Source organism: Tenrec ecaudatus, chromosome 6 (genome assembly GCF_050624435.1).
Source record: "Tenrec ecaudatus isolate mTenEca1 chromosome 6, mTenEca1.hap1, whole genome shotgun sequence".
Lineage (NCBI taxonomy): Eukaryota > Metazoa > Chordata > Mammalia > Afrosoricida > Tenrecidae > Tenrec > Tenrec ecaudatus.
Genome location: NC_134535.1, coordinates 20,156,143 through 20,444,500, shown reverse-complemented (window position 1 = coordinate 20,444,500; position 288,358 = coordinate 20,156,143). Strand labels below are relative to the sequence as shown.

At 43.7% G+C, this 288,358-nt stretch overlaps 4 long non-coding RNA genes and 1 pseudogene across 13 annotated transcripts; 4 read left to right on the top strand and 1 right to left on the bottom strand.

Annotated features, from left to right (window-relative positions):
- Positions 1-78,843: 78,843 nt before the first annotated feature.
- LOC142450739 (uncharacterized) lies at positions 78,844-80,939 on the top strand. Its single transcript, XR_012784957.1, has 3 exons — positions 78,844-79,190; positions 79,785-79,878; positions 80,653-80,939. It is a non-coding gene; the product is annotated as an uncharacterized LOC142450739 (long non-coding RNA).
- Positions 80,940-100,815: 19,876 nt separating this feature from the next.
- LOC142449818 (uncharacterized) lies at positions 100,816-202,104 on the top strand. Of its 10 annotated transcripts, XR_012784880.1 has the most exons (6): positions 100,816-101,089; positions 155,907-156,048; positions 161,620-161,769; positions 169,170-169,229; positions 199,930-200,128; positions 201,359-202,104. It is a non-coding gene; the product is annotated as an uncharacterized LOC142449818 (long non-coding RNA). The 10 variants fall into 10 exon arrangements; XR_012784881.1 differs by lacking the exon at positions 161,620-161,769 and having other exon boundaries at positions 100,825-101,089; positions 169,170-169,225; XR_012784888.1 differs by lacking the exon at positions 199,930-200,128 and having other exon boundaries at positions 100,825-101,089.
- LOC142449820 (uncharacterized) lies at positions 101,099-115,082 on the top strand. The gene is made up of 2 exons (XR_012784890.1): positions 101,099-101,617; positions 113,758-115,082. It is a non-coding gene; the product is annotated as an uncharacterized LOC142449820 (long non-coding RNA).
- On the bottom strand, positions 193,177-209,975 carry LOC142449819 (uncharacterized). Its single transcript, XR_012784889.1, has 3 exons — positions 209,759-209,975; positions 204,617-204,792; positions 193,177-195,726 (listed from the first exon to the last, which is right to left on the bottom strand). It is a non-coding gene; the product is annotated as an uncharacterized LOC142449819 (long non-coding RNA).
- A 31,684-nt stretch (positions 209,976-241,659) lies between these two features.
- LOC142451352 (ADP/ATP translocase 2 pseudogene) lies at positions 241,660-242,591 on the top strand (annotated as a pseudogene).
- Positions 242,592-288,358: the final 45,767 nt, after the last annotated feature.

Genomic DNA, 288,358 nt, shown 5'->3' with positions numbered 1-288,358 from the left:
GTGAACAAATGTAAGATTAAAACCTAACCTAATTACAGATGTGTAAATCTGGCAACTGATAATTACAGAGAAAAAACAGAGTGGGTGACTGCAGAAAAGCTAGCTACAGGGTGTGTTTACTTTCTCCCCACAACCTTCTGAACTAGTTTTCACAAAGCTGACTTGTAAAGGGCTTGCATGTCAATGATTCATCTAAGACATCCTCTGTGGACCTCGTTCCTCCCAGGACCCTGCATTCCAGCAGCGCTTTGGGGATGAGAATGTTTGTGCATGTCTGTGCTTATGTTTCAGAAATGGAATGGAATCTTGGTCTCCATTTTTTCTAGCCTGACCTCTTGCTCTCATTCTGAGCAAATGTGAAGGTGCAACTTCAAAGCAATCTCCTTTCCTTTCTTCTCTCTTCTTTTTCTTACCTTTCATTTCTATTTCTTTGGTTTATCTTTTCTTTACCATCTTCTGATCCGCCTTCTCCTCTCCTCTCCCTTTCTCCTTTTCTCTTTCTTTTCTTAATGTCAATCTCTCTATATCACAATACTAAGGAATTAATGGGTTTCTGGTCAAACAATTAAAAAGATACCCAATCTGGCCTCCTCATCTTTCCTCACCTGCTACTAACATTTTCTGCTGGTCTCTTTTGGTACCCATTGCCAGCCCATATCCCCAAGCCAATGCAGTCTTTGTCTGAAGCTGAGAGCTTCTATGTAGCAGAGCTGATTAGTTAATTGTGACACATTCTTCGTCATTGTCTACAGTGCTCTAAATTCAGTCATTTCTGCTTTGTCAACTATATTTCTATTATAGCTTATCACATTTTCTTGTAAACTCATACTGTGAAATCATGATAGGTCAAAAGGAAGTGACAAAGAGAGTACCAAGCGGTCCTGTGCAATCGTCACCTAGTTGTCCCCAGACTTGTCTCTTCCATCATTACAGCACAATATCAAATCTAGAATGTGACATCTGTACAAGGTGTGTGTACAGCTTATCACATGTGTAGATTCATGTCCCCCTCACGGCAATCCATATTCTATTCACACAAAGCCCTCTTTCATATCTTATGTTTACCCTCAGCCCCTTCCCCTAGACCCTATCATCCTTAACCCATGCAATCACGAATACACTTTTCATCTCTGTAATGTTGTCATTTCATGAAGGCTGTGTACATGGAACCGTACATACACAGTGAGACCTGGCTCTTACCTCCCACCTCAGTCTAGTGCATTGAGTTCCATCCAAATTGTGCTGTATCGATAGACCCTCCCTTCTTTCCCTGAGTAGTGCTTTGTTTCTTCCCAGTTGGGAATCTTGCAAATAAAGTTTCCAGGGACAATTTCACGCAGGTTTGTGGGAGGTGAGAGCCTTCTTCTTTTCTCTGTGACAAGTGCCAGGGGTGCGACTGTGGGATTGCACATTCAACATCAAACATTCACTACCAAGTCGACTCTGGATAGTTGATTCATGGTGACCTCATTTATAAGGATGTTCCCAAAGGGAAGCAAAATGAAAACACAATGTCTTGATGAGATACAGAAACAGCTTTTGCTTTTTTCCCCATTATTTTATTAGGGGCTCATACAACTCTTATCACAATCCATACATACATCAATTGTGCAAAGCACATTTGTACATTCATTGCCCTCATCATTCTCAAAACATTTGCTCTCCACCTAAGCCCCTGGCATCAGCTCCTTATTTTTCCTTCTCCCTCCCAACTCCCTCATGAACCCTTGATAATTTAGAAATTATTGTTTTGTCATATCTTACACTGTCTGGTGTCTCCCTTCACACACTTTTCTGTGTCCGTCCCCTAGGGAGGAGGTTATATGTAGATCCTTATAATTGGTTCCCCCTTTCCAACTCATCCTCCCTCCACCCTCCCAGTATCGCCACTCACACCACTGGTCCTGAAGAGATCATCCACCCTGGATTCCCTGTGTTTACAGTTCCTATCTGTACCAGTGTACATCCTCTGGTCTAGCCAGATTTGTAAGGAAGAATTGGGATCATGATAATGGAGAGGGAGGAAGCATTTATGAACTAGAGGAAAGTTGTATTTTTCATCGTTGCTACACTGCACCAGAAACAGCTTTTTCCTCCCCAGAAGCAACCCTATAACTGCAACCTTTCAAATGAGCAACCCTATAACTGACAGTTTTCCTCTCCTTAAAAATTATCAAAGCAAAGCCTTGATTCTTCATTGTCAATAAAACAAATAACCAGCTCCTGATTTTAGACATAATTTTGAAAAAGTCTGTCAAGAATAAAGACATGTTCAAACAGAAAGTAGAAGAAAGAAAATAACAAAATTTAGAAAATAGGTATTAAAGAAAATAACCGAGCCCAAAATTTGTCTCTTTGAAAAGAATTCCCAGAAACTACGAATTAAAAAAAAAAAAGTGAAAATGTAAATAACCAATTTCCAGTATAATCAAGAGGACAGGCATTTAAAAGGTCATGAAAGATTATAATAAACAAATTTATGAATAAATTTGACAATGAAAGCAAAAGGGATAAAGTACTAGAAAAAACATAAGATCTAGACATAAAAATAATTCTGCATGTTTTCATCATTTATATCTTTCTATGAAAAAAATTCTAGGCCCAAATATTTTCATTGGTGAATTATGTTAAACATTTATGGAAGAAGTAGCCATAATTTAAAACTTTTTCAGAAAATGAAACCAGCAGGGATATTTTTCAACTTTTTTAGTTCTTTTTTAAAACATTATTTAAATCATTTTATTGTGGACTTGTACAGCTCTTATCACAATCCATACATCCATTCATTGTGTCAAGCACATTTGTACATTTGTTGCCATCCTCATTTTCAAAACATTTTCTTTCTACTTTAGTCCTTGGTATCAACTTCTCATTTTTCCCCTTCCCTCCCCCACCCTGCATCCCTCATTAACCCTTGATAATTTATTAATTATTTTTTTTTTCATGTTTGGGTTTCAGTAATTCCTCTTGGTGATCAAGCCCTACAAGGCCTCCTACACCCTCCTCACCATTGATTTTAGATCACTTGTTGGTCTCTTGTCCCTGGGTTTGTTAACACCCACTTCCTTTGCCCAGTCTCCCCCTCTCCCATATCCCCCAGAACCGTTGGCCCCATTTTCTCCTCCAGATTGTTTATCCCACCTATCTTATCTGGATAGATATGCAGAGATAATAACATGCACAAAAACAAGACAGAGCAACAAAGCAACAAAAGAAAACAAAACAACAACAATAACAAAAAAGCAATGACAAATAAAAAGCAAAGCTTATAAATAGTTCAAAGTCTGTTTGTTGACCTTTAGGAGCGTTTCTGGTCGAGTCTGATGGGGTGCCACCACGCCCTGGTCCCAAAGTCTATTTTTGGTAGTCCCTGGGGACTTTTTTGCTCTGCTCCCCTTGTTATTCTATTGCATGCCATCAGTGTTTTGTCTCGGTGTGGTGGGGTCAAATCCAGCACAGTCCCAGAACTGTGTCTCTAGTGTCCCTTGTAGTGCTATGGGTCAGTGAGGGATGTTGTGTCTCATAGTGGGGCCGATCCTATGGTCTTCTCTGTGCATTGGCTGCTCTGAGCAGGAATATCATCCCCGGGGTTTGGTGGGCCTAATTTTCAACTCTTAACAGGCTAGCAAACCTTGATACCAAAACCTGACAGGGATATTTATAAGAAAGAATGCAATCTTTTTCATAAACATACAAGATACTATTATAAACAAAAATATCAAAATGTTTATATTAAAGTTATACAAATATATATATATATATATATATATATATATATATATATATATATATATATATATATATAACCAAGTCAGGGTTTCCACCTCCACCCCAAGTCACCCCCCCCAACACACACACAATTTCATAACTGGTTCATCCTTATAGAATTAGGGTATAATAAAACAGAGAAATCAAATAATCATATTGGTAGATGTAATGTCTTAGACTGGGTTTTCTAAACAAGCAAGACTAGTTGGAGGCTTCTTCTGACTTAGCCATGGGGGCTGATGATTCTAATCTTGGCAGGAAGACAAGACTTTAATCCAAGGTCAGAAGGTCAGATGGCAGACTGTTTTCCCAGAATAGACAGGCAAGATGGCAGGCCATTGGCTGTAGTCAAAAGAATCAGAGGTTGATGAGCCAAAAATCAAGTAAGCTTTTCCACAGAGTCCACTTATCGTGGAAGCAGGCCACACCCCTGAAGATAATTGCTTTCCATACTTGCCTTCTCCAGTCGCTCTCCTTACCAAGATCATTACATTTTATTAGATTTTTTCATGGATGATTTCTAGGCCTTCGCTATCAAGCTGCTGAACATCTGGTCCAGCCAAATGGAATAAAACTTAATTATCATATGCAAAAAGGTATTTGATACAATTCAATATCCACTCATAACTGAAAAAAAGATACATAGCAACTAGGAATAGAAAAGCACTTCCTTAACTTGATAAGTAGTGTCTATGAAAATCTTCCAGCAAACTAAATTTCCTAGTGTAATATTATCATAGACATATGAACCAAAGAGGCAACATGAAATTCACACAGAAACCTACACCATGCCAATATAGATTTATGACAAAAAGAGCACAGCATTAGCAGAATAGAAATAATTATCTTTTCAAAGAAAAGGTTCTGATCAAATGGAGAAATGATTTTGCCCCTGGTCACATCAAATGATAGTAGATGGATTGTGTATCTTCTTATGAAAGACAAAAATAATAGTGTCTTTGGAGGATAATGTAGAAAATATCTTTCTGATCTTGGGATAGCAAAGATGTCTGAAAGTGTAAACATTAAGAAATGGCTGATAAGCTTGGATACATTAAAATCAGGTTTCCTTTTCCACAAAGGAAATAAAGAGAGTAAAAAAGCAAATCACACAGAATGAGAATACAAGTAACCAGTGGAGAACTTCCAGTCGTGTGTATATACAGACCAGCCATTTTTAAAATGGGGAAAAGAAGTAAGCAAGCGTATTACATGTCAATCGTCAGTAAGCACAAAAAATGGTGCAGAAGGCCATCAGTGGAAGCACACTAATATCACAATTGACAACCACTATAAACCCACCAGAGTGACAATTTCAAACGGTGACAAGGCTGTGGAGGCACTGGAATACTCACATACCATTGGTAGTTGTGTCACTTGGTACAAGCACTTTAGAAAATGACTCATTTGCATACCCCATTACTCAGCAATTGTGCTTCCATGCTTGTACACAGATTAATGTTTACATTTATTTGTTCACACGCACAACAAAGAAATAATAACACAGAATACATGGTGCCATAAACAGTCTAGCGATTGTCATTGTCAGTGAGAAAATTGGCCAAAAATGTTAGCCTGATTTTAGTCAAGCTTACAAACGTGACTTACAGTGTACAATAGATGCAGGGTAAAAAGCAATTCTGATGCTATGAGAAAATACGCAGATAGCAACCCGCCCGGCATGCCAGAGAAATATACGAGTCATCGCTATAAGTAATGTACCAATCAAGACTAGAGTCTGCTTGACAAAAGAACAGTTACCCCCCAAAGGCAGTCTTGTGACAACTGGAGAAAACTGAAGGTTGTCTGTGAAGTGATGTGGTGAAGTTATCTTTATGTTGCATAGTGTGAAAATGGCATAGCACATGTCTCCATTCTCTGTATGCGATTGCATGTAGAAGTGACGTGTCATGATGGCTGCACCTTGTTTCCACATGTTGATATTGCTGTTAGGCGCTGAGGAATCAGCTCTGACTCCAAGCAGAACCTATGTACAACAGAATGAAACACAACCCGGTCCTGCCCCATACGCAACGATTGTTGTGATCCTTGAATCCACAATCCATCTCTTTGGGGTCTTCCTCATTTTCTCTGACCTTCTATTTGGTTTTTATATCATTTTAAAAAAGAGGTAGAGACATGAAAGTATCTATCTATCTATCTATCTATCTATCTATCTATCTATCTATCTATCTATCTATCATCTATCTATAAAAGGAAAAAACCCGCACTGCTGCTGTAGAGTTGATTCCAACGTATAGGCAACTCTGTGGGCTTTTGAGACTCTAAATCTTTATGGGAGTAGAAAGTCTTTTCTCTCTCTCTCAGGGAGTAGATTAGATGGTGGTTTCATACTGCCAACCTTGCAGCCTAACAAGTAACCTCCTGGGCCATCAGGGCTCCTTCACTCACTCACTTACTGCCATGACGTTGATGACGACTCATAAATCTTTCAGCAAAAAACCCTTACTTCCATGAGTTGAATCCAATTTATTGCAATCCTATAGAACAGGATAGAACTGCCCCTGTGGGTTTCCCAGACTGTAACTCTTTATTGGGAATATAGAACCTCCTCTTTCTTCCATGGAGTTGCTGGTGGTTTTGAACCGCTAACTTTGTAGTTAACAGCCCAACTTGTAATCCACTGTGCCACCAGAGCTCCTTATTGAATGTGTGTGTGTGAGTAGTGAAAAAGAAGGGGAACATAGCAAAAATACTAACAGTTATTTAATTTAGAAACAGGATATTTTGGTGTTTATTATGTCATTCTTTCAACTTACCTGTGTGTTTGTAACTTGGAAAGCAAACAAAAATTCTTAGAATATGTTTTTAAGGTGAATTTTGCATCTATACTGCTTTAAACGAGTAATTAATTTCCTACTTTTTAAGCAGAAATCCTAGAATGCATGCCATGGGTGCAGTGCATATTAGAGAGCATTCTGGAATGTCAATTAGAGAACTTAGACTCAAAGAAAATATTTTGGCTCTAGATCAAAAGCCTGGTTCATGAATGCACATTTTTTATGTTTTAGGTTAAAATAAAATGTTTAATGTATGTGTAGATCAACTTTGAATGACTCCCAGCTTGAACAAGGTTTTCTAAGACCAATTATGGATGGCAACTATGCCAGAAGGAAGTACATCTTCTGTATGATTTGTCCATGGGAAGAATGGAGTACCTCGCTAATAACTGCTTCAGAGGTCATGATTAGAAGAGCCATCTGTTAGTGGGAAGCAATACTGCTGGGCCTTCCAGAGATCACAGGGTGTGTCCAGGAAGCCAAATGTAACAGTGGGATGGTGAGAAGCTCCGTTTTTGTAGCAGAGGGGCAAAGGGTTCGATCCTAGAGTATGTGACATTGAAAAAGTCACTTAGCCAAAATGGGTTTCAGTTTTCTCATATGAAAATCAGAATATTGCTTTTAAAAAAGATGTGCTTTCTAGATAAGCTTTTTGGTAGCGGTCAAATATGACAAAACAAAACAAAACCTCATTATCATTGAATTTATTTTGACCCATGGTGACCCCATGTGTTTCTAAATAAAGCAACTCAACAGGGTTTTCTGAGCTGTGCACTTTGTGAGAGCAGATCACCAGGTCACTTGAATGCTTACCCTTTAGGTGAATAGATGTCAACCATTTGCTTCATCCAGGGATCTGTAGCAACCGTACAATGCAGGTGTCTAATGAATGAATTAGTTGTTGGTGGGATTACATGTAGAGCCCTGATGGAGTCATGGCTATGTGTTGGGCTGTAATGTGCATGGTTGGCAGTTTGAGACTGTGAGCAGCTCCAAAGGAGAAAGACTGGGCTTTCTACTCCCGTAAACAGTTATAGTCTCGGAAATCCACGGGGGGTGACTATGAGTCAGCACTGACTTAATGGCAGTGAGTTGGTTTTCTTTATACATAGGAATGCCTGGCAAGAAAAGGGTTTTGAATTCATCAGCCAAAGCTGTAACTGTTGCTTAAATTTCCATAGTGGAAATTGGGATTCTCATTTCCTCGAAATCTATGTTGTTGTTGTTGCTGTTGTTTGCCCTTGAGTTGGTACCAACTGCCAGCATCCCTTGCACAGCAGAAGGGAACTCTGCCCAGTCCTGCACCACCCTCACAATTGTTCCTATGCTTGAGCCCATTGCTGCAGCCACTGTGTCCATCCTTCTCATCGAGGGTCTTGCTCTCTTTTGCTGCCCTTTACCTTACCAAACATGATGTTCCTCTTCAGGGACTGGTCTGTCCTGACAACATGTCCAAGGTAGGTAAAATGAAGTCTCGTCATCCTTACCTCCAGGGAGCACTCTGGCCATCCTTCTTCCAACACAGATTGCCTTTTACTCTTAGCAGTCTATGGCGCTTTCAATGTGCTTCTCCAGCAGCACGATTTGAATGCATCCTTCTTTGGTCTTCCTTATTCAACGTGCAACTTTCACATGCATATGGATAATCGTGAATACCTTGGCTAGGGTCAGGTGCACCTGAAAATTACAGAGGAGGGAAATGGAAGAACAGTTACCAAATGTGCTTAAACGATCTGATGCCCATAAATTGGCTCAATCAACTTCCAAGGGTCAGGAGGCAACAATAACACCTGTGTGAATGCTTGTTTAAATGCAGATTACTGCACCAAGCCTTTACCCACTCAATCAGAAGCTCATGGAATAGGTCCACGAAACCCTGTTTTAACAGGTGTGAAATCCCTCTTCACTGCTGTTGCCTTTGCACCTAAAGGACTACCTAGTACATGTGCAGTCAAGTTGCTTCTACCTCAAAGTGACCTTATGTACAACACACCTGAACACCACTCCACCCCCAACCTCTACCAAGTGCTGTGCCGTCTTCTTCACAATTCTTATGTTTGAGGCTATTGTTTCAGTCACTGTATCAACCTGTTATCTTGAGGGTCTTCCTCTTTTTTGCCCAAACTCCACTTTGCAATGCATGGTGTTCCCTTCAAGTCTCTCTATAACCTGTCCAAAGTACATTCAACAAAGCAAGCCTCCTTGTCTCGATGGACCATTCTTCCAAGACAGATGGACTTGTTCTTCAAGCAGCTCATACGAGAGACTTGCAATATTCTTCGCTGGCACCAGAATTCAAATGCATCACTTCTTCTACCATCTTCCTTATTTGTTGTCCAACTTTCACAGGCAGCGGAAGCAAGGGAGAATTCCATGGCTTGGGTCAGGCACACATTAGTCTTCAAAGTGATATCCTTGCCCCTCAATATTTCACAGAGGTGCCTAACACGTGGTGATGCTCAATAAACGCTGAGTGGTTAAAGGGAGCAAAACCCGAATTATATTGACCTGGGCTTACTATCACGGGGTAGAGTGGCAGGTGTGACTTCTGCTTTTCTTCTCTTCTTCCTCGTATCGCCCTGTGTTGTTATCACTAGCTGCCACCGGGTGGACTCCAACTCATGATAACTTCACAGACAACCAGAAGAAACAGTACGCAATCCTGTAACATCCTCAAAACCGCCAGCGTGTTCAAGCCCATCCTTGCAGCTATTGTGTCACTCCATGTCACCAAGCTGTAGTGAGACGCACTGGCAGCACTGCCCGACGTTCGGGTGTGATATTATTTCTGATTTCAAAGGATCTTATTTCTGATTTCAGATACAGTTTGGCTCAAAGCAGAGGATACCAGAAAGATGTTTACTTGTGTTTCATTGACTAGGCCAAGGCATCCGACTGTGTGGAATGTAATCAACTGGGGATAACCTTAAGAAGAATGGGAATCCCGGAACATTTCATTGTGCTGATTTGGAATTTGTACATGGATCAAGAGGCAGTTACGTGAACAGAACGAGGGAATAATGATGCATGGTTTAAACTTAGATAGAGGTACATGAGGGTTATGTCCTCTGACCATACTTGTTCATCAAAATTCTGAGCAAATCATCAGAGAAGCTGGATTATATGGTGACGAGTGCAGCATCAGGATGGGAGGAAAGCTTCTTAATGACCTTCCGTGTGCAGATGACACAACCTTGCTTGCTGAAAGTGAGGAGGACTTGAGCACTTGCGGATGAAAGTCAAGGATTGTAGCCTTCAGTATGGATTGCAACTCAATGTCATGAAGAACAAAATCCTCACAATTGGACCGATATGTGACATCAATGATAAATGGAGAAAAGATTGAAGTTGTTGAAGACTTTGTCTTACCTGGATCCACAATCAATACTCATGGAAGCAGTAGTCAAGAGACCAAAAGACACATTGCACTAGGTAGATCTGCTGCCCAAGACCTCTTTAGAGTATTGAAGAGCAATGGTGCTTCTTTGAGGACTAAGGTGCACCTGACTCAAGCCATGATATTCTCCATTGCATCACATGCGTGTGAAAGTTGGATATTAAATAAGGAAGACCATAGAAGAATAGACACATTTTCCTTGTGGTCCTGAAGAAGAATATTGAAAGTACCATGGACCTCTCTAAAAGGCCAAACCGATCTGTCTTGGAAGAAGTAAGGCCAGAATGCTCCTCAGAGGCAAGGATGGTGAGACTTCCCCTTACATACTTTGGACATGTTGTCAGGAGAGACCAGCCTCTGGAGAAGGACACCATGCTTGGGAAACAGAGAGGCAGTGATGGATCGACACCGTGGCTGTGTTAATGGGCTCAGGTGAAGGAACGCTTGAGTCAGGAAGGGGTCTCTCAGTGGTGTAAATAGTGATCACACTTGTCTGATATCTAAAAGATGAGGACAAGAATAGTCGTTCCTGTACCTGAGGCAGAGGGAGGCGGTCTACTTAAACCTTTTTGATGTAGAAATTTCCTAGCCAGACCTTTGTTTCTTGAGGACTACTGAAATTTGCTGGGTTCAAGGAATAGAAAGGAGCCTCGTGTGGCTAAGTAGAGAAAGAGAAAAATGGAGACTGATAGGGTACAGGGAGGGTCAGAGCTTGTGTTAGTCTGGGTTGACTAGATCCAGGGACACTCGTGTGTGTAAGAGAGAGCTTTCTATTAAAGAGAAATTGTACACTAAGAAAACATCTCAGCCCAGTCCAGATCAAGTCCGTAAGTCCATTATTAGCCCATATGTCCCATACCAGTATATCAATTCCTCTGTAGACTCACACAACACATGAAATGATGCAGGAAGATCACAGGCCAGTGAGTGGAAAGTCTTGTGGATCCAGTGGTGGCACAAGCATCTCAGCACTGGTGTGAGTCTCCATGTGGCTCCTCCAGCTCCAGGGCTCTGACTGCCATCAGTCTGGCTCCATGTGGCTTGTCAACAAGAAGGTGAAACTAAGAGAGTGTGTGTGACCCTCTTCCCAGAAGAAAAAGAGGACGTTCCCAGAATTCTCCCAGTGGGTGTTACTTTGTGACCTGATTGACAGGGTAGACTCCACCCCTTTGCTAAAGTTGACAGGAGATTATGTAGTTGCCACAGAGCTGTTACTTTCTCACCAAGTATTTCCTTTCCTCTGCTACAGAGCCTCGTGAAGGTTTATGTGTCTATAATTTCACATTCAGTGTTCATAACACCCACCTTTGAAAGCTGCGTCTTCTCCCTAAACTCGGAACTCTGAAAAATTAATAACTATTTACTTGTTAAAGCAGACACAAATCTGAATCCCAGTGTGCAGGCAGAGTGAACTGAGGTGCTGTAGGATCACCTGAGCAGGATGTCTCAGCAGAAAAGAGAAGAGGCCTATGAACCAAGAAGCCACCCTGCTCTGATCTGGGTGAGTTACCTCCCTGACAGCTCCAGTTCCCCTCCCAACGGGAGATGGGCTCCAAGTTTCTATGTTCCAGCTGCGTTTGAGTCAGTGCTAAGGAGCCATGGTGGCATAGTGGGTTACACATTGGGCTGCTAACCTCGAGGTTAGCAGTTTGAAACCACCAGGCACACCTAGACATAAAGGTGGGACTTTCTCCTCCCATAAAGAGTTATAGTCTCAGAACCCCAGAGGGGAAGTTCTACTCTCTCCTATAGGGTCACTATGAGTCAGAACTGAATTTGAGTCGATTGTGACTCATGAGATCTCACAAGTGTCAGACTAGAATTGTCCGCATGGGGTGGGGGGCGCAATGGCTGATTTTCTTGAAGTAGATCACCATCCCTTTCTTCTGAGGCACCCAAGGTAAACTTGAGCCCCCAAACTGTCAGTTAGCCACACCAAGATTGTTCCACGTTTTTGACACCTAGGGATTCCAAGTTTCTGGATAGCGTTCTTTATCCCAGAAGTTGTCTCCCCAGCCCTTCACTTGTCCAATAATTTGGGTTCAATTTTGGGGCACTCTCAAAGGAAGAGAGCAGAGGTCAACTCAGACCGGCCCTTTGCTTCAGTGACAAACACAGCTGCTTCTGTGGGGCAAATTGATAGACAAGGGGCACCTGGCTCCATCCCCTTATTTAGAAGCATCTACCCTGCTCCCCTGCGGGATCTGTGTCCATGCCCCTGGCTTGTGAAATTAAAGGCGTTGGCTAAAATATAAATCTGTAGTCTGGAAAGGAGGCTTGGTGGCCCAGTGGTTAAAGTGATCATCCATGAACAGAAAGGTTTGTGGCCTGAGTCCTCTAGCCACCTGGCAGGAGAACGATGTTGCCGTCTGCTTCCACAGAGACTGCCAACACCAAACCCACTGCCACCCGGTTAATTCTTATCCGGAACGACCCTATGCAGGGTTTCAGAGGCTGTGACTATTGACGGGAGCAGGCAGCTTCGAGCTGCCAGCCTGTGCTTGGCAGCTTCGAGCTGCCAGCCTGTGCTTAGCAGTTCAGCGCCACGGGGGAGCCTGTGGGAATCCCATGTGGTACTTTATCGGACACGGTCACTAACAGAGGGGGTATATAAAGAGTAAAAGGGGGCGTACCCCTGGCCCTAGAATTAATTCTCACTCACAGGACCCTGAAGAGCAGAGTAGAACAGCGCCACGTGGTTTCCAAAACTGTCAATCTTCACAGAAACAGCCGTCGCAGCTTTCCCTCAAGGAGCAGTTGCTGGGTTTGAACCACGAACCTTTAGGTTACCAGCCGAGCACTGACCCGGGCTCCTCACCCAATCTCTTAAATGAACTTGAAACTTATTTTAAAATGCAAAATTTCGAAGCCCTGTGCCCCCAAGACTCTGCTTCAACACGTAGAGCCTGTAGCCTGGAAACCAACCATGCAGGTCTAAGAAACACTTCCGACCTGCGGAGGCCGGTGTTCCCGGAGCCTGACCCAGTCAGACTCCCACCCACAGGCCAGGCCCCTCGGTGCCAACCACGGCCGGCAGCCGCACCGTACCCCCACCTTCTTCCCAGGTCCAGGTCGGGGCCAGCTGTGGGAGGGAGCATTCAGAGGCTGGACACTTACCAGGCTTCACCTAGACACCCATCGCGAAGGTGGGGGGCCTCGTCTTATCTCAAAACCTCGAACAGTAGTTCACAGCTTCGTGGGCCCACCCAAGAAGGCAAGGGGGGAACGGAAGAGTGTTTTGTTTTTTTTGTTGTTTTTTTGCGTTGTGGTGACACTGTGTTTCAACAGACTCTTATCTCCGTCTCAAGTCTTCAAGTGGAATTACAACGGAGCGTCACATGAGGGCGCTGTAGTGAATCAACAGTAACAAATCCTGTAGGAAAGGTGCACCTGTGTGTCTGGGTGTGCGGCTCAAGTTAATGGACGCATTTTTCTTTTTCATCAGCCTGCATACCCTTAGCCTTGAAAGACCTGCAGAGTCCTGGGTTGGTTGCTGGCTCATGCTCAGATGCGTGCAGGTGTGCATGCGCATGCACCTGTGATTGACACCCCGAACGGGTAGCAGTTGGTGAGCGACTGAAGAAAGCGAAAGCTTCAGAAGGCTCCCTCGTTGGAAGACCATCTCCTGCGTTGTCATGGAAATAACCCTACCCCTTCCCCCCAGTTCCATAGGGAGCCCCTATGGAAGGAGTCCTTGGAGAGGGCTTGTCTGGGCAGGGCATGGCTTTAGGTTTGCTCCTGCGGGGTCCCACCCTGCCCCAGCCCTCCCAGCCCCACCGCCCCACCAGTCCTCAGGAGCTGACAGGCCACCAAGTGCCCTCTCCAGCAGCTCCTAGTACCAGGCATATGACCCAGTGAGAGAAACTCCAGTTACACACCCATCACAAAAATAAAGGGAGCAGGGGACGCCTTCATCGCCCCGAAATCATTACACACCTGGAGTCACTTCTACCTGGACAAGCCCGATGTAATGTGTTATACAATATTGTCTCTTTCTTCCCCAGCTTTCTCCCTCCAACCTTCACTGTGTGCATTTAGACCCTCCCGCAGCTCTGGTGGTGTCGTGGGCTACACTATGGACTGCTAAGCTGGAGGTCAGTAGTTTGAAATCACCATCTACTCTGCAGGAGAAAGATGGGACTTTCTACTCCCCTGAAGAGTCAAAGTCTCAGAACTCTATGAAGGACAGAACCAACTTGATAGTAGTGACTTGTTTGGTTTTTTTCTATTTATTTTTTAGAAGGCCCATGATAAGAAATATGAAAGAAAAGCCACATTTACCCCTGAGAAAGCCTACCTACCGAAGAGGAAGAAGAGGCTCACCTGAGGTCCTTGGTCAGCTGTCTTAAGCCCCCTGGGGAAGTGACAGCAGGTGAGTGATGAGGAGACCTCCCCCTTGGGACAGGAGCAGTGGTCTCATTGCGAAGGCATTTGGCCATCTGAAAAGAGCAGCCCACATGGCTGTATCGGATGACAGGACACCAGATGCCTTTGTGGTTACAAGTTACTTGACCTAGCAGTGAACGATGTAGATCAAAACTGCATTCCAGGTATACAGAACTGGCTTCCCCCCACCTCTTTGAACACACACACACACACACACACACACACACACACACACACACACACCACGTCACTGCAGACCCTCAGTCCCAACACTAGGTCTTTGAGTCGAGTAAAATAATTAATCTATGGGACATGTGGTTGTCCTAACAAGGGGCCTGGTTTTTCTATACCGATCAAATGTCAACATGTACTGATGTCATTGCTCCAGGAGTAAGACCCGGGGTGATTTGGGGGACAACGTGATGAAATGCTTTCTTTTGGGCCGTCCTACACAACACGTAAAGGGTTCAGTGAGACTGTGCAGTGGACAAGCCGTCTAAACGTGGCCTGGTGGCATCATGGAAGATGGGTGGCCAGAAGTCAGGGGTGAGGTTCTAGATTAGCTCTGCCACCCACCTGGGAGTAAGTGTGGGAGGGGAACTCCCCTCTTGAGATTCATTTTCTGGCTTAATCCCCCCCCCTCTCTCTCGTGTGCGTGTGTGTGTTCATGTTTTGTTACTGTGTTACCTGCCATGCAGATGGTCCCTGACTTATGGTGACCTCAGGCATGACAGAATAAAATGTCACCCCATCCCATAACATTCATGTGATCTTTTGGTTACAAATTTGACTGTCCTCAGACTTTTCATTGGCTACTTTTTGGAAGTCACTTGCCTGACCTTTCTTCCTCATCACCTTAGTCTGACCTTGGGAGCATCAGAGCAAATGCAAGACACCACTGACAGACAAGTGGTGGCTATTGCCAGAAATTGAGTGTGGGTCTCCCTCAGAGCTGGTGAGAATTCTACCACTGACAATAAGTGGGTTCACCTTTTCGACCGTTGGAACTCAATGTTTCTGTGAGTTCCTGGCCTTTGGGATTCGTTTGACATTTTACTTGGGCACCATCAGGTTTCCTGTTAAGGCAAGGTGAGGCTGGATCCTACCTCCCCAGACGAAGTCACTACAGATATCACAGACGGACAGTAGTGGGAGCTGAGAGGCGTAGAAGGCTTCGACTTCTCTTTGTATCTTCTGCTTTCTTTGGATCGCTTAGTACTTCACTGTTACAGCTCATCTCTGGCATTTCCCCTTCCAATGCCCATTCACAAGGTGCCACTGGTCAAAGATCTCTCAGCATGGGTGAACGTGGACTCTCAAATTCTGTTAGCTTTTAATTCCATCTTTCTGTGAATTTTTGGATGCCCCTTGAATTGATTCATTTATCAACAAAGAACCAAAAAGGAGAAAATCAGGTTGTAATGGGACATACAGATTTTCTACTAGTTTAAAACAATGATACTTTTCTTGGGCATTAAGAATCACTGGGGGACTGCCATTAGACACAGGCTCTCATCCCGCAAGTGATTCCATAAGCTAGCTGGGAACCAAAGTCTGTATGATCACAGGGAGTCCTGGGATCTCCATAGGCCAGGGAAGCTGCGCTTTGAGAAACACTGGTCTCATGTATATTCAAAGCAATCACCTCAGTCTTGTCAAGTTAGAAGGCTTCACATGTTATTTTGTACAGTGAAGGGTTTATGTGTGCTGTTACTGCTGAGGCTGAACTTGTTGAATGGCATTTCCTAGATTGTAAGATCCACCAGGGAGAGGAGGCCATATCTTACTCATCTTCTTGGTTCAAGTTTGTTAGGCCACTGCCTGCAACAAAGTAGATACTCAACACGTGTTCATGGAATCCCACTGAGCGAAAGACTCAGCTGTAACTTTACATCATTGCAATTCTGGGCCTTCCATCCACAGCCACAGACTCTGAAGGATAAAATGTAAATATTGTCCAACCCCCAAAGAGGCCAAGTTCATGCCGTGAGCTGTTCATGCTACCACATCGTTGAAGGAGAATCTTCTGGAGAAGTTAAACATTGGGGACATCGATGCAAGGGCTTTGATAAGGCTTTCAGAAGCCAGGAATTTACTTTGATGACTAACGTGTCCCTGACCCAAGTCATGGTCTTTACATTCACCCCCCAGCAGGGGAAGCTGTACAATGAAAAACGAAGCCAGAAGAAGAGTTGGTGCGTTTAAGCCTCGGCATTGGTGAAGAGCATTCTGTGAACTACCAGGAGACTGAACAACGTCATTTAAGAAGAAACACAGTCAGAATGCTCCTGAGAAGTAAAGATGGCTCACTTAGTTTGGACATGGTATTAGGCAAGATCATTCACCAGAAAAGGATCTCATGTTTGGTAAAGTAGGGGGCCTAAAAAATTGAGGAAAACCCTTAATGAGATGGGTTGGCACCATATTCAGAGCAATGATTTTTTAAAATGTTTTTCACTGTTCTATATATAGCTACTGTTTTAAAAATCATTTTATTACAGGCTCATACAGCTCTTATCACAATCTATACATACACCCATTCTGTCAAGCATGTTTGTACATATGTTGCCATCATCACTTTCAAAACATTTGTTTCTACTTGAGCCCTTGGTATCAGATCCTCATTTTTCCCTCCCTCCCTCATGAACCCTTGATAATTTATAAATTATTATTTTTTCATGTCTTACACTGTCCGATGTCTCCCTTCACCCACTTTTCTGTTGTCTGTCCCCCTGGGAGGGGGTTATATGTAGATCATTGTGATTGGTTCCCCCTATCTCCCCCACCTTCCCCTTATCTGTACCCATGTACATGCTCTAGGCTAGTTGGATTTGTAAAGTAGAATTGGGGTCACAATAGTGGAGGGAAGAAAATAATAAAGAACTAGTGGTAAGTTGTATGTTTCATCGGGGCTATACTGCACCCTGACTGGCTCATCTCTTCCTTGTTACCCTTCTGTGAGGGGATGTTCAATTGTCTACAGATGGACTTTGGGTCTCCACTTTGCCCTCCCCTTCGTTCACATCGACAGGATTTTTTTGTTCTGGGTCTTTGATGCCTGATACCTGATACCATCGATAACTCATGATCACACAGGTTGGTATGCCTCTTCCATGTGGGCTTTCTTGCTTCTCAGCTAGATAGCTGCTTGTTTATCTTCAAACCTTTAAGACCCTAGGGACTGTATCTTTTGATAGCCTGACACTATCAGCTTTCTTCACCACATTTGCTTATGCACCCATTTTGTCTTCAGCAATCGTGTTGGAAAGGTGAGCATAACAGAATGCCGGGTTATTAGGAGAAAATATTCTTGCATTGAGGGAATCCTTGAGTAGAGGCCCAATGTCTGTCTGCTGCCTTAACACTTAACATATAAATATGTGTATATAGAGTGGGGTCATGACAGTGGGGAAGAGGAAGCATTAAAGAGCTAGAGGAAAGTTGTATGTTTCATTGGTGCTATACAGCAGTGAATTTTGATATATCAATGATTAAGAAGATGGCACAGGTCCAGGCTATGTTTTATTCTGTTATACGCGAGAATGCTATACATTCTGTTGCCATGAAATGGAGCTGAGTTGCGGGCAACTAACAACAACAACGTGCAATCTCTAACAAGCTTGTCTAGTTTGTTTCCCAACTGAGAGGAATTATAGCAGACACCACACAGATGCCCTTTCTCCCCTCTGCCCCAATCCTTGTCACTATCCTGGTCCTATGGCTCGGTGAGCCTCACCTTTCTAGTTTTTGGGTCTCTTGCTCTCTGATGGTTGGAACAGACCAGGGTGCAACTGCCTTAGCCAATTCCCTGCTTCAGCTTGCAGGGCTCACTTCCTGTAAGACATCCCCCAGGAGAAGCCACATGGACCTACCCTGATGCAGCCCTGGGTGCTGGAGCACCGTGTGGAGACCCCTGCCACCTCTGAGATGCTTACACGTTCACTGATTTGGCTTTACTCTTGCAGTTGAGATCATAGTGTGTGTTTTGTGAGATGGAGGAGGACTTTGTGGATTGGTGTTGGACATAGGGTTAATGTTGGACTTGTGGGCTTGGGAAGCGCTGGGTTGGGATATTTTCTTGATGTGAACTTACCCTTTATAGAAAACTCTCTCTTATACATGTGTTTCTCGGGATTGGTTTCTCTAATGTACCCAGACTCACACATGTACCTATTCATTATTGAGGCCTCCACTCAAACCCAGTGGGGAGAAGTCCATCTCAGCTCCTATCATCTCTTCCCTTCTGATCTTTCCTGACACATTTCCACCGAGCAGCTCTTCTGAACCAGTTCTCAGATGGATGGAGCAAATCATTATGGCTGCTACTGTCCTAGCACCTTGACCCTACTTAGAGGCTAGAGCTGGACTCCTAAATTCTCCTCACTATCCCTTCTCCCTGCATTCTTGAAATCTACATTAGAAAAGTGATGATTTCCAAGACCACAGGATAGAGTTGAAAATCTTTCATTTGTAATGCACAATTAGCAACTCAAGTACACCCTGTCTTGGGTCCTTAATTCTCTTCTGTGTATGTGTTCAATCCATCATACATCCTGTTACCTTCAACCCCTAGAAATCTTGCAAATCCATCTACCTTTCTAGATCTCCACCATTATTTATCTCATTCGTCCCAACTCGACATTGAGATAACTGTCTCAATTTTCTGCTTGGTGCTTCCATTTTTCATCTGTTTTCCACCCCAATAAACAAGGCCATCTTCTCCTCCCCCCCAAAATTGATAGCGTTTCCCCCTGATTTAAATGCTTCATAATTCTCCATTAATCGATTAAGGAAGAGATGAAATATCCCACCATGAAGTACAAAATCCTCCCTGAAATGAACCTGGTCCACATCTCCAGCTTCATTCTCCAACAAGCTCACCTTGTTCTCTCTGCTCCAGTCAACACACCCCTCTTTAGTTCCTTGTATTGTCCAGACTCCCTTCAGCCACAGGACATTTGCGCACGTTGCTTCTACTTAATGGCCTCTCACCTCCCAAATACTTTGCTATTCACAATGTATAACTCAGCTTGAACCCTTCTCTCATCTCCTAGGCGAGGTCAACACTGATTTTCATTACATCACACATCTCTCCTTCAGAATCATGATGTAGTTTTTAATTCCCCCGGTACTTTTTCAGTCTGCTTGGTTAATATCTATTTCTTCCATGGACCGCATGCTTCATAAAAAAGGTTTTGCATCTGTTTTAGCTCAGTACTAACTATGTCTCCAGCACTAAATTCACTGTGTGTTAAATGGCAAATATTTGATAAATGTCTATTAAATGATGAATGTTGAATTATTTATTTAACAACATTAAATGAATTGGGACTCTGAATGAACATTAGAGTTTTTCCCTGCTTTCCATATTCAGTCATTCACCTACTAAGGAAAACAACTTTAAGAACTTTTCATTTCAATATGTAATAGAGTAATGACCACACCTCTCTGGATACAGAGGAGAGAGACAGTCATTTAGTCTGCTCAGAGGAATCTCTGGAGACTTCACTGAGAATGTGTCATTTGAGCATCCTCTTGAAAGATCAGTATGACTTTTCCAGATGCAGAAACATTCCAAGCAAGAGAAACAGCACTTGCAAAAACCAGAAGGTGTACAGTAGCTGAGTGACAGGTAGATTCAATTCTAGGACCTGTTTGGGTTGGGGTTATGGGGCATGGAGAAGAAATTGGTACTAGATTGAGGTGAAAACTTTTACAAAGGACAGTGGAGAGTAGGAAACACAATCAGTGGATGATACTTTTAAGGATTCCTACATGTTAAGAAAATCAGTCAAATTTGGTGTAAGGAATCATGAAAATAAATAAGATAGGATCTGGTGAAACCATTGTAAATTTAACTGCAATAGTTCAAGTGAATACAGCAAAAATGGTGGTCTACGCATTGAGTTGGTGTTGACTTGAGGGCAGTGAGAAGACAGTGATAGCAGATCCCAGCAACTCTATAGGGCAGAATACAACTGCCCCATAAGGTTTCCTAGGCTATAACTTTTTTGTTTGCCTTTTAATCATTTTATTGGGGGCTCATATAACTCTTATAATAATCCATACATACATCTACTGTGTCAAGCACATATGTACATGTGTTGCCATCATCATTCTCAAAACATTGCTTTCTACTTGGGCTCTTGGTATCAGCTCCTCATTTTTCCCTTCCCTCCCCAGATCCCCCTCCCTCATGGACACTTGATAATTTATAAATTATTATTGTTTTGTTATATCTTACACTGTCCAACATCTCCCTTCACCCACTTTTCTGTTGTCCATCCTCCAGGGAAGAGGTTATATGCAGATTCTTGTAATCGGTTCCCCTTTCCACCCTACCCTCCCGGTATCGCCACTCTCACCACTGGTCCTGAAGGGATCATCTGTCCTGAATTCCCTGTTTCCAGTTCCTATATGTACTAGTGTATATCCTCTGGTCCAGCCAGATTTGTAAGGTAGAATTGGACTCATGATATTGGTGGGTGGGGGAGGATGGAGGAAGCATTTAGGAACTAGAGGAAAGTTGTATGTTTCATCATTGCTACACTGCACCTTGATTGGCTCATCTCCTCCCTGTGACCCTTCTGTAAGGTGATGTACAGTTGCATACAGATGGGCCTTGGGTCCTCAATCTGTACTCCCCCTCATTCACAATGATTTGATTTTTTTGTTCTTTGATGACTGATACTTGATCCCTTCGGCACCCCATGATCACACAGGCTGGTGTGCTTCTTCCATGTGGGCTTTGTTGCTTCTCAACTAGATGGCTGCTTTTTACCTTCAAACCTTTAAGAGCCCAGACACTATATTTTTTTATAGCCAGGCACCATCAACTTTCTTCAGCACATTTGTTTATGCACCCATTTGTCTTCAGTGATTGTATCGAGAAGGTAAGCACACATGATTTTTTGTTCTTTGATGCCTGATAACTGATCCCTTCAGCACCTCATGATCACACAGGCTGGTGTGCTTCTTCCATGTGGGCTTTGTTGCTTCTGAGCTAGATGGCTGCTTGTTTATCTTCAAGTCTTTAAGACCCTAGATGCTATATCTTTTGACAGCTGGGCACCATCAGCTTTCTTCCCCACATTTGCTTATTCACCTGCTTTGTCTTCAGTGATTGTGTCAGGAATGTGAGCATCATAGAATGCCAGTTTAATAGAACAAAATATTCTTGCATTGAGGGAGTACTTAAGTAGAGACCAATGTCCATCTGCTACCTTAATACTAAACTTATAAATATATGCACATAGATCTATTTCCCCATCCACATATATAAATATATTTACATAGTACATGCCTTCATTTAGACCTATATAAATCCTAGGCTGTAATTTTTACAGAAGAGGGCTATTATGTCTTTCTCCCATGAAGTGGTCGGTGGGTTTGTACTCTGACCTTTCCATTAGCAGCTGAATAGTTAAGCATGGTGCCACCAGGCTACTCCTGGCAAGAGAAAGGGGGATACATGTGATAGGTTTTTCAGAGGAAGAACCAACAGAACTAATCGAATGTAGACTTTGAGAGAAAGAAATAGAAGATGGCACACATTATGACAAGTAAGATGGCAGAATCACTAGTGACCAGAAGTCTTTCCTTTCATTTTCCTTTACTCCAGTCTAAATCATCTTCTTCATGTGCAGGAATCTTTAAAATATCTCCCACTGATTCCGTCTCCTACCATCCTTTGTCCTTGGCAGGACTTTCCTCCTCAACCCACCATCAATTCTTTATTCATACTCCATCACTCCAAGCCCACACCATCGTAGAATTCTGTCTACCTGCCATTCAGTTATGAAACACCTTCAGACTTTTGTAGGTGTGGTTTCTTCTGCTTGGGATGTTTCTATAGCTAGAAAATGAAGTATAAGGAATATATTTTGGAAATGATGATGGCAGCATATGTACAATTATGCTTGATACAATTGATGTATGGATTGTCATAAGAGCCCCTGGTGAAATAATTTATTCAATTAAAAGAAAGCTAATAAAGATTCCAGGAAGAGCAGGGTTGGTGCGGTTCAGTGAATTACTTGTGTGGCTCTTCTAGGCATACTTTTTGTGACTCCTATGGTGGGACTCTAACGAGGCAATTGGCAGTTTTGCCATCCCAATAGGATTGAAATGAGCCTTCTCACAAGCAGGATTAGGGACTGTTACTACCATCCAAGAGAAGAGTCGGGAGTGGAGCTCATCCTTTGGACTCTGGGACCCCGGCACGCTGAGCCTCGTTGATCCAGGAGACAGAGTTGTGACACTGTGGATGGTGAGTGATGGGAGAGAAGTGGTGGAAACGTGGCAGCAGCAGATCCAATACGGTTGGTGTTGTAGTTATATAACCTGTTGTCAATTTGAGACTTAAGAGTGAAGGGGTGGAGTTTAGCCTGCCAATCAGGTTGCAACTTGATGACCTCATTTGGAGGTGTCAAGGAGATAAAAGCTCTTGAAGGCAGGGAACGTGCGCACTCCCTGGGAAAGATTACTGATGATGAACCTGATGGAGCTATGCTGATGCAGTCAGAGCCTTGAGAGCCAGAAGAGTTACATGGAGAGCCCTGACAGTGCTGAGATGCTTCTACTGCCCTGGATTCACAAGGCTTTCCACCCACTGGCCTTTGATCTTCCTGCCTTCAGTGTCATTGCATGTGTGTGTGAGTCTGAAGAGGAATCTATAGATTGGTATCAGACATATGGGCTAATATCAGACTTATGGACTTGATCTGGACTGGGCTGGGCTGTTTTCTCAATATTCAATTGTTCTTATATATAAAGCTCTTCCATGTACACATATGAGTGTCTGAGTTTGTTTCTCTAGTCTACCTGGACTAACACATTATGGTACCTTTGGAGTGGGGTACTAGAGAAACAAACCATAAAGATGGAGAGTGGATGCTTATTCAACCTCTGTCTCATGGTACTTTTTCTTCTTTGGCTAGCCAGAGGTCAGATATGGCCGTTCAGTTTACTGGGTTGTTTTCTGGAAAGAATATGGGAAGTTAAAGTTTGATTATTTTGTTTGGTTGTTTTCTTTGGTTATTCTTGTGTGAAATTGCAGCCATGAATGTGATCACTGTATATTTTGATGGAAAAGGGGGTGAAAATGCCCCCTTGGAATTTCTCAAAGATCATGCTGCTCAGAGAAAACAGCTGACAGAGGTCAGAATGACTTACAGAAAGCCTGGCTCTGGCTTGATGCTGTAAGAGGCTTAATCCCATATTTTGTATCGATATAATAGTTTAGATAAGGATTAAGATAAGCTATATAAGGATTGAATTTGACTGTTTTAAGAATTCAGTTTAGGATCTGATTCTATTTTGTTTATACTGATTTCTTGTGCTTATTGTTATTGATATAATGATTGATAGAAATGATTATTTGGAAATATAAAAATAGAGAGCTTGTAAGTCCACATAACTTGAGCCATTAAAATTTGATTTTTAAATGGGTTTGGGACATGCCTACAAGAAGGCTATTTTTTTAAAAACATTTTATTAGGGGCTCATACAACTCTTATCACAATCCATGCATATACATACATCAATTGTATAAAGCACATCTGTACATTCTTTGTCCTAATCATTTTCTTTTCTTTCCTTTTCTTTTTTTACATTTTATTAGGGGCTCATACAACTCCTATCACAATCCACACATATACATACATCAATTGTATAAAGCACATCCATGCATTCTTTGCCCTAATCACTCTCAAAGCATTTGCTCTTCACTTAAGCCCTCCGCATCAGGTTCTCTTTTTTTCCCTCTCCCTCCCCGCTCCCCCCCTCCCCCCCCCCCATAAGAAGGCTTTGTAAAGATAAGTCCACACAATGATTTGGAATACTTAGGACATTTGCATTCCAAGAGACTTACCTAGGGGGCTGTTGAAATAATGGTGAAAAAGGAAGTCTTTGCTTTTTGAATTTTGAACTAGTGATTTTTATCAGAAGCTGGAAAAACACTGAAACCATGAAGAAAACTTATTTCTAGGACTGAAGGTTAAAGGGAGCCTGTGGCAGGCAGCCTTAAATCCTTGCTAGGTGACCACCTGGATCCACTTGTTGAGTTGATATGGGAGAAAAGCACCAATAGAGCAACGGGTTGGGTTTGGCCACTGACACCGGTGGACCTGTTTTATAGGGACTATAGAAGACGATAGCTGGTTAACTGGTCTGAAGCTCATGACCTAGCACGTGGGGCCTAGGGTTGTTGAGGATTTGTAATGGGTCCATGGTCTAAAGGCAAGGTGACCAATGGGCACTCTGGTGAGGCTATGTGAGGCATCCCACATTGAGTTGACTAGAAGCCTCAACCAGATGAAGAGAAGATATTTGAGCTTGTGAACTGGTACATATTACTGCAGGCTTTATGGAAAGCCCGTCCTGATTTGACTTTGCTTATGGATGCAGACTTCATAAGGTTCCAACTGGAATGAAGATTCTTCACATCAAAGAAGATGATTATCTCCTCAGAACACTGGGTTGATGTTAGTCAGCAGAATAGAAATTGGATACCAAAATTGGGGGTGGGGGGATAAAGGCATGAAGTGGTTGGCACACAATTTCATAGGATTCTAGGATTAAGGTGTAGGTGTTACTTAACTACAGTTATTAGGCAGAGGATATTTTTTATTTTGTTCACTTATAGAATGTTCTGTTTAAATGAGGGTGACGCATATTGAATTGTGTGCATTTCAGTTTCATCTTGTTAGGTACAGATATGATTTTATTATTGTTTGTTTGAAAATTAGATATGGCTAAAGAGTTGTGTGAACGTGTCAAATTAACAAGGGAAGGTCTATAGTAGTTACATAACCTTTTGTCAATTTGAGACTTAAGAGTGAAGGGGTGGAGTTTAGCTTGTCAATCAGGTCACAGGTTTGTGACCTCATTTGGAGGTGCTAAGGAGATAAATAGCTCTTGGAGGTGGGACACATGCTCACTCCCTGGGAGACATTACCGAGACAAGCCTGATGGTGCTATGCTGATGCAGCCAGAGCTCTGGGAGATGGAGGAGCTACATGGAGACCCCTGCCAGTGCCAAGATGCTGCTCCCACCATCGGATACACAAAACTTTCCACCCACCAGCCTGTGGTCTTCCTGCATTTGGCATCATTGCATGTGTTGTGTGTGTCTGAAGAGGAATTTATAGATTGATATCAGACATAATAGGTTAATATCAGACTTATGGACTTGATCTGGACTGGGCTGAGCTATGTTCTCAATATTCAATTGTTCTGATATATAAAGCTCTTTTTTATAAATATATAAGTGTCTGTGAATTTGTTTCTTTAGTCTACCCACACGAACATAGTTGGCTTCAAAAGTGATAATGAAAGTTGGAGGATGAGGCATGTCTGACCTCTGTCTCAAGGGGTTTGACCTTGGACTGATGAGTTGGATTCTTCTTTCTCCTTGTATAGTTGGAAGGGGTCCTATGTGACCACCACACTATAGTTATAATTGGGCATGAGGAAAGAGATTAAATACACACAGGCATGGTGTGTTCTTGGAGGTTCATTTTGACCATGCTGAGTTTCTGGTACCTGTGGAGAAATATTCACAGGAGGGCTGGACAATTGCACATCTGTGTGGCACACAGATGGGTTCCCATAATGACCTGTTACTTGGTATTATGGATTGAATTATGGTCCATTAAAATATGTGGAGTAAATCCTAACTTCTATGTCTATGAGATTATTCCCATTTGGGAATGGAGTGTCTTTGTTATGTTAATTAGGTAAATTTCATGTAGGACGACTCTCTAGTCAATGTCTTTTGAGATAATACTTAAAACTCACTGCCATCGTGTCAATTCTGACTCATAGTGAAGCTATAGGATAGGTTAGAACTGCCCCTCTAAGTTCCTGAGACTGTAACTCTTTATGACAATACACAGCCTCATCTTCCTTCTGTAGAGTCAACAGTGGTTTTGAACTGCTGACCTAGTGGCAAGCAGCCCAACTTGTAGCCACTGTGCCACCAGGGTTTCTTGTCTTCTGAGATATAGAAAAGATTAAACAAATAAACAGGAAGAAATGGGGAAAGATAAATACCAAGATGTATGGAGATTTCCAGTGAACTGATAAACAGAAGCTGAAGAAACAACTCCAGGGCCAATAAAGAGAGGACGCCTTCCAGGGCCCTGAATCTGGACTTTCAGCCTCTTTAACCTCCCTGGCGGTCTAATGACGTCAGTAATTTTGTACCCAAAACGCTACATCGCTTTGCATAAAATGTGTTGTTTTATATTGTAGGCCTGTAATTCTTAAGAAATGACTCATTTTAATCTCTCTAGTAGACATTCCAGGTATGATAAACTTTAATACACAGTTAACATTTACCCAGAGCCTCACTCGGTATTACTTCCAGGGAGGTTAATCATGAGAAAATAATTTTATGTTTAATAAAACTATCTTCATTTCTAATATAGCAGAACTGGATAACTAAGAAACATGGTTTATTCTCTGATTTTTATGGTGACCTTCAAGAACACACCACGACTTTTTCTCACGGAACCCTACTGGCACAGTAGTTAAGTGCTCTACTGTTAACCAAAAAGACTGTGGTTCAAGCCCACCAGCTGCTCCACAGGAGAAAGATGTGGCAGTCTACTTTCTTAAAGATTTACAGCCTTGGACATCCTATAAGGTGCTTCTGCTATGTTCTATAGGATACCCATGTATTGGAATTGATGCAATACTTTTAGTTTGGAATTTTGTTGTTTCTTTAAATGATAGCAAGCACCTGATGATCATGACTGGTACCAGGCACACTGTCACCATAGTAACACATCAGTCATACAATAGTTTAATTGAGGGAGAGGTGTCATATGTTGCCTGAATAATTGAAAAGGCACCTCCAGTATTAATATAGAGTTTTATTTTGGCATTGGCTAGCCACAGGTGGGTGCCCGTTAGGCAAGTGAAGAGAATGTAACTCATTTTAAGATTTAATATTGCTGTACAAGGAACACAGATGTCACCTCGAAGAATCATTCTATCAAATTGCATCCTCTTCAGTTGTGGAGCACCTCAGCGTCTTGAGGCCTGGTTTGAGCGAGGGAGCCATCTCTCCCGAAGCCCTCTTTTCTTTGATGCCACTCTGTGATTTCTCCACTCATGTCACTGAGGCATTGAGCTTGCCTTCAACAAGAGGTGGATACCAACTTTGGTTCTTGCTCTGGATTTAATCATGGACACTACAGCCAAAACAGTATGGATTCAAATCCTTGTTCTGCTGCCTGTTGGCTGTGTGGTCAGTTTTATTTCTGTAAAATGGAAACAATAACAGTCAGTAGTTCTCCAGAGGTCATTGTGACAGTTAAGTGGTTTGCATATATGTGAAGTTCTTCAGAAGTGCCCAATAAGTGTGAGCTACTATTATTGGATCTTGAAGTCCAGGAATTCAAATTGGAGCATTTTGCTTGATCATCCATTTCTTGATGAATACAAGTACCTTTAGAAGATAGATACTTCCCAGTTCATCAGGTCTCATAAATGCCCAGAGTCTTGATTGTCTGCTATTCACACTTCTTTGTTAACCACCTGGGTCCTGTAACAAATATCTTTACAACTGGATTAGTACTTAACATCATACTAGACAGAGAACAGATGGAAGCTGTAAAGGATTCAATCTTGATGGGATCCCCAAGCAATGCTCATGGAAGCAGCAGTCAACAGCTCAGGCGACCCATTCAATAGGGTCAATTGGCTGCACAAGACTTCCCTAATGTGTTGAAAAGCCAGGATGTTACTTTGAGAACTAAGCTGCACCTGACCCAAACCATGATATTTCTAATTACCTCATTATGCTTGTGAAAGTTGGATGTTGAATAAGAAACATTCAAGAAGAATCATCTCATTTGAATTACAGTGCTGGTGATGAATATTTAGGGTTCCGTGAATCCCAAAAGAAGAAACAAATCTGTCTTGGAAAAAGGATACCCAGAATGCACCTTAGAGACAAGGACGGTGAGACTTCGTTGCATGTACTTTGGACATGTTGTCAGGAGACTGGTCTCTGAAGAAGGACATCTTGCTTGGGAAAGTAGCATGTCAGTGAGAAAGAGGAAGACCTTCAACAGAATGGATTGACACGGTGACTTCATCGCTGAGCTCCAACATAAGAACAATTGTGAATATTTCAAGAATGGCTCCAACAATGAGCTCAAGCACAGGAACAATTGTGAGGATGGTGCGGGACAGTGCAGTGTTTCCTTCTGTTGTGCATAGGGTCACTATGGGTCTGAACTGACTCGATGGCACCTGTGTTAGTCTGAGTGGACTAGAGAAACAAAGTCACAGACACACACATGTGTATAAGGAAAAGGTTTATATACAAGAGCAATTGTACATTAAGAAAACATCCCAATCCAGTCCAGTCCAAGGACTGTCTGATATTAGCCCATATGTCTGATACAAATCTATAAAGTCTTCTTCAGACTCATGAAATACATGCAAGGAAGTCAAATGCAGGACAATCACAAGCCAGTGGGTAGAAAGTCTTAGGGTCCAGTGGCGTTGTAAGCATCTCAGCGCTGTCAGGGGTCTCTGTGGCTTCTCTGGCTTCCGAGGTCTGGTTGCACCCATGTGGCTTGTCTTCTGCAAATGTCTCCCATGGAGTGGCAGAGAGAGGGAAGTGTCTCCTGCCTCCAAGGAGGAAGTAACACATCTCCTAGAATTCTCAGGAGAAGGCCATGCCCACACAGAAGTCGTATTGGCTGTCTCTAGATTGATAGCCTTGACTCCACCCCTACACTCTTGATCCTTAAATTGATACCAGATTAGGTGACTACCACAGCACCTAACAACAACAAAGTCAATTTTAATGACTCATAGTCCCCCCCCATGTCACTATAAGAACTTCCCTTTTAGGGTTTTCCACATTGTAATCTTTATAGGAACAAATCACTAGGTCTTTCTTTCAGTCTTGCTCTAACTGATCTTTTGTAGGCAGCTGAGCATTTAATTTTTGTGCTACCTGAACTCCTTAACAAGTATATTATGCACTGGACAGTGCTTCCTTAATAATAATAAAGGAAAAGAAAATCTCATTGATTCTGAAATTCCACTATTAAAGAATAATCCCTTTGGACTCAGCACCAGGCAGTAGCAGTATTCAGATTCACTTTAAGGACCAGAGATTAGGCAACTAGGGACTCTGTCCCATAAACAATAAGTGTTAATGTCTGGACCTGGTGGAAGATGATCCCTTAGTGCAATTAATTATCATCCTCAATGGGGTCTGGGGAGGCTGTGACTCAGGCAGTGTATGTAATACCTAATAAAACCATGGGAGACCTTTTCTTAATGCACCTTGTGTCTTGTGCTTGTCACGGCTGGTTTTGGAAACCGTCACACTTGAAGGCAGGCAGAAGTGACAACGAGGCTATTCATTGCTTCAGCACTCCCCCCACATCATTGTTCTGACACAGGCGAAACGGGCTTATTTCCAGGAAACAGGAGACACAGCAAAAATAAACTCATAAAATGTGGCAGATAGCATTCAAGGGCAAAGCTAGCATCAAGCTGTTTTTGAAACATAAATTCAGTTACTCGGGTCACCCAGCTGAGCTCGGCGGCAAACGTGCAGGGAGTTCTCTGACAGCCGTGCTCAGCTCACAGCTGTCACCGTGCATTCCAGCCACTCCCGGAAAATTCCAAACAGAGAGCATATTCCCTGGACATTGCCTGTCTGGTACAATCCTGATGCTCATCGCGGAAGGAAAACACCATGATTGGACTCAGGGACAAAGGAAGCACCCAGCTGTTTTTAAGTTAAAGTTTCCTTGTTTAAATTAAACTTTCCTTGGGAAGTGAGATTAACTGTTGCCTATGCCAAAGAAGAACATCTCCTACTCATTTCGATGGGAAAGGAAAGAAATTTTATTGAGGAATAATACCGCTTAAGCTGAAGAGCCTTAAGTAAAACTACAGACCACTCAATTGTTTAAGTGGAAATGAATAACCAACCTCACTGACATCAAGTCAATTTGACTCATAGCAACACTAAAGGCCAGAGTAAATATGTTCCTGTGGGTTCCTGGGCTTTCTGTGTTGACTAGAGCAAAAGCCTCATCTCTCTTCCACCGAGTAGCTCGTGGGTTCCAACTGCTGAACTTACAGTTAGCAGCCCAATACACAAGCCACTATGCCACCAATGCTCCTTGTTGAAGTGGAAAGAGGGGTCTTTATAATAGAAAAGAAAGGAAAGGTGGGGAGTTAATTGGTTGTAGATTCGATTGGTTGTAGGTTCGATTCATCTTAAGCCCTCTGAAATGTAAAGGTTTGACACTGGACTAGGAGGTAGTTCAAACCTAGGTGAGTGGTGCCCACTGGTTCTGATATATATGATTGTAGTCATGAACACCTTTTTGGGAAGCAAACACATTGTTTACTTAGTGACACATTGTTCCAAAATTATTTATATTCTGGCCTGTGATTTTCTAGGATTGGGTTTTGGTCCCATCTTTCTTCATTCTGACACTCATGCCTCCAGTACAAGATTTTACATTTCCCCCTTTTGATCAAGTTATCAATAAGAGCTGTTGGTTGCCAACAATGTAGTAGCTTTTCTTCTGCAAGGACCCTGTATATTTTCTTGAGGAGCTGTATGTGGACGACACGAAGGAACACAGCATGGTTTAAAATCAAGGCAGGGTGTATCAGGATTGTATCTTCCTGCCATAATTGTTCAATAGGCATGCTGAGCAGATCACCAGAGAAGCTGAATTCTATGAAGACAAATGCAGCAGCAGGATTGGAATAAAACTTATTAACAGTCTGCTACACAAAGGTGGCACCACCGTGCTTGCTGGAAGTAAGAAAGATCTGAAGCATTTGCTGTTGAAGATCAATGATTGCAGCCATAAGTGTGGGTTATAATTTGGTGTAAAGTAAAGAAAAATCCTCACAACTGGATCCATAGGCAAGATCACCTGAAATGGAGAAATGACTGAAGTTGTCAAGGATTTTGTCTTGCTTGGATCCAAAATCAACGTTCGTGGAACCAGCAGTCAAGAGATCAAACAATGCATTGCTTTGGGTAAATCTGCTGCACAAGCCCTCTGAAGAATGTTCAAAAGCAAGAATGTTACTTTGAGGACTAAGGTGGTCCTGACACAAGTCATTGCATTTTCAATTGCCTTATATGTACGTGAAAGTAGGACACTCAATAAGGAAGACTGAAGAAGAATTGGTGCATTTGAATTATGGTGTTGGCGAAGAGCATTGAAAGAGCCGTGGACTGCCAAAAGAACAAACAAATATGCCTTGGCAGATGTAGAGTCATAATGTTCCTTAAAAGCAAGAATAGTGAGACTTCATCTTATATACTTTGGACATAGGGCCAGGAAGACCCGTCCCTGGAGAAGGGCATCATGCATGGTAAAGTAGTGGGGCAATGAAAAACAGAAACCCCCAAGATTGATGGACACAGTTGCTGCCACCATGGACTTGAACACAAGAACAATTGTGGATGGCACAGAACCAGGCAGTGTTTGGGTCTGTTAAACAAAGGGTCACTATGAGTTATAACTGACTTGACAGCACCTAACAATAACAACATGGACACTGTAATTTAGAGTAATTTGTACATATTTGGTTAGCATTTCTGCATATTTCATAACATCTGCAAGCCCTACATGAGGTGTGAATAAACTCAACTTATTGTCATTGTGTCAGCGCTGACTCACACAAAGTCCCATGTGGGTTTCTGAGATTCTAACTGTTTAGGGGAGTAGAAAGCCCAGTCTTTCTACCTCAGAACTGCTGGTGGTTTTTTACTGGTGACCATGTGGATTGTAGTCCAACACATAACCTCTATACTACCAGGCCCATGATAGTTGAATACTGCTGTGAAATTATCAAGTCAGGGAAACACTGATGGAGACCATTGGGCTTATATTTGTGCCTTATCTAGCAAAGGGGGTGCAGTTAAAGCTCTTGAGTTCAGCTCAAATCCTGAATGCATCTTCCAATCTAGCATGCCAGGAGCCAGGGCCAAAGGTTACATTGCCACATAGCCAGAAGGTGTTATTAGGGTCTACCCAATAGCTAGCTGAGCTTTATAGCTGCGTTGTGGCTCTTTTTCTCTGGGTTTCCCAGAGAAAAAAACCAATGACACTCATATATATGAAAGAAATGCATATCAAGAGAGAAATGTATATCCAAAGAGTGGTCTACACAGTCACAGAACAGGCAAGCCCCATCCAGCTCAAGTCCATGAGTCAGATGTTAGCTCAAGGGTCTTCCTGATTTCATGTCTCTGTTGCTGGACTGATAGAGCAGGAAAGTAAGCAGTCAGAGTGCAGTATAGCACCAATGAAACATACAACTTTCCTCTAGTTCTTTAATGCTTCCTCCTCCCCACTATTATGGCCCCAATTCTGCCTTACAAATCTGGCTAGACCAGAGCATGCACACAGATAAGAGCTGGAAATACAGGGAATCCAGGGCAGCTAAACCCCTCAGGATCAATAATGAGAGTAGCAATACCAGGAAGGTAAGGGGAATATTGGGGTATAAAGGGGGAACCAATCACAATGATTGACATATAACCCCTTCCCAGGGGGAAGAACAACAGACAAATGGGTGAAAGGAGACAGAGGTCGGTGGAAGACATGAAAAATTTTTTTATAAATTATCAAGCATTCATAAGGGAGGGAGGGTAGGGAAGTGGGGGGGGTGAGCTGATACCAAGAGCTCAAGTAGAAAGAAAATTTTGAAAATGATGATGGCAACAAACATACTTGCTTGACACAATGGATGGATGGATGGATGGATGGATTGTGATAAAAGCTGTAAAACAGATGGAAATTGAGATACCACACCATTCAACAATCCCCCTAACTAGGCATATACCACAGTGGCTGTACATACCTGTAGATCTGCCAGAGAGTTCCTATTTCACCACAGCCCCTCCAACACTTGTTACTTTTTGATTTTTTTTTGAATTGGACTATCTTTGAGGGTGTTGGGTGGTATCTCATAGTTGTTTTAATTTGCATTTCTCTTATGGGAATGTTTTCTCATATGCTTATTGGCCATTCGGTTTTCTGCCCTTGTGAAACTTCTGTTCAGGTCCTTTGCCCACCTCCTCAGCAGGCAATTAGTGTTTTTCTTTTTTGTAAGCTAGCAAAGTAGTGTAGATTTTATTAATAAGGTCTTTGTCTGATGTGCCAATGCTAAAGATGTTTTCCCAATCCGTGGGCTTTCATTACTCTCCGTGAATTATTTCAATGTACACAGGTGTTTTATCTTCAGTATATCCCACATGTCAATTTGTGCCTCCTTAGTATTTGTGCCCTTTACTATTTCTCATAGCCTATATATTCCCTGCACCAAAGTTCTCAGGTTTGTCCAAATTCCCTCATTGACGGCCCTAATAGTTTGGGGTTTTACCTCAAGATCTGTGATCCACCTTGAGTTTATTCTTATGCATGGAGTGAGGAAAGGGTCTTTTTCATTTTTCTACAGGTAGATATCCATTTTTTTCAGCACCACTTATTGAAGGGGGCATCCACTTTCCATTTGATATTTTTTGGACCCTTGTCAAAGATCAGTTGTCTGTATGCTGATGATTTTATTTCTGGGTTTTCATTTTTTTCCATAGGTCTGAGTCTCTGTCATTATACCAATACTACACTGTTTTGACCACCGTGGCTGTACAATGGGAACTAAAGTCAGCAAGTCCACCCACTGTGTCCTTCTTCTTGAGGAGTTCTCTGCTAATTCTGGACTTCTTCCATCTCCATATGAGGTTGGCAATCAGTTTTTCCAATTATTTGAAGAAAGATGATGGTACTTGTATCTGGATAGCATTAAACTTATGTAGTGTCTTGGGAAGAATTGTCATTTTTGCTATATTGAGTCTTCCGATCCACGTGCATGGGATATTCTTCCATTTGTGGAGGTCACTCTTGGTTTCTTTTAATAGTGTTTTATAGTTTTCTTCATACAAAATCATCTGCTTTTTTAGTCAGGTATATCCCTATATATTTCAATTTGTGCTTGGCTGCTGTGAAGGTTACTACCTTTCTTGATTCCGTCTTCTGTAGTCTTGTCCAATGTGTATAACAGTCCTATAGGCTTCTGTTTGTTGATCTCGTATCCTGCCATTCTACCATATTCCTCCATTGCTTTCAGTACTCCCCTTGTGGAACTTTTTGGATTTTCCATGTGTAAAATCATATCATCTCTAATAATGATAGTTTTACCTCTTCTTTCCTCAGGTGAGAACTTTGATGTCTTTTCTTTGCCTTATGTTTTTAGTTAGGACCTTCAGTACGATGTTGAATAAGAGTGGTGATAAGGGGCATCCTTGTCTGGTTCCCTTTTTCAGTGTGATCGTTTTGTCTTTTCTCCATTGTCTACCACATTGCTGTTGATTTTTTTCATACATAGCTCGTATTACATTGGAGATTTTTCTTTCCATTCCTATCTTTTTGAGTGTCTTAAACAGAAATTGTTGTTGGATATTGTTGAATACTTTCTCCGCATCTATCAATATTATCATGTGGTGGTTCTTATAATTTTTCATTTCAGTGTGGTAAATAATACTAATGGTCTTTTGTATATTGAACCATCCCTGCATCCCTGGTATGAATCCCACTTGGTCATGGTGAATTCTTTGTTTTATATACTTTTGTATCCGATTGGACAGTATTTTGTTAAGGAGTTTTGCATCGATATTCCTTTGGGATATTGGTCTGTAATTCTCGAATCTTGTGGGATGCTTACATGGTTTAGGTATTAGAGTCATACTAGCATCACTGAAAGAGTTTGGGGATTTTCAACCTTTTTCTATGTTTTGGAAGAATTTGTGTAGGATTGGTGTTAGTTTTTCCCTGAATTCTTGGTAGAATTCTCCTGTGAAGCTATCTGGTTCCAGGGTTTTTTTTTTTTTTTTTTTTGCAATCCCTTAAATACCCTTGTCTAGTTCTTTTACTGCTATGAGTCTGTTGAGATTCTTGACATCTATCAGGGATAGTCTATTTAGGGATTGTTTTTCCAAGTGTTTGTCCATATCTTCCAAGTTGTTGAATTCATTGGAATACAGGACTTCATAGTACCGTGTAATTGTCATTTTGATATCATCAGGGTCAATTGTAATGTCCTCTGTTTCATCCATCATTCTTGATATTGAAATTTGTTCATTTCTTTCTTTGGTTAGGTTTGCCAGCGGTCTGTCAATTCTGTTAGTTCTTAGAAAGAACCGACTTTTAGCTGCATTAATTTTTTCCCATGGTTTTCTTGTTTTCCCTCTCATGAATCTCAGCCTTGATTTTTAAAATTTTCTTTTCTTTTGCTATTGGTAGGATTGTCCTGTTGATTCTACTCTAATTGCTCAAGTTTTGTGTCAGCATATCAGTCATTAGTCTCTCTTCCTTTTTCAGGTGTGCATGTATTGCTATGAAACTTCCTCTGATAACTGCCTTTGCTCTGTCCCAAAGGTTTTGGTACATTGTATTCTCATTCTCATTGGTTTCTCGAAACTTCCTGGTTTCATCTGTTTTCTGGGCCAGTACCTACTCCTTTTACAATAGAGAGTTATTCATCTACCAATTGTTTGCCCTTGTTTTCTTAATTTTTGATTTCCAGTCTATGTCATAGTGGTCAGAGAGAGAAGTCGGTATGATTTCTATGTGCTTGAATTTACACAGATTCACCTTGTGTCCCAGCATGTGATCTCTCTTCTAGTATGTGACATGTGAGATTGAAAAAAATGGGATTTTTTGAATTTTGGTTTAGAGCTTTGAAAATATCTATCAAGTCGTTTTATTGTAATGTTTAGATCTATATCCGCCTTGTTAAACTTCTTTCCCTATGATCTATCTTTCTCAGAGAGTGATGTATTAAAGTCACCTACTGTAATTTTTGAGTTTGTAATTTCTTTTATCATCTTTTAGAGTGTTTGATTGACAGATTCCATGAGTCTCTCATTTAGCACATATATATTTCTTATGCTAATTGGTTCTTGGTCTACTGTTCCCTTGAAGGTTAAATAGTGCCCTTCCTTATCTCATGTTATGGCTTGCACCTTGAGCTCAATTTGGGATTAGGATTTCAACCCTTGCTTTTAATGAATTGCCATTTGCTTGGTACATTTTTCTCCAGCCTTTGAGTCTCAGTCTATTTTTGTTCTTAATCTTGAGATGGTTCTCCTGTAGACAGCATATTGATGGATTGTGTTTTTTAAGCCATTCTGCTAGCCTCTGCCTTTTAATCCCTGAGTTCATTCCATTGATGTTCAGGGTTATTACATCCATCTGTGGACTCTGCAATGTCATCTTATACTTTTTCTGTTGGGTGTTTTCCTACCTCCCTTTCTTATTAGTGTGGTATGTATGTGTGTATGTTTCATCCTTGCTTTCTTTCCACCTTTGAGCCAATGCTATCTTGGGGTTGTTTCCTCTTTGTTGCCCTCTGGATGGGGTTGTTCTATGTGGCAGTCTCTTATTTGTGCTCAGGTGCGTGCTGTTCTTCAGCTCATACTTGTTGTCCAGGATCTTTTGTAGGGATGGATTTCTTTTAACATATTAGTTTTCCTTGTCTGGGAAGACTCTTACTTTCCCATCTACCTTGATAGATAATTTGGCTGGATAGAGTATTTTGGGGTTTGTGTTATTTTCCTCCATGTTTTGGAATATGTTACTCCACTCTTCTTCTTCATATTGTCTGCTGATAGGTCTGAGCATATTCTTATTTTGGTACCTTTATAGGCGACTGCTTGTTTTTCCCTAGCTGCTCTCATGGTTTCTCTTTTGCCTCAAAGTTGGATAATTTAACTATTATATGCCTTGTTGACTTCTTCTTGGGTTCAGTATAGCTTGTGTTCTTTTGGCCTCCTGAATGGTCACCTGGTTTTCATTTATTAAGCTGTAGAAGTTTTCCTCTGAGAATTCCCTTGAATTTTTGCCTTTAACGTCCTCATTGAGTCTTGTTCAGGTAATCCAATTATTCTAATGTTCCTCTTCATAGCATCAGATATGACTCTCAGTTTTTCTTCAGCTTTTCTGATATCTTTTGTTGAAGTCTGACTGGTTATGCTCTAGGTCACTGTAGTGATTCTCTGCCTCCTCAAGTCTGTTGGCGATGTCTGTGAATTTACTGCTGGCTTTTGTTATCTCATTCCTTAGGTCTTGTATTTCCCTTTTGTGTGTGGACTTTATCTCCTCTAAAATTTCAACCTTTTTCTGTATTGTTTCTCTCATATCCTGTATGACTCTAAGCAGCATTCCGAAGATTTCTTTTTGTGGCAGATCAATGTCTGCTTCCTTTATGCATGTCCTTAGGTTCAGGACCTCTTCCAACATTGCCTTTGTTTCTCCTGTTTTTTCATTGAGGTTGTTGGGGTTGATTGCTCTTTGTGTTGTGTTATATGAGAGGAGCCTAGCATCATTCTTCAGAGAGTCAAAGAGTACTGGGCTCTCTCTTTAGGAGACTCATAGGAATTATTGTTTGAAGTGCCTGCAGCTAATTACACTGTATGGATTGGATTACCACTTTAGCCTCCTGTGCGTTCCTTCTTTCCCTAGCCAACCAGTATTCTGTTATTGGGAGGGAAAATTGGATTGTCCTCTTAGGGGATGCTGATTGGGTGGTTGTGGACCTGCGATGATGGAGCTGCACTGGATGATCTCACAGGAAGCCCACAGCTCCTCAAAACCTAGTGGATCTGTGTCTACTTATCTTTATGTTGCTCTGCATGTAACCTCGCAACATGGAATTTCCCTTTAGTTGTTCTCCAGCACTGATTTCTGCAGAGTACTTCTGGTCTGTGTTACTTAGTCACCATCTTGCCGGAAGTCCAAGATGAAGCATCTCTAAGGCAGCAGAGAGCCTGACCTTTCTTCCATGAGGCAACTAGGATGTTTGGATTGAAACCTTGAGATTAGCAATGCAACACTTTCCCAAAACTTCCACTAGTAAAGGGAATTTAGCCCAGCATAAATTTAAAGTGTCAAAGGCTTTGCTATTTGGGTCTTCATTGTTCCATTAATTATCTCTACTATACTAGAAGACCGGGAAAGATAGAAAGGATCATGTATCCTTTGAGAAATTGGAAAGGCTCAACACAAGTCTAAGTTGACTTGACCAGGAAATAATTTCACTGATTATTATAAAGAGTTTGAGGTATTTATCATATGGGTATGACATTTTGAAGACATTTGTGTTTGCTATACATGCTATAATATAAGTTGGCAGAGAAAGACTTCTACCCAACATGAAAATCTACAGGTCATGACTAATATATATTTATAATGATTTAATTGTAGAAACTGAATAAAAATGAGCTGTCATTCCAACATAGGCCTGGAAGGTAAATGGTATTGTCCAGCTAGGACTTTAAAATGTTTTCTAAGATTGTACATAGCAAGGGTGAATAGTGCAATGTGTAGCAACATGTTCAGCAGCCTCAAATTTTTTCTCTGCCATATTTTTTAAGGTCTCATTTCATCCTTTCCCATTTGGGAACCTTCATTATAAGGCTTGAATTATAGAAACATGAAAGAAGTAGGATAAAACAGTTTTCTTATTAGGCCCAGTCCACAATTTATTGACAAGATCTAGGTAACCTGTCCCTTTCCAAGCCTTGATTTCATTTGTTTGGACTAATTGCTGGTCTTTCAAACTCTTTTTTGTTGTTGTTGTTGCAGAATTAGTTATTGAAAGTTGGGGTTATTAATACATATTTTTGGAGAGTCCCTAAATTTATTTATCCTAAGTGCAGAAATAACTCAAAAGAGTCTGTTTGGTTGCTATATCCACAGAATTATTTCCTCTAATTTTTTCAGTGCAGGAGAGTACTACCTGAGTATAGGGTTAAGCTGAAAACCTTAAAAACCTATAGGTCTTTGTGTCCTTCATATTTTTTAGTTAGTTTCCCTAAGGTGTTTCCAGAGATGCCATATACAAATAAGGAAAATTCTAGGTGACAATTAGGAAAACCTAGAGCAGGCATGTTCATGAAAGCCCTTGTTAGTTGACCTATGGCATCATGATAGCATATCCTAGTACTGTACTGGATTATACATTGGTGTTCAAAAACACCAGCTTCTCTGTGGGAGAAAGATGGGTCTTTCTGTTCCTTTAAATATTGACAGCCTCAGAAACCCAAAATGGGCAGTTCACCTCTTCCCAACAGGGTCTCCATGAGTCAGAATTGACTCAATAGCAATGAGTTCGATGGTATAATGACCTTCTGGGGTCAATTTAAAAAGAATCCAGCTCAGAAGCTTTTAAATATTTCTACAAAGGTTGAGTAAACAAAAAAAAAAAAGGGAACCTAGTTTTGACAAGAGTTGCCGAGTCCCAGAAACCTCTGTAGCTGGTTCTTTCTTTTGGGCATCATAAAGACCAAAATAACTTATTTTTAGTTAGGATCAGTAAAATTGCCTTCTGCAGAACTAAAATGGCCCAGACATTTAGCAGAAGGCAGATCTCATGGTAATAATTTTAGAACCTTATGCCCACAGCAGCCCAATGTTTCAGTCAAGCTAGGCTGTTGCCAAGGCAGGCTTGCTGGGAGGTTGAAGAAGCTAGCAAATCATCCAAGTGTTGAAGCAATGCGGATTGTTTGTAAACAGTCAAGTCTGAAAATCTGCATGTAGAAACTGAGAACAATATGCGGGACAGTCAGGAAATCTCTAGGTATTACTGTGTGGGTAAATTGTTTATTTTTCCCAGGTGCAAGCAAACAAGTATCGACTTTCAGAAAAAAAGAACTCAAGACAAAGGTACTGCAAAGAGCCGCAACCAGAAAATGAGTTGAATCTGGAGGAACATTGGCAACTAATAAGTCAGGATTAGTAGCTACTGGGAATTTTGGAGGTAGACTGTATGCAATCTTGATCAACTGTCAGCCCCTATTATCTGGAAGAACAGGACCAGGACTAAGGGCTGACAGGAGAGACAATTAAACCACAAGGAAAGAAATCTTCTTTCACTTTCCCTTAGAGTGTAGTTGGGAATTTTTCATGTAAATGTATTTGAATTTTAATTGGTTCAGCTGATAAAGCTTGACCTACATCTGTGGATTGTGGTGGTCACTCAGATTCCAAGAACAGGGGGAAATTGTCAGAAGGAAGAGGACTGAACTGAATTTTGGAGAGGCATGATAACCATGTGGATACAGCAAATGGCCTCTTCTTAAAAGTTCCATTGGAATGGTTAGTAGAATTGTCCATAGAGTTTTCTAGATTATTTTTTTAATGGATTTATGGGGCCACTATGTGTTGAAATCACTTCTGGGGCACTGGGCTGTATTCTGTAGAGCAGCAGATATCCAGATTTTTCTTCAACAGTGGGTTTGAACTGCCAACCTTCCAGCCAGCACTCAAGCACGTAACTGCTTTTCCTCCCAGACTCCTTGACTGAGCTGGATATGCAACTAGAGAGTGATTTCCACTGGTGGTGGTGCTGGTGCTGGTGGTGGCGGGGGCGGGGGTACAGCTGTTCTATTAGTGAAATGGAAAATTGAACCTGCCTATCCAGCACCAGTTATTGCCTTTAGGCTTTCTACTGAAGTCTTTGCCCTAGAACTGAGTTAGGCTATGCATGGGAAGGAAGGAAGGAAGGAAGGAAGGAAGGAAGGAAGGAAGGAAGGAAGGAAGAGAAAGAAATGCAACACGTCTAGAAGTCTATTCTTCTCAAGATGTTCTTTTATATTTGGACTACTAGTAAAGTCACAGCATCATTAATTATTCAAACGGTGGCATATTTAAGCATTTAAGCACTATAAATAATTACACTGGGACAACAGGTGTGAGCCAGGACATATGATCACCACAACCATACTAGTCTGTTACAGAAACTTTCTAGGGTTAGAGAACCCTAACACAGCAAATATGAAAAGTACACCTGGCAAACACAGAGGAACAATGTGTACTCTTCATTCTTAGCAAGGGACACATGATATATGGTAAAAGGTGTAAGAGATATCTATAAGATACATAAAAACACAAGTAAAACTATTAAAAATATGTACTTTTACTAACAAAGTATTTCCCCTCTATTTCTGTTATAGTTAGTAGAGGTAAATTTGAAGAAAAGAGTATTTAGTAACAAGTCACCTATTTCCTAGATGAGAACTTTAGTTTTAAAGAGCAAAAGCTGTAAAAACAAAATGAACAAAAAGTCCACTGATTTTATATTTTTGAAGTTTGCTCAACATTGCTGTCTGGTGCACCTGAAAAGTCATGTTATTGTGTTAGGACACTTCAGAACGTTACCACAAGAACCACTTGACTATCTTGACACACACTCAAGTTTCTTAAAGCATGAAACTTGCACGGAGTACATTATTGAATTGCATAAATATTCTAGATGTACGTTATATGTGTAGAAACAGGCTCAGAAATTACTTGCTCATGGTTATCCAGTTAACGAGACTAAAATACTGACTCACTTAATTTTTCTCATCGAACATTGACTAAGATATAGGTATTAAAGCAGAACAGCAAGGCCTATAACCCATTCACTGGTTTTTCAAAGATTTATTGATTGATTACTATGTGCCAGGGATTGTATCATCAGTGATGGCACAAAAGTGAACCAAATTTAGTGCCCTTATGACACTTTTTAAAAAAAGCAAATATGTCACTTAAAGGAAAAAGTTGCGCTTCACCCAAGCAATGGTATTTTCAATCACTTCATATACATATGAAAGCTGGAAAATGGAAGGAGAGAGAGGGGAACACATCCTGGCCTACTAAGCCCCGAGGACGAGATTCCTTCTCGGAGCAGCCATTGCACAGAGAGCACCATAGGGTCGGCCCATCATGACACACGATGACCCTCACTGACCCATAGTGCTACCCAGGACAACACTGGAGACACAGTGTGGGAATTGTGTCCAATCTGACCCCACCACACTGGAGCGAAACAATAAGGGTGTGCAACAGAGCAGCAAGGGGAACAAAGCAATGAAGTTCCCAAGGAATACCAAAAATAGACTTTGGGTCCAAAGTGTGGCACCCCATCAGACTCAACCATAAAACACTCATAAAGGTCAACAAACAGAGCTGGAACTATTTATAGGATTTTCTTTTGATGTTGCTATTGCTTGTTTTATTTGTTGTTTTGTTTTGCTCTGTCTTGTTTTTGTGCTCATTATTGTATCTGCATGTCTAACTAGATAAGATAGGCTGGATAAACAATCTGTGGGAGAAAAGAAGGAGACTGGAAGTTCCAGGGGGACATGGGAGAAGGGGAGGCAGGGGAAAGAAAGAGGGGTGCCAATAAAGCCTGGGACAAGGGAACAACAAGTGATCTAAAATTGCTGGCGACAAGGGCATAGGATACCTTGTGGGGCTTGATTAAGTGCAATGTAGCCGAGAGGAATTACTAACGCTCAAATGAAGGCTGAATATGATAATGGGACAAGAGGAAAGTAAAAGGAAATAGCGGAAAGAGCTAGGAGGCAAAGGACATTTATAGAGGTATAAATACAGGCATGCACATATGTAAGGATATTCATATATAATGGTAGGGAAATATATCTATGTACATACATTCATATGTTAAGCATTAAGGAAGCAGATGGATGTTGGGCCTCTATTCAAGGACTCCCTCAATGCAAGAACACTTTAATAAACCGGCATTCTGTGATGCTCAACTTCCTAACATGATTGTTGCTGAAGACAAAATGGGTGCATAAGCAAATGTGGTGAAGAAAGTAGATAGTGTCCGGCTATCAAAAGACATAGCATCTGGGGTCTTAAGGACTTGAAGATAAACAAGTGACCATCTAGCTGAGAAGAAACAAAGTGCACATAGAAGAAGCACACCAGTCCATGTGATCATAAGGAATTGACAGAATCAGGTATTAGGCATCAGAGACTCAGAACAAAAAATCATATCAATGTGAACAAAGGGGAGGGCAAAGTGGAGACCCAAAGCCCATCTGTGATAATTGAACGTCCCTTCACAGAAGGGTAGCAAGGAAGGGATGAGTCAGTCATGGTGCATTATAGCACCAATGAAACATGCAACTTTCCTCTAGTTCTTTTGTGTTTTCTCCCCTCTACTATCACTATCATGACTCCAATTCTACTTTACAAATCCAGCTAGACCAGAGCATGTACACTGGTACAGACAGATAAGAGATGGAAACACAGGGAATCCAGGACAGATAAATCCCTCAGGACCAATAATGAGAGTAGAGATACCAGAAGGGGAAGGGGAAGGGGGGAGTAGAAATGGGGAACCGATCACAATGACCTACACCTAACCCCCTCCCAGGTGATGGGCAACAGAAAAGTAGGTGAAGGGAGACAGCGGTTGGTGTAAGATATGAAAAGAGTTTTTAATAAATTATCAAGGGTTTATGAGGGAGGGAGGGAGGGTGGAAGGGAGGGAGGGAAGGAGGGGAAGGGGGTAAAATGAACTAATACCAAGGGCTCAAGTAGAAAGAAAATGTTTTGAAAATGATTATGGCAATGAATGTACAAATGTGCTTGACACAATGTATGTATGTATGTAGTGCAATAAGAACTGTAAGAGCCCCCCCAATAAAATGATTTTTAAAATCTGGAAAATGAATAAGGAAGTCCAATGATAAATTGATTCATTTGAAATATGGTGTTGGGAAGAATATTAAATGTACTATGAACCACTAGACCAGTGGTTCTCCACCTTCCTGATGCCGTGACCCTTTCATATAGTTCCTCATGTTGTGGTGACCCCCCAGCCATAAAATTATTTTCACTGCTACTTTATAACTGTCATTTTGCTACTGTTGTGAATTGGGTGACCCCTGTGAGAGGGTCATTCAACCCCCAAAAGGGTCACGACCCACAGGTTGAGGTTGAGGACCACTGCACTAACAAACCTGTGTTGGAAGAAGGTCGGCCAGAATGCTGCTTAGAAGTAAGGATGGCAAGACTTTGTTTCCTGTACTTTCAACATGTTACTAGAAAGCACTGGTTCCTGATAAGGGACATCATGTTTGGTAAAGTCAAAAAGAAGACCCTCAATGAAATGGACTGGCACAGTAGCTGCACCAATGTGCTCACACATAGCCACTGTCATGAGGATGGGACAGGACCAAATATAATTGTTCTGTTGTACACAGGAACCAATTTTCTAGCACCTAACAACAAAAATATGACACTGATATTTTTAGGGGGGAGGAGCGGCAGAAAGAACATTCCTAGCAAATGGAACAGTGTGCTTCCTTGGTTATATATTTTTAAAAAAACATCAAGTACACCAGTCTGCCTGTGGAGAATTAAGCTGTCAAAGTAGTGGAAAGGTCATAAGGCATCTTGTTACCCTAGGTTGGGAAATCAGTGTAGTTTCCTAAACAGGGAAATGAAAGAGCCCTGGTGGTTCAGTCTGTAAGTGCTCAGCCGCCAAGGGAATGGTTGGTGGTTCAAACCCTGTCAGTGACTCCATAGTAGAAAAACTTGTCGATCTGTTTTCCTGTAAAGATCACAACCTACAGAGCCCTATAAGGCAGTTCTACTCTGCTACCTGGGTTCACTCTTAGGAGAAATTGGGGGATGAGTGGTCCTACTTGCAGCTATGTGATGCCTGGGTTGTAAGGGGTGAAAGAAAAAAACAAAACAAATTAAGACACTACCATAATCATTCTCACTAGAGACGACTGTGGTTTAGGAGCAGGTACCAGTAATGGAAGCATCAAAGTGATGCTTTGAGATGAAAGGGTTTGCTGATAGATTAGTTGTTGAACTAGGGAGCAAAGGAGCATAAAGAAGTCCCTGTTAGTGGACCCAGGAAGGCAAGGTTGGAATAAGAAGAGATGATATTGGAAAGGCTTCTTCAAGTGGTAGGATTGAAGATGTTTACTAGCCCTATATTAGGAGTCTTCTGTGGAGTTTCAAGCATAGGAGGAAAAAAACACCTCATCTTTTCCATTTGGAATGGTCACTCTGATGTCAGTATTTGGACCAGATTAGGAAAAAGATGAGAAGAGATGTAAGGATGTCCATTGGAAAGTTAATAACTGATTTACGTAAGGGATTATGAAAGTTGGAACCAAGACAATGGCAGCAGAGAGAGGGGAGAGGACACATTTCAGGAATATGTAAGCAGGGGAGTTAATAGACAATGACTGCCTGAGTGAAAAAAGAGAAGCTATTAAAGTCAGTAGCTCCTTCATTTTGCTCAGTATTCTGAAGTCTGGGAGGGATGAACATCTCAGAAACTTCCATGTTTTCTTCAAATACCAACTGATGTTGTTAGTTCTACTCTGTCCTACAGGGCCATGAAAAGTTGGAATCAACTCAGTGGCAAGCCGTTTTCTTGCAGTTGGGTGTTACCGTGTGACAAAGTTCTAGTCAACGGATTGGATTGGAACCAAAGATGTCAGGAAGGACTTTAAGAAAGGTTTTCAAAAAGGTGGACAGACATTTGAGGGACCCCCTTTCCTCTTTGCCTGACCCTTGCGTTTTTGACTGTGTTGTTGTTCTTGTCAGGTGCCATCAAATTGATTCCAACTCATAGCGACCCTAACAAACAACAGAAAAAAACCACTGCCCCATCCTCACAACTGTCCCTGTGTTTGAACCCATTGTTGCAGCCACGGTGCCAGTTCCTCTTGCTGAGGGACTTCCCCTTTTCACGGCCCCTCCGCTTTACCGTGCATGACGTCCTTCTGCAGGGACTGGTCTCTGCTGGAAACATGACCAAAGTGTGTGAGGTAAAGTCTCACCATCTTTACCTCCAAGGAACATTCTGGCTGCACTTCTTTCCACGACAGATTTGGTTGTTCTTTTGGCAGTCCATGGTACTTTCAATATTCCTCACCAACACAATCGTTCCAATGCATCCATTTTTCTTTGTTCTTCCTTATTCAGTGTCCCACTTTCACATGCAGATGAGGTGATTGAAAATACTATGGCTTCTTTCGGGTGGACTTTAGTCCTCAAAGTCACATCATTGCTTTTCAATATTCCAAAGAAGTCTTGTATCACACATTTACCTAATTCAATGCATCATTTGATCTCTTGATTGCTGCTTCCACGAGCATTGATTGTGGATCCAAGCAAGACAAAATCCTTGACAACTTCAATCTTTTCTCTGTTTATCATGATGTTGCCTATTGGTCCAGATGTGAGAGTTCTGTTTTTACATTGAGTTGTAATTCATACCGAAGGCTGCAATCTTTGACCTTCATCAGCAAGTGCTTCAAGTCCCTCAACAGTCTTTGAGCACCTTGCAGGTTGTTAATAAGCCTTCCTCTAACCCTACTGCTGCATTCTTCATCATATAATCTAACTTCTCTGGTTATTTGCTCTGCATATAGACTGAATACATAGGGCAAGAGAATACAACCCCGATGCACACCTTTCCTGATTTTAAATTACTCCATATTCCCTTGTTCTGTTTGCACTCATGATCCATGTACAGGTGCCTCGTGAACACTATTAAGTGTTCTGGAATTCCCAATCTTCTCAAGGTTATCTGTAGTTCATTATGATCCACACAGTTGAATGTCTTTGCATAGTCATTGAAATACAAGGAAATATCTTTCTGGCATTCACTGCTTTCATCCAAGATCCACCTGACATCTGCAATAATATTCCTTGTTCCATGTCCTCTTCTCCATCTGGCCTGTACCTTAGGCAGTTCCCTTGTGAGTGTACTGCTGCAATGATTGTTGAATGATCTTCAGCAAAATTTTACTTCTATATGATACATTCTATTGAGTCACTTTTCTTTAGAATGGGTGCAAATATAGATATTTCCAGTCAGTTGGCCAGGTACCTGGCATGGATGAGTGAATGCAATCAATGTTTTATCAGCTCATTAAAACATACCTTTTGGTATTCTATCAATTCCTGGAGACTTCTTTTTCACCAATACCTTCCGTGCAGCTTACACTTCTTCCTTAGTACCATTGGTTCTTTACCATATACTGCCCCCTTGAAATGGTTGAACATTGACTAGTTCTTTTTGGTGCAGGGATTTTATGTGTTCTTTCCTCCTTTCGCTGCTTCCTGCATCATTCAATATTTTGTCCATAGAACCTTCCAATGTTGCAACTTGAGGCCTGAATGTTTTTATTTCTTTCAGTTTAAGATGTGCTGTCTTCTTTCCTTTTGATTTTATACTTCTGAATTTTGTTCTATTTCATGTTAATACTTGGCTTATTTTTCACAAGCTACCCTTTGAAATTTTCTGTTTAGCTATTTGACTTCCTCTTTTCTCTTGGTCTCCAAAACTCTGCAGGCAAGACCAAACCAATTGTTTTAGAGTTGGCTCTGATGCATGCTGACCCCATGCAAGTCAGAGGAGAACTGTACTCCTGAAGGCTTTCAGTAACCGATGTCTCAGTAGAGTTGACTTTAAAGCTAGAGTCTATCAGTAAGAAGCCAGAGCAGGAAGGTAGGTGTCCTCTGTGACTTCGTGGGGTCTGGAGACTAGCTCTCCATACATCTTACACCTGTGGAGTTGGACCACTGTGTAACCACGCTGATATTGTTTTGGATTTTACACTGCAGGTAGTTAAATCTACTGCTAATGAGTTGACGTGTTTTATAGAGAATATTTGAGCATTGGGTACTGTTATCTCCATTTCACAGATAAAGAGCTTGAGGAGACAGAGTTGAGATTGAACCTGTGACTGCCTGTCTCCAGGATTATTGTATGGGGCTGAACCTCTGTTCTGAATTGATTTATGCTGCTACACCTACTTTTCTCCAAATTACTATAGTAATGTATTCTGTACTTTCGCTAAGGCAGTTATTCAATATGGTTAGGTTTTATGATTGAATGAGAATCCAGTTCTGACCTTGTGTCTAAAATGTCTAGCACAAAGAAGGAGACCCGATGACACATGGCTCTTGCTGTCACCAGTGGGAGTGATCTGTCACTCTCCTGGCATGGGATTGTTGAAGTTCTGCTTTAGAGAAATTCCAGTGCTTCCTTGCTTTCATTCCGATCTCTTGGTGGTTCTGAGAGCCAGATAGAATTGCTGACATTTCTCTTATTTAATGACTCAGAAAACTCTGAAGCCCAGGATTAGCTTCCAGCCTGGGGCTATAGTTCATTTCTTATTCTGCACCCACGTTCCAATATTTTAGGTCATTAAATCCTGTCTGGAGATTCCCTGGTGGTTATACCATTAACTCAGAAGTCTGAAGGTTTAAGAACACCCAGAGAGACCTGGTAATCTGCTCCTGAGATATCAGCTATCAAAACCCCTACTCTGACACACATGGACTTGGCATGAGAGAGACCTGTATGACAACTGGTTTGGTCTTACCTGGGGACTTGGAGCCCCAGTGGTAGAGCAGTTACAAATTGAGCTGCTAGCTACAAGGTCAGCAGTTCGACCACCAGGTGTTCCTCGGGAGAAAGGTGGAACTTTCTACTCCTTAAACAGTTACAGTCTCAGAAACTTACAGGGGCAGTTCTACCTTGTCCTCTAAGTCAGTGTCCACTCAATGGCAGTGAATTTGGTTTTTTGGTTTGGGGGAGTTATGTAGACTAATGGAAAAGAAAGAAATATCCTGGAAGCCATTTGAACCCTGGAAAATTCAAAACCAAACTAACTTGTGGAGTCAGTTCTGACTTGTAGTGCCTCTAGAGGACAGAGTAAAACTCTCTTTAGGTTTTCCAAGACAGTGCGTCTCCACGGGAGTAACCAGCCTCATCTCCTTTCCGGGGACTGAATGATGGGTTAGAATTGCCAATCTTGTAGTTAGCAGCCTGGCACCTAACCCAGTGTGCCAGCAAGACTCCTGCGAACACAGGAAGAACCTCTCTCATCTGATTTCCAGTCTATTTCTTTGAATTCAATTCTAACGTTCAAAACTTACAAATATTTTTTATACCAAGAGTGTTCACGAGCTTTCAAAAACACAAAAATTAAAAGCAGATAAAAGGTATTTCATGGGGGTAGGGGGTGGGAAGATGTGCTACCCCACACTTCTTAAACATCTGTAAAAAGGTCATTCAATTTCTATTAAACATCTCTTGGATTCTTTGATGAGATATTAAGCCCCACTGTGTCCTTGCCTTTCATCTAATGAAACTCATTCCAGCTCTTAAAAGGATCATGCCATTTTGCCCATCAGAAAATAAGCCTCACAACTCCCATTTCTACCCACAGCAAATGCCCTTGAGGTTAAAGCTTGATGGCTAAACACAAAAGGTCCAGTAGCCTGAGATCTCACAGATGCCTGTTGAATTACCAGGATACCCACAGACGGCAAATCCTTAACAAAGGGGATTTCTCCTCCCTGACACCCCCTCACCCCTACCCTCTTAGCCTCATCTCAAGGAAAAGAAACACACACACAGGCACTCACACACTTCAAAGAGTGCACCTGGCTGTAATTTTTTCTACTTGAACTAATTGCTATTTGCAGTGGCAGAAGGTTGGGGGCAGGGGAGGAGGTGGAAACTCCTCCTCCGGCTAATCATGGAGTATCAAACCACAAAATGATTTCATACGGTTGGTTGTTCCATTCCAGGGTAGCCAACAGCTTACATTAATTTTCAGTCGCAGGAAATACAGTCCTCATATGCTCCAAGAAAGAAATGCATTCCCAACAAGGTACAGGAGGTAATTTTCAAACTGCCCCTGGTGCAAAAGCAGCAAAGCCATTGCAGAGTTTCCAAGTAACTTTTACAGATGTCTAAAAGCATCCACTCACTTTCTGGAATTTTAAAAAGCGTAGATTGCTCTTTGTGAAAGTTGGCCACCTCCGTCTTCATCATTGATTGTCGGATTAATGATGCCTTCATGTTTGTGGTTATTGGTTTCATGTCTGTCTTACCAGTGAGTCTGCCCATGTCATGTGAACACAGATTTTATCTGGATCATTGGATCATTGTTGTGTCCCCAATACTCAACAGAGGGGCTAGTAAACAGCAGGTGCTCAATGAATCGCTGTGGAATGAGTTAATGAGTGACATCCCAAGGTGATAGATGGTTTCTTTAAAATAGATATAAAAATATCGGGATCCAAATGATCACAGGAAAAGTGACAGAGAAGAAAGAGAATTTATAGAATTCTAGAAATTATAGCCTTTACAGAATGCCTAATCCAAGTGAATACGTTTTCACATATAGTAATGGTGATGGTTACCAACAGCAGTATTACAGTGTAGAAGTGATATGAATGGTATGGGAGGTGAGTAGTGGTCCCGAATGGTTATTGAGCTTTGGGGATTAGCTTTTCGTATTGATCAAAGTATTTTTAACTTTACAGCTTTCCTATGAGTAATTATTAGTATTACCTCTATTTTCCAGATGAGAGAACTAAGGCACAGACACATTCAATAACTTGTCCAAAGTCACATGGCTTGGCTGTTATTTGTTGCCATTGAAATTGACCCCATGCTGACCCACCTGTTACCGAGGGCTTTCTTGGCTGTAATCTGTTTGAAGGGACTTTTGTGAAACAAACTGTCCACAGTTGGAACCCAGAGGACACCCGGGGCAGTCTCCTTCTGTAAAGATCACAAACTTGGAAGCTTTATGGGGGGATTTTATTGTCCTATAAAGCAGGGGTCCTCAAACTACAGCCCGCGCCCCACCGAGGACATTTATCTGGCCTGCTGGGTGTTTTTGCCCCATTTTTTTCTTCAAAATAAGATATGAGCAGTGTGCATAGGAATTTTTTCATAGTTTTTTTTTTAACTGTAGTCCGGCCTTCTGACGGGTCTGAAGGACAGTGAACTGGCCCCCGTTTAAAAAGTTTGAGGACCCCTGTGGTAAGGTTTCTAGGGGGCAGGATTGACTCAGAGGCAACAGATTTGCTTTGGTTTTCAGTCTTAAGGAAGCAGTTTGTTAAACCTCACGAGATGCATTTGAACAACCAACCAGAAACTGATCACATTGCACTGTATCACTGGGGCTCCGGGGCCACTTAGCTCGGGGGCTACGTTTCAGTCTCAGTCCACCTGCAAGGATACTTACCTTGTGTTTCCTTGGTCATGAGAACAGCCTCGTGGTAGCAGATGCCAGAGATTTTGCACCTGAAGTAGGATGGGATTCTATTCCAATGAATTCTATTCCATCATAAACTGGTTCTGATATAAGTTACATACCTCACTTCTCCCCCCACCCCAAAAAAGAAGTATTGCCTTTTATTATCAGTATCTTTGTCTTTGAGAATTGGAAATATTGCACATGAATTTATAGATATATTTCAATGCCTACCTACATATATGAAAAATGCACAAAGTACAAAGATTCATTCCAATGGTGAAGGGTTGAATGATGTTGGCAATCTGTCAACTGCAATAATAGCTCAACTTCTGGAAATAGAAATGGAAGGTTCTGGATTATCTGAATTGTTCCTAGCAATAAAGCCAGCATTTTATATCAGAAAATTAATGAGAGCTGTCTGTATGCCCATTGGGCTGCTAACCAGAGGACCAGCAGTTTGAAACCATCAACCATTCAAAGGGAGGAAGATGGGGCTTTCTACTCCCATAGAGAGTTACAGGCTCAGAAACTTACAGGGGCAGATCTACCCTGTCCTGTAAGGTCACTACGGGGTGGCATGGACTCCTGGGAGTGAGTTTGATTTTTGATTTGGTCTCTGTGCCCCACCTCTGACCTCCACTTTTCTCTTCCTGGTTGTCCTTGGACTTCAGCACAGTGACCAGTGTTTAGGTCTGTGTTTTCAGGAAATGAAGCCCTTGATTTATTTTAGGGGGAACCCCCCACAGATAATCCTTTCACTATAGTTATGCTTTGACAACCTATCTCTTTCCTCCTGTTCACTATTTCTTTCTTCTACGGCGTTTTGAGCCTCTTCAAAATCTATAAAGTCCTGATCTGTCAATTTCCCTTCCTCATATTCCACATTCCTAATAGCACTTCCCAAACTCTATGTTCTTGACACACGCCGATCCCAATCCCCCTCCACGCCACCCCTCCCCCTGACCCACTCAAACCTGCTTCATCATATTGTTCTATCTTCATATAACTCAGTAATTCCCCACCCTATCCCATATTCCCTGCATACATTTTCCGGTAACCTCTTTCAGGGAGATGTCATGTTCTAGATACACTGAAAGTCTTAAGGACAGTTCTTTGTGACTTGAATGTGCTGTGAGTCAAAGTCTTCCTGTACCTCACTTCTCAGAATTCTTTGCATCAAAGTTGACCAGGTGACAGAGTCCGGGGCAAAGAATTGAAAGTGGATGCCAATGGAAAGGATGGTACATAGGGACCTAGCAAAAAGCTTGCTTTCCTAAAGAAAAGGTCCAGGGATAGCTGGGACTTCATTTTTCCACCTGCCTTTGTTCTTTTGTGAACAAGATGCTTGTCTGGAGGGGCAGCACCCAGAGTTATAGCTCTTCTCAGATTTAAATTCAACACCAATAACACTTTTTCCCCTCTTTAGTACTTTCTTTTTTCATTTTTTTAAGAATCATTTTATTGGGGGCTCGTACAACTTTTATCACAATCCATACATCCACCCATTGTGTCAAGCACATTTGTACATTTGTTGCCAGGATCATTCTCAAAACATTTTCTTTCTACTTGAGCTCTTGGTATCCCCTCCCCCCATCACAAACCCTTGATCATTTATAAATTACTATTATTATTTTTTCATGTCTTACACTGTCTGATGAGGGTAAGGGGAGCCCAATAATACTTTTAATTACTTTTTAAGAAAAGTCCATTGACACAATTGCTAAGCCCTTGCGTGCTTCCAGGGCAAGCTTTCAGGACAAAATTAGTGCATTAGACATTGATGGCACCAACGCTACTGAATATCATTCAATTCATTTTCTTGAAACAAAACAGGACCGAAGCACACTATGGCCTTCTTATCAGCAGTGCTTACAAGGAGGAGAATGTACTCATCTATTGTTTGGCAAATCTATTGATGTGAATGTATGAATCAACTCTTGGCTGTTATGTCAGACATAATTGAGGGCGATGTACAAGACAACTTCTTATTCTACTCCACTGCTTAAAAGCCCAGCCACAGGAGAAGACGTTTTCATGCAGCTAACAGTGCCATTGTGCTTCATGTGCTCGTGATGAAACATGGCCAGACACGGGGGGGTGATGGTATCACCTTGCCAATTAAAGAGCTTGAGCTGACTCCCGGTTCACTCACCGCTTGGTTCAAAGAGGGCCAATGGAAACTGCTTCAAGGAACACAATGAGTTTATGCTTCAGAGAAATATGTCAGAAGGACTCCCCCAAATGTTGTTCAACGGGATGATCCTGACCCTGCGCCGCCTCTTGCTTCATGGTGAACAAAGTGGTACAGCCTGCAAGTGGAAGAAGCCATGATCATACGCCTTTTCTAGGTTGATGGCTAGGAACCAAGCAGAGAGTATGACTTTCTGGTTCTGCTGCAATATATTGGCTCTTGGTGGACAATGTGCTCTGACTTTTTTCCCTCAAATTAAAAATGAGCAAGGAAATGTGTGTGTGTGTGTGTGTGTGTGTGTGTCACTCTACAACCACGTAACAGCAACCGTTTCCAGTGACTTGTTCACTACCTCAACAATATGTATACTCCACTTCAGGACCAAAAGTCCTAACTGTTAGAGCCAAGAATAAAGAAAACATTCAGATTATTTTAGAAAGCCCAAACATTGGTGCCGATACTTCAGTCCCTGGGAATTTGATGAATTCCCAACGTGTGATGATTTTCTTCCCTGGCTGTTGATATTCATCGATAACACACTATCGGTTATATTTGAGAGCCACATCAAAATTTTCTAACAAAAGACTAAGAAATATTTTTTAGAACAAAAGACAACCAAGCGGTGTATCGGGAATTCATGGACCAACATTACTCAAATTGGAAAATGCAGCTTCTAGGTTTTGCATATAATGGTCTCATCAGCTGAATGTAGAAAACTACTATGCTTCCATTGCCGTTCCAAACTACCTGTTTCTATGATCAAAGAAACATGTAAACCTACAGGAATATACATTTATTAATGTTCTTTCTTTCTCTTTCTTTTTTGGTTAAAAAAATCAGTTATAATTTGTTCTGACATTTGCTTTTCTGTTACCCAGTAATATATCAGGAATAACTCTTAAAGTCAATAGATCAAATAATTTATTTAAAATATTCTAATTTTTAAGTAAAAATGTTTTAAATTGAATTTTGAACTTAACTCAGATGAAGAACAAATGACATAGGCATCGCTCATTAGTAAGGCATACAAGAAACTTATGTAAACAGTCAATATATAAATAATGACTATTTATAAAGGGTAATTTTGTATGCTTTGACATAAGAATATAAGAATACACCTGTAAAACTGTAGCCACATTCAAGGTCATATATCTATTGCCCAGCGAGTTCTTGGATGGCCCTGGGAAACCATTTCATTGAGTCCCACTATGCCCAGAGTAAATCTTTTCCTATTCCCCAGAAACGACTGATTTGTTTCCTTTCATGTATTAATTTGTGTTTCCAGAGCTTTATGTAATAGAATCACATAGTGTGCATTCTCTTTTCTAAGAGGCTGAGAGGTTGAGGTTGTTTATTCACTGTAATGATTCTGTGTTTCATTCATGTTACTGTGTATACCTTTTCATTATGGAACTGTTTCTTTATATGTACATCTATTCCTCACTTATCAACTATCACATTATTCAATATTTCACATTTATGACAATAGCAAAAACCTACTCTCTGGCAATTGCACCCATTAATGATATATGCCTGGCAGTAATGAACACTGAAGTATGAGTCAAGAAAAAAAATGCTGCCTGGGATGGCTCATGTTATACGTGAACTTGCCTGAGCCATAATTCTCAGTGATTTGGCAATTAAATAATGAAGCAATTTGGCAGTGGTGTAGTGATGTATTCTTTCTCCATTTTGTGATCTGATGTAGTCATCCTCCATTTTTCCATAATGCCAATTTTCACTTAATGATCTACTCTTTGGGACTTAACTATGTCACTAAGTGGGGAGTGGACATATGCACCATATGTTATTGAGCCAGCCACCAGTTGATGAACATGTGATCTTCTTCAATTTGAAACAATTGCAAATAAGGTTGATATGAATTGATTTTCAAGTTGGTTGTACCATTTTACATCCCCAGCAATGAACAGAGGTCTGGTTCCTTCATAGTCTTGCTAAATGGCCAGTTTTTCTAGCTGAGCAGTTCAGATTTGCATGCAATGTTATCTCACTGTGATTTTAATTGAATGTTCCCTAATAATTAAGAATGCTGAGATACTTTTCATATGCGTTTCATCAATATTCATAAACCTTTTGGTTGGAATGCTTTCACTAATTAAAAAATTAGACAATTGCTTTCTCACAGAGTTTTGCTAATCCTTCATGAATTTCAGGTATAGGTCCCTTGTTATATCTGCTATCTGCAAATATTTTCTCCAAGCCTAGACCACATATTTTTGTTCTTTTAATGATATCTTTCAAAGACCAAGCATTCCTAATTTTGGCTAAGTCCAGTTTCTCAAAATTTCCTTTATGGGTTAGGCTATTGGTGTCAGGTCTAAGAAATATTTGCCTAATTCCAAGTCAAGAAAGTTTTCCCTTATGTTTTCCTTCGGTATCCTTTTAGTTTTAGGTTCACGTTTCGGCCTGATTACTTTTGAGTTGTTCTGTGTGCATAGCACACAGATGGTTCAAACTTCTTCGTTTCTTGTTTCATTTCGTTTTTGCTTATTCAACAATCCCAGCCCTCTTTTGCAGGAAGATTATTCTGTTTGCCAGCACATTGCATGTGCTTCTTTGTTTAAAAAGATAAAAAGGGACTTGTCTGTTCAGGCAAATTGATTATACTGTTTTGATGGCTTTTGCCTTCTCCGTGGATCTTTGCATGGATAGTTTCAAAAATTTGAAAAACACAAATTTCAGTTATTAAAAATTTTTTACTCTGCCTTTTTTTTTCAGAGATGAATTACCATATAGCTATTAACTTGTCAATGTCAGCCAGCAATTTTAGACGGTGGACTTTTGAGATAGAGTTTGAAGCATTAAATACAAATTCACTGGGGAAGATTTTGTCGAAAAGACAAACAAAAGTGGGAGGGGAACCATTCTAGACAGAGAGGAAAAAGTGGCCTAAAAGTCAGCCTCTTACGGAGTCTCAGGAAACTTACAACTGTCACCTTTCAGAGGATGAGTGTCAAAGAACAGGCCGGTGTCGAGTGCTCGTTAGGAAGCATGGAAGGCTTGTGTTGGATTCACTCTGCTTTGTCCTCTGTGACAACGTCTTGATTCATATAAATTTCGAAGTAACTCTGCACTTATTTGGATTCCCTGCAAATGAAATTCACTTCATGATGCATCAGTGTTTCAGGTTGAGTTCTCTAGAGACTTCTATCAAGAAATGGCTCACACCGTTGTAGAAGGAGTAAGTTCAGTCAGATTCAAGTCTGTGGGTCAGATGTAGCAGGAGGCTTCACCTGGATCCTGTAGCTACAGGGACTGGCCACCAGAAGCAGGAAGTTGAAATAGGAGGACCACAGGCTGGTGGATGCAGAGCTGAAAGAATCCGAGGTCGGTCAAATTGTGAACCTTGGATTGACAATCCTCTGATGGCTCCTGGGACTAGCAGGAAACATAACAGGAGGTCATAGAACAGGGGTCAGAATCAGCAGGAGGAGTGAGCTAGCTTCTGCACACTGTCACTCTATATTAAGAGTAGACCACACAGTCAATAAAACTTCCTTCAATTGTATCCAGACGGTGACCAGATAAATGAGGTGATACACTATTTCATTCTTCCCACAACTGCTTGGCTGCTTCACAGAAGATCCCATCATTGAGTTGACCAGGCTAGGGTAGATTACATCATGGGCGAATCCTGGCCTGCTCGAGTTGACATAAAACGTAAATATCACCATCCTTCAGAATTATCGCGTTTCCAGGAGAAGTGATGGCGGAACAGGTGGACTTTTCATTGCATAGCACTCTGTGTTTAGATAATTCTATGCAACATGTCTCTTTTGTCTTTCTCATTTCTTGCAAGTAGTTGTTGTTTCTCCTCTCTTTCACCCTCTAAAACCTCTGACTTCTCCAAGGGTAATATGTCCTGTGTCCCTAGATCTACCCAGGGGTCCTTCCATTTTCCCTCTATTTCAACAAAAGACGTTCTACAGAGTTTTTGGTTAATGTTTACATAGCAAGGTAGGTTTCCACTTGGGAATTCCCACCCATGTTGTTCAATCACTTTTGTTACATTTATCATATGGTGTCAGGAAGCTCTTGGATTGTGTTCTCTTTGTTCCATTTCCAGCACTCTAACTTTACTGTCCCCCCACCCCCATCCCAATCTTCTCATCACTACTTTTAAGTTGACCTTTGGTCTCCTACATTGTTGACCTTTGGTCTCCTACACATGTGTTTACCTGAGTCCTTGGTCTTACAGGCAGATCCTTAATTTTGTATGCAACACTGCAGCTTTGCTGAAAGGTGTTCTTAGACGATAAGGTCCATTCTAGGTTTAAAGAATCAATCGGTTTGATTTGCGGTGCTGGCAAAGAATATTGAAAGTACTATGAACTGCTAAAAGGGCAAACAGATCTGGCTTAGAAGAAGTACAGCCAGAGTGCTCCTTAGACACAGTGATGGCGAGAATTCATCTTACACATTCAGACCTGCAGTCAGGAGAGGCCAGTCTCTGGAAAAGGACGTCATGCGTTGTGAAGTGGAGGGGCAGCAAAAGAAAGCAAGGCCTAACATGTCAGATATTGCTCCCTTCACGAGAAGGCAGGTCATGATTTTTGTGACTCTGTTTGGCTGTGATCCTAAGTTTTCAAACCCAGAAAAGTTCTCCTAGATTGTATTTGGTTATGTCTATAGAGTATCTATATTTGCGTCTTAAACGAATGTATGTGTATGCAATCACGCATTTGTATTTACATGTACCGATAGATACTGTTAGCTATGGAGCCCTGGTGATTATGCATTCGGCGGCGATCCGCATGGTTGGCAGTTCAAAACCACTAGCGGCTCCAAGGGAGAAACCCTGGGATTTCTACACCTGTAAACAGGAACAGTTCCGGAAGGCCACGAGGGGTCGCAATGAGTCAGCATTGGCTGGATGGCGGGGAGAAGGCATAGGTAGTAATCAGGAGTCTAGCGGCGTAGTGGCTTAATTATTGATCTATTTGGAGATTTCTTTCCTTTCCATATGAAGCTGGTCATTGGTTTTCACATTTCAATAAAGAATGTTGTTGGCATTTATATTGAGATTGCAATGTATCTGTAGATCACTTGTGGTGGTCTTCTAAGCTATTCACTTGGGATATCTTTCCATTTTCGTATATTATTTTTTAGTTTCTGGTAGCGGTGTTTTTATCATTTTCATTGTGTAAGTTTTCTCTGTGCCTGGTCATGTTCACTGACTTGGGGTCATTGCAAATGATGATAATATTTTCCTTTTCAGAATAGTGTTTGTTAGTGTAGAAGAACCTAACGGATTTTTGTGGGTTGATTTTTCTTAGCTTGTAATATTGCTAAAGTCTTCTATTGGTTCCAGCAGTTTTCTTAAGGTCATCTGGGTAGAAGTTCATGGCCTCGCCTTTGTCATGTAGATGCCTTTGACTTCCCTTCCTCAATTTACTGCTCTGGGTAGGCTTTCCCACCAAATGTTGAATAAGAATGTGTAAAGGGGCAATTTTTGTCTTGTTTGTTTACATTCTCAAAGGGAAGGTTCTAAACCTTTCTTTGTTGCATATAATCTGAGCTGTCTATTTAGCATCCGTACACTTCATTGCGCTGACAAAAGCCCCTAATATTCATACTCTGCTATATCCCCTATCAGGAAATGTGTGGACTTTTATCAAATGCCTTTCCTATACCAAGGGATATGATCATATGGTTCTTTTACTTGCTTTATTTATGTGGTAGATTATATTGACTATTTTCTAATGTTAACCACACTTAGAATCCTCGTCTGATTCCTTTATGATCATGCTGTGTCATCATTTGATATGCTGCTAATGGACATTGGTATGCATTGCTTTTTTGATTTTTTTCCTTGGGTTTTGCTGGCTCCATAGAAAAGAGTTTGGTAGTGTTCCTCCCTCTTCTATGTTTTTGAAGAGATTGAGTAGGATTGCTGTCAACACTTCTATGAATGTTGGATAGAATTCTCTCTGTAGCCATCTACTCGTGGGCCTTGCTGTTGTGTTGTCATGATATCTTTAATTTCATCTTCTGTCATGGCCTTGTTTTAATTTTCGACCCCTGCTTGTGTTAGTTTGGAAAGACTGCCTTTCTAGGCATGTGTCCACTTTATCTAGGTTTTCAAATGTGTTGGGCTTCTCTATTTACAAATAACACAATTTAGCTACTCTTTTCTGGAATCTATTTCCAGTATGCACATTATATTCAATGCTTAATAACCCCTCAGTATGTGAAAGACATTGCCTTGAAGATTCAAACAAAAGCTTTCCCAGCTGCCAAAATGAAGCTTCTTTAGAAAAACAAACAATAGGTATGTGAGAAGTGCAGATGAGTTAAAAGAAAAAAGATCCAGTCCATTTATATTTCTCGTGCGAAGGACTGGACAGAGCCTGATCACATAGTTAGTTTTTTTTCTTACTCGCTTCCCTCTGATATCTGCAGCTTAAAAATTACTGCATGAATTAGGGAGTGAAGAGAGAGATTAAGAATTAAATGAAATACATAGAAAAGCAAAGAAGCAAAGGGTTGGAGGCAAAGACAAATTCAGTGTTCAATTTAAAATCATTTTATTTACTCCAGATCGGGAGATCCAATAAAGCAGCACTATTCTAATAGCACGGTGCAAACAGTGAAAACCTTTCTGAACACTCAACACTTACAACAACCTTTATTTTTCTCACATGTGGCCTCTGGGTCATCTAGTGTTTAGCTGATAGTTGGATAGGCTTCAGGTAAGGTCTTCACCAGGTGCCTCATTCCAGGACTGTTCTTAGCTACTGTTGTTGTTAGGTGCCCATAGCAACCCTATACATAGCAGACTGAAACACTGCCCAGTCTTGAACCATTCTCACAACTGTTCCTGTACTTGAGTTATTGGTTATGGCCACTGTGTCACTCCATCTCACTCTGGGCCTTCCTCTTTTTGGATACCCCTTTACTTTACCAAACCTGGGGTCCTTCTCTGGGGACTAGCCTCTCCTGATAAAAAGTCCAAAGTATGCAAGCTATTGTGGAGCTGGCTCCAATTCATGGTGGCCTTCTGTCTGACACAATGAACTATTGTGAGGCCCCATGCCATCTTCACGATGATTGCTGTATTGAGTCCTTTCTTGGAGTATGGTGTCAATCCATTTCATGTAATCCATTCCCACGTTACCACAGTAACCATTTCTAGTCATTGGTTTGCCTTGAGGATCTGTCTAAAGTAAGTGAGCTGAAGTCACGCCCTCTTCACTCCTAAGAAATATTGTGGCTAAAATTCTTTTAAGACTGGTTCATTTCTTTTTTTTTTTTTTTGGCTCTCCATAGAATATTCAATAGCCTTTGCTAATGTTCAATATCTTCTGATACTTAGTGGCTACATAAGGTGCATAGGTCTCCTAGCAATGGCTAACCTACATAGTGCAAGCTCAGTGGGAACTTTTTGTTTTGTGATCCCTCACATTCCATTGGTCAAAATAAGTCATGTGGCACAGGCCAACATCAACGTGATGGGTAAATAAACACTACCCCATCTCTTGGGCAGTCCTATTTATCACATGGCACAGGACATGGGTATATTATTCTTTAACTGGGAGAGGTAAGCAATTGGGAAGAATAAGCCAATCTACCATGGATACATTGTACATTAAGAGAGCTCTTGAACTATCCTCTTTGACAATAAATGAAACTCTATTCTTCTTGAATCTGTCATTCCCAGTATATCAAAACATGATTTTCCAATTCAAAATGGCCAATTCGAGTCCATTTACGCTCACTAATGGTTAGAATATTGGTATGCATGCATTCTGTTTCATTTTTCAAAACTTCCAATTTTCTTAGAGTCACCCTTTGTGCATTCCAAATTCCAATTATTCCTGGATGTTTGTAGCTGTGTCTTCTCCTTTTGTGTCCTGCCCCATCGCCAAGGAAGGAAGACCAAGGAAGAATCAACGTGTATGAAGTCTAGCACTGGCTCAGATTATGGAAAGTACCAGGGACTGCCCCACCAAACAAATTTGTCTTGGAAGAACTACAGTCAGATGCTCCTTAGAAGCAAGGTTGGTAAGACTACCTCATGTACTTTGGACATATCATCAGTGGGGACCAGTCCCTGGAGAAGGACAGCATGCTTGGTGAAGTCCAGGGGCAGTGAAAAAGAAGGCCCTCCACAAAGTGGATGGACACAGTGGCTGCAACAATGGGCTCAAACCTAAGAACGATTGCGAGGATGGCAAAAAGTGGGGCAGTGTGTCGCTCTGTCATACACAGGATCATTCTGAGTCAGAACTGACTTGAAGGCAAGTTACAGCAACAACACCATGAACAGGCAATTCAAATATGGAACTAGTATTCAAAAGCTGAGGGTGCTTACTTGGTAGCGAAATTCATGGGAGTGTTCAACAGTATATAGCAGAGAGAGTATGGAAGATCGAAGAAGAGGCGGACCCTGGAGCCTTATAATAGACCATACATCGGGAATAAGTGCAGGCTAAGAGAACGACAAGCTCGTGTGGGAAGCTGAAGGAGAAACAAAATTGCCAAAGAGAGTGTTGTCAAAAGTCATTTTTCAAATGTCCCAAGACCTTACAAAAATTTAATCGTTCCAACCATAGACATTCATGATTTTTTCCTACTCTAAGCCATTTCCTACTTTCTTTCTCAGCTAGATCAAGAAACCCAAATTCTACTGAAGCCTCTGCTCACATTTTCTTACCACAAGATTCCTATTATAAGCAAAGCACATCAAGGGCAGGATAGAGTTAGTCTCAGTTCTGTTTTCAGCCTTTAACAATACACAGAGGTTATTAATTATTCCACAAAACTTTCTACATACCAACACACACACACACACACACACACACGCATGCACATGCCTAAATTGACTAGATGTCTACAAGGAAGGTCTTAAGTATCACAAAAGAATGTACCGGATGGTCTGCCTTATGGGATAATGCTTTCACACTCATTTTCTGTGACTCATCGGTTTGTGAGCACTGGGAGGACCCCCTAACCACAGCTTGGTAGAAACTTCCATAATACAACCATAACGCGAGCTGCACAAATTGCCTTTTTTAGATTTAGGGTTTTGTTACAATTGAGAATGTTGGGCAAACTTCCTTGAGGCTTGGCTTGAGAAACTCCCAGTTGCTCTTTGCCTGATCCTGATTCTGGTATATAGCTTTAGGTGGAAAGTATGCCCTAAATTTTATGCTAGTCGTTTCTGTTGAGGAGATAGTGTGTGCAGTAAGCTCTATAGGAAATTAAAACCAGAGAGTAATTATGTATTGAAAGAACTCCCTTTTTTTCCCTTTGGGCATGCACTGAGCTGAGGATGTGACAGTTCACTTCAAATGTACTGAGGGTACACGATTTGTGATTGGTCTTGTCCTCTGCTACTCAAAATCTGATGGATAAGTCTAAATTTTCAGACGTGGAGGGTCAGTTATCAATAGATTTCTTCTAATTCCATTGTTTAATGTGCCAGGTGGCAACTATCTCTTGATCGAACCCCAACTGGTGCCCACGGAATGTTGGAACCATCAGAAGACAAACAGCAGTCTCCCCACTCTCATCTCTCATCTGTACGCCTCAAACTTCAGTCTTTAGTCTTCTGTTACCTCTCACCTCTGGCCTGTCACCTTTCCTGTTTTCTTCCTTTTAAATGTCCATGGCTTTGGCCACTAAATACCACTCCTCTGTCATTAAGCCCCCTCACATGTCAGAAAAAAAGTAATTAATAAAATTAATGCCAGTTTGGTTTTAGGACTTTAAAAATGCAAAGAGAGAGAGAGAAGTTAATAATTATTCCACAAAACTTTTTACATACAAATGCATACATATATGTCTAATTTTAATAGAGATGTCCAATGAAGGATCATGAGTATCACATATGAATATCTTATAGGATGTGCCTTATGGAATAATGCATGTGGAAGGCATGGGAATCTTTCCTGTCCCAGTCAGTATTAGGTAAGGTGTTCTTCCCACATGCTCCTATAATCAACTTTTAGTACTTGTTACTCTGTATTCTTTCTTTAAAAAATTAATCATTTTATTGGGGGCTCTTACAGCTTTTATAACATTCCGTATATCAATTGTATCAAGCATATTTGTACATATGTTGCCATCAGCATTTTCTAAACATTTACTTCTATCTGAGCCCATGGTATTAGCTCCTCTATTTTTCCTCCCTCTCCCTTCCCCACCTCTTGACGCCTTGATAAATTATAAATTATTATTACACCAACTGCTCTCTCTCTTCACCCACATTTTTGTTTTTCATCTTTTGGTGGGGTGTGTGTGTATCAATCATTGCGATCAGTTCCCCCTTCTTCCCCTCCTCCCCTTCCCTCCCTGTTCATCTCCTGGCATTGCTACTCCCATTTCTTTTCCTGAGAAATTTATCTGACCTGGATTCCATGTTCTCTGAGCTTTTATCTAAAGCAGTGTACATGCTAAGGTCCATCCAGAACTGAAAGGAAGGACAGGTCGATATGATGGGGGTGAGGAGGCCTCAAAGAAATAGAGGACTACTGTGCATTTCATCAGTGCTATGCTGTGTCCTGGTTGACTCATCCCTTCCTTGTGACCATTCTTTGAGGTGATGTCCTGTTGTCTACAGATGGGTTTTGGGTCTCTGCTATGACCCCCCCCCCACTACCCTGTATTCTATTTACCAGTTTACATTTCATTCTACAAAGACATAAGCTCGAGGACGCTATGGAAATTATCTCTTTATTACAATCTTTTGCAAGATCCTTTCTGACAATGAATACCATACAAAGAGGAAGGAAGAGTAATTTTAAAATATTAATTTGGTGATAGAAATGAAGCTGGAGTCGCATGACAGAATTTTTCAAAACCAACAGTTTCTTCATAGAAAATAACCTTTTCAACAACACAAAACAGGACTCTAGACCTGGGCTTCCCCAAGTGGAATACCCAGAAATCAAAGTGACTACATCTGGAGAAGCTCAATATCCACAGCTAAAACCAAACCCACTGTGGAACAGGCCATCAATTGCTCCTATGTAAGTCCAGGATAAGGTTTAAGAAAATTAAAACAATTCACAGAAGCTAAATATGACCTTGAGTCTATCCCATTTGAATTTTCAGAACATCTTAAGGACAAGTTTAACTCTTTGAGTACAAATGACAGAAGACCTGAGTTGCTGTGGGAGGACCTCAAGACCATCATTCATGAAGAAAGCTCAAGGTGATAAAAAAGACACGAAAGAAAAAGAGAAGATCAAAGTGGATGTCACACAAGATTCTGATACTTGCTATGAATCATAGAGCAGCTAAGGCAAATGGAAGGAAAGATGAAGTCAAGGAGCTGAATAGGAAATTTCAAAGGGCAGCTTGAGAACACAATGCCAAATCTGGTGAAATGTGCCAGGACCTACAATTAGAAAACCATAGCACAGAAAATGCTCAGCCTATCTGGAAAATGAAAGACCTCAAGAAAAATATTCAAGTCTCAAATTGAAATTTTGAAAGATTCCATAGGCAAAATATTGAATGATGCAGATGCATCAAGAGAAGATGGAAAGAGTACATAGAGTCACTGCACCAGAAAGAACCAATGAGCAGTCTACCATTTCAGGAGGTAGTATGTGAGCAAGAACCAATGGTGCTGAAAAAAGAAGTTCAAACTGCACTGAATGCATTAGCTGAAAACAAGGCTTCAGGAATTGACACAAATCCCACTGAAATACTTCAGAAAGCTGAAAAAGCACTGGAAGCACTCACTGGTCCATGTCAGGAAATTTGGAAAGCAGCTGTCTGGTCAACTGACTGGAAGAGATCCATATTTGCGCCCATGCCAAAGTAAGGTGGCCCAACAGAATGCTCAAACGATTCAACTATATATCATTTAGAGCACACGCATGTAAATTTTGCTGAGGATCATCCAACAATGGCTGCAGCAGTACATGGACAGGGAGCTGCCAAACATTCAGGCTGGATTCAAAGAGGATGTGGAACAAGGGATATCATTGCACAGATCAGATGGATCTTGGCTCAATATGGAGAATAACAGAAAGATGGTTACTTGTGTTTTATGGATTATGTGCGGACCAAAATAAACTGTGGATAACCCTGAGAAGAATGGGAATTCCAGAGCACTTCATTGTGCTCATTTGGGACTTGTACATGAATTCGGAGGCAGTTGTGTGAACAGAACAAGGAAATACGGCATGGTTTAAAATCAGGAAAAGTGTGTGTCAGGGTTGCATCCCCGCACCATATGCTGAGCAAATCATCAGCGAGGCTGGATTATACAAAGAAGAGGGCAGCATCAGGATTGGAGGAAGGCTTATTAACAATCTGCAATATGCAGATGACACAACTTTGCTTGCTGAAAATGAGGAGGAATTGAAGCACTTGCTAGTGAGGATCAAGGATTGTAGCCTTCAGTATATGGATGACAACTCAATGTAAAAAAGATCCTAATCCTCACAACGGGCCCAATATGACATCATGATAAATGGAGAAAAGGTTGAAGTTGTCAAGGATTTTGTCTTATTTGGATCCATGATCAATGCTCATGGGAGTACCAGCCAAGAGATCAAACGTGAGTTGCATTAGGGAAATGTGCCACACAAGACCTCGTTAGAGTATTGAAGGACAAGGATGTTACTTTGAGGACTAAGGTGCACCTGACTCACGTCATGGTGTTTATATTGCATCATGTGCATGTGAAAGTTGGACATTGACCAAGAAAGACCATAGAAAAACAAAAACTTTTGCCTTGTGGTGCTGGAGAAGAATATCAAAAGTACTAGGGACTGCAATAAGGACAAACCGATCTGTCTTGGAAGAAGTACCGCCAGAATGCTCCTTAGAGGCAAGGATGACAAGACTTCATCTTCCATACTTTGGACATATCGTCAAGAGAGACCAGTCCCCAGAAACAGACATGATGTTTAGTAAAGTGGAGGAGTGGGGCAAAAGAGGAAGTCCTTGAGTAAGAAGGATGGACACAGTGGCTGCATCAACAGACCCAGACATAGGAACAAGCATGAGGACTCAGGAGGACTGCGCAGTATTTCCTTCTGCTGCGCATAGACAGGGTTGTTATGGGTCGGAGCCGACTCAGTGGTACCTAACAATAACCTCAACAATTACAATCTTCGTTCCTAGTCCAGCCCAATCCTAGTTGGTACTACATTCATTTTTACTGAATGAATGCTGCATGACAAGTCTGATCTTCAGAGGAATTACAGTCTACTGAGGGACATCTGTTCAAAGAAAAAACAGTTGGATTTGAAACCTGAATTTTTAATTAGAGTATTAGACAAGGTTTGGTAGAGAAAGCCATAATTAAAATGGCCTTTGAAGGCTTTTCTCAGGCAGATGTGAGAAATTAAGGGTGGAGGTAATAGAATAAACAAATACAGTTACTCATTATTTGATATTCTCCTTTATGAATATTTGGGAATTTTTTTCAGCTAGCTCTCCCTGGGATCCAGGTCCCACATAGGAGTATGGTCTGGTCCAGTGGGGTCCCAAGGGTCACTCTGAGCGGCCCCAACCATAACCAGGACACTTAAGAGATGATGGTCTACCTATTGCAACACACCTTCTCTTATTTGCCTATGCCATCTTGGAGGGCATCAAGAGACACTGGGAAGTCACAAGGTCAGAGGTGGTCGAGCTGACCAGGCTAGGGCCTTTGGTGCCTGGGAGCTAGGTGGGGAGATGCTAGAAAAGGGAGGAGAGCCAAACTTTGGACATTGGAGAATATGGCCACCAGACAAGGACAGGAAGCTTTCAGGAACTACAGACTAGGTTCATTAGGAGAAATATCCTGCACTTCCTTATCAAGAAAATCAACTTAAAAGCTAAGTAGACCAAAGATCCTTACGGTAGGAGAGCAGCGATGCCTACTGACAGACTCCTGTGCCATTGATTAGTGGCACAAGTTGCTTCTGTGGACCCTGCTCCTCCCTGGCATAGACAATTTTTCCTAGCCCCTGGTCTATTCAGAAGGAGCCCTGGTGGCATATTGGTTACAAGATAGGCTTCAGTCTTCAAGGGCAGCCACTAATCACTTCTCTGGAGAAAGATGGGGCTTTCTACTCCAATAAAGAATTAGAGTCTCAGAAACTCACAGGGGGCAGATCTATCATATCCTATAGGGTCACTACAAGTCAGCATCAACTTGATGGCAGTGAGTTTAGTTGTTTTTTTCTTCTTGGTCTATCAGAATACTGATTACTACACAGCCACCATAGTCACAACAGCCTGGTACTGGTATAACAAGAGATGCATAGACAATTGGAAAAGAATAGAACACGCAGAAATAAAGCGCTCACCATCAGCCAATGGATTTCAACAAAGGACCAAAAGCATTAAATGTAAAAGGAACATCCTGTTTAACAAATTGTGCTGGAAAAATTGGATCTCCATTCCATGCACAAAAACAACCCAAGATGGATTAGAGACCTAAGTAAAAACCTGCTAGCTATAAGGATCGTCGATGAGAAAATTTGCACAAATGCAAGGATCGTGCTGCAAGGCATACGTAGATGATTAAATATAATAAAGGAAGCACACACAGTGGAAGACAACATAGATGACTGGGACTTGTTAACAATTTAAAACACTTATACACATCAAAACTCTTTGATCAAAAGAGTAAAACAAGAGCCCACTGATTGGGGGAAAATCTTTAGCAGTGACAAATTGGACAGGGAACTAATTACTAAAGTCTAGACAATTCTGAAATACCCCACTAGGAAAACAAAACAAATAATCTAATTAAAAAGTGGGCAAAGAATATAAATAGACAGTTCACAAGGGGCAGCATTCAAATGGCTAATGAACACATGAGGAAATGCTCAGGCTCACTAGTCATTCAGGAAATGCAAATCAAAAGAATCATGAAATATTACCTCACTTACAATGATAGTGCAACTCCTAATACAGAGAACAACAAATGCCGCAGAGGATGAGGCGAGATTAAGCACCAACGCAAAGCCAGGCTTCAGCTCCAGGTCATGTAATCTTCTAATCCAGTCTCCCAAGCCTTGAGTTAGAGAGCCTGCCTAGTGCTCATGAATCACATATCTCCCCTTTTATGTGTACATCTTGGCAACTACTTTGATGGGGGAGATCTCACCTCAGCTGGGTCAGTTTTTCAAGATGGGGGAGAAGGTGAAGACCATTCAGTTGCTGCCACACAACATTGTGCTAAGGGTCACCGCAAATCAACAGATTCACCTACAAGAATGATAAGTGAACCTCACTGGAAATTCAAGTCAAGGGAAGAGGAGGGCATGTAAGTCTTGGAGAAGAAAATTACACTTCTATTGGTTGTAAAAACTGGTGGAACAACCTCCCATTTGGGGAAAAAGAAGGCTTAACAATACTTACATAGAACTCCAGAGAAGAATATGCCTAATTGGATAATTAGATAATTGGATATCCAATTGAACATCCTAATTGGATAATTTTGACTAGTTTCTATCCAGTCCTCAGTGACCCAGACTGCGTCCTGCAGACTACTGGAACTTTAGTTTCTGTCCTTTTAAAGTGAACAACATCCTCAAGGGCCACACCAGAAGGATTCAATGTGGAAACCCCACTGAGTGAATGACGTTTTGCCTCCAACTCACCTGTAGCAGATTTAAAGAACTGATATACTTCCTTGGACTTAAGACTAAAATGCCCTAACGTGAGAAGCAGACGGTTGCTGACCTGTGCTTATAGAATTAGTGGCCTTTTGAATTTAGTTCTGACTTCTTGCTTTGAGTGTGGCCAATGAATGATGGCCCGGGACTACCCTATATTTACTATTTTAAAGATTGTTTCACTTTCTTATGACATGTATTAGTCTGGCAGGCATGATTCTGCCTCCAGGAATGAGTTTTATTGAAACATTTGCCCTATCACCTACCCTACTGGTTCTGTAAAGAGTATCCAGTCAGTTAAGACTTTAATAAAGAAGTAAACAATTCATGTATTTCAGCCTGAGAAGTCCTCTTATAGGTATATAATTTCCTTTACTCAATGTCATTTAAATTTTTATGCCATCGGCTAAATTGATGACATTCTAGATAGAATTACTTTATTTTCCTGAGTTATTTTATACTGTTCTCTATCATAAAACGATAATGGTGTCTCTAAAGTGAACTGGAGACATACATAAAAATACATATATGAATGAATTTTGGACTCAAACTTAATTCTAACCCCAATCAGAGAAGAAATTGTTTTTATGACTTGGCCCTGCTCAATACTCACACTCATGAAGAAATCACTGAAGATGTGGGTGCTACGCAAAGTGTAGTGAAGAAAGCAGATGGTGCCTGGCTATCAATCAGAATAGTGCCTGGAGTCTTAATGGCTTGTCTTCAAGCAAGCAGCCATCTAAATGAGATGTCAGCTAAGTTCACATAGAAGAAGCACACCAACCTGTGTGATCCAAGGATTTCAAATGATAAAATTCAAGTCCAAAGGAGGGGATAACATCACAGTTTAAATTCTGAGCATTTTGTTTGCAGAGGGTTATGATTGAAAAGACAATTAGAAGAAAAAGTTGGAAACATCAGTTAATAATGGGAACTTGGGAATGTACTAAGTGCAAATCTAGGAATATTAGAAATCATCAACAATAAAATGGAAAGTTTGAGATCAATGATATTCTAGGCATTAACCTAAACAAAACAAACTCATGTCTATTGAGTCAATTTTGACTAAGAATGACAGGGTAGAACTAGAAGATAGGGTAGAACCACCACCTGTGAGTTTCCAATACTGTGGCTCTTTACAGGGGTAGAAAGCCTCATCTTTCACCTGAAGAGCAGATAGTGGTTTCAAACTCCTGACCTTGCAGTTAGCAGTCCAATGCATAACCATGGCTCCTCATTCTAAGCATTCATGATTGGAAATGGACTGATATCTGCAGTTTGAATCAGAAAATCATGTTCTACAATGCTGGGAACGATGCAAGCAAGAGGAATAATGTTGCACAGATAGTCTTAAAGGACATCAAGAGCTGAATAGAACATTTCAAAGGGCAGCTTGAGAATGCAAATAAAATATTGTAATAAAACAGTCAAGTACCCAGAGTTAGGAAACCAAAAAGGGCAGAGCATGCTCAGGGCAATATTCAAGCTTTGAGTGGCAACATTGAAAGATTCTATGGGCAAATGTCGATCATGCAGCGAACATCAGGGGAAGATGAAAGAAGAAAATAATACAGTCACGGTATCAAAAATAACTAGTTGACTTTCCACCATTTCAAGAGGTAGCGTATGAATAAGGACCAAGGGTATTGAAGGAAGAAATACAGGTTACAATGAAAGCACTAGCCAAAAGCAAGCCTTGAGGAACTGATGGAATACCAATTGGAATGTTTCACCAACCTGATGAAGCACTCACTTATCTTGGCCAAGAAATTTGGAAGACAGTTACTTGGCCAACTTGCTGGAAGAGATCCATATTTGTACACATTCTGAACAGAATGCTCAAATTATATAATATCATTGGAATCACATGCAAGTAAAATGTTGCTGAAAATGCAGCAGCAGTACTTTGACTTGGGTGGGGGGTTGGGGTTGGGGAGGATAGAGGTCAGGCCAGATTCAGAAGAGTACATTGAACAAAATATATCAATTCTAGTATCTGATGGCTCTTGGCTAAAAGCATAAAATATCAGAAAAATGTCTACTTGTGTTCCAATGACTGTGCAAAAGTATTCAATTTCACAGATCATCACAAATTATTGATAGCCTTGAGAACACTTGGAATTCCAGAGCACTTTATTCTGCTTGTGAGTACATGGACCAAGAGGTAGTTGTTTGAGCAGAGCAAGAGAATTTCGCATTATTTAAAATCAAGGAAGGTGTGTGTCAGGGTTGTACTTTCTCACTATATTTATTCAGTCTATATGTTGAGCAAATATTCCAGGCAAAGAAGCGGGATTCTATGAAGAAGAGTGTGGTGTCAAGATCGAAGGAAGTCTTTTTTCTTTTAAACATTTTATTAGGGATTCATACAACTCTTATCACAATCCATACATATACATACATCAATTACATAAAGCACATCTGTACATTCTTGGCCCTAATCATTTCCTAAGCATTTGCTCTCCACTTAAACCCTTTGCATCAAGTCCTCTTTTTCCCCTCCCTCCCCGCTCCCCCTCCCTTATGAGCCCTTGATATTTTATAGATTATTATTTTGTCATATCTTGCCCTATCTGGCATCTTCCTTCACCCCCTTTTCTGTTGTCCATCCTCCAGGGAGGAGGTCACGTGTAGATCCTTGTAATCGGTTCCCTCTTTCCAAACCACTCATCCTCCACCCTCCCAGTATCGCCCCTCACACCCCTGGTCCTAAAGGGATCATCCACCATGGATTCCCTGTGCCTCCAGCTCCTATATGCACCAGTGTACAACCTCTGCTCTATCCAGACTTGCAAGGTAGAAATAGGATCATGGTAGTGGGGGTGGGGGTGGAGGAAGCATTTAGGAACTGGAGGAAAGCTCTATTCTTCATCGGTGCTACGTCACACCCTGACTGACTCATCTCCTCCTCTAGACTCCTCTGGGAGGGGATCTCCATTGGCCACCAAATGGGCTTTGGGTCTCCACTCTGCACTTCCCCCTTCATTCACTATGGTAAGATTTTTTTTAATTGATGATGCCTTATATCTGATCCCTTCGACACCTCGTGATCGCACAGGCTGGTGTGCTTCTTCCATGTGGGCTTTGTTGCTTCTGAGCTAGATGGCTGCTTGTTCACCTTCAAGCCTTTAAGAACCCAGACACTATCTCTTTTGATAGTCGGGCACCATCAGCTTTGTTCACCACATTTGCTTATGCACCTGTTTGTCTTCAGCGATCGTATCATGGAGGTGTGCAGCCAATTATATGATTTTTGTTTTTTGATGCGTGATAACTGATCCCTTCGGAACCACGTGATTACACAGGCTGGTGTGTTCTTCCATGTGGGCTTTGTTGCTTCTGAGCTAGATGGCAGCTTGTTTATCTTAAAGCCTTTAAGACCTCAGACACTATCTCTTTTGATAGCCGGGCACCATCAGCTTTCTTCACCACATTTGCTTGTTCACCCGCTTTGGCTTCAGCAGTTGTGTCAGGAGGGTGAGCATCATAGAACACCAATTTAATAGAAGAAAGTATTCATGCATTGAGGGAGTGCTTGAGTAGAGGCCCAAGGTCCTTCCGCCACTTTAATACTAAACCTATAAATATAAGCACATAGATCTATTTTCCCATCCTCATATATATTGCATGTACATGTCTTTGTCTAGACCTCTATAAATGTCCTTTGCCTCCTAGCTCTTTCCTCTATTTCCCTTGACCTTCCTCCTGCCCCACTAACATGCTCCGTCCCCACCTGGGTTACAGCTATACCTCTTTGTTACGTTACCTTACCCTTGATCACTCCCTACCAGGCCTGCCACCTGCAATGTACAGATGACACACATTGCTTGCCAAAAGTGAGGAGAACATGAAACACTTCAGTATGGATTACAACTCATTGTAGAGAGAACAAAACCCGTCTCGACTGAACCATTTGGCATGATCCTGAAGAATGGGGAGAAGATTGAAATTGTCAAGGGTTTCAGTTTGCTTGGATCCACAATCAACGTTCATGGAAGTAGCAGTCAGGAGATCAAAAGACCAGTTGCATTGAGTAAATTGGCTGCACCTCTTTAAAGTGTTGAAAAGCAAGGCTTGACTTTAAGGACTAAGCTGCACCTGACCCAAGTCATAGTATTTTCAATGGCCTCATACACAAGTTAAAATAGACTTTGAATAAGAAAGGCTGAAGGAAAATGAATGCATTTGAAAATGGTGTTGGTGAAGAATATTGAATATACTACGGACTGCCAGAAGAACAGACACATCGATGTTGGAAGAAATACAATCAAAATGGTCCTTAGAGGCAAGGATGGAGAGGCCAGCTCACATGCTTTGGACATATTGTCAGGACACGCCAGTCCCTGGAGAAGGACACCATGGGAGCTAACGTGGCGGGGCAGAGAGCGGAGAGAAAGTCCTCTATGGGAGGGACTGGCACAGTGGTAGCAGCTGTGGGCTCAGACATGAGAACCCTAGTGAGACTAGTGCAGGATGACAGGGTGGCGTTTCATTCCGCTGTGCATAGAGCCTCTATGAGTCAAACCAACTTGAAGGTCCTTAGCAACAACACGGAAAACCGTGGAAATCCCGTTTTAAAGTTGTTTCGGTTTTTAATGTTTTCTACTTTATTCCAGGATTTGCTGTTTCGCTTTGTCATTGTCACTGGTTTCCTGTTTGTTACCTTTTTATGATTTTCTGTGCATGAAATCGAAGGTAGTTAAATCTATCGAGACAGTAGCTAGATTCATAAGTATCTAGGCGCATGGCAGGGAAGAAGGGGGAGGGAAATGGGCTAACAACAATGAGTAGGAAAAGACAATATTCCGAAATTGAGTGTGGTGATGATTACACCACTCTTCTTAGCATGGCTGAAGGATTAAATTGTATGACATGTGACTCACATGCCAATAAGACACATTTTCTAAACTTAATGAAGGGAGGGAAGAAAGGCAGGAGGAAGGGAAGGGAGGAAAGGGCGCTGTTCTGGACTGGGGGCCCAGGAGAGACTGAGGATGAGTCTGAGCAGAGCAAACCTCCCAGGGCAGGAGGTGTGAGGTGGTAGATTTGGGGCAACACTCAAGAATCCCCATCACCACCGCCCACTTCCACGGGCTCGTGGGTGGTGCAGGATGCCTGGTGAGGGAGGAGGACTTGCTGCACTCAGTGGATCCTGAGACATGCCCATGGCACCCAAAGTGTAGTGAGCTATGCAGACAGTGCACGACTGCTATAAAGATAGGATGGAAGCCAAGATACTTCACATCACGCAGATTTCTCATAATGACCTGCCCTGTGGAACTTATCCATGCTAACATGTATTGAGTGAGCTCATATAGCACTGTCTCCTTGCCGGTGTGCTCTGTGCATGTAGGAATACCTTAGCACACTGGGAGGGTCCGATACACCATGAGGATATGAAACATGGCAACGAAGTGTAGACAATATATTTGAGGCCAGATCCTGACCGCCCTCAACACATATACAGGGAAGGCCATTATAGAAAGGTGATCCAGCACCCTCAGTATCCCCTGTGAACTTGCCAGAAATGTAACTCCTTGGGCTCCACCCTGCCTTCTTGACTCACATAGTTTAGTACTCTGCATTTCCACAAGGTTCCAGGAGGTTCTGGCTCAAGGTAAAGTCCACTGTTCTAAGGTGTTTGGGCTTTCCCTCTTGGGTCCATTCCGCTGTTGGTGTGTGTTTATTGTAGAACATCTTCCCCAACATCCGTAGGAGACGCTGCACTTGGAGGTTAGTTTGCCCCCATAAAGACAATGTGGTCCATTCTGCTGGCTTCTGGATCATCAATCAATCAGATATCTTCAATAAAGTCTTAGCTCAAACGTCAGCTGCAGTCCATAATGGATGCTTGTGTCTGGGGGGTGGGGCATAGACCGCTGCTCTTCCCAAATAAGTTCCCTTTGTATTTGACGATTCTTACACTGATGGTCACACTGGAAAAATAACGGGGTCGTCTTCCCACAGACTGCATGATAAGGTCATTCTCTCCCTTCCACAACATGGCACTGCAAGATGAATCGCCAGAAGATCATGTACCGGTGTCTTTTACTGGCACTCCCCACTTTGCTTAATCATGTTCCGGATTTTTGTTTTGGACATTCTATCTCTTAAACAATCCAACTACCACCCTCCTCCCAAGTGTTTATTGCATTCTTTCCACCCTCTCCCATCACAGACTAGATAACATTCTCCCAGTAATTAGCCCTTCGAAGAGTCAGCCTTGGCAGAACTAAAAACAGAATGTTCCTTAGGAGCGAACTTATTCAACTCCTGGACATGTCAGGAAAAACCACTAACTAGAGAAAGCTCTCGTGGTAGGTGAAATATGGGGGCGGGGGGCGGGAGGGGGATAGCGGCAGGGAAAATGAGGGAAACCCTCCATGAGGTGGACATATACACATTAACCATAAGGGATTCAAATATGCCAATGATCAGGACGCTCTTACAAGAGTGGGCAAAGTTGCATTCTGTTGCACATAAGATGCTCACGAATCTCAGCCAACTGGATGACAACTAGCAAGAAGAGCCAGCACTTTGTTTTAAAATGCTTGTTACTCTTTGGATTGTTTACCCAGTATGTCATCCCCATTGGATTGTGAATGCCATGAGTTTAGGGGCTATTTCTGATCTTCTGCCTACTCCATTTTTCACAGTGGATCTTGGGATGTGGTGGGAAACCACTCATTATAATTTGCACCTATGACTGAAGTTTTCTGGTTTCATCATCACCCTCAAAACAATTTACATCATAGTAGCCTCACAGCCAAAGCCAACCAGCCGACCACCACCAACGACAAAACAAGCACACTGTTGTCAACTTGACTCGACCCATTAGAACGAACTTCTCTTTAGGGTTTATGAGACTATGAATCTTTATGGAAGCAGAAAGTCTCATCTTTCTCCTGTGGAGTGGTGCGGGTGGGATTTGAACTATTGACCCTGTGGGTAGCAGCCCATCACTTAACCCAGGACACTAGCAAAGCCTAAAGCCATTTGCAAAGCCACACTAAGTCAACGACTATTGATGCCTTTGCAGTTGCTATTTCCCTCCATCTGAAATGCCTTTCTGTCACCCCAGAGCTTCTTAGAACATGTCTTTCTTCAAGACTCAACTCAAAGCCAACCTGTTCTACAAATTTAAAAAATCTAAACCCAACCCAACTGGTCGCTGTTGAGTGGATGTCAACTGACAGCGACCTCACTGGTGCAGAGCAGAACTGCCGCCCACGGAGTTTGTAAGACTGTCACCTTTTGGAAACAGAGCACCAGAATTTTCTTCTGGGGTGCCTCTGGGTGTGTTCGAACTGTCAGCCTTTTCATTAGTAGTCAAGTGCTTAACGGATTGCACCACCAGGGTCTGTTTTGCAATGGAGGGAAATGCCATTCACAGAGACTCTGATGTGAGTGGGACTCGGTGCACAACCCCCTCACAGCTCAAACGTCTCCTTTAGCCCGGCGCTTTCCCCCACATCGACACTAACCTTCGCTTGGACAGTGATCTCGGTCTCACGCAGCACCCAGAGCAGGGCTCGGCTCACAGTTCTCAGTGAATATAGAGTTGCTGAGTGTAGCAGTGAGCTCCTCAGTGATGGAGTCATCCGTCTTCTGTGCTTCACACCTCACCCCTGCTTCCTGTTTGGCTACCTCTTTCGCCTGGAATGATACTCCCAAGTTCAGTCATGAGTCTGACACAGCTGCCGGTGGTGATTCTGGACGTCGATTGCTCTTTCTTAATGTAAAATGTGAAGACTTTCTATAATTGCAAGAACCTGCAATGATCAGATGAATGGCCACATGAAACTTGTACACTCAGGTGGAACGGCTTCCCACTGAAATTTCTGGAAAGTGTGTACACCCGTTTTGTCTTGTGGTCTGGAAGTTTTGTGGTCTTCTTTTTTTTTTACCTCAGGGTGTGGTACGTGTCGTTGAGACCACAAACCATGGTTTCTGAGAAGGGCTGCATTATGACTGAAGGCTTTGGAAACTTGGAGAGGAAGTCTGGATACGCTGTCAGGGAGGAAAGAGAGACTCAGAGGCTGTGGCTCAGTTCCAAAGGCTCTGCACATGTTCCAGGTACTGCTTTCTTGAGCCGTAGGAAAGCGGGGTGTCTTAGCTACCTTGTGTTGCTGTTACAGAAATACCACAGGGAATGTCTTGAAGACACAGAAACACGTCCTCAGGGGGCCTGGAGCACAAATTGGGGTGCCCGCTCTAGGACAAAGCTTTCTTTCTTTGTGGGCTCATGGGTTAAGAGAAAAGTCCTTGGTCCCTTTCCGCCTCTGTGGGTCTGGCATTCCCACAGTGGAGATCTCCAGGTGTCTTGGCATCAATCTTCCCTTGTACTAGTGGTTTCTCGGTGCAGGTCCAAAGCACACACGCCCCTCCTGGCTCTTCTCTCTTGGTGCTCATAAGTCCTCCTGATTCCTGATCCCGTCTCTCTCTCCTTTTACTCTTTTTTTTTTAATTTTAATGAATCATATTTGGGGGGCTCTTAGAGCTCTTATAGCAATCCATACATCCATTGTATCAAGCAAATTTGTACATATGTTGCCATACTCATTTCCAAAACATTTCTTTCTACTTGAGCCCTTGGTATCAGCTCCTCTTTTTTACCCCTCTCCTCCCCTCTCCCACCTTCCCACCCTCGTGAGCCCTTGATAATTTATAAATTATTTTTATTTTCAGATTTTACACCTGAGGAGACTCTTCTTATATTGGATCAGGGCTGTGATGGGATTAAGGTTGTTACATCACAACCCTAATCCTTTTACAGACAATTGGTTTGTCACACCAGATTCACAGTAGGGGCTGTCATTGCATAAATGCCACATTGTATCATTGCATAACTGCCAAACCAGAGGATGATGGCCCATCCAAGTTGGCACAGGGTTTTTTGGGGGGTGGGGAGTGGTGGGACACAAGTCCCTTTGGGCAGCTAGTGTCCCATGTCCTGAAGGTGTTGAATACAGAGGGAGACTAGTGTTGTAAGTTCAGAGGGTCAGCCCTCGTGCATTTAGATACCTCAGAGAGGTCTTGCAGGCTCCTCCTTTCTTCTGCACAAGAAGCTACAGGGCCAAGGATCTAGTCTCATCCCACAGGACGCACCAAGAAGTGTTCTTGCGGTGATGTCCTGCACCAACAAGGTGGCCCACATGGCCCGAAAGGTTTGTGCTTGACTGCTAGCCTAAAGTTGGTTCTTAGAATTCATGCAGTGATGCTGCTGAAGAAATGTCTGACCATCCGCTGCCAGGTGTGTAGCTCAGAAAACCCCATGGGGCAGTTCTGCTCTGCCACACACGGGGGTAGTCCTACCAGAATCCGACTGGGTGCAGTGGATGTAGTCACTGCCTGTCCCATTCTGGCTTAAAAGAGTGGAGATCTTTCGGTGTGGTGTTTCAGATGGGCTTCATACGAGGTACCCACCTGGACTGAATATGGTTTGATTACCCCCCGGCTGCACTCATGGTTGATGTGTTGTGTCATTGACCAGGGCTGACAGTGCAAAGAGACCATGAAGCGGAAGAAGTTTGCTCTCTCCCATGGTGGGTGGCTCAGCATGAGGTCCGCAGTAGAAACCCACCAGTCGCTCTGACCTTAGGGGAAGGGAGACAGCGGTCAGCGTAAGATATGAAAATAAAAATATTTTATAATTTATCAAGGAGTTATGAGGGGGGAGGGGAGGTGGAGGGGGGAAAGAGGAGTTGCTACCAAGGGCTCAGATAGAAAATAAATGTTTAGAAAATAATGATGCTGAATATGTACAAATATGCTTGGCACAATTGATGTATGGATTGTTGGAAGATCTGTAAGAGCCTCCGATTAAAATGATCTTTTGATTAAGGGGGAAATAAAAGCCTCCACTAAAGACTGTCAGTCTCAGAAACCCACAGGGGCAATTCCACCCCATCCTATGGGATTCCCACAAGTTAGAATCGACTCAACAGCAATGAGTTTCTCTGGCTCTTAAGGAAAAACAAAAATAAAAATGGGTTCCCATCTCTGTGCCAGCAGAAGCTGTCCTCTGCCAGTAGGGGGTGATGTTTGGTAATTCCCTGTTGTTTTCATTCTCTGCTCGGGTTACTGAGATCCAGAATGGTAGGGAGTTCTCTAGTTTACTCCCACGAACTGGCACATGGTAAGTGCTTACTACATATCAGTTAAATTAATTAAGTGTTGACGAGAGAGTGAGAGGAGAAATGGAATATGCCCTTTAGGGGGGATAGACATCATCTTTGAAATTCAGATTGATTTCTTTGAGACCCAAACTTTGATTCTACTATTATGGTTTCTTTCTTTCTTTTTGCTTGTTTTTAAGAAGAGTGTCAGAAAATAAGAAAGTAAAATTGAGGGGCAGCGAAGAGAGGAAAACCCTCAGAGGGAAGGACAGACACCGTGGGCGTGACCCGGGCTCAAGCATGGGAACAACTTTGAGGAGGGCGTAGGCAAGGGCAGGGCTCCTTCTGGGTGTACAGGGCAGCTAGGCACAGACCGGGCTCCCACCTGTGGTATCTCACAAGAACAGGTGCAGGTAAAGGGAACAGTTGACTTTGATGTGTAGATGCCTAACGATTTCCATTTGAACTTCGAAAGTGTTTGCATAAAATGTGTGGCCTTGGGGATACAATAGCAGGCGCATCTTTTTAGGGTACTGTGATCATTGCACTTACCTGCTACGTACTTTCTTCTTTTGCTCTTTTTTCACGCGTGCGTGTGTAAAATGCACTTGCAGGATGGTCACATCATTGATTACCAAGAATGATTTGATTGAGCCTGCTGGAACCCTGGTGGTGTAATGAATGATGCATTGTGCTGATAACCCGAAGGTCAGTGGTTGAAACCCACCATTTGCTCCAGGGGAGAAAGATGAGGCTGCCTGCTGTCTGTTCCTATAAAGGTTTGCTGTCTCAAAACCCCGCAAGTACAGTTTTACTCTATTTTATAGGTCTCTAAGAGAATTGCATTGTGGTAGTTATGTGTTGCGTTCTCTGCACTGGAAGGCCAACAGTTCTGTACTACCTGCTGCTCCTTGGGAGAAAGAAAGGGCTTTCTACTCCCATAAACAATTACAGCCTCAGAAACTTACAGGGGCAGATCTATCCTGCGTTACAGAGTCACTATGAGTCTAAATTGATTCTATGGCAATGAGTTTGGTTTTTATAAGGTCTCTATGAGTCAGCATCGATTTACTGGCAGTGAACATGGTTTGGGTTTTTTTGGCTGGGTGAGCCCATATCTCATCTCCCCATTTTCGTCATTGAAGACATTGACATTCAACAAATTCATTACTGTTTCTTCAAGTTTAAGCTTTGAGCTAAGTTTTTTAAGGTCAAGTTTTGTGCAACACAGACAAATTATTTAAATACTTTCAATACACTTGCTTCCACTGTTGTCATTGTGTATATTTGAGTCATGTAAGTCATACCTTGTAGGACAGATTAGGATGGGCTGTGGCAGTTACATAATCTACGGTCAACTTGAGTAAGGGATGGAGTCTCACTAAGGTTGCAGCTTGATGACTTCATTCGGAGGCACAATGTAGATAAATGGTTCACTGGAGGCCAGACATGCTCTCTCTGCTTTGTCTCCTTGCTGACAAGACAAATGGAGTTATGCTGATGGAGCCAGAGCCCTGGATCTGGAGTTGCCATGTGGAGACCCACGCCAGCACTGAGATGCTTCGATTGCCACTGGATCCACAAGACTTTCCACCCACTGGTCTGTGATCTTCCTGTATTCAGTGTCATTGCATATGTTTCATGAGACTGAAGAGGACTTTGTAGATTGGTATCAGAGATATGGGCTAATATCGCATTTATGGACTTGATCTGAACTGGGATGGGATGTTTTCTTAATGTACAATTATTGTTTGATATAAAACTCTTTCTTATACACATATGAGTGTCTCTGAGTTTGTTTCTCTGGTGAACAAGTCGAACACACTGGCCCATAGAGTTTCCAAGTCTGTAGTCTTTACAAGGTCACTGTGAGTTGGCATTGGCTTGATGACAGGGAGTGATCATTAAAAAACTCACCAGCTTTCTCTTTTGGACCCTAGATGGGGTCAAAATGCTGACCTTGTGCTTCACAGCCAAGCACTTAACCAGGGCATCATCAGGACTCCCTTCTCAATACATTACAAATGAGGATGTAAATTTTGCTAAAGATCATCCAACAGGTTGAAGCAAGATTCAGGAGGATCCAGAAGAGATCTCAGAATGAGGGATATCATTGCTGATGTGAGGTGGATCTTGGCTTAATGCAGAGAACACCAAAACGATGGTCACTTGTGTTTTATTAACTGTGAGAAAGCATTTGATTGTGTGGACCATGATAAACTCTAGATAACCTGGAGGAGCATGGGATTCCACAACACTTCAATGTGCTCATTCAGAACTTGTCCGTGGATCCAGAGGCAGGTGTGTGAGCAGAACAAAGGAACACTTCATGATCTAAAATCAGGAAAGGTGTGCGTCAAGGTTGTCTCCTCTCACCATGCTTCCTCAATCTGTATGCTGGGCAAATGATCAGAGAAGCTGGATTAGATGAAGAAGAATGTGGCAGCAAGATTGGATGGAGGCTTGCTAACAACCCGTGACATGCAGATGACACAACCTTGCTTGCTGCAAGTGAGGAGGACTTGAAGCACTTGTTGATGAAGATCAAGGATTGTCGCCTTTGGTCTGGATTACAACTCAATGTCAAGAACACCCAAATCCTCACAACGGGGCCAAAAGGTAACATCATGATAAATGGAGACAAGGGTGACGTTGTCAAAGACTTTGGCTTGTTACTAGATTTGCCTGTATGATAAACATAGCCTCACGTACTTTGAACATGTCAGCAGGGGAGACCAGTTCCTCAAGAAGGGCATCATGCTCGGTAAAGTGGAAGGGTAGCGAAAAAGAGGAATGCCCTCCATGAGATGGAATGACACGGTGACAGCATGCATACACTCAGGTGTAGGAACAATGGTGAGGCTGGCGCAGTGCAGGGGGGGCAGTATTGTGTTCTGTTGTGCGTAGGGTTGCCATGGGCCAGAACCGACTCCATGGCACCCAATGAAACAACACCTCTGAGGATAAGTATATTAAAAGTATTGTTACAACGGTTCTGTAATCCATGCACACGTTTATGCCTCCTCAAGATATGTTAAAACATGTCTGCGATCAGCAGATGACTACAAACAGATTCTCTCAGCCAAACACTTCTCTTACTCTCATTAGGGTTCCTTAAAAAAAAAAGTCCAATCAAAGCAGTAGCTTCCAAGTGGATCAACTGAGTCAGTTAAATTCAAGGCTGAGAGGTCAGTTCAGAAAGTTCTGGGACCTTTAAGGGAAAATCTTGAAGCATTTCTTGAAGGACACAGGACAATCATAGGGAATTATTAGAAAGATTTTTTTTTTACAAAGACAGAAAATGGCATGGGTAAAAAAAAAAGCCAAGAAAGATTACACAGATGTTTTGTTTTATTTTCTCATCACGAAAATATACTTGCTCATTCTTCCAGGGTAGCAAGGACTCTGATTTTTGTACTTTTTCACATAGTGTGGTGGATTCAACGTTGTTTACCAACATGGTCACTCCAAAGTTTCAAGGATTCCGCCTACCTTTTTCACTGTTCAATCTTTCATGTGCCTATGGGGAGGCTGGTTAACCCATTGTAGTGCAGCCACACCACAGTTCATAGTCAGTGGGAACAGGCTCAGAATGGTTCATGGTCAAACAATGTTTGAGCTCACTAAGAAACTTCCCTGGGGATGTGCTTCTTTCAGGACTACAGCCCAGTGGCTCCACTCCCTATCATGGAGTTTCCATGAGTCAGAACTCAACCCCAGGGCACCCAAGCTTGGTGTGATAGAAACAGTGGAAGTGTTGCATTTTGACTCTGCCCTTTCTACAAAAGAGGGGATGTGATGGCAATGATTGACACACAACCCACACTCCACCCCCCACCCCCAAGGGGACAAACAACAGAAACTGTGGGGGAATGGAGATAGTGGTTGGTGTAAGATATGAAAATAATAATAATGTATAACTTATCAAGGGGTCATGAGGTTGGGAGAGTGGAGGAGGGAGGAGGGAGGGAATAAAGAGGAGCTGATAGCAAGGGCTCAATAGAAAGTAACTATTTAGAAAATAATGATGGCAACATATATACAAATATGCTTAATACAACTAATGTATGGATTATTATAAGAACTGTAAGAGCCTGCAATAAAATGATCTTTTGATTAAAAAAAAGTTGTTTTTTTTTAGGACAAATAGAGCCCAGTCTTTTTTTTTTTTTTAACATTTTTTTAGGGGCTCATACAACTCTTATCACAATCCATACATAGGCATACATCAATTGTATAAAGCACATCCGTACATTCTTTGCCCTAATTATTTTCAAAGCTTTTGCTCTCCACTTAAGCCCTTGAGACCAGCCTTTATATGGTAACTGGCATGCACATCTTATTTTAATTCTTGGCATTTGGTGTTTCACAACTGTCTACTAGATGGAGAAAAGCTGAAACTTTCAGAATCTTCATTAATCTCACTAGTTAGAAACATAGTAGGCATTCCATGTTAAACATAGTACACATTCCATGTTTTCTGAATGAGTGAATGGATGGATGGGATGGGAAGAGATGGGATGGGATGGAAAAAGTGTATGCTCGGAATGTTCTCAAGAGTCTGGCTGCTTCCCCACCCTCTGGCAGCTCTATTTTTATTATTGTGTGATTTGGGGCCATTTCCTGTTATTATTACACTTCTTGTTATTAGAGGAAGCCAATTCATTTCCATATTAGTCTGAGCAAAACATAATTAGGGAAAGAATCTGCTACCCAAAAGAAAACATGTATGTGCTGCTTTGCATTCCCAAATCCAGTACTCAGATAAGAATACCTCTCTACGCAGTTTCCCAACAGCCTGCCAGACCAGTGAAATGCCCGGCCACTGAGATCGCAATGGTTTGCCATGTTGTTCACTACTCCAGGTTTATTTTAGAAGAAAAGAAAAAAGAGGCACTGGAGGAGGGAATAGAAAGGAAGAGGGTGGGATAGGCCATGGCTGGCACCTTGAAAATATTCCTAGAGGGCAAGCTAAGGATGAGCTCCTGGCCTTCTTCCCTTCGATCTCTTGTCATTTTCTGTGGACATTTTCCTCCAGCGAACTGAGAGTCTCTGGTGGATTTGAAAGTCCACCACATCTATTCATGTCCTAAGACTTCTCTCTCTGGTATTTCCTGTCCTCCCTCCCTCCTTTTCTCCCTCTCTCTCTTCTTGCCTTCATCGGTGCGTGATTTCACACTAACCTTGGAATGATTGCCATTTCCTGAGCCTAGACAGGAGGTGAAGAAAGCTAGAGGTGAGGAGTTGGAACAGGGAGTTCAGAGGGCAGCCTTCCAGGTCTGTGCCAGGCCCTGGGTTAAGCCTCTGCAGTCCCTTCAGCTGAATACTTCCATCCGTGCTCCGAGGTGGGTGCCGCTGTCATTTCATCTTTCCGATGAGGAAATCAAGGCTGAGAAAGCCTACCGAACTTGCCCAAGACCACAAGGTTAGAAAGTATTGGCAGCAGGATTAAACGCAGCCATTTGCTGATTTCCAAGCCAATGCTTTTAAACACACTTTCATGTGCTTCCGTCTCTAAGACTCGGTGTTCTGATTCATGAAATAGAAATGATACCCGCTTTACCTACTCAATCTGCAGAGCCGCCAGAAAAAAATGGCACCCGTTCGGAATAAGCTCAGTTGCCCCAAGCAACGACAAGATACATATGTGGAGGCAGCAAATGTGCTTCATAAAGTCCTTGGGGAATCAAGCTTCTTTCGACTTACCCTTCTTCTCCCGTCTTGAGTGGCCATCTTCTCCTCTTCGTGGCCAGAAGCGGCAGCGCTCCATCTGTTACCTCTGCGTTTCAAGTCTGTCTTAGTCGGGAAGCTTTGCTGAAGCCTATTTAACATCATGACAACATGCACGTCACCATGGAGGGGCGGGTGGTGAGTGTGGGGGGTTCTGTAGCTGGGAACCAAGCCCGGGTTTCCATCTGGGATGGTGAGAATCCTGTCACGGAAGCACAGGGCCTTCTTTGAAGCCCTTGTGTGCTGATCCTATTTCTTTCAGCTCAGAGGCCCCACAGGCCAGAGCGGGGTTGCCCACAGGGGTTCCCAGGCCGTCGTCTAGACGGGGGCAAATCGGGGGTCTTTTCTCCCGTGGAGTTGCAGGTGGTTTTGAAACACTCTCAGGTCGGAGCACACACTGCACAGCGGCCCTGCCAGGGAGCCTGCTGCTTTCTTGGTCTTGCTTTAATTTTGTTTGCTGCTTTTATTCTGACCTTGGGGAGTGTGGTGGGTTACTCATTGGGCTGCTAATCACAAAGTCACTAGTTCGAATCCACCAGCCAAAGCTGAGAGAGAAGGAGAAGGCTTTCTGAGTGGCAGCCTCAGTAACCCGCAGGGGCAGATTTGCTCCGTCCCAGAGGCTTTCCCTGAGTCAGAATCCACTGAATGGCGGAGAATATTGAGATCCTGACTTGGTCCCTCTTGCATGGTCTATATTTGTTCTTATTTACTTTACTGTTTCTCGTCCTGTGAAATCCTAAGCCCAAGATGATCGAGGACTTTTATTCACACATCCCCACCCCCGCCCTGTGCAATGTCAATTATACACACCCATACGGCAGGGCCTACATCAACTCATGATTGGTTGGATAAATTCCTACTTTGACCCTCTCCTAACACCGGGGAGAGGATGAATTGAAGCACCTGATCTGAAAGTCCCAGAGAAATGACTATGTGACTCTGATGCATGCCCACCCACTCGTGGAAGCAGTTTGCGAACAGTGAGAAACCAGGCAAATTTGGATGGCCAGGACGGCAAGCGAGGCACAGTGTGGTTGAACTGCGCCGTCAGTTCATCTACAAGCACGCACCTCCATCCTGCCAGTCCATTTCTTCCTGGCCATGCGTGTGCTGCATGCACGTGTGCGGCTTTGCGGCAATTCCCTCGTCTATCACCGACGGTGCAGTTCACCTTCAGTCGCACCGACTGGGAGCCAGAGTCGGTATCAGACTCCTGCAGGTCTCCCCGGCCTTCCCTTTGTGCCGGTTCAGTGAAGGTGGGGCGTTGGGGGGTGTTGGGGGGGGAAGTTGTCAAGCTGCGCTTGGCCAAGGCAAAGGAGGAGACCAGATGGCGCAGGGAGAGGAATGTCAGGGCAGCTGTAAGAGAAGCAAACCTGGGAGCAAAGCTTTCTGTCGAGAGATCAAAACATTTAATACTAGGGGTGCGCGCCTGAAGGCTGGGGTTCTCCTGGTGAGGTTTGCAAGCTAGGAGTCTCCCCCCACCCCCACCCCACCCCCATCTTTGTTGTTGTTATTGTTTTTGCATTAAGGCTTTCTGACAACATTTCAAAATCAACTTTCTGTGCTGGGGCTTTGGCTCTCCGTGGCTTGTAGAGTACAGGGACAGAGAAATTGATTTATGTTAAAATCACCCAAGTGGGGGTGGGGGGTGGGGAACCGAACAGGAGGAAAAGAAGTCACAGGCAGTTTTAAGAAGCCAAGGCGTGGGAGGTATCCAAGATCGGGGAGGAAAGGAAACAACAGTGGGGCACGGGAGGCAGATTTTAAATGAGGTCGCCCCCTAACCCCCAACAGCAAGGACAGGTGGTAGCCCAAGTCCTGGGCCACTGCGCTGGCCTGCAGCTGAGCCAGGCACACCCTGCCCCTGCTGATCCTGAGGTGGGGCCAGGAGGCCAGAGACAGAGGCAGGCAGTAGGAGGTGGCAGGGAACCAGGCAGGAAGCAGGCCGAGTGTGAACAAGTGTCTCTGTGGTAGGGACAGATGGGGAAGGAAACTTCAGAGGAACACTGCTGAGAGAGGAAGAGCTGGAGCCGTTCTCAGGCTCTGATAAGACATTTCCTCCCAGCTGGTGTCCGCAGGCCTGGCTCCTCACGTGTGCAGAGCCTTGCTCCGGAGAGGAAGGCAGGGCCTGGGTTCTCTGGTCGCCTAGCTGAGATGTCGCCCCAAAGGCATCAGCGTGAGATGCCGTACATGGGGGTACAAGGCTAACGCATCAGCAGAGCCAGGGGTGATGGGTCCATCTCCGGTTTCCATGCCGCTTTTCTGCCACACCAATGTGACCCGATCCCCATGTGACACGTCTGCAAGTGTGTTTATAAACCGCTTCAGTGTTTATAACATTGCAACAACCCGATGGCGTAAAGAGGCGGGGTTGGTTTCATGGTAGATTTCTTGTCTCCCAGGGTTTGATTCTGGGCCCAAACACCATACACACACACACACACACACACACACACACACACACAGCTACCACCTGTGTAGCGGTGGAAGCTGACACAGTGCTAGGAGGAGGAACAGGTTTCAGCAGAGCTTCCGGACTAAAACAAACTCAGAAGAAAGGCCTGGAGACCTTATTCCAAAATTAAACCAATGAAAACTTTCTGGATCACCAGGGCCCAATACGTGTATGCACACAATCACAGGGCCGGTCCACGATGGACAGTATTTTATTTATTTATTTAAAAATTTTAATAAATCATTTCATTGGGGGCTCTTATAGCGCTTATAACAATCCATACATTAATTGTATCGAGCATATTTGTACATATGTTGCCATCATCATTTCTAAAACAGTTTCTTTCTACTAGAGCCATTGGTATCTGCTCCTCTCTTGCCCCCTCCCTCCCCCACACTCCCACCCTCGTGACCCCTTGATAAATTATACATTATTATTATTTTCATATTTTACACTGTCCACTGTTTTCCTTCACCCATCTTTCTGTTGGTTGTGCCCCTGGGGAGAGTGGGGTTGTATGTCGATCATTGTGATTGGTTCCTCCTTTCTCCCCCTACCTTCCCCCTACCCTCATGGTATCGCTATTCTCATTGTTGGTCCTGAGGGATTTATCTGTCCTGGATTCTGTGTGTGGACAGCATTTATCTGCACCAGTGTACATGCTTCGGTCTAGCCAGATTTGTAAGATTGAATTGGGGTCATGATAGTGGGACATAGTGGGTGGGGAAGCATTAAAGAACTAGAGGAATGTTGTGTGTTTTGTCGGTGCTATACTGCACCCTGGCTGGGTCACCCCTTCCTCGTGACCCTTCTGTGAGGGGATGTCCAATTGTCTACAGATGGGCTTTGGGTCTCCATTCCGACCCTCCTCATTCTCAACAAAATGGTTGCTTGTTTTGGGTCTTCTGGTGCCTGATACCTGCTCCCATCAACACCTCATAGTCACACGGGTTGGAGTGCTTCTTCCATGTGAGCTTTGTTGCTTCCCTGCTATATGGCCACTTGTTTAACTTCAAACCTTTAAGAACCCAGATGCAATATCTTGTAATAGTCAGGCACCACCAGCGTTCTTCACCACATTTGCTTATGTACCCATTTTGACTTCAGTGATCCTCTTGGAAAGGTGAGTATCACAGAGTGCCAGGCTATTAGAACAAAGTGCTCTTGATTTGAGAGAGGACCGAGTAGAGACCCCATGGACTAGACAGTATTTAGTCCCACTCTCCACGGGTTCACCAGGGGCTGGGACTAACTCAATGGTGACTAAGAACAAGATAGCAACAGAGAATAACAGGAAATTGATTTTTGCCGTCAGTGCAAAAATGAGAAGACGCCTCAAGGAGATTGGATGGCCTGACCCTGGTCACTGGGCTAGCATATTGTCAAATTGGGACTCGCACCTGGTTTTCTGTCTCCTTCACTCAGCAGTTGATGAGAGGTAGTTTCCAACACTGACGGAGCATGGTCTGCTGAACACCACAGGGAGAGGCAGAACAAACCAGATGTGCCCCTTTTCTCTGAGCCTCTTCCAAGCTATAAAGGAGATACGACAAATGAGGCTACATGAATCTGTGTACAAAAGCTCACACAAGCAGACACTTAACTGCATGCTCAGACGTAGCCATGTGTCCTCAGGACAGTGCTGGAAGCTTCTGGAAATCAATCTCAGAGGATTTGAAGAACTCAGAAAACGGACTCCTGGACTTCGCTACGGAGGTTATTCCGGATAACAGGACCTATGTAAGCGAGGGTCCGGATTTGTGCCAAAAGATGCATTTGACTAGGGAGAAGGGATTTGGGATTGAGATTTGAGCTTTGGTAGAGAGCAAAGAAATTAAACAGTTTTCAGAAACTTCCCTGGAGTGACTTCTCTGCCTAGATAATGGGACTTTTGAGACTCCACGTAACTGGGGCTGCATACTGTGTAGAGAGATGTCTGGAAAAATGTGCCCCAAATAGTTTTTTGGCTTCCCTTTCATAATTTTCTGAGTTGACATAAATTGAACTTTGGACTTTTGAATCTCTTAGAAATACAAATGGCAGCTGGATCTGGATAACCCCCGAAAAGCTTGAATAGGTGGGGCGCTGAGATTTAATACAACTCTTCTAGCCATTAATAGTCTATGCACCCGTAAAACGACTGGGTAGGGATATGCAAATAAGGTGCTGTGACACACCAAGGGGATTGGGTGGCTTGGGAACAATGCAAATAGGGCATATTGAGTCATTCTGGAATCATGCAAATAATATGTATGCAACCATACTGAGGGGCTTGGTCAGTTTTGCTGTCCAATAAAGCTTAAAACAAGCTATTTCAGAGCGGGGCAGGACAGGATCACACTACCATCAAGGAAGACAGCTGGGAACAGAACATGTCCTATGGACCTAAGGTCTTCGCACTGAGACTCCACTAGACCCAGGGGGCAGAATGAGAGCGGTAGCCCCAAAGACAGCAAGTGGCCAGGTGACAAGCAGCAGGACATTAGACTAAGACAGCACAGTGGGCTCCCTGGACAAGGAGGTGAAGCAGCTACAGAGGTGATGCCCACTCACAGACTTAGAAAACTGAGTACCCTCCAGCCTCGGCTGGGTGGGTTAGTAGGATGCCTGTGCCCTTACTGACAGAGCTAAAGAAATTGGTAACTTTCCTGAGCAGGGCAGAGGCTGAGCCAAGGGCTGACTAAAAGACATAAGGGGCAAAGGGCAGAGAAATATACCTGTCCGTAGATAAGGTCAAGAAGGTGTCTTGACTTCTCCCACCCCACCAAAAAAAAACCACACCCCAAACACAACAAAACAACTCAAACCTTGTATCCTAAGGAATTACTGATCTGAGAATATAACCTGTTACGTTCATAATACATCTCAAAACCGAGAATATAGACTGTAAAATCGGTGTGGCCATTGCGACGAATTGTCATACCCAACAGAGAAATGGAAAGTACCGTGGAAGTGGTGGCTAGTGTTAGAATTGGTTACAATGGAGGAGAAAGGAGATTGCCTGATCGCCTTCTAATAGGGAACACTGTTAGGCTGATGGTCCTGATTCTCTCACCTTCTTGGGAAGTAAGACAAGGCCTGATGCTGCCATGGTTTTGGGCAGCAGGGGAAGAGGAGACAGAAGTGGAGAATGGGGAGGGGGATGACCACCCATTCTCTTGCCCTGGGCATTTTCAAATTACCTGCACAGAAAGCATGAATGGACAGATACAAATGACCTATCTTTTTATTATTTGTTAATAACATCCTGGTTTCACTTTGGGAAACCATTTCTCTCCTAATGGGTACAGTCTTAGATTGAGCATCTGCCATGAATTACATTTTGTCCCCCAGAGTATGTGTCGACATGCCTGGGTCGGGATGCTCCGTGGCTTGGCTGTTATGTGATTTGGCAGTTATGTAATCATACCCACGATGGGGTCTTATATGATTAGCCAAACAGTCGTAAGGGGTTAGAGTGGCTGCAACACCTTATGCAGGTCACAGCTCTAGTCCAATGAAAGGGACGTTTCCCTGGGGTGTAAGCAGCATCACCTTTCATATTGTCAGAGGCCATTAGAGAGAGAAGGGTGCAGAGGAGGAGGGTACCACAGTGCCACCAACAAAGAGAAGCCAGGAGAGGAGGTCAACATTTTGACCTAAGGTTCCTGCACTGAGAACCTCCTAGATTTAGGGGAAGATTAAGACCAAGACACATGGGATTCTCCAAGGAATACTGAGCCCATAGATGTTGAAAGGAGACAAAGCCTTTCCCCTGGAGCTGGCACCCAGAGTTTGGAAGTCTTGCTACCTGAATTGTGAGAAAATAAGTGTCTATTTGTTAAAGTCTCCCACTTGTGGTATTTCTGTTATAGCAGCATTTGATAAATAAGACAACATCCATAGAACCTGCTTACCTCTGGTCAAGAGTAAGCCAGAAACTCAAGCTGGACCAGTTCCTTTTCTTGGATCTGAATCTTGACCAAAGTGACTCACGGAGGACTGAATTTGCCTGTGGTTCAATCCAGCAGATAGCAGTAAGATTGCCTACTAGTGTCTATGTCTTAGCCCTCCTCCCCCCACATCCTACATCTTTTTTCCAGTCTCTCAACCGAACCCCCATTCTAGGCTTCCTTCAAATTCTGTTCCTTCTTGTTGACCAGTTTGCCCCTGTAGCTTGTTATCAAAGAATCCCAAGGACTGTACCAGTGAAACCATTAACATATTGCCATTAGCTTACCATGTATTTGCTTCTGTCCCACCTCCAGTTCATGAGCACAGAAGCTACATTATAGGGCATGAGCCCATGCTATAAGTTATGTTTTCGCAGAAGTGAAAAATGTAGCATCATTGGGTTGGACAATCAGTGAGATACAGATTGAAGCCCTATTATGACATCTTACTAAGAATGAATGGCCCATTGGGCTCCATCTCTGTCTTCTCGTGTTACATTAATTACTTATCTAATCTCCGCAGTAAATGTATACATCATATCTTAATACTAGTTCCAGACACAAATAAAATTTCAGTTCTTTTTTGTTTTACAGGCCAGAGTAGGAAAATCTATTTCCAATGTCATCATTGCAGTGTTTACATCATGAAAACTTCCAGTAAATGACCCACATTAACGTTAAGGGCTGTTGAGTGGATTCTGACTCATAGTGATCCCGTGTGATGGAATACAACTATCCCATAGCATTTGCTGGCTTGCTATCTTTATGAGAACAAATCGACAGGTCTTTCCCCCAACTGATTGTTGGTGGGCTTGAGTAGATGACGTCAGTTAGCAACCAAGCACCTAACAATTGTGCCACCAAGACTCCTAGATCAATGCAGTCATGAAACTCCTGTGTCTTTTATTGATGAGCCTTTGCTTGAAATGGGGGGGTGGGAGCTTTTATACCTATCATTTGTACCTATCATGCTCTTGGCAGTGATTGGTAGAAGATATAAGAAAAGTTGATAACACTTTACTGGAAAATTAAAAGGTGGACAGGAAGGATGGAAAATTGTATCGCTCTGGAACTGCATACAAATCTACTGCAAAATAGGTAAAGGTGCAATTTAAGCACCATCTTTAAGTCATGGAAGGGCTTCTTGAAGAGGAGGTACAGAGATTGTCTGGAGGATGCTGTGAAATTCCAATTCCAAAGGACCTGAGTTTCCCTTTCTTTATTAGGTTTCCTTTGGGAATGGTGTCAAACAATCCCCCTTCAACATCCATGGCTTAACCACCTAGCGGGAATCTCTACTGAAACCAAATTGTATCTCTGCCTGGCATATACTGGGTATGGTTTGACATGCTTTGTTATACTGGAAAATGCCAGGGAGGAAGTGGGAGAGAAGCCATCATGGAAAACTTTAGGGTCAATAGTAATTTTAAGATCACTGATAGCTCAACATGGAGGAGTTGAGGAATTCAAGTCTTTTTCCAGCTAGCCTTTCCAGCTGCAACGGAATATGCTTCTGTTCTGGACTTGGAATGCTATTGCCTACATCCTGCACGGTTACCCCGGGCACCTCGCCATTTCTCCTCATAGACAGGTGGCAGTTCCACGGAAATACCTTTTGTAACTGCAGCCAGATAATAAATTGTATCATTCAGGCTCAAAAAAACAGAGCCACAATGGGTCTTATAGGACTAAGAGCAGTTTTATGGGAATTAGACCTTCCTTAGTTTGAGAGAAGCTGGGTAACTGAAGGTATGGAAAGATGAATTAGAGGATCAAAGAGAGAGGCACTCATCAATGATGCCGGAAGAAACATGGCCACCTGTAGGGACTCCAAGAAGCCCAGGACATCAGCCTCTGGAACCAAAGGGACTTTTTTATGACCTCCTGGGGAGCTGATGCCTCTGGGACAACAATCTCCTGCTTCTCTGGGTCCACAGCTGTGCTTCTGGTTAGAGAGGAGGTCAGTCATCAGGAAGATAAGTGGAGAGTGAGGACAAGCTAGGACTCACGGAGGACCTCTAAGCCTAGCATGATACCCACTATGATGATGACATGATGTGAGGCATGGCCACTCGTTTACCCCCACCTGCAGCATCTTGAACTACTTCTTCTTTCGCTTGGACAGCTCTAACCAGGGGTCATGACTGTTAGAGGGAGAAGATATGAGAACTCAGACACACGACGTCCCTGCCTTAACTCTGTTGTCAACAGAACAATTCAGAATAGCGCACCACTCGTCAACTTGGTGTAGCTCCTTTATCCCATGTTTAGCTCCCAAGTTAAGACATCAACAAAGTCATGCGGTCACTTGCCCTCATACAGTGGAAACAAGCTGACCCTCTGAAAGTAAGACATTTTGTCACTTTATCTCAATTTGGTTGACCGTTATGCAAGCTGAATCACGCTACTTCTATAATAGTCCATAATTTAATCATGAAGGTGTAAACTTATTACTTTTAACATATCTGTATGTCTTATAATAGTTAGTAAGTGAATCAGAGACAGGAACAAAATAAAAAAAGAATATGTGTGTCTATGTATGTACACACTCATATACATATGTACATTATATATAACAAAAATTCCCATTTTTAATCCAATTTCATAGCAGCCCTATAATAAAGCACAGTGGCTTTAAAACTGTTTATATGTATGCAAGCAGGCTGCCCCACCTTTCTCCAGCATATCAGCAAGTGGATTCAAACCATCAACCTTCAGGTTAGCAAGTAAGCACTTTAATCACTGGTCTGCTGATACTTCTTACAGGAATATATAAATACACATATAAATATATCATGTTTAGATGATATAAACATATATATCAAAGTAAGGGAAAATACTGATTTCTATTATAGCCATGATTCCTGTAACTGGCCACATGGTCATGTTGGAAAAAACAAGCCCCCTGATATCAAGTTCTTTCTGACTCCTACCAACTGGTTAAGGCAGAGTAGGACCAACTGATCTTTAGGGTTTCTGAGATGAATTTCCAAAAGAGCAAACAGTCCCGTCATTCTACCAAAGAGAGACTCATGTTCATAGCTGGTATTTATCATCTCTTTTCATCCATTATCTTTATTTTATCCCTCTTTCCTTCAGTAAACACCTCAACTAGTCATAGTATCCTGCTGGCAGAATGTTCTAACTTTAATTCTATTAGAAGTCTTGCCTTAAACACTAACCCTACGAGCAGTCATGCCTTTAGTGTGCTAAATTATTTCCCACTAAATTTTATCAAAGGGAATGGGAGTACTAAGTGATATCCCAAAGGATTGTCTACATTCCAGACATATTGTCCCTGACCCAATTATGTGGTAGAAATTCATTTCCCCCTGGACCTCCCTCCAATAAACCAAACCATACATTGTCATCAAGTCAATTTCTAACTCATAGCGGCCCTCCTAGTCAGTACACCACTCCTTTATTGTTGCCTGTTGCTTTCTTACTATAAAGAGCCCCAAGTAGCCAGGGGGCAGTCTTAGTAATCAGTTAAATGAAACGATTGATTAGCCCAGGACACTTGGTGCTTTAGTTGGATACTCACTAGCTGCTAACCACAAGGTCAGTGGTTTGAATCCACCAAATACTCCATTGGAGAAAGATGAGGTTTTCTATTCCAGAAGAAACTGGGAAAAGGCTCCGCTGGGTAGAGCTTTTGTAGTGCACCTTCTTCCCACCAGGTGAGCATCGAGCAACTCACTGTGAGTTACTGCACTCAGTGACATCGCCCAGGAAGGTTCTTCGCTACCCTGCAGGGTTGCATTGAGTTGGATTGACTCAAAGGCAGTGCGTGTGGTTTGGTTTTCTGGATTGCTTAATCCTGGTGGATAATCTCTATCAATAATACCCCTAATCTGTTCACATTTTCTCAAGGGGTCTTCTTGGGTTCTCCTTTTAGTAAGATCTCAAGTCTCCCTGAAGCATGTGCTAAGAATTCAAGGCATATTAGGTTTTCACACACATGAGTTCACATTCCCCTTGGAAACCAGAGAAAGAAGAAGAGGAAGGAAAGATGGGAAAGAAGGAAAGATTGAGGCTGTCTTACTCACAGAAGACAGGTCTTCCCAGAAGAGATTCATATCACAGTAGCTCTTTGTCCTTGACCCTATAGCCATCACCATGTATGTGCCTCAGAGGCCCTATTTTCTGGTCTGACATACCCCGAGCTAATTGTTATGAGAAACCTCTGTTGAAGAGCAATACAGTCATGAGGTTCTAGGAACCCAAAGCTGTGGGAAAAGAAAAAAAAAATTATCCCCCCCCAATCCTTTATAACACGTTTTTATCAGGGTAGATTGTATGTGCCTAAAATTAATAAAAAATATAATTGAACAACATGTAAAACACTTAGTTCAAGATAGAAATTGTTAAGGTGGGGGAACGACTCCTCCAATGGCTAGATTTTCACCTATGAGACAGGAGACAGCATCAGAGAGTTTAACCTAAACATGTGCTGCCTGGTTTCCCCGGGCCTTAGCTCACCATGAGTAGACCATGTTAGGGTTCATTACTGAGAGAACATGAGACATGGCTGGCATCTGCCTTCTGGGGCCTTTGTGCTTTCTCAATAGCTAATGTAGGCACCTTAGCATTCTGCGATAGACGACAGGACACGCATTCCAGGGGGCTTAACAACTCGAAACCAGGACCTTTTCCATGATTTGGTCTTCCTCCTGCTACTGTCCGGGTTAGATACCCTGGGTGTTCTAAAGTAGAATTATCCGGAATGATGGACAATCACTAAGATGACGGCACTTGCCAAAGCAATAGAACCAGGGCTCTCTTTCCTCTCACTCCCCCCAGCATCCCACACATTCAGTCAACAAATACAGAAAGTCCTGGGGATCCACGGCCGAAGTCACTGGGAAGGTGGAGGAGCCCCTTTCTGCCCAGACACACAGGAAATCCCCATGAGGTGCTAGCGGCGATGCCAACACAGCGACTGATGCCTGCCCCTACCCTTTCTCACGCAGTGCCGTCAAGTCTCCTCTGACTCACAGAAAACCTCTAGGCCGAGATCGAACTGCCCCTGCGGGGATCCGAGACTGAAGCTCTTGACAAGAGAGGGGCGCCTCATCTTCTCTCCCTGCAAGAGACCGGTGGTTTCCAACTGCAACTGCCTGCGAGCTGAGGTTAGCCACCCAGCTCAGAACCCGCCACGCAATGAGAGTCCCTTCTCCGTACCCTTTGGGCCTTACACCATTTGATACACTCCAACCTTCTGTCTCCTACAAGGACCCGCCTCTTCACCTGACAGCTCTTTCCAAACCACTCTGCCTGTACCACCGATGATGACGCGGTGAGAAATGAACGCTCCATGGGAACACCCCCACCAGTGACTGATGGGAGAGTGTAAACTCTGATGGAGTGTGATAACTCCGAGGTCTGCAGTCTGCACGATGGCATTGTATTTGTCCATGGAATTGAGTTTGGACCGCCCACTGTGTTGGATGGTCTGAGAGAGGCCCTTTCAAAGACTGCTTTTCCTTTCACACACACCTGCCAACCATCCACCAGTGTTTTCACACTTCCAAAATAAACTGCATCCATCCAGGCCCTGTCTCAGAGTGTACTGTTGGGGAGGCCAAACACCTGTTATGTGCCATGAACTAAGACAAGAATTCGCTGACAGAATAATGATGAGCTTGTGTGATTCCAGACACCAGTCACAAGCTGAAGATGTTTTATGGAAATCTACTACAACAATGTACTCTGTAGAATTATATACTGTCAGGTTTACAACTTGTGAAGTGATTGAAATGGCAGCTGGCATAGAGCGTCAACTAAGTAATTCTTATTTATTATATTTATTATTCTACATTGGGTGTTTAGTAGGTTCTTGCTAAAATACAAGTTCTCGTGAAAAAGTAGGGTATTCATCGCTTAGCAGCCACTATAATTTTAGAGATAATAAGTTTATCAGAGAGGTGTTTGTTTCTTCTTGAAGGAAGGAGACGCGAAGCAGAAGTCTGAAAGGTGGTAGGAGGAGCAGGGTAAGCTGATTGTTAAAACTGGGAGACGGGAAGGAACTGGAGATGCCTAGTGGTCAAGGACCAGCCTGGGAGCTCCTACATGTGAGGCTGGTGACACACATGAGGGCAGATGGGTTTAGGCTTCCAAGGTTCCCAAGCACTTCAGTGAAATGTTCCAGTGCCAAGATATGAAGCTAGGTTGTGGTTGTTGACTGCCTTCCGGTTGGCTCCAATTCATAGTGATCCTATCCATGCACAACAGATGCAACACTGCCGAGCACTGTGTCTTCCGCCCCATTGTCATGTGTGGTATTTACGTACCTTATTGTGGCCGCTGCATCCCTCTATCTCCACGAGGCTCTTTCCCTTTTTTTGCTGACCATCAGCTTTAGTAAGCATGTTGTCCTTTTCTGTGGAGTTGGCTCTCCTGATAACATGTCCAAAGCTCACATCCTGGCTGTACTTGCTCCAAGACAGATTAATTTGTCCTCCTGGAACTCCATGGTACTTTTAATATGCTTCAATCGTATCATCACTTGCACATGTTAATGCTTCTCTGCTGGCATTTCTTATTCATGGTCCAGCATTCACACTCATGTAAGGTGACTGAAAATATCCTAGTTTGGGTTAAGTATACCTTAGTCCTTAGAGTGACATTGCTTTACAGTTCTAGAGTGTAGGGATCTGAATTTAGGCTACACTTGATCGTAGCCAAAAGGCCGAGAAGCAATAGGGATCTGAATTTAGAATGTTGGCCAGGCCATATTTTCTCTGCGTATTAATTGCTTCTTACTGATCTCTTTAAAGTTTTGAAAAGCAAGGTTGGCACTTTGAGGACTAAGGTGTGCCTGACCCAAGTCACGGTATTGTTCAATTCCCTCATATGCATGTAGAGGCTCCCTGGTGGTCTAGTGGTTACACATTGTGCTGTGAACAACATGGTCAGCTGTTCAAAACCACCACCATCTCTTCAGGAGAAATATTGGGCTTTCTACTCCCATAAACAGTTACAGTCTCAGAAACCCACAAAGGGTTACTATGATTCAGCATTGGCTCAATGGCAGCGAGTTTTTCATATGTATGTTAAACTTGGACATTGAATAAGGAAGCCCCAAGAAGACTGAAAATACTGTGGGCTGCTACAAAGATAAACACATCTGTCTTGAAAGTACAGTCAGGATGCCCCTTAGAGCAAGGATGACAGACCTCATCTCAGGTACTTTGGCCATATAAGGAGAGACTTGTCCCTCGAGAAGGACGTCATGCTTGGTTAAGTCGTGGGGCAGTGAAAAAGAGGAAGACCCTTGTCAAGCTGTATTGACACAGTGGCTGAAGCCATGGGCTCAAACATGAAAACAATTGTTAGTGTGACACAGGACCAGGCATTGTTTCATTCTGCTGTACATGGGCTCGCTGTGAGTTGGAGCTGACATCTAACTGGTACACAACACCAACACCAACAACAACAACTTCTGTTGACTCTAGGCATTCCTTGACTCTGCAATGAATTTCCACATGACTATCTTCCCCCTGTGTGTCGCTCTGTGTTTCTTCTCCTCATCTATAAGAACAGCCTTCAGATCAGATTAGGATCATTCTGCTCTGGTATGACCACATGTGCTTCCAGGTAACAAGATTTAGGACATGATTTTTTGGGATGGGAACATGATTCAGTCCATAAGAGCCGATATCTCGATTTAATCAATTGCAGCTCTACAAGGGCCAATCTCCTTCCATTGATTCTCCAGAAGTCAGACTGAAAGGAACAAGATGCAAATGGAAAAACACTTTTCTACCACAGGACCATCATGCGGATTAGCAAGCATTTCTAATGTCAAAATACCTTCAGGACTGAGGGAGGCCTGACCTCCCTGGATCAGGAGACCAGCTGAGACAAGCGTGTGCAGAGCTGGAGGGTTTTTCTCTTGAGTCAGCATATCTGGGTCAACATCATGACTTCCTCTTCATTGACCTTGTGATCTCTAGCAACTTCCTGGACCTGCAGTGACTTCATCCACAAAATGTGACTGATGATATGAATAATTTTCGCATCCCAGTGTTGTCAATAAGGATGAATGAGACGATTGGAAGGCCTGATACATAGGAAGCAGTTGATAGGTGTAGTCACTATGCCAGGATTGTTAGAAGGGGAAGAAAGTACCTACACTGGATTCTAACTTCTATATTTCTATGGCTATGTTTGGTCAACCCCTAGGAAGCATTGGGATTAGACTCACTTCAGTGGGCATTGCTGATATGCCCTAGATATTTCTTCTCTGTATACCGAACGCTGTGTACTACTCAGACCCTCAGCTCCCTCTCTGTGATGGTACAACCTTGGCCTGTACCTAGGGCAGGCAGAACAGTTGGTGGATTAACACCCCAGATCCCTTGTCCTCTGGATGAGGTGATTTTCAGGCCTTTCAACAATGAATCCAAGAGACTCCACGCAGAATTGAGTTCTAGCTGCCCACAGCAGTCACTCACGGAACAGCACTCTCTTTATTAGCTGTTGCTTCCCTCCTTCTCTCATTTCCCCATTTCCCAATCAGTCTCGTCTAGGTTCACTTCTTCTTTCTATATTTATCTTTTAAAACAATGATTAATCATTTTACTGGGAGCTCTTACAGATATTGTAACAATTCATACTTCAATTAGATCAAACATAATTGTACAATTGCTGCCACCATCAGTTTCACAGCATTTTCTTTCTTCTTGAGCTCGTTGATATCAGCTTCTCTTTATCCTCTTCCTTCCTCCCCAGGAATCCAAATTATAATATTATATATTATTGTTATTATTTATTTATTGCTGCACTTTACTTCTCCAATGTATCCTGTCACCTGCACTTCTGTTGTTCATTCCCCTTGCGTGGGGTTATACAGTCTTCATTGCTATCCGCCCCCCAGCCCCACTTCCTGCACCCTCAGGGAATCATTGCTTCAGTTACTGTTTCTGAAATATCTTGGTTTTCATGAATCGATCTCAGTTATAGAAAATGGACCTAAAAATGTCTGGCAAGAATATTGAGGTAAAACAAAGTCCATAATGGTAAGGGGGAGTAGAGGTTAGTTGTGTGCGTCATCAGTGCTCTACAGCATCTAGGTTCAGTTCTTAAATAAATTATTGTTGTTAGATGCTTACCAGTTGACTTTGACTCATAGTGTCCTCATGGGGTAGAGTAGACTTACCCATAAGGTTTCCTAGGAGCCCTGGTGCTATCGTGCTTATGATTTGGGATGTGATCCTCTTGTTCAGCAGTTCAAAATCACCAGCAGCTCTGCAGGAGAAACACTGGGCTTTCTACTCCCGTAAACAGTTACAGTCTTAGAAACCCACAGGGTGTCACTAGGAGTCAGCATGGACTCAATGGCACTGGGTTTTTGATTTCGTCTTTATGGAAGCAGATCACCTTGCCTTTCTCCCCTGGAGCCACGGGATAGATTCAAAGCACCAAACATATGGTTAACAACCAAGTTCTTACCCCAGGGCTCCTGTTAAATAAATAGCCTGCACTAGCATTCTTCACCCTGGGTTCATTTCTGGGGGAACCCAAACCATGACACCCAATGGCATCCATCTTTTAACAAGTTCAGCACAGGCCAAATGAAGTGCAAGACTGTAGAGCTACCTGTGTGCAGTCGTGACTGTCTAGACAGCCAGCTCAGGTCCAAGCAAAGTTGTGCTTGCCTGAATTATTTGGGTTGGCTGCCCAGGCAGTCCTGGACTGCCTCCAACATTCTTCCAGCCCCCGCTTTCCTTTAGCTTTGGAGACTTAAGCTCCGAAGCTGGCAGGCTCCAGATGGGAACAGCTCACAATTCTGCGAAGGGTGAGTGTGAGCTGCTTCTGTGAGCAGGCAGGCTGATAGAAACATAGCTTTTCTCTTGGTTCCGCTGGGAGCACCCGGGTTCCCCCAACAGGGCACTAGGGAGCAGGAGCCACTGCCTCTGCGGGCAGAGGTGGGAAGCTGGGCTCTGTGCCGCAATCACTGTAAGGTTTGAACACAGAGCTGGAGGAGTGTGTGTGTGTGTGTGTGTGTGTGTGTGTGTGTGTGTGACATAGTCACCCCATTGGAGGCACAAACAACAAGCCCCCCTTAGTGTGTTATCCACCCCTGGGTGGTTCCTGAGTTATGTCCGTGGCTCGTATGGGGTAGAGGTTCTGGAGTTATCAACCAGGTGAGCAAGGTCAAGCTCCCTAGTGATAAAGTCATATATTGGTACGTACCCTTGGTGTGAAGGAATCCTAGTGACATTGTGGGGCTGCAAGCTGGGGTGCTTATTGCCTTTCAAAGTCAGCCCTTCAAAACCACCAGCTGCTCCTCCGGAGAAAGATAAGTCTTTCCGACTTGCTGGAAGTAAGTTTGGTTTATTCTTGATATGATGTGACGAAAATGCTTCTCTCTCTGTGGAGTTCCTCCTCAAAACACATGAACTCCTTCCGCTGTTCAGTTTATTTGAATTCATAACAACCCCATAGGGCAGAATAGAACTGTCCCATATGGTTTCCAAGGCTGTGATTTTTACTAAAAGGAAGTCTTTGTAAGGACTGCTTGTGGCACAATGGGTTAAGTGTTGGGCTGTTAGCTGAAAGGTCAGTAGTTCAAAGCCACCAGGAACTTGGCAGGGGAAAGATGAGACAGCCAAATTATACAAAGATGTACAGAACTGGAAACTTTGCGGGGGCTGTTCTACTTTCCTATAAGCTTGCTGTGAGCTGGAATGTTCCCACCCCACAAGGGTGTCCTGTACTCATTTGCATTGTTAGCTAATATTGTCAATCCCTGTGGTAGTTACATAATCTGGTGTCAATTTAGGACTTGAGAGGATTAAAAGTGAATGGGTGGAGTCTAGTCTGTCAATGGGATCATGGCTGATGGGGCCTCTGTGTGGGCGTGGCTTTCTCCTGAGAATTTTGGGAATTTCGGAATTTCCTTTTTGGAGGCGGGAGACAGACTCTCTACAGACAATGTGCCTTTCTTTGGAGACGCTGTACTGACAAGACACATGCTTCTGTGCTTTGAGAGCTGGAGAAGCCACAAGGACCTACACTGATGCAACCAGACCTATGATGCTAGAGAAGCCACATAGAGACCCCTATCAGCACTGAGATGCTCACAGCCCCACTGATCCAAAGACTTTCTACCTGCTGGCCTGTGATTGTCCTGCATTCAGTGGCATTGTATGTGTTTTGTGAGTCAGAAGACATTATAGATTGGTATTGGACATATGGGCTAATATCAGACTTAAGGACTTGATCTGGAATGGGCTGGGATGTTTTCTCAATGTTCGTTTACTCTTGTATATAAACCTCTTTCTCATATACATATGAGTATATGAATTTGTTTCTCTAGTCTACCCAGACTAACACAATCCCCTTGGTGGACCACAAGCATCTCACATTTCATAGTCCTATGAAGTCATTTTAAGAGCCCTGGTGGCTCAGTGGGTTAAGCATTGGCCTGCTAACCACAAGGTCAGCAGTTCAAACTCCCCAGATGCTCCACTAGAGAAAGATGAGGCTTTCTGCACTGGTGAAGATTTGCAGTCTTTGAAATCCACAGGGACAGCTCCAGTCTGTCAGTATGTGAGTCAGAATTTGACTCTATGGCAGTAAGTTTGGAGTTTACCCAGTCATTTGGTAGAAGTTACAAAGAATATCTCCAAAAGAGTCATGTCAAATAATCATTAGCAATGTACTTTGCTAATGATTTATGAATTTTTGGCTCATTAATGGCTACGTTTGTGGCTGCTGTCCAGAAGGTGGGTGTTCTGAACCCGCCAGTAGCTCCATGAGAGATCAGACTTGGCGTTCTGCTCCCCTTAAGATCATCGCCTCAGAGACCCTACAGGGACAGTTTTTCTCTGTTGTATAGGGAGGCTGTGAGTTGGTATCGCTTGATGGCACACGGCAGAAACAACCGCACACCGCAATTCTAACAAGCACGCCACACTGCCATGATAGCGTAAGATGTTAATGACAGGAAGGGCTCAGCAGAGAAAATGCTTTGAACAATGAGGATGGCAGCATGTACACAAATGTGAGTGATGCGACTGAGGTAGGGATTGTTATGAGAGCTGTAAGTGCCCCCAATCAAGTGATTTCAAAAAAAGAAAGAAAAACCCTGTGATTGCCTGAGCTAGAAATCATTGTGGTGTCTTCAGCTCTGTCTTGTTTTTTGGGGGTTTGGCTCTTCCACCTTGTGAGGCCAGAGCCCAAACTGTCCTTAGCCCACGATAGAAGATTCCTGGGTGAAAAAGCGTTGCAATGCCAGGGACCCTCTGACCACAGGCACCGGGGCAGCTGTGCTCTCAGATAGAGATTATTGTAAATTTGATTATGGTGGATTGAACCGTGGTATAATGTGATACTTTGTCAGTTGACTTGACAAACCTCTTGACCCAACCTGAATTTGTTCTAGGCTTAAATAATTCTCACTTGTTCCATGACAATTTTTCCCTCATTTTAAAAATATTGCTCATGGTCTTTTGTTTCTTACAATTTATTTTTGCCTTTATATATATTCTTCTTTCTGATTTGTTTTTGATTCTTATTGTTTCTGTTGGTTTTCCCACTTTATGAAGCACAGGAGGAGCAGATGCCTAAGGGGCAATAACTTATGCGATAGTTTATCAAGATGATAAACTAGGAGAGGGTGAGGGGGGTGGTTGGGGAGTAAATAATGGATGCAGGAGAGGAGGGGGAGCACCAGAACTGCTTGTGAGGATGTACATACACTCTTTTCAAAAGCGACTTAACTATGCAAATGTATGATACGTGAATTTTATATCAAGAAAACTACTAAAAAAACAAAGAAACCAAAGTTAACCAATGGTTTCCATAGTAAAAGAGAAAAAGGTTTTGCTTAGGGGGCATTGAGTATACATTAAGGGTGGTGGAATGACTTGAGAAAGGATACCAATAATGATTGTACAATGCAGAGTACAATCAATGGCGCTGAATTAATACATGTAGAAGTTATTGAGTTGAGAATGTCATGTTGTGTATATTTCTTTCCACAATTAAAAAAAATGATTATGCGAATGCATACGAGGAAGAGAAAATGTTGTAGAACTGGTTGTGATAGTGATCACTGTCCTCCATAGCCTTCTAGAAATTGAGCACAACTCTTCTTGACATATTGAACCCTTGAATTGTATGATATGTGGATGACGTTCCAATGAAATGGTTTAAAAAAGAAAAGAGGAAAAGCATTTCTGGATGGGAACATATCTGGGAATGAAAATGGTGTCTAAATCAACTCTCCAACAACTGAAAACTGGAGTGGCTACAGGCATATTGTTGATGTTAGGTGCTATCAAGTCATGTATCATTGAACAAAACCACTGCCTACTCCTCAACCACCCTCACCATATGGCTTTGTTTGAGGCCACTGTTGCCGCCACTGTGCCCATCTGTCTCATGGAGAGAATTCCTCTTTTCCGTTCCCTTTATCAAGTATGATGTCCTTAAGTATGATACCAAAGTAGAGACCCCACTCTTTATTAACTGTGTGACGTTGGGCAAATTGTTTAACCCCTCTGGGCTCTAGTCTTCTCACCTTTAATAAACCATAGACCCAGCTTATAGGGCTGGTATCAGGATTAAATGAATTATGATTTGTATGATGCTTATAAAAGTTCCTGACAGATGGTAAGAACTATGTACATTTCTTGTAAGTAAGTAAATGGCAATTACTTGAAATTATTAGTTTATATGGAAGTACCAAGGTCCCTTAGGGCATCTAATGATTTGCTCTTGACTACTACAAGTTGATTTTAGAATCTATCCAGAGAAATTACAGAAGAATGGCCTGGCAACCAACTTCATAAGATTACAGCCAATGAAAACTCTATGAAGCACCATTTGACTCTGAATCATGTGAGGTCACTATGAGTTGAACTTGACTTAATGGCAATGTGTGTTCTGAAAGCAGTAGGATCTATGAGTGGTATATGGTAATTTACGTGTTAAATAAACTAGTCTCCTTATATATAAACTTATAAATCCCCATGATCTTTCTGACCATTTATTGACTATTAATTGCAAAATGCATCTGCTTTTGTTCTAGTACCTCCATGTATTTAGTGCTTCATCTTTAAAAGTTCACAGTTCCTGATACTTTTTCCACCCTGTTTAACAATAAAATTACCTGTTACATCCATATTAACTCCGCTCATCCTGGCCTGCTTCCAAAACCCTCCTGAGAGCAACCAGATTCCATCACTGAACACTGAGGCCATTCTGTCTCATTCCTTTGAAAACTCGCAGTAGCTCTTTGAAAAGAGCTTGTTTCCGGCTCCAGGTCCCTCATCTATTCGCTCTGCATTCCCTTTGACGTCTCACATGCCAGGAATGAAGTGTTTCGCCCACAGAAGTCGTCTGGATGGTATTCTGATGATGTGTGTGGTTCGGGAATTTGGGAATGAAGGGGGCAGGAATGGCTGACTCCTTTGTCTCTTCATGTCAACTCTGCCCCTGTTGACCATGGTCACTATTCCAACTCTGAGTCCCAGCTGAGCAGCTACAGTCCTTGCGTCGCAACTCATTTTCCTAAATTGAATTCATGGTGCTGGTGTTGGGAAGGCCATTTGAATGCTTATGGTGGTTAAAGCTGTCCTGAGGAGAAATGGAAAGTCACTATCAAGGAATGAGACCAGACGATTGGGTGCTTCATATCCTGGCTCCAAATGCAGGTGCCAAAGAATTTAGCTAGGATCTCACCACGGCCATGTTTTTGGAATAAGCTGCTGTTGCCAGCAGTGAATTAGAGATCAACACCTATTTGGATGAATGAGATCTTGTGTTTTCAGAATCAGTCTCATAATTTATCGTCATAACGGAGTCTTCCAATCTGTCTGGCATAAAGAATTGAGAAGAGCTCCTAAGCAGTTCTTGGCTTAATTTCCTATCACACCTTACTTCTCTCCAAAGGACTGTTTAGCAAATAACCCAAATACTAATGATTTTCCTTCTTCCGGAGGGACCAACACTTCTGTTTTTAATCAATGTTATGGACTTGGTGAATGGCAAGATCCACTTAACTCTAAACCAGCTGTCGTGAGATTAGTTGACTGCCATTTGCGAGAGTCCCAGGGAGATCAGAGTGGGACCATGCTCCATGCGATCACTTTTGTTCCGGTTGTTTTTTCATTTTCACCTTTTCATGGTGAATTGAGTGATAGTTGCAAAGCAGAACATCAGTTTTTCATTCGACAATTCATACACATGTTGTTTCAGGCTGTTGACCATAACCCCCACAATGCAACATCACTTCTTTCCAGGGGTTCCTAATTCCAGTCCTTGTTTTTCCATAACCCTTATGAACTGTGTCCTTGGGTAGATTCTGCCCTTTCCATCTCAAATGGCTGATTATAAAAGGTGTGCGTAGCTCCCTGGTGTCAATATTCTCCTTATAGACCTGTGCATTGTTTGGCTGAAAATTAAGCTGGGAAGGAGAGTTCATTTCAAGAACTGAAAGATCTAGATTAAGGACCGGCAAAGCTTTGAGATGGAAGAGTCAATCCTGACCTGCACAGCAACTTAGAAATTTTTTGAGAGCCATAAATATATTTTTATAAACAAATGAAGTCATGGTGATTTGAATAATAGTTTTCTTTTCATTTTCAATTTTACTTCAGAGACACTTAGAAGTACCGAAAGAGCCGCATATGGCTCTTGAATGGAAATTTGACAACTGCTGGTCCAGACTATAGTCATAGTCTAAGGGATTCCACCAATCTTCATGTGGCCAGTAAGCCTGGTTATCTGATGATGTTGAAACTGTCTCACATTTTTCTCTCACTCTATCAGGGATCTTCTAATGTGCTCTCCTTCAGAGCAGCGGGTGGTGGGAGCCGGGAACCCTCTCGTTCTCCTGGCCTTGGGACCACGGAGGCTAATGTTTTACAGTGCAATTGTTTCCACACATCTTCAATTTCTTTTCACTGTTCTTTACTCTGAATAGGGTGTGTTAGTCTGGGCTGACTGGAGAAACAAATCCAGAGACACTCATATAAGTATAAGAAAGAGCTTTATATCAAAGAGTAATTGTATATTAAGAAAACATCCCAGTCCAATCCAGGTCAAGTCAACAAGTCCAATATTAGCCCCTAAGTCCGATACGAGTCCATAAATTCCTCTTCAGACTCACACAGCACATGCAATGAGGCCAAATGCGGGAAGATCACAGACCAGTGGGTGGAAAGTCTTGTGGATCCAACGGCGGTAGAAGCATTTCAGCACTGGCTTGGGTCTCCACATGACTCCTCCAGCTCTCAGAGTATGGTAGCTCTCTGAGTGTGGCTTTCCAACAGGAAGGTGAAGCTGAGAGAAAGAGGCTCTCTCGGAGTTCTTCCAGGGCTCAGAAAGTCGCTGCAGGACTTGTCAACAGGAAGACTAAGGCAGGGAGAGAGAGGAAATTCTTTGAATAGTCATGAGAAGGCCACGCCCACAAGGAGGCATCATCAGGCTTTGGCCTGGCTGACAAGCTAGATTCCGTCCCTACAGTTATTTATCAAGTTGACATGAAATTATGTAGCTACCACATAAGGAGAGACCAATAGCTGCACCTGAGATGGCTGTTCATAAGCATTTGGGATCAGTAGCTCTTCACCAAAGCAGGATGTAGAGTGTTGTCCGTGTGGATTATGTTATGCCAATTGACCTTGGTGTCCCCCGAGTCCCCCTTGAGCCCCAAGTCCAGTGACTCATTCCTTGAAGGTGTTTGGTTATGTGTGAGCAGTTTTCATCACGTTGCGCCCTGGATGCTCCACCACATCCGTGGATATATTTACAGCAAAGGTAGATACTCATGGAAAACTATCCTCTATTCAATCTACATACAGTCACAGATATACACCCTGCTCTCCCTTCCCATACCTGTTCAACCTATGTGTCTATCAAGGCATTTGCTCCTATGTCACCATTCCTTCTGTTGCCTTTAACTCTTGCACTGCTCCTGGAGTCTTCCTCTGCCTCCATCATTTTTTGCTAATCTCCCTTTTATTATATAGGGCTTCTTCCTTCAACAAGGGAGTTCTGATTGTGTAGTCGTTATGAGCTGTACTGTTAACTGCAAGGTTAGCTGTTCGAAACTACCAGCCACCCCACAGGAAAAAGATATAGCTTTCTACTACCATAAAAATTTATAATCTCTGCCCGGCTATCAAAAGATATAGCATCTGAGGTCTTAAAGGTTTGAAAGTAAACAAGCGGCCATCTAGCTCAGAAGCAGCAAAGTCAACATGGAAGAAGCACACCAGCATGTGTGATCATGAGGTGTCGAAGGGATCAGGTATTAGGCAACATCAGAACAAAAAAATCATATCATTGGGAATGAGGGGGTGCTGCAGAGTGGGGACCCAAAGCCCATCTGTAGGCAATTGGACATCCCCTTACGGAAGGGTCGCAGGGAGGAGATCAGCCAGTCAGGTTGCAGTGTAGAAACAATGAAACATACTACTTTCCTCTAGTTCCCAAATGCTTCTCCCTTACCCCACCTCACTATCATGATTCCAATTCTACCTTACAAATCTGGCTAGACCAGAGGATGTACACTGGTACAGATAAGAACTGAAAACACAGGGAATCCAGGACAGATGATATCTTCAGGACCAGTGGTGAGAGTGGCGATACAGGGAGGGTGGGGTTAAAGTGGGGAACCAATTACAAATATCTACATACAACCTCCTCCCTGGGTGACGGACAACAGAAAAGTGGGTGAAGGGAGATGTCAGACAGGGCAAGATATGAGAAAATAATAATTTATAAATTATCAATGGTTCATGAGGGAATGGGGAGCGGGGAGGAAAGGGGGAACATGAGGAGCTGATGTCAATGTTTTGAGAATGATGAGGGAAATGAATGTACAAATGTGATTTACATAATTGATGTATGTATGAATTGTGGTAAGAGTTGTATGAGCCCCTAATAAAATGATTTTTTTAAATTTATAATCTCAAAATCTCACGGGGGCAGTTCTACCCTGTCCTATAGGGTCCCTGTGAGTCATCATCGCCTCGATGGCACTAGAGTTTGAAGGTATTTTTGTTTTGTTTTTTTTCTCCCCTTCAGTGAAGTTAACTCATTTCTACCCTGTGAAGTTGATTTTAAAATGGCTGATTTTCAGAAGTAAATCATCAGGCACTTTCTTGGAAGTGCTCCTAGGTGGACTCAAGCTGGCAACCTTTAGATTGGCAGCCTAGTACATTAACAGTTTAAACCACCCGGAGAATTCTCACTTGATTCCACTTCCTAATTCCTACCATAGCTCCGACTTTCACATATAGCTCAACATCATTGGTAGTGCTAGAACACAGCTGCCCTGTGTAGCAAGGAGAAAGGGAAGATGAGATGGGGGTGGAGGAAAGCAGAAGAGAAGGGTTCCCTAACAAGGACTTGGAGGTTTGCTGTTGTTTTGCTAATTTCCCCCTCAACTTGGGTGGGACTCATGGCCACCTGCTGAGGGAGACCAGAAGGGCTCCTAGACTTTTCATGCATGTGACCTTTCAGAAGTGGCTCTCCAGGACCGTCTACCCAGGCCTCACTGGGTAAGTTTGACCTCCAGTGTTTAACCATTTTTGCTAACTCCTCCTCCCATGGGTTTTCTTATCATTGTTGTCCAATTAGTGCTGACCCCTAGCAGCCTTATGTATAACCCAGAATTCGGTTCAGTGCTGTCCCATTTTCAGAATCATCACTATGTGTGCATCTACTGTTGTCGCCACTAGGTCAGTCCATGGCATCCTGTTCTCCGACCCTCTGCTTTGCCAAGCATGCTATCCTCCAGGGGTTGGTCCCACCTGATAGCATGGTCCAAAGAAGTGAGACAAAACCTCTCCAATCCCCTCCTAAGGAGTGTTCTGGCTGTGCTTTTTCCAAGAAAGATTGGTTCATTCTGCTGGCAGTGAGTCCATGGCATATTCAAAATTCTTCACCAACACCATAATTCAAAAGTATCAAATCTTCAGTCTTTCTTAGTTATTGTCTGACTCTCACATGCATATGAGGCCATTGAAAACATGATGGCCATTGAAAAGATCAGGCATACATTAGTCTCCAGAACTGAGATCAGAGGAACTCAAAAGCTATGAAAGGAAAGTGTCCAAAGAGAGATGGAGATTCAGCTGGTAGCCAAAAGGAGGGCATGGGGAATGATATTTGGGGAAGAAGAGACTGTGAACTCTGAAATATGACTCTCTCCTCAGTCTTGCTGCTTATAGAAACATCGATGGCATCGCCTCCCATGTGGACCACTGTATCAAGTCTGCTTTTTTGATAGGACACTTCTCCAAAGGAATTAGGGCCCACCCCACTCCACTGAAAGAAAACCTCCCTTTCTGAACAGGGTTGTATTTACAGATACAGGGATTAGGACTTCAAGACAACTTTGGAGGACACCATTCAATCCCCAACATCCCTTGCTCAAGCAAATTACTTGCAGGAGGAAGCCAAGCCTCCACAAATATTCTCTAGGCTGATACCCAATCCTTACACCCACACAGCATTTTTTAAGATGAATGATAGAGAGACATGGAATATTGCCTAAAAATGTGATATATCAAGCATCAGCATACTGGGGCTAGGAGGATTTTGAGGACTGACTTTTATCATGGAACAGTTCTGACTTTCTATTCATTGAAACTAACAATAATTTTACAGAAAAAAACCTCCTATGGAAATAATATGAAGGGTGGTGGTGGAAAGGACCATGGAGCAATAGTAATCAAGAAAGCATAAAATTAGCACGAAGATTGAGAAATAGCACAAAGGCACCAAACACAACAGAGAGCAAGATAGCAGGCACACACAATGTCTGGACATGAAACGGAGGACAGGGAGGCCACTGGAAGTCAGCAGAGACATGACTTTCCAAAATACATGGAGAGAGCAATCGAAATCTTTTAATTTACTCCACCTTTCTCTTGAACCAAATCCTTAAGGTTTGAAGAGAGTTTTTCTGTGTTTTCTGATAGTTTGGAACATTCATTATAGCAGTCATGGAGGTTAGACTTTTCAGAGATGCTGGTAGATGTTGACTCTTGAGCTCAAAGGCATGAACTTAGAGGACCCTTCAAACGGATGTTACCCATGGTTGCTCCTTAGTTTGGGGGCTGCCCCCCAAACCAGAATTTTTTCAAAGTTATGTATTTATATTTTTTTACAAAATGACCATATCATGTTCAAAGTGCTCTCTCCATTACACTTAATACATTTGTCAAATCTGTGATTCCTTTCTTGGAAATATTTTTCAAACTCATCTGTTTGGATGATGACAGCACCTCCCTCGTTTTTTAACCTCTTCTACGTGGTCAAATCGTTGTCCTTTCCTGCCCCTCTATCTTTGCAGAAACTAAAAGAAGGTGCACTGGGTGAGTTCAGGTGAGTCAGGTGCATGGGGCAAGAGAGGCATGCTGGGTTTTGCTGAAAATGACAGTGAGATGGCTGTGCGCAAGTGCATTGGTGTGTTGGCAAAACCAGCCTTCCATCTGCTACGAATCAGGCCTTATTGTCACATGTTGTTACACTATCTTTCAGAACCTCTATCTAGAAAGCTTGATTAACAGTGTGACCTGATGGAAGAACTCCAAATGCACTGCCGAGTTGACATGTTCGCCTGTTCTGGAAGTTGACTGATTTCCAGAACAAGGTTTGTCATTAATTGAAATTTCACCTTTTTTGAAACAAGAAAGCCACTCATATACTTGAGTGTTTCTCGTAGCACTGTCCTTGTGAGCTGTGTTCAACATCACAACATTTTCTGTGCCATTTTTCCTTGGCAGAAAATGAAATTTCACAGATGCACACTGTTCTCTTAAATTGGTCATCTCACACACACACACAAAGGAGTTCAAGTGAAATTGCTTTTCTGAAAAAAAATTCACTGTAACCAATGAGAACCTTCCCCGGTGATGCCACTGAGTGCACTAACTCAGAGTGAGCTGCTTGATGCTCACCTAGCAGGAAGAATTTTGGGGGAGTACCCTCTCATATGTTATTACTGTTGGATGCTTTTGAGTCTATTCCAATTCAGATTGGCCTAATGTGCAGCAGAGCAAAAGTCCCCAGTCCTGTACCCTTTTCAAAATCATTGCTATATTTGAGCTCATCACTGCAGCCACTTTGTCAACTCATCAAATATCTTCTTCTTTTTTGCTAGCCTTCTACTTTATTAAGCATGAGGCTCTTTTCCAGGACTGGTCTGTCTGGATTGCATGCGTCAAGTGTGGCAAAGCACCAACACCTTTGCTTCTTTATAAGTTCACCTTACTCTCCACATTCTTCACTGCATCAGTTCTTCTGTTATCTTACTCATTGTCTAGATTTCACACGTGTATGACGTTATTGAAAAGACCATGGCTTGGAGCAGGCCCCCCATCCTCAAAGGGACATCTTTGCTCTGTTACCCTTTAAAGAGGTCTTGTGCAGCAGGTTTACGCAATGCAACGCATCCTTTGACTCCTTGAGTACTTTCCGTAAGCAGTGATAGCCCAGGTTGGCTGTGAAGTAAAATGCAATCCTAGACAAAGTCAGTCCTCTCTCCATTTATGATGAGGACGTTTTTTGGTTCAGTTGTGAGGATTTTGATTTTCTTGGCATTGAGTCTTTGATCTCCTTGAGCCAGTGCCTCAAGGTCCTTTGTTTTCAACAAGCAAGGCTTGCTCATCTGCATACCACAGGTTGTTAGTAATCTCGCTCCTAGCCTGATGCTATGTTCTTCTTCATATAGGTCAGTTTCTCCCGTTACTTACTCAGCATACAGGTTGGCTGTGTATGGTGAAAGGATACAACTGGTCTCTCTTGCTCCTTAGTATAGATTTATCATATATTACATTTTTCCTTCAGAGCCCCCACAGCCTTCCTAATTGAAAAGCCAGGAAATGGTTCTTTGTTTCTTAAAAGCGGAAGCGATCGTGCTTACTTACAGTAAATCTCTGCCATTCCAGTTAATAGTACTGATTTACAAAGTCTGCTGGGGCTTTCCTGGGAGGGAAAGGAAATAGCCCCCTCCATGGCTGAGCAGCCCACTTACCACAGTCCCCTGGCTGATAGGAGAAGCATTGTAATAAAACCCAGCCTAGGAACACAGGTTTCGTTACACTGACTCCAACTGATAATTAGCTGCAAAAGTATGACAAGCTCAGGGAGTAAAAAAAAAAAAAGTTCAGCATGACTACATGTGGTTTTGAATCTAGATTACAGATTCTGGGGGTGGTGAGGGGTGGAGAAAGCCATGCTTTCAAGTAAAATGAGAACCTTGGCCGTGGAATGCTAGGACACCTCCTGGCCCCACAGGCACCACTGCCAAGCAGCTGGAACCACTTAGAGGGGGGCTGCGTCTTCCCACTCCCTGGGTCCCCTGCAATTCTGAATACAGTCCTGGGTAGCCCCAGGACAAGACGTGGGCCTGCAGGGGAGTCACTCCTTCCGTCTATGTGGTCTGTGTACATTTCTCAAGGAGCTCTGCAGCAAAGCTCCTGTTTGTTTGTGTTGCAGGTGTTTTTGCCCAAAGCCTACTACGTGTTCCTACTGCGATCGACTGGAAGCTAGGCCACTAATATTTCAACTACCAGCCAAGTGGCGGAAAAGTTATAGCGGAGCTTCCAGCTTCAAACGGGCTCAGAAGAGAGACCTGGCAATCTTCATCCAGAAAGGAGTCATTGAAAATGTTACAGTTCATACAAAGCATTGACTGGTGACCAGCAATATGAAGCCTGGGGCAGAACCGAGCAATGTTTCATTCTGTGATTCATGGGGGTGGGGGTGGGGGTGATGGGCCAAGGGGAGCGACTGATAGAAACAGGGAGTATATACCAGATTTCTTTCCTAAAGTCACATTTCTACTGAGTGGGTAGAAATGGATCCCTGGGTGATACAAGTGGTTTGGAGTCAGCTGCAATGTTACAAGTCGGTGGTTCAAATCCACCCCATGACACAACGGGGAAAAGGCTTGGTGATGGGCATTACATTTCTAAAAAGCACAGGCAAGCGAATCCTGTGGAGCAGTTCTATTCTGCATGCCCTTGAATTGCCAGGAGTCAGAATTAATGATGACCTTGGGTTTGATCTCGGTGTCTGGTGGGTGGAGTACAAAAATCACTAGCACCATTTTATGTGTGCCTTGAAAGATGGAGGCTCAACTCCCTGAGTAGCCGTGGGAGGACGATGATTTCATTGGAAAGACAAGTCTGATGCACACGGTTGGCTTCCTAGACACTCCAAGGTCACCCTGACCTGTGTTATTTAAAAAAACAATGCCTGAGCACAATGCACAAGGGAGCCCTGTGCCTGTGCCCACACCCCGCAGACCCGTGGGCTCTAGGTATTTGTAGCTTTCTGGGTGACTTTGGGCTCTGGTTTCCTGTGGGAGGAGGTCAGATGCTCACAGGCATCCTCCCTGAGGGCCATCAGTTGCCAGACTGCAGTGGGTCCCACTCCCTGCTGTTAAGTTCAATGGGCGCCTGCAGTCATCTATTTGGTTCCAGTAGGTGGGGTTTACACCCTACTTGATAATGGTTCCTATGGAGATCTAGAGAATAGGTCAAAGTTAAGCCGCCATCCTAAACCTAGGATCCGCCCATCTTGTCACATGTATACCCCCAATCCCTCCTCTTCCTATTGCGTGTAGGTCCCTAGACCACCTCCTCTCATTACTGTATTACCTATAGCACACCCGCTTCCTGTGATGTATGTCCTCACCTGTAATTAGGGGGCTTGCATGTCCCCAGAGAAGATAAAAAGCCTGGGCTAGCATTAAAAAGCTCTCTCTTTCCCTCCACGTGGACCATCAGGCGGGGCTGAGGTGAGCATGCTACTATGAATCGTGTCTGACTACATTTATTTCAATACTTCACTTCTATCTCTCGTGCTCTCTGTAACTTTACTATGATCTTTACTTATTATCGCTGTACAATTGCACCTACTGGACCCGTAATGATGTGTTAGGGGCTGGCTTCCCCTGAGTTTCCTGCTTCTCCTGAACTCTGGGTCTCTTACAGGTGTGTGACGGTGTAGCTCTTCCTTTCTTACCACCCTGTGACCATCCATCACGGAGCCCAGAACTGCTCCCTGTCGTACTCTCAGATCCCACCCATTGAAGACCATTACGTAGAGTGTAGTTTAAGCAGGGGTCTGGGGTGAAGTGCAGGAGAGATGAGACGGCAGGGTTACGTTGCTGGAAGCAACCGAAAAGGCAGCAAGAAACAGAGCTCTTCTCAAAACTCATCTGAGCCTGCATAGTCCTGTTAGTACTCCCGAAGACCACTGTGTGCAAATTAGCAAAGAGCTCGTGGTCCTCAAGAGCCTTTAGGATGATGTGATGGTGAATGGTTTTAGTAGCTGTGTGAACCAGGTTGAGCTCTCTCGCCGGGGCTATACAATACACAATTGACTCAGCTGCAAGCAAATGCTGATCTTGCCACTGGGATCCCCCCTCCCCCACCCCCCTTCCAGTCCACCTGTAGCCAATCCAGTTTCTTAAGTCTCAGTCTTCCTGCATCTTCATGCTCCCCACACCCCACCTTTAACCTTGTGTGGATCCTTATAGTCCACCCATTCCCTCCCTTTGGGGGCTCCATGGTGAAAGCCAGGTTCTTAACTTTATTTTGTAGACCAATAAATCCCTCCCATCTCCCTCCTATTCACCCTCCCCACCTCTCAACACAAATGGTTCCTCAAGGCATTTGGCTATCAATCCCCTGAGGGTTTCTGCTTCTAGATTTCGACACTTTCTAAAAAGAACTGATAGTCTCCCGGTTACACATTCTAAAACACCACCACCCCTTTAAGCAGGAGGATGTTTTAGGGAAGAAGGCATGCTGGTGCAGTGGTTCCGGGCTTGACTGCTCACCAAAAGGTCTACATTTAGAATGCACAGGCTTCTAGAGAAAGATGTGGCAGTCTGCTGGAAATACTATCAGGAAGTTCTGCTTGGTCCCCATAAGGTCACTGTGAGTGATTGATTTGATGGCAACACGTCTGGTTTTAGTTTAGGTTTTTGTTTTTTTTCACATAGTAGGTGCCTTTAAAAAATAGTTTTATTGGCCTATGCTTCACATATCATACAATTTAAGCATTCAATCCTATTAAGAGGATCTGCGCAATCATCACCACAACCAACTTCAGAACTTTTCTTCTCATACTCCTTGTGGCTAGCTCCCCATTGCTCCCCATCCCCCTGCCAGGCCCTCAGGTAATTATCACTCCTGTTCTGTCTCAGTAGATCTACCTATCCTGGATTTCTTGTACAGAAACACAAAAAAGGAAGTGAGCAAACAAAGAAACAAACAACCCCCCCCCAAAAAAAACAAAACCAAAACCAATAACTAGACAAAACACAGAAAGACCTCAATTAACTGCTATCTGAAAGGTCAGCAGTTGGAAACCACCAGTCGCTCCAGGGGAGAAAATTGAGGCTTTCTATTGCCATAAAAAGCTACAGCGGTGAGAGTGAGGATACTGGGAGGGTGGAGGGAAGGTGGGAGAGACAGGGGCAACTGATTACAAGGATCTACATATAACCTCCTCCCCGGGAGACAGACAACAGAAAAGTGGGTGAAGGGAGACATCGGACAGTGTTAGACATGACATAATAGCAACTTATAAATTATCAAGTGTTCATGAGTGGGGGCGCCGGGGAGGGAGGGAAAAAACGAGGAGCTGATATCAAGGGCTCAAGTAGAAAGCAAATGTTTTGAGAATGATGATGGCAACACATGTACTTGACACAATGGATGGATGGATGGATGGATGGATGGATGGATGGATGGATGGATTGTGATTAGATTTGTATGAGGCCCCAATAAAATGATTTTTTTAAGTGACAGTCTCAGAAACCCACAGGGGCAGCTCTACCCTGTCCTATAGGGTCGCTATGAGTTGGCATCAAGTGAATGACAGTGAGAACTTATCATGGAAGATTTATTCATTCCTGGGATGAAATTATTTAGCAAAAATATTAAAAACTTGATAGAATGCTAGTCCCCTTTATGAATACATCACACCTACATAGAACATTATTTTGCCATCTTTCCTACTGAGGCCAAGCCTGCTACATTTCTGGCTACATTTCAGATGCTCTACGGTGGAAGCAGAACACTGTAACTCCAGAGCTCGCTTCCCAATGCAGATGTTTTACAAATATGTTCTTTGGCAAAAAGAAAAAAGCGCACGACTCACGACTCAAGTCCTCCGTCTAGAATCCAGACCATGAAGTGAGCCACACAGCATACTTTGAGAAGAGGCCTCATAAAAAAACAAAGATGCGATTGTCTCTAAGGACATTTGCTAAGTAGACAGATTCTAGTGGGGAATATAAAAGCTTTCCCCAGAGCTTCAAGGGAGTGGAAACTGAAAGATTGAGAGCTTGTGAGAAATAACAGATACTTAAAAAAAAAGTTTCATTAGAAAAAAGGATGGTTAAAAAAAGAGGGCTTAAAAATAAAAAAAAATGGCACAATATCTGGAATTATTTTAGACTCATCATTTGGAGGGTGAAAAGCATTTTTTTAAGCACCTAAAATCCCTTCCACCTTTTCTTTATTTTTTTAACAGGCATAAGCAATAGTTTGAGGCATTGCTAGGACCAGCCATCTAATTCACGGAAATCAAGGCAAAAGGAACATGTTGGGACGCTTAGTTAAGAAAGAATTCAGAAAGTCAGGTTGCCCAAGATTGTCCCCTAAGCTCAGGGCCTGGTACAGCTATTCAGGTTGCCTGTCCACAGAGTCTGCTCTGGTCACAAGTATTTCAATGCTAACACATTCTCTGTGTGTGGTGCTTTACGGTTTCCACAGCCTTTTCACCAAGATCCGAGTTTCACAAGAGTGGAAATGAATGAGAGTCACCTTCATTCTAAGACGTTTGGTCACAAGGAGGAATTGCCTAGCCATGACTGTCTCATCAGCCACAACGATCAGAAGTAATTTGTACTGCAGGTAGTTCCTAACTTATGAGTCGTTGAAGTTACGTGGAATCACAGTTCCGACTAGGTTTTCTGAGTACAGCTGATCCTTGGTTATATGTGCAGCAGACAACACTGCTCTTTGGCCTGTAAGCTGCAGCTGTAAGGGAGAATGACGGGGCAAAGAGTTTGAGTCGCAGAAATTCCTAGGGGCAGTTCTACCCTGGCTCTGCCCCCACAGGGTCGTTATCAGGGGCAATGACTCGATGGCAGAAAGTTTCCTTTTCTGGTTTTATCATTCTCAGATGTTCACTTATGCATGTTGAATGTTAAGGTTTACTGATCAAAACACTCCCATATAGCAAGCTAGGAAAAGTGGGAAGGTGCAGGGGGAGAAAGACTTACATCATGTCTCACAGAATTGTAGACCTGTAATTCCACTGCAAACTGTGGACTACCTGTATTTATGCTTAAGAACACAGTCTTAGCTCAGCTTTTTTTGATTAGATAAACTAGGAAGCACTTAATCTGCCCGTGGTTATTCATTCAAAAAACAAGGAAGCAGCTACAGGAGCTCTGATAGCACAGTTGTTAAAGCGCTCCATGGTTATAGTCAAAAGGCCAGCGGTTCAAGTCCACCAGACATCGGCTTGATGACAGCTAGTGTTTCCTGACTCAGACTGAAGCAGGTATGTAAGAGAAGAGCTCTTTTCAGAAGAAGACTCCCCCTTTTTCGGCCGCACCTCTGGGTGGACTCACCTCACCAACCTTGAGGTCAGCGGCTGAGCATGTGACTTGTACTGCCGGAAGGAGGAGTGCCCTCATTCCCACTGCAGCGAAGGAAAACTAGAATGCAAGATGGCAGGGTCCTTCTAGAAATCGCCAGGACCAGAACGCAGGCTGTCAGATGACTGTGCGATGCTCTCTTTCAAGCCCAGGGGGTCTCCAAGATTCAGATAGCAATGTAAGTTTCCAATGGTCCAATGGGGAAGAAAGCCAAATCAGAGAACGAATCACTCTTCTCCCTGACCCACGTCTCTTCTCATGCTTCTCCTAGATAAGAATGCTCAGAAACACAAGAATGAATTTCTACATCTTACTGGGGGACGGTTTCTAAAGTAACTGTGTCTCTCAAAGCCCACCCTCAGGTCAGGAACCATAGTTGTTAACTGGCATGAGTCTGTGTGGTCTGCATGCTTCCATGGAATCATTTCTGCTCAGGGGTCTGCAAGGAAAAGCTACAGCTGTCTAGAACTCCTTAGTGTCTCTGGTTCTCTCCCTAGCTCAGTGACCCCTGAAGTCACATGTTAAGATATTCCAGAAACAGGGGAGAAGCATTTGCAAATGGACATCATGTGAACAAAATAAATGTTCATGGGAGCGTCACTGAGACCTGGGAGTTTATTATTGTAGATAACCTGCATGACTGAACAGAGTCATGACTTATGTCCTCCTGTCCACTACGGATTCCTCCTTCTGGCTTGGTCTCCCCTTCTATTTTATGACCCTTAGTTTTGTTGTTGTGTGCCATTAAGTTGACTCTGACTCATAGAGGCCCCTTATGACGGAGTAGGACTGTCCCAGAGGGTTTTCTGAGCTATAATCTGTAGGGAATCCGACCACAGGGCTTTTGCCTGTGAATCCTTTGGGTGGGTTCAAATAGTCAACCTTTAGATTAGCAACCGAGCACTTCAGTATTGTATTACCAGGTCTCAATACACAATATGTACACAGCAATCTCTCTCTCTCATATATATATATATTATATATATACAATATATATATACACAATATATATACAATCTCTCTCATATATATATACACACACACGACAGTGGACATCATATATATGGCTATCTGAGTGGGTTTCAAAAATGTCATGGAAAAAAGTTGCATGATCTTTTAATTCAATTTTTTCGTGAATTTTTGAAGGCCGTGTGTGTGTGTGTGTGTGTGTGTGTGTGTGTAGCCTTTGGAATCAAGTCAATATTGACCCATTTTGATATTTAGTGACTATAGTTAATGTATGTACAGACTTTCAAAATTCTGTTTTTTGTTTTCCCTGAAGGCTTCTGACATCAGGCCAGGAGTTTTGAGAGTTTAAGATCTTAAGTCATTTTATTTTTCACAAATAACAGGCATGACCCAAAGGGCTGACGGTCTTGAGACCATCCAAGAGTCAGAACCTTGGACAATTTGCTAGACTTTTGTAATAGAAATGAATGGGGGGAAAGGTGACGAAGCACTAGAATAATAAGCAAATGACGGTCAGTTTCACTAACCAATATGCACACTTTCTGGGGAAAGTTAAAACAGGAAAAAGAGTGTTACTTATTTCCTTTTACCAGGAATGGCACAAAAGTAATTACAAATCAGCAGTATGACCACAGATCTCACATTTAAAGAGTAATTCAAAGAAGTTGTTTTTGGAAATGAGATCAGGCATGATCACCCTCCTCCCCCAATAATGAAACTGGTATGTACCAACACCAAAAAGTAACAGAATGCTATTGAGTTGCCTCCAACTCACAGGTATTTCTTGTGCCTCAGAGAAGAAGACTCTGTGCCCCGTGTGGTTTGAATAGCTGATGTTTCTAAAGTAGACCTCGGGCCTTTGTTCTCAAGCACCTCTTGGTAGACTTGAATAGGTTGAAAGTCAAGTACTAACTCATTTGTCCACCATTTGTGTGTCAATTTGTCATACAATGGCAGATGTGCTTCTAGAAGCACATTAACAGGTATTTCGAATGCAGCAAGGTCAAACCAAGGTGAAACGTTTCAACATACATACAGGGAATAGACTAAGAAAAAGGAGGAATCGTTTGTCCACTTCTGAGCGATTGGTCACTGTACACCTCATGAATAGCAGCAGAACATTGTCACATCTAGTGCCAGAAAGTGAGCCACTCATGTTAGAAGGCACTGGAAATATGACTGAGAGAGTTGTCTTCTCCAAGTAGAGTCAACCATAATGATGTGACTGGAACAAAGGTTTCAAGATCTCCATTTACTGATGAGACACAACTCAAAATGGGAAGAAAGGGCTGCAAACATCTATTAATAATCAGACATTTGAATCTAGGAAAAATGGAAGTCATCAGAAATGAAGTGGATTGCTGTTGTAGTTACATAAACTTGTGTCAACTTGAAAATATTAAGAGTGAAGATTGAAAGACAAAGTGTAGTCTATCAATCAGGTCACAGCCTGATGCCTCCTTGTGGGCGTGGTCTTCTCATGAGGATTCTGGGAACTTCCTTTCTTCCTCCCTGGAGGCAGGGCATACACTTTGCTTCACATTCCAGTTGACAAGCCACATGGCAGCCAGAGCCCTGGAAATGCTTCCACCTCATTGGATCCACAAGACATCTCATCCACCAGCCTGTGATCTTCCTGCAGTAGGCATCATTGAGGGGCTACATGAGTCTGAAGAATTTATGGACTAATATTGGACTTATGGATTTGATCCACACTGGGCTGTGATGTGTTCTCAATATACAATTGCTCTTTGATGTAAAGCTCTCTCTTACACACATATGAATGTCTCTAAATTTGTTTCTCTCATCAACCTGGTCTAGCACAAATGCATAAACATGAACATTATCAGCATTAGTAAGCTGAAAAGGACTAGTAATAGTAACTTTGAACCAGACTGGTATATTATTTGCTATGCATTGAATGATACTTCAAGAGGATTGGTGTTGTGTTCATTATCAATAAGGACATTTCGGGATCTGTTTTGAGGTACAATGCTGTCTGTGATAAGATATCTATCCACATACAAGCAAATCCAGTTAAAACATCTAAAATTCCAATTTATGCACCAACCACTAAAGTGAGTGATGCAGAACTTGAAGAATTCTACCAACGACTTCAGTCGGAAATTGGTCAAATATGTATTTAAGATGCCTGGGTATTGACAATTGGAATGCAAAGTTGGAAACAGAGGAAAGAGCAGTAGCTGGAAAACAGTGACAGAATGAAGCTGGAGATCACGTGATAGACGTTTGCAAGATAAACCACTTGTCCGTAGCAAATACCTTTTGTTTTAACATTATAAATGGTGTCTAGATGGAATACCAAGAAATCAACTTAATTACATTTGTGGGACAAGATGATGAAAGGGTTAAATAGCAGCAAACACAATGAGTCCAGGGATGTCTGGAACGGACCATCAATTGTTCTTAGGTAAGTTCAAGTCGAATTTGAAGAAAATCAAAACAAGTCTATGGAAGCCAAAGTATGACCTAATATTTGAGAATATCCCAGAAATAGACTTGACTCACTGAATGCTAACAACAGAAGACCTGGGTTGACAGCAAGAACGTCATACATAAGGAAGTCAATGCTCAGTGAAAAGACAGGAAAGAAAGAGAAGGGCAAATGGATTTCAGGAGAGAATCTGAAACATACTCCTGAGCACAGAGAAGCTAAATCAAAGAGAGTAAAAAAAATAATAAAGAGCTGAACAAAAAATTTCTTAGGGCAGCTTAAGAAGACAAAGTAAAATGTTAATGAAACGTGTGATGACCTGGAGGTAGAAACCTAAAAAATAAGAACATCCTTAAGCTGAGAGAACTTCAGAAAAAGTCAAGCCTTGAGTTACAATATTGAAGGATTTTTTTGGACAAAATATGGAAGGATGCAGAAAGCATAAAAAGATGGAAAGAAAAAAAAGTCAATATACCCCCCCAAAAAAACTGGTTGACCTTTGTCCATTTCAAGAAATAGCATGTATTTAAGAACTAATGGTACTGAAGGAAGGAATTCAATCTACACTTAAGGCATGTTGATAAACAAAGCTCTATAAATTGGTGGAAAACCAATTGAAATGTTTGAACAAGCAAATGAAGCACTGGAAGCACTCACTCACTTTTGCCAAGAAATTTGGAAGACAGCTGCTTGACCGACTGACTAGAAGGGATCCCTATTTGTAGCTCTTCCACAGAAAGTCAAACCAGCAGAATGAGGAAATCAAACAAGATCATCTATATGACATGCAAGTAAAATTTTGCCAAAGGTCACTCAACAATGGTTGCAGCATTATATTGACTGGGAGCTGTCAGAAATCCATACAAGATTCAGAAGAGGATGTGCAACATGGGATTTCAGCTGGATCTTGGATGAAAGCAGAAAATGCTAGAAGGATGTTTACTTGTGTTTCATCGAAAATGCAAAACATTCAACTCTGTGGATCATAATAACCTATAGATTGCATTGAGAAGAACGGGAATTCCAGAACACTTTATTGTGCTCTTGCAGAACCTGGACCAAGAGGCAGCTGTCTGAATAGAACATGGGAATCGTGCATTGTTTAAAATCAGGATAGCTGTGTTAGGACTTTATTCTCTTACAATACTTATTCAATCTGTAAACTGAGCAAATAATCAGAGAAGCTGGATTATATGAAGAAGAACGTGGCAGCAGGATTGGAGGAAGAATTGTAACAACCTGCAATATGCAGATGACACAACCTTGATTGTGGAAAGTGAGGAGCACTTGAGACACTTGCTGATGAAGATCAAGGATGGAGTTTCAATATGGATCACAACTTAAATGAAAGAAGACCAACATTCTCACAACGGGATCAATAGTTAACATTTTGATAAATGGAGAAAAGATGGAAGTTGTCAAAGATTTCATCTTGCTTGGAATCGAGTAAAAAGAATTTAACATGACCACCCAATTGGAAATCTCGTGCTTAGGATGATGGTGGTACCATTTACTCAGATCAGAAAGTCAGGAGAAGAAGCTGGTAGAAGGAGATGGAGGAGAAAAGTGTTTGTTTCGTGGTATGCTCACCGTGGGGTCACCATCAGCTGGTGTGTGAATGCTCCAGGATACCTGAAATGTGAAGCACACCCCTTGTAGGGAAGATGGCACCAGTCAGACTGAGTGTGGGAAGACTCAGCACATGACTAGTTTGATGAATCATCATTGTGTAATGCCGAGCTAAATTTACCTTTCATTGGGCCTAATTCTTGCACCAGCAATTATTTCTGAGCAATATGTGTAGCAACTAAGTACTGTGGGTACAGTTAGCCAATTTTCCCCTTCCCTGGCAAGGAAAGCTGCAAAATAACTTCTTAATAGAGCTTCCTGAGTACACAATCACTAATGACTATACTGTTTGCACATACATGAGCATCCAAGGCCAAAAAGACAATGAACAAACAACACACCCAGCTTACCTGTGCGAGGGAACAAAGGGAAGCTGACTGAAGTTGGCAGAACAGTCCATTGTGTCATAGCATCCGTCTAATGCCAAAGACCCAGGAAAAGGAGGAGATTGGATTTGGGGAGCCACTTCTGAAGCCCTCACCTATAATAGCTTAATGGAGGACATTTTTACATATGTAATAAAACCAAAGAACTGAACTCACCGCGTTTGAATTGATTCCAACTCACAGATACCCTATAGGGTAGTATAGAACTGCCCCACAGGGTTTCTGAGAGCATGAATCTTTATGGAAGTAGACTGCCTCATCTTTCTCCCATGGATCCACCGGTGAATTTGAATTACTGACCTTCCTGTTGGCAGCCCAACCCTTAACCCACTGCAGCACCTGGGAGACATTACTTTTTATTTTCCTGTATTACAAATATTGTGCAGCATGCTCAAATTACTGTCATCGAGTCAATGCCAAGCTATAGGGACTCTACAGGACAGGGTAGAACTGCCTCTTGCGAGTTTCCGAGATTGTAGTTATGTGTAGGCGTAGATAGACCCATCTTTCTGCTTCAGAGTGGCTAGTGGTTTCGAACTGCTTACCTTTGGATTGCAGCTCACTTCATGACCACTGCACCACCATGTTGTTAGGTGCCACCAAGTTGACTCACACCCATAGTGACCCTATGCACAAGAAAATAAAACACTGCATGGTCCTGTGCCATCCTCACAATTGTTCCCATGCCAGAGGCCATTGATGCAGCCACTGTGTCAATCCATCTTCATGAGGGCTTTCCTTTTTACCGAGCATGATGTCCTTCTCCAGGGACTGGTTTCTCCTGACAATATGTCCAACGTATGTAAGATGAAGTCTTGCCATCCTTGCCTCTAAGAAGCACTATTGCCTTACTTCTTCCAATACAGATAAGTTTGCCCTTTTAGCAGTCCATATTACTTCCAGAATTCTTCTCTAGCACTGCAATTCAAATGCATCAATTCCTTTACAGTCCCCCTTTTTTCAATGTCTACCTGTCACTCACTTGCATATGGCGCAATGAAAAATACCAGGACCTGGGTCAGGCACACCTTAGTTCTCAAAGAAACACCTTTGTTCTTCAACACTCCAAAGAGGTCTTGTCCAGCAGAGTTGCCCAATGCAATATGTATTTTGATCTCTTGACTGCTGCTTCAAGCTTTTGTCCATTAAAGAACTGAAGAAAACCCTTAAGCCTCTAGTTTCAATATTGAGGAATTCCACAAACAAAATATTGAACAAGGCAGAGACATGCGAAGAAGATGAAAGGAGTATACAGAGTCATTGTACCAAAGGGATTGACAACATCCAGCAGTTTCAAGAGGCGGCATGGGATCAAGAACCAATGATATTTGAGAAAGTATTAGTGAAATGCACATTTCAGGAATTGACAAAATAGCAACTGAAGTTGATCAAAAAGTGCCGATAGCTCTGGAAGCACCCACTAGTCCAGTCTATGCGAAGAAATTTGGAAGACTTGGCCAGCCAACTGGAGGAGATCCATGTTTGTGCCAATTTCAAAGAAAGGTGACCCAACAGAATGTGGAAATTATTGCATAATAGTAGTGAAATCATACTCCAGTGAAGTTTTGCTGAAAAATTGTTAAATAATTATTTTAGCCATTCATCAACAAAAATTTAATCTAGGTGGCAGGTTCGATCCCATGGGCCTCTCACAGTGTCCCATGCGAAAGCAAACTGTCACCCTGAAACAAAAAAAAAAAATGTAAGGTAGATTTGAAGGGGTTGTGGCACTGGGAATATCATTGCTGAAGTCAGATGGATCTTGACTGAAAGCAGAGAATATCATAAAGATGTTTATTTGTATTTTATTGACTGTTCAAAGATATTTGACTGTGCACATCATAGCAGACTAAGGTAACACTGCAAAAGATAGACATTCCTGACACTTAACTGTGCACATGTGGAATCCATACAGAGATTAAGAGGGCATCTTTTGGACAGAACAAAGAAATCCTGGATTTTGTAAAATTAGGGAATGTGTGTGTCAGAGTCGTAGCCTCTCGTCACAGTTATTCGATCAGTACAGCATACTGATCAAACCATCAGCTAAGTCGGAGCATATAAAGAACACAACATCAAAATTGGAGGAGGCTCATTAGCTTCCTGTGCTATGTGGGTGGCGCAACCTTAAATAAGGGTTACAATTCGATGTACAGAAAAGAAATATCCCCACGATTGGATCAGTAGACAACATCATGATAAAGGAAGCAATTTAAATTGTCAAGGACTTAATTTTACTTGGATCCATAATCAATGCAGAGGGTAGCAGCAGTCAAAAATTAAACAACAGATTGCATTGGTTAAATCTGCTACATGAGACCAATTTAAGATGTCATTTTGAGGATTAAGATGTGCCTCATATGCATGTGATAATTGGCCAATGAATAAAGAAGATCAGAGAAAATTGGTGCATTTTAATTATGCTACTAATGAAAAATGTTGAATATACCAAGAACTACCAGGAGGACAAACAAGCCTGTTACAGAGGAAGCACCGCTAGCATATGCCTTAGTAATGAGGGTGGCAAGACTTTGTCTTACGTACTTTGTGCATGATATCAGGAGAGACCCGTCCCTGGAGAAGGCTATCATGATTTGTAAATTACGAGCTTGGGAAGGCTCTACCAAGATGGACTGGCAGAGTGGCTATAACAACCGTCTCAAACATCCTAACAAATATGAGGATGGCAAAGGACAAGGCGGTACTTTATTCCGTTATGCAGAGGTCCCTACAAGTAGTGCAGACTCAATAGCATTGAACAACAAGACCCATATGCTCAAGCACTGCCGTGACTGTCAGGGTGGCACGGGACCAGGCAGTGTTTCGCTCCATTGCACACAAGCTCCCTGGATGGAGGATCTAACTCACTGGCACCTAACAACAAGCATCTGTTTGTATGCGTGTCCCAGTCAGATGGGAGCAGAAAGAGAATCCATTTTTAGTTGAGAAAATTGAAGTTCCAAGAAAATTACATTACTTTCCTAAAACCACACTGTTTATTAGGACTCTATTTTAAACTATGATTCAGAATTGACTAGATGGCAGTGAGTTTTTTTTAAATCTTAGACTGGAGGCACTGCTGGGTAATTGTTGGATGGCTAACCTCAAGGTTGGTAGTTCAAAGTCACCAACTGCTCTGAGGAGAAAGGTGAGGCTTCCAGCTCCTATGGAGTTTCACAAAGTCTGGGAATGCTTATCTGGTGTTGGAATCAGCTCAAGGTCGGGGTTTTCTGTTTTGGTTTTAGTCTTTGTCTCACTTTTCTGGAGAAGCAAAAATCTGCGTGTTTCAAAAAGTTCATGTAAAATGAAATTGAAAGATAATAAAATATCTCGACAAATTTTTGAAGATATATATCCCCCCATACATATATGTATACACACACACACACACACACACAGAAAGAGATGTGCCGATGTGGGGGCTGGTCACAGTGTAGCAGACAGAAGGCTGGAGACCTTCTATTGGCTTATAGCTCAGGAACCAAAGTTCAGGTGACAGGAAATGAGGAGGCCAAAGAAGTACATTCCACAGTCTACCTTCCCACTATGCACTATACAAAATACCTCCCCACCTGATGAATCAGAATAGGAAAACCATGGGGAGTGGGGCACATGAAAGGAAAGGTAGGAATCCTTTTGGGAAGCCAAAGCACCAAAGAAATGAGACTAAGAAGCAGAGATGCGGGATGCTGAGGAGCTGTGGGAAAAAGAAAGCAGACTGGGGAAGAGAACTGAGGGGCCATCCTGCCGCCTTCCACGGCTCCTCTGAATCCCTGCCAGACGCGGCTGCTATTTTTCAGAAAGCTTTTTCCCTTCTCCCTTGTTAAGAAGCCAAGAGCCAAATGCCCCATTAATCTTTAAGAAGGCCACTTTAGCTTCTAGTAGCAGAGCTGTGTGTATTTGGCCTCGTTCCCTCACATTCGTTTTCCTTTCTGCAGGCAGGGGGACTTGGCAGACCAAGCCGGCTACCCCTTAGAATGGCAGAGACCAATGGCCGTTAACACAGCAGCTTGATTTTAACTGGGGAGATGGTTGTCACCCCTGCCACCATTTGTCTAACCTCTCTGCTTTCCCACCTCCTTGGTTTTCAGGGCCATTTTCAGTGCATGAGACTCAGTAGCCAAAAATAAACTCAGCGCTTTATTTGCTTCCACCCCATGAGGCAGCTGCTTGCTGTGAGTTGGGTAGGAGGCAGGGTGTAGTCAGCGACACTGGGACGTTTTATATTCTCCTGGTGGAGCTGCCTGTCACGGGTGGGGTGGGCAGGAAATAGACAGCGGACGAAAGGACACGTGGATGGAAAAGTCACACAAGACAAAAGTGACATGAAATCATGTCAGAAATGTCACAAAAGAAATTGAGTTCTAAATCGTCTTATTTAGGATACAATTCACAAATCATACAATTTAAGCATTCAGTTGTACTAAGAAGAGGTGGGCAAATATCACCGCAATCCGTTTCAGAACATTTTCAGCTCATACTCACTGCAGTTAGCACCTCATTTCCCCCCAGCTCCCCCTGCTATGCCCCAAAGTAACTGTTTCACTACTTACTATCTCTATAGATTTATCTATCCTGGATTTCATATACTAAAAGTCATGCAAAATACCAACAAAAACAAAACAGAAAAACCTCAATGAAAAAGAAAGCAGGGGTCAGACCAAATCCAGGGATACATATGGTAGCCAACTAAAGAGGGGGAGGAAAAAAAATAAGAAAGAAATGCATAGTGGGGGAAGAGGGCACTAACCCACCCAAGGGGAGGGTTTTGTTTCTATCTCCACAGAGAAAGAGGAACCAGAAGTCAACCTGGTGATCAAAGATGTGACTGCAACATGCCGCCGTGGAGTAGGGAACCAGTGGAGAGGTCTGAGGGGCAGGCCCCAATCCCAACTACTTGGACACCTGCCCTTCCCCACCAAGAAGAATTTATTTCAGAGGACAGCACTGAAGCTGCAGTTCAGGGAAGGGGATATGTCTGATCAGAGCACACAGGAGCAAATTAAGGGGGAAGAAGAGAGAATGGAGCACAGCCTGGCCCACCAAGCCTTGAGGATGATATCCCTGCTCAGAGCCGCCAATGCTGAGAGAGGACCACATGACCGGTCCCATTATGAAACACGACATCCCTCACTGACCCATAGCCCTACAGGGGACAACACTGGAGACAGTGTGGAAATTGCACCTGATCTGATCCTACCACACCGAGGCAAAACACTAAGGACAACAGAACAGTAAGGGGAGCAGAGCAATGAAGTCCCCGGGGAATATCAAAAGTAGACTTTGGTACCAGGGCTTGGCACCCCATCAGACTGAACCAGAAAACACTCCCAAAGGCCAACAAACAGTCCTTGAACTAACTACAGGCTTTTCTTTTTTGGGGTGTTTTTTTCTTGTCATTGGCTTTTTGTTGTTGTTGTTTTGTTTTGTTCTGTCCTGTTGTTATGCATGTTATTATCTCCACAGGTCTGTCTAAATGAGATAGGCTGGATGAACAATCTGGAGGAGAAAACAATGGGACCGACAGTTCCGGGGAAACATGCGAGAAGGGGAGGTGGGGGAAAAGGAAGTGGCGTTAACAAACCCAGGGACAAGGGAACAACAAGTGATCCAAATCGATGGTGAGGAGGGTGTAGGAGGCCTGGTAGAGAGTGATCAAGGTAATGTAACCAAGAGGAATTACTGAAACACAAATGAAGGCTGAGCATGATAGTGGGACAAGAGGAAAGTCAAAGGAAATAGAGGAAAGAGCTAGGAGACAAAGGGCATTTATAGAGCACTAAATAAAGGCATGTGTATATATAAATATATTTATATATGAGGATGTGTAAATAGATCTATGTGCATATATTTATAAGTTTAGTATTAAGGTAGAGATGGACACTGGGCCTTCACTCAAGTACTCCCTCGATGCAAGAAAACTTTGTTCTATTAAACTGGCATTCCATGATGCTCACCTTCCCAACACAATCGCCGAAGACAAAAGTGGATGCATAAGCAAATGTGGTGAAGAAATCTGATGGAGTCCGGCTAGCAAAAGATATAGCATCTGGGGTCTTAAAGGCTTGAAGGTAAACAAGCGGCCATCTAATGGAGAAGCAACAAAGCCCACATGGAAGAAGCACACCAGCCTGTGTGATCACGAGGTGTCGAAAGGATGTTATCAGGCATCAAAGAACAAAAAATCATATCATTGTGAATGAGGGGGAGTGTGGAATGGAGACCTAAAGCTCATCTGTAGGCAACTGGACATTCCCTTACTGAAGGGTTGTGGGGAGGAGACGAGCCAGTCAGGGTGCAGTGTAGCAATGATGAAACAAAACTTTCCTTTAGTTCCTAAATGTTTCACCCCGCCTTTCCCACTATCATGATGCCAATTCTACCTTACAAATAAGGCTAGACCAGAGGATGCACACTTGTACAGATAGGAACTGGAACTGGAAACACAGATAGGAACTGGAAACACAGAGAATCCAGGACAAATGGTCCCTTCAGGACCAGTGGTGAGAATGGTGATACTGGGAGGGTGGAAGGAGGGTGGGGTGGAAAGGGAGAACAGATTACAAGAATCTACATATAACCTCCTCCCTGGGGGATTGACAACAGAAAAGTGGGTGAAGGGAGATGTTGGACAGTCTAAGATATGACAAAATAATAGTTTATAATTTATCAAAGGTTCATGAGGGTAGGGGGAGGGGAGGGAGAGGGAATGAGGAGCTGATGCCAAGGGCTTAAGTAGAGAGCAAATGTTTTGAGAATGATGAGATGATGAGGGCAATGAATGTACAGATGTGCTTTACACAATTAATGTATGTATGGATTGTGATAAGAGTTGTATGAGCCCCCAATAAAATGATTTTTTAAAGTAATAAGGTATTATACTTTAATCTAATCGAATCTGTCATAATTGACTTTTCAATGCTGTCTGTCTGATAGTAAAACTCTCCGCATCCCTGAGCTATGATAAGAGGGGATTCAACAAGGTTTGACCCATGTAAGGACCTTGCAAATAGATTTGGTCCTTCTACTGTCATTCATAGGTGTGTACAAACCAGATGTTCACAATTTATGCTCTGATACCATGCTCTCTGTTGCGTTTGCATTTTATTATTGACAATCCTTGCATCACACAAGCTGGTGTGCTTCTGCCAAGTGGACTTAGTTGATGTCTTACTTATACAACTGCTTGTTTGAAGATAAGTCTTCAAAATCCCAGAGGCTATTCTTTCTGATAGCCGAACACCATCTGCTTTTTTTTCACCGCTCTTTGCTATAGCACCCATATCTTCCATTATTCTTCATGCCATAAGAACTGATTGTTATTTTATTAGGGATAGCATAACGTGTGAGTCCAAAATTCACTCATCTATCTATGGTTTATATAAGTCTCTGGTTCGCTTTAGGGATATTGTTATTGTTTTGTTATAGAGAATGTTATAAATCATTCCCCTGCGCCATAAGGTGATATTTTTAATAGGCTCATGAATTTAGCCAGAGGTATAAAATAGAAACACAGTTGAGAAAAGGAAATCATACCTGTATATACCAGCCCTTCAGATATGTCTTTCATTGGGTGCACGTATGTTTGTTAAGGTTATATGTTCCTGGTGTATTTTTCCTTTAATCACCATGGACTGTCCATTCTTGGCTCCCTTTATGTAATTTGCCTTAAAGAACATTTTGTCAGAGATTTTGTGGTTGCCATTGATTGGCAAAATTTTCACCATTCTTTAATTTTTAGTAAAGTTTTATCTTTAAGTTTAAAGTGTATTTCTTGTAGCCAGCATATAGCTAGATCTTGTTTACAAATCCAGTCTGCTATTCTATGTCTTTTGATTGATGCATTAAACCATCAACATTCTGAGTCATTATTGTTGCTGCCATTTTTGCTGTGTTTGGCTTCTTCCCTCCATCCCCCTTTTTGTGATTTTATTAGTGTCTTTGTTTCTCCTCTATTTCTGTGTTGTTTTTCATGCTGCTTTCATTGTATTGGTCTCTGGGTGGTGTTGTGTTGTGTGATTATCTGGCTGTAGTCATCTGGTTAATAGTTTTATAATGCTTAGCCCCCACCCCCTAAATTCCTTTAGTTTTTCCTGTATTTCTACCTCATATTTGAGGGATAATTTTGCTGGATATAGGATGCTTGGTTGGCAGAATTTTTCTTTCAAAATTCTATATATGTCATTCCAATGTCTTCCTGCCTACATAATTTCTGCTGAGAAAACTGAGTGTACCCTTGTGGATTTTCCTTCGAAGGCAACTGTTCTTTTTCTCCACTTTCCTGAGGAGTCTCTTTTTCCTGACTATGCTACGAGGTGATTTTTTTTTTTCCTTTTGGGTTCTATCCTAGTTGGGGTCCTTGAATAGTTATTCTTAAATAGTAATTTTCTCTTCTTTTGTGAGGTTGTGGAAATTTTCCTGTGATTTCTTATACTATATTTTCTGTAGCTATTTTTTAAAGCCTTCCTACTTTGGGATCCAGGTGAGATATAGATTGTTTCTCCTGATAGTATCCCACATCATTCTCAGGCTTTCTTCAGATTTGTTCACTGATTTTGCTAATTGTTTCTCTCATCAAGTGTAGTCAGACTGATTAACTTTGAATGCACTGGTTTGTGTTTTGTATTCTTCCATTCGATTCCTCGGGTCTTTTATTATATTAGAACCCTGGTAGCAGAGTGGTTACCACGCAGGGTTGCAGACCGTAGGTCAGCTGTTTGAAACCCCCAGAGGCTCCTCAGATAAAAGACCAGACTCTATTTCGGTAGAGTCACAATCTCAGAAACCCACGGGCTGTTCGGCCCTGTCCTAGAGGGCTGCTTCGAGTCAAAGCTGATTTGATAGCCGTGATTTTTGTTTTTTCTCATTAATTATCTTCTGGGATTCCTTTTGGCTTCAGAATTTTAGTTTTTCAATTACTTCCATTGTTTTCACAAGTGTTCTCAACATCTCTTGAAGGGCCCTACACACAATTTTCCTGAATACGGTTTCTGGTAGTTTCAAGGCATCTTATCCATTGGGTTTGCATGATTTTCACATGTTTGTAATTGTTTTTCCTTTTTTTTCTTTTGGTTTACTGTTGTTGGCTGCTCTTTCCTCACCATTGGTACAGTTATTAGTGGTGTGTGAGCTTCTGGGTTGTGCAAAGGTTGTTGGCTCTGTCTTGTGATGTGTGAGAGGTCTAATAGGATCCAGAAAGCATACAATGGTGGAATGGAGAAAAGAATTGAGATTTAGATAATTGGGGAAAGTGGAGGAAGGAGAAAGAAAATAAAGTGAACAATAATAGGACAGAGAAAATATTACAAGACAATAATTTATAAATTATCAAGGGCTCATGAGGGAGGGGGGAGCAGGGAGGGAGGGGAAGGCAATGAATGTACGGATGTGCTTTACACAATTGATGTATGTATGGATTGTGATAAGAGTTGTATGAGCCCCTAATAAAATGATTTTTAAAAGGACAATAAAAGATTTACAGAATGGTAAAAATAATAACAATAATAAGCAGCCATCTGGATAGACCTGTGAATTTATAAAAACAATTGGAAATATATTTTAAGAGGAATAATCAGAATCAATAGGATTCATGGAAATATACCTCATGAGGAAAAAGAAAGAGTACAGAAAAATAATGAGTGAATCAAGAGAAAAGTGCAAACAAACATTCAGACTAGGAGAATATTTATCTGTGTATGAAGAAATATTATTAAAGTAGTAAAGAAAAAGAGAGGAGGCAAAGAAGGTATAAAATAAAGAAAAAGGCAGGGAGGAAAGTCAGGACAAAGATGCATGGCTATGTAAAGAAGGAGAGATAAAGGAGGCCACGGCGACAGAAGACCAGGGCACGGCTTAGGCATGGGTACTGGTTTTGCTGCTGTGGCACTGTGGATGTAGATGAGTCTGCTCCAGAAAGGGAACAAACAAAAAGCAAACAAAAGACCTTGATTGTGTGGTTGTGCCCAAATATACAGGCTCGTCAGTTTTTTTGCCTGGAGGAAATGGACATTCTCAGGAGAGTCAGGTCATAGGGAAGAGGGAGTCGGGGGGAGAGGAGTAAACTATTAGAGTATTACAGTAGAAGAGCCGAACAAGCACTGAAGAAGATGGAAAGTGAAAAATGAAACTGCCTTGTGGGTGGAGACTTATACTCCACTGGTTGTGTTCATGTGTGTACATATGAGCTGAGGGGACATGTGTGTACATATGAGCTGAGGGGACATGTGTGTACATATGAGCTGAGGGGACATGTGTGTACATATGAGCTGAGGGGACATGTGTGTACATATGAGCTGAGGGGACATGTGTGTACATATGAGCTGAGGGGACATGTGTGTACATATGAGCTGAGGGGACATGTGTGTACATATGAGCTGAGGGGAGGCGCTGGAGCATGGGGGCGGGAGGCGGTGGAGGTGGAGACAAGATGGAAGGAGAAAGGAAAACAATGTAGTTTTCATACTACAAATGTTTTCACCAAGCTCCCCAAGTGGTCTCCTATCCATGCAGGGCCCTCAGAAGCCTCTAGGTAAGATGTTTGCCTGGCTGGATTGCCTCAGGGGCTGGGAAAATCTACTGTGCCAGGGAGGAGCAAGGCTCACAGAAGTGGCTTTGTGGCACTTATCACTGGTAAATGTGCTGCTACTCTTTCACTTTAAGAAGCTTTGGTCTACATAGCGTTTAACTTTCACTTGCTGCCAGGAAGGGCAGGACCTCCCTTCAAGTGGAAATTCTCCAGGAGGTGCTGAGATCTTTGCATGCTTGTTACCTGGCAGCCATCGCTCTCCATCCCCTCCTGGCTGTGAGTTTGATGGAAGAAGATTTACAAGTCTTTCTCTTTAAGCACCTCTACATGGGTTCAAGCTGCCAGCCTTTCAGATAGGACCCTACCAAGCTAACTGCACCATACAGACACCAGATTAAAAGGAAGAAGAAATTGCTACACGATTCAAAAGAGTCATACAAGATGTGGTTTTGTCTTACTGAACACCTCCCATGAACCAAGCCCTACACTGGATGATTGGGTGGTTAATTTTATCAATGTGTGTGTCAACTTGGCTAGGCAACAGCGTCAAGTGCGTTGGCCAAACATTTGTGTGGATGCTGATGTGATGGCATTTTGTTGGCGTGGGTTTTACACTGGGTTGGATTTAAGTAAAGGAGATTGCCCTCAATAAAATGAGTGGGCCTGATTGCATCTCAGTTGAAATCCTTCGGAGGAAAAACTGGTTTCTGAGAGGAGAAGTCTCCTGTCTCAAGAATGACAAGATGTTCCAGTGCATCGGACCTGCAGATTTTGGACTTTCCAGACCCTACATTGTGCAAAGCAATTCTTTAAAATCAAGTTCTCTCCTCTCTTCTCTCTATCTTGAGAGAAAGAATATGCATGTATGTGCGTGTATTTCTGTTGGTTCTTTTTCTCTGGAGAATCTTGGGGGTGGGGAATCCACGGGAATTGGGGGTACAAGGTTAATCAGATGGGAACTTTTTTTTGAAGGGGCACTGTTATCCCACTCCTGATGGAGTCCAGCTAGTAAGAAATTACGGGCCCTTGGTGAGGCTGAGGAATCGGTAATAAGCAAAGAATAACATGTTAATGGTAGATTTGGAAAGAATATATGGGGCAATATCCTTTCAGCTATTTAGAATAGCACTGCCAACTGAACAGCCCAGCCCAGATAAATCCCCAGGCTTAGCGGAGCAGGTGTCCCTCCCACCCCACCCTCCATGAGGAAGATTGCTTCAGACCAGTGCTTCCTAGATTAAATAATAAAACTAATACTTTGAACTTCATCTGCCTTACTTTTTGCCTTATTTCTCATTTTATTACAATATTGGGTGAGGAAGTGGGATTTTTTTTTTTTTACTGGTTTCTCTCAGAAACTGCAGACTAGACTATGGCAGTCAGAATAAGTAAAATTATACCATGTGTCCCAGGTAGCCAGTACCTCAGTAACAACAACAACAACAGTAAAAAACAAACACAGGAGGTGGCTTTAAAGAACAGCGGTTTATTTTCTCACAGTCCAGGAGGCAAGAAGCCTGAATCTAGGACATGACTCTCAAGATAGCTCTTCTCTGCCTACGTCAGTCTCGTAGTTGGAAATCTTCGCAGCGCCTAAACTGCGCTCCATGCCTCTCGTCTATGTGTGTCTGCTTTCCTTTGGAGTTTTGTCTCCTGTCTGCTTTTGTGCCTGTGATTATTTCACGTTTTCACAGTTCAGAGGTGATTAGTTTTAGGACTCACTGTACTCCAGGAAGACCTCTTTATCCTGGCAAAGGCAAGGAACAGTGAAAAAGAGATTCTCAATGAGATTGATTGATACAGTGGCTGCAGCAATGGACTCCAACATGGCAACAACTGGGAGGATGGCACAGGACCACGCAGTTTCAGTTCTGTTAAACATGGGACCACTATGGGTGCGAATCGACTTGGCAACAAAAATATGGTAAAAGAAAACTCCTATTTCCAAATAGGGTCATACTGACGGGACAGGATTAGAATTTCCATATACATTTTGAGGCACTGAATTCCCTCCATGTTGACATAACACCAAAACCAAGCCCATCACCATTGAGCTGATTCTGATTCATGGCAAGCCAATATAGAACAGAGTCCAACTGCGAGATAGAGTTTCCAAGACTGGACTCTTTATAAAGCGACTGCCATGTATCTGTCTGGCCGTGCTGCTGATGGGTTCAAGGCACCGACCTTTCTGTACTTAACCAGTGTACTACCAGAGCTCCATGATAATGAATAACCCTAAATCCCAGTGGCTTAACACAGTGATAGAGCATTCCCTGCTCACTTGTGGTTATCCGTTCACATAGCTGGGACTTTGATTCTTTCAGCTGAGAGAGCTCAGCAAGGAGACTGTCCACCCAGGTTACACAGTCACCCAGAGGTGCCATCTCATTCTGTGATACATTATTGCTTCAGTGGTAGGAAAGGGACATGAAGCGTAGCACACTTGTCCCCTACCCACCCCAAACAATACACACACTTTCAACCATATTCCTTTGGTTTTTAACCACCAAATAGCTTTTAAAATGTGGCCAGTGTTAAAAGAGAGGTCCTTGGGTGACAAAAACAAGTTATGGTCAACTCCTATCATAAAAACGGGCAGTTCTAGCCTTCCAAGTGCATTAGAAATGAGAGAAGAAAGAAAATCACAGCCAACTTCTTCCATAAGGACTACAGTCAAGAAAACCTATGAAACTGTTCTTTATACCTTGTGGGTGGCCCGAGTCAGAATCAATGCGATGACAATGAATTTAATGTCACAAGGTATAAGGAAGTGCAATCCTATCAAGTGCCCAGAAGTCGGATCATGGCAGGACTGGAAAATCTAATAAACATGATGGACATGTGTCCAGTCTTCAGTACACAGTTTCACTGTTCCTCATTCCATCATAGATTTGGTGAAACCATGTGAAATTGTTCAGCACAGATTAGCAAGAAAGCACCATTGAATGTGTAAGTATAGCATTTACTGGTTAGTCAGCTCCTGCCTACGAGGAGGAGAGCTGAACATCTGGATGAATAACCCTAATGGCCACCACATGGGCCACAGTCCCTGCCCTGGAGGAGGTTGGCGCTTCGAGGAGGATAAAGAATTGCGCTCTGAGCCTCATTCTTAGGCGAAGAAGATGCCCTACTTGCTTATGTGTGTGATTTACCTGAAGGTCCTCAGGTGAGCAAATCACTCCCCTAGTAAAGTGAGCCGTGACCATCCCTTACGCATCAGTTAACACACTAGCCATAGACAAGGTCTTGAACACCGCAGGGTCTCTGGCATCTCTGACTTCCCACCACTTAAATGCCACTGGAGCCCAATTATTTTGACAATGAAAATATCTCCATAGACGTCCAGTCAGGAAATGAATTGTTGCTGGATAGAATCAAGGTGCAAGTGGTTTTTGTTTTCTTCTCTGGTGGTGACTTTTCATGATAAGAAATAGATGCTATTTGGGGGAGAAGCATTCATTTTGGAGCAGGTTCTAGAGGACAAAGAAGGGAACAAATTAAACACTGGGGGATGGAAACAGACTTGGCTTTTAACTTGGTGATCTAAAACTGAGTCATGGACAGTACTTGGAAGGGCCATTTTCAGAGCTTAGGAACCTTCAGAATCTCCAGCCCAAGTCCTTTCTGTTATAGAAGAAACCATGTACACCTGGTTACTGCACAAAGTGAATTTTTTCTCAGGGTTTCTGTTAGGAAATCTTTCCATTACCCTCAACATCCCATCCTCCCTCCAGTGCTGACTCCGTGCCCCACTCCTATATTGCACTACACCGGCCTGCCCACTACTTTGGAGTTTGACAAGAGGGAGCAAAGGGGGAGCAGAAGGTTAGGTCAAACAAAACAAAAGACTAAGAATCACAGACATTAATTAAAGAAGTACTTGCAGAGCAGAGAGCTTCTGAGTTCCCAGCACCATGGGTGATGGAAATGGCTCGTGTGTTTGTCTGTTAACCAAAAGGTTGGCAGTTTGAGTCCACTCAGAAGCACCTTTCAAAAAAGCATTGATGTTGCACTTGTAGAAAGCCATCTCTTGGGGGGAAGATGGGCCAGTCAGGGTGCACTGTAGCAACGATGAAACATACAACTCTCCTCTAGTTCCTAATGCTTCTCCCGCGCCCCCCCCCTCCCGCCCACTATCATGATCCCAATTCTACCTTACAAATCTGGCTAGACCAGAGGATATACACTGGTACAGCTAGAAACTGGAAACACAGGGAATCCAGGCCAGATGATCCCTTCAGAGCCTGTGCTGAGAGTGGCGATACCAGGATGGTGGAGGGAGGGTGGGGTGGAAAGAGGGAACCAATTACAAGAATCTGCATATAACCTGCTCCCTGAGGAACGCACAACAGAAAAGTGGGTGAAGGGAGATGTTGGACAGTGTAAGATATGACAAATGGACAATCATTTGTACATTATCAAGGGTTCACGAGGGAGAAGGGAGTGGGGAGGAAGGAGAAAAAAATGAGGAGCTGCTATCGGGGCTCAGGTGGAAGAGAAATGTTTGGGGAATAAGGATGGCAGCAGCTGTACAAATGTGCTTGACACATGTGTAGATTGTGACGAGAGTTGTATGTGCCCCAATAAAATGATTCAAGGAATTTTTTTTAAGGCAAAAAAGAAAGCCAGCTCTGGCTAACCTGGTGGAACACAGTTCTTCTCTGATGATCAGAGGGCAGCTCTCTGGTAAATGGCAACACAGAGATCAGTGGGGCAGCCCAGAGCCCCAGAGAACACACCAGACCATTTGGAGAACACTTGGAGATCGCTTTTGGGGAGCTTTCCGTAAACACCAAGCAATACTATCCCTGCTCATATTCATTGCAGAGTCTCTAAAACGCGTTGCCCGAGGCTCCTGAGAAACTCCTGGAGAATGCAGGCAGGAAACTGTTTCCTAAGGAATCATCAGAATTCTGCTGGTTTCCTCTTCCTCTTCCAGCCTGACTACAGGGTTTTTAAAAAGGACGAGAAAGCACTTAAGTGTGTCTGCGGTGGTTAGGTACACCAGATGTTAAACCACCTGCTGGGAGATTTCAGCTTCGACTTGCAAATTTGTTCCATGTAAATCCTTAAGCTAGTTTCAAGCCTTGGTCCCCAAGGCAAAATTGAAGGCTATAAAAATAACCCCCTGGTACTACTCCCAGGCTGGAAGATGGTCGCTGCAGGTCTAAGCTATTTTCGTGGTTAGAACTGCTGGCTTCCGCTTAGGGATGCCCAGAATTCTGAGTGTTGGGTGGGGGGTCGTGGAGGGTGAAGGGGTCCAATGCGGTCTCATTCTTCTGGGATGTTTGATGAGGATGATGGTGGATGGTGACATGGGGCTGAGGGATGGTCGTTGGCCACACCTAGAAGCAGGGAGTTGCTTCACAGGTTGGTGCCATCTGGTGAGGGGAAGCTTCTTGCCTCATGGTGACACCCACAGATCTGGGGCCGGGCACGCAGACGAGTTGGGAAACGCCCCTGTTCTCACCCAGCTTTGCAAGCAGCCACATAAGTGCAGCTGAGGAAGGAGGTTCAGTGTTTCCATGTTCCTTGGGGCAGAGGGGGGGCAGGTTTCCATGTCTGACATGTAGTTATAATTAGCAAGCACATCAAGAAGTGTGTGTGTGTGTGTGTGTGTGTGTGTGTGTGTGTTTGGGGGTGGATGGGGGACATAGTTCATTTGCTGACACTATTTTGCTCCAACCTTGGCCTAACTTTGTTCCTGTGCCTAATGGGATTGTCTAGGGTCCCAGAACCCCAGCGGGTCAATGGTCTTTCACTTCCTTTGGTTGGCCTAGGAAATGAAGGACGACGAATGGATGCCCCCAACTCCTCCTACCTTTATGCCAGAGCTGGAAAAGAAAGTCAGTCCTCCCCCTTACGAGTGAGTCATTCTTCACGCTTCATGAAATGGGAGTAAGTCTTTCCTGCAGCCTTGCTGGAGGTCTGGCCAGCTGTCCCGGGGAGGCGGTACAGGCTGAGCTTCTAATGGGAATATGCATTTGATGGTCCGACAAACAACAGCATACTTCCCAGCCAGACAGAGAACGGGAGTCCTGGCTCAGGCTACAACATGGATGAAACTTGGGATCATTGTGCAGAGTGAAACAAGTCAATCTCAGAAGGACAACTATTGTTTGGTTTCACATATGAAACAACAATTAGGGGCTGGGCACATGTATAGAGACCAAAGTTGATCAGTAGGTACCAGGCGAGGGAGAGAGGGGAGGAATTGTCCAGAAAACTGTAAGTCTCTGTTTATGATGATGGGAAATTTGACAATGGTTATGAGCGATATAGGGTTGTCAAGGCTGTAAATCTTGATAGGAGAAGACAGCCTCATCTTTCTCCAGCAGAGTGACCGGTGGGTTGGAACCACCAATCTTGTGGTTAGCAGTGCAGCGCCTACCTGAGAACTCCACCAGAGCTCTTTCTGTTGTTCAGAGATTCCTTATTTAAATCCCATCTATTCCTTTGTGTGGGCAAGCTTTTCCCTGCCAGGTCCCTGACAGAATCACGCTCCACCTCCTAAGTTTTCATACGAACACCTTGCCCTAATCTTCGTCAGTAAAGGGAAAATTATTCATTGGCTGAGGAATGTGTGGACTTATGATTGAAAGAAAACACAGATCCAGTTCTCTTCTTGTGACTGGTCTTCTCTCCCCACTGGACCCGGCTGTTCTTGCACTAATGTTGCCCACATAGTCCCTGGTTAGGTCTTACTCTGGACTTGGGCACACCTGGCAGAGGTGCTGCCTATGAGGAGTCTGCACTGAGGCGCTAGATCACCAGGCTTACCTGAGGCAATTGAAAATAGAACAAACAGGTGGTGAGTCAAAATTGTCCTGCCCAGAGAGCTGGAAGCTGAGTGATGAGGTGCAACACCAACCCAGAATGAATCCGGTGGTGGGGTGTTGGTGGGGGGCAGGGGAGAGAAGAAAGACATGGAATCCCAGACAGCTTGAGGAAAGTGGTCCGACTGAGGCCATGAAATGTCTGGGAGTGGAGGAGGCCCCCCTTGTGCCTGATGGGGACAAGGCCCTTAGGGAAGTGAGCAGGATGTGCGATGCATAACCCAATCCCTGAAGGCAGAGGCTACACCGCTCCTTTCTGTCACCCTCACTGTGAACTTGGAGTCGAGTTGGGCTCTCAGTCTTGGATTGCGGGCTTGACCCTGACAGCTCAGCTCCCATGTAGGTCTTCTGATGCCCCTCTGCTGCTTTGTAGACCTTGTGGCTTCTCTGCCAGAAATAAGCCCTGATATCCATCCCTTAGCCTCCCAGTCCCAAGAAGGCCACAGCCGTAGCATCGTCTCTGTCAACCCACCAATGAGTTGTCATCAAGCTGGGTCTTACTCACGGAGCCTCCATGTGTGTCGGAGCAGAACTGTGTTTCCAATGGAACTCCAGGTCGTTCTGAGTTATCACTGGATGGAATTGAATCTCTGTTCTTTTGGTTAGCAGTCACATGGTTGACCACCCAGGAGCACCTCTGTGGGGACACACCTTCTTTACTGTGCTGTCCTGAACTACAGTGCTTTGTGCCTCAGACATCCTAGCCAGCCTCAGTGGGGTTTACTCTGCTATCTCCTTCTCCTTGTCCCTGGATTCTACCTTGACAGCCCTGCCTTGGCAATGTCTTCCAGTGCAACTTCAGGTTCAGAGTCTTGATCCCTGTCTAATTTCCATTTCTCATCCTTCTTTTGGGCAATATCTATACCGACAGCCCCCAGAATTAGAATTAGGGTAAAAAGTATTGTATCTTCAAGGCCTGCATATTTCCCTTCCAGAGACCAGTCTTGGGAGGCGGGGACTAGTATCCCTATGCGATACTGGATCGTTAGAATGTTTTTTCTCGGACTCATCTGTCTCCAAGTTCCAGACAACCAAGGCTTCAAGCCAGTTTGGACCCGCTCAGTCTTACGGATGCAGCAACACTAGCAAAACTCAAGTTGGTAAAAGTGAAAGAGGAGCAGGTTTAGGAAACGCTGCAGGTTGCAGGCTTGAAACGGGAGCCTTAGGTTGGGACTGGATTACTTCTGGGAGCATGAAGGGTAAGACAGCACAGTTGTGACCTTTGGGGGGCACCGATGTTGCTGACTGGGCCACTCAGGAGGTTTGCTTGCTGGGTAACGCATATGCTGCCCTTGCTTTCTGAGAGAGTGAATAAGTTTCTAGTGGGGTGTTGGTCTGTAATTCTTCCCATTCTGGTTTCCCATGCTAGCACAACCACATTTTACAAAGTTGTGTTTTTTCCGATTTTGTTCTGTCAGTCATGACTGAACGGAGGAGAACTGGTTCCGAGCTGTACTGGAAATGAAAGGTAGCCATCTTTCATTTGGGCCCACAATCATTCAAAGGAAAGTAATGTATGGCCACATTCCATCTATCTTTTGATTTCAATAGAGGTTCCAAGACTTCTGCATGTTAGATCTAGTGCCATCAAGTTAATTCTGACATACAGTAGTCCTATAGAGTAGAATAAAACTCTTTCCTTGAGTTTCTAAAACTGTAAAATGTTATGAAAGCAGACTGCCTTGTTTTCATCCCATGAGTGATTGGTGAATTTAAACGGCCAACCTTTCCATTGAAGGCCAATGCTGAATGCCCTGTGTCTCCAGGGGCCCTTCTGAGAGCTACATGAGTTTTTAGAGGTGAAAATTCCAGCCACCCTGGGTTCCTTCTCAGTGGGATTGGAGCACCCAAAACATGGAGTGGGGAGAGGGTACCAACTTGGACTAGATGCTGAACAGTATCCATACCATAGCATCCTCTAGCCCCTATGGGCGCCCTGGTAGCATGGTGGTTACTCATTGGGCTGCTAACCATAAAGTCAGCAGTTCAACACCCCCAGCCACTCTTCTATAGAATGAGGAGAATTTCCATGACCATAAAGAGCTGCAGGCTCGGGAACCCACAGTGGCAGTTTTACCCTGTCCTGTAGGGTCGCTATGAGTGGGCATCAACTAGATGGCAGTGAATTTGTTTGCTAGCTTTTTGTGTGTGGGTTTGGTGTTGAGTTATTTTCCCTGTTTAACCCTTATAACATCCTAAACTCCAAAATCAAACTCACTGCCATGAAGTTTCTGAGACTATACATTTTTTAGGGGCGTAGACAACTTTATCTTTCCTTTGAGGATCCAGGAAAGATTAGCTTCTCAAAGCTGATCTAACAGTGGCACCAGGGCTCCGTAAGGATCCTAGACCTTCCCTTATTCTACTTCCTCAACTGTTTCTTTCATAGCACTCAGAACGACTCGATTGCCGAAGTAGCACCAGCACCCAAACTCAAGGATGAAAACCGACATGCAGCTGCCCCTGGTTTGCACATGCCTGAGGTTACCATGCCATCTTATGAGGGCTGTGCCATATGTATGTTTCTTATGGTGCTTACCTCTTCAGAAGCTATTTGGGGATGAGTTGATAGACTAGCTCTGGTTGAACATTTACCCGTCTTCTTACTCCATGATTATACCCTAGCTACCTGGCAACCTCAGTCCTTCAGCATATAGGCAAAAAAACAGGGAGCCCCCATCAGGATGAATAAACAAGCACCCCTTCATTGTCTATGTGTCTATCACACTTCCATCCATGAGGGCTTTTTTATTGCTTCCATGATAGAGAAGAATCTTATTTTCATTTCACCCAGAGATAAGTTTGCCATGTTGTCATGTACACGACTGGCAGGAAATAGAGATTTGCTAGGTGGTGATACTGGAGGGGAAAGCTGTCTTTTGGTAAACCTTACTCACTGGAGATCTCCAGGAAGAAGAAGGAGGAGGAGGAGGAGGAGGAGGAGGAGGAGGAGGAGGAGGAGGAGAAGAAGAAGAAGAAGAAGAGAAGTACATTTCTTTTATTCTACAGCATAGACATTGCTTTTTTTTAAATACCTCTTTTCTTCTGTTTATGCCTGTCGACACTGCCTCAGTTCCAATTCAGCATTAGAAACATTGCTTTAGAAACGTTTGAAACGCAATCCTGTGACCTTGGGAGGAAGGCAGTCCATGATTACACCCGGTTCTGCTCTGCTGTGGTCTGGCCTTCCTGCAGCCCAGAAAACTTCATGTCATTTGGCTTCAAAGAGTGGGTGGAAATTTTCACTACCTTTTAATTCCTTATCCCCACAAACTTTTTTTTTGGAAAACCCCTCATCTTTCAAGCTAAGCTAGGTCTCCTGGACGATGCAATTGGTTACGTGGCACACTGCCAGCTGGAAGGTTGGCATTTCAAACCCTTGCTGAGGCTCTTCGAAAGACAGGCCTGGTGCTCTGCTTCCACAGGGATGTAGTCTTGAAAAGCGACGGAGTGGCTCTGCTCCGTGAACATGGGATGACCAAGAGCCCCATAGAGTAATCATCAACAACCTTAAAACTAGAATAATAATCAGAGAGGTCGATGGCCAGAGATAACACAGGTAGGAGTACCTGGCCAGAGATGCAGACTCGCTTACTGTTTGTTGGATTTAAGTAAAGTGAAGCTGATCTTAAGCCCATGACATTTTAGCTCTAAGCTTGGTTTGTTTTCATTCCAACGAGTTACCACCAAAGCCAAGGAAATGCTCTTCGGTTACTCATTCCTCCACATTTCTCTCCCCTCCACCTTCTTAAAAAATATAATAACACATCTGGGACCTATTCTACAGTGGCATAAATTTCAGTATATGTTTCTACTGCTGCTTTAGTAAACAGAAACCGCATGAATGTTGATTCCTCAAATACAGTAGTCACGACGCTGCCTCCCGCAGAGCTCAGTACAGAGGTAAACACTGTGGGATTGAGAAAGGAAAGAAAAACAAAAGTCGAGTTCCAGATCTAGTGGTATCTGAGTCTTCTTTTTATAAAGTGGATTCCTTCTTCTTGCGAAGAAGACAAGACCAAATAATCATTCCCTTCCGGCAACCTCTGCTCTGTCATCGTCCGTACATTGGCTGCTGATGGTTATCCTTGCCATTTCTCTCCATAAAAGGCTCAGGGTCAACAAGTCAACAGCATTGAATCACCTCCTAAAGTCCCTGTGCAATGACGATTGGCCCTCGAGGAAGCACTGGACCAGAGGAAGCTTGGTAAGAGGAGAGAACAAGGCAGGTGTAGCGTGGAGCTGGGTAGAAACTGGGAGCTACGAGCAGCAGGTAGAGCTCAGATAAGAGAATAGTGGTATAAGAGTGGGATTCAGGGAGGTCTGACCTTCTTACGACTTGCCTCCTTAGCTTGGGTGAGTATATTTCTAACCCACGCATGGCAGGGCCCAAGTGTGATGTCCACTCCAAATCAAAATTGAAATCTTCCGCACACAGGCTACATCTAGGCCTCGGTTTTACACATACATTATCCTCCTATTGTAGCTCTGCCTATGCTTACAACTCCTTCCCCTGGCTGAAAGAGGAGTGTCTATGGCGACCTGATTCATATCAAAGGCAAGCGCACCAATTAAGAGCACTTGATAGCCACATTTTATAGATGCATGTGTATATGCAATGCGTTTAACTAGTAGTAGACCCAAGAAATGGAGCGATATTTTGGATTTTCACAACTAGAAACGTTGATTCAATGCCAGTGTCTCTGTGATTCCCCTAGTCTTTTCCTCCTGGTGGTGGCACTGAGCAACAAGCCTACGGGCAACAGAGGAGTTGGAGTAGAGAGGGAGAACCAGGGACACGAGCCCCTCTTATCTGGGACGGAGACCTCAACCAGATTTCTTAAACATCTCGTGCCACAGCTGCATCACAGGGCCACGTCATCTGTGAAGGATGGAGAAACGTGACCTCTTCTAGCCTCTGACGTAGAGACAGGCAAGGGAGAAGGTGGTGAGGCTAGGGCTGCTAATCTTTAGGGCCTGCCATCATGAGACTTATGCAAGCCTTTCTCAGATGAAGGCTGCTGAAAATCTGGCGGACCCAATTCCAAACGACAACAGACATATGAGGCAGTGGAGGGAAGCAAGAGAATCCTTTCATCAGATTCACAAACGCGTGGCTCTTTGCTTTCACTTACTTAAGGAGATGGTCTGGAACAAGTCCCTTTGAACTTTTATTTCTTCATCTGTAATAGTATAGAAAACACATTAAAACTGATTCTGATTCACAGCATCCCTACAGAACAGCGTCAAACTGCCCCACAGGGTTTACGGAAACAGACTGTCAGCCTTTCTCCCACAGAGAGGCGGTGAGTTTGGACCACTGATGTTCCAGTTAGCAGTCAAGCACTTCACTGCTGCACCAGCAGGCTCCTATTAAAAGATATATCCCAAGCCCCTTTACCATCAAGCTAATTCCAATTCGTAGTGATCTTATAGGACGGAGTAGAACTGCCCTGTCCTAGAGAGCCTTTATAAAACCAGATCACCACATGGTTCTCCCATGGGGTAACTGGGGCCTTTGACTTGCCGATTTGTGGGTTAGTATTTGGATGTTTAACTGTTGTGACATCAGGGTCCTGTATCATAACATATACTCACCATCCACTAATGTCCAAGACTACAAATCTTTACCGGACCAGACAACCTCAACTTTCTTGTAAGCAGTAGTTTGGTTGGTTTGAACCACGAATCTTGCAGAGCGCAGTTCAATACTTACTTGACATTGTCACTCAGCCAAGGGTACTCAAAGTAAGGCCCAAGGACCACATGCGGCCCGCCAATGGTGTTTTTGCCCCATTTTGTTTTTTACTTCAAATTAAGAAATGTGCAGTGTGCATAGGAATTTGTTCATAGGTTTTTTTTTATAACTATAGTCTGGCCCTCCAACAGGTCTGAAGGACAATGAACTGGCCTCCTGTTTAAAAAGTTTGAGGACCCCTGCTCTAGGGCTCTGTAGTGTATAAGAAGCCCAAACTCACTGCTACGGAATCAATTGACACATAATGATCCTATATGGGATTTCTGAAGCTGTCTATCTTTCCAGGAACAGATTCCCTTAATATTTCAGGTAGAGCATTTGGTGGGTTTGAACCTTGGATGCTGACTCACAACACCATCAGGACTCCTTTAAACTGTACTCCAAGAAAACATCAAATTCATTACCATCAAGTTGATTCTGACTCATAGCACCGCTAGATAGTGTTTCTGACACTAAATCTTTACAGGAGCAGACAGCCTCATCTTTCTCCCTTGGAGAAGCTGCTGTGTTTGAACTGCCGACTTTGAGATGAGTAGCCCAATACTTACCAGAGAGCACCACCAGGGCTTCTTCACTGACATTCATCATTGCCCCACAGAACACATTTGAAGCTACAGCGAGTGAATGCAGAAGCCCCATTCAAATGCCGATGCGCCCTCTGCACATATAACATTATGATTGTAAGATGCTGGTGATGAGGGTAGTGGTGATGGCAGCAGGCCATTCTTGTTAGCACCTAAATGACACACACACACACACACACACACACACACACGATATTATGTGCTTGCTAAGTTGTTAGGTGCTATCCAGTCACTTCTGAACCACAGTGACCCTTTGTTCCACACAATTGCTCCTTTGTTGAGCCTCTTATTGAAGCCCCTGTGTCCAGCCCGTCTGCTTTATCAAGCACGGTGTCCTCCAGGGACTGGTCTCTCCTGACAACATGTCCAGAGTAATTGAGACAAGGTCTTGCTCCATCCTTGCCTTGAAGGAGCATTCTAGCTGTGCTTCTTTCCAAACACTGTCTATGATCGTGCCCAAATGACTGAGTGTCAGGTTTATCAGTCCGGCGGATCCCAGTTGCTGATTTGCAGGTAATACAAAGGACAGAGGGATATGTTGATCTGTACTCTGAGTATACAAGTAGCAAAATCCAGACAGTGAAAAATTCCATGGGGCAAACATCCAGGGATATTCAACTAACCAAAGCAGAAACCAAGCTCCCTGCTCCCGTGAGAGTCTGAGACAGTAATTATTAATGAGAGTAGAAAGCCCCGTATGTCTCCAATGGAGAGAATGGTTGTTTCGAACTGTGGACCTTCCAGATCTTGTAACTACTATACTGCGAGGGCTCCTCTATTCAACTAACAAATGAGGAGATTAAAAGAGAATAAAATATTTAGCGAGATTTAAAAAGTGGGCAAGAATAATGGTAGTGCCTAAAGATATACAGGGGGGCTTCAAAGAGTTCATCAAAAATTCCATTTTAAAAAGTTCCATTTTTCTAGTAACATTTTGTAGTCCCCCTTGTATATATGCAGGTAACACAATAATCAAGAAAGGTAAGTAAATGATTAATATCAAAGTCAGCATGGTGGGTGTCTTTAGAGGGAGGGAGGGTTACACATGGGGGAATCTTAGGGTATGTGTCACATTTCTGTTTCTTGATATAAGTGGTATAAGCATGCATGCCTTATAATTCACCAAGTCCTCCATCTTATTCGAATGATTTTTCTCTAGCTTTGTTTTAATTTACAATAAGCAGAATAAAACTTCTAAAAATCATTTTATTGGGGACTCTTACAGCTCTTATCACAATACATACATACATACATACACAATGTCAAGTACATTTGTACATATGTTGCCCTCATCATTTCAAAACATTTCTTTTGACTTGAGCCCTTGATATTAGCTCCTCATTTCCCTCCTCCGCCACCCTCCCTCCCTCACGAACCCTTGATAATATATAAATCTCCCCCGACAGGCCTTTCACTGACTGCTGTCTCCCTTCACCCACTTTTCTGTTGTCCATCCCCCTAGGAAGGGGTTATATGTAGATCTTTGTGATCAGTTCCCCTTTGGTTTCCCCACCTTCCCCTTCCCCTCCTGGTATCTCTATTCTCATTATTGGTCCTGGGAGGTTTATCTGTCCTGGATTCCCTGTGTTGCAAGCTCTTCTCTGCAGCAGTGTGCATGCTCTGGTCTAGTAAGATTTGTAAGGTAGAATTGAGGTCATGAGAGTTGGGGAGAGGGGGAGGAAGCATTAAAGAACTAGAGGAAAGTTGTATATACATTTTATCGGTGCTATACTGCACCCTGACTGACTTGTCTCTTCCTTGTGACCCTTCTGTAAGGAGATGTCCAACTGTACACAGATGGGCTTTGAGTCTCTACTTCATGCTCAGCCCCGCCATTCACATTGATATGATTTTTAAACAGAGTAACTTTTCAAGCCCCTCCACAAACACTGAACATACAATGTTGTTAGGTGCTATCAAGTTGGCTCCAACTCGTAGCATCTCTACATGCAACAGACGGAAACACTGAACAACACGCACTTACAGGTCCACACGAAATACAACTTTTAGAAAAGAATGACTAGGTAGGAGGTAATCGTATATTTCAGGTTGAGTTCTATTCAAACCTCTCAAGTGTCTCCTATTAAAACCCATTTCACAGATTCTTCTCTTTCCTTACAGAGACCCTTTCAAAAGATTCTGTACACCTTTCTTCTAAAAGGTTTTCTTTTTCCCCAAAGGGGAATATAATCCTTCATATAATTAATTAAAAAAATACACTTCCGGTTCTTCAACCTTTCTCTTCCATTTTGGAGGGTGGACGATATGTCTCTAAACATACATGTGTATGTGTAGAGAAATGTATGTGTATACGTATATGCACACATGCACTTACGAAAGCCATATAAATGCTAGGCGTGATGTGGAAAGGAAGTTCAAAAGTGGAAAATTCTCCCTGAAGCAGATCATTTGTTCCCAGCATTGAGTCAGAGGGTGAGCCCATTTCATCAGGAGCTGTATCAAAAGTTCAAATGCACGACAGCATTTTATGTTCCATCTGAGCTATAATTCCCAAGCCAACATGTGAGCCGACTATGGAAGGATTAGCAACACTGAACTGGGTGACTTCTGAAAGGGGACCCCGGGCCCTCCTAAATCTTTTGAAGTTCTGTTTTACTTGGTCTTCAGATGTCTCCGCATAATCAGCCCATTGATGCCTCGTGCTGTTTTGTGAACACGAGCATTTGCTCACAAGGCCATGTCAGGGCAGGAGACGTGCAGGGGTTGAGATCCCTTTGACATGGGGGCGGCTGGGCCGGAAGTTCTCAAATGTGCAGCAATGTGAACTTTCAGCTGACCCGTTGCCCAGTGGGACACCCATCCTTTCAATTCCCATCGGCTCAGGTCTTCAAAGGCTGGGGACATCTGTGCCCAGTGACCTGCGTGGCTGGCCTGACACATCTCTTTCCCAAGGGATGGTGGGGTTGGAGGGGCCAGATTGCAAGACCTTACTGGACACCTTCAGTGCACAAACCTTGAGTGTGAACATGTGTGAGGCCAACCAAGATCAATGAGTGCCATTCCCCTCCCCCACTACATACACACACTTCGATTAATCACCGAAGGACCATCTGTGTAATCTGATGGAGGAAGCTTGGTTTCCCACAGCTATGGCTAGCACTGATGGGGATAGAAGTACCAGCACACATTGCATGCACAGTACTCGCTACATGCTAAATGCTGTCCTAACCATGGTGAATATATCGATGTGTTTAATCATCCCAACAAACATGTCCCAGCAATTACCGGCTGCCCTCGTGTCCATTGGGACTAACAACAACCGAACTGGATATCCTGGCAGAACCGTGCTCCCAGGGTTTCAGTGGCTGAATCTTCAGAAGTAGACTTCCAGATCTTTTTTCGCAAGGCAACTCTGGACTGGAACATCAAACCATTAGGTTAGCAGATGAAGGTGTTCGCACAACTGTGTGCACCACCCAGGGGTTCCAGAGCACCATGTCGGCAGAGTTATCACACACCCCCCCCCCGGTTTGGAGATGAGGGTGCCGAGTAAACTCAGTCCAGGACACATATAGAATGACGGGAGACCTATGTTTTAACCAGGCAACTCTAGCTCCCAAGACTACGTGTTTAACCACCTTGCTATTGTGCCTAAAGACCCAAACCCAACCCACTGTCATCAAGCCAATTCAGACTCACAAGGACCATATGGAACCAAGCAGAGCTACTCTCACGGTTCCTGAGTCTGTACACCTTGACAGGAGCAGACAGCCTCCTCTTTCTCCCACTCAGCAGCTGGTGAGTTTGAACCTCTGACCCTGTGGTTCAGAACTACATGCATAACCCACCGTGTTACCAGGCCTCCTTATAGTACCTAAAGACAGTGATTGATACAGGCATATTGTGGTTGTTAGCTGTTTCCAAACTGGCCCCCAATTCATGGCAACGCTATGTGCCCCTAAGGTGTTCTGGGCAGTAAGCGGTGTGGAAGCAGATCACTGGGCCTTTCTCCCATAAAAGCTCTGAGAGGGTTCAGACTGCCGGCCTTTTGGTTAACAGCTGATCAAAGTCCACTTCTGCCACCCAGTCTCCTAAATACAGGTATGAGTACAGTTATACACAGTTCTCCCAGGAAAACTACTGCTTGTTTTACACTCAACGTGTCAGATACGGTACAGAACTTTACAAACAATTCACGTATCATATATACAATAAACAGAATAGCCCTTTAAGAGCTTGTTTGTTATATTGTGTTATTCAAGTGTTATTTTAGTGAATCGTTGCAGATGCCTTTGAATAGGGAGTTCATTTCAAACCATCTTCTCTCCCTGCTTCACTGCTATCAAAACTCACCTCTCTGTGGATGTTACATCCCCGGGCATGGACTATTGGATCAAAATCCACCCCCGGGCATGGACTACTAGATCAAAATCCACCCCCGGGCACGGACCACTGGATCAAAATTCACCCCCGGGCATGAAGTGCCAGATCAAAATCCATCCCCGGGCATGGACTGCCGGATCAAAATTCACCCCCAGGCATGGACTACTGGATCAAAATCCACCCCTGGGCATGAAGTGCCAGATCAAAATCCACCCCCGGGCACGGACCACTGGATCAAAATCCATCCCCGGGCATGGACTGCCGGATCAAAATCCATCCCCAGGCATGGACTCCAGGATCAAAATCCACCCCCGGGCATGGACTACTAGTTCAAAATCCATCCCCAGAAGACTCAACAAAGCTTTATGATCCTTGGGATTGAGGATGCAGGACTTGTTCTCAAGTACTTTGAAGATACAAGGAAGGACCAACTCCTGGAGAAGGGCGTCAATCTTGGTAAAGCAGCAGGGCAGAGAAAAAGAGGAAGACTCTCAAAGACATGGACTGACACTGTGGTTCCAACAATGGGCTCCGGCATAACAACCATAAAGTTGATGCAGGACTGGGCGATGCTTTGTTCTGTTGTACACAGGCTGGCTATGAGATGGAACCATGTGGACAGTACTTACCAACAAAAATGACAATAAGATAGCCTGGCCTTTCTTTCATCGAAGGAGCCTAGATACTTGCCTTCAAGACGTTCTCTGCAAAGCTGCTGTGGATATTTCAGTTTCTTCTATCTCAGAGTTGAGGCTCTGTCTGGTCCAGTACTAAGAATAGTCCTACTTCTTCTGGGAAACGCTTCAGTTTTTACTTCGTATACTTGGTGAATTTTGTAATTGTCTTTATTTCCCTTTTCACATTGGCTGCTAAAAATTGGAACTGGGTTCACAGCCAGTCATAACAATAGCAATGGAAAGGTCGTTATGCAATTTTTCAATGTCAGTCTTGGCTTCCGTTCATTTCCTTACCCCAAATTTTCTTTCTTTCTTTCTTAGCTTTGACTACTAATTTTTTTTGTCTTCTCATTATGTCGGAGTGTGGTTGGACCGTCAGGGATCATAAATAAAAAGAATTCGGTGTAAAACAGTCTATATTATGTTATCACCCAACTACAAGGAAAGCCAATGTATTCCGTAAATATATTGCTATTCTAATACATAGTGAATTTGATTTCCTTCTGGTGCAGTTAAGGTATCCAGGACTAAAGTTCTCTCTGGAAGCGGGCAGAGGATGAGGGTATAAAATATTAAACAAATGTGATATTTTAACAAGTCTGCACATTAGGAGGTGATGTTATTGGCTGGGTAGCCTTAGCTCTCTTCTGGCTCACTCAGAAGGTCGTCACCAAGTTTGCTGCAGGCACGGAAAAGGAAGCAAGACAGACGAAAGAGGAGATGAAAGGCAACAAAGAAACAGGGGATGTTGGATAGGGAGAGAGGACCGGGGGCTGGAGGGGAGAGAAGGTACAGAATGATAGAAGATACGTGATGTATCAGAGATGCGTTAACAGTGGCCTTTCCTTTGTCCACCAAGGGCAATGCTTCAACTGAAGTTGTCTTGTTCAGAGGATGGAAAAAAAAATCCGTGTTTGAAGCTGACTACCCTTTGCCAAAGAAAGTGATGGTTCTACACTACTTGCTTTCAATGCTGATCACAGGACAGAAACCATGGCCCGATTCCAATGCTACTGACTCAAACCTAGAGCTCAGAAGCTACCTTTCCACTCCACAGTCTCTGAGATGTCCAAGTGAAAGGTTTTTCTCTCAGATTCCTCCTTAGGTCAAAACTCTAACCAAGATTTGTTTGTTGAAAAGTAACCTTCAAATGTCCACCCATTTAAAAATATCCGTATTACATTAATTTTACCCCCTGAAAATGATGGTATGCAAATTGCAAAAAATTTGGAGGTGAATTGTATAAAAATCAATATACAAATAACACCTGTAAGCTTTTACCAAAATATAACCACAGTTAGCAGTTTTTTCCCCCCAATCATTTTATTAGGGGCTCGTACAACTCTTATCGCAATCTCTCTCTATATCCATGTATCAAGCACATTTGTACATTTGTTGCCATCATCATTCTCAAAACATTTGCTTTCTACTTGAGCCCTTGGTATCAGCTCCTCATTTAAAAAAAATCATTTTATTAAGGGCTCATACAACTCCTATCACAATCCACACATACATCAATTGTGTAAAGCACATTTGTACATTCGTTGCCCTCATCATTCTCAAAACATTTGCTCTCCACCCAAGCCCTTGGCATCAGCTTCTCATTTTTTCACCTCCCTCCCCACTGCTCCCTCTCTCATGAACCCTTGATAATTTATAAATTATTATTTTGTCATTTCTTGTTCTGTCCCATGTCTCCCTTCCTCCTCTTTTCTGTTGTATGTCCCCCAGGGAAGAGGTCACATGTAGATCCTTGAAATAGGTTCCCCCTTTCCAACCCACCCTCCCTATGCCCTCCCAGTATTGCCACTCTCACCACTGGTCCTGAAGGGATCATCAGCCCTGGCTTCCCTGTGTTTCCAGTTCCTATCTGTACCAGTGTACCTCCTCTGGTCTAGCCAGACTTGCAATATAGGATTCAGATCATGACAGTGGTGGTGGCGGGGGGCGGGGGAGGGCGGGGAGGAAGCATTTAGGAACTAGAGGAAAGTTGTATTTTTCATCGTTGCTACATCGCACCCTGACTTTCTCATCTCCTCCCCAAGACCCTGCTGTAAGGGGATGTCCAGTGGCCTACAAATGGGCTTTGGGTCTCCACTCCGCACTCCCCGTTCATTCACTGTGGTAAGATTTTTTGTTCTGATGATGCCTGCTACCTGATCCCTTCGACACCTTGTGATCGCACAGGCTGGTGTGCTTATTCTTCTATCCTTATTTATTTTCATGTACATAGAGTGGGCAAGAGGATTGTGTCCACTCAGTCCTGTGTCCTTTTTAAAAATCAATATGGTTGTATGAGCCCCTAATAAAATGTAAAAAAAGAAAAGAGGAGAAAAAAAAGAAAATGATTAGGGAAAAGAATGTACAGATGTGCTTTATACAATTGATGTATGTATATGCATGGATTGTGATAAGAGTTGTATGAACCCCTAATAAAAGGTTTAAAAAATAAATAAATAAAACTATGAACAAATTCCAAAAAAAAAATCAATATGTTCCTTGTCAAGACGTATTCTTCAAAACTTGATTTTTAATGTCTGGATTATATTGCACTTGTGGATCCATCCTTCTAACTCCTCTTTTTATTAAATCTTTTCTAAAGAATAAAACTTCTGTGATGTATTTAACTTTCTTCTATTGTAAGAGGCTCAAACAGTCAGTACTAACCAAATCGAAGTGGGAATCCACTGAAACTGGGACTGCAGCCGGGCTGATACACAGGAAGCAGAATAGAATCCAGACTGTTTCTTGTAGTAAAGATTAATTGACGATTAAAATTTTTCTTTTTCTAGGTACTCAAGAAATAATACTTCCACTTTTTTAGGGATGGAAATGGAACTTGCATTGGCCAATGACATGTAAGAAGAAGTGGAATGGAGTTTGAGGAAATGACCATAAGTGAAATAAATCGATCCTAAATGGACAAAAAGAGGGGTAAGTCAAAAAGTATTGATAATAAAGTTACAGTTCACACATATACGAGATTATTCCAAACAAAACACATTTAAAGATGTCTCTGCACTCAGTCAGATGGCTGAAGACAGTTCTTTCAGTACTACAAGTGTCTTAGTTTCATTTAAAAAAATAAGTAAACTCACTGCCATTGAGTCATTGCTGACTCACAGAGACCCTCTCACGACAAGGTAGAAGCGCCACTCTGGGTTTCTGAGTCTGTAACTGTTATGGGAGTAGAAAGTCCCATCTTTCTCCCATGGAGAACCTGGTGACTTTGAACTTTGGACCTTGCAGGTTGCCGCCCCAGGTAATGCGATCCACCAAGGCCTGTTAGTTCCATGAGGGTACCGTCAAAAAGAAGTCCCGTCAAAATAGTGGTTTCCAAGGGAGACTAACGGGTCCATTAAATTCAAGGCAGAGAGGTCAGTTTGGAAGCTTACATTGAGTGTTTTGGTGGACAACAAAATTCAATGGAAAAGATCATCTTGACAGGTTGTTCTCAAAGCACATGGGACAATCATGGGGCATTATTAGGAAGAAGTTTTAAGAAAATTGAAAACTTTTTCTCATGGATGAGAGAAAGACCAAGAAAGTTATGCTCAAGAATTTTTTTCTATCATAAGAATGCACCTGCTCATTCTTCAAGGGCAGTAAGACTATCCTACAAGAATTTCTGTGGGAAATTTCACCCTACCTCCTGTCTTGCTCTTTCCTGTCAGATCTTTTTTGTTGCTAAGACTGAGAGGACAATGAAAAAGAACAAGCTCTGAGACCCTCTGGGATGCCTGAACTGCCATTTGGGTGGAGGGTAAATTCCATGCAGAATTCTTTGGGGAAGAATTTAAGAGATGGAAACAGTGCCTTCAAAAACAGATACACTTAGATGAAAGCTATGTTGTGAGACAATTGCTTTACATTTTGATAGTTTTGTTTCACAAGGCTTTCTATGGTGTGCAGTGATGCTTTCTGACTCACCCTGATATTGTATGACCTCGCGTCTACGAAAAGACTGGTGAAGGAAAAGTAAAGAGGACAAAATGTATTAGTGGCTATAAGGGACAGAGGGGAGGGGACTAGAGAGGTACTAACAGTAATGGATAGATCATATCGATTACAGTTAAGGTTGCAAAGCCAATGATTCTGATTGCTGTCAACTATTTGTACACCTTTAAAAAGCTGAATTGGCAAAAGATGTGTGATAGATCTATTTGCAATAATGATAAAAATGAATTTAAAAGTAGTTGTTTAGGATGCTTATGTTCGATCAAAAACCTCATAGAATTTGGTTTCTTGGATTGCAGGTTTAAGATCTTTGTTTCATAAAAGACCCAGTATATTAACCTAAGAGAATGTTTAGTGCTTCTATTTAGCCTCCTAGTTTGTTATGTGGTGGCCGAGGTCTTAAGAGTTTACAAAAGCTACCCAAGCCAGAACAATCGGTGTCTGTTTGCATAGGGACCCAGAGGAAGACAGAGAGTCAATGATTTTTAACCTAGGAATTCTATAGAAAAATCCAGATTAATTTTAGGAAATGAGGAACAGATTTTCAAATGTTCCAGGACTCCAGACTTTCTGGAGCCATAGAAGTTGGATGAAACCCTGAAAGTGGTGCCCTTATGTCATCTTTAATCTAAAACAAAACATAACTCCTGAATCCTTCCTGAAAGGAAACAATCACTCCACTGCCATCAAATGGGTTCTGACTCAGGATTCCAGTAGTGCCGAGGAGAGCTGTTCCTTGGGATTCTTTAAACAAGAGATGGTCAAATATTCCTTCTTGGCGTAACTGGTGAGTTTGAACTACCAACCTTGTGCCCGGTAGTCCAATGCTAACCCAGTGTGCTGGCAGGACTCCTTAACACCAAACAACAGCTTAGCTCAACGAGCAAAAATGTATGCCATGGGAGCACAGTCCTGAAAAGACCGTGTTCTACGTTCCACTGGGTGAGTAGTGACCAAAGCTGTAAAGCTTGTGAGCAGCTATCTAAGGCAACCATAGAACTCGCTCCATCCAGAGGATTAAGAGTTAATGGTACTCAGTGGAGATGGAGAGAGGTGAGGTGTACAGGTCCAAGGTAGGAAGTAAGTACTTCTGGAAGTCAGATAGATAGGGCGTGGTGAGTGGTTGAATGCAGGAAGAGAAGGAGGTGACGAAACTGTTTCCCAGAGATCTTTGGATAGCTATTTGGATGGGAGTGTCTTTTTCTGAGAATTGGGCCTATTGGATGAATTAGATTTGGTAGAGGGTGGGATTTTTGTCAGGTTCGTAAACCACTATCATGGTGTTGTTAGCTGCTGTCAAGTCCGTTTAGAATCATATTGACCCAGTGTATGCGGAGTAGAACTGTTCCATGGGGTTTTCAAGGGCTGGGAGTTCTGGAGAAAGATCACTGGGTGTCTCTGTGTGGGATTGAACCTCCGTCCTTTCAGCTAGTAATGAAGCACTCGGTTGTTTGCACCACTCAGGAACCCCAACCACTCAAAAACAAAACAAAACAAAACTCATTTGCTGTCAAGTCACTTCGGAATCGGAGTGACCTTAAAGTACGATGTAGAACTGCTTCGTGGGAGTAAATCTTTAGGGAAACAGATTACCATATCTTTCTCCCATGGGTTAAAAGCATGGGCCTAAATGCTAAAGGCTCCTGCCAATCACGGTAATAGGATATTAGTATTACTGTTATTGCTGGTGAGTCAACAGACGCAGAATCGTTAGTTTACTTGCTCAGGATGATCTGAGGGGCCTTTAAAATGTTCATGAAAAATTTTATTATTTTTAATTCTATTGTTTCATACACGTTTTGAAGCCCACTCACACACCTGGTAATCAAAGAAGCCCAGTTTTATACCCAAGTCCACCTCGGTTGGCTGCTTTCCATTCAGCCTCTTCAGAGGAACAAAATGGGAAAGCAAAGGCACAGATCAGTGAGTCCGCGAGAGATGCAACCCAGCATCCTCTGCATGGGCTGAAACAGACAAGCCAAGCATCGAATGCAAACTCCCGGATGAAAAGGACGCCACCTTGCTTTCCAAGACCAGAGGTTGGAGACCAACCACCAGTCTCAACAACTTGGTCCCCAATACCTTCCTCTGTCAAACATTCTTTGTAGATTGAAACAGTGAACTTGAGGCTGTGGTCCAAAAATACGGTCCCCGTCCCAGAGCCACTAACTCAGAAACTCTGGGGGTGTGGCTTAGCTAGCCATGTGCTACACGCTTCCAAGTGATTCTGAGGTCCACTCAAGCCGATCAAAGCAGATGGTTTCAAGGGATCTACACAAACCTTATCTTAAGTGAGTGGAGCAGACTGTCAATAGCAGGCTGACTTTGGACTAACAGGAAGCTATTGCTGAACTTGGATGGAGGCTCATGTTCTCCTCCCTCACTCAGTTCTCGTACAAAAATCTCTATCCAAAAAGGAAACAGCCCTCTTTAAAAGGGGCTGTTGCTTTGCGGTAAAAGGCATGCTTTGCTAATTTTAGGAAGATGCCTTCAGTTATGGACAGGATGGCTCCAGAGGAGGGGAAACTTGGACTTGAAGTTTCTTATTTTTAAACTGGGCTCCTTTTGGAAAGCTAATGTAGCACATTGCTGTTCTCAAGTTGGCCTCTAACTCCCGGTGACTCCATGCGTTCTAGAGGATGGCGGCTTCCTAGGGTTGTCTTGGCTGTAATCTTCCCAGAAACAAAGGAGCCTAGAAGGTGCAGTGGTTAAACCCTTTGCCACTAAAATGAGGGTCGGCAGTTCAAACCCACCTGTGCCTTCAAGGGAGAAAGGTGTGAAAGTCTGTTACTATAATGATTTACAGCCTTGGAAACCCCACGGAGGCCGATCTCCTCTGTCCTATAGGATCACCGTGGGTCAGAGTTGACTGGACAGTAATGGATTGGGTTTGGGCTCATTTCAACAGAAGTAGATTAGCAGGCTGTTTCTGTGATGGTACCACTGAACGGGGTTTAGCCATCAACCTGTAGTGTAGCAGTCAACAGCACACACGCGTATGACACACCCAGGTTCCTCAGCCAACTTCGTCAGCTGTTAAAGATGCCATGGAGTCGGCTCTTGCTCATAACGACCCTAGGGACAACAGAATGAAACCCTGGCTGGCCCCTGTGCCATCCTCATAATTGTCCTTGTGTTTGAGCCTAGCAATGCTTTGGAGCTGGAGAAAGGGAATCCATGATTGAGAAGAAATCACGTGGGAGACGCTGGTAGCATTCTCTCCACTGCACTTGAATAAACCTACAAGACACAACGATTTCCCTCGACTTGGTTTTTAAATGTGAGCTGCCTTTAGGAGGAAATAGAGGAACTGCCTTCTTGGTATGGCTGATCTTGGAGAATGTTCCACATTCATTACCGAGCACTCGACTCTGTTTATGGTGGTGCCGCGGATCAATCCCTGTAAAGTACCTTCCTGGTAACCAAGAGCCTGTGTGAGCATGAGGATTACATCCAAATCATAATAGTAATCCAGTCAGTTGTTGGCCAATCAGTTCTGACTTGTGGTGAGCCCAGGTGTTTCCGGGTAGAACTATGCCCAGGGGGGCTTTAGTGGGTGCGATCTTTCATGAGCACTTCACCTTCTGGCTTCCCAAGAGCCTCTTTGTGGATTTGAACTAGCGACTTTTTAGTTAGTAGCCAAGCACCCAACTGTCTCATCCAGGGGCTCTCCATGAGGGTTCACCATGTACAAAGGCTTTTAGGTTCCTTATCTTACACGCAGGCACCAAGGCAGATCTGATCTGATGAGTTTATTTTACAAATGAGGGCAAAAAGAAAAGCGTGAACCAGAGGAGTTTTAAATATTTGTAGCATCCTCTCAACTGCAGCCGAATAAACCTAAAAGGCACAATCATTGTCCTCAAGATTTGGTTTTTAAGTGTGAGTTGGCTTTAGGAGGATATAGAGTATTTGGCTTCTTGAATTCCGAAATGGGAGCTGGTATTGTTTTCAGGTCACAGATGAGGAAACTGAGGCCTCCAACATCAACGTGGCCTACCTAAAGTCGCTAAGTGTGAGAGATGGGTAAACAACCTGGAGACCCAGTGTGTCTGACACCAAGCCCTAAAACACAGTTCAGTGAACAAGTATTAGTCACAGACAGCCTGTCCAGGAGCTATTCTGGATCTCACATTAATCCCTGGAATGGTCGTTTAACCTAATAGTTAAAATTCAATTAATTCCAGCATCAGACCTGGCTAGATAAACACATCTTGGCAGGTCCTTTCACTAGATAGGCATTGGCTCCTTAACCCACTATGCGAACTTCCTAGGGCAATTCTAACAAAATGCCACCCACTGGGTGGTATGCTTCCTACTTCTTTGGGTTTTTAAATCATTTTGTTGGGAGCTCTTACAGATATTATAACAATCCGTAATTCAATTAGATCAAGCATAATTGTACAATTGCTGCTGCCCTCCTTCCCAAAATATTTTCTTTCTTCTTAAACTCTTTGATATCAACTCCGCTTTATCCCTCCCTCTCCCACCCTACTCACCCAGGAGCCCTTATTATTGTTTTTGTTTATTTATGTTTTCCTTCTATAGGCTGTTGTTAAGGGTCATCAAGTCGGTTCTGATCCATTTTGAGCTTATGTACAACAGAATGAAACCCTGCCTAGGCCTGCGCCAGCCTCACCATTGTTCTCATGTTTGAGCCCGTGGTTGAAGTCATGGAAGTAAGCCGTCTTGTGAAAGGTGAACGTTTATGCTGAACTTCTACGCCAAGCATGATGTCCTTTTTTCAGGGACTGGTCTCTGCTGACAATATGTCCAAAGTAGGCGAGACCAAGTCTTGCCATCCTTGCCTCTGATGAGCACTCTGGTTGTACTTCTTCCAAGGCAGATTTGTTTATCCTTTTGGCTGTCCATGGCTTTCAATATTCTCATCAACACCACAATTCAAATGCATTGATTTTTTAATCTTCCTTCCATAGAGGCCCCCAAATGTATCAATGCTTCTTTAATCTTCCTTAGCTAGAAGCTCAAACACCAGGGTGTTGGTCAGGTTGGTTCCTTCTGAGAGCTATGTGGGAGAATCCATACCATACCTCTTCTGGCTTCTTGTGTTAGCTGACTTTTAGTTTTCTTTCAGAGCCCTAGTGGTATAGTGGGTTATGTGTTCAGTTGTTAACTGCAAAGTCAGCAGTTCAAAACCACCAGCTGTTAAGTGGGAGAAAGATGAGGATTTCTACTCATGTAAAGAGTTGCAATTTCAGAAAACCACATAGGAAGTTCTACCCTGCCCTACAGGATTACTATGAGTCAGAATCGACTTGATGATAGTGGGGGGTTTTATTCTTTTGAGTTTCCATCTTCACATGATCTTTCCTCTATAGGTTTTTTGCATCTCTTATTTTTATTACGAGGACACCACTCTATGGGGTTAGCACCCATCCTACTCAAATATGACCTCACGTTAATTGAACTGATAGCATTTTCAAAGACCCTATTTCCAAATATATTCATATTCCAAAGGTTAGGACTTCCACAAATCTCAGCTGTCCTAAGAGTATCAAAGTCCAGTAGGGCTAAGCCTGTAGAGTGATTCTGAGATGAGACTATGAACAAAGTATCTGAGTTCCCCTCACCTCTTCTGTCCTCTGGTGACCCCTACCTTAACCTCCCCACCCCACCCCCACCCACTCCAACTTCTCAGAACAACCCTGTAAGAAGGAGGAAAACTGCTCCCTAGAGTTTCTGAGGCCGTCCATCTTTACAGGAGCAAAAGTCTCATCTGGCTCTCGAGGGGCTGCTGGCGGAGATGGTTTCAGACCCTCTGGTTAGTGGTCCATGCATAACACAAGGCCACCAGGGCTCCTTAAGCCTTTCCTTAGCTACTACAAAACCCCACCCTCTGAAATGCATAGAAGAGAAGCATCCTCTCTCCCTGTTGGTATGGAGAAGTGACCCGTGACTGTCACAGTGTGAGCCACCTGCAGGGTGGCATGTGGTTGGTTGACATGGAGACAGGGCTTCTGCCTAAGGAAAGCATATTAACGTCTCCTTTTAAAAGTCTACATCAGTGATTCTCCACCTCCCTCATGCCACGACCCTTTCAGACAGTTCCTCATGTGGTGGTGACCGCCCAACCATAAAATCATTTCCGTTGCTACTTCTTCACTGTCATTTTGCTACTGTTAAGAATCGGGTGACCCCTGTGAAAGGGTTGTTTGACCCCCAAAGGGGTGATGACCCACACATTGAGAACCGCTGGTCTAGATTAACCTACATGTCCAATGGGGTGGACCTGATCAAGAAAATATGCCTCATATGATTATAAACCATTGTCCCACAAGCATGTCTTCATGATTTTGGTTCTCTGTCAAATTTCACTGACTCTGGACTATTGAAGGGCTGGGTGGAAATGAGAAATTCACAAGCAACAAGAAAACTACCTTCAATTGCCAGCGACCTACAATGCTCTCCTTCATGACTGGCTCGTTTAAAGTCTCGGCTTTCATAATAATGGTGATGATAATAGATGGAGAAACGCCATTAAATAAAACCACATGCTCTGGGAGAAATCTATGAAGGGAAACACAAAATGGCTTTTATGAGCAAGCTCAGTAGCAAGAAAAGAAAATGTATAAACACCCACATATATATAATTGTTGCTAGGTGCCATCAAAGTGCTCCAAATTACAGCGACCTTAGGCACAACTGTCACGAGCGGCGGGATCGATAATTACTTAACGCTCTGACATTTTCAAATATTCGGTTTATTCACTGCAAACACACATCAAACAATCTAGTAATCGTAAGGTGAACTTCTACTCTTACATCACTTCAAACAAATATCAGAAATAGGAGCAACACACTACATTATTGTTTCAGCATCATAGTCCCGGTAAGCATTGCTTTCATCAGTGTACTCACCCCGCATAGAGTTGGAGAGAGCAGGAGTTGATGCCTCCTTGGTTCCCAGCTCTCTGAACAGTCAGTGTCTCTACCCGCGTTTATGTAGGCAGTTGAGCTGGCTCCTCGATGTCATTCTGGAAATTCTGCCGCGTCCAGGCACGTTTTACCGGGGGCTCCCAAACTTTCTGGGGTGGCTCTTCGGACCATCTGTTGACTCTTGGCAGTGGCTCAACTTTTCAGCTGGGCCTAAATGTCACACTTTATTTCTTCTCCAAAATGGAGTTTCTTGTGTTTGCTTCTTGTAAGGCAGTCAATGTCTTGCAAGGCAGTTCTAGAATGCTCTCATCAACAACAGAAGGAAGCATTGCCCAATCCCGCACATGCCTCACAATGATCATGCTAGAGCCCATGGTTGCCGCCAGTGTGTCAGTCCATCTCGTTGAGGGTCTTCTTTTAAAAGTCATTTTATTGGGGGCTCGTACAACTCTTATCACAATCCATCCATCCATCCATTCAGTGTGTCCAGCACATTTGTACATTTGTTGCCATCACCATTCTCAAAACACTTTCTTTCAACTTGAGCCCTTGGTATCAGCTCCTTTCCCCCCTTCCCTCCCTGCCCCCATCCCTCACAAACCCTTGATAATTTATAAATTTTTTTTTTTCATGTCTTACTCTGTCTGACATCTCCCTTCACCCACTTTTCTGTTGTCCGTCCTCAGAGAGGGGGTTATATTAGATCATTGTGATTGGTTCCCCCTTTCTACCCCATCTTCCCCTTACCCTCCTGGTATCACTACTCTCATTATTGGTCCTGAGGGGTTTATCTGTTCTGGATTCCCTGTGTTTTCAGTTCTTATCTGTACCAGTGTACATCCTCTGGTCTAGCCATATTTGTAAGGTAGAATTGGGATTAAGATAGTAGAGGAAAGTTGTATGTTTCATTGGTGCTATACTGCACCCTGACTGGCTCATCACCTTCCCGAGACCCTTCAGTCAGGGGATGTCCAGTTGCCTACAGATGGGTTTGGTTCTCCACTCCACTTTCCCCCTCATTCACAATGATGTGATTCTTTGATGCCTGATACCTGATCCCTTTGGCACCTTGTGATCATACAGGTTAGTGCTTTTCTTCCATGTGGGCTTTGTTGTTTCTCAGCTAGATGGCTGCTTACTTATCTTTAAGCCTTTAAGACCCCAGATATCTCTTGATAGCCGGGCACCATCAGCTTTCTTCACCACATTTGCTTATGCACCCATTTGTCTTCAGGGATCATGCCGGGAAGGTAAGCACAACGAATGCCAGTTTAATAGAACAAAGTGTTCTTGCACTGAGGGAGTACTTGAGTAGAGGTCCCATGTTCCATCTGCTACCTTAACACAAAACCTATAATATATGCACATAGATCTATATCCCCATTGTCATATATAAATATATTTACCTATGTACATACCTGTATTTAGACAGCTATAAATGCCCTTTGCCTCCTAGTTCTTTTCTCCGTTTCCTTTTACTTTCCTCTTGTCCCACTATCATGCTCAGCCTTCATTTGAGTTTCAGTAATTCCTCTCAGTTGCCCTTGATCCAGCCCTCATCTCAAAGGAATGTTCTAGCTGTACATCTGAGTTTTATTTGTTTCCCATAAAGATATCAGTCTAAGTGTATTGTTTTTTGCAATTCCTGACCTTGGTGACTGGCTCAGAAATGGACATCTATCCCAATAAAGGCAATGAGACTTGACATGACATTTTATTGGATTTTTTTTTTCCAATTCTGGAAGAGCTGCTGAGAAAAATACTCTTGTCCTTTGACTGTCACCATGTGGAATGACGTGATCATTTTCTCACCAGCCACAGTGTGCTGCCAACCTAGAGAGGAAGGCAGAGCCCAGTGAATCACAGCCTTGTGATGTGACCCCCTCCCCCAAATCCACTGTGAGATCCTCATAGGCAGAAGCTTCGTGTGTCTCAATAGCTGCCTCCCCGAGCCTGGCACAGTCTGGCTCAGAGCTGTTTAGGCTGGACAGAATGAACCAGTTAGTGACAACTTAGCCAGGGGATTTCTCAGTGCTTCCTGCAGAATTTCAAGTTTAGCTATGTTCAGACCATATGCTTCCCAGACTGACATCTGGGGAGTGCTATGGATCACACTGATGGTGAAGAGACTGGGGTAGAATGTATTGATATGAAGTAGCAAGTGAGGCTGAGGGCAGGTAAGTCCAAGGGTGCTGGCCTTGGCACAGGGCTCTAGCCAGAGTCATGTGTGTGAGCTCTCTAAGCCATGGGCGCAGTGCATCATGGGTTTGTGTGAGCTGAGCCAGGAGGATGCTTGTCAGGATCTGGAGGAAACATTAGACCTTTATTAGCTTAAACACTCTACCAGAATTGAGATTACATCCAACCCTAGACATGTTCAACAGCTAAGGCAGCAGTGATCCCAAAGCTCCCCTCTTGCCTCCCCTTCAGTCCAAAGGCAGGCTGTGCCAATTAAACTTGAAAACCAGAAAACAACCATGTAGATTTGAAACTCACGTCAGATGAGAGTTTTCATGTCTTTACACTTTGCAGACATCCATCGAGGTGGGAGAGGTAGGGTATAGCCAATCTCAGAGAACTGGTCTCTTTGGGAATTAGTGGCTGCCTTACCTAAAAGGTACTTCAGGTCCCAATAGGAAGAATCACCAGAGTCGAGGCGACCAAACCACTAAATCACTGTATGACCTTGGCCAAGTTGTTTGGGTCTCTCTGAAGTCATCTCTGAAGTGAGGCGTGGAATGTCACGATTACTGTGACGTTGTGTACTGAGAAGCATCATTACGTAAAATGAAAATTCCAGGAGCATTTAGAGAAAAAGAGCAGGGGTCGCTCCTTCTCCAATATATGACCTGGGTTAACTCCCTCTATGACGTTGACCCTCAGTTGGAGACAGTAAGACCTATGATAAGGGGATTTCATTGTGACTGTCATTGTTAGATGCGACTTCGTCCATTCCAGCTCACAGCGGTCCTGTGTGTAACTGAATGACACACCGCCTGGTCCGTTGCCAGCCTCACAGGGCTGATCTGTTTGAGGCTATTGCTACCAGTGCTGCATCAAACCCTTCATGGAAAGTCTTCCTCGTCTTTTCTCTGACCCTCTACTCCTCCAAGCCAGATTGTCCAGGGACTGGTCTCTCCTGATAACATGCCCACCGTGCGAGACAAAGTCTCACCATTCTCTCTTCTAAGGAGCATTCTGGCTGTACTCTCTCCAAGCCAGATTTGCTCATTCTTCCAGGAGTCCAGGGTGCTTTCAAACTCCTTTGCTAACACCATAATCTAAGGGCAGCAATACCTTTGGGGTCTCTTTTGTCATTTTCTAGCGTTCACATTCAGATCACAGCATTAAGAAAGTCATGGCTTCAATGATCGAAAATAACATGACTTTGTTCAATCCCATCTTAGTCCTCAAAGTGACACCTTGACTCGCCAGCATGTTAAAGAGGTCTTGTGCCATAGATTGTCCCGCAATATGTCATTTGGTGTGTTGAATGCTGCTTCCGTGAGCACTGATTATGAATCCAAGCAAACAGAAGTCTGTGGCAGCTTTGATCTTTCCCTGTTTATCACGATGTTGTCTATCGGTCCAGTTGTGAGAATTTCTGTTTCCTTTACATTGAGTTGTAATTCATACTGAAGCCTGTAGTCTTTGATGTTCATCGGCATGTACTTCAGGTCCTCCTGGCATTCAGCAAGCAAAAGTACACCATATCGCAAGTTATTAATAAGTCTTCCTCCAATCCTAGTGCCACGGTCTTCTTCATATAGAGGATTTGGGAAGGATTCTAATAGATAACATGGGAAAAGCAAATGGTATAGAGTAGTCACTCAATAAAATAATTCTATAAATATTGAGCATCCACTATGTGTTAGGGTGTAAATACAGATTGGTGAACAAGACAGACATTTGATCTTACCTTTATGGAGTACACAGACAGACCCAAACTTATTATAACATTTTAAAATATAGTCACCATTGGGTCAGTTCTAGGACGCCCTTCCTCTTCTCCTCTCAATTCCCAGATATGAAAATCCAAGTCCTTTCTATAAAATAGCATACATGGCATTTGCATGTAACTTGCCCACATCCTTCTGTATAATTTTAAACTATCTCTGCTTATAACACCTGTTGTGTTGTGGTTAGGGTTTGGACTCCTCAGGACCCTCCACACAACACAATGAAACAGGGTCAAGCTGCACACCTTCGTCACAACCATTCCTATGCTTGGTCCTATTGTTGCAGTCACTGTGTCAATCCATCTCCTTGGTGGCCCTCTTCCTTTTCATGGATGCTCTACTTTAGCAGACGTGATTGCTCTTATCCCGGGACGAGTCTCTCCTGAGGCTGCATCCGAAGTATGTGAGATGAGGTTTCACCATCCTGATTTCTGAGGAGGATTTTGGCTGTACTTCTTCCAGCAGAGAATTTTCCATTCTTCTGGCCATCTATGGTATAGGTAACCCACTGGCCAACCTGCAGGACAATGATGAAGCTATCTGCTCCTGTGAAGGTCAACAGCCTTAGGAACCCTACACAGGGTCTCTCTGAGTTGGGATCAACTTGGTGACAGTGGGTTTGGTGTGGGGTTTGGGGTCAGCAACATAATTCAAATACATCAATTCTTCCTCGGTCTTCCTTAATCATTGTCCAGTTTTCACATGCAAAAGAAGCAACGGACAAATACCAGAGCTTGACTATCGAGTCTAGTCATATATACATACTAATATATATCCGTTCCCTCACTCAGCAGGTCACCAAATCCACTGCTCACGAAGTGGCTCTCTCAGCCTGTCAAGGAGACTTGCCTCCAATTCACGCCCATCCCACACGTGGACGGCGCCACAGAGGTCTCAAGGATGTGACTTTGTTTGAAGCAGATCCCAGAGTCAATATTCCCCCAAAGCTGAGGCTATCCATCCCAATAAAGATTCACAGCTGTAGAAGCCCTATCTAGTACCACTGTGATTTTTAAATGATTTGATGGAGTGAGTGAGTGAATATGATGAATCAGAATAAACTCTATGGCGGGGTGGGGTGGGGAGGGGGGTGGTTTAGCTCTGTAAGCATTAGAGAAGGAAACACTGCCCAGTACTGCATCAGGCTCATGATCAACTTGAGATAGGATGGTTATTGTCCATATGGTTTTCATTGGCTGATTTTTGAAAGTAGGTTATGTCTCTTTTCTTCATCTGTTTTAGTGAGGAAGCTCTGCTGGAACTGGTTCGGCATCACGGCAGTACACAAGCCTGCACTGGTAGGTAGGTGGTGGCTGTATATGAGGTGTACTGGCAGGGAATCGAACGTGGGTCTCCTGCATGAAGGTGAGAATTCTACCACTGCCCCCGTAGCTTTGCCAGGCGTGTCGTGCTTGGCAGCAGAGAGAAATATGGGTGTCCTATAGTGCCTTCTGCAGTGTTGGCACAGCTGCTTTCTCCTCCGCAAATGGGAACAACCACAACCTGACCCGTGCCTTGTGCAGAGATGTCGGTCATGTAAAATCAGACAGATGTCCTAGCCTCTCTCTCGGTGAGAGGTCTTTGAACCCCATCGCTTCACTTGCACACCGGTAATCATAGCCTTAGGGAAGATATTATCTCACGTCCGGATTGTTGCAGTATCTGCTTATGAAGCCCTCTTCTCTCAATCTTGACTCCAAGTCCCTTCTAATCAGATTTTCATACGACTTCCAAGTTGAAAATATAAAGTAGCTTCTAGTGCCTTCTGCTTCGACCTGATGGTAGCCTTCAGAAGGGAGTGCAAAGTCTCACGCGTGGCATTTGTGGCATATCTGTTTTTTCCCTCTCTTCTTCCCAGAAAGCACTTTACATTTTGGCCGCAATGGGATAAAGCATGATCAGTCTAAGTCAAGTGTGGCGATCTCATGACTCATTGGAGGAAGGATGGTCCTGTGACCTTGTTCTGGTCAGTGACATTTGAGGAAAGCCTACTGGGACTTCAGGAGAAGGCTGCTTGGTTTTGATAAGATAGATGTGTGAAAAGAAGACGCCCCTGCTCCCTTTTGTGTTACCCCTCCCTCTCTGTTGAAATGGGATGCTGGGACTGTGGCGACCATCTGGAGACCCTGCAGGGAAACATGAAGGTGATAAACGCATCCCGAGTTTTCCCAGATCCTTTTAACCCTGTAAGTTCCACCTCCTGGGAAGCCCCTCTGCCTCAAGTTCGCCAAGACCATCACTGGCACGCTGAACATGGCCAAGCAAAAGGATGTGAAAACTGGGGTGACCATCGTCGACCTGCTGCAGCCGCCCTGAAGTGGTCCGTCTTAAGTTTTTCTTGTTGTGGAGGGTTAACTAAACACCTCCTTTGTGTGTTTGGGGGCCTTCCAGATGAAAGGGTTCTTAATGCTAGACACGGCTGCGCGTTTGTTAATGCCATTCCCTTCCAAAAAATGAGACGGCGACTTTCCCGTCACCAGAAGCGTTCTAGGAGAGGCGAAACCAGCACTCATAAAAGGGGAACAAATGAGACCTTGGAGTTGCTTTAGACGGGCCCTTGGGGTGCCTTCCACCCCTAGAATGCGGGATGCTGTGATGAGCTCGCAGTAAGGGAAAGGGGGAACTTGCACAAGGGGGGACACAAAGGAAGAGAAGGCTGCCCGTTCCTGTAAAGAGTGGCATTCTCCCGACGGAGTACCCCTATCCTGTCTTACTGGGTCACCCAGGCAACTCCATAGCAGTGGGTTGCAGTTTGGCTTGTATACACGAGTAAGCAACTGTGAAGCCCCATGCCTCGCTCTTGTCACTCCTTGACTTTCACTCCCCCAGCTCCTGGCAAATCACAGAGGCATCAAGCCAAGAGAAAGCCTTTAGGAGTCATTCAGCCACCAGCTCCGTTCCCAGAGATCTCCTGTGAGGGAGATTCCGCTGATAATCTGCCCCCAAGAGACAGTTCCGGTCTTGCCATCGGCCTCACTTGGGCGCTCTTTTCCTCAACAAAAATCCAGTGTTTCTCCTGTTGTCAGGAGGATGGACAGATGCTTATCTCCTTCCCTAGATGAGCTCGTCATAGACCCAAAGCCTGTCATTAAGTAGACGCTCCATCTTTTTCATCTTCAGGAAAAATAATTGATTTAACCTTTCCCCCATCCAGCAAATGCCCTCTTGAGTCTCACACACCCGTTTCATAGAAGTGCATGGCAGCCACTTAACAAACGCCTCTTTTTTAAAAGCCCCTCTTTCCAAGAGCGGAGGGCTTTTAGCAAGCTGGCTCCTAAAGTGGTCCATTAGTGCTCTGAAAGGATCAGCAAGAAATACGGTGAGACCTCTGACCTCCGAGCTGAAAGAGTGCTTTGAAGAGGAAGAACGGCCGGACCTCGTAGTCGGTCAGTCTGGGCCGCTCATTCCCCGGCCCTGGACACAGAGCCCAGGACCTGGAGAGAGAATAATGAAATAGGGTCCCAGGATCCTCTTTGGAGCCCCCTTCAGCTTCTCGCCCCCATTTTATAATGCATCCCAAAGTCCACTGCCAGCCATCGCTCAAGGAAATAACTTTTGCTGGATATAATTCTCAGAGCAAACAAATGTCTTTTTCTCTAGAGAAAGGACTTGCAAACAGCCTACGTTATTTATTATCACCCACACTACGTTTTAATCTGGCCTAAAACGAGGCATTGGTGATCAGTGGTAGAACTCTTGACTTCTATGTGGGAGATCCCGGTTGGATTCCCAACCAATGCACCCAGGTGCATCCACCACCCGTCTGCCGTGGTGGTGTGACTGTGAGGCTGCACGGGTCTCAGTGATGCTTCCAGACTGAGAAGAGAGAATCTTCTTCCTCCTACTTCTGAAAACCAGCCAGTGAAAGCCCTTTGAAGTGCAATGGTCTGATTGGCAACCTGCCACTGGGATGGCACAGGACCACACAGCAACTTGTTCTGTTGGGTGGGGGAGGGGGGTGGTTTGCCAGGAGGAGAAGAGTGACCCCCCCAGTGACCAACACAATGGAGTGAAACAGTGACCCCCTCCTGAGCTATGTCATTCCCTTTTCTATAACAGAGAAGGAGGATGACTCAATTATTGAGAGCGAAAGTTGCATATGCAAGGGAGTAGATGGAAAGCCTTCATAAGCGGTGATGATATGTTTTGTGAGTGAATGGTAACATTAGCCCCGAGGGCAGGGAGAGACAGCGTCTCAGTTGAACCTGCCCCAGCCGGAGGACACTGGAGACAGTCAGACTGAGGGGGCCCAGCGGAGAGCTCCCGGGACAGCTCTTTTGTCTCTGCACACCTGCCATCTCAGACGTCTGACACCAGAGTAAATCAGCCTCTCAGGGGAATTGCTTTGTCATCACACCTGCCGGGTCCAATTTACTGGCGGTGATCAGAGGCTGCATTCTCCTTGCCGGCTGCTCACTGTCTCAAGGCCCAAAAGAAAGTCCTTCCCGGGGTCCATTTGTGTCTGCACCGAAAAGGTCCCGTCCTGCACTGTCCTCACAGTGATTCCTGTGCTGAGCCCATAGTTGCAGCCACCGTGTCAATCCGTCTCCTTGAGAGCCTTCCTCTTTTCATTGCCCTTTACATTGCCAGACATGGCGTCTTCTCCAGGGACTGGTCGCCCTTGTCAACATGTCCACAGCCTGTAAGGCAAAGTCTCTCCATCCCGCCTCGATTCTGGCTGTACTTCCTCCATGACACATACAGTCCTCCGTTTAGTGTCCATGGAATTTTCAATATTCATCTTGAGCAACACCATTCAAATGCATCAATTCTTCTTTGGTCTTTCTTATTCAATGTCCAACTTTCACAAGCTATGAGGCTATTAAAAATACCATGGCGTGGGTCAGGCGCATCTTAATCCTCAATGTAACATTCTTGCTTCTAAATACTCTACAGAGGTCTTCTGCAGCAGATTTACCTAAGGCGATGCATCTTTTGCTCTCTTGACTTCTGATCCCAAGAGCATTGGTTGTGGATCCAAGCAAGACAAAATCATTGACAACTTCAATCTTTTCTCCATTTATCATGACGTTACCTATTGGTCCAGTTGTGAGGATTTTGGTCTTCTTTACGTTGAATTGTAATCTATACCACAGACTGTGGTCTTTGATGATTTGCCAGTAGCAACAGCTCTGGAAAATTGGCAATACCTGGAGGACTCAAAGAATTCATCTAGGAGAAAACAAGTATCCACTAACATCTTTCTGTTCATAGTCTTTACAAAGCCGCCATTGGTTCTTCCTTTTTAAGTTTAAAAATAAAAAGAATAAATCACAAAGAGTAACAGGGTTTACCATGAGTCACTATTGATTCAATGGCAACCAACAATGGCACATTGAGGGCCACATTTAACTCAACTGTGAGATAACAAACTGGTGGAGAAAACAAAGCATGAAACTACCCCCCAAAATCAGGTATCAAAGATATTTTCTTAATTTAGTAAAACTGCCTGTATAAGTAAGCGAAGAATCATACCACTAAACTATCTGCTATGGGTGCAATCTATTTAAAATGATATCCAATAATCCTCTCTAAAGGAATAAGACAATATATTTGGAGCAGTGTTTTTTAGGTGTTGCTTTCAGTAATGCCTCAAGGAACGGCTTTATAATTTGCTTTCATCTTTCTGTTCCATCCAAATAAGCCTGGAAACCACTGACTGCGGGGCTCGCACCAGCTATTGTGCCCCCTAAGTTAGGGAGGCTCTCGCTGCCCGGGTCAGTACAGGTGCTAGCAAACTCTTCCCCAGACAGTCCTCATACTGTGTGACCTGAGGCATCTTGTTGCTCAACTTATTTTCTTAAATCTATGTCTCCCAGAGTGACTCTGGACTTGGTCCTCAGGTGTCTGGCGCCTGACTCAGGGAGGGTTCTGAAGAAGCAGAACCTAAGATGGGGACCTTGTGAAAGCCACTTTTTTAGGGCAATAGGGAGAAGGAAGCAGCGGGAGCAAGTGGTGCAATGGAAGGAAGCTAAGCAAAGATGTGCTCCTGCTTTTAGCCTGGTGGCCTGGTATCATGAATAAGGATCATGTGTACGAAATCCTTCCCTCGAAGCCCACCATTATGCTCAGTGTCTCACATGTATTTCCTTGCTTATGTTCTCAAGCCCTCTATAAAACCAAAAACCAAACTCACTGCCATCAAGTGGAGGTCGACTCAGCAACCCTATAGGACAGAGTAGAAATGCCCTTTTTTGGTTTTCAAGTTTGTAACTCTTTACCGGAGTTGAAAACCACATCTTTCCCCCACAGATGGGCTGGTGATGTGAAAGTGCCGACATCTCAACTGGCAGCTCACAGCTTAACCCACTGTTCCAAGAGGGAAGTATCTGAGTCTTTCAGATAAAGAAGCTGAGGCTTAGAGAAGCTTGGTAACTTTGTCAAAAGATGAGTAAAACACTAAACTAAAATTGAATAAATAAAAGAGGGGATACCCAACAAGCAAACATACCACAAACTCACTGCCATTGAGTCGATGCCCACTCATAGTGACCCCAGAAGACAGGGTAGAACTGCCCTGTGGGTTTCCGACACTGTCATTCTTTAGGGGAGTAGAAAGCCCCATTTTTCTCCCTAGGGGCCTCTCGTGGTTTCAAACAGCCGACCTTTCGAATCACAGCCCAGTGCCTACCCACTCTGCCTCCAGTGCTCTGAAAAAGAAGGAAAGGGTTAGTCACAGGACCCAGGTGGCTCTAGGGCTCAAATTGACAGCTGTTCGCAATAACGAGCCCTAACATTTACTGAAAGCACAATTCGCAGTAGTGGGGACCCTGAAGCTCTGCGCTATGGCCCTTATTCACCCGTCAGGTCTGTAACTGACCTCCATCGCCTCACCACCCCCACCGCCACCCCCACCACACTCAATGTTGAGCCAAACAATAGTCCAGTCTATAAGGGGAACAATAACGCAAGTAAGGTATGTACACCTTGACTCTTCAACTGATTGACATCCAAATGGCAATACTTCCCCAAGGACCAGGTTCAAAGGGGTTAGAAAATAAACAAGAATGGAAACAGGGAACACAGGGAAGAAACGGGGTACGTGGCATTGCATTGAAGGGATTGCAATGAGTGGGTGAAACGAAATGTGAATAAATTGTTGGATGGAAATCTAATGTTGGCCTGTGTAAGTCTTCACCGAGTCACAGTAAAATGTCTTTTTGTTTTTACTTAAATTAAAAAAAAAACATGTCCCAGTCGTCATGCTTGTAACTTATGTATACCATTTCATTTTTCTGTTCACCTTGGACTCTGCTTAGCCCTGCTTAGTGGAAAAGCAAGCCAACAACACTGTGACTAACTCTACAGGAGAAGCTACCACGTGGGAAAGCACGTGTGTGATGTTTCTCGTCAACGGACACCTCTGTCCTCCAAACACTAAAGGAGAAATGTTTTCCTACAAGTGTGAAGGGGACATATAGAAATTCACCAATAATTAATTAGTGAGTGCCTCTAACAAATGCACGAAATGCCTGTCTAACATCTCAGGTGACACTGGGTGTGGCATTTGGGAATGGCAGCCAATCCAAATCACACTTGTATGCTCCCTGAAGTGGTTTTTGGATGCCTTTCCAGTCTTTAGTACCTCAAAGAAACCATTTGGGGAAGCACAATAGGAGACAGGGGGTGAATTGTGGTGCAGCAGACTGGCCCAAAATGGAGCTGGGGAAAAGGGGATGTGTGTCAGTTTTTAGAGATACACTGAGGCCATCCGAGGAAGGTGCCTCTTCTCCCCCCACCCCCCATTGTCTACCATGTGCATCCTTCATTTGATCTGGTCCCTGTCATACTACATGGTCCTCACCCCAAGAATGTTTGTGTACAGTAGCTTTTTCCCTATGCCCCTTTTGCATTTTTTTGTTAATGCTTAACTCAGTGGACTCATGTTGTACTTGTCCTTTTGTGTCTGACTTACTTCGCTTAGCATGATTTCCTCCGGTTCTTTCCATGCCGCTATGTGCTTCATACGTTTATCGCTGCTTTTTAGCCATATGTAGTACTCCATTGTATATATGTACCACAGCCTTTTAATCCACTCATCAGTTGATGGAAAATTGGGTTGCTTCCAACTCCTTGCAATTGTGAATTGTGCCGCAATGAACTTTGGAGCACAAATGTCTGGCCTTGGTTTGTTTCTTGCCTCTTCTGGGTATATGCTCAGTAGGGGGATTGCTGGGTCGTATGGTAACTCAATTTCCATCAGTTTTAGATATCGCCAGATCGATTTCTATAGTGGTCATACATGCTTACAAGTCCATCAGCAGTGAATGAGAGTGCCTGTCTCCCCACAGTCCCTCTAACACTTAATGTTTTCTGATTTTTTGAACTGGGCTACCTTTGAGGGTGTTAGGTGGTACCTCATTGTTGTTTTAATTTGCGTTTCTCTTAGGGGAAATTTTTTTCATATGTTTGTTGGCCATTTGAATTTCTGCCCTGTGAAACTTCTGTTCAAGTCCTTTGCCCACCTCTCAAGTGGGCAATTGATTTTTTTCTTTTGGAAAGCTATCAGAGTATAAAATTTGTAATCAGTTTTTCCATTTCTTTGAAGAAAGATGAGGGTAATTGTATTGGGATTGCATTAAACTTATATAGTGCCTATCAGATCAAATTGTCTAATCGTGTTGTTTAGATATCTAGCCTCCTTGTTGAGTTTCTTTCCCTGTGATCTATCTCTCTCAGAGAGGTATGTTGAAGTCACCCACTATAATTGTTGAGGCTATGATTTCTTTTTTAATCTTTTGGAGTGTTTGGTTGATGTATTCAGTGGGTCTCTCATTCGGGGAATATATGTTTACAATGTTTAGTGGTTCTTTGTCTGTCATTCCCTTGAGTATTATATAGTGTCCTTCCTTATCTCTTTTTGTAGTTTGCACTTTGAGGTCAATTTTATCCGAGATTAGGATTACATACAACCCCTTGCTTTTTTTTGAATTGCTGTTTGCTTAGTTTGACTTTCTCCAGCCTTTGATTCTCAGTCTATTTTTGTCTGTAGCCTTGAGATGTGTCTCCTGTAGGCAGCAGATTGATGGGTTGCATTTTCTAAGTCAGTCTGCTAGTCTCAGTCTTTTAATGCCTGAGTTCAGGCCATTGATATTCAGGGTCATTATCTCCATTAGTGGACTCTGAGATGTCATCTTATACCTTTTGTGTTGGGAGTTTTCCTACTTTCCTTTCTCATTAGTGTGTGTGTATGTATATCATTCTGACTTCTTTCCATCCTTAAGTCAATGCTATCTTAAGGTCTGTTTTTTCTTTGTTGCCCTCTGGGTGAGGTTGTTTTATGTGGCAGTCTGTTATTTATGCTTGGTGAGTGTTTTTCTTCTGCCCATACTGGGTCGGCAAGGATCTTTTGTAGGACTGGGTTTCTTCTAACGTATTCTTTGAGTTTTTCCCTGTCTTGGAAGACTCTTACTTCTCCATCTATCTTGATCGAGAATTTGGCAGGGTAGAGTATTCTTGGGTTTGTGTTGTTTCCCTTCAATTTTTGGAATATGTTACTCCAGTCTCCTCTTCTTCATAGTTTCTGCTGATAGGTCTGAGCATATTCTTATTTGGGAAGCTTTATATGTGATTGTTTTTCCCTAGCTGCTCTCATGATTTTCTCCTTTTCCTCAAAGTTGGATAGTTTAACTATTATGTGCCTTGGTTACTTCTTGGGATTCAGTCTAGTTAGTGTTCTTTTAGCCACCTGAATGGTTGCCTGGTTTTCATTCATTAAGTTGGGGATGTTTTCCTCCAAGAATTCTCTCACTATTGTTGCAGATGATTTCTTTTTTGTGTCTTCCTCGGGTAAGCCAATAATTCTAATGTTGTTCTGCTTCATAGCATCAGGCATAGCTCTTAGCTTTTCTTCTGCTTCTCTGATGATCTTATTAGATTTTTGTTCACATTTGTTAACGTCTGCTTGCCTGTCCTCCACATCACTGATGCAGTTCTCTGATTCCTCCAGTCAATTCTTGAGGTCCGTGTTTCTGTTACTGGTTTTTGTTATCTCCTCCCTAAGCTCCTGTATTTCCCTTTGGTGTATGGCCTTTATCTCCTCTATCATTTCATCCTTTTTCTGTATTGTTTCCCTCATATTCTGTATGACTCCAAGCAGCATTCTGAAAATTTCTTTCTGTGACAGCTCAATGTCTGCTTCTCTATGCGTGTCATTATGTTCAGGACATCTTCTGCCATTGACTTTTGTTTCACCTGTTTTTTCGTTGAGGTCGTTGGGGCTGATGGCTGTTTGCGTTGTGTTGTTTTAGAGGAGCCAGATGCTATTTTCCAGGATGTCAAAGAGCACTGGCTCTCTCTGGGAGGCTTGTATGAATGCTTCTTTGAACTGCCTACAGCTAATTTTATTATGGGATTAACCTACCACTTTATCCTCCTGTGGCTTCCCTATCAGGGGAGTGCCCCAGAAGGCTGATGGGTTGGCTGCTTTGGTGTTGTGGAGGTTGGGCAGATGTTCCTGCAACAGCTTGCAATGTTGATGAGTGTTGGCTGAGCTGCCTTATGCCCCCAGGTACACAGGCAGGAGTTCCGCAGTGAGAAATTGGGCAGAGTATCCCCTGGAGGGAAATGAGGGCTTTTCCTAGCCTCGGGTTAGCTACACAGGGCAGAGCTCACCTAGCTGGGTGTTGTGCAGGCGTAAATGCCCTAGGCTAACGGGAGTGGTCTGGAGGTCAGATGTAGAGTGTGAGAGAACAGAAAAGAGACAAAGAGGAGGACAAAATTAAGAAGTAAGACCATTTAGACTGTGCTGGAATATAGGGAAGAGAGGGAATCAAAAGGAACTATGTAGCTGAGTCCCCTGCAAGGATTTAGTTCCCACCCGGAGGCAGAGGTGGCAAGCTGTGGCTGTGCTGAGAAAAAACCCCTGCGCAGAACTCCAGGACGGTGGGGGAACAGAGAGCAGAGATGTAAACAGAAGCAACAATGTAGCTGAACCCCGATCCCTACCTGTGGAGCTGCAAGGTTCCTGTACCTGTCCTGAGGCAGGTGAGGGGGGGTGGTGTGTGTGCAAACTGTGGCTTTGTTGAGACCAAGCCTCTCTACGGGCTCCAAATGTTCCCAGCTCCAGCAGAGACAGTGGCAGGACCAAGGTCAAGCCACAGCCGGCTTCCACTGAGGTAAGTCAAAAGCCCCCAGACCCTCAAAACCCCATGGGGCTGTGCCTACTTATCTTTATGATGCTCCTCCTGCGTTCCAGCTGTGTTAAAGTTCCCTCTAAGCAACTCTTCTGGGCTGGATTCTGCAGAGTCCCTCTGGTATGTGTCACTCTGTTGCCATCTTCTCAGAGTCCCTCCAATCTTTCTTTCAACGTGTCCCATATGCTTAGCAGTTTGTCCACCATCAGCTGAAATAGTATGACTTTGGTTAATTGGTATAAATGAAATGATTAATTGAAATCAATCTTTATATGCCCAACTTACTTTATATATCAGATACATGCTGCCTGGGGTGGCTACTAAGACTGTGACATTGTCAAACATGGGATCTAAGGTGCACACAGACACACACAAATCGAATTCCAGCTCACTGTCATGACTCAGTTCTAACTCAAAGTGACCCTACAGGGCAGAATAGAGCTTCCCCGTTGGAATTCCAGGCTGTAATTAAGGTAGCAGAAGGTCTTATCTGTCTCCTGAGGAGGAGCTGGTGTACTTGAATGCTGACCTTGTGGTTAGCCATCCAATGAGTAACCCACTGTGCCACTGGCGCTCCTATTTGGTGGGCACAGTGATCAGTTCAAAGGAACCATTCCCAGAAGAGCTTTGCTTTCCTTCTCAAGGTTACCGAACACATTACGGTTACTTCCACCCTCCACAGCCATCACCTCCTGATTTTTACACACATCGAGGGATTAGATCTGGCAATCAGTTGCAAAACTAAAAAAGAGGCTTTTCATATTACAAGAGCAAGCTGCACTCACTTGTGAAAAAAATACTTTAACCAAAATGAGGGGCAAAGAGATGCATGTAAAGCGTTTCTAATTCTAGATTAAGGACGAATCTGTGTTAACAATTTGATATAAATCCTTTTAGATCTTGGTAATGTGTGTGCATATTGCACACACCAAATATAAAATTATAATATGTAATATCAGCTTGTCTTTCAGTTTTCCACAATGGGTGCCATTGATCTCTGTTAAAAAATGATTTTAAAAAATTAAATTAAAGCAAGCATGAGAGTATTTACATGACTTTGCTCCCTTGACTTGTGTCAGCAAGTGCCTGTCCAGGGGAGGGAGTGGTCTATTGTAAATCACACCTCATCCTCATGTGTGGGTCCAATTTCCCTCCTTGCCTAGCTCACTTTATATATTTTTTTCTTCCTCTCTGAAGTCCCTGGGGGCAGGCAAGATACAAAGAGTGCATATGCTATGCTGCTAATTAGAAGGCTGGACATTCAAGACCACCCAGATATGCCTTGAAAGAAAGGCCTGGAGATCTACTCCAAAAGATGAGCCACTGAAGGCCCTCTGGAGCACAGCTCGACTCGAACACACCTGGGGCTGGACTCACCATGCCCTGGAGTGGACTTGACAGTTGCCGACATGGGTGGTCTACAACCCTGGCCCTTTCCCTCTTCCCTGGCCTGCTGAGAGGCACATGGCCATTATCAGTGTCACCTTAAAGAGAGGTCCATGTTATCCAGACCCTTGCTCTGTGAGAGGGTCTCTCTGGAGCCCTTTGCACCAGCCTGCCTGGCAGATGCCTCTCTCTGGCTGAGGCAGACCGTTGGGAGACGCTGGCTCAGACAGCTTCCTCCACACAAGGAGAGGCACAGCCAAGGACACTGTGTTCAACCTATCATCAAATTCCACCCAATGGCAGATTCTTTCATTCAAACGTCTTAATAGAATGGTACTTTGCAAAGAACTCCAGCTGGTTAAATTGAGGGCCTGAATAAACTTCCAGTCTAATAATAGGCGCTGGCTGTTGGCTCACCCCATTTGGACCAGGGACTGGATGGGTTTTCATTCACTCTGGGCTGCTTCTCACTATTGACTCCAAGCTCACCCGTGTTGGCCTTAGTGGAGCTTGGTCCCTGGATGAAATGAGCAGCTTCTGGAATGTTCCTGACTGTGGAAACAGCCTCAGCTCTGCTGATGCATTTCCGGAGGTTGATTTTGCAAGAAATGTGCTATTTCTGTGCCATTTCAGTCATCACCTTGGCACTTTCCATCACAAGCTCCCCCCCCCCTCGCCCCAGTCCAATGGCCACTTCTTTTGTTTGTAAGTTGTTTGCAAAAGAGTATCCTCAAAAACAGCTATACTCTGCTGGATGCTATTGTTCGTGCCACAAGGAACTTCCTCTGATAATATTAATCAGGGTTGATGGACTGATGGATATTTTACAAGGTGTTTAGTAGTATTTCCATAGCTATCTCAAGCCTCTTCACTTCCCATTGTCCATAGCTAGTCACAAACCCTTCTGTTGCTTAGGGCTCATCACAACTGCGAGTCAACAAATGTCTCAGCAATGTTGCAGAAGTCATCCTGGAAATTACTTGACAACTTTTCATTATTCTGCAGTCCATAGCAGGTATTCTGCTAGGCATCTGGTTTAAGGAGACAAGCATAGGTCTTGTCAATTCCAGGATTTGAAAACTGGCCATGCTAAACCCTTTTCAAATCCTGTAAGCTGAGTGTGCTCCCCTTCCCTAGTCTGGAACTTCAACTACAATCTGTGCTGATCACTGGCTAAGAGCCAGGCATTTCCATTGTGGTACATAGTGATCCCAACTCTGGGCAACTCCTCCAAGGTATAGGCCTCCTCTAGCCCATTTTATAGGAGAACAAGCAAAGACTCTTGGAAGAAGGACATCCAGAATGCACCTTACAATTGAGGATCGGGACACTTAGTCTCACTTACTTTTTGGGCATGTTTTCAGGAGGGACCCATCCCTGGAGAACGACCTCGTGCTGAGTAGCGGATGAGTGAAAAGATGAAGATGCTCAACAAGATGGATTCAACAGGAGTTTGAGTAACAATGGGTTCAAAACTGGGAAAGCTTGTGAGGAGGATGCAGGACGGGTCACTGTTTTGTTCTGTCATACATGGGGCCACTGTGGAATGGTCCCCTCTCAATGGTACCTACCCACAACAAACGAGGGCTCAGAGAGTAAAAATGGGACCAGGACCACATGCTTAGGAAGTGGCGGAGCTAGTGTTCTCACAGGGGCAGACCTACCATAACCTGTGCTCTTTATGTTTGCACCATCTCATCTTCGGCCCAGAAGAGGGCAGAAAGGGAAGAAGGAACATCAAAGTATGAGTGTGTGTATGTGTGTTATGTAGATCAGGGGGTAATGGTGAGTTCTGGATGAGTGTTGTAAGGAGGTGCATTTTCCCTGCTCCTCAGCAGGGACATACACTCCACCTTAGAGGTTTTCTGGCCATTGGAACGGTCTGTGATGTATTTGAGAGGACAATTACTGTCCTCTAAACATTCAGCTTAGTCTGGCTGCCCAGAGATTTCCCAGGCTTGGTTGGTGAACAACACTCCCCACTCTACCCCACCCAACACACACACAAGCCCCTGGTCTTGCCTTTCCATGGGTGAAAACCAGCATGGCGGTGGCAGGGAGACAAAACGTCTTTTCACAGAATTCCACGGTATACTAAGGGTGGCTTTGCTTCTAGGAGAAGCTGGATCCCTTCATAGGACGCTGTCCAGTAGAGGCTGGGAGGAAAACAACGTGAGCTGGGCCAACCAGGCTGCAATGTACTGGCATGGAGGAACTGGGGAGGGAAGGGACCTTTAACTTTCCACCTTCTGCCCATTTGCATTGTCTGAAATTTGAAAATGAAGCATAGCATCGAGAGTCAATGGGAAGCAGTGGAAAGTAGTCAGTATACACCGAGGGCCCAGCGTGGAAGTGCATAGGCTCAACTCCAAGCTTGATGCCAGTGACCGAGGCTTGTTGTACTCAGCGAATCTCATGTCTATAACCACACCGGTCTCTTAGTGCTGTTGTAAAGATTGTTCAAGGCAAAGAAAGCCTTGTCATAGTTTACGTTCACAGAACACACGTTACCAACTTTGTCATGTCTCAGTTTCGTCATTGCTGCTCGTGATATTTCCAAAACAATTAAATGTAATGAAATGACATGGGTTTCAGACAAAAGGAGGCAGTTGGCTCTTCTCCCAGTCACAGAAGTCCCTGGAGGTGACCCCAGCCCCTTCAGCTTTCCTTCCGCTTCTTCTCAAGTCCCTGGTCCCTTCGCCTCCTGGGTAACAGGACAGGTGACAGGAGAGATGGGCAAGTGTGACAGGTTGCAGGGACATTGAGTTCAAAGGAGGAACGTTCCTGGGAAACAAGACCTGCAGATTGTGTCAGCAATGTTGAACATGCTTCAATGACCTCCATGCGAGAGTCCATTTCTGCTGATTACAAAATCACTGTGTTGAGGAGGTTTGGAGGCTCTCCAGATGCATTGCAGTGTCAGGAAAACAGGAACTAGAAACTGGTCAGCCGGCATTCACATGGCTGGGACATCAGGCCTTCCTCTCCGCCCCCACAATTCTCCTCTTACCGGGGACCACAGAGAGGACAAGCTCATCAGCTCATTGCATTTCAACATGTGCTTAGCTGAGATAAAAATAAACTCCAGGCATGCACATATTTGATCAATTTGCCTTTATCCTTTAATCGAATAATCCTCATCCCAGTAATCAGAAAGGAAAACATTTTGCTAAGCATTTTGTTCCTCCCATGATTCATCTAGCAGTGGTCTCAGAGTTGACATGATGGCGATGAGGTATTTAATGCTGAAGTCATTTTTGTGACCACATCACAGAAGTCTGGAATGGCTTTTAAGGTGCATCATATTTTAATCACCAGCACACATAAAGAATATATGACTGGGATATTTTGGAGACGCTTAAATCAGAATGCCAGAGTCATAAGACCGTTATCAAGAAAGGGCGAATTGACTTTTTTCTTTTCCTTTATTGATTCATTCCATAACTCCCATTGTTGGTTTCTTGGATCACTTTAGAAGGAAGGTGCTTTAGAAAAAGAGTATTAAAAAGTACAGCTAAAAAGAGGTTTCAAACCCTGAAACTTGAAAAACCATACTTGCCACCATCAAGTCTATACCAACTCACTGTGACCCATCTGACCCACAGAACAGCTAGAAGGGCTCCGGTAGGTTTCCAGAACTGTAATTCTTTACCAGAGTAGAAAAGCTCATCTTTTCTCATCTTTAATCCACGGAGTGACAGGTAGTTTTGAACTATGAAACTTGTAGCTAGTAGCCCAATGCATAACCACTGTGCCACCAGACACCCAAGCATACTAAAATAGACAACTTCACTATTTTGTGTTATGCACAAGCTGTAGAGAAAGTCTCTTGCCAAAAGACAGAAAGATTGCTGGATACTCTTGTAGCACAGCTGTTAAGCACTCAGCAACTAACTGAAAGGTCATCAGTTTGAACCTCCGCTGCCCCACGGAGATCAAAAGCCCTGGTAATCTGTTCCAATAAGGACGACCCACCATTGGCCCCCTGCTGCCAAGGACTTGATTCTGACTCATAGGCTTTCTGAAGCTGTAGATCTAGCAGATTTACAGACTAGCAGATCGCCTGAGTTTGTTCTTCTAGCCGTCCACGGTACTTTCCGCAAGGAAGACCAAAGAAGAATGGATGCATTTGAATTACGGTATGGGTGAAGAATCTGATATATACCACAAACTACCAGATAAATGAATAAACTGTTGAATATATGTCTTGGAAGACATAAAACCAGAATGCTACCTAGAATTCAAGATGGTGCGACTTCATCTTAGGTACCCTGGACCTGTGATCCAGAGACACCAGTTCCCAGGAAAGAGACGTCTCTTCAAAGAGACTTCTCTTCAAAGAGGCCTTCAAAGAGATGGACTGACCCAGGGGCTGCCAAATATGAGCTCCAGTCGAACCCCAACTGTGAGAATGGTGCAGGATGGTTTCATTTGGTCATACAGAGATAGAGTTGTTAGGAGTCTCAGCTATCAACAGCAGCAACATAAGTTCAAATTCACTTGATGGCAGTGGGGTTGGACTTAACTCATAGAGTCACTACCTGTCAGGATCCATTCCTCAGCAACCAGTAGGAAAGACAGAAGAAAACTTGCTGTTGTAATGCCTAAGTATTTGGCTGCTACCCCAAAGCCTGGCAGCTCAGAACCACCAAGAAAGACCTGGTAAGCTGCTTCCATAAAGGTTGCAACTGAGAAATCTCTACGGGGCATGTTTACTGTCCCGTGGGGTAGATATGAATTGGAATCAACTGCCGGCACCCAACAACAATCAAGGAGATCAGTCCCTTGGGGGTGCTGCTAATGGCTTGGACTTGGTTGCTAACTATATGGTTGGTAGACCAAATTTGCCCAGTGGCATTCTGATTCACAGGAAACCTATATAGGGCTTCGGAGAAAATAAATCTTCATGGGAGCAAACAGCCTTCCACTTTTCTTCTGATAAAAGCAGCTGGTGGGTTTGAACAGCCAATCTTTTGGTTAACAGCCACATGCTTACCTTATCATGACAGCAGAGCTCCTTAGGTCCTTGATAGAAGGAGGGAAATAAAGTTGCCGCTGTGGCTCTTGCCACTTGCACTCTAGTCACCTCTCTCAGAGAGCTGCCACTTCGGTGCAGGGACAAAGAAAAGGGAGGGGGCAGGGCGGTGTACATGGCTCCAGCGAATAAGGAAAGGTAACAGGCAGAAGAGAAACACTTGAGCGTTTTTTTTTCAGGAGGCATGGTCAGATGGTGGAAAAATAGGCGCTTCAGAACCAGATAAACCGAGATTCCAAGCACAAATCTGCCCTATTATCCGCTTGTCATCTGGAATAAGCTACAGAATTTAGCTGAGCTCATCTTCTCAATTGTCAAAAAAGGGGGAATAAGTGACTAATAGGCTAATGTAAGAAATCATATGAAGAGGATTAACGTAAAGCTTTTAGCACCGTGCCTGGAGTAAGAGAGGTATGCAGTGAAGAGCCGTTTTCACGTTTCCTCTTGTCCTCCAACCCCTTCACAGGTGTGATCCTAGAATAAACTAGAGCATCTCACTCCCTTTAGATTGGATCTCCCAACTCTTTGATACCGCTCCGTGGTTCAGCTCCATCTTCAGAGACAAAGCCCCAACTTCCTGGGAAAGCATCCAAATTCCGCGCCACCTGGCCTCAAGCTGGCATTATGGATTTCTTTTCTATGATGCGCTTCTTTTAGTAGATCGTTGAATCTTCAGGATAGACAGAATTGTTCATCTTTTCTCTCTTATTTTTCTCTTTGACTTTAAAATACACTCTAGAAGATATTGTCACCTTTAATATCCAATCCTCTTGATTAAAAAAATGCAACTGCCATAATTTCAGCGCTCAAGACCTTTGCTTTCTCATCCTTTGGATGCTACTTTCCCCCCCTAGTAACTTGCTGTCTGCCTAGATCATCGAAGTAATACCCACGCTCATCTCTCTGAGGGCCTTAGGACCACTTTGTTCCTCTGAGTTTACTTCCTGTTTGTAGGTTTAAGTTTCCTCTTAAAGGGTGTCTTCTGTTTAAGGACAAGGTCTTATAGTATTGACTGAGAGCATTCTATGCATAAACAAGACTTGACAGCTGACAGGCTACGCAGAAGAAGTAGCTAGAATCTACCTGATCGTTTAACTGGGCGAGGAATGTACCTCCAGCATCCTTAGTTGGAAGTCTTTCTTCGTGTACAGGTTGGATTCTTCAACCTTCCTCCTGCCTCAGAACCTTTCCAAATCCCGTTTCCTGAACTTGCACTGTGGTTTGAATTGTGTCCCCCTCCCCAAACTTATACTGTAAATCTTAAACCCAGCACCCATGATGATAACCCCTTTAGGGAATGGGTTGTCTTTATTATGCCAGTGAAGCAGGGTGTCTTAAGCCAGTCTTTTTCTGAGATGTAGAAAGGATGAAACAAGCAATCCAGTAACAGGAGATGCCAGGTCACTTGATGATCACTCAAGAGGAGAAACGCAAAAGAGATAAAAATCCTCCTCCAGACTGAGCAAGGAACATCTTCCCCTAAAGCAGACACCCTGAATTTGGGCTTCTAGCCTAAAAATCTATGTGAAAATTAATTTCCACAGTTAAAGCCTCCCACCTATGGCATTTCTGCGACAGTACCACTAGATAATGGAGACATACTTAGGTGCCAAAGAGTAGGGTATTGTTCTACCAGAAATCTAAACTGCAGAAGTGGTTTTGGAATTGGGTAAGGAGTGAAGTCTAAAGGTAGTAGAAGTCTAGAATGTCTTGAAGAAACTATTGGAATTGCAGACATCAAAGGCTATTTGGGAGAGGGCTCAGAGGAAGTGGGAAGAGCTAGTCTTTGTGGTTCTCAGAGAATTCATATGGCACCAGCAGCAGAACGTTGCTAGAAATATGAAAATCAAACGTGCCTCAGATGAGGCTTGAAAGGAAATGAAATGACGAGCATGTGATTGGACAATGGAGAAGTAGAGAGGATTTTTATGTGATGGCAAGAAGTTGTCTGAATTATTGTCAAATGTTTGTTTAAAGACTTGTGTGAGACTTGTGATAGGCTCTGGTATTTGATTAAGGAGATTTGACCATGAAGTTTGGAGTCACCATCCAAAGCAGAGGGTCAGGGCTGCCACCAACAGGGAGCAGAAAAATGGGCCTTCCAGGGCTCAGGGGTCAGGGTCGGGTCACCACTCAGATGGACTAGGAGAATAGGAGGGCCTAAAGCCTAGGAAGCAGAGATACTGTCCCAGTGGGCCTAGAAGGTGGAGCTGAAGTCCATGGCCACAGGGCCTTCATGTAGAAGCATGAGAGCATGGCCAATATCCAGGTTCTCGAGGGTGAGGTCATTGCCAGATGGTCTCTAGGACGTCGGGAGTATCCTCAAGCCTTGGGAGCCAAAGTTGTTTGCTCTGTTTGGGATTTGGATCTATTCAATGCCCATTATCCCTTCTTCCCCTCCAAGTTTTTTTCTCATTGGTAATACAAATTTCTACCTTGTGTTTTCCACCATTGTACTCTGGACTCAGAGTATTTGAGATTTCACAGCTCACAGATAAAGACGTTTCCTCGAGGATGGAGTATGCTGGGATGTCACCCATATTTGAATATAGATGATTCAGAAATGAGATACGGGACTTGTAGCTGAGTTAAGACTCTCGCAACAAAAGAGGGGGAGACTGATTGTGTTTTGTACGTAGGAAGGATATGAATTTTGAGAGACTGAAGAGCAGAAGGGTATGATTTGAATTGTGTCCCCCTCCAAAATGTGTGTTGCCAACACTAACTCTTATGCCATGGTTTCAATCACATTTGAGAATGGGTCAGTATTAGTGTGCAGGATGCATCTTAGACGGATCTCTTTTGAAATATAAGAGCAATTGAGCAGAAAGAGATAGGGGAGAAAGTAAGTCAAGTCACATCAAGATTTCCGAGGAGCAAAAACTCAAAAGAGGCAAGGATCTTCCTCCAGAGACGACACAGAGAACAACGTCTTCCTTAGAGCCAGGGCATAGGATTTGAATTTCTAACTTCCTAAACTGTCGGACAATGTCTGTTTGTTTTCTCTTAAGCCACCCATTATGTGTAGCAGCATAAACAACTAAGGCAACTGGAATGTTCTCTTCTCTCATCTTATCACCTATGCAAGGAGTACATATCCTTCAGGTCGGCACTGACATGTCACTTCATCAGAGAGGACTTATCTTATTGTGTTTGAAGCCCTTGTAGTAAACTCTTAGACCACCGTGTACATTTGACGACCAGTGATTTTTCCAAAAACAAGTCTGTCTTGGAAGAAATGCAATAATCATGTCCCTAGAAGCAAGGATGGCAAGACTTTGTCTCGCGGACATTGGACATGCTGTCAGGAGCGACGAGTGCCTGGAGAAAGCTGCCATGCTGGGACAGAGCAGGGGCAGCGAAGGACAGGAAGGCCCTTGACAAATGGGTTGACTCAGGGCTGCAGCCATGGGCTCGAGCCTAAGACAGATTGTGAGGACGGTGCCGCACTGAGAAGTGTTTTGCTATGTTTTTCATGGGGTCCCTATGGGTCGGAACCAACTCAAAGGTACCTAACAACAGTGACTCATCCCAAATATAAGTTACATTATTATATCATGCAAATATCTATCGACTATCCCTCTTCTTGACTGAGCAGCAAAATTTCTTGGCAGCAGAGGCCCCATCTGTGGTGTTCCTGTTCATCGACTCCAGCACCAAAATTGTGCCTGGCATATAACAGGTGCTTAGTTAATCCGTGATGAAGAAATGAGCCAAGCTGTACACCCATGTGGTTAGTTTTCAACGTTCACATCTTCTTGGCTTTAAAGGCCAGTTTATGGAAGAAACGGATAGCAAACCAGCTGCTACAACTCCAACTCATCCTGGCCCTCTGCTTGCACATCAAATACATTCTACGGTGCTTGTGGGACCGCTTCCTCCACCAGGGGCTCCCTCGCCAGCATAACAGAGACCAAAATCCAAGTCCTGTGGCACTGTCCTGAGTGCCCTGCCATCTGATGTTCCCTCCTGCAGTTCCTAACAAAGGCTCCCAAGGGATTTCCTCTGAAAGACTGTTCTCATGCCAACAAGCACCCATCACAACTTATCCTGCTGCCTGGGCCCAAACACTGCAGACACTATAAACAGCTTATGGGGGGGGGCTGCCTTCCTTTAGGGATGCCCCCCAACAGAACCCCTCTGTAGTAGAATATTCTAATCAGAAGATGGGGGCTGTAGGGTCTGCAGGGAAACCGTGTCCTGATCTTTATAATTCACGTCAGGGCAGGCCCTTGCTGGTGCCCATTCTAGTCCCTGAGTGTTTCATGGAAGACACCCTCCTGGCAGAATCCCCTTAGCTGGTACCAGTACCGCTTTCCCAACATGCTACAACTAGAAAGGCAGTGCTTAAAACGCAGACGTGAGCCATTTTCAAGTAGACCTCGTGCTTACTGAGGAGCCCTGGCAGTGCAATGGTCAAACATGCTGCTGCTGAGAGGCTGGCTCTTTGAACCCACCCAGTAACTGCGAGAGAAGGATCCGGGGATCTGCAGTGACGGAGAACACAGCCAGGAAGGCCCCATGGGCCAGGTCTCGTCCGTCACCCGGAGTCTCTAGGAGCCAGAATCCACGCCAACAGCCTGTAGAGGGAGAATCTTCTTATCCCACCCAGTCTATGTCAAGGGACACCCCCCCCAAAAAACAAACAAACACTAAAATAGCACTTTTAGCCAACCAAGACAACACCCAAACCCAACCCACGACTGTCCAAGCCCTTCTGACTCAGAGAGACCCACTAGAGGACTGAGTAGGACTTCCCCACGGCGTTTCCAAGACTGTAACTCGACCAGAGCAGACTGTCTTCTCGTTCTCACTCAGCGGCTGGCGCGTTCAAGGCGTCAGCCTTGTGGTTAGTTGTCCAACACAACCCACTGTGCTTCCGGGGCTCCTAAATCTAAGACAAGGGATCCTGAGAACAATGGCTTGGTTAGCTGCTATGTGGTGACCACGGGGTTAGAGAGGAAAGGTCAAGTAGAGGGCCAGTGAACACAGTGGCTGCAGCAAGGAGCTCAACTGTGGCAGTGATTGTAAGGTCAGCACAGGGCCAGGTAGTGTTTCATTCTGTGGGACACGAGGTCGCTGTGAGTCAGAACTGACTCAATGGCACCTAACAGGACCAGAGAGGAAAGAGTTAGAGGAGCTTCCCAGGTGGTGTGGAGGGAAGGGAGAGGACGCAGGGCCAGGGCATCAGTTGCATGCACTTCTCTGCGGCCACTACTTTATTGAGGAGGATCTCTTAACCATTAGCACTGTGGGCATCTATGATTTCCTAGTTAGTTGTCCCTTGAATGCACTTGATGAGTTGTGGCAGTTACATACCCTCCTGTCAACTTGTGAAGGGGTGAAGTCTAGTCAGTCAATCGGGCCACAGCCAATGAGGCCTCCATGCCAGCATAGCCTTCTCCTGAGGATTCTGGGGACTCCTGTATTCTTCCCTGGAAGTGGGAGACTTCGTCTTCCTGATGACAAGACACATGGGGCTACGCTAGAGCCCTGGAACTGGAGAAGCCACAGGGGGACCCATGCCAGCGCTGAGATGCTTCCACTACCACTGGATCCACAAGACTTTCCACCCACTGGCCTGTGATCGTCCTGCATTCAGCATCATTGGATGTGTTTTGTTAGTCTGAAGAGGAATTTATAGATGGGTATCTGACATATGGGCTGTTATCAGACTTATGGACTTGATCTGGACTGGGCTGGGATGTTTTCTCAATGTTCGATTGCTCTTGTATATAAGGCTCTTTCTTAAACATATATGAATCTCTCTGGATTTTATTTCTCTATTCTACCCGGATAACCCATGAGTCAAATGAAAACCAAGAATCACTGGACAAACTGTGATTGGAGGAAAAAGAGCCAAATGCATTTGTGTCTGGCCTTTCTCCAACAAGACTTCATGATGCAACATAACCTGTGGATAGAAAGAGAGGTTCCACACTCCCAGGTTGTCTGCCCACACGTGGACTACAAGAGTAAAGCCATCTTGAGCTTTCTGTCTCTGACTAAATGCAACTGCACAGGTGGGACCAGTACAAGAATCTCCTAGACAGCATTCCGCCTTACCAAAGGTAATAACTCATTACCATTGTAAGCAACTGTTTGGAGATAGTTTATTTCTCAGTAATAGGTGTATCAAACAGAATGTAATTTGGGGGAAACCACAATTCTGGCTTTAAAATGTTATATTATTAAGACGATGATAAACAACTCCCCGGTTTTCAGAAAGTTCCAGGGGAGTGGCGCTCTGTTTAGCTTTCTAGTCAAAGAATGTTTAATCGTAACATTTCTATGGTCCAGCAGGATCTGGGGAAGCGGGACTGAGTCAGGCAGAAACCTATCCAAGAAGGAACATTCGAATAGTTTCCACTAGACTAAGTGGTAGAAATGTGCTAACACAGCACCCTGTCAAAGGTAGAAACTGTGCGAGACCCAGAAAAGCAAGGTCGTCTTGTGGAGTTCTGGCTTTCACGGGTTTCACTGCAGGTCCCATTTACATGGATCTCCTCAGACTCCCAACTCTAGACTTTGGCTTAATGTGAACTATCGAACACAGCCCTGCATGAACTCCGAGTGAGTTACTGCAATCACTTTAAGACTCAACGGCAGGCGCTGCAAGAATGATGGGCGAGGTCTGATGTCATCTGAAAGTTTTCCCAGGAATGCCTAACTGAGTCAGAAGAGGGAGTAGGCGATAAAACACAATGCAAACGATGCTTAGAACACGTGCTTTAGCAGCAGATTCTTGAGGTTCAAAGCTGCCCGCTCAAAGCAGTCAGCCCACATGATGTGGATGGAGTAACGCTTTGGGGACCCTCATCTGCTGATGGGACACTACTCAAAATGAGAAAAAAACCCTGCTAGATGTCTACCCTGGGGCCAATTCTTTAGCCTCTCTGTGCCTCTACTTTTTAATTTGTTGAGTGGACATGGTAATAGGACACCCATAATTAAAATATATATACACATATAAGAGGACCGAAGAACTGATGCTTTTGAATTGGGATGTTGGAGAAGACTATTGAAGTACCATGGACGACTAAAAGAACCAACCAAGCTGTTTTGGAAGAAGTATGTCCCGCGTGCTCCTCAGCGGTAAGGAGGGTGAGACGTTGTCTCACGGACTTGGACATGTTGTCAGGAGAGACCATGGCCTGGAGAAGGACATCGTGCATGGCACACTAGAGGGACAGCAAAAGAGAAGGTCCCCAAGGAGATGGATTGGCACGGTGGCTGTATCCATGGGCTGGGGCCCAGGAGCAATTGTGAGGATGGTGCAGGAGTGAACAGTGTTTCCTCCTGTTGTGCATAAAGTTACTGTGGGTCAGAACCCACTCAGTAGCACCTAACAACAACAACATACATATCTACGCACAAAGCACTGATATGATGATAAATGTGCACTATCGCTCATATGGGACCCTGATGCTGTAGTGCAGGCGTTCTCAAACTACGGCCCGCGGGCCACATGCGGCACGCCGAGGACATTTATCTGGCCCGCCGGGTGGTTTTGCCCCGTTTGTTTTTTTACTTCAAAATAAGATATGTGTAATGTGCATAGGAATTTGTTCATAGTTTTTTTTTAAAAACTATAGTCCAGCCCTCCAACGAGTCTGAGGGACAGTGAACTGGCCCCCTGTTTTAAAAGTTTGAGGACCCCTGGTGTAGTGGGTTACACGTTGGATTGCTAACAAGGTCGGCAGTTCTGATCTACCAGCCACTCCTCAGGAGAAAGACGTGGCTTTCTGCTCCCGTGAAGAGCTGCATGCTCAGCAAACCCACAGGGGCAGCTCTACCAGCTCCTGTAGGGTAATGATGAGGCAGAATCAACTCAGTGGCAGAGGGTTTGGGTTTTATGGCTCACTGTTATGTAATGGTTAGTATTTTTAATAAAAATAGTATCAGTATTACATTAGGATTTTAAGAATATACCTGTCGTGCTGGGTAGCTTTTATTTAGTACACAAAAAAGAGTGTGATATTTGCTTCCACATCTGACCTCATTTTGACTGTTGGTATTGAGTTTCTCCATCGTTTCATCCCTCCTGGAGTCCACTTGATTCCTGTGTGTTCTGCCCAGCACTGTCCATGTGTATCACTTATGTTGCTGAAACAAGGCATTTGCAGTGAAGTAGCCCCTGGTCTTCTTTCCGGCTATCTCCAGCTTTTTAAAAAACCACCAGTACATATTTTATAACTCCTGTCTCTTTTGCATTCCAAATCCCATTACATATCAAAATGCATCTCTATCACACATTTGATCGACTTCAGACCAAAGATGTGGGTTGTTGCTAGGGGACCATGAAGCCGATGTTGAATCGTAGCCATCCTAGGTGGAGCTGCATGGAACACTGCCTGGTCCTGCGCCATCCACACAATTGTTGTTACATGTGAGCTCGCAGTAGCAGCCACCGCGCCAATCCATGTCTTCAAGGGCCTTATACATTGTTTGCTGTCTCTCCACTTCACCAAGCATGGCATCTTTCTCCCTGGAAATTCTCCAAGGATCGTTCTCTCCTAAGAGCACGGCCAAAGTACGTGAGACCAAGTCTCACCATCCGCACTTCCCAGGAGCATTCTGATTGTACTTCTTCCAAGACAGATCTCTGTTCTTCTGGAAGTCCACGGTATCCTCCCCATTCTCTGTCAGCACCGTAATTCACATGCATCGATTCATCTTCTGTCTTCCTTTTTCAGGGTCCAACTTGCACATGCACGCGGGGTGACTCAAAATACCACGTCAGGCACACCTTCGCCCTCAAAGGAACATCTGTGCTCTTCAACACTTTAACGAGGTCGCATGCACCAGACTGCTATTTCATTGAGCGTTGACTGTGGATCCAAGCAAGATAAAAGTCTTGACATTTTCAAGCTTCTCTCTTTGTAATGATTTTACCTATTGGCCCAGTTGTGAGGATTTGGGTTTTCTTCACACGGACTTGCCAATGATACTGAAGATTGAAGTCTTTGATCTTCAAAAGCAAGTGCTTCAAGTCTTCCTCTCTTTCAGCATCAAGGCTGTGTCATCTGCATATCTGAGGCTGTTAGCAGTCCTTCCTCTAATCTTAATGCTATGCTTTTCTTCACAGCATCCAGTTTATTGAATGTTTTACTCAGCATCCAGAATGAAGAAGTATGGCAAAAAGTTGCAACTCTGATGCACACCTTTCCTGATTTTAAGCCATGCAGGATTCTCTTGTTCTGCTCCAATTGAGTGCCTCCTGGTCCACGCAATGCTATAACAAGGAAATGTTATAGAATTCCCATTCGTTTCAAAGCCGTCTCTGGTATTTGGTGATCCACACAGTCAAATGCCTTTGCCTAGTCGGTAAAACACAGGTACGCATCTTTCTGGTAGCCTCTGCTTTCAACCAAGATCCATCTGATCCCAGTAAGGATATTTCTCTTTCCACATCTTTTAAAATCCAGTTTCAGATTCTTGCAGCTCCTTGTCAATGTCCTGCTACAACCATTGTGGAATGACCATCAGAAAACTTTACTTGCATTTGATATTAAAGAAAATGTTCAATAATTTTTGCATTCGGTTAATCCTCGTTCTTTGGGATGGGTACAAATACGGATCTTTTGCAGACAGTTGGCCAGGAATGTGTCCCAGATTTCTTGGCATAGGGAAGTGAGTGCCGCCAGCACTTCACCAGCTTGTTGAAAATTTCAGCTCATATTCTGTCAATTCCTAGAGCCTTGTTTCCTGCTCATGCTTCAGTGTAGCTTGGATTGCTTCCTTCAGTACCATCCAGTGACCAGTTCTTTGCGGTACAGTGTATTTCTTCCATCTTCTTTCGATGCTTCCTGCATTGCTCAACATTTTACCCGCAGACTCTTCCAGGACTGCGACACGAGGCTTGGGTTTTTGTTGTTGTTTGTTTGTCAGCGTTTTCAGCTTGCATGATGCCACGCATGTTCTTCTTTTTTGCACATTTCATTGTCATCCTTTGCTTTGTCTTCTTGAGCTGCCCTTTGCGTTTTTCTGCTCTCTTTACTCCTTTACACTCAAGAGCAAGCGTCAGCATCTCTTCTGACAATGGCTTTGGCCTTTTCTTTCATTCCCGTCCTTTTAATGACAGTCTGCTTTCTTCCCATGTGATGGCCTTGCTGTCATCTGGCAGCACCTCCGCTCTGCTCCCGTGAACGTTCCGGAGTCAAATCTGTTCTGGGGATGTTCTCGAACCAGTGGCATCATTTCCAGCACCACAGCAACATGCAAGCCAGCACATTACAGCAAACTGAAAGACAAGTGGCGAGGAGAAATTGTTAGAATTCTTCAGTTTCTTCATCACCGACTTCAGTGTTTGATGTGTAAATTTGAAGATTAGTCTTATTAATTGGACTTCTTTGTAAGCATTTCTTTATTAACCTATCACAGACAGCATTGTCTATCTACTTCAAGACAGATCTTTGAGTGTTCTTTTTTGTTCATGAATGGGAAAATATTCCCCCTGAATTGTCATTCCTTGCATGGGAAGCCACATGGTTTTCTGATTCGAAATGGCCAATACCGGTTCCTTTCAGCTCACTCATGCCAAAGATACTGATCTTGATGTATTCCACTTCATTCCTGATGACTTCCAATTTTCATACACTCCACATTCCAATTGTGAATGGATGCCAGCAACTCTTTCATCTTATTTAAAGTTTGTCCCATCATCAAACAAAGGTACCAAGAACCTCACTCCTCCCACATCATTGTGAGCAGGTTACTCTTCCGACTTGTATTTTGAGTGCCTTATGCGCCATAGTGCCGATTTTCTGACATCATGCCGGACATTATTCCACTGATTGTCATAAGGCTTTCAGTGGCTACTCTTTCAGAAATGGACAGCCTTTTCTTTCTTCACGCTCCCTACAACCTATTCACTTTGGGTGGTACTGGTAGCAGTTGCAATACTAGGGACTTAGCTTCCAATATGACAGCCGTAAACAAACCACGACAGTTTGATGATTGACAGTGGTAGACACCTTCAGTGGGACTTAGAAATACTCTACCAAGTGTTTCATGTGAGCTACTGTGTGTGCTGCCACAATCTGAATGACAGGTGGCAGAGGATGCTGGCATCATGCAAATGCTGTAAGTTATATACAAATTAAAATCCTCACATGATAGCTGCAGGCTCAATGGAAAGTCAGCAAACTTCATTGTCCTGTAAGTCAAAATTTAGTAATTGAATACAGAGAAACCAGCTTCAAATTTAACCCTAAGATTTATCATCTGATAAATGAACTGTTCTTCATGACAACAGAACAAAACACTTTCCTTGTAGTGAGAAGAAAAACATTTATTATTCTTTAATATTTATAGAATGCTTCCACTGAAAATTTGATCCCATTTCACTTTGCATCTGTTATTACCATAGTAATGCTGTGTAACAAATCTCCCCCAAACTCAGCAGCATAAGATAAAGATCCCTTGCTATTGCTCAGCTGGGCTTTTCTTCTAGCCTCGACTCGGTCACTTATCTATAGGCAGTCACTGTGGTTGGATTCGCTTGGAAATTGGCATGTTTGACTAGGATGGCTGGGCTTTCCTGCATGTACTTCTCCAGATTCTCCAGTAGGCTAGGACAGGCTTGTTCCTATGGCAATGTTATGGTTCCAAGAAAGCAATAAAAAGGGTCCAAGGCCTCCTAAGGTCTATGCTTGTAACTGGAACTCTATCACATTCGCCACCTCGATTGGTCGAAGAAAATCCCACAGCCAGCCCAGATGCAAAGAGAGAGGAAACAGGTTCCAATTCCTAATGAAAGAAGCTGCGAAGCTACTTGCCAGGGGCATGGCTGCGAGAAGGCATTGCCCATTGGACACCCCTCACAGAAAGGCCACAAGGAAGGGACAAGCCAACCAGAGTTCAGTATAGCACTGATGAAACACACACCATTCCTCTAGCTCTTTAATGCTTCCTTCCATGCCCCCAACACACTATCATCGCCCCAGTCCTACTTTACAAATCCACCTAGACCAGAGCATGCACACTGGTACAGATAAGAGGACAGGCAAACCCCTTAGGAACAATAATGGGAGTATTGATACTCTGAGGGTAAGGGGTATATTGGGGGTAGGGGAGAAAGGAGGAACCAATCACAGTCATAGATGTATAACACACACACACACACACACACACACACACACACAAACCAGGGAGGATGAACAACAAACACGGATGAAGGCAGTCAGTGGGTGGTGTAAGATGTGAAAATAATAATAATTGATAATGTTTCAAGGTTTCGTGAGGGTGGGAGGGAGGGAAAAAGGAGGAGCTGATACCAAGAGCTCAAGTAGAAAGAAAGTGTTTAGAAAATGATGATGGCAACATATGCACAAATGTGATGGATACAGTGGATATATGGATTGTTATAAGACCTGTAAGAGCCCCCCAATAAAATGATTTTTTAAAAAGAAGAATGTATTGCCAGAGAATCTTTTGTAATCAGTATACCACATCCTGAAGGACATTTACCTGTGTTTCATTGACTATACATGACATTCAACTGTGTATCATAGTAAATTATGAATCACATTGCAAAGAACATTTACTCTGACGGAATAAGGGGATTCTACATGGTTTAAAGTCAGGAAAGATGTGTGTCAAGATTGTATTCTTTCACCACACTATTTAATCTGTATGCTTAACAAATGATCCGTGAACCTGTACTAGATGAAGAAGGACTGGAGGAAGGCTCATTAATAAATAAATTAATAAATTTGTAACATGCAGATGACACAACCTCACTTGGTGAAAGAGAAGATTTGAAGCTCTTACTGATGGTCAAAGACTGCAGCCTTCAAAATGGATTATATCTCAACGTAAAGAAAATGAAAGTCCTCATTACCAAACCAGTAAGGCGTAGGACATCATGAGAAACAGAGAAACCACTGACGTTGTCAAGGATCTCATTTTACTTGGATCCACAATGTATCCCCATGGAAGTCAGCAAAATCAAATGACATCATGCATTGGGCAAATCAGATGCCAACAATCTTTTTAAGCATTGAAAAACGCGAAACTATGATTTTGAATACTGAGACGTTATAGCATTTCCCATCACCTCATCTGCATGGGAACGCAGGACAATGAATAAGGAAGATTGAAGAACCGGTGCATTTTACCGTAATTATGGGGCCACCAAAGAATATTGAAAGTGTAGTATCCTGCCGGAAGAATGAGCAAATCAGTCTTGGAGGAAGTATAGCCAGAAGATTCCTTAGAATTACAGATGGCAAAATTTTGCTACATGTTCTTTGGACCTGCTGTCAGGAGGGATTAGTCTCTGTAGAAGAGCATCAAGCTTGGTAGTATGGAGGGTCCATGGGAAGAGGAAGCCCCTCAACTGGGTTGACTGATACAGTGGCTGCAACAATGGACTCAACCTGAGGAGAATGGCCCAGGACTGGGTAGGTTTAATGTTGCCTCTGGGTCACTGCGAGTCAGAACCAACTTGATGGCAACTGATAACAGCAATGAAATGTGTGTGGCAAGGAGCCCTAGCGGAGCAGCTACTTACTGAGTAAGTGCTCAGTTGCCAATGGATAGATCATTGGTTCAAATCCACCAGTTGCTAATGGGAGAAAGATGTGGCAGTGTGTTTCTGTAAAGATCTCAGTCTTGCAAACCCTGTGAGACTTTCCTCCTCTTTCCTAGAGGGTTGCTATGTGTTGCAATTGACTGGTAGTACTTAGTGTTTCCATATCTGGGGCCAGCCTCAGTGCCTCTCCTCCGCATGCTTTATCTATGTGACTTTTACAATAACCTTACCGATTATGTGTTTATGACCATCAACTGTGTCATCATTTTCTTGAACCTCAGACAGTTTAAGTATCTTGCCCAAAGCTACAGAGCAACTAAGTGACACAAGACTCGGATATGAACTCAGAAGTCTAACTTGTGAGTTTAACTTTTATGTCACCAACCAAATATCACCTATCTCACTGTTATTGTAAAAATCAAATAAAGCGAAACATCCAATGATCTTAGACCAGTGCACAGCATATAATGAGAGCTTGTAACATATTTTCCATTAGTATTGATTGTTATTGTTGTGAGGTGTCATCCTAATGGTGAAACGATTAAGTGTAGACCTGGTGACTGGCTCCATAAATTTTATAGCACTGGAAACACAATGGGGCAGTTCTACTACGTTCCATGGGGCCCTACGAGACAGAACTGATTCAATTGGACCCAACAACAATATTGTTGTTGGTGATTATAAATTGAGATATAGTACTTAATTTTTAGGATTACGATGAATCATAAATGAGGTACCATAAGTAAGATACCCAGCACCATGCCTGGAACTTGAGTGTGATAATTAGCAAAGGTTATCCTTGTTCTGCATTTTTTTCACTATCAAAATCATCTAGGAGAGAGACCATGGGTGGTAAAAGCAAAACAAAGATGGTGACAATGTATTGATTGTACCAATGATCCTTTCTAGGTGCTACTGCTGGCCCTCAGCACCTGACTTTCTAGGATGCCAAAACCACGGGGTGAAGGGGGAGAAGGCTGAGTCAGAATAGCCCTTGGGCTTCGTGTCTCGACACAAGACAATCTTCATGGTTTTCTGAGGGCGCTTTTCAGTTGTCCCTTGGTGGTGTTGGCATCGCGAAAACAGAAGCTGAGAGAAACCCTATCAGGTAGGAAAACAGTGAAAAATGAAAACAGAAGAAGACTAAAGGGAAAAATAACACATTTCTGTCCCAGAGAGCAGCTTATGGAATCCAGAACTTCGAGCCCGGGCCAGCCCTCCCATCTAAGAGAAAGATGATCACAGCATGCTCAGCAGGGTGGCCAGTGAGAGGAGAGGGAGTTGTATGTGCATCTGTGTTTACTGTGGACACTGACCAGGAAATGCTCTTCCAAATCCACTTTACATGGAACAGCTCAGTGTGACTTTGTTAGCGCTGGAGTCCTATGGAGGGGAACCCTGGTGACCCTGGGGGTCAAGTGAAGGACGGCTAACCCAAAGGTTGATGATTCAAGTGTCCTGTGGGGAAGAGATGAGGAAATCTGCCAGTCAAAGATGCACAGCCTTAGAGACCATCTGAGTCAGTTCTAATCTGTCCTACAACGTTGCTTATGAATCCAAATCAACTCAAAGGCAATGCATAGAGAATCCCAGGGAAGCACCAGTGGTTAATGCACCTAGTTGCTAACCAAAGATTGGTGGTTCGAGTAAACCCAGGGTAAGAGGTCATGGGAACCTATTTCCAAGACGACTCTTGACTCAGTGATTTGTGCTCAGCTGCTAACTGAAACCACCAGGGGACCTCCGGGAGAACAACGTTGACGTTTGTTTCTATAAAGGGTGTTATGGTCAGGTACCTTGTGAGTTGGTCCCAACACATAGTAACCTGTGTACATAGCACAAAACTTTGCCTGCTCCTGTCTCAGCATCACAATCCTTGCTGTGTTTGCATCCGTCGTTGTAGTTCGTGTGCCAGTCCATCTGTTTGAGGCGGTGCCTCCCTTTCTCTGCCCTTCTGCTTTCCCAAGCATGATGTCCTTCTTCAAGAACTAGTCCCTCCCGATGGCATCCAAAGCACATGAGACAGCGCCCTGCTTCCGACTGTATGTACCTTCTCTCAGAGAGGCTCAGTCCTTCCCATGCAGTCCATGGAATCTTCCGAATCCTCCACAGCACCGTCCTTCAAAGCCATCTGTTCTTCTTTGTCCTCCCTTAGTCTTTGCGCCCCTTGCCCCTGCCCGTGAGGCCACAGAATATACCTTGGTTCGGGTCAGGTGCGCTTTGGATCTCCAAGTGTTATCTTTGCTTTGTATTTTTTTAATCACTTTAGTCATTACTAATACCAACATACTTACCATACCATTTTGTAAAATTGTTCTTCTTTTTGCTTCCCTACTAGATGTGGATTGAAGGAAGAAGCAGAGGGATACATAAATCAGTTCCTATTGCGTCAAACACCAGCCTGAGATGTGCTTTTTGGGGATGAAGAAGCATTGCCCTCATCAAATCCATTTGGGAAAGACTGCCTTCTGTAATGCCCCCCAACCCCCCGAAGAATCACCGCGCACATGAGAAGTTTCCTAGAAAAGATACCAATGTAGCTTTGTTAGTAATCCAGGCACGGCTGACCGTACTTGACCAGGAGTAGCTCTTGCACTGACTTGCATGTTTCTTCTGACATCCCACTAGTTCCCCTCGTTCTGGTTCTGAGACACCCGTTTTGGAAAGAACACACTAGCTAGTCCGTTAGCAGCAGAGCTGTGTGTTCCAGGCTCCGGCTGAGGCTTCACAACACGCACTGCCGCTGTGTCTCTGAGGATGAAGCGTGCCTGCCTCTCACTGCACATAACTGAGGCGGCCACTTCCAGCTAGGGCGGCATGGAAATAACTCTTTATGGCGAGGAGACCCTGAATGGTGCAAGGGATTGTTGGCTGCTGCCAGAAAGATGGGGAGTTCAAGTGCACACAGGGAAGTCTCAGAACAAAGACCTGTCAATCTACTTCCAAGAAATCAGTCGTTGCATACCCTGACGTACACAGTTTCATCATGCCTCAGAATTGGTTTAATAGCAACCGTTCATTTGTTAAAATTTTATAATAAAGAATTTCTCAATCAACCGAATGCCAGGGGGATCAATGACCCTGGCGACTCTAAATGTGTGGGATCCACTCAGATGATCATTTCACCCCTTCTCCTTGCATCAACGCCATCTCGCCGGTCTCGGTCCCATATCCCCTGGCCACTCCAGGCCACTGGGTGGGTAGAAGATGCCCAGCGCAAAGTCTCTGTGCCCACTTCAGCAGCCAAGGTTCATGCCCACACCTGGACCACGTGTCTGGTCCTGAGGCACAGTTGTGTTTTACAAAGTGGCAGCTGGACTCTGACCGTTGAAGAAGGGAGCTGGCTAGAGGGCATTGGGAAGCTATTCTAGAAGAGTCCCTCACACTCTTGTGCACTTGGCTCGCCTGTGCGGCTAAAACATTGGCTAGGCTTTACAATCATCTGAAAACATTGTTAAAATGCTCGTCCTGGATCCCACATCAGTATTTCCAATTCAGTAGAGCTGGATTTGGTCCAGATGTTTTCTGCCCTGTGAGATTCTCAGTCTTAAGTTTCTCATCATCCTCTGGCCTCAGTCCCCAGCCTCATCTCTCAACCTAGCAGAATATCTTGCCACATGTTCCAAATTCTCTTTTATGAATGAATGTGCCTGATTCCCCCTAGAAGCCTGAGACTATATTCCTAAACCTAAAAGCAATCATGAAAATATAATTAGTACTTGCCACCAGTCTGTCAGATTGCAGCACTGCAGTGGCTTGTGTGTTGCTGCGAGCTGTACGGCATCGTGTGGGTGTGTTTCAAATACTAGAAGGGTCAACCACGGTGGGCAGGTTTTAATGACACTTCCAGATGGAGGCATTCTAGGACCTAGGAAGAAAGGTCTGGCGATCTAGTTCAGAAACATGTTGCTAGGAGCCATCTAGGTGGTTCTGAGTCATAGAGACGCCATATGTAACAGAGAATGAAACACTGCCCGCACTGTCCTTATGTTTGAGCCCCTTGATGCAGCCACTGTGCCCATCCATTTTGTGTGAAAATTCTGTGAATCACCACAAGACGCTGTCCCACAGATGCTGGAAGACTGACCCCTTAGGTTGGAAGGCACTCAAACTACAGAGACTACACTGGGCATACCAGGGATCACAAAACACCTCAGGCAACATTTTATCCTGCTGTATCTGAGTTCATCAGGAACTCAGCTAGCAACCAGGACCAACAAATCATCACTGTTACAGATCGGGGCAGCTCTCTGGATGGCTTTTAGACAAGCCAGGCATTAAGTTTTGTTATGAAAATTGGATAGGCCGTATTAACTGGTATTGTGTAGGGACCATATGTGTTCCCGGCCGATGGAATAATGATTGTATTATTAAAATAATAGCCAGCAGTGATGGGCTGCCTGTTAAATTTCCCGGTGCTGCACTAAGGGATCAGCATTCGTTATCTCCTCAAATATTTAAAACAGTCTGCTGTGGATCGAGACATTCAACCATCAGGACACCACTCCTGAAACCCACTCCCCTCCTATGTCTGTGAGCACTCGAAGGCCCATCTTTCTACCCAGAAGAGCTTCCTTCCAATGGCACGTGAGTCCCAGCATCATCTGGCTTCCTCTGTGCTGCAGCGCCCCTGGCCCCCAAGTTAAGCAAAAGTGGAAAAGTTGAAATTCCATGACAAAGACAAACTGTTCTTGGATATTCCCAATCCATTTTTGTACACACTGGGGGCTTGGAAGGTTTGTGTAAACACCCAATAACATTTGGACCTTCTGTTGCTCAGAGCAAAATATTGGCAATCCATCTGTTGGGAGAAAAGAGATATTTAGAAAACAATCCCCTGAAAGTTCCTTCCAACTTCTCTTCATGAGTTCTATTTTCGACCAAAGTTCAGCGTTGCTGGAGTGCAGTGTGGTGTGATCTGAGATGTGTCGTGTCAGCCGGCCACCCTGGTGCCACTGGCATTGGCCAATCTTCTCCCTCTTGAATTCTACCTTTTCCTATTTGAGCCCTCCCCCGCCCCCGCCCCTCAATTTTCTCAACCTTTGTGTTCTTCTGTTCTTAGAACACCAGCCTAGCTTCCTTTTAGTGCCTGCCTTTTCATTTCCCTTTTTCCATTTGGAGAAGCAGTAGCAAGAATGGTGTGAGTTCTCTCTAGGGTAAGATCTGGCAGAGAGGGGGAAAAAAAGCTTAGCAGAAGAACCAAAGGCTATTCTGAGCTCTGTGGCTTTGCACAGATTTTTATTTTTGTAGAAGGCTGTGTTTTATGTATTATAGTCTTAGATTTCTGCTTGGGACAGCGAACAGCCAAGCCTCTGTTTTAATTTCATATTGCCTTTGCTGGTAATGATGAGTCTGGAAGATGAGATGGGACTCAGGAGCAACCCCAACCCCTATTCCTGCTACAATCATCCCCTCATTCATTTATAGGGAGGGGAAAAAAAGCTGAAATATAAGAAGTGAAATGAAAGGAGTTCGGATGAAAAGAAATGACCCAAGGTCCCAGCCCCGGCTGATGACAAGATGATTTCATGGGTATGGTCATGCAGATGTTAGCTCCTCCAGATGTGCATCCTTACCGATCCCATGGCAGACCCACCTGTGCTGTGAGACACTGCTGTGGGTCAGGCCATGCTGCTCCGCTTCATGTCATGTGGTGCAACAAGAGATGCTCCATCTTCAACCACGTGGCAATGCAGCATCTCCAGGCCTGCAGATCCTTCAGGCTTTGGGTGCCAAGAGGAAAGAGAAGAGGCCATTTGTCCAAGGCAACGTCTGCAATACATGTTAAGTGGCCTGTGAAGGAGCGCACTCATGTTTCGGGTGAAACATGAAACAGAAAGCATGTGAGGCTAGCCCACGGCCCCTACAGGCTCTCTCCCTCCTTCCGTGGAAAGGGAGCGCTACAGGAGGGAGCAAACACATGGATCCAGGCAGCCCACATGCCTGCGTGTCTCACAATGCAAAAAGCAGCTGTTGGGTGGAAATCCTGGGCACTGGGGATGGGAATTAATACGGGCTAATTGACTTCCAGTCTCAAGCTGGGATTCCATCCCTACTGCTATGGGAATAGATATTTCCATTAGGCAAGACAGAAGAAATATACTCATGCAATTAAATGTTTATTTATGTAATTGGTGCCCATTTACCAAATGCCAGGCTTGCTCCTGCTCCCCATCTCTGCATGCCCATCTCTCTTTCTCTCACTACCCCGTGCCTCAGGTGCAATTAGGATAGCCATCCTACTCCTCAGGTGAGACTGTCTTGCCATCTTCCTGTCATCTAGTCCATTTTGCCCATCTGATTCATGAATAATGTAAAATGGGCATTGCTTTACATTAGCATTTATCTAATTTTTTAGCAACTTGGGACATCTCTTGGTCCTACCCTTCACCTTTAGGGTTCATCTTGTGCTTTATGTTCAAATTCATAGCCCCCCATTTTGGAGTTTCAGACTTTCTATGTTGCTTTCTAAACCAACCTCATATATTCTAGGTAACAAGTCCTTGTCAGCTTTGTCTCATTGAAACACTTCTGTGTGGTCATTCAGTATTTCTCTCTCCCACTTTCTCCACAAGGAGGAGGGAGCACTGGGAGGTGAGGTTGGGGATCTAAGCAGAGACCAGCTCTTCAGAAAACCAGATGGCTCTGAAGAGGCGGTGCCAAAATTAGACCTCAGACAGCTCCGAGCTTTCACCCATCAGAACACAGTGTTTCCTACTGTAAGATGGGATCTAACTAGCAGTGCTCGATGCAGCCTCCTGTAGCTTCCCTCTGAAATGCATATGAAGTTCCAGGAAAAGAGAAAGGTTCACACCATCAGTCAAGGAAACGAACTTAAAAACAAACAAACAGGAATTACCACAAAAACAACACATGTGTCTGTCTGCAGGAAGTGTGTGGAAGGCCCCTTGATGTTACATCTTCGGATTCCTGGCTAAGAAATATAAGATCTTCTGAGCTGGAGTTGGAAAAGATATAGTCTCAGTACCGCTCTGTCTCCCTCCCCATCCCAAGGCAGGCATTACTAATCTAATCCAGAATTCTTCCACAAAGAGCTCAGAGTTTTAGTTTCTTTAACATGCTATTAAAAAGACCACACCGTAGGTGGTTTTAAAGGGCAGAACTTTATTTTATCATAAGTTCTGGATGACGAATGTCCAAATCAGAATATTTTTGTCGCTGGGGTTTGGTAATATCAAGTTGGTCGTGCCTCCGTGAACCTACATTCAACAGAATAACATACAGCCCAGTCCTGCTTTGCCCGCACAAGCCTTGCTTTGCTTGAGCTTATTGCAGCCGCTGCCGTGTGTCAATCCATGTCTTTGAGGGGGTTCCTCTTCTTCCCGTTCCCTCCCCTTTAACAAGCGTAACGTCCTCCTCCAGGGACTGGTTCCTCTTGGTAGCATGTCCAAATTACATGAGACGAAGTCTTGCCATCCTTGCTTCTAAGTCACAGGGGCAACTCTTCCCTGTCCTGCAGAGCCTGAGTCGGCATCAACCCGAAGGCAGTGAGTCTGTAAAGGAATGTGTCGTGTAATTTCTTGACGGCGGGCTCCAGAGGTATTCATGTGAATTCAAGTAAAAGGGACTCCTTGACATCTTCAATATTTTCTCCCTTTATCATGTTGTCATTTGTCGACACCATTGTGAGGATTTCTCTTTCACGTTCACATCTCATCCACACTGAGGTTTGTCGCCTTCAGTCTCTATCAGTGAGCACTTCAAATCCTCCTTGCGTTTGGCAAGCAAGGTTATGTCACCTGTGTATCACAAGTTGTGAAGGAGCCTTCCTCCAGTCCTGAGGCCACCTTCATGCAGCCCAGCTTTTTGAATCACTTGCTCAGCATACAAATTGAATAAGTATGTTGAAAATATGCAACCCAGACACATACCTTTCCAAATTTTAAACCAGGCAGTATCCTCTTGTTCTGGTCAAAGAACTGCCTGTTAGTCTGTGTTTAGATGTTACATGAACACAATGAAATGGTCTGAAAGTTCCATTCTTCGCTAGGTGATCTGTGGTCTGTTCTGACCCACATAGTCCAATGCCTTCGCCAAGTCAATAAAACACAGATAAAGGTCTTTCTTTTTATTCCCTGCTTTTAGTCCACATCTACTGACATTAGCAATGATATCCCTTGCCCCATCATCCTCTCCCCCCTTCCCGTTGGATTTCTAGCAATACCTCGTCACTGTACTGCTGTAACGGGTTTTTAATGTTCTCCGGTAACACTTGTCTTGGACGTAATGCTAATGATAATGTTCGATGATTTCTTAGCGCAGCTGAGCAAGCACTTCCAATATCGGAGGTGTGTGTGGAAGTTTCTCAATTTGGAAGCTTATCAATTCCCAGAGCCTTGATTTTAGCCAATGTCTTCTGCGCAGCTCAGACCCCTTCCTTCAATGCGATCAGTTCTTAAGTATCCACTACCTCTTGAAATGGTGGTAACATGCACCAGTTCTTTTTGATACAGTGATTCTGTGTATTCCTCACAGCAAATCAGAATCTTAATCATGCCATTTGCTTATGTGGGCCTCTCTCCTGCCTTTTGATGGCTGTTGGCAATTCTTGGCATTCTGCTACTGCTTATAGATGCATTTGGCTTCTTCGTTGCATGGTTCCTCCCCCCCCGTGTGTCTCCTCTTTTCTTTGTAACACCCCACTCAGAGGGGATTAGGTTTCGATTCCGCCCTACTCTGGTATAACTTCATCAACAAAATAAGAGCCTTATTTCCAAACAAATTATATTCCCAGGTACAGAAGCATACAGGAATTCAATGCCCACACAGGAATGGGCAAAATTCAATACAGAACACCTATGAACTCTGAGGCCTTGTTAGCTGAAATCCACTCTTAATTGATAGTCATACTAACCAGAAAATAGGCAAGTCTCCCTTTCCCCTCTAAATCAGTGGTTCTAAACTTCCTAACGCCACGACTCTTTCCTACAGTTCCTCCTGTTGTGGTGACCCCCCCCCCAACCCAAAATTATTTTTGTTGCTTCTCCATAACTGAAATTTTGCTACAGTTTTGAATTGGGTGACCCCTGTGAAAGGGTCATTCAACCCCCAAAGAGGCTGCGACACACAGCTTGAGAACCACTAATCTAGATACTGATCTTAGACCTCCCTAGTATAATATACTCATGCCCCTCTCCTTCCTCTGCCTCCACATCAGAAACTCTCCCTTTTAAATGTTCACCCAGATACTTAAACTTTTAGAAAACAACTAAGAAGGGATTACAAAAGGGTTTAGCGTGCCATAGATATCTTGGGAGATTTACAGACCACAAACAATCATTGGTATGAAAGCGATCAGAGGTAAGAGATGCAACACAGACTGTGTCACATAGAACCACCAACCTGGTGGTTAGCAGACCAATGCCTAACGCATGACACTGCCAGTGTCACTTAGGAAAGGAAATGAAACTGCAAATGAGAAAAGATGAGCCAGAGGACAAAGCCAAACATGTGTTTAATTGGAGTTCTGGACAGGAATGAGGGAGGGAAAATGAGACAGAAACAATAATTGGAGAAGTATGGCTAAGAATTCTCCAAAAAGTGATGCAACACTAATATACAGATTCAAACTGCCCATTGTAATTTTAGAAAAGAAAGTCACACCTAGGCGTGACAGAAAACAACCAAAAAAATTTAAAATATATTTCCTTCAAAGAAGGAAATAGGCAGCTGACTTCCTGATGGCAACAATGGAAGTGAGAACACAGTGGAATCGTAAAATGGTAACCTCACCGACCGGGGATGGAAAACAATAAAAAGATAGGAAGTAAAAATGGAAGAAAGTACCTTTCATTCTTAAACTGAGAATATTTGGACCAACAAAATTGCACTGCTAAAAAATATTCTAAACTGTATTATGCTTGACAGGAGAAAGTTGAAAATGTAAGAATAACAACGAGCCCTAAAAACAGCTAAATATGTGAGTTAATCTCACTGAATATTATAAAAAATGAATAATTGAGCATATAGCAAAACCAATCATGTCTGGTGAAGTTTAAAAAATATTTCTAGAGAAATTAAGCACACCATAGTACCAGGCATGCTGTTGGGAGATAAATGAAGTTTGAGTTCTAGGTTCCTTGCTTTTGTTAAGGAGAAAAGTAATATAAATCAAGATTAGTCTTTATTCATTAAGAATATTATTTATGTAAAGAAAAAGGCCTGAAACGAACAAAATTATTTGTGAAATTATTAATAATAGTTAACTCTGGATTGAAGAATCATGTGTAATTTTGGGGTGCTTCTTTATAATGTTTTATACTTTACCATTTTCTACAGTAAATATATATTTACGTAACTAGCAAGTCATACGTTTTAAAACTACACAATATCATTTAGAGTTCACAAAAATTATTAACATGAGACGGCTGGGAAACATTTGTGGGAAAATTCTATTATCTTTTCATTCAATTTTCCCAATAACTCATTGGAAACCCTTCCTATCACCCCATCTCCTGTAGAGGACATAATAAAAGCCCTTCCTACAATAGGAGGATTGCTAGACTTAATGACTGGCGATTCAATACAAAACCTTCTTTTCTTTGATAACATTGTCTCCTTGGCTGTTCAAATTTCAGCCTTTTGAGGAATAAGAATAACATAAACCAAACCTGTGAACAAGGGAATCTCCAAGAGCATGCATGGTTAACAGGCATAATCAGGTCCCCATTTGGATTCTATCCCCAAATCAAAGCTGACCTTGACCAATATTGGTTACCTTCACTCCTGACTTGGAACAGCCCAGGGTCAAAAGCTTCCATGATGTGCCCGCAAAAGAAAGTGTCCTGGCCTGGGTCGTCGGGGTCTCGCTAGATGCATTTAGGAATACGTCTTACACTACGGTAACTTTCCCCACGGACACTTGAGTTGGTTCCCCACTGTGCATTGCATCTCTTGGGGAAATTCACAGAGGCCAGGGCCTTAGTTTCTGACTATGTGAGGGTGTAGGAAGGAGAGTGGGACTGGAAGTGATAATGTCTCTGAGGAATGTTGGGAAACTCCCTAACACTTTGCACAACTCTGAGATATACTCAGTATGATCAGGGATCAGGCGCTCCACCAAAAGGCAAGTGGCCATTTGCCCGGTGATCCGAGGGTGGAAAGGGTGGGGACCGGAGCAGTAGTGGCCTAAATGTTGTGCACTTTTCAGAGAGACAGAAGGGAACAGATGTGGCTTTGACCCCCAAGAGAGGAAGTCCATCCTGACATAGTTTATATCCTGAGTACTTGCTCAGCCTACTCAGCAGAGGCCATGGGACCTTGGGTGTGGTATGGAAAGCCAAATCCTAAATAACTTGAGCCTTCTCCAAGTCTTCAGTCGTGACAAGCTATCTTGTGCTTGGTGACCATCAGCCCCAAAGAAGAAGGTGACTCTGTTAGTCCCTGCTGTTTTCCCATGTGGGTGTGGACGGGACATGCACCAAGCCCATAGCTCAAGCACTATAGGATCTGTTGCTCTGGAATTGTTGAAACTTAGTCAGTAGGACTTATCTTCTGTCTTCTTCAACAAATAACCACGTGCTATCTGCTTTCACACCCCCAGGAACAGGAAAGTCTAACACCCACTAGAAGATGGTTGTTGTTTTTTCACATATATTGGAGATTTCTTCCTTATAATTAAGAGAGACTTAGCTCTTTTCCCCTCTGGTCTTAAGTAGAATGATCAGGTAGCTTATTGTTTAAGCCAAGTTCGTGTTTGAGGCTAAATAGGGAAACTAAGGCTCATTATACCAGGACAAGAGAGATACAGTGAAATTTTCTTGGAAAGCCAAGGGATACTGCCCCACCTACTCCCCTACTACCAAGGAGCCCTTGTGGCACCATCGGGTAAGCATTAGAGAGCTAACTGAAGGGTCAGCGGTTCAAGCCCACCAGCTTTTCCATAGGAGGCTCCTGTAAAGATCTGTAGCCTTGGGACCCTCAATGTATTTGGGACCCTAAGTTCCCTAGGGGTCTGAATCTGCCACAAGTTTAGGTTTGCTCTGGAGATTACAGTTCCCCTTTCTCAATGTCCTTTAAAGGCACTGCTTGGATTAGAGGCGTCTTGCCTAGAATGAACAAGGGAGGCCCATTTCTTTGATGGAAAAAAGGAGAATAAGACCTATGTGGTTTGGGAGTTATTTCATGGAGGACCAATTACCTCCTAGGATTCAGTGTTACATACTGATAGCCAGGTGGGGGAGGAATTTATAACATTCTGAAATGGAGAAGGATTTTCTGAAGGACATGAGATCAGTTATATTCTGAAACATCAATGGTGGTTTTAGGTGTTTTACAGAAGTAGTTTTAATACCCCTTCACAAACTTTTCATGGGCAGTACAGCGTAGCAGCAGTGCATGCTGGATTCTGGTCTACAGATGGAGTCTGGGGTGCCCATTTCATAATCAGAGAAGAGTTTAAAGCTTAGATTCCTGGGTGTCATCTCAGAATCTCCAGAGAGGGGCCTAGGGTCTCCCTTCTTAAAATCTCTTGATGCAAAACTAATGATGATGTAAGTTTGGAGTCTACCAGCAAAATGATCAAGGGCCCCACTTTTGGTGACATACATCCATTCACTCCAGGAATATTTATTGAGCACCCACTGGGTGCCAGGCAGTTCCAGGCACAGGGGAACCAGCAGTGTGCAAACAGGTATAAAATTCAAACAGGTATACAATTCAAACAGATTTATGTTTAAGAGCTAGTTGAACATTACTAGTTATGTGATTCAATGTTTCCAATTCCTCAATTTCCACATATATAAGATAGGATTCATAAACCCAAGTCATAAAGTTGATCTGGTGTTGAAATAAGGCAATTCAGGGGGGTTTCCAAAAATGTGTGGGGAAATTCCAGTATCGTTTCATTCGTTTTGAAATATATACTTTTTTACAAAAAATATTTCAGATTAAGTTATAGAGATCTGGCTTAATCTGGGCTTAATCTGGCTGCCAAGGAGATCTGGTGGTGTGGATTTTGCATTGATCTAACCACAAGGTCAATTGTTCAAGTCCACCAGCCATGCTATGGGAGAAAGGCGATGCTGTCTGCTCCAGTAAAGATTAAAAATTCCAGAAACCCAAAGGGGCGGTTCTACTCTGTCCTATAGGGTTTCTGTGAGTCAGAATCCACTCAATGGCAGAGAGACCAGGTACCCAGGCCACAGTGAGCACTCAGTCAATGTCAGTTATAGAGACTACAATCATCTTGACGTTGACAGCAATATCAAAGATAATGACAGCGATGATTCCATAAAAGAAAAGCAGGAACATGTGTCAGTTTTTATCTCATGCCAAGGCTAACTGTCATTGCATTGAAGTTCTTTATGCACCCACGCAGCCGCTTTAGACTTAGATGGACTTTCTTAACCTCCTTTAGTTTCAAGTGTAAAATGAAGGACTTAGATATAGTGAGGGAGAAAAATGAAATCTTCTTCACCCATAAAGAGGTACAGTCTTAGAAACTCGCAGGGGCGGTTCTACCCAGTCTTACAGGGTCACTATGAGTAGAAATCCACTCGATCACACCGAGTTGGCTGAGGTGCAATAATGGATAGAGAGTCCATCCAAAATCAATGTTCACTCAAACATTCTGCGAAAGCAGTGCCCAAACATTTGGGCAAATTGCTCTTTCTCTTCTACCATTCCAGATGCTGATCTTCACCTTGACAGATGGCCCTGGGGTCAAATGCATCATTCCAGGTACGATGGGAGAACTGCAGGGCTGAGCTATCCCCTTCTATCATGGTATTAAGGGGCACAGATAGGCCTAAGATCCGGCCCTGTTCCCACTGAGTGAGAGGAAGCTGTGGTTCCGGAAGAAAATAGACAGAGATGGAGGAATATGTGGAATAAGACCACCAGGGTCTGAGCCAGGACCTCATTGGAGGAGAGGGGAGCAGAAGGGACTGAGAAGCTGCCTGTTTTTGCAGGCAACAGCTTTCTGTTCTCCAAGGAGATCAGCAGAGATTATGAGAACATCTTGGCTAAGGCCATGGCTCGGTTGTCCAAAACTGGGCTGGGCCACTCACACTGGGAGAATTTCACAGTTTCTCACGTTATTCCCAAACCCCACTCCTCTGTTTCAGGGTGTCTTTCATGGTTAATTCCAGAAAGGGTTCAAAGGCCCCTTATATCCTAGGGGCAAGAGGCTTGGGAAGAGAAAGGGGTAGCCAGGAGCAGGGGTGAGGTGGACGGGGCAGCTCCACAGAGAGACAGCTCGGCTCTCTCTTAGTTCACAGTCTTGGTTCACGGGCTGAAAGAGAAGCAGCTACTAAGATGCAGGGGAAAGGAGAACATCTTCACGAGGTCACCAGCCAGCCTCAGGTACACTGAATGAACACTACACATATCCAGCGGTGCCAAAAGTGTAGAAGAGGGCATTGTGAACCTTTCTCCGAATGGTCACACAGCCAGTATTTGTAACTTTGCAGGTCAAACAGCTTCTGTCACAACTGCTCAACCCTGGCAGCATGGTTGTCCAAGAAGGAAAAGGGCATCTCTATTTACTTAGGATCCCTGGTGGCACCGTGGGTTAAGCAGTGGGTGGCCAACCCAAAGTTCGGTGGTTTAAGCCCCCCAGCCGCTCCCCAGGTGAAAATCAGAGCCTCAGAAACCTTAGGAAGCAAGTCTCCTCTCTCCTACAAGGTCATTATGAATTGGACTTGACCCAAGGACAATGGATTTGGTTTGTGTTTTATTGGCTAAATCTGGCCTCCCTCTTTATATAATGAAAGCAGCCAAAGACACGACATAATGTTCTGATAAAACTTTATGTATATAAACAAACAATGGGCCAGGTTGAATGATGGCATCCCCTGGAGTGGGTCCTTGTCAACCAAAAAAGCAGCCCCATTTCAAATGGTATGGCAAGTCAGAAGAGTGACTTTCAACCCATTTTTGACCAACACTCCTACAGTCAAGTCCATATTTTACCTTGTTTTCCGGGACAAACGCACATGAAGCTGAAGCTCCACAGATCTATCCTTAGCCTCACTAACTGTAAGGTTGTCTGAGATGTTGTACAGTCTACTTGAATCTATTCCATATACATTTTTAATACACTGATGGTATCTGATCAAATTTGTTTTATGATCTTCTATCATGTTTTCAGGAGAGACCAGTCCCGGAAGAAGGACGTCTTGCTTGGTAAAGTGAAGGGACAGTGAACAAGAGGAAGACCTTCAACAAGATGAATTGACACAGTGGCTGCAACAATGGCTCAAACACAGTAACAACAATGAAACTGGCACAGGACCAGGCCGTGCTTTGTTCTACTGTATGCAGGTCACTATGAGTTAGAACCGGCTTGATGGTCCCTTACAGCAGCACTGGACCTGAACTCCAAATCCCCTTTGCTGCACTTTAAGCCTGGGCGACAGTGTTTCTGTTTTATTGCCACCTCTTCACAACTGTATGTTGGTGGTGGTGGTGGCTGACTCGAGGTGAGGGAATATGTTACAGAGGGCATATGCCTTATCCGTAGGGCAGCAGGGGAATGCCCAGCCTAAGACATCATCAGTACCACCTAACATCACACACTCCACCAAAGAAGTCATTCCAACCATCACATTAAACCAAAAGCAAACTCAGTGCCATTGAGTCCATGCCGACTCATATCGAACCTACAGATCAAGGTCGAACCTGCTCCTGTGGGTTTCTGAGACGGTAGCTGTCTATGGGAGTGAAAGACCCACTTTTCTCCCGAAGCCATCCCATTAGGGATGCGTTAATTAAATGTTTGACCAAATATACCAGACCAACTTTTAAGCTGATGATAGTGTACGACCTTCGAACGATGTTATAAATATCTAAAAGACCCTTGACAGGAAAGAGGTCCCCCCACCCCGACCATAGGGCATTCTCGGTTGTAATCTTTGCACAAGTAGTTAGCCAGACCTTTCTTCTATGGAGTTATTGGGTGGATTGGAATGTCCAAACTTTGGGGGAGCAGCTGATCACACACTGCTTGCACCACCTGTCTCCCTGACTGGGTGTCTTGTTAGGAAAATCTCCCTATCTTAGAACTTACCTATGGAAATGGGATCATCATTCAAGGAAACATTAAGCATGCAATATTTTGAGTTATATAGGCATGCGACTATCTGTGTGCAGATGGTAAGGGTGGAAAGCGGGGAGATGGCACATGAGCAAACATAGCCTGAAGATGACGACAGAGTGACCTCCTGGACAAGGGTGACAAAGTGACCGCCTGAGTGTTGACGTCACTACGGATGCCCCGGCATTTGGAACGGCATGGTTCCCAGTAGGTGCTCATTAAGTGCTTATGAAGGTTGGTGGGATGGATGGATGACTTCTGGCGTCAGGAACAGAGGAATAGACTCATTGATGGATGACAAAAATGAAAGGAATTCTTAACCCAACAGGTGGAAGTCGGAGAATTCGTTAGGGTTACAAAGGATATGGCAGGAGATCAGTGGTGTCCATGCTCAGATAAAGGGAAGAGAATAGATATTTTTTCTTTGAAATATCACTTGGACACTTAACCCCACCACACTGCCACAGTTAGAGGCAATGGAGCCCGAAATGACCAATAGAACCCCAAACTGCCCCAGAGTTGAATCTGTCCCAGGGTCACTCCATATATGTGGTTAAAGAGACTGTAAATCTTTAAGGGAGCACAGTCTCGTCTCATCTTTCTCACAAGGAGCAACTTGGTGGGTTTGAACCACTGACCTTGCAGTTAGCAACCCAATGTTTATCCCATAGTGCAGCCATAGCTCATCATATAATAGACCAAGAGACAGGAAAGTGAGATCAGCTCTGTTGCCCACATCCAAGTGCCATTCCTGAGCAATAGGTCCCTGCAGCGGACAGCTGTGGCATATACCTTGTGAAGACAGCATGGATGGACATAATGAGAGCTGCCAATGCTTGGAAAGGCTGATGCATGGAAGAATGAACCAGTAGTCCTTTGCAGATGAGAAAAGTGACTTTGTGGTGTCAACCAGGAGAGCTGAGGGCCCCAGAGATGAGTAGAAACCAGAAGGAAATGGAAGAAAAGTGCATTGGGCTGCCCTCGGCTCAACTAAGATCTCCAGTCCCAGGTCAAGTTCACACAGCACCCAGGACAAACGACAGTCCTTGAAATTCAAAGATACTTCCCTTAGGACCAAATGTATGGAAATACAGGATGTTCCCAATCAACGTCAGGACATACATTTGCTACCTGGGATAGACCCTTCCACTTTCATCTGCCAGCATCATGAGGAACGGTTTAAGTGATATCTCGTCTCTTCCCTTGTTTCAATCCAGGAAACGAAGCCTGTCTAAGAGAGAAACTTTCCCCAACAGGCAATGGGGAACGGACAACCTCGGGTACACAAATCCTCCATGTTCACCTGCTGGCATTTTCCTCCACTTTTCTGGATCCATAAGGATCACACATGTCAATAAAGGCACGGCCTTTAGAGAAGTTTCAGGAGCATAACAAGTTCTCAATAAATGTTACTTAAGGAGTCCAGGTGGGGCAGTGCTTACACGTTTGGCTGCTAACTCAAGGTTGGTTGTTCAAAGTCACCAGTCAGGCCTAGAGAGAAAGATGAGGCTTTCTGCTCCTATAAATACTCAGTCTCAGAAACCCACAGGGGCAGTTCTTCTCTGTCCTTTGGGTCACTATGAGTCAGAATCAACTGGAGCTTTTTTTTTTTTACCCTTAATTCCAAAGAGCGCTGGTGTTGTAGTGGACTGCAAGGTCAGCAGATCAAAACCACCCGTCGCTCCAGAGGAGAAAGGTAAGATCTGAAGTCTCGGAAAGCAGCAGGGGCAATTCTACTACGACCTATGGGGCCACGGCAAATTGGAAGTTTGGTTTTGGAGGGAGCCTGATGACTAGCCAAAAAGTACCTCATGGTCAGTGGTTCAAACACATCAGTGGCTCCATGGGAGAACGATAAGGTGTTCTCTCTTCTGAGTCAGAAATAACTTGACCAGCAAGGCTTTAAATTCTTTTTTCTTTTTTTTAAGCAAAAGGGAAGAAATTTATTGGAGCCCATACGGGAAACCCTAGAGGGGTCCAGCATACCCTACTGTGTAGGCATGCCCAACAAAGGGTCACACCATTCACTGTACCCCCATGGCGCAGAGGTACTCCCCTTGAGCCAACCCCCAAAGCCCCAAGACTGGCTGGGGATGGGAACAGGTTTTAAATTCTTGAGGGGTGTGTGTGTGTTAATATTATTCTGTGTATTTACTTTGTCCCCGAAACATTCCACTGTAGTATACCATTTCATCCTCAAATATCTTTTTAAAAAATCCCTATTTCTAAGGCTACATCATTGAGGATAAAAGTTACAGTGACTTATCAAAGTCTAGTGAGCAGTTTGAGTAGAGTGCAAATCAGGTGTAATTTCAGGCACTTTGATTTCCCATCTTTCCAGGCATCCTGGGCTCCTGTGCTCAACAATTACAGAAACTACAAGCTGCTTCCATCAAGTGTTCGTTCAACTAGCTTTGTATTTTAAACCTATCAATCTAGCTGGGAAATGGCAACCGTTCCGCTGCCTACTTTTTCGTTTGGTTTTGGTTTTTGCTCCTCAGTCAAAGTGTGTGTTTACATGTGTGTGTTTCTGTGTATTGGAGATGAGAACAGATGTTAAAAATCTGACACAAATGACCTTAACTATAAAGAGTTTTAGCGGTATCTGGCAACTTCAGTGCTGAGGTCTGTAAAGGATGGATCTGGTGAGAAGCCATTGCACCTGATGGACTTGCCTGGGCTGGACCGCTTGTTTCTGGGGAAGGCTGCTCCAGAAGGTGGAGGTTGCTAAAGCTGGGTAGCTAAGACAGTTCGGAGCCTGTCCTTTTGTTACCTGCTTCCCCTGGGACCCAAGGCCTCCTCTAGTCCTGTATCCAGACCTTTTCCACCCTGGACCTTTCCACCTTGCTCCCTGAGAGATTGTGGTGTAGGGAAGGAATGGACATGGGTGCAGAAAAAGTTGGATTGAAATGGAAATGAGACGGGAAGCACTTTTCCCCAATGGCCCTTTGCTTTCCCAGCAAGAGGAAGCAAGGGCATTCGGAGAGGGAGGGAGGGAGGGAGGGAGGGAGGGAGGGAGGGAGGGAGGGAGAGAGGGAGGGAGGGGCTGGAGTGAACTGGGAGAGAGCTGACTCAACAGGAAAAATAAATGCCAGGAGAGTTTGAGGGCCATTTACTGAGGAATTAAGGAATGTCTCATTCTTTGGCCCTGACTGTTCTTTCTCAGAAAAGCAGTCTCGACCATTGGGACTTCAGTCTGTGACCTCCGTGGACACTTTCAGAGCTGATCCTGAATTCATTCCGCTCTGCGTGTTTCTGTCACTCAGTGAGCAAACCCATGTGGACCATGCACTTGCTCTGCGCCAAGAGGCCCGCCAAACTCGAAGCATGCACTGGTGGTGAGAGAGGTGATGTCCTTGCTTTCCTGGAACGGACAGTCTAATGGGGGGACACAAGCAAACAAGACACCAACCACAAAACAGAGGTGGACCGGAGAAGGCCTTCCAAAGAGGCCATGCCAGAGATATCTCAGGCAGAGGGAAGTTCATGGATAGAGAGGCTGTGAGGAAAAATGAGAAGCAGCTTGGGAGGGCTGGCATCAGGCCCCTGAGCCCTCAATATAGCGAGCAATGGGTGGTAAAGCAAGATGGGGGATCCCTGCAGAGATGAGGGGGCTAAGGGAAACCAGGAGGACTGTGGGGAGGATTTGGTTTATATTCTGAGTGTCATTGGGAAGCACCATTGAGCTTGAAGCAGGAAAGTGACGTGGGTGAACGGGCTCCTACATTCGTACCTAAGGAGGCTGTCTTCCCAGCAATGTCCGAGTCGGAGGTGTTAAAAGCATTGTTGTTGTTAGTTGCCCTTGAGTTAGCTCCTACTCATGGTTCCTTGTGTCTCGCAGCAAGAAAATAGTGTCGGGTCCTGTGCCACTGGCATGTTGGAGCCCTTTGCTGTGGCTTCTGGGTAATTCCTTCCAGCCGAGGGGCCTTGTCTTCCACTATGATCTTAGATCATACGCTGTTTGGAAGTAGGTAGCCACATCATTCTTCCCATTTGTTTTCATCTGTAAGTTCCTGTGAAACCTGTCCACCACGAAGGACTCTACTATCATTTGAAATACCAGCGCCCTAGCTCCTTCTTCTTTTTAAAAATCATTTTATTGGGGGCTCATGCAACTTTTATCACAATCCATCCATCCATCCATTGTATCAAGCACATTTGTACATTTGTTGCCATCATCATTTTCAAAACATTTGCTTTCTACTTGAGCCTTTGGTATCAGTTTCTCATTTCCCCCCTCCCTACCCCACATTCTCTCCCATATTTTATAAATTATTATTTTTTCATGTCTTACACTGACTGATGTCTCCCTTTACCCATTTGTCTGTTGTCCATCCTCCTGGGAGGGGGTTATAAGTAGATCATTGTGATGGGCTCCCCTTTTCTTCCCCGCCCCAACTTCCCCTTCCCCTCCTGGTATGGCTATTTTCAACACTGGTTCTGAGGGGTTATCTGTCCCAGATTAGCTGTGTTTCCAGCTCTTATCTGTAGCCTTGTACATGCTCTGGTCTAGCGTGATTAGTAAAGTAAAATTGAGGTCATGATACTGGGGTGTGGAGGAAGCATCAAAGAACTAGAAGAAAGTAGTACGTTTCATCGGTGCAATACTGCACCCTGAATGGCTCATCTCTTCCTCATGACAATTCTGTAAGGGGATATCCAATTGCCTACAGATGGGCTTTGGGTCTCCACTCCGCACTCCCCCTTTTTCACAATAATATAATATTTTTGTTCTGGGTCTTTGATTCCTGATACATGATCCTATCAAAACCTTGTGAACACACAGTCTGGAGTGCTTCCTCCATGTGGCCACTTGTTTATCTTCAAGTCTTTAAGACCCCAGACACTGTATCTTTTGATGGCCAGGCACCATCAGCTTTCTTCACCACATTTGCTTATGCACCCACTTTGTCTTCAGGGACCATATCCTGAAGGTGAGCATCATGGAATACCAGGTTAATAGAACAAAGTGAGAGGAGTACTTGAGTCTAGGCCTATTGTCCATCTGTTACCTTAATACTAAACCTATAAATATATTACAAAGATCTATTTCCCCATCATTGTATATAAATATATTTACATATGCCCATGCCTGTATTTAGACCTCTATAAATACCCTTTGCCACCTAGTTCTTTCCTCTATTTCCTTTTACTTTCCTTTGTCTCACTATCATGCTCAGCCTTCATTTGGGTTTCAGTAATTCCTCTGGGTTACATTGCCCTTGATCAAGCCACACCCAGCCTCCTACACCCCCCTCACCATTGATTTTAGATCACTTGTTGCTCCCTTGTCCCTGGGTTTGTTAACACCCACTTTCCCCCAATTCCCCCTCTCCCTTGTCCCCTGGCATCCATTGGTCCCATTGTTTTCTCCTCTGGATTGTCTATCCTGCCTATCTTATCTAGAGCAACATGCAGAGATAATAATAAGCACAAAAACAAGACAGAGCAACAAAAGAAAGCAAAATAACCACAACAAACCAGCTTTTAATAGCAAACAACTTGCAAGTCACCATAGTGGCAGATAGGTGGTAATTAAAAATATCAAGTTAAGGCCTAGGTTCTCAAACTTTGCTGATCATGGAATCACCTGGAGAACCTGGTGAAATATAGACCCTTAATTCCTCCCCACACCCCACCCAGAAATACTAATTCATCAGGTTATAAATGTGCCAAAGGATCAGAAGTTTCACCAGATTCTCAGGTGATTTTGAAGTTCAGGCAAGTTTTGGGAAACCTGGGGGCTAAGGTTTCCTTTGCATCAAATCATCTCCTCTGTCTGCAAGGTCTCATGACCAGCCTTCACATTCAGGAGAAGACCAAGGGTCAGAGATCCTGCTGGACTCCAAGCATTTTCTCTGAAGAGAGGCTCATAGCAAAGGCACTCGTGTTCTTTGGAAACATATAAGCAGATGCCAGGACTCCATCCCAAGCCTTCATACCAGAGTCCCAGGAGCCAAGCCTCAGATGATTTTGCTGGTCAAATAGTTAGGAGAGAATTTTTGTGTCCTGGTTGAGCCCCCCTGGCTTACAAAATTCCAACTTGATGACTTCATCTCATGAACTCACAGTCACACCGACAATCACACCAAACAGAGCCCAGAGAGACGGACTTTCCGTCTGTCCGTGATGGCCCAGGCGAAGCAGGCATCCCCAGCCCCATTACCTGCCTTGGGGCTCTTAGGAAAGTAAACCTGGCCGTTTGTCAATATTTACTCTGTCTGCTGCCCTCGAAGGAAGAGGGGCACACTGTTTTCCCTGTCAGACTGGTGTTTATTCAAAGGATTTGTAGGCTTTCTTGGAGCTATGGAAAATCAATCACCCCCTGTTAACCTATACCCTTAATGAAGTGGTAGCTTTTCTCCAGGCCTCCTATCCATCAAAGATGACAGTGCATGGCTTGTCAAGCAGTAAAGACTCAAGTGGTAAATGATTCCACCCAGAAACCTGGGGAGATGACGCTCAAAACACAACCCGGTCTACGAGTGTGAAGCCTACTCCGCTGATTCTAGAAGACAGGGCCAGTGGGGAGCCACCTGGGACCCATCCTAAAGACACAAGTGGAGGAGGGGAAGACACTTGTAAGAAACCAGTGTTTTCTGGTCCCTGGGAAGTTTCCCAGCCTACCGCATTTGCTCCGAGACATAGCATTCTCAGCGGTAGCTCTAAGAGAGGGCTCTGTTGCTCTTGAGAAGAAAGTAACTGAGATTCGAGTTGCTGGAGCCAAGCATCACTCAGGAAGGCGTGCATACATGCCTGGTAGTGCTGGGCTCCGCTCGCAGGAGGAACCCTGTTCAAAGAGGCACGAAGGCCCGCCTCAATCATCTCAGCCGCAGTCACGCAGCAGGGGACAACTCAGTCACCAGGGACGGGCACACGGAAAAGCCATTTGTTGTACGCAGAGGGGAAAACACATCTAATCACTGTCTTTGTCATTCAGAAGAGCCCTTGGGATTTGTGGGTCTTGCTAAGAGGCGAAGCAGGACACATGTGAGAAAAAGCTTCAGGGTCCCTGGGCATGCGCGTTAGATGAAGCCCCACCCTGCTGCTGAGCTCCCCCTGTGTGCTCAACACGGTGCTGGTCAGCAAGATGAGGTTCTCTCAGACCATGGCAGTCCATATTACAGCCTTGAGGGGGGCTCCAACTCCTTACAAGTGCAATGGAAGAATCTGGATGAGGTCAGCTCTCAGTGGGCGAATAATCCTAAAGATACTGATCAAAGCATCAATAATAATCATATGCTACCATCACATCAGTTCCAACTTGTGGCAGCCTGCTATGCATCACCATGAAACTGTGCTCCATCGGGCTGTCCCTGGCTGGTTGAGCAATATCCCAAGACCGTTCTTCTGAGGCTCTTCTGGGTCCACTCAGAGCTCCTTTAGCAGCCACACCCAGGAATCCCCTTTGTATCACACAGGAACTTCAATAAGAGACATTATGTCATGTATACCCGAGTGTGTGCCAGCCAAAGAGGTCTCTAAATTACAACTCATTGTCAGGGATGGAATGGTGCACCCCCCAAAAGATCAATTGAAGCTCCAATCCATTGCCTAGGAATGTGACCTTGTTTGGAAACAGGGCCTTCTTTGAGTGTGTTATCAGCTTAGCATGGCCTAACTGGGCCCTGTTAACTTCTGAGTTTGTCTTAGAAAAGGGGAGAACAAACGCACGGTTGGAGGGGGCTGGGGGCGGGGATAGGGAGATGATACACCTCTAGGTCAAGGAGCAACAAGAAGCAGCTAGACTGGAAGCAGGTGTTGCGGAGAAGTTCTGTTCCCCCAAGGGAACGCAACCTTGAGGATTTTCCACAAGCGTGCACCCTCAGCCCAAACAACTATGCGCCTGGTTTTGGCAATGTTGGCAGCTCGGTGTGCCACGACCTTCCTGCAGACGGTAACCATCGAAGAGTGCTGGTGCTTTCTTTCCGCGAGCAGACCAGCCCAAACCTAGTAACCTTGGTGATCTGGGGGTTTCGCCTGAAAATAGCTGTTGTTTGGTTTTTGGTGAGCTGGTCTTTTTGGAGTTTGCCTGCCTTGCACTTTTGGCAAGCCATCTTTTCTTGTCTAACTGACCATCTCTGAGCCCTTCCCTGCCCATGGCGAGGCCTACAGAGACCACTTTTGTATTCGCCTCCTTCAGTTCCCAGATTGCCCACCAAGCCGCTGCTCATGGATGAAGCTTTTACTAACTAATCAGCAGCCAGTGCGTGAGCGTTAGAGGAAGAGGGAGAGGAAATATGTGTGTAGACGTTTCCAGATCGGTGCTGTGCTATTAAATGAAAATGGATCGTATCTAGTAAAGAATGCTGATGAATGCGCTCGTTCTTAGAAAAGGAGTTGGGGGTGTCTGGGTTGGAACGACACAACAGCTCTGTTCCTCAGCCCCAGCTGAATTTCCAAATCATGAACTATAATGTGCTCATTAATTTTAAAAAAGACCATGTACGATTTGTTTAACATCAGCGAGGGTGAGAAAGTTCATTGGAAACCTTTCCAACAATCATTTGGAGCAATCCTGGGAGTCTTTGCTTTTATGGTTAGATAGAATGGCCTTCCCTGGGTGTCGCATTCATTTGAACACCAACCAGACATTTTGAATGCGCTCGGGAGTGTTAGAGAATAGTTTCTACTCAGCGCAGCTTAAATATTATTCCCCACAGCATTATTTGCTTTTGACCAACCCTCGAGAAAGGTTGTTCTATAGAAAGCTGAAACAAAAGCTCTGCTTAAATGATCGCAATAACCAAATATATAGAGCAAAAATAATAGGAGCTGATATTTAGAGTGAATCAACAGCATGTCCAGCCTGTGCTGGTTTATCCACATGGTTTAATTTAATAATCCTCTTCCCCTAAGAGATAGCATGGCTGGGATGTCCAAGATGAAACAGAGTGATAGCTGAGTAGGTATGGGGGCCTCAGTCTTCCTCTTGCCTTTGATCTCTTGACCTTGCTGCTATCCCACTCCTCACGGACAATTGGAGTCGAGCCTTCCTTTCATTCTTGCCGTCCCTCCACTATGGAGCACTGTTCTAAGTGCAAGGACGCTGCCAAGAATGGCAACCCCCTCGTGGAGAAAGACAGACAACGCGTAGACCGCATGGCATGTGACATGAGGGGAAATGCATGGAGCCAAGAAAATGGTTACGGGATACTGCGGGAGTCCTGGGACGGCCATACTCAAAAGGGTGAATAGGCTTTTCTACGGAGCAGAGATTTGAGGGATGGTAGGAAGTAAACTTTGAAAGCGTTCTTCAAAGGAAATTGCCTTTGGGGCTGAGAGAAAGGCAAGTGCAGATGCCCCAGGGCTGGAGTCTGCAGCCCAGTAGACCCCAGGGGCGAGAGCCGAGCGATCTAGGCCAGAGCTTGTCCAAGTTTGGAGCAATGGCGTCAGCATCCCCAGTCACCTTGTTAGAAGTGCAAATTCTCAGAGCCCAACTGAGCAGAAATGGGTGTGTGACTCAGCCCTGTGCCCCTTGTGTGCTGGCGTGTGTTTGGACATTTTATTTTGGAAGAATGTAGGGTTGACAGAAGAGGTAAAAAGAAAGGACAGAGACTGCCCTTATTCCTGTCTCCCAGCTTCTCCATTGGCTCACATTTTTAAAAAATCACGACGAAATTCTCAAAGCCACACTGGTATGGAGCTGCTTCGGCATCCTAGTGACCTTCCAGGACAGAGTGGGTCTGCCCCTGTGGGTATCCAAGACTGTCCATCTTTACTGGCTTCTTCTTCTTCCCCAGGAAAGGGGGGTGACCTATCCAACTGCTGACCTTGTGTTCAGCAGCTCAGCATATAACTAACCCTTTGTCAAAACTCTATGAGTTGAACAGCAACCTGTATTTGAAGTTCATGACTGAAGCTAGCAATCGTGACCTAACAAGCCCTCTAGGTGAATCTAGTGCCATTTCAAAGTTGTCCCTGTGGAACTACGCAAAAAAAAAAAAAAAAAGTCAGGGCAGCATTTGAATACAGATTTTTAAAAATCATTTTATTAGGAGCTTTTAAAACTCTTGTTACAATCCATAAATCAATTGAAGCCAACATAGTTGTACAAATATTGCCTTCATTCTTTTCTATATATTTACTTTCCATTGAGCCTTTGGGATCAATCCCTCCTCCCTCTCCCCATCCCGCATGGCCCCTTGATAGATTCAGATCTTAAAAGGTCTCATACCATGATAAATTCTTTACCTCTTTCTTCTGAGTGTGACGGAAAGCTATTTGAGCTCAAATGACACCTCTTTAATGTGGTCTAGGCCGATCACCTTATTTTAAAATTGGAATGGCTCTTTCCATTCCTATTGGCAGCACTTCCATACTCCCATTCCCTCCTCTGCCTCATTTTGCTTCCTGGTTTTTCCTCTTTCACTCTCTTCACGGTGTGTATGCCTCTCTATCTGCACCGTGGGCTCCATGGGGCTAGTCCCTTGGATGGATTCACCCATGTTTCCCCAGAACCCAGAACTGTGCTGAGCACACCAGAAGTGCTCAACCCCTATCAGTCGAGCCAAGGAAAGCTCTAAGAAGAAATTAAAGCAGAGGAGAAGTGAACTGAGCTGACGTTCACTTTCAAGGCTCTCTCTGGCTACTGGGTGCAGAACAGAACAGTAAAATGTGGGGAGAAGGGGCAAGGGCAGAAGCAGGGGAGATGCGTAAGGGGTTACTGCTATGGGCCAGGGGGAGAAGACAGGGCCTTAGACCTCCACTGGGTGCATGCAAACTTTATGTCAATGTGACAGTCATCTTCTTTGGAAGATAAATCGTTTTCTTATTTTTATGAATGAAAGATAGACCCCATGGGATTTGGGGGTGGGGGGCTATTTTAAGAGAACTTCCTATGCACATGCGAAATCACTAGCTCTTATTCTTGATTAAGAAGTGCAGATGATTATTACATCCTTGGTGGGTAACTTACCATCAAAATGACCGGGCCAAGATGGCAAGATGTCCAATGCAAAAATGTTCAAAAAAATTTTTTTCGCAATATGCCCCAGACGTAAATTGCTATACGTCTGATGAACAAAGAATGTGCTTGTTTTATTTTATTTTTTTAAGAGATCGGATGAGGATTTGGGGACCCATTGAGATGACAGTTCAAGGACAACAGGGCCCTTGAGCAAGTAACTGGCACGAGATCTGAAGTCCAGCCTGCGTTCTAACCCCTGTTCTGCCTCTAGCTGTGTGGCTTTCACCCAGTGGTTCAGCTGCTCGAGTCCTGAAGGTTTTATGCCCACTGGAGAGACTGCCTGAGGCTCGGCATGTGTGCCAGAGTGCAGAACTTCAGGATCTTCATTTTAGCCAGGGAAGTCCCTACTTAGTTGTTGACGAACGTGGTGCCTCGAGTGGAGGAGAGAGTGTATCCTTTTCTCAGGAAATAATTTTCTTCATGGAGTCCATCTTCAAAGCTCCCTCCTGGTGATGGAGGTGTGGCACGCGAAGAGCTCTGTCGTGCTGGAGAGTCAGTGGGACCGTTTCTTGGCTCAGAAAAGCCGCCTCTCCCCAAACTCTTCCCATCTAGGCATGAGGGACAAGGAGACCACAGGGAGGAGAAGCCCGAAGGAGCTGACCCTTTTTTTATTTGGGGGTTCCACACTGCTAGAACCCTCAGATGGACAGAGGTACACTTGACTGAGGTAAGCTAGCAGGAAAAGGCCCACCCAGGGACCCAGCCAGCGGAAATTCTCCATATGGTATCTATTATCATATAATAAACAGCAATAAGCACTAAACTTGAACTCTGCTTTCCAGGGTGCAAGGCATTGTCAAATATGTTAATGTCATCTTCACAATATCGCAGTGTGAGGTCATTTCCTACCATGTCCCACACCCCAGGATACCAAAGATTCCCCTGGCATTTTTCCCTGGAATACTCTCTTTACGTGTAGCGTCCATGAAGCGAGGTACCAGAACACCAGCCTCGCCACTCCACCACACTGGGTGCCTCTTACTTATTTTTCTCCTCTTTCTTCATTACCAAGCTCTCACTCCACCCCCACCCCACCACCTGCACCATCATGATCATGCCGAAGTCCCATCGGTTCAATTGAAGGCTCACTGTTTTCCTGTCTTGATCTACTGTCTGACTGTTCCACTTATCTCTCGTGAACTCAGTGATTTTTCACATCCCCATCCTTGTAGGTCCCTGCCTGCTAACTCCAAACCTTCCCTCCAGCGTGTATACTCTACTATCAACAACATCCCAACCCTCCTGGAAGAGCCTGGCTACTAAGCTCCATTGCACAGAGGATCAACAGCCCAACGGTCACCACAATATGCACCCCAGCTCTTGGGAGCCTCCAACAACTATATCTGTGCTCTTTCCCACACGCCGCTCCACCACGGCCCTGGATGAGGGTATTAGCAACATTCCAGCCACGAAATGCATTTAGCAAAATGTGGGGGGTATTTCATTCCGTGGGTCTAGAACGTCATCAAATTCATATCTCTTGGGGTGACACTCCACCCCAAAATCATGACCAGAGGGATTGTTTTCAGGGTGATCTGGGGAGCAGCACTACAATACCATTCATCCTATCCCAAATCAGGACCATTAGGCCAAGGGGGCGTGGCTGTAAAAAAAGCCAGTGAGCAGCCTGAGCAGGAAGAAGTGGTCCCTGGGGCCCAGAATCTGCCAAACAGCTGACCAGTGAAATCTAAATTGGCAACAAGGCCCAGTCCCTATTTCAAAGGGGAAATTGAAACCAGGCTCTCTGGGAGGGCAGGCCCTAATCAGAAGGGAGGGGATGCTTGTAACCAAAGCAACATGCAAACACCAACTTCTCCTTTCTCCTCCTCTCCTCCCCAGCGGCCAGCTCCCAAATAAGCCTCCTCCACTCATTGTACATCTCAGGGCGAGGTGTCATGAGAGGATGAAGACATCCTTGTCCTTCCATGAGAAAATGTAAAGGTTTTCGGATACTCCCACCCAAGGGGGGAGGGGAGAGCGGGGAGAGAAAGATAAAGCACTGTAGCCACTTACATCAGCAGAGAGACTTATCTAATGAACATAGGAAGCTGTTTAGGTCGTCCCCAGACTAAGGTCATAAGGAACCTCTGAAAGGATTAGAGATTCGAAAATACATAAGAACAGATCGTCAACATTATGTCGAAGGCTGCAGTTGATGGAGTGTTTGTGCAGACATTAATATCTCGTGAGGTAGCCCTCCCTGTCTCCATCTGACAGAGAAAGGACATAAAGCCCAGGTAGATTAAGGGGCTCGTCCACGATCTGGTACATCGCAGAAACCTTCCAAAAGAATCAGTGTTCAGAAACATTTTGCTAAATGAAGGAACAGCTTATGTCAGAGCTGACCTTGAACTTAACATGTCAGAGTCCAAATGTGATTCTTTCTGTCCTGCTTCATCTTTAGCGGCACCTGGATTCGTGGAAGAGATTTGTGCTTCTATTCATTAATTCAGCAAATCTCCAGGGAGGTCCCATATGTGACTGACCCTGTGAGCAGCTCTCGAGTCAGCAGAGAAAACGGTCCAGATTCATGTGGAGTTCAACACCGAACCGCTAAAGTAGGGTTAGGGGGGAGTAATGGAAATTTTGGTGGGGCTAACAGGCTATCAGAACCACCTAATAATTCACAGCATTGCAAGAGTCAAGAAATAGTCGAGGAAGAATGAAAACACTTTCAGAAGATGAGAAATACTTCAAAGAAGATGGGGAGTTGAGCAAAGGTGTGCGTATGGTGGGGAAGGGCTCTGAAGAATTGATATATGGTCATTCATAGAGTTATAACGGTTGGTGTTGGGTGCATTCAAATTGATTCCGACTCATAGCCACCCCATGTGGCAGAATAGAACTGCCCCCATAGGGGGTTCTAGGCTGTCATCTTTTCAGGAGCAGATCTTATGGTCTCTTCTTCCACCAAGCTGATGGGTGGGGTTGAACTGCCTACCCTTTGGTTAGTAGCCAAACGCTTCACCACTGTGACACCAGGGCTCCTTATTCATACAGAAGCGTCCCCATCACCAACTTTGCTGATAACGCTGAGCTTCACGGTAAGCATGTCTTTAGAGTGTTTTGATGACTGCTTGGATGGAGATGCTCCACACATCTTGTCTATTTTACTGCTTCGTTACATGCTTCAGTGAGATGTTGTGGGCCCTCAACTCCCATATGAAACAGGCCATGGCATGATGATTTTGCTGTTTCCTTCGGTCTGTCCTTTCTCATTTCTTAGTGAAGCAACCTCAATAGACCTACTCTCACATTTCTGATCTAATATGCGCTATGACCAGGAGGAGTTAACTGCTGATACACTAAAGTCAGCAGTCTTTGGTCAGACTATTCTCAATCACTTCTGAGAAAGGAGAGCAGGAAGCACAGGAGGGACAGAAATAGGGCATTCTTTATTTTAACTAATTTTTTATCAGCAATTGATAACAGAATCAAGACTAAAAGCTAGTATCTCAACCAAGTTTAGTGCCCTTACTAAAATAAACGCCCTCCAAACCCCACCAACACCCCACTCACTCCCATGGAGTCAATTCTGACTCATAGGGATCCTATATTAATAAAGTAAATTCTATGCAGCGCAGTGTTTTTGCCTTAGAAACGAAGAAATGCCTCAAATGATCTGAGGTTCTCCCTAGCTTCAAAACTTTATGTTAGAGGACTTTCACTTCAAGCCAAGTTGGAGGAACCTGCTGCCTAAAACACCCAAACACATCAGCCCAGTGTGTCAGTCCCCATTTTAAATAATCAGGAAAGAGTTGAGTATTTTCTGTGGACTTCATATAGAGAACATAATAATGTCTTCCAAAACTCCAAAATGAACTTCCAAAACTCCAAAAGGGCTTAGTTTTCAAACCAGGTCATACGTCATCGTGAACATGTGCTTTAGGATTTTACATTTTCAGATGAACATTTGCCCTTTTGAAGTTTCTTTTTACATATAAAAATTTTTATGATCACTCAAACTGTCAAGCAAAGGCATGCATGTAACCAGAAGTTACCCTCGGGAGGCCTCCCTAGGCCTTGACCCTGGGTTGGATTCCGAATCAGCATCTGAGACTCGTCTTTGTTCTTGGATGCTGTGCTTTAAATCCAGTTGAGTGAAGCCACAATTACAGATTCCAAGCCTGCGTTATCATCAGCGCTTTTGAAAGGGGTTGTTTTAGGCAGCGCGGAATGACTCTGGAAAGGGGCAGAGAATGCAACAAATAGCAATCCGGTGCCTCAATTGTCTTCGCTCTGGGAGGAGAGCAATTTCGAAAGTTTGCCTGGAGGACACAACTTGACCTGAGTTGCCTGCTCAGAGAGTCTGAAAGGTTCTTGCTTCAGGTACTTACGTACCACCCAAGCCAGGATGCTCCAAGAGGAAGCTAGGCTCGGTTGCCAACTCTGCGAGAGGGTTACACTTCTCTGAATCTCAGCTTCCTCCTTTCACCCATTTCAACTTCATATTGTGAAATGGGTGTAAGTGTACAGAGCAGAGGAGTTTTCCACTCAACTAGTCATGTAAATCCAATAATATACCTCACTTAATCTACTTCCTCCTTGTATTTCCAGTTTCTGTTGCTCCTTCCGTCCTATCTCTTCTGAACTCTGCCCTGAATCAATGCTGTCCTTTTGATCCCAAATGGTTGATTATCCCAAGCTGTACACACTTCACTATTGTTATTGTCCCCTCCCCCCCCCATAGACCAGTCTATGGTTTCAATAAAAATTGAACCAAGCAGGTGGATTCATTTCCATACCTCCAGTGTGACTAAGTGCCCTAGTCCCAGGGATTCCTACCTGACCAGCAAACTCTGTTTTGTTGTTCTTTATGATTTTGAATTTTGTTCCACCTTTTTTGTCCCACTTTAGTCAAGACCTTTAAATGTGACCTCTTTCAGAGCAGTTGGGAGTGATAGGCAGGTGCTATCTAATTCTGATGGTCCTAAGGTTGTGGAAACGGAAGATCACGTGACTCAATAGTTCATTGGATAATTATTTCTGGGTATCTTCAATTTTCTTCATTCCTTTTTCTTCCAGACGGGAAGTGACCAATAGTTGCACCTTAGATGGCAGAGCTGTTAAGGCCCCAGTCACCACTCACCCAAGTAAGATGTAGAACATTGACTTTGTGGACTATCTTATGCCTGTTCACCTTGGTGGCCCCTTCTGTCAGTGGAGGCTTTCATGGTGATATTGATAGTACATGGTTTCAGCAGAGCTTGCAGACTCATGGACTAGGAGGAAAGATTCAGCTATCTGGTTCCAAAAGACCAGCCATTGAAAAGCCAGTGGATTACAGTAGTCTGATCTGCATCATGGGACGCCAAAGGACTCAACAATGCTTCATTCTATTGCACACATGGCTGCCATGGGCCAGGGCAGGGACAGCCCTGTTCACACGTCACCTTCATCATTTTTACCGTAGATTATTAGTCAGGGTAGACCCAGACCAAAACCCAACTCACTGCCATTGAGCCCATACCAACTCATAGTGACCGTACAGGGTAGGGTAGAATTGCCCTGCGAATATCCAAGACGGTAAGTCTTTATGGGAGTGTAAAGCCTCCCCTTTCTCCCAGTGAGGGTCTGAGAACAGCTACATTAAAAGACTGATGACTATATTGAAATAAGAGAAGAAAGACTCTGAGTGAATATTCTAGGGTGAATACTTCCCTTTGAATACATTATTGACCATTTAGGCCATAGACTTTGGGCACCAGTTTTAACACACTGTGGACTTTTATGCTGAGCATCCAGTTCTAGACAGTGTTTCAGTTGTCTGAGTTTTCCAGCTAAATGACGTTGTAACCAAAACACCAGAGCCCTGGCTGCTAATCTCAAAGCCAGCAGTTGGAACCTGTTAAACCGCACCACAGGAAAAAGACGAGGCTCTCTGCTCCTGGGAGGGTGTGCAGTCTGCAGAACCCAAAAGGCCAAGTCTCCTCTGTTCTATCAGGTCACTGTGGGTGGTAATAAAATGGATTGCAGTGGATTTCGTTTGGCTTATTAAACAACAAAAAATATCTACTTCTGACTCATATCAACCCTAGGGCCCAGTTGAACTGCTCCAGAAGTTTCCCCAGATCCAAAATCCGTACAGAGGCACATCTTCCGTCATGAAGCAGGCTGACCTGCTCAAACCACAGACCTTTTGGTTGATAGCTGAGCACTTAATTACTGCATTCCAATGTTACCTAGACAAGTAATCCCCCCCCTTTTTATTACTTCACTTTTTAAGGTTATACAATTAATTGGAGAGGCAACATATACTTTAATGATATAAACAGTATAAAACACTAACACAATCTTGTTACAATATAATTTCATCCCCAAACCAAACTCACTTGCCATGGAATCAATTCTGACTTCGTAGCAATCCTCGATTGGGTTTCTAAGGCCGTCAATCTTTACAGTAGCATACACATGACCTCCTCCCTCTCCCTCAGGAATAGTTCTGGTGGCATGGTGGTTATGTGGCTGGCTGTTAACTGGGAGGTTGGAAGTTTGAATCCACTTGCCACTACGCGTGAAAAAGATAAGGCTTTCAATTCCTACAAAGAGTTACAACCTCCGAAACTCACAAGGGCAGTTCTACCTTGGGCTTTAGGGTTGCTATGAATCGGAAAGGACTTGATGATTGTGAATTTTGTTTGAGTTTTTCTCCCTCAGGGCAAGTGGTGCGTTTCAACTACCAGTTAGCAGTCCAATGCTCATTCCATAGCTCCACCAGGCCTACGTTCTTCTACATGTAGTATGAGCTAAGATCTGGCTCCACTTGCAGGTTGTTTTAATCATTTTATTGAAGGCTCCTCGTACAGTTCTTATCATGAGCCATCCTTCCATCCATCCATTGTGTCCATTTGCAGATTTACAACTAAAACCTTCCCAAACAAAGGGAGCTTTATCTGGGGTTAAAAGTGCAACATTAAACAAATAATCACTTCGTTGTATGAAAAAAATAGATAATTCCTTCTACAAACTGGTTATTCAGTTTACTATTTGAACACTACACATGAAGAAAGCTTTGGACCAGGGCTTCTCAAAGTGAGTTTTTTTTGGAAAATGTTAATAATGCTGTAACATATCACTTTAGTATGTATTTGGTAGCATTGAACAAAAGTCCAGCTATGAGGGACTTAAAACAATTTTATGTGTGTGTATATATTTAAGTTATATATATATATATATGGCTTCAGAACGTTTGTGGAAAATGGAATGAGAAGACAATAGATTTAATGAATTTTTCCCACAAGTGTTTCATGTTTTGAAGCCACATGTTTAATGTTTTGAGGGGTGTGTGTGTGTGTGTGTGTGTGTGTGTGTGTGTGTGTGTGTAAAACTGTTCTAAGTGGCAGACCACGCAGGACATGTGCCCTGGCTTAGCGGTCCCACCGTCGATCCAAGGCCCTGCTTCCTTTCCTCTGAGCCAGGCTTGGCCTATTGGATTCTCCCCTCCCTGTGGCAATTCCCCTGCCACAGCTCCAGCATCGCATCCAAGTTGCAAGCAGGAAGAAGAGAGAAAGTGAAGGGACACTTCCTAGAATGGCTCTCTCCTGTGAATCAGCGAGGAAAGAACCCCCAGAGGTCTCCTACCCCCCCAGGATTCCCCAATGCAGACTTTCTTTCGCAGTGAATGGGTGAGTTCTGAATCATGTGGTGAATCCCTGCTGTGAGAAACCCGGTATAGTGAGTGTGATACACCCACCACCATAGCAGAGAAGGACAAGGCTGATGTCAGAGTAGCCAAGCATATTTCTCTACCATGAGAAGTTAGGTGTGCTTTTTATTTCTAGTTGTATGTGTATGGTCTCCTATTTGCCAACAATAACAAATGCATTTCTTTTTTTAAAATCATTTTATTCGGGGCTCATACAACTCTAATCACAATCCATACATACATCAAATGTGTAAAGCACATCTATACATTCATTGCCCTCATCCAAATGCATTTCTTTTCTTGGGAAAATAGCAATAGCTGAATTTTAAAATTTTCGTCCCAACTTGAAATCATTATTTCTAACCCAAGAAAATTGTTGTCATCAAATGCATTGGTGTTTAACCCCCCTCACCATATGCCCTCTCTGGTAGGGGTTGGCAAACCATGACCCAAAGGCCCAAACCAGATGGCCATCTTCTGTTGAAAAATCAAGTTTTATTGGACCGGAGTCACATTCATTCATTTCCTATTGTCCTTGACTGTTTTAGAACAAGTTAGTTTTAGCGCTGCCACCACAAGGAGGGCTTTCAAGAACAGAAGTACATTTCTCACAGCGCAGCGCATGGCTTCAGTGGGATGTCCTCTTCTGCCCATCTCCACCAATTCCTGGGCATGTAGATGACCCTGCAAGGTGTGCCTGTCTTCGTGTGGTGGCCTCCCTCCCTATGTCTCCACAGCTAGTCTGCTCCCTTGTAAAACCCTGGCAGGGCCGCATTCTCAACATGAGAGAAACTTGTAAACAACTAGCATCTCATCTACAAGGACAGGGCATAGGACTTGAACACGTAATTGTAGAAAACACAACTGAATCCACAGTAGCACCAATGACTTGGGTGCTTGGAATATTTCCTCTCCTGTCATGTATCAGAACAGAAGTGTTTGCTAACTCCTGATCTGTATGAGGGTTCTGCTTCCCACAACACTCTCTACTTCTCACCTAGGTTCTAGAAAGCACTGCAGTGGCCACGCAGAACCCACCGACAGTACAGAAGGATTATGGAGTTTATGAAGGAAGTGATCGGGTTACAATTCAGGTGAGAATTGCTCAGGATACGGTGGTTCAATCAACACATGCTATAAATTTCATTTAAGACTGCTAATAAATGACCAAAGTAGGTCTGTCACTCCACTGTACGCCTCAAACCAAAGGCATTCAGCTCCAGCTCTGTGGGTCAACAAACCCACATCCAGAATTAGGTGCCCAGAAGCACCTCGCTGCACAAATCAGCCTTCTGCCCCAACGCACTCAGCTTTCCTTGCTCTGTGTGCTGGGGCATCCACTGCTGTGTCTCATGCTCCTGGTCCTGCAGCTGCTCCTCCGTCACTCCTAAGGCGTCACAGCTGCCTCTTGGACCATGGAGGCACAATGAACAGAGATCTTAGAGTCTGGAGGATGTGCTCTATTCCTAGAAAATGAGATGAACAAGATGCCCTTTCTGGGCTTTGAGATGGCTCATTGTATATGCAACAGGGTCGCAATCACAGCGAATCCTGTTCCAAAGTTCACACAACAGAATCCTATCAGTAGCTTCCCTGACTTTCCCCTGCCTAGACACAATGGGAAAATATTGTTTGCTGGGGGCTACAAAGACTATTAAATAATCCATGGCCCTGCAAAGACATATACTTTAGTAGAAGCTCGATCATCTTCCAATGTCTTGGGACCAATTTGAGAATATTCAACACAAGCAAATCCCCACGATGGTCTTACTGACATCCAGCCCTGGCGATGGCAGGAACAGGTCTTGGCTAGTGTCTTCTGACCTGGGACCTCAGGTCTTTCTTTGTTTTAAGTCAACTCTTTCTGCTTTGACACTAAAACTAAGCTGTTCCATCTGTCACATACTTGGAGAAGAGAGTCACTTAGGAAAACACTACTTCTTTTGTGCTTGATTTTTCAAACTACTGAGTAATTAAAGCACTGGCTTAGGGAATCATCATCATAGCTAAACTGAGAATAAATCTTGCGTTTATAGATTTTGCAAACAAAAATTGCTAAAGAAACATAGACCTGTCCTAAATCCGGGCATAGAGAAGGTGTTTAATAAAACTACAGAGAGCTCTTTGCAATCTCCCCCACGCTCCCCCATTTCCTTTCAGAGCAGACCCCATCCATGCTTCTGGCAGGCCTGTAATTGATTCCAACAGTCTCTAGAGCTTAATTAATGGCCACCTTTCTCTAATGGAACAGTTAATCTCGCAAATATTCACTGTGGCTTATCTCACGTTCTGGCTCTGGATAAAAATTCAACACACGTGGGTATGAATCTACAGAATGCCGGGCTGCCTGTGCCGATTGCACGGGGGGCGGTTGGGGGGGGCGGGGGGGGGGAACGGGACCTGAAAGTGTTCAGGATGCCTTGTAGCCTTTTGCACGGCCTTCCTTCTGCTGCCCTGGTTTCTGAGCTTCTGACCGCATGTCAGTTTACAATGGGTCAGCACTTGTGGCCACTGGGTCGGCAGCGTTACTAATCATCTAAGCTATACTTACCTAGGGAGGGGGGAGGTTGCTGATGAATCTGGCTTTAGTATAGTATGAATTTAATTCCTAAAAGTAACCCAAAATGTGGGTTCTTCTCTCAATGTTTTTTTTTAATCCTAACCTCTGCCCTCTCCTTTCAAAGCAATGTAAATGAATGCAGAATCATGGCCAAGAAAGAAAAAAAAGATGAAGGGGAACATTAAAAAAATATATATATACATATATATATATATTTTGGTCTTGTCTACTTTGTGCTGTATCCCAAAGAGAAGCTCAGACCATCTGCCCAGTATCCCTATAAGCTTGCTCGTCAGTTTGTAGATGAAGAATCTGAGAGGCCCCAGAGCCCACGGCTAAATGGCTGAGCCAACCTGTAGTTCAAGCCTATCTGTCAGCTCAGGCTTCTTGGAATCGCCAGCTGACAAGCACAAGGACAAAAGACACCTGTTTGGGCAGAGCAGACAGATAGAAAGAGCCTGGATCCATTAGCAATCCATAAACTATATTGATTAAAGCCTCTTTAAATGGAAACACACACAAAACACGGTTATGTATTGATTATTTGATAAAATATCTGTGACCGGCACATTGCAGGAATCTAACCCTGTTCTTCTCCTAGTCGTGTTGCTGCTGTTGTTGAGAGTAGATGTCTCCGAGTGTCGCAGTAACCCTTGGTACAGCAATGCTGAACACTGCCGAGCCCTGTGCTACTTGCCTAGTCCTGCCTGTGTAAGCCAGTTGTTTGGGACGACTATGTCAATCCATCTTATGGAGGGTCATTCTCCTTGTCTGTCTGGGAACTTGTCCAATGTACCTATCCTTCCACGGAGCAGTCTGCCAGTCCTTCTTCCAAGACAGGGTTGTTCCTTCTGCTGGCAGTCCCTGATCTAGTCAATATTTCCCTCCAATACCATACTTCAAAGATAGGAATTCTTGTGCAATATTCCCTATTACTGTCCAGCTTTTTGCGTGCATGTGAAGCAATTGAAAATACTACAAGTTAGGTCAAGCACACCTTCATCCTCAACGTGACATCTTTGCTTTTTAACGCTTTAAAGAGTTTTGGGGGGCAGCGGATATAAATGACAAGCTGGTCTCTTGCGTGCTGCTTCCCAGGGCGTTGGTTGTGGATCCAAGTAAGGTGAAGTCCTTGACAGGTTCGATGTTTCCCCCACTTGTCGTGATACTGTTTCCTGGCTGAGGAGGGAGGATTTTGTTTTCCAGGGGTGAGGGCTAGTCCACATTCAAGACTGTCGTCTTTAATTTCCATCAACAAATACTTCAAGTCCTCTTCACTCTCAGAAAGCAAGGCTGGGCCACCTTTAGATCAGAGATTCTCCAAGCCTAATGCCTCCATCCTTTTCATAATTTGAGAAGCCCATACAGCTTCTCAAATTATTTGCTTGGCGTTTAGGTGGAGTGAGGGGATACCATCCTGCCACAGAGTTTTATTCTGGTTGAATGACTACCCCTGACTTCTGTATAGATTCCGCGCGAGTACCGCCAAGTGTTCTGGAATTTCCATTCATGAAATGTTATTCCTAGTTTGTCATGACCCACTGCTTGTCTGCCAGTTTGTTGTACCATGGCAGCTTAAATATTACTGTCATGCTGCCAGCAACATTACCCGTGGTAAAAAGATTGAAGTGGAGCTTCCAGACAAAGAAAATAGAACCTGGTGATCTACTTCCAATAAAAAAAATGTATGTAAAAACTTTGCATATCACACGGCAACATTGCCCCTAGAAGTAGTGGTTCGGCATTCACGAATTCAGTGAGCACACCTTGATAGGCCATATTGTTGTTGCCAGGTGTTAGTAAGTTGCTTCTGATTTCTAGTAACCCTGCAGTACACCAGAATGAAACCCTCTCAACCCCGGCCAGTTTCCACCAGAGTTGCTATTTTTAAAGACCATGGTATCAGCCTATCTCATTGAAGGGCCTTCTCTGCTTTGCTGACACTCTCTAGCACGTCACCACGAATAAGAGTCATCGAGGGTTTTCCATCTGCCCAGGAGTGAATAGTACCTTTTACATGATGTATCTACATGGCTCACCCCTTTCTCAATGTGCCTGGCAAACTTCTAGCCAGTGGTACATATTCTTAAGACCCCACTTCAAAGTCGCCTCTCCTTTCAACGTTCGTTGAAGCCTGTTGGCCCACATTAGAGTGACTTATCTTGTATTTCTGTCATACCTGGTATTTTGTCTGTTTCATAACCTTTTTAGTGTTATATTAAAAGTACTGATTTGTGGGGCTGCCTTACTCCCAGGCCACGGGCACAAGCCACTTGATAGTTGCAGTCCCAGGCACTGTATTAGGTGCCTAATAAGTAAGGGGGGAAATAAGGAGGGTGGGAAAGAAGGGTGGTAGAGGAAAAGAGGGACAGAGAAGGGATTTGAGAGACCCTTGGAGGCAGGGAGGAAGACCGGGCAGGGAAGGGAGGGAGGGAATCAAGAAGGAAGTGTGGAAATGAGGGGGGGCGGGAAAGTGAAGGGGAGGAAAGAGATAGAGGAAGACAATAACTCTCTGTATGAAACAAGTGTAGGAGTCCTGGTGGCAGAGTGATTATCCGATGGGCAGTGATCCTTGAAGTTGACAGTTCAAAACCACCAGCAGTTGTGCAGGAGAAAGATTCCCGTAAACCGTTACCGTCTAGGCAACCCATAGGGAGGTCTCTACGAGTCAGCGTTGACTTCACCGCAGTGAGTTTCATGAAACAGATGTAGTTGGGTGTTATCGTTTGGTATTTAAGAGGTTGGGTTTTGAAATCTGCCTTCCTAGGCTTAAATAGCTACTTCTCCATCACGTCTTACTTCTGTAAATTTGACAAATCATTTAATCTAAAGAATCCTCTTAGTGATATAGTCCTGCTGGAGCAGAAACACCATACCTGAGAGGTGAATTTCATATGGTTGCCTTGTTGGCGCTTCTGTAAAGGAATGTGAAATAAAGTGAACACACTTCAGTACCATGAGCTCTGGTCCACTCCTGAGGAATGGACACTTTTGCTTGTTATATCTTGTCATCTCCGAGGAAGAAAATGACACAAAGAATCCTTCAAAATATCACAGATTCTGTGCTGCCCAGCAGGATGCTAGCAGAGCCGCCCCTGTCCCCAGCTCTCTGGGCTTCTGTGGTGAGCTGACAATACACCTCCTTCTTATCTGCCATTGGCCAAAACCTTAGAGAACCTAACACGCCTCCCTCAGCATACGTGGGGGAGAATTGAGTCCAAACTTGGGTTGGAGGATTCACAGGCTCTGCGTCCTGGGACTGAGACAGTCTCAATCCACTCACTGCATTCCCACTGGATAGGAGCGATTTAGGTTGGTTGTACCCTGGCTCCCAATGCCCACCTGGAACGCTCAGGGACTGGCCTGTAATGGAACTTCCTGGAGTACTAGGGGGATGAGTCAATTGTGGGGAGGTGCAGAATTAGATGGGTATGTGTTAGGGTAGAAGGAGTGATTGAGTATTTCTCTGCATACAAAGAATCAAAGTGCTATCACTTGTCTGTCTATTGGCCCATGCCCAAATAGAATCTGGGACCTACTCTAACATACTGGCTCAGCAGAAATAGCTGGGCAGGCATGCAAGTGCTGTTTCAGATAGTGTCTCCTCTTCCCCATCATGTTGGATGCATTGGTCATTGCCTGACACTCTCTGGAGACTTGAGAGCCAGTCTCAATGGAGGGTCTCCATGCCTTTCAGTGGAGGCAACTTGTAATCATTTCTGCCTTTGGCTCCTACTGGGGTAGGCTAGTGCTGAATAGCCGGGCATCTTTGATTATCTAGCTTCAACAATAAGTGCCTAAGGATGGCTTTTTGCCCAGAGACAAATTAAATAAATAAAAATAAACAAGCAAACCAAAACCCTGTGTCTTGAAAGCAGCAGTTCATTTCTGTGCACACCCAGAAATAAGAGAAAGCAACTCAATTAACTAGAATGCCTACAGATGTGGACCAACAGGAGGTATTGGAGGAGGAGGAAGCTTTGGCTCCTCCATGAGGAAAATTAAGATCATGATCTCCAGCTACTTAAAGCAATTAAAGGAAAATCTTGATAGAAACAAAATAAATGAAAACCTAGAAATAACAACTTCAAATCGAAATTCAAAAAGGTTAACACTGAAACATTAGACCTGGATAACATTTTGAAGACTAAAACAAAAAGATTGAATCAACGAAATCAAGAATCAATGATATTGGAGACAAGCCTCTCAAAACCAAATTAAAAGATGAAGCTATAAAAAAACAATAAATCTGAAGAAAACCTTAGAATGGTATGGGATATTATCAAAAGGAAAGTTTTATTTTGATGAATATGCCAGAAAAGAGAGAAGAAATATAAACAACAGAAAAAAAATAGTTGCTGAACTACTTTAGGACATTTCCCCTAATATTATGACAGAACATAAAATAACTATTCAAGAAATCCAGAAAACTCCAAAGTGAATTGATCCCAAAGCAAAATCACCATAGTACAATCTATCTAACTTTTAAAAAATGTACTGATTCTGATAACAGCATGAGAAAAAAAGAACAATCACATAAAGGCCAACCACTCCACATATGCTTGGGCATTTCTATCAAAACCATGTAGGCCTGAAGACAATGAATTGATATCAGAATTTTGAAAGAAAAACCTGCCAACCAAAATCTAGTAGCCAACAAAGTTATCCCAAAAGTATGAGGGAGAAATAACTCATTTTGAGATAAGAAAAAAAGCTAGAGGACTTTGTGAAAACAAGATCATGCTCACACACACACACACACACACACACAAAACCCAACTAACACAAGTTCTGTGGACAGAGAATCAGCAGCAACAGATAGCAACCTAATATTACCATATAAAAACATTATTATAAAGAAAACTTCCTACTTAAGTAGGAAACAGAGCACTAGAAGCCAAAATAAGAAGTCACAGATAACATTTCTGCAATAAGGACAATAGTAAAAAGCAAAAATAGAGGGAACGGAGTAGATAACAGTTGAATGGAGAATGTATTTTGTTGATCACACACAAAAAAAACTGTTTTTAATTTGGAAAGAAAACCACTAAAAACAAATTAATTCTCAGAGAAAATGGTATGATCAAAAGGAGGAAAATCATGCAACGTGTTAATCATTAAGATAAAAAAGAGAAAGTATTGACCAAAAAATCTATAAACATAAGGAATATATCGCAAAAATTATCATGAATATTGAAATATTAACATAAAACACAACATAATAACAACAATAAGACTACAATTACCCATAACAACACTGAATGCTGATGAATTGATTTCATTAGTTAAGAGACAATGACTAAACGAATGGATAAGAAAGCATGAGTTTTTGGCTCCAGAGTCCCGGAGTCAAAGCCGATTCCTGTTCCATCTGAGCGGTCGCCCGTCATTCTCTTCCAACATGACAGATGCCGGGCTGTGTTCTTCCCAAGGACTTCTTGGCAGGTGGAGTGGCCGCGGTCATCTCCAAGACAGCGGTAGCGCACATCGAATGGGTCAAGCTGCTGCAGCAGGTGCAGCCCGCCAGCAAGCAAATCACCGCAGACAAGCAGTACAAGGGCATCGTCAACTGCGTGGTTCGTGTCCCCAAGGAGCAGGAAGTCCTGTCCTTCTGGCGTGGTAACCTGGCCAATGCCCTCCGGTACTTCCCCGCCCGGGCTCTCCACTTTGCCTTCAAAGATAAATATGAGCAGATCTTCCTGGGTGGTGTGGACAAGAGAACCCAGCTCTGGCACTACTTTGCAGGGGACCTGGCATCCAGCGTTGCCGAGGGGTCCACATCTTTGTGTTTTGTGCACCCTCTTGATTTTGCCCATACCCGTCTAGCAGCTGGTGTGAGCAAAGCCGGCGCCGAAGGTGACTGCCTGGTTCTGATCTCCAAGTCTGATGGGATGAGGGGCCTGTCCCAGGGCTTCCCCGTGTCTGTGCATGGGATTCATCTGCCCGTGCTGCCAACTTCGGCACCTGTGGCACCACAAAGAACACCCACAGCTTCATCAGCTGATGATCGCACGGTCTGTCACCGCCGTTGCTGGGTGACTTCCTACCCATTTGACACCGTTCTCAGCCGAATGAGGATGCAGTCGGGGCGCAAAGGACTGATATCATGGGCACCGGCCGGCCGACTGCCGGAGGAAGATGCTCGGGATGAAAGGAGCAAAGCGTCCTTCAAGGGCGCCTGGTCCAAGGTGCTCAGAGGCATGGGTGGTGCCTTTGTGCTGGTCTTGTCTGATGAAATCAAGAAGTACACATAAGTTATTTCCTAGTGGGTGTCCCCGTGAATGGGCATGTTGTCTTACATAACATATCTCAAGCATTCTTGGCAGACGGTTGGCTGTCTAGGTCAATGGCAACTACCTACTGGTTGAAAATGGGAAGCAATAATATTCATCCGACCAGTTTTCTCTTAAAGCCATTTCCACGATGATCATGACGATGATGGGACTCAATTCTATTTTTTATTTGTCACTCCTAAAAATTAAATAAATTTGAAGAAATAAAATTATCTGAAAAAAGAAAATATGAGCTTTTAATATGCTGCTTACAAGAAACATACTTGAAAATCAAAGGATGGAAAACATATATCAAGCTACAGTTAAAAGAAAGAAGAAATAGCGATATTAATCACTGATGTAATAGACAACCAAGTAAATTCCATAATGATAGACAAAATTATTATAAAATCACGAAAGCTTCCATTGAACGAGAAAGTATAACCCTATTAATAGATATGCAACAAATTAAAAACCTTCAAAATACATTAATCAAATTCTTATAGGAATGATAAGATGATGATAATATATAATACTAGGAGATTCCAAGATTTCACTTTCAAGGAAAGATCAATCAAGTAGAAAAAAAAATCAATAAAGATACAGAGAATTAAACCCAAACTCCAAACTTACTGCCATTGAGTCGATGCAGATGCATAGCAACCCTGTAGCACATGGTAGACCCGATCTTGCGATGGAACTAGCCTATAATTGTGTAACAGTAGGAAAGCCTTGTCTCTATCCTGAGGAGAAGCTTGTGGTTTCCAATCACAGATCTTATGGTGGGCAGCCCAATTTATAACCACTGCTTCACCAGGGTTCTACTGAAAAACTAAACAAAACAATTCACTAGATCTCTTAGATACACATGGAACACTTAACCCAACAAGACCACATTTTACTGTATTATTCTATCCCGCACATGGAGCCTACTCCAGAACAGATCACACTTTAGGTCAAACTCAGATCAATAAATTCAATAGATCAATACATTCAAAAACATTGAGATTCTACAACTTATTTTTTTACAGATCAAAATGCTGTAAAATTATAAATCAACCATCGGATGATCCATTTCAAAAGTCAAATAGAAGACAGTTGAACAACACTTTACTTAAAAATCACTTGGAGATTAGAAAAATAAAGACTACAATAAAAAATTTCCTTGAACAAATGAGAATGAAAATACAACATATCAAACTCTCTGTGATATGGTAAAAATCAGTACTCAGAGAATAGTTAATGGCAATAAATGCCCACATTAAAAAAAATAGAATTGAAACAAGCACTTTAACACAGCAATGGCAACAATTAGACCAAGACCATCAAAACAAACCTCCCGACACTAGAAGAAAAGAAACAATAAAAATTAGAGCAGAAAGAAATGAATTAGAAAATTCAAAAACTATGAGAGGAAACCCACAAAACAAGAAGTTGGTTCTTTGAAAAGATTAACAAAATAGATAAAGCACTGAAAAACCTGACAAAGAAAAGATGGAGGAAAAACAAATATTATTTAAGAAGCAAAATAGGTGACATTACAACAGAACCAAGTAAAATAAAAATAATCACATGGTATTGTGAAAATTTGTGTTCCAACAATTTTTAAAATCTAGACAAAATGGATAAATTTCTAGAAATTCATTTTTAACTAAATTGACACAGACTGATCTACAAATTCATAACAAGCCTATATAACACACACACACACACACACACACACACACACACATACACACAAATAAGTGCAACAGCAAAAAGTCTGAGATCAGATATTTTTACCTGGGAATTCTACCAAGCAATCAGCAAAGAGTTCTCACCAATATTATATGAACTATTTAACAATATAGAAACAGACAATAAACTATAATATTTATTTTAAAAAGGAAATAGAACCCTGATATCTAAGTCAGGCAAAGATATCACCAGAATTTAAAAGTATAGGCTCCTATCATTGATGAATATAGACGCCAAGATTTTCAGCAATATTCTTGCCAACAGAATTCAACAAAGCATCAAAAAAAAAAAAAGAGGTCATGATCAAATAGGACTCTTATGCAGGTATTCAAGGATGGTTCGGTATTCAAAAAACAATCAATGTAATCGACCACATAAAGAAAATGAAAGATAGGAACCATATTATATCAATCAATATAGAAAAGACATTTGATATAATCCAACATCCATTCTTGATTTTTTTTAAAGCCTCTATAAATTAGGAATAAAGAGAAATTCCTCAACATAATAAAGGTCATATATGCTAATCCAATGGCTAGCATCTCACTTAGTGAAAATAAATGGAAAACATCTCCTCTTTGAACAGGAATGGGGCAAGGTTGCCCTTTCTCACCACTGTTATTTAACACAGAGTCCTGGAAGCCTTAGCCAGGTCTATAAGAAGTCAAAAATATATTAAAGGCAACCGCACTGGAAAAAGGAAATAAAACAATTTTTATTTGCAGATTATGTATATAGAAAACCCCAAAGATTTAACTTAAAAATTGATGGAACTAATTGAAAAGTTGGCAAAATAGCAGGCTACAAGATAAATTTACCAAAGTCAGTTGTGTTAACATTTCTGGGGTGAGGTCCAGGTAGTATGACAGGGAGTGGACCAAATCCAGAGATACATATGGTAGCCAACCTAAAAGGAGAAGGGAAAAGTAAAGAAATGGGTAGCGGGGGAACGGGGACACTAACCCACCCAAGGAGAGTGTATTGTTTATATCTCTACAGGGAAAGAGGGACCAGACTTCAACCCAGGGCTCCAAGATGTGAATGCAACATACTGGCATGAAGCAGGGAACCAGTAGAGAGGTCTGAGGGGCTTGCCCCAATCCCAACTACGTGAACAGCCACCCCTCCCCCCAGAAGAATTTACTTCAGAGGACTGCACTGAAGCTACAGCTCAGGGAGAGGGACATGTCTGATCAGAGCACACAGGAGCAAATGAAGGAAGAGGAAGAGAGAGTGGAGCACATCCTGACCCACCAAGCCTTGAGGATGATATCCCTGCTCAGAGCAGCCAATGCACAGAGAGGACCATATGACTGACCCCACTATGAGACAGGGTATCCCTCACTTACCCATAGCCCTACAGGGGAAAACTCTGGAGACACAGTGTGGGAATTGCACCCGATCTGACCCCACCACACTGGGACAAAACACTAAGGGTGTGCAGCACAACAGCAAGGCAAACAGAGCAAGGAAGTCCTGAGGGAATACCAAAAATAGACTTTGGGGCCAGGCTATGGCACCACATCAGACTCCACCTACTCCTAAAAGTCAACAAACAGACCTTGAACTATTTACAGGCTTTTCTTTTTTTGTCAGTTTTGTTGTGGTTGTTGTTGTTTTGTTGCTTTGTTTTGCTCTGTCTTGTTTTTGTGTATATTTTTATTTCTGCAGGTCTATCTAGATAAGATAAGCAGGATAAATAATCTGGAGGAGGAACCATGGGACTGGCAGTTCCGGGGGTACATGGGAGAGGGGGAGCTGGCAAAAGGAAGTGGGTGTTAATCAACCCAGGGACAAGGAAACAGCAAGTGATCCAAAATTGGTGGCAAGGAGGGTGTAGAAGGGCTGGTAGGGCTAGATCAAGGGCAAGGTAACTGAGAGGAATTACTGAAGCCCAAATGGAGGCTGAGCATGATAGTGGAACAAGAGGAAAGTAAAAGGAAATAGAGGAAAGAACTTTTAGAAGTCTAAATTTATAGAAGTCTAAATACAGGCATGTACATATGTAAATACACTGCGTTGCCCGAAAGTAAGACATCCCCCCAAAACAAGACCTACTTACAGTTTTGCCTCTCGCTGAAATATAATGGACCCCCAATATAAGACATCCCCGAAAATAAGCCCCCCCCCAAAAAGCTACCTTAACTCTGCACTCTAGACCATAGCGGCAGGCGCCGCTGTGCAGCTCACTGTTGGTCGCAGCACAGCCAGAGCAGACAGGAAGTGTGAGGTACCTTTTAATAAAACAATAAATGTGTACCGTATTCTTCTTCATGGAAAAATAAGATATCTCCTGAAAATAAGACCTAGTGCATCTTTGGGAGCAAAAATTAATATAAGACACTGTATTATTTTCAGGGAAACAGGGTATTTATATATGATAATGGGGAAATAGATCTATTTGCATATATTTATGGGTTTAGTATTAAGGTAGCAGATGGACATTAGGCCTCCACTCAAGTACTCCCTCAATGCAAGAGCACCTGTTCTATTAAACTGGTATTCCATGGTGTTCACCTTCCCGATACGATCACTGAAGACAAAGCTACTGCATAAGCAAATGTGGCGAAGAAAGCTGATGGAGCCTGGCTATAAAAAGATATAGTGGCTAGGGTCTTAATGACTTGAAGGCAAACAAGTGGCCGTCTAGCTCAGAAGCAACAAAGGCCACATGGAAGAGATGCAGCAGCCTGTGTGATCACGAGATGTTGATAGGATCAGGTATCGGGCAGCACAGAACAAAAAAGTGATCATTGTGAATGACGAGGAGTGCTCAGTGGGGACCCAAAGCCCCATCTGTAGGCAACTGTACATCCCCTTACAGAAGGGTCATGGGGAGGAAATGAGCCAGTCAGGGCTCAGTGTAGCAAAGATGAAACATACAACTTTCTTCTAGTTCTTTCATGCTTTCTTCCCCTACCCCCCTCCGCCCCGCACACCATGAGCCCAATTCTGGCTTACAAATCCAGCGAGACCAGAGGATTTATACTGGTACAGATAGGAACTGGAAACACTGTGAATCCAGGACAGATAAACCCCTCAGGACCAGTGGTGAGAGTAGCGATGCCTGGAGGGTGGAGGGAAGGTGGGGTAGAAAGGGGGAACCGATCACAAGGATCTACATATAACCCCCTCCCTGGGGGACAGAAAGAAAAGTTGGTGAAGGGAGATGTAGGACAGTGTAAGACATGAAAAATAATAATAATTCATAAATTATCAAGGGTTTGTGAGGGAGAATCAGGGAGGGAGGGAGGAAATGAGGAGCCGATACCAAGGGCTGAAGTAGAAAGCAAATGTTTTGAGAATGATGATGGCAATAAATGTATAATTGTGCTTGACACAATGGATGCATGTATGGATTGTGATACAAGTTGTACGAGCCCCCAATAAAATGATTTTTTTAAAAAAAGAAGAAATCAGTTATATACTTGTATATTTAAAAAGATGACACTGAAAGGTAAATTAAAAATAATATTATTTACAATAATTACTCAAAGGATAAAATATCTAGGAATAAATCTTACCAAAGAAACAAAAGATTTATTAAGAAAAAAGAGAAAACAACAATGATAAAATATTCCTATAGGAAACTAGAAGAGACACAACTGGAAGAATGTCCCATGCTCTAGGATAGGAAGACTAAATGTCATGAAAATGTTATTACAAACAAGAAATACTTTATATTTTCAATGGACTTTCTATCCAAATCAAAGCACAATTCTTCAAAAAATGGAAAAACTAATCAACTTCATATGAAAAGGAAAGAAACACAGGATGAGCAAATATTATTTAGAAAAAAAACAGTAGGAGTCCTTTCACGCCTCAATTTTAAGACCTTTTATACAGCAATGATAATCTAAACAGCTTAGTATTAGTGCAATAATAGACATTAAGATTAATGGATTAGCACTGAGAACCCAGAAATACCACCAAGTAGCTACAGACATCTGTTCTTTGATAAATGTCTAAAACACATTAATTGGAGTTGGTGGGGTGGTGTGAATAGCGTTTACAATAACTGGTACTGGAAAATATTGGATCTCCATCTGCAAAAAAATGAAAGAAAACGTATACTTCACACCATGTACAAAAACAAATTCAAGATGGATTAATGACTTAAATATAAGCCCTAGAACCATAAAGACCATCAATTTAAAACAATAGAGAAAACCTTAAATGACTCTAATGCAAGACATTAATACACTGTCAAACGTATAAAAAGTATTCACGAGATAAAAGAGAAAATAGAGGGCTGCAAAGAAAATCGCCTGCAAAGAAAATGAATTGAACTTAACCTCAGTTATGCAGTGCAATATTTATAGTGAGCACCCCTTCATTAAAAAAAAATGTGAGCCTTCTAAATCCAAAGTAAGGAATTGTATCAGAGCTTACGTTGTGAACACCTGGTTTGGAGAAAGCTGTGGATAACTTTCAAAATCCGTTTGCAGTGTCCACACATAGATGAACCTTCTGGTGAATCGCCCCTGACTGCAGCTGAAGGCCGTGACTAGCGTTGTGGCCAGTGAGCATTGTAAAGACATTGATGGTAGATATGGTTAAGGTGAAATGGAATAGCTTCTCCCTTCTGACCCATCTGAAAGTTGTTTCAGTTTTTTTAAAGGCGAAGGGGTAATACACATGGATTAAGTCTCTGGTGAATCTTTTCTGACAGGAAACTCAAATACCTTCCTAAGGAAAATACTAATAACCCAATTGAAAAATGGGCACAAGACAGGAATATACAATTTACGAAAGATGACATCCAGGTGGCCAACAATCAGATAAAGAAGTGTCCGTATTTATTAGCAATAAGAGAAATACAGAGTAAAACAACAATGACACTCTGACTGACACTCACACTGACACCCTTACTTCACCTCACTCTGCACTCTTAGCAAAATTAAAAAACAGAAAGTAATAAATACTGCAGAGGATGTGGCGAGAGTGAAACACTCATACTCTGCTTGTAGAATTGCTTGCATGGGTTGTAGAATTGCTCAGCCACTCTGGAAATCAGTATGGCTCTTCCTTTACCAAATGCAAATACCTTATAATCCTGCAATCTCTCTACTTGGAATATACCCTAAAGGAATAATGAGCAAAAGCTTCTATAATAACAAAAAGATGAAAAGAATAAAAAACGCCGACTTCAGAGGAATGGATACATAAACGCGGGTACATTCATACAATGGAATGCAATTATACATCCTTTAAAAACAATGACGAATCTGTCAGACACCTTAAGACACAGACAAAAATAGAGAACATTATACTTAGCATGGCTAGTCAATATCATTAAGAAATATTTTATGACACTAACAATTATTACCATAAATAAGTTGACAAAAAGTTATAATAAACTTTAAAATACAAATTATTATAAAGCAAAACAAAGAAAATGGGTTTCCACTCCAAAGGATAAGATTTTAAAGACTATGATCTAGACAGCGTCGGGATTGGGAAGTGAGAGAGGAAGAGGACAGGAAACTAGGGATGAGGGGGGGGGGAAGACCAAAAGAGATTGACATCTACAGGGGGGTAATGGAATATTTTTACTGATATAATATGACGAGATGGGATGTGAAACTACATAGAATATGTTTTTCTTCATTCATAATATATTCCATAAACACAAGGGAAAATTAAATATATACCTAAATAAGTAATAAAACTGACATTTAAGAGAGAAAGGGTCCCAGCCTGAAAAGCCCTCCAGACGCCTTGCCCATCAGATCTGGACGCTGCTCTGAGTGGCTTCAAAAGGAGGGAGAGTAAACCTGAAACAGGCATGGATCATTTTGTGACATAGAAGTTCATTTCAAACAAGCAAAAAGGTTTGCTGCAGATTGCTGAGAAGACACAGAGCGAGAGAGCTTCTGGGCACCCAACACCGTTATGTGCATCTAAAGGCATGCGCCTGGTCTGCTATTGACTGCACGACTGGATTTCTTTAACCACCGCCACCACCACAATAAAACGGATTCCCTCACATCTTAGGAGGTTAGAGGACTGAATTCAGGATGCCAGCTCTAGTGGAAAGCTTTGTCTGTGTGTTGTCTCTTGTCTCTTTTGCAGTATCTGTTGGCTCTGAATCACTTGGAGATCCCGATGCATCTTCCCCTGGGTCTAGGACACTCTATGAATCCAAAGGACCTACTCAACTTCTGGCTCTTTTTCCTTGGTGGCAGTGAGAGTCTTGGAACTCCAATCCCTTGCTTAGTATTTTTCCTCTCAAAAAAGATAGGCTCAGAATACGATCTAACCCTGTAGATCATGTCCTAACTCAGTAACATAACTACCTCTTATTCTGCCTCATTCACACCACAGAAGCGAGAACTGACAACCCCAAAGGCAATTACACCAGATCACAAAGTCGAGGATAAGGAGACAAAGCCGAGAAGCATGGGCTAGCCAAGCAGACATACATTTGGGGGGGACACTCAATCCATAGCACTGACCTTATCATTTAACATCTAAAGAATAATTTAACAGTTAAGCATAAAGGGTGCGAGGGCAAAATGCTAAATCAGGTGAGAGGCTGTGGGGATTGTTGTAAACTGAAATAATCTCAGATCATCCAGAACAAGGAGTCACTCTACTTGACTTTGCTCAGCCTGCTCCAGGTCCTTCAAGTATAAAATATCTAAATAGATTAGATAGATAGATAGATAGATAGATAGATAGATAGATAGATAGATAGATAGATAGATAGACAGATAGATAGATACAGATAATAAGAATAATAACAGCACTGAATGGACAGAATTGCTGTATTGAGTTAAATACAGTATGAACAGTTTTTATAGCAATAACTGGAAATTAGCGATTACTGCCACATGCTAGCTAGCTACTGAGGTTAATGATATGAAAACTGAGGATCAGAAAGGGTTGTATGACTTGCCCAAGGATACTCAGCTGGCAATTCACCAGCTTCTAAACCCTGATGGACCCATGACATGTCAGCCCATTCTGGACCTCTTTAGGGGCTCTCTCCCTTTAGCCCGCAGTCGCACTGACGAAGCCTGAGGGTGGAAGGACTGCCCTGTGCTCGGACTACAAAGGCAACGAGGAGGACCCAGGACTATGGGGGACTGCCGCTCCAGGGTTCTTTTAACTCCAGACCAGTTGGATTTTTGTCCCACCGGAGGCCAGTACAAGATGGAAAGGGGGCTTATTCTCAAATTCACTTGCAGTCAAGAGGATGGCCCCGGTCCCCGTCTGCTCCTGGGCCCCATGATCACGTCACTGCGGAGGCATGTGGCTTGCACAGTGTGTGCCGCTGCAGGTTGCTGATAAGACACAGAGCGAGAGAGCTTCTGGGCACCCAGCACCATTATGTGCATCTGAAGGCATGCGCCTGGTCTGCTATTGACTGCACAAATATGTTGACTCTCAGTGACTGGGATTTATTTGCTCGCCCAACCGGATACAGCTTCTACAAGAGTCATTCAAGTATCCATTGAGTCTTAATGAATCCTGAGTGATAACAGGATGGCAGTTGAGCTTTGGGAGCCAAGACAAGACGCTTCCGAGGCAAACAGAGGGCAATTTGAGTTCCAATTCCATCATTCTATACACAACCCGGGGGAAAGCAAACTGTTCCCACCAGCCTTATCGTCTACTCCGTAAAATGTCAATGGTCTCTGGCCTCAGGATGAAAGACACAGGCTGCGCACACCTAGTCGTAAGCATATTATTGGAGGCGTAGAAAGTGCCCCAATAAGTCCTTGGTGCTATTGGTATTCTTGTCATTTTTCACTGGACTAAGGGCCAATGAAAAATGTCTCAATATCAAATCAATTCTCTATCTCTGTAGGTCCGGAGACTTTTAACTAGTCAGAGGAGGCTCCAGGTCCCGGAATGGCAGCACGTGCTCCACTACTCTCTGAAAGATAGTCGGATCAAGCCCACCCAGTGACGCTGAAGAAGAAAGGCCTGGCGATCGGCATCAACAATGATCAAAGAGAAGAAAACCCTATGGAGCCCAGTCTGTGACGCATGTAAGTGCCATGAGTCAGAATTGACTCAACAGCCACAGGTTTGGTTTTATTTGTGCATGCTGGGCCAAGGCCCGGGTCCAGACCCAGGCCCACGCAGGTTGTTGGCCTGAACCCACGAATTAGCCAAGAGGGTGCCACTATGAGACCCTAGAGCTGGGGCAGGTCAGGGATACCTTTAGAACCTTTAGGACCCACATCACAAGACCGCATTCCTACTTTCCCAATCACTCCCGATTTGCCTGATTCTTGCATCCTCAGCAACTTCACATCCACTTCCAAGACTTTTTGTGATATTGATCAAGCAGCAACTCAATTTGGTTCTCAACACCTGGAGCAAACACTGTCCATGCAACACCCGAATCTACTCATCACTACTCATGGTGTCCATCTTACTACCAGCTTCTATGAACTTTACTTTCAATCATTTGCACCTATAGAATTCTTAGAGGAATCCCCTCGGGCTCCTGAGTCAATTTGCCTTGTTCTTCCTAAGAGTTTTCGTCCGATGTGGTGGGTGGCCCACAGTCAATGATGCCTGAAGTGTGGGAGTGTGAAAACCTAGCTCTCATTCCTTTTGATGAGGCAAACTCTCAAGACGTTAATTTTCATACCAGGGTTTCCTGCAGGAGTATGCTGAGGGTGGATTTTGTCGAAAATTTCATCCTTGATTGACTTCTCCCCCAAATTACCTGATCAGCTTTTCTCACTCCTTTACGGGTTTCTCCTAAGATCAATTCCTTTATTGGGTCCTCGTACACAAAGTGTCATCTCCAGTTCTGCTTCTGGAGAACCCAAGCAAAGACCCCACCAGATTAATTATGGCCACTGGGAGAAACACGGGGTCTTTTGAGTTTATATCAACTCAGTGGCAGTGAGGCTTTTTGTTTGTTTGTTTGTTTGTTTGATTGCTGGTTTATGTGTTACATTCCTGACCATTGTAACTACATATGATCCTATTTGGAAACGGGTTTTCCTTTTGCTACGTGAATGAGGTCATGCCAATATAGGGTGGTGCATTGGGCTGGTTCTCTAGAGAAGCAAAACTAATGATACTTATATCTGTCTACAAGAAGAGAAGTTTATATCAAGAAAATGGCTCACAAAGTTATAGAAACAGTTAAGTACAGTTTGATTGTTAGATATTATGCTGAAGGCATTCCCTGGTTCTTTCCCAGCTTCCCGAGGTTGTGAAGTCAAGATGCTGGAGAAATGGGAAACTGGAAGAAATAGAGACAGATTAGCAGATCAGATGTGATGGCAGGCCATGGATAGCTACAGGGATTGATAGGTAATATCTCAAACCACCAGCATACATCCCAAGAGATCAAACACAGGATCCAGGTCATAGGGAAGGAGAAGAAAGACAGATCAAGTTCTTCACAGCTTATTCACAGATATGAAATAGGTCATGCCCCAAGGAGATGCCATCCATCTGAGAGTTGCACCTTATGGGAGAAGGCCTTATTGCCACACTACTGAGGATTCATCTGGTTCATCTCCTCCCTGTAGCCCTTCTGTAAGAGGATGTTCAATTGCCTACAGATCGCTTTGTATCTCCACTCCACACTCCCCCTCATTCACAATGATATGATTTTTGTTCTGGGTCTTTGATGCCTGATACCTGATTCCATCAACACCTCAAGATCACACAGGCTGGTGTGCCTCTTCCATGTGGGCTCTTCTGCTTCTCAGGTAGATGGCTGCTTATTTATCTTCAAGCCTTTAAGACCCCAGATGCTATATCTTTTGCTAACCGGACTCCATCAGATTTCTTCACCACATTTGCTTATGCATCCACTTTTGTCTTCGGTGATTGTGTTGGGAAGGTGAGCATCATGGAATGCCAGTTTAATAGAACAAAGTGTTCTTGCATTAAGGGAGAACTTGAGTAGGGGGCCAATATCTGTCTGTTACCTTAATACTTAGCATATAAATATATGTACATAGATCTATTTCCCTATCATAATACATAAATATATTTACATATGTACATGCCTTTATTTAGACCTCTATAAATGTTCTTTGCCTCCTAGTTCTTTCCTCTATTTCCTTTTACTTTCCTCTTGTCCCACTCTCATGCTCATTTTTCATTTGTGTATCAGTAATTCCTATTGGCTACATTACCCTTGAACACCCTCCTCACCCTCGAATTTAGATCACTTGTTGTTCCCTTGTCCCTGGGTTGGTTGACAATCCCCTTCCTTTCCCCTGCCTCTCCCTCTCCCATGTAACCCCCAGAACTGTAGGTCCCGTTGTTTTCAACTCCAGATTGTTTATCCAGCCTATCTTATCTAGATAGACATGCAGAGACAATAATAACCACAAAAATAAGACAGACCAAAACAAAACAACAAAAGAAACCAAAGCAACAACAACAACAAAACCAATGATGAAAAAAAGAAAGAGAGAAGACTATAAATAGTCCCAGGTCTGTTTGTTAACCTTTAGGAGTATTTTCTGGTAGATTCTGATGGGCGCCACGCCTTGGTCCCAAAGTCTATTTTTATTATTCCCTGAAGTCTTCATTGCTTTGCTCCCTTGCATCCCCTTAGTGGTTTCCCTCAGTGTGGGGTCAGATCGGGCACAATTTCATCACTGTGTCTCCAGTGTTGTCCCCCATAGCACTTTGGGTCAGTGAGGGACGCTGTATCTCAAAGTGGGGCTGGCCTATGGTCCTCTTGGTGCATTGCCTGGTATGAGCAGGAATATCATCCTCTGGCCTTGCTGGGCCAGGATGCGCTCCATTCTCTCTCTTTCCCTCTTCATTTTCTCCTGTGTGCTCTGATCAGACGCCCAGCTCTCCCTGAGCTATAGCTTCAGTGCTGTCCTCAGAAGGGTGTTCTCTGTGCGGGGGGGGCGAAGGGGGGGGGTAGGTGGGGCATCAAGTAGTTGGGATTGGGGCTGGCCCCTCAAGTCCCCTGCTTCATTCTGGTATGGGTATGTTGCATTCACATCTTGTCTCACTGAGTTAAAATCTGGTCCCTCTCTTCCTCTCCTGGGGCAATATAAACAATATCCTCCCTTTAAGTGAGTTAGTGCCTTGTTTCTCTACTACCCATGTCTTATTTTTCTTCATTCTCTTCCCCTCCTTTTTCATGGCTGCCATATGTATGCCTGGATTGGGTCTGGCCCCTTCCATAGCACCTGGACCTCACCCGAGGAATGTATGTATATAGTAGTTTTTCCCTTATCTCTTATCTGTACCTGTGTATATGCTCCGGTGTAGTCCAAAGTGCACGGCAGGACTGGGGTCATGATAATGGGGGGTGAGGTGGTCTCAAGGAACCAGAGGAATATTGTGTGTTTCATTGATGCTATACTGGTTGACTCATTCCTTCCTTGTGACCTGTTTGTGAAGGGATGTCCCACTGTCTACAGGTGGGTTTTGGGTTTTTGCTCTGACCTCCTCGTTCTCAACAATATGGTTTTTGTTGGTTTGTTTGGGGTCTTCTGATGTCTGTTGCCCAATCCTCTCAACACCTCATGATCACACAGGCTGTTATGCTTCCTCCATGTGGGCTTGTTGCTTCTCTGCTAGATGGCTGCTTGTTTAACTTCGAACCTTTACGATCCCAGATGCTATATCATTTGATAGCTAGGCACCATCAGATTTCTTCATTATTTTTACTTATACATCCATTTTGTCTTCAGTGATTGCTCTGGGAGGGTGAGCATCACAGCATGCCAGGTTGTTAGAACAAAGTGTTCTTGCATTGAGGCAGGGCTTGAGCAGATGCCCAAATTCTGTCCACTTCCTCAGTGTGTTGGCATGTAAACAGACGTATATAGGCCAAATACCTCTATTTTTATGAATTAATGTAATTACATATGTACGCACCTATGTTTGTACCTCTAGTCATAGCTTTGCTTCCTAGATATTTCCTCTGTTTCCTTTGACCTTCCTCCTGCCCCACCATCATACTCACCTTTCTTCCACCTCTTAGTAATTCCTCTCAGCTAGATTGCTGTTGCTCCAACACCCCCAGGATCTCTATGTTCTCCTTGTTGATAATTTTAATTCCCTAGTTATTCCCCTGTCTAATGCATTGCTTGCTCACCACTCCTTTTCCCCATATCTTACTCCCCCTATGTCCCTCCAAAACAGCCGTCGGTGGCATTGCTTTCTCCCAGAGCTTGCTTCCCAGGCCTATCTTATATAGGTAGGCAAACCAACAATAATGGACACAAAACAAAAAGAAAACAAAAGGTTGAATAAAAAGACGAAGAAAAGATAATAATAACTGGGGAGGAAACATACATAATTCCAGGTCTGTCCACTGACCTTTATGCCTATCTCCCCATGGTCCTGGGGAATTCTGGGAACTGCCCCTCCTAGCCTCAAGTCTATTTTGGGAGCTCCTTGGGGGCTTTGTGGCTTTTCTTTTATCCCTTCTTGATTTGCTCCCTTCTTGATTTTGTTCTGTTTTGCTCCCTTCTTGATTTGCCCTGCTGTGGGGGGTTCAGAGCAGACTAACACTCCACCCCGCGTGTCCCCAGTACTGTCCTCTGTCCCAGTATGCTCCAGTGAGGGGATATCATGCAGAGGTGTATTCAAACCACACATATATGAATGGATTTGGGGGCTGCACTTAATTCTAGACCCAATGTAAAAACAAACCAATTGTTAAGACATGGTCCTATTCAATACTCACTCGCCCTCGTGAAGAGATGACTGAAGATATGGGCGCCATAGCAAAGTGTGCTGAAGAAACCAGATGGTGCCCAGCTATCAGAAGGAACAGCATCTGAGGAGAGACGTGTTGGTGCAGTGGTTATGAGTACAGCTGCTAACCGGAAGAAGAGCATCTGAGGTCTTACAGGCTTGTCTTAAAACAAGCAGCTGTCTAAGTAAGGAATCAACAAAGTCCACCTGAAAGAAGCACACCAGCCTGTGTGATACAAAGAGTAAATAATAAAATCCAATTCCAGAGGAGAGAACTGAATAAGAGTTTACATTGGGAACACCCGATTTGCAGAAGGTTATGAATGACAATTGAATCCCAAAATTTATCTGCAGGCACCTGCATGGATTAAGCTTCCAGGGACTCCCCTCTGATCCCAGTCCAGGTATATGAATTCCTTTGCCATCAGACAGAGTGCTTTGTAAAGTGGGTTATGGAGGATGTTGTTGGTAGACGTCATCAAGTCAGTTCTGACCCATAGCTACCAACTACACAACAGAAGGAAATCTTGCTCAGCCTGGTGCCATCCTCACAATTATTCCTACTCTTGAGCTAACTTTTGTACCCATGGGGTCAATTCATCTCCCTGAGGGCCTTGCTCCAACTCAGCCCCTCTGCTTCACCTAGCATGATGTCTCACTCCAGAGACTGGTCTCTCTGGAAACCTGCCCAAAGTAGGAAGACGAGTCTCATCATCCTTGCTTCTAAGGAGCATTTTGACAGATGCCGTTAGGTCAAAATGTAATACCATCACATTTGATCTCACTTTTGACCTATTTTAAAGGTTTTTTCGATTTTAAAATTTTCTGCTTTGTTTTTGGTTGAGATGTTTCTGTTTTGTCATTTTTATTGGTTTTTGTTTGTTTCCTTGCTGCAGGTGTTTTGTATGATTTTCAGGATATAAATCCCAGGGTAGGTAAGTAATATTTAGATTAACATTTACCTAGGGGCATGGCAAGGGGTGTTGGAGGGAAATGAATAGCTAACAACAATAAATATGAGAAAAAAATGTTCCAACATTGATTATGGTGGTGACAGCCCAACTCTTCTCAGCATGATTGAATGATTAAGTCACATGATAGAAGAGCTATCTACTGATAAGACTTTTTAAATGGCTGTAAAATCAAATAGATATAAATCATTTTTAAAGATAGATATACACACATAGAGAAGACAGATGCCATGTCAGCCCCCTCCCCCAAATCAAGGAACCAAAGAATGCTCACAGCTAATGACAAAAGGAATCTACACAAGTGAGCCCCTGATTTGGGCTTTGAGCCTCCAGAACTGAGTTCAATCGACTTCTGTCCTTTACAGTCACTGCTTGTCGTGTTTATGCTACAGCAGCGCGACGTCACGAGGCATGGATCAGCATGCCTAACCATGGAAAAGACCAAACCTTGACCGGATGTTACTGACTCCACACTGATACCTTTAACTGCTAAGACACCTAAGTCTTATTTTTGGAACTGTTTTCGGGGACCCCGCTTTTATAAAAGTGCTCAAAACCTCTCATCCAGATACATCCCCTGGAGCTCCTCCAACGTGCACACCCTTTCAACCTTGCTATTCCCACGGTTTGAGTCAAGAAATTAATGTCTGGCCCATCCAGACTTCCCAAACGGAAGATATGACATCTTGAAACTCCATTCACACATGCAGTCTAGAAAAAGTCTATCCAATGTTTTCTCTCTGCTGGGCTCTGGAGCCATAGGGAGAAAGGGATTTTTAGATTCGGGAAAGGAGGGAGGGACATTAGAGACTCTTACTTTCTTTTCTGCTCTTAGATTTCTTTGCTGTCTTGTTTTCCAAGCTCCATCAAAATTGAAAAAGCAGCCTAGTGTAAAAACAATGGGCTTTTTGGGGAGAATGATGAGGGCAATGAATGTACAACTGTCCTCGACACGATTGATGTATGTATGGATTGTGATAAGAGTTGTGTGAGCCCCTCATAAAATGAATAAGAAAAAGAAATACCAAAAATAAATACAAATAAATAAAAGCACCCTGGGCCAACAATGAGTTCACGGAAGAAGACTGTTATTCTAAAGTCGAATGTGGTGTTAATTGTATAACTCTTTTTGATGCGGTGGAATTATTGAATGATATGTCATATTGAATTATGTGCCATATACATTGAATTATATGGATGAAGTGCTAATAAAACTGTTTTAAACAGAAAGCCAAAAGTAACCAACAGACCTTAAAAACTAAAACAGTGGAGTTCAAGGTGAAAAAATAAACACTGGAGCTGAAAAACTCTCCAGGCAAAATATTAGTGGTACAAGATGGGACAGCGCTTTACACTGGTGATTCTCAACCAGGGGCAATTTTGCAAGCAAGAGACAATTTGGCAATGCCCGGAGACATCTTTGTTTGTCCTGTCTAGAAGATGGGGGCGTAATCCAGTGCATAGAGACCAGGGACACTGTCAGGTTGGACCAGAGGACTCTAATTCTTGGGACAGATGTTCCCCAATGATGACCAAAGGATTGGGTCCAAACTATCAGTAGCGCTGAGGCTGAGAAACCCTACTTTGCAATAGTAACTCCAGTTCCCCAGGCTGATGTGAAAACACTCGGGGCAAGTTTGGAAAGCTCGCAGAATGCTCATCCCCACTCCGTCGCCCTCTCCTTCCTCCTCCTGCATCGCAGAACAGCGGCACGTTCTTGGAGCGGAGGTTTTCTCTGGGAAGCATCGGTCCTGGCCTACCTCCCACTCTCCCTGCCCCCGCCCCCTAGAGAATTGTCTCAGTTCACAGAGCAACTTTCTTCACTTCAAAGGAAGTATTCTGCTGCCCCAGCACTGACAGAGAGATGGAGGAGGTGCTTATCATCCCAGCATATGCCAGGGGCTGCGGCTTTTCTTCTCTTCCTGAGAAGATGGAAGCCACGGAGAGAGGATCATATAGCAAGCATAATGGCAACCAGATTCCACCGGTGCTTTGTTGTACTCACCAAACCGGGGGCCTGTGCCTGCAAGGAAGGAGCCAACGGGAACCAGCCCCGGCCGGTTCCATTCAAAGGCTTCTGGGGGCGCCATGCCACGTTCTAGAGCGACTTCACCCTCTGCCAGTCCTGTTGCATAAGGACTTGGACAGAGTGGACGCCACAAACAGTGGGGTGAGCCGCTGTTGATTAGAGACCCAACTCTGCCATCCACCCTCGGGCTGTTCAGTGGGGTAGCCACTAGCCACTAGCCACGAAGGGTGGCTGCAATTGGATTTAATAATGCAGTGTTTTAAACACTGAACAAGTAGTCCTCCACCACATACCTCTCACTGACCGAATGCGCCATGGCCCCTGTGGCCACCAACCGGCTGCCATGGGATTCACTTTGGTACATGGTGACAGGGTAGATTCGATTCGTGTCGGAGGAGAGTCACCATGGCAGATTTTTTCAAACGTAGATCACCAGGCCTACCTTTCTAGGTACTCTTGGACCTGTGGTTTTTTCTGTTAGCAGCAGAGCACCGTTACCAGTTGTGCCGCTCAGGCACTTCAAATAAGGCATATATATATATATATATATATATATATATATATATATATATATATATATATATATATATATATATATATATATATAAGTTTGAAAAGCAACAACGATAAAAAATTGCTTCAAAATCATAGCAACCCTTCTTAAAAATCTCAAAATTTGAAATCATTTCACTTAACAGCCTCCAGCGAGAGCAGCGGTTCTCAACCTGTGGGTCATGACCCCTTTGGGGGTTGAACGATCCTTTCACAGGGGTTGCCTGTGAATTCATCACAGTAGCACAATGACAGTGATGAAGTAGCAACGAAAATAATATTATGGTTGGGGAGGTCACCACCACATGAGGAACAGTATGAAAGGGTCGTGGCATGAAGAAGGTTGAGGACCACTGTAACTTCCCAAACAACTCTTCCCAGTTTACGCCATGTCCAACCAGCAGGTTGGCCTTCCACAAGAGATGCAAATTACATCTTTTCAACTGTTCTTTAAGTTCCGGGTACAAAAGGAGCCTGAAGCGGCAAGATCAGGGCTGCAAAGGGGCTGGAGTCAAGTTCACCACCACCCTACTCCTAGGTCAGCCCTTGAAATCATCAGCAAAAGAGCAGGTCCATGGTCGTGATGGAGGACATTCCCCTCTGCACCCTTCCTGGCCTTTTCCTCACCAATGCGGTTTTCCATTTTGTTAGCATTAAATATGCCTCCCATGATGCCCCTGTGTCTTTTGGGAAAAAAAACCCAAAAACTTAAGAATCCCCTTTGGGATCTTAAAAATATGACACCATAACCTTCTGAGCCGAGCTCTCTGCCTTGAGGTTAACTGGCCCAGTGGATCCTCAGAAGCCATGGTTTTGATGGGACCTGTTTGGGGAAGGCACCCTGTCGAGTCTAAGACAAACATATCAGGGAGAGAATTTGCCCACAGCCGACCGTGATCACAGAGGCGTGTTTGTTTGGAATAAGCCCAAGTCTGGCTGCATGGACACCCTAGTAGCAATACTTGCTTGGCTTTCCCTCCCGTTGCTGTCACCACAGAGTGTTCCATTGGGCAGCCCCGGACAGATGAGGCTGGAAAAACACTCCCTTTCTTTGAGTCTTCGTTTGCTCAGGAGAAAAATGGCCTGTCTCTTTTCCAGAACTTTTGTGAAGGGAAAGCAAATGAAGGCATGCCCTGCCCCTCTCACAGCTAATGTCTCTACTATGGACACGGTTAATCTGCCAATCCCTCAAAGGAGTTTTACAGGCCACGGAGTCTCCCCTTGTCTACTTAGGAAGTTCTCGCTGCTTGTTTGCATTTTCTCTTCCAGAGACGCTGCCTCTACTGGGGCATTTGAGTAAACGCCATCTCTGGGCTTTGAAGCAGATTTCACAGTTTTCTGCTATGGGATCAGCAAAGCCTTTTAAATCAAATAGAAGGAATAATGGCTGTCAAGCCCTGCGTGGTCTTTAGTGTCTGCTCTGCTGTACATCAACGGAGAGCTGCCAGAAACTCAAGCCAGGTTCAGAAGAGGACGTGAAACGAGGGACGTCATTGCTGGTGTCAGGGAGATCTTGGCTGAAAGCAGAGAATACCAGAACTAGAGCTACCAATGTTTTCTTGACGACGCAAAGGTATCACAGATTATGCATCATAACAATTTATGGATAACACTGGAAAGCAGGCACACTCCAGAACACGGCACTCTGTTGGCGCATGCCTGTGCGGAGACCAAGAGGTGGGCATCCCAGCACCACGAGGGCACCACACTATGCGTTTTAAAATCAGGAAAGGCGTGCATCAGGCTTGTATTCTTTCAACATCCTGAATAACAGTCTATTTGCTGAACAAATCATCAGCAAGACTCACCAACGATGTGTGATATGCCGTGACACCACCTTGCTTGTGGAAAGCGAAGGTGTCCTGAAGAAGATAAAAATGACAGCCTTTGGGGTGGATTCCACCTCGGCATAAAGAAAATGAATATCCTCGCTGCTAGACCAATAGCAACATCAGATAAAGGGCGGAATGATGGGAGATGTCAAGGATTTTACTTGAACCCGCACTTAACCTCCACGGAGGCAGCGGGCAGGAAATCAGGCAACATATCGCCCAAGTCTACCACAAAAGTGTTCAAAAACTAGGCAGTTGATTTAAGGATTCAGCTCCGATGCATTCCAAAGCTGGTCCATGAGGAAGACCATAAAGGAATGCAGGCCTTTGTATTAAGGGATTGGCAGGGAATAGGCAATCTACCATGGGCTGTCATCAGAATGAACATGTGTCCATGTGCTTTGGACATGTGGTCCCTGGAAAAGGACATCATGCTTGGTAAAACAGAGGAGCTGGGAAGATGAGGAGGACCCTCTGTGACATGGTCTGACCCACAGGAGCCGAGCCGCCTCCACGGCCTCCAGCAGAGGAGCCATTGTCAGGAGGCACAGCACTGGGAAGTGTTGCCTTCTGCTGCGCCCCAGTCCCTATGAGTCGGAACAGACTTGACGGCACCGAGCAGTCGTCTGAGGCGTCTGCCCTGCCGTCAGCTTGGACACACGCCACCAAGGAAACAAATCTCCGTTTTCACCTAGGCTTGTCCTGATCTGTTGCAAATTGTAACTTGATGAAAGCGTCAGAAGGCAATACGGGGATGCATGTCAACAAATTGGCTAATTATGCCGAACAGGGCGCCAAACATGCCCCTGGGGCAGCTCAGGCAATCCAGAAGGTGCCACTGGAACCTGGAAGACGAGCCATTCCCAGGCTCCTCCGAGGCCCTGGTGTTTTCCCCCTAGCAATAATGAGCCTTGGCATTTGCAGGACGCTCTTTGTGGTGTTCAGGGTCAACATGCTGCATCAAACCCACCACCGAGCCCCACCGCTAATTATGCCTTACACAAGACAGAAGCATGACAGGCAAGTCCTGCGACCCAGTGGGCCAAGAGGGAAGTTTAGGTGCTGCCTCCCAAAGCTTTCTCCTTACCAGGCCTACCACAGCGCACAACGCTGACAAAGCTCTGTCCTTGTAGATAGAGCCTCCATTCAAATGGGGACAAGAGAAAGAGACGGGCAATGGCACAGAATGGACAATGAGTGAAAAAGAACTCAGTGGAAGACACGTAAGGATGGGAGAAGTGGAAGAATGGTGGGGAAGGGACCCCAAAATGACATTTGAGCTGACACTTGAAAGAAAAGAGGACGCAAGCTCCTGACGTGATCTGTGAGGCGTGTTCACTGCACAGAAGGAATTGACAGATGCAAAGGCCCTGGGGCAGAGGCAAATCCGGCTTCTTTGTGTTAAAACAGCAGAGTAGGATTGCTTCTGCTGAGCGAGTGAAGGAACAGCTCCTTGGAGATGTCAGTAGATCAGAAAACATCAGGCTTTCTTTTGTCTTCCACTCTGTAAGATGGAAAACTCCTTGGAGACTTTTGAGCAGAGACGTGATACACTCAGGACTCAAAGTATTAAAGAACTTTTCAGACCATTCTATTGAGAGTGCGCCAGGTGGGAGGAGGGCAGTGTAAGGAGGAAAGGAGGGACATCAGTTAGGACGTTATGGTAATAATCTAGACGAATAGACTATAACAAGAGACATTATAAAGTGATCGGATTCTGGAAGTACAATAATTAAAATTAGTGAAATGGCAGTAATAGGAGTATTTGGGGGGGAGTTATCCCTTTAGTCTGGAAATACCAGACTAAATGACCACTTCAAACCAACACAAAACGCACGCATTGCCCCTCAGTGGAGTCTGACGTACAGCAGCCCTAGAGGACGGAGTACAACTGACTGGACCTTGGGGTTTTCAAGACCATGGCCTTTATAAGAGCAGAAGGCCACCTCCTTTCCCAGTGGCGCGGCTGTTGCGCTCAAACCTCTGACATTTTGCTTAACAGTCAAGCGCTTAACCATTGTGCCACCAGGGCACTCTGCAAGCCTAGGCTCAACATAGGTTGCTCCATTCTCCCTCTGGTGTCTCTGGTTTAACGAATGGTTTTAGTACACTCTGCTGCTAACTGAAAGGTTGGATGTTTGAGTCCCTCCCCAGAAGGGCATCAGAGGAAGATCGGCCAACTGTTCCCAAATGATCAGACATGGAAAACCCTACTGAGCTCCATCTGCTCTGACACTCCCAGGTCCTCATGACTCGACAGCAACTGGTGGTAGTGATGCTTCGCTACTGCACCTCACTGTGTATCTTGGTTGCGTGAGCACTGAGATCAAAGAGTGTATGGACCTTTCCCTCCTAGGCCATCTCCGATGGCAGGTCATTGTGCCATCAGACCCATTCTGTCCTTCCCATTCTACTCACAGCCTCATTATTCTTGAAAGAACCTGGACTAGAACTACCTGGATTCATGGTTCTGGTTTTGAGTTATTCAATGAGTCAAGCTTTTAAGACAGTTTAAATAATAATCCTAAGAGACTCACACACCACTCACTCACTTACTATTGGCAGGGTGTCAATTCTGACTCACGACTATAGGACAAGGTCGAACTGCCGGTGTGGGCTTCTGAGACGGTAATTCTATGGGAGTAGAAAGCCTCCTCTTTCTCACACATCATGCGTCAGATGAAGAACTAGGACATCACCAGGGCTTTCAATACCGGTGGTACCTCACAACCATATGCCTCTCCCTTCACTCCCTTGTCTCTCTCTACCCAGATAGCCCCCACCCCACTGTCTGTGTTAGCTTCGTTTATCTGCCCTCTTTGGGTATCCCCCTTCTTTACATCACTACCCACACCATGTTTTTAGTTCTGGAACGTGGGATAGTGGCACAACCATATGGATGTTAATGCTTGGAAGACCAGCTGAACTGAATCTCTACGGCATGGTCTGGCTTCAGCTTCCATGAACGTTCATGAAAGCCCGTCTGGGGAAGTCATCGGACAGGTTCCCCAGGGAATTCTCAAAAACAGAGCGCACCTTGGACACACGACAGTTATTCTGTCCGGGCTGTAGTGTGGGCCAAGAACTCCACATATGGAAGAACTATGGTCAGGGGGAGTAGACTGCTCTGAGTTTACACCCAGGTAGTCCAGCGCTTCCGATTACAGAGAGGCCAAGCATTTCTGGAGATAAAATGGGTGTTCTCAACTAATCCAGGGAACAGGGCATAGAGAGAACAGGAACTTCTTCAATCCATGGTCAAGACAAACCTGGTACCACTCAGATCCAGACCCAATTCTCCACCTCACCCTGACCTCTGGTTAGCTGGGAACCTGGTGTTGGCAATCCTCAGTGGGTCTGTCTCTGCTCCTACCAGGATGGGTAACCCACCTGTGCGTGAACTTAGCGGTTATTTGAGGATGTCATTTCACCATCCTCTTGGAAAGTCTCATTACCTTTCTCTTATGTTGTTTCTAAGTTATTCCCGAGTATTCCTTGTTCTTGACAGATTCACTCCTTATGTTGAAGACTATGTATTGGGGGGCCAATTTATGAGCCCTTAAGTGGCTGGAAAGGATCATTATTTTACCCTCAAATATAGTTAATAATTTGACTCGTCATGTCATGATTGGTTGGATATTATTTTGTCCTACAGCTATTGACGATGGCGCTGGTGAGACTTCCAAAGATATAATACACCAAAGTATTCTGCTACCTGAGTGTGTATGTAACCAGGTTCATCTCTCCAGAAACTCATAGACGTTTTCCTATTCCCAGTAATCAGATGTTTATGATATCAATCCTTTCTACATATGTATTATTATTATTATTATTTATGGTCCACTCTGTTCTTGGAGACAACTCTTTTGAACTGCCAACCCCTATCCTTCACTCTTGGGGAATTTTCTTGAAGAATTTCATGGATGGTTTGATCTGCCTCTCCTTTCCTTTCTCTGATCTTTTTCCCCTGAAATTCCTTTTGAACAGGACTTTCAGTATTGTTCTAATTTATTTCCTTTGAAATTTTTCTCTGTCATTTTTTGCTGGATTTTTCTGTGATATTTCTTCTAATTTATCTTCCAACTCTTCTACTAAGGTTTTTATTTGTCCTCGTGTTTTTAATTACTACAGCTTCTTTTTCATCTGTTTCTTCATTTTAGAGCATTCTTTACTCGTTGAATGCATGCAGCGTCTTATCTGTCTTAAGAACATTAATGAGAGATGTTTGGGAATTTTAACCACCCTCATCTCCATGTTTCCTCCAAGTAGTGTTTGTTTGGTTCGTTGGTTGGTTGGCCCTCTGTGCTCCATGAGCCTCTCCTCTTTATTGCTTATTATGATTAAAAGTGAAGAGGCATAAAAGTGTACTTGACGTTCTCAGTAGATCATTTGTTAGGAAATCCCCATTGTTAGCATTGTTTTGTCTTTCTTCTTGGCTTGTGGTTAGTTTGAGTCCCCTGGGAAGACTCTTCTCATCTCTAGCCTGAAGGATGGAGGTCTTGCCAGTATTTTGTGGTCAAAATGAGGAAGAGAGCTGAGGATCTCAGAATCTAGTATTCATTATACATACAGTCACTTTTCGCTTGTTTCTGCTGGGTTTCCCCATCCCAAGAGGAGCGTTGGTAACTCACTGGTAGAATTCTGGCCTTCTAGAAGGAGACACACATGTGATGCATGCACATCTGCCATGTCTGTGGGTGGAAGCTTGCACGTTGCTATGCTGCTGGACAAGATTCAGCAGAGCTTCTAGCCTCCGATGAGAAAGAAAGGTCTTACAAGGTACTCCCCCAAATCAACCGAAAAACCCTATGGACCGCAAAGGTCCAATCCTGCCTTGCCTGGCCTCTCCAGGGTCAGGTAGCTATAGCAACAACTCTACCCTTCATTATACCTGGTGCCCCTTAGTGCAGTCCCTCCCAGGTTTGCTCCACCATGAGCTAGATCACCTAGCTGTATAATCACAGCCGAGTCTGCTGCCATAGCATCAGTTCTGATACAAAGCGATCATATACAACCAAGTAGACCCTCTCCCTCGGGTTTCCAGGACTGGAATCTTTATGGGAGTGGACCACCACATCTTTCTCCCAGAGTGCCTGGTGGGTTGGAAGTGCGGACTTTTTGGTTACCAGCCAAACACTTACCCACCGCAATAACAGGGCTCTGTGTCACCATAGAGGGAAAGTAAAAGTAGCTGTAGTGATCAAGAAATTCCCAAATGTCAATAGTTTGACTAAATAAGCCAGTTCATTTCTCATTTATAAATGGTCCAGTGTAGATGTTCCCCCCTGGCACACAGCCTTTCACGGAGCCACTCAGGAGCTTAGTGTCCTTCCACCTGTGGCTCCACTACAACTCAGGGATCAATCCAGTTACCTCACACACACGGCACAGAAATGATGCATGTGCGGTTCTTTTGGGCCACGTCTACACATGGCACCTTTCACTGTTTGTATTGCATTGTACAACCAATCAGAGCTCAGCCTCATCCACACCAAACTGCAAGAGAGACTAGAAAATGCATCTCACTGTGTGCCCAGATGAAAAAGATAAGAGGTTTTATCAATCACCACCACAAGGACCTGGGAATATTTCCTTTTATCTCAAAATATATGGTAATATACTTAATACATAATATACTTAATACATAATATACTTAATACATAATTTTAGCATACATAATATGGTAAAATGGCCACAACACTGTCTGTCTCACAGTGTTATTTTAGGGCTAATAAGATTATGTTTGTGAAATATCTGTGCTAGTGCCAAGCATATGATAAATCCTCAGTGACTGATTGCTTTTCCTATTTGGGTGTGTGTGTACGTGCACACACTAGGATTTTATTGTCCTTCAATAATTTATTTTTATCAAAAATAAGAATTCAATTAAAAACCAAGTTTTAATTTTTGAAGAAAAATTGTCAACCAATGGAAAATAGAGGAGGAGAAGAAACAGGAAAAGAAACAGGAGGAAGAGAAAAAAGGAAGAAGACTTACATATAGAATCACACCTACCTATTGATTTATAAATCAATTATTTTCTGGATACCTACCATGTATCAAACATTGTGATAGAGATAAATGAGATACAATTCCTGCCCTTTAAGATCACCACTGTCTGGATGAGAATTAAAAAGCAAAGTTTTCCACTTCTTTGGAAACTTTGGGTCAGTTTCCAAAGACAAGTCGAGAGATTTCCCAGAGGATAAAATGATCTTCAGTCCATTTCCAGTTCACGGTTTAGACTCAGATTAGTCAAGGTTATCAATCACCTCCATGTTGCTAAATCCAGTTGTTAAATCTCGATCATTATTTTATAACCGATCATGATCTCATCCCTGAAACATTGTCTTCACATAGCTTTTAGGACAAGACATTGGCCTGGTTTGGCCCAAACCTGACTTGTTGCTTCTTCTTAGACTCATACTTGTTCTTCTTCATTCTGTGTTGCTTTTAAGCTTGCCTGCATCCTTTTAATCCAGCGTTCAGTCATTAGATCCCTTCTACATGTGTGCCTTCTCCCTCCGTGGGCTCAACCGAGTTGCAGCTTTCAGTGCCATCTATAAACAAACAAACAGAACACACACACAAATAAAATAAATAAGACTCACTGCCATTGAGTGCATGCTGACTCATTTAAAGATCCGACTGAACAGGGAAAAAATCGCTTCTGTTGGTTTCCAAGACAGTATCTCCTTATGGTAGTAGAAAGCCTCTCCTTTCTCCTTTGGAGTGGCTGGTGGTTTTGAACTGCTGACCTTACAGTTAGAAGCCCAATGTGTAACCCCTGAGCCACCAGAGCTCCTTCTTTAAGCAAAAGACTGAAAATTACAGCTCCTGCTCAGATTTCTCCTGAACTCCAGATTCATATATACAATTGCCTATTCAACTTCTGCACTAGAATGCTCTCTGAGTTACCTAGTGCAATTATTACAATGGGTCACTTTAACAGAAATTTATTTTCTCCTAGTTTGGGAGGCTGGAAGTCTGAATTAGGGTGTTGTTCTGGGTGCTGGCTTTCTCTCTGCGTCGAGTCTGGAGGAAAGTCCATGACTCTTGAACTTCTGCTACTAGACCATCTTCATGCGGCTTCACATCTCTCTTCCCCATTCTACTTGCTTGCTTGTTTAATCTCTTTTCTACCTAAAAAGAGATTGACTGAAGACATACCAAACTCAAAACCAAGCTCCATCCATCGAGTTGATGCCGACTTATAGTAACCCTCTAGGACAGAATAGACCTGCTCCTGTGAGGTTCTGGGACTGTAATTGTTTACTGGAGTTGAAAGCCCTTTCTTTCTACTGAGGAAGGACTCCTGGTTTGGAACTGCTGACCTTGTGATTAGCAGCCCAGTGAGAAACCATTGTGACAGCAGGAATCCTTGACCCAAGAATATCTAACATCAATACTGCTTCATTAATACAACAAAGAAAATCCATTCCTGAATTGGATTATAATCACAGGTCGAGGGGTTAGGATCTGCAAGATATTTGGGGGAACACAACTCAATCCATAGTAGATGTCCATGAGTTGAATTTTTAAATCCTTTCTCCTAAACCTTCCCCTCCTACAGCCTTTCTCTTATCCTTAATAGGTAGCATCCTTCCAATTACCCAAGGAGGCTTGGTGGTGTCATGATCACACGTGGGGCTGTTAACCAGCATGTGAGCTGGTCTAAAGCAACAGCCACTCTGAAGAACAAAGAGGAAGCTTTCTAGTCCCGGAAAGAGCTAAAGTCCTGGAAAGTCACAGGGGCCATTCTACCCTGTCCTGTGGGGTCACTATGAGTTGGCATCGACTCAGTGGCAGTGAGGGAGAGGCTATTTACTCCTTTAAAAAAAATAAGGGCAGCGGAAACCTTATGAGTAGCAGATCGAGTGCTGAGGGATGCATCTCTCAGATTGAAATGCACTCAAAATGTGACTAGGGAAGACCTGTGTCCTTTAAGTGGAGTTGACCTTAAGGAGTCGAGGATTGGGAACATTGCATTTGTTGATATGGAATGACTCAAAATGAGAAGGAACTGATACAACGTTCATCAATAATCAGAATATGGAATGTACAAAGTATGAATCTAGGAAAACAGAAGTCCTCTAAATACATCTGGGATGTATAAAGATCAACACCTTAGGCTTTAATGAGCTGAAATATTGGCCATTTTGAATTAGACAATCATATGGTCTAGTCCGCCAGGAATGACAAATTGAAGAGAAGTAATGCCATCATCAAATATATACATATATATATATATATATATATATATATATATATATATATGTGTGTGTGTGTGATCTATTCTGAAGCACAATGCCATCAGTGATAATATCCATAGGCCTTATATATATATATATATATATATATATATATATATATATATATATATATGTGTGTGTGATCTATTCTGAAGCACAATGCCATCAGTGATAATATCCATAGGCCTATAAGGAATGTGACCATTAATATGACTATGATTCAAATGCACAGCCATACATGAAAAGAGATGGAAGATTTTTACCAAATTCTACTGACTGAAATTGATCCAACATGCAGTCAAAATGCATCGATAATTACTGGGGTTTAGAATGTGAATGCCAGGGACAAAACTGAGGGTCTGTACTTGGAAACCAGGGTCTTGGTAATAGAAACGTTGTGGGAAATCACAGGTTAATTTGACAAAGTCCATGACTTATGTATTACAAATGTCTTTTTCCACAGCCCATGATGATATGCATGGACCAACTTGAGTACCCAGGGATCCAATTGACTGTCTCTGTGGGAAAACATACCAGAGGACCTGTCAGGTTGTGTCTTTTCACCATACTCATGCAGTCTGAGGAAAGACTCTGAAAGGCTGGGGGACGAGAAGAGGCGCACAGCACAGTGACTGGAAGGAAGACTCATTCGTGACCTTCACTGTGCAGGTGGCCCAACACTGCTTGCAGAAGGCAAAGGGGACTGATGAAGATCAGCAACGACAACCTTCGGTGTGGATTACACCTCAGCACAACAAACACAACAGTCGTTCCAACTGGACCTTTTAGCCGCATCACAAGAAATGGAGAGAAGTTGAAATGGTTAAGGGTTTCATTTAATCTTGGCTTTCCCAGAACTGGGCACACACTTAACGCTCAAAAAAAGCAAAAATTAAGAAACTAGAAGACCATACCAAGGGCCTTCACAAGGTTTGTGAGAAAGTTCCCTTGTCTTTTGGTTTCACTTCTCCGTGGGCTTTTTGAAGCCCCTGAAGAGTATTTCGACGGACAAAGATGCTGCAACAGCATCTCCTTAAATTGTTAAAAAGCAAAGATGGCAATGTAAAGACTATGGTGGGTCTGACCCAAGCCATGGTATCTTTAATCATCCCATGCATGTGGAAACTAGCCAAGAAATACACAAGATGGAAGAAGAATTCATGCACATGAATCACGGCGTTGACGAACAATATTGAACATACCACAGGGAGGCATAATAATGAACAAATCTGTCTTGAGAGAAATAAGAAATGTTCCTTAGAAGTATGAATGATGAGACTTCATCTCCCATGCTGTGGGCATGTTATCAGTAAGGACCAGTCCCTAGAGAAGGGCATCCTTCTGGATACAGTGGATGGTCAGCAGATGGCTGTGAGTGGGTGCCTCTGGACACCTCGCTGGGGGAGCTGAGTTGGGTGACCTACAGAGCTGGAGCTGAAGGCCTTCGAGCTGAGGGTTATTGGCCCTTTGGGCACTCGGGGGGGAATCCCTAAAAGAGTTTTATAACATTGCCCAAGCAAGATGAGGGTCAGTGGAGGGGGCTGAGGACCAGAATGAGTCCTGCCTGTCGGCATGGTAGAGAAGAAACTGTCCCGACTGAACAACTATATCCGCAGCATTTCTCACCTAACTGTAACCTGTTGGTGTCCCCAATCAACCCCATAACTGTGAGCATCATCTGAGTTCTGTGTGGCCATTGCAGCGAATGATCCAACCAAGCGACAGAAGAAAGGGTATGGGTGGGACAATTGACATTCGATTACGTGAAAATGGACAGAGGGTGGAGGTACATCTGACCTCTGCCCTGTGGCTATCAGCTTTAGGAGCCAGAGGAGGTCAAATGGGTCCCTACGGCATGTTTGCACACATGCTTAACCATTCGTGCTTCTCAGAAACTCTACATTCCCAGCACCTAGCTAGAGCAATCAGTTCAGCTTGGTTTTTGGAAGATATCTTGATTTTAAACCTGAGTCATACATTCAGGGAACCCCTGCGGTTCTGGGAAAACCAAGATAATTTTACCCTGTCCCTAGCACAGCACCAGGGTTATAATAAATAAATATTGATTATGGCATATTGTGCTGCAATCATATCTGCTCAGGTGTTCAGTCCTACTACAGTGCCTCATTCACCACATAAGGGTTCCAATAACTTGTCTCAGGGAAACATGGCCCCTTATGGCCATTGCTATGCCACATGCTGTTGTGTGGCTCACTGTGGTCTCATCTACTGGGCTGGAAATCTGTGTCCCAGCTGCTCTGACAGAGAATACTAATGGCTTAGATATGGTAGTCCGTCATCTGAGAGTATCATCTGTACAAGTCAACAGCCCATGGATTGCAGTAGATAGCTGGTTTATACTCATAAATTTTCCTTTTCTCAACAGTGTTCTAAATTCTCTATCATTGTCAAATCAATGACGCTGTCAATGCATAGTGGTTATGCATTGGGCTGCTAACCACAAGGTCAGCAGTTCAAAGCCACCAGCCAGTTATGCACTCTCTCCATTCCCCACCTCTCTTCTGGGAGGTGGTGCGGAGCCAATGACTAGTTGGTATGTGCACATAAAATTCCAAGTACCTCGCCTCAAATTAGAACAACATCATGGTACCTTTTTTACTCTATTGCTGTCTATGTCATCAGGCTGCGTCTAGACTTCAGTTGCAACCACATCTTTGTACTTGTTTTCTATCCTACTTCCTTTCTCCGCTGTAGACTTCTTCTCAGAACTCCATTTAGGTAACTCGTGTTCTTAAGAAGCCCTCTCTTAGCTTCTGCTTCTGGGAAATTGCATGGAAGACCATTGAAGGAAAAGTTCCACAGCATGGGAGATTGAATTGCGCTCCCAGTTATTTGAAGGCTGGTGTTGGTGAAGCTATTGAGAATATCATGGCTGCCAGAAGAAACAGCAAATGCGTACTGGAGGAAATACAGCCAGAATTCTCTTATACGTGAAAAAGGCAAGACTTCATCTCACCTGCTTTGGACAGGTAATCAGGAGCAGTCCCTGGAGAAAGACATCATGGTTGGTAAAGCAGCGAGTCAGTGACAAAGAGGAAGACCTTCAGTGAGAAAAAGGGGGAGCCCCTCCTCCGAGGTATTGGTGCTGTGGCTGCGACAGTCAATTCAAATGTAATGATGGTGAGGATGGTGCAGGACTGAGCAGTGTTTCTTTCCACTGTATACAGGCGGCTCGCTGCGTTGTAACTCAATGAACTACACCAGTGTGGTTGGGTATGAGAGTCACATTTTCAAATGACTTGCCTGTTTTAATTTGGGAGTAGTATGTATCCCCACCTTACTCACAATCCGTTGGACAGACAATGCGCTATGGATAATGGCCATGAAGAGATGTGTCACTGGCTACATGGAGAAAAAGCTTTCAGTGTGAGTGGGTTTTCTCTCAGGCCTCCACCACCATCAATGCACATTCCTCAGCCTGGTCTCAGAATGAGTAGACACCAGGGGCACAGCCAAGTGTAGTCAAACCAGAGCGAGTGGCAGGCAATCCACAGCTCAAAACCAGAAACATGAGTGAGAAAAAATATTTATTACTCTAAAGCTCTGAGATTTTTGGAAAGTTATTTGTTACTACAGAAAAACCTAGCTAGTATACAGTGTCACAGACATTTGAGAATGGTTTAGAGAAAGTTAAAATTAGCTCATTTCTATAAGATTTCTCATATCCTATAAAAAGAAGACGTGTCTTATGACCTTCAATAAAAAGAGGAATCCCATACTTCTTGACCACGGAGTCCTGTCTTTTCCCCTTTGTCAGGGTGGAAAGTGTCCTGGGAGCCCCTCTCATAGACTTGGTATTCCAGAGCATAGTAATGCTGCCAATGATTTGTTCAAGATATTTATGCAGCAAATGCCTATATAAAGGGATGAATGGTTCCTTAGTATGACTTCATCTAACCGCTGCTCATATTCAGAGGCCCAAAGAATGGTTCTGATGGAGGAAAATATAGATCTATAATGAAAGAACACATTTGCTAAGGTCCTGGCCAAACCCCAAACTCAAACAGCCCAAGAGTGTTCCACACTTGATAGATCAGCAACTTAGCCTCGCTCCGCCACAACAGAGCTTGCAGAGCCAGGGCATCAAGGAAAATGACTTTGTGGAAGCTAATGGCATCATGGCGAGAGAAAGGAAGCAAGTCAGTAGTGAATTTGGTCCAATTCAAACAGCCTAGGCCCAAAGTGAAAAACTGATGTTAAGTTACAGTCCACCCTGCAAATAAGTCCCCGTGATTTACATCGCATTCCAGAAGGTCAAGAACAATAAACAAATGTCTCAAGTGCATTGCATGCTGGCCAGCATTATGTACCTCAGAGATGCAAGGCTGTGTTCGATACAATAGCGTGCAAAACGTTTTATCCTTCCATCTTTCATGATGTTACTATCAGAACAACAGAAAGGCGCCAACCTTCAAAATCTTAATTGGTAATTTTCCTCCACTCAGTAAGCAAATTAAAAGAGGGAAAGGATCCAGCATTAGGCAGCTCCAGATGAAAGACATCCATTTTTCACTAGCTAATGTTTTCTTCCTCAGACTTGTGTTGTTCAAACTCTTCCAGGACAATCTCTTCTCTGTTCCTTTGGAAGGCAGCTCTTTCACTCTGCTTTCAAACCGTGCTTGCAGGCAGCCTGACTCATCCAGGCAAAAACCGGTTCTAAGTACTTCCTCTTCAGTCTCCCTCTGACCCAAATGGGGACTGTTTATCTCCTGCTTAGACTGTAGCGTTAGACTTCTAATTAGTCACTCCACCTAGTTCTCCTGGCATTCTGGCCTCGTCTTTCCACATCACCTCCCCTTTGCTATTCAAAAAAGGACTAGCCATATGGCCTGTTTACGATGTGAAGCCCCAACTGCTTAGCCAATTGTTGAAGATCAGTGTAGAGAAGGCAGCATGGCTCAGTGCAAATAGCGACTCTGGATTCAGGGCGACCTTGTTTTGTTATCTTGGGATGCCATTTACTAGCTGGGTCTACTATCATCTCCTTAGACCTTAGCTGCCTCCTCTGAGAAGTGGGCATGGCCTTGATGTTGTATGCCAGGAGCTAATGTAAGTGTCTAATGTAAGTAACACCACGTCTAGAGCATAATTAGCACTCTATCAAAGGGGGGCCATGAGTCGGAATGGACTGGGAGGCAGAGAGCTAGTTAATATAAAAGGCACTTGTCCCACCATTTATGATGCACGTCAGCTCATCAAAGGCAATCTTTATTTCTCTTACGGTGCCTTTTATTTCTAACCTTTTCTTTTTATTGTTTCTTGCCATGTTCATCTCTCTGCGGCCAGTGCATGTTGTCTATTGTTTCCATTACATCCCTTAGCATTGTAATCATAGCCAAGTGCCTGGTGCAATCATCGCAAAACCACCGCCTGACCTGAGTCGGCTGCTGACGCTTACCCTCTTTCCTCAGACTCTGCGTTTGCCTTTTCTGCGTGCCTTGCAATTCTGTGTTGAAAGTCGGAGAGGAGAATCCACATCAAGCGGGTTCCCAGCGGGTGGATATTAATCATATCTACTTCTCCATTAATTCTGACACACATACTCTCGTTTTCATCCCACCTACTCAGGGCTAGATCAGATGGTGCAGGTGAACACATTGTTCCTGGGTTCATGTACCAGCTGGAACCATTGACCAGTCCTGAGGGACAGGCTAAAGCACGCCCCCTGAGGTCGGTTCCCGTATGTGGCTCACATCTGTATTGCCTCTTCTTGGGTCCCCTTCTTTTGATAGAATTTCCCTTTGAGCAATGGCTCACTCTGCCCCCTTCCTCCTCCAGACATAAGGGTGAAACCCACACAGAGGAGGAAACCTGGTAAGTTCTCTGGTATCTTTTCACATCAAAAGTACTATGAATGAGGTGTTTTGACAGACAACTTATCAATATGTGCACTGTAGTCAAGCAAAACAGAGGCCATATCTGGTCTATTGCCATGAGACAGAGGTCAGACATGCCTCCATGCCCCATCTTTCTTTACCTAGTGTGACACTAACCATGCCTGCCACGATCCTCTATTTCTCTGGTGGGTCTGAATCTTTACTGCAACACCCACACAGAATAGCTCACAATTATGTGGGTTTATCAGTGGAATTTACAGTCTACCACAGGTTAATAGCAACAAATAGTAAGGATATAGCCATTGGTCTACATCAGCGCCTCTTCTCAGTCAGCAGTCAAGTCTCTGTCCAGTCCTCAGCCTCTCAGCCACATGGTTCCTTGACCTCTGCCTCTGTAGGCCGAGAAGCCTGTCCCCTGCCCTGCCTCACAGTCTCATGGTCTCCAAGCTGCTCCTGTGCTCTGTCTCATGGTCCCCTTGACTCCACCTCTGGCTCCTTTGCCTTGTCCAGTGGTCTCAGTGCCACATCCGCTCATGTCGCTGGTCTCGGCTTCTGCCACTGCAGACAGAGATCTCGCACGGCATCACGGCTTTCTGACAGCCCTGGGATTTCGCTCTCTGTACTTCCCAGATGGTCCTGATACGCAGGCGAATGGCTCGGATGAAAGTGTGATTTTTGTCTTCCAGCAGACCACACCCCCAAGGAATCAAAGGAGGGTGCCCTGGGGTTCAGCCCTTTCCTGAAGTGGAGCCTTAAACCCACTTTAATCCTTTCCATTAGCACAGCCGAGTACTCCCTTCCAAATGGGAGCAGAGTCATGCACGGAGAGGCCAGAATTTATCATATATCACCTAGGAGATTATAGCTAAAAGGGCCTCATTAATTGACTCCATGTCAGCACAGATCTTTATGGACTTTATTAGTTTTGAATTATCTTAATTCACTTTTCTGATCATTTCAGTTGGTTTCATGGGATTTGAAGGAAAAAAACTAATAAGAGGAAAGGAATGAAGTCATCACAGAGCAGGCAGGATTGAAACCCAGTGACAACGTGAGACTTAAGCAAATCACCTCATTGATTGGTACTTCCGTTACTTTGGGAGAAAAACCGCACCTTCTAATACCACAAAGAGTTACAGTCTCAGAAGTTCACAGGGCCAGTTCTACCCTGTTCTAAAAGGTCACTCTGTGAGTCAGCATTGACTCTATGGGAAGAAGTTGGTTGGGTGGTTGGTTTTCAGTGTCTTTATCTATAGAAATGGCTAACCCTTTGAGGCGTGTAGTGCTGATTGTGCTCAATTTCCCATGCCTTCCCATTGTTGCCTTTCAAGAATGAGAAAATGGTTTTAGTTGCCCTTGAGCTAACGCAGACGCCTGGCATCACAGTAGAATTGAGCTCCAGGAGGCTTTTGAAAGCTGATTGTTGGAAAGCAAATCACCAGCTCTTTCTTCCACACTACTTCTATGTGGATTTGAACTCCCTACCTTTTAGTTAGTAGCCAAGCCCATTCACCATTTGCACTCTTCCCCTCCCTTCCCCCCCAAAAAAAATCAAACCTAAACCCACTGCTATCTAGTCAATTCCAAATCATAGCAACTCTCTATAATGTTTCCAAGGCTGTCAATCTTTTCAAGAGCAGACAGCCTCACCTTTCTCCTGTGGAGTGGCTGGCGGGTTTGAACTGCCCAACTCATGGTCTGTAACCCAACACCTAACCACCACAGACTCTCAAATCATGAGATAAAGCTTGTAGAAAAATTGGAAAATTCCTAACTTTTTTGGTTACACTGATGTGATCTATGGTATTTGACTTTAGGTAAAGACTGTCTTCCAGCCCAAATCCAGACTGGTGGCATAGTGGTAAAGATCTGGGCTGGGATCTGCATGGTCAGAAGTTTGAAACTGCCAGCAACTCCGTGGCAGAAAGGCTGGGTTGTCTACTCCTGTAAGCATTTCCAGCCTCAGAAATCCCCAGGGGGTGCTACAAGTCAGTGTTGACTAGCTGGCAGAGACTGAGCTGAGTGCTCGTGTTTTGTGAATGAGGACATGAAGGTGTTATCACTTTCTTTGTGACCTTGGGGCATTCAAGTACTTTCCCTAAAACTATTTCCTTATGTTGTACATGCCATCCTATCTGACCTCCAAAATCCCTAACGAGGAAGCCATCTCAAGAAATTAAATCAAAATTGTTCTCTTTTTTTGTTAACCCATTTGTGGGTAGAGAACTATGCCCTCTTTTGAGGACTGGCTTGCATGTTGGTGGAAGCTAGCTAGTGTAGTACTTGGAGCCTTTAAAATCTGTATTTATTAGTCAAAGAGCCACTCCCACCCCCACACACAGCTACACAAAATACTGCTTCAGTGCCATTTGAAGCTAAAAGCATGTTTCAAAGGTCCTCTGGGATCTGATGTTCCATTTCTTTCTTTCTTTTTAATTTAATTTCTTTATTATTTCACTTCTCATTTTATTCATGCTTTGTCATCTTTTTGCTATGTTTTTTAATAAATCATTTTAGGGGGGGTTCTTACAGTTCTTATAACAATCCATACATCAATTGTGTCAAGCACATTTATACATATGTTGCCATCCTCATTTTCAAAACATTTTCTTTCTACTTGAGCCCTTGGTATCAGCTCCTCTATTTTCCCTCCCTTCTCCACCCTCCCATCCTCATGGCCCCTTGATACATTATAAATTATTATTATTTTCATATCTTACACCATCCGCTGTCTCCCTTCACCCACATTTCTGTTCTTCATCCCCCTCAGTGGGGTGAAGGCATTAATATGCCAATCATTGCGGTCAGTTCCCCTTTCCTCCCACTTCTCCCCCCATCTGCCCCCTACCCTCATGGTATCACTACTCTCATTATTGTTCCTGAGGGATTTATCTGTCCTGAGTTCTTTGTGTTGATAGCTCTTATCTGTATCAATGAACATGCTCTGGTCTAGCCAGATTTGTAAGGTTCCAGAACTAGGGTCATGATAGTGGAGGCAAGTGAACATTCAAGAACTAGAGGAATGCTGTGTGTTTCACTGGTGCTGTACTGCACCCTGGCTGGCTCATCCTTTCCTTGTGACCCTTCTGTGAGGGGATGTCTAATTGTCTACAGATGGGCTTTGGGTGTCCACTCTGACCCCCCTTGTTTGCATCGAAGTGATTGTTTTGGGTCTTCTGATACCTTGATACCTTCTCCCATCAACACCTCGTGATCACACACTTGTGTACTGCTTCCATATGGGCCTGCTAGATGGTTGCTTGTTTAACTTCAAGCCTTTAAGATCCCAGATGCTGAGTCTTATAATAGCCAGAAGCCATCAGCTTTCTTCACCACATTTGCATATGCACTCATTTGACTTCAGCAATCGTGTTGGGTAGGTGAGCATCACAGAATGCCAGGTTGTTAGAACAAAGTGTTCTTGTGTTGAGGAAGGACTTGAGTAGAGCCTCATGTCTGTCTGCTACCTTAATACTTAATCTGTAAATATATGTGCTTATACCTATATCTTATCATATATATGAATATATTTACATATATACATGCCTCTTTTACTTCCTAGTTCTTTCCTCTATTTCCTTTTACTTTCCTCCTGTTATCATGTTTGACCTTTATTCGGCTCTCAGCGATTCCTCTCAGCTATATTACACTTGATCAAATGCCACCAGGCATTCTATAATCCCCTTGCCATTGATTTTAGGTCTCTTGCTCTTTCCTTGTCCCTGGGTTTGTTGGCTCCCCCCTCCCTTCCCCCTAACGTCCTCTCTCTTCTGTCTCCCTAGAATCGTCAGTCCCATTGTGTTCCCCTCTGATCTTATATAGGCATGGAAAAAACGAAGAAGAAGGGGCCTATAAATAGTTCCAGGTCTGTCTGCTGACCCTTCTGTATGTTTCCAGTCGAGTCTGATGAGGTGCCAGGCCTGGCCCTCTGATTCTGAAAATGTATTTTTGAGATTCCTCAGGGATTTCGTTGCTTTGCTCCCCGTGCTGCTCTGGAGTGCTCCCTTCGTGTTTTGCCCTGGTGTGGGGGATCAGACTTGGCACAATTCCTGCACTGGATCTCCAGTGCTGTCCCCTGCAATGCTTCAGGTCATTGAGGGTTGTCGTGTCTTGTGGGGGGCCAGCCCTACTGTCCTCTCTGTGCCTTGGCTGCTCTGAGCAGGCGTGTTGTCTTCAGGGTCAGGATGCAGTTCTCTCTCTCTCTCTCTCTCTCTCTCTCTCTCTCTCTCTCTCTCTCTCTCTTTCTCTCTCTCTCTCTTTCTCTCTCTGTCCTTCCCCCACCCTCTTAGTTTGCTCCTGTGTGGTCTGGGAAGACCAGCCACTCTCCTGGGCTCTATCTTCAGTGCTGGCCCCTGTAGTGCAATCTTCTGGGGAGGGGGTCGGATGTCCCATTCTTATTAGAATAGGAGATGCTTGTTTTCATTTGTTTGTTTGGTTGTTGTTTTTTTTCCATTAGAGAAAGTTTCCTCCAAAACAAAAGATAGGGTCTCAGGCTACTATCAAGGTGAGGTTTGGAAAAGAGGTCACTTTCAGAAGACCAGGCTCATTTTCAAAACTATTCCCAGAAAGGACAGTGCACTGGTTTACTATCAGGATTCAAATCCATAAATTTCGACCGAGGTTCACTATGAAGAAGACTCCAATCCGAGGTCCCGGTGATGGGAGTGGTGCATTTCAAAGATTTAAAGCAAGCTAGCTGCAGAATCAGATCTGTATTTTGGAAAGTTCAGTCTGGGGATGGCTAAGAGCAGGGAAAGAGAGTAGGCAGGAAGATCATGTAGAAGACTTGGGAAGTTTTGGAAGAAGTCCAGGCAAACACAAGGGTGGCTTGCTCCCAGGTCACGGTAAAGGTCGAGATGAAAGGAAGTGGAGAGAGATGTAAGAAGGAAAACCAAACAGGTGGACTGATTAAAAGAGACATGTCCAATGGTGTTCAAAATGCAACACGTGTGCAATGTCCGTGACATAGAGGGACATGGAGAGCTAGAACATACACCATCAGAACCTTCTAAGAATGAAGTCCTAGTCAAAGGATCAGCTAAGGATCGGGAGGTTTCCTTGAATCCTCATAAATGTGCACAGGAAAACAAGAGGCCAGACAAGAAGGTGCATAGCTGGGGTAAAAAAACAACAACAGGTCATTGGTGCTAGTAGGATTGGGGGGAGGGCAATGAGCCCTAAGTTAAGGCTGCTTTGTGAGCTTGCCAGCCTCTGCAGCAAGATGTTAATGGGAGCTCTCAGCTGAGGCTGGAGCCAAGGCAGGAGGTCGGTGCTGGCAGCCTAGGAGCCTCAACGCAGTCAAAATATAGATAGATGCATGTGCGTGCGCATGCGCGCGTGCGTATCACAGAAGGCACGCCAGACGCCCTCAGAGAACAAATGGTCTTGGCAAGGCAATGTCTGAATCCCAGTTACACTAGGCAGACACCTTTAATGGTTGTCACTTTTCCACAAGGGGATCGTTTACACGAAGCCCATTCATTCTTCTTTCATCTCGCACACAGAGAGAAGTTAGCTCCAGAAATGAAATCACCCCATCCAAACCACACACATGCACACGGAGGGGCGGGCGTTTCTGCATTGGATGACTGACTCTCCCATTGTAATTGCTTCTTGTAATTGTGTCATCCACTTGCCAGCTCATATACACACACCAGGGTCTATATTTAGGCACATTCCTCTTGAATGAACTACTTCCAAAAAGCGTGCCACTAGAATATGCTCCACCAATGTGCCCAGAGTCAGATATGCCATGGTGGGGGCCCAAAGTCATCGCTTGACATTATAAGGGGGTCCAGGATTGAACTTGGTAGTCTGAATGGTCCAGAAAATACCTGATATTTTGGGGGGCCCTGTTTTCTAAAATCATAAGAGCATTAATGTTTGGATTAGATAGAACCTCGGACCTTGTGCTAATGAGTGACTACCTCTGCTTCAATTTCCTCATCTGTAGCTCAGGAATCATAACCTCGGATAGCAACCATGACCGTCCCCATTTTACGGTCGAGGCACGGTGAGACACGAGACGCAGCAATCAGCCAAGGAAACAACTAATCAAACAGCCCAGGTTGAATTTAAACCGAGGCAGTCTCGCTCCCCCCCTGCTCATAACTTGTACTGCATTTCATTCCTTCACCATATTTATGCAGAATTTTTATCTTTAATCCTCGAAACAACCCTGCGAATAGGAATGCGGACCAGTTCTTTAATGCCCTGAGCTTCCGTTTCCTCGAAAGGAAATAGAGCTGAAGCCCTGGCAAACCTGCATAGGCTGCGGTGGGGAGCAATTGGGAGGTGCAGGTAATTGGAGTCTCAAAGTGTCTGCACTGTAGCGGGTCTAGTACCCGAACCTGTATTCACCTGGGTGATGGCGCTGCTTGTGCCTTAGCTTCCCAAAGCCCGCTGTACCTGTGATCATTGGTTTGAACATGTGTGGCTTCCCCTGAACGGGCCATGAGGACAAGCACAGCTTCTTTCTCCGTTTCTGCTTTCTTAGTTACAGCCTTTGTAGAAAGCCTGGCGGAGTGCTCGGCTGATAACCACAAGGTTGGCGTGGCAATCTGCCGCAGTACCCTACAGAATCATAGGGGGCAGTTCTAGTCTATCAAAGGGGTCACTAGGAGTCAAAAATCAACTAAGCAGCACTTCACAACTAGCATCTGGCAACCTCGCACGGATCTGGGACATCCTGTGCTTTCAATGTTTGGCACTGATGAAGGAATGGATGACTCTTGAATACTAGCAGGCATCAATGAGATGGGATAGGTAAATTACTGTATTGGTAATGCTACTGTAATTGCTAGTACAATGCTTGGCCTGAGAACTCTGTCCAATTAAATATTCGTTCTTTTCCCCGCCTTGCAAACAGAACAAGTTATCTGAAACAAGCTCTCTGGGCTCACGAGGCCCAGAGGGTAGCAAGGAGGGTGCATAGGCCTCTCTAAGGAAACACGACACCACCGCCAGACCCATGGGCCCAGCAGTGGGCAGGTGAGCCGATTACCTCCAGCGTGGGTCCATCCTGGTGGGCAGCTACCGCCAGGCGTCACACAGAATTGCCCGGCAAATAGGTGTGGATCTCGAGCGCACAGAGGGAAAGCACTCGATGTACCGATTGATTAAAGCTTCTAATTAGGTCCGTGCACTGTACAAACACCCGCAGCGCTTGCTTCCTGGGAAAACAGGGACGTGTCTTGGCAGAGATGAGAAGAACCACCTCCAATGCCCTCCTGAGCTAATATGGATGATGCCACCGAGCCCAGTTAGAAACAGAAATCGCCAGCTAGGCTCAGAAACTCTGAGAAGAAATCAGAGTTTAGAATCTCCAAGTCAAAACAGAATGGACAGGCGGGTAGAATAGTGCCTGAACTTGAGGCCAACAGACAGTGGGGAGAAACATGGCCTAGGCCTTCCAGTCTTGACTCTACCATTTGTGACCTCAGGCGAGTCAATGAACACTTCTGTGTGTCCCCCTCAGCAAAACAGAGAGCAGACCCACTCTGCAGAAGCCCCATGAATCCTGCAGAGTAGTCTGCGGACGGGCTCCAATGAGGGATACTGTCCTGATGACCCACAGCACATCGCACCGGTATTTTTCCTTTAAGTGGCCCTGGTGGTTGCACGATGACATTGCACTGTGACATTGTACTGTGACACAATGACATTGTACTCTGTTAATATAATTGATGCAGAATGTGGAAGCACCCCAGTGGCACATAAGGACTCAGAAATGGAAGGAATCTAGATCATCTTTTAATAAGGCTACAAAAAAATTATTTGACCTTGCCTAGTTGATTTTGACTCCTAGCAACCTCTTGTGTGCAGAGCAGAGCTGCTCCTTGGGGCGCTCAGGACTATGAACTTTTTTGAAAGCATTATCACCAACCCTGGTTTCCAAAGTGTCCCTCGCTGGGTTCGAACCATGAATCTTTTGGATAGTAGTCGAGTGATTAGCTGTTTATGCCACCCAACCCATTGGCATCAAGCTGATTATGACTCACAATAGGGTTTCTAAGGATGGAAATCTGTATGGGAGCAAACAGCCTCATCTTTCTCCTGAGGAGTACATGGTGGGTTAGAACCTTTAAACTTGTCATAAGGAGCCATCAGGATTGTCATATAAACTTGTCATAGTGCCATCAGGATTCCTCATATAAAATAAGCCACCTATATATAAATACAAAAGGAGCTCTGGTGGGATAGTTCGTATGTACTGGGCTGTGAACCACAAGGTCAGCAGTTCAAAACCACCAGATGGGGCTTTCTACTTCTATAAAGAGTTAAGTCTTGCACACCCACGAGGGCAGTTCGACTCTACTCTGTAGGATCGCCATGAGTCACAATGGGCTCTATGGCAGTGAGTTTGGTTTTGGTGTCATGTATAAATACCATAGGATGGGCTGGGTTGGGAAGGAATAACATGGTGCCAGCAAGCTGGTAGAGGGCAAGTCTTAGAAGAGTTCACAGAAAGTGTTGGAGGACGGTGTTCAGGACAGCACTGGCTTAGAGTGAGGGCTAGCTGAGCGATGGGGGATCGCCCAGCTCAGTGGTTCTCTACCAAGGACTCACTCCTGCACTGAATTATCCAGCGCCCAGCCTCCACAGAGGGCGTGGCCAATGACTGACAGCAAGAGGAGTCTCAGGAGGAGGAGGAGGCGATGGCCTGGCCGCAGTGAGTAAAATAGGGCTTTGGGCTCAACTTAATAAGATCCCCAGATGATGTTTAGCAATCCCCAGGTAATTCTTAAATTCTGATTAAAAGTCTGTTAAGATCCTTGTTCCGTAGGTTCACTGGGTAGAAATGCAGATTCTCAGCAGGTGGCTACACCAGCATGAACCAGTTCAAAGCCAGAGAGAAAACAGAAGGCTAAGTGAATATTCATGTTAAGGCAGCCAGGGTGCTTCATTCAGGAGACCGAGGAGCAGGTCTGGAATGAGAACGTGTCAGGGCTTGGAAAACAGCTTTTCTTCAACCCTTGAAATAATTTTCAGGCTTCAAGGGACCTCCCCGCTGTATGAAAATTATTATATTGACAGCTGAGGATAGGTTAGCATAATCCGTGAAATATCAGCTATCACACACAATAACTATTGGTCAACACTCTTTTCCATAAAAAACGCCACACAAACTCACCGTCACTGAGTCCGTTCCAACGCACAACACGCTGTGAGACAGTAGAACAGTCACGTGGGGTTTTCTGAGACAGTGAAGTTGTACAGGAGTAGAAAGAGTCAACTTCCTCCTGTGGAAAGGCTGGTGGCTTCAAACTGCTGACCTGGCAGCTATCAGCCCAACATGCCACCCACTATGCCAACAACTCAAGTCAGAATCCCCCAGCAACCATGAGATTTCTTGTCGAAAGTGAGTGACACTAGGATGCTATTTCCCCTATTAAAGAGCCCGGGTGGGGTAGTGCTTACTCATCGGGCTGCTTAACTGCAAGGTGAGCAGTTCAAAAGCATCAGCCAGCTCTGAAGGAGAAAGACAGGGGCTTTCTACTCCCATAAAGGATGAGCCAAGTTCTACCTTACAAATCTGGCTAGGCCAGAGGGTGTACACTGGTACAGATAGGAACTGGAAACACAGGGAATCCAGGGCGGATGATACCTTCAGGACCAGTGGTGTGAGTGGTGATACTGGGAGGGTGGAGGGCGGGTGGGTTGGAAAGGGGGAACTGATTACAAGAATCTACATGTGACCTCCTCCCTGGGGGATGGACAACAGAAAAGTGGGTGAAGGGAGACGTCGGACAGTGCAAGATATGACAAAATAATAATTTATAAATTATGAAGGGTTCATAAGTGAGGGGGGAGCAGGGAGGGAGGGGAAACAATGAGGAGCTGATGCCAGGGGCTTAGGTGGAGAGCAAATGTTTTGAGAATGATGAGAGCAATGAATGTACAAATGTGCTTGACATGGTTGATGCATGCATGGATTGTGATAAGAGTTGTATGAGCCCCTAACAAAATGATTTAAAAAATGAAAAAGAGCGATAGTCTAGGGACCCCACTGGACAAGGTCTATCCTATCCTGGAGGGCGGGAAGGAGTTCAGAGGCAGTGAGTGGGAGTATTTTTTCCTGCCTAGAGTTAGTCTTGGGAACCCACAGGAGCAGTTTTACCCTGACCTGTAGGGTCGCCAGGAGTTGGAATTGTATGTAGTTTGTTTGTTTGTTGCCTTTCTTGAAATTCACCTTCCAATAACATTCTCTTAAAAATTCATTAGGAACAACACCAGCAACAAAATAAGATAAATTACATTTTAAAAACTCATTAGGAGACTATAATGCATTTCTATCCAGTAGTTGATTTATGCAATAACAGAACTCAATTTTGTGTACATAGGCTTGATATAATTGCTGTAAATAAAGGTTGCAGGTGGATTGTAACAGATGCTATGTACAACGGAAAATGTATAGACACTGTTGAGAAGTCAAGTTACCACTAAACTCGAAAGCAAGAGCAATATGAATAATAATAGACCCGACGACACAATTTTATATAAGACTTTGGAAAAATATGTTCTTACTAACATCATCAGGCTGAGCTGCTCCAAGATAATTATACACACGTGTTGGGTTCTTGATCTCTCACAGGCCTGGGGATACATTAAGAAAATGTTATTTTTTGAAAAACAACTTGCCTCTGTAATGTGAGGGCCTGTTCTTTTTCTTGCCTTCTTTTTTTCCCCCTGCACCAATACCGAGTCCTGGGTTAAACTTGGATAAGCATACACAGAGTTGATTTTCAACTTCGGAGAAAATTCATGTCCGTGTCCATGATGTTTGTTAAACAAGAGAATGCTTACTAACATATGGAGGAAGTAGAAACCTGCCACTAAATGACTATGACTTTTTGTTCAAGGCAGGAAACCCTTCAGAGAAATTAGAGTTAGAAGGCGTCGATCGGCAGCCTCCTCTAGGATGTACTTTTTCCCCGAAACTCCCAGAGTGCTTCCCCGTCTGTCATCCCGTCTATCGGTGCCAGCTTCGCAGGCGGAGGCAAGGACTCAGAAAGGGCCCTTCGCCCATCCTGTACACGAGCTGAATGGGAGGCAAATACTGCTCAACTTGGACTGTGCTTCTTACAGGTGGCTCTTAATAAGACCTGGGCTTACCAAGCTCTTTCCTCCCTCCCAAGCCCAAGCTAAAACAGAAAAATATCGTGTGACTTTGCACCATAATATTTTTTTAAAGGATGTTGTCACCACCTGAAGCCACAACCTATTTCTTTCTTTCTTTTTGTTTTTTTGTTGCAGAGACTGGTTCTTTTGGTCCATCTGATGAAAGCTGTTTTCTAGGTAGGCTGATGTCTGCAGCCATTTCTCTTCGCCAACGTTCTCAGCAAATCTAGTCGGCTGTTTTCATGAAAATAGTTCATCTTTGAGCTCAACGGCCCTGTTGGGAATTCTCATGGACGAAGCCACCAGATTTCCAGAGGTCGCAGGAGATTTTAAGCGAGCTTCGTGCAGGTGGTCATAAAAACAACAACCAGAAAAAAAATGGTTAAGCTTTTTATCCTGAACTGCAGGGCGATTGTCTGTGGTACGGTCGACAATTCGTACACACTTTCCTTCATCTCACCCACTGCCATCTTTTTGAAGCAGTACCGCTTAATCAGCCCCTCCCTGTGTTTCCCACCGCCCAGCCCTCCGTGTTTCCCACCTCCACACGCAGTTCTCTCCTAACCTGTCTGACCTTTGTGCTTGGGGAAATGCTGCCTCCCTGATTTCCGTTGGTTGGTCATTCTCACTGGTGTGTGGCTCTCACTGGTGTGGTTATTAACCCCCTGTCTAAGGCTTGGCTGAAACGTGAGCCATGGGGTGAGTTTCGTTCCAGACCTGACGGGCGACCAAAGACCAAGGACCATCACCTCTCAGGCTTCCCGCAGTCTCTAGCTGACCAATAAGCCTCATCTTTTTCATGGCTGTGAGGATCATTCCA